Source organism: Tyto alba, unplaced genomic scaffold (genome assembly GCF_018691265.1).
Source record: "Tyto alba isolate M040663 unplaced genomic scaffold, T.alba_DEE_v4.0 Super-Scaffold_27, whole genome shotgun sequence".
In the NCBI taxonomy this organism is placed as follows: Eukaryota; Metazoa; Chordata; class Aves; order Strigiformes; family Tytonidae; genus Tyto; species Tyto alba.
In genome coordinates, this window is record NW_024881301.1 from 12428122 (window position 1) to 12716479 (window position 288358).

Below are 288358 nucleotides of genomic sequence, written 5' to 3' on the forward strand. Positions count from 1 at the left end.
GTTTAACATCATGCATTTGGGCTTTTCCCTGGGCTCTCTTGTTTTCACATCCATGCCCTACATTTTTTTTAATTTATGGTTGTCTTCTAGACTAAAAAAAAAATGTTTATTTTAAAATAATTTTGTAGATGTCAATAAGTGCATTAACCAAATAAATAAATCTTGCCTAAAATATGGCATTTATTTGGGGATGGTCAAGTTATTTGAGATCCTCAGGTCCTAGAGGCCACTGTACTGTGAACTGATGTAGTCACTGGGTAGGACAGTGCGGCATGGACCCAAAACCTGGCACAGCTCTAGCAGGTGCTCCCTATGTCAGGCATGTTGGTGCTGAGGCTGGAGGAGTGGATGTTTTTGCTGCCTCCTGGTATGAAGCATTTGTTGACTTGAGCAACCTGCATGTGAGGGATGCATATACTGAGTCACAGTGTCCTACAGTTACTACCACGAGAAAATGCTCAGTGCTGTCAATCATTTGCTTTATTTCCCTCTCAATTTTCAAATTCAGTCTATTAGCCTAATAATAAACATTGTTCGTCAATCTCATCCCAAGTGTATTCTCAGTGAAAATCAAGGTGCACCAGAGATATATTTAATGTTCAGATTCACTGGTTTAATTTTAGCAAGTTGCCACTACTGCCTCACACTTCATCCTACTAACAGATTTATGTCTAAGTTTTTTGTTCATCCATTATTTCTTGCACTATTCAGCGCTTTGCCTTTCTTGCCCTTATTCTTAGCAGACGGGTGATGCAGACAGATCTCTCTCTGGGACCAAAGACACTTTCATTTCTTCCTCCTGCATTAATAACACATACAGACAATGTGTCTTCTGAGGGTTTTTTACCGTATTTTGTTGCCTCTTATTCTACAAAAAGATACACTGCTATGAAAAGACTCATTGTAGTTGCTTTCTCCTACCCATATCCTCAGGGTACAGTCATTGTTATCTATCAGCTACAGAATAGCCTAAGTTTTTAATGTTTCTTAATAGTCTTGTTCATTATTTACTGTTCCTTTCACTAGAGTATCAGCTTATCTCTGTTCTCTGCTATGTATTGTGCTTTAACCATTAAGATTTTGCACTGTTGTTTCACCATCTTTCACTCCTATGGCTATAGAAAATGTAACTCTGGCTTGTACCAAGAAGGACTCTTCAGCATCAGACAGAGGATCTTTATCAGAATTTTTCCTAAACACTCAGGTTCATAGAGTTTGGGGGTTTTAAGTCTTTGCTTTACTTGAGACTGCCCTCCTTTGACAATGTAGTGAAATTCTTTGATGACGTCCTGAAAGAAAATACCAAGATTTCCTTCCCTGTTTTTGTCTCATTGAAACAGCAGCTCATGGGGAGGGAGGGCTGAAAAGAGACCTGCATGGTGATACACCAAAGACAAAGCTCCCTATTAAATCCTGCTTCATCCAGTTTATAGTCTCATTGGTCATTTTGTTTAGCATAATTCTGCACCACATAATTAGATCCAGCTGCCTTTTGCCAGACCTTTAAAGATACAGGTCTCTACATATTCCTTTTCCAGCAAAGTATAACAATAATAACCAATAAACAAATTACTTTTAGGCAAGTTCCAACATGCACAAGTAGCCTGTTAATGAAAATAATTTGCAAGGCTGAAAAAAAACCTCGTAAGGGCTCTCTTAAAGGACTATTAAGTTTCCCTTGTGGTTTTCTCCTCACCAGGAGCCCAGCAGTCAAAAACAAGCAATGCTTTACCTAAGACAGGGCAGAGCTTTTTGTTGCGGTGATGCTTTGTTCTGCTTTGCATTCATAATCCAGCTCTGGACATTGCTCCACTCTTGCCAACTGCAAACATATCTGCAACTACTACAGCTCCTCCAAGTTTAGCTTCAGTTTGGAGATCTGAACAGCGGAGTGAGACATTTTTGTATGCAGGGAAGAGCAGGAAAGAACACTATTATCAGCCAGACCCTTTCTGGAAAAGGTAAAAAATTGCTTATGGCCAGTTTCAGCTAGTACTAGCCCTTCAATACCACATTTCTTTGTATCTCTAGACTACATTCAAATTCCCATTCTCTGATTTTACTGGCATAGGACCAGTAGGACAACAAGCTTCAACCATGCTGTTATCAGGGGAGTGGATATCCGTGGAGTCATCGGTGAGTTTATTTATATATGTCCTGGCCAAACACCCAGTTCCCCGTGCCAGGCATGGCTGGGCAGTGACTCAGCTGCAGGAAACCTGATGTCGTTCTTCCTAGGCTCACATCCAGGGCATCACTTCTCCCTGCTTCCTAACAGTCACCAGGGCACCACAAAAACCTTCTGATAAAGACACAGTCCCCTTCTTACTGCAACCCCTCGCTAACACTCTGTCTCTGCTATGTGAAACATTATACAGTCCTTCTCCCCTTCACTCCTTCCCTCTCTCCAGAAAGGTAACAATGAGGTTTTGGAGAAGCAGAGACCCACTGAGATTTTACCTAACCCAGCTAAGAAAAGAAAACTCAGAGGGGAAGCACAGAGGTCCGCATGGTCTTCTGAGTGGTCTTTGGTTTTTTGCTTCCAGTGAAAGATTTTGTTAGGCCTCACCTTGCCTGTGTTTGAAGGCACAGAGGCATAAGAAGGCAAAGGCTTGTAAAAAAAAAAAAAAAAAAAGAGCATAGTCTTTTTTTTTTCCCCTGCATTTAAATCTCAATAACATCCTTAAACTACATTACATATATGTGTGTGTACTATATGTAAATAACACTGGACTGCTTCTTGATCCACTTCAGTTCAGCGAGCGTGTTTCAGCTAAAGTGGCTTTATGCCACATTTTCACCTTGGATTCTCTCACCCCCTCAGGTGAGTCCCAAGAGGACAGGTGGGTAACCACTGACATTCATGGCACAGAACTCCTCCAACAGCTTCTCCAAGCCCAGGCCTCCATGAACATTTGCTGGGGGTAGGGGGGGGGAAACTTTGCCCTTTTTCCAAGCCTAACTCCCTGATCCCTAACGAGCCCCTGTGCAAGGCAAGCAGCTGAGAGGCACGGACTGAAACCCAGCAGAGAACAGCCATGCACCCGCACCTCCCTTTGCCAGCACCCTGCCCATCGCCCAAATGTGGGGATGTTTGTGTTGCCACCCTTGAAAGCCACTAGTGGCCACAGGGTTCAGCCTGGGGTTTTGAAGTCAGGCCACCATCTCCCCGGCTTGGAACCGTGTCCATGCCCGCCGTTACGGCTACACATGACTTACAAAACCGCCAACGTGTGAATCGGTGTGGAGTTTGTAACTCGGCCTCCCCAGGCGATCCCCTGAGGGCTGGTCAGGTCCGAGCCGTGACCCGGGCGGCGGCTGGCGGTGGCTCGGCCACCCCCTGTCAGCCCCAGGCCGGCCCGCAGCACGGCGGGGGCTGCGGCGCCATCTTGTGTCGGCGCGCGGGGCGGGACGGGACGGGAGGCCGGGGAGACGGAGAGGGGGACGGGGCGGCTCAGGGCCGTGGGCCGAGCGGGCGAGCGTGGGGCTGGAGCAGTGCGGTGGGGACGGGCAGCGAGCTGCCGGGAGGCACAGCGGCATGCTGCCTGCAGAGGGAAGGGCAGAGCGGCGTCCCCGGGATCAGCTGCCGCCTCCCTCCAGCCAGCCGCCCTCCAACAGCGGGGACAGCCCGGCCCGAGAGGCCTCTAGCAGCCGGCAGGCTGCCCCATCAGAGTATCTTGCTCTTGCTTTGGGCTACTTTCAGACGAGACACTTTTCCCGTTTCCCAAAGACCTGGCCAAAGAGAGGAGCATGATTAAAGCGCTTGACTGAAGGAGCAGCCAAGTGGTGAAGTGGTGGGGAAGGGGATGGAGTCTTTGCTGTGAGGAAGGACTAATTTTGTTGAAACTGTTCTGTTATTTCAGCACACAGCCCTAACTCATCAGGGCCTCCTGAGCACTGACAGCTGTGCCTGGCTCTCTGTAGCCATGCCCGTGGGCCGAGAGATGGGCGCAAGTGTGGGTACCCTGTGGAGGTCGCAAGCTACTGTACACCATGTTCCCTGTGGTCTCCAGCAAGCGGATGGATGAGCTCAGGAGAGCTCTGTGGCACCTCTGTAGTACCCAGTATCCAGCAAGCTCTTAAGAGCAACAATACCAGAAACCAGGTATAAGGAAAGACTTTTTCACTAGAGGGCATTTCTTTCTACTGCTTGCAACTGACAGCACTTTTCATTTGTTGTGAGCAAAATGTTTTTTGCCAGAGCATAAGCATCTGCATGAGATTCAAGGTAGTGATGAGCTGAGCTCCTTAATGCCAGTACAATGAAGACAGGGAGAACTGAAAAAGTGGAATAAAAAAGAGGCAAAAGCTACACAGGAAGCTAATCGTCCTCCAGTCTGCACACCTTAGCATTTCTCCTCAGTACTCCGAAAAGTGCTTGGGAAAAAAATGCATCACAGGGAAGCAACAGATACATTGTTAATCCATTCATGTAGATTTCTGGTCTTAAAGAACAGCGGAACAAACCTTCAGACACAAGTGAAATTACAGTCTTCCTAAATCCAGTGAAATTGAGAAACTTTGTTGGGGGAAAAATGAAGCGAAGGAAATAAGAAACTCAAGAGCACAGAAATATCTATAAAAGGAAATAGTTAAAAACCAAGGGGTAAATGTCTACCCCACAGAAAAGGTGAAGGCTTATTCTAACATCTGGAGTGGTTTTATGTAGTTTCTCCACTTCCTAATCAAAAGCTGTGTGGCTGACAACTGAAAATGCAGTATAGTTGTGGTATCATTATCTGTGTTTTACAGGTTATCTTAAAAAACACTTCTCTAGTGTCACAAACCTTTGGATATGTTTGCCTCCTACATTCCTCCAAGGGAGGGCCAAAGCAGGCTTGGGAAAGGATGAACAAAAATATGCAGAAAGTGAGAGAGGGCATAAATAAACTGATACTGAACATCTAATTCCCATGATACTAAATTCTCTTCAGGTGAGTTCATGACATACAGCTGTCTTCTTCTGTTCTTTATTTATAAACATCTATAACACTAAACGTTTTGTCAAACACCATTTAATAAAAACTCTGTGAGCAGATTTGGGGAATTTACTACTTTAATAAATAATGTCCTATACTTATTTGTACAACGTATATAACAGAAATATAAGCCTTTTTATAATGTCCTAAAATTCTTATTTCCAATCTAGAGAGTAAATACCTGCTTACTTAAATATAAAGGTCACTTGAATAGGTGTATGGTTTTGACTGCAGGAGAATGTTTCTTCTTTCATGGTGTTAATGGCTGAGAATATGGAAAATAAATCCACCTTCTTCAATAAGTGAATGTGCATTTAGCCTTATTCCAATCTGAAATGACCATACATAATTTCCATTATGATGTGATACTCTGGTTGTGACTATCAAAGATATCAAATGTATTTTAGTGATTCTGCATTAGGAAAGAAGGAAGAAAAGGCTGCTGGAACGAGTTGAGAAGCCCAGCTGGGTCTTCTACCTGATGCTCCCCTCACAAGCCAGCATCCCTACGCTATCCCAGAATGGCACCAACAAACCAAATCCCCAAAGCCTCACTTGTGCACCCAGAAATGCTGACCATATTTGTAAACAAATGTGGGCGAAGGCAGTTTCATACTGACAGTGGCAATGAGACCATAAGTGCTCAGCAAATGTGTGATCAGATTACTCATATTTAAAGCATGTAAATAGGATATAAAATCTTAGAGATGGTGTTTTGGAAGTTGTAGCTCTAGCCAGTTCCTTGCATGATGGTGCATGAAAGAGTTCGGTGCTTTTCCTTCAATCTGGCAGGTGAACAGATTGTGCCTTGGTACATGGTACTAGGCTGCAGTGACCCATAGCAGCATTGCATGAAATGGGTGCTGAGCTCATCCTTGAGTGGAAAAAGTTTATTTAAAATAAATCTCATAAATCTCTTAACTACTTATTGGGACGATCAGGACAGTCATTGTGAACTCCTTACAACTTTATATGGTGTGATATACACTTATATTTTATTACACCCTTTCAGGAGACTGTATTTTCTTCTTGGGCTCACTGACGATAAAACTCCTTGGAGATGAACTGCATTGTGCTGCTAAAAGTAGAGAGGGGTGGTATCTCTGGCTTAGCTCCACCATCATCTCTGCATAATTAATTATCATTTTTATTTGGTCTTTCACTCTGTACTGTGGCAATTTTGAGCAAGCAGATCCGAACATGTGCTTTTAATGCATGTGTTAGGGAAAGAGTGAGGAGGCAAATCAGTCATAACTCAAGGGAATGTTTGTCACCTATAAAATCAATGTCAGAAAATAAAAATAGAAAGAGTAATAAAATTAATTAAATACATAGTAATGGATGTCAGCATTGCAAACAATGAAGGCACTGCTTTACCATAAATCTAGTGTGAAACAAAGATCACGAAGGTTGGTTATGGATTTTGAACAGCACTGTGAGTAAGAGGCATAGACCAAGTGACTGAATAGGTTAGTGTTGAAGTCAACAATAACTTACTTATTCTTTGATGTTTCAGGCAGGTGAAGCATTAGGTGATCATCTGTAATGTTTGCACATCCCTGAAGCCTTTTAAAATTTTGCCATTACCTTTTTATTTGGAAATCCCAAGTTTATGGATCATATCACCTGACAAGACTGATATGACTGTAATGTCTGATTTTTCCCCTTTCCACATTCCCTGCGTATCAAATGGAACAATAAACAGAAGGAAGCTCCACTGTTCATTAATTTGTCATCAAAATATGCTGCCAGCTCTCTGGGGGTTCAGGAAGGTTTTTGCTCTTTGAAGTCAGTAGAGCCCTATACGCTCTCTGGTTTTAGAGAATATTTCAGAGACTTCCAGAGGACACACTATCTTCATGAGGGAAATGCTGCAGGAACCAGCCTGCAACATGCTCAGGAGTGAGCTGGTTTGCTGAAATCCCCTGCCAGCTCAGTCTGTGACAGCACAGGTAGACCTCTGGGTGCACCTTCCTCTGTGTATATGTGTGCATGCATAAGATGTGCTCATAAATGTGTTCTAACTGTTAGAGAAAACAACATGATAGCAGCTGGTAGGAGATGGCAGTTTTATGACCACTTGCTAATTTTTCCGTAGCTTATTACTGAGCATTTCAGAACAGTGACCTTGCCAGTAAGTGCAAGTTCTTTTCGTTCAGTTCAGTTTAATAGCTTAATAATGTAAAATTGGAGTTCTTGGATGCTGGTAGTAAGAGGACACTACGATCCATTAAGTCCAGGATATTTATTTTGAGAAAATAAGTGAGTGCACAATTTTCTGGGAGGACTAATAGACTTAAATGGATTTCAAAAAGCCTCTTACCATTAAAAAATAAGACTCAACTATGGGTCACATGCCCCACTCCCTGGATGAGCCCAAGATGCAGTCTGTCACTCACTTATTCTTCATTAAAGAAATTCTGTGGATCTTGCTGAGAGTGTTCTTGATTCATAGAGCTGTGAATGGGTTCAGACTCAGGCCTCTTATGTTTAGAACAGGCAGCACTCTATATATAAAAGATGCATGCTTTTGAGGCAAATTAATTCAGCATTGTATTGATGATTTGTAAGGCTACCCACTAGAAGTACCCCCTAGAAATTCTGTTATTGTCTGATTCATCCACACAGGGATGTTGGTCTCAGGGTGTTTTTAAACCTCTTTCATTGACTGATGGGTTCGGTGTTCAAACTTCCTACACCCTCTCTTCCACAGCTCATGTGTAATGGACTGTAATGTAATGCAACACCCTCTCTGCTGCTGCCTCTGGACTCAGCACCGTGATTAGGTGGCTACTGGGCTATAGAGGTACTTACATGGAGTGATGAACATTTGGAGCGTGTTCAGCATTTTCCATGTATGTGGAGCACCACGCCCTTCCCACACTTAAGATTTCTTTGTTCCTGAACCTTCAACACAAATACGTATTCAGCAGTGTACAGTACAGGAGATGTTCTTTCCTAATTTCTGATTTCTGATTGATGTCCATTTTATGGGTGTAACATCTCAAGCCTTTCAGACTAGCCTTCAGCTTTGATGTTAGAAAACAAAAAGTGCTAAGGATAGAAAGAGAAAATATGGTCAAAGAGATCTGACCCATGCAATACATCCAGTGTGGCCCTGCACAAGACTTGCCTATATTCACTTCACATCACTGGAGGGAAAGGGAAGTTGGGGTATTTTCTATTGCTCAAGCAGGGGGACTTTATTCCCTTCGTATCATGTTGGCTCATCACTTCTCTCCCCAAAATCCCTCAGTTAGTCTTGTTAGATATTTTGATCATCTCTTAGTCCCTTTCCCACTTGCTAAACACAACATACCCTCTGTTGAGGAGACGTTTTTTGTTTTGTTTTTTTTTTTTTTCCAGAATGCCTGGTATAAATGCCTAAATATATTCCAGAGTATGTGTGTTGCTTCAGCTTAACTTTGTTTCTCCATTGCTACTGGCACTAGTAAAAGGTCTTTGGAAAACCTACCCATCTTGTACCCATGTCACTCATCTCATCTCTAAATATGAAACAGATGGAATTCATGAGCCAACATGACAAGCTGATGTTTGGCATATAAACAATTAAACAATAAAACATATAAACAATAGTAGAAAGAACTAAAAGACTTCACATTTCACTTTTTATCACATCTTATTTTCACTTGTTGTGTGCATTTGGAAAACTGTCCCACAACATTTTAATTTTCAATTTAATTTTTATTGACTGCTTTTCTTTTTTCAATCCCACTCGCATAAATATGGCAATATGAGTTATCTATAGATGATTAATTTACCCTACTGACAGCTAGTCTGTCCAATGAACTAGAAACTATCACAGCTCCATGACATCTAAGTATACTTTCCTTCTCTTTTTTCTATGTTTTAGAGGAAAACAAGGTCTTAATCAGCAATGATTCATATAAAAAAATGTTTTAAATATATTTGAGGGCTTCCATTTGAGTTAAAATATTTTTCCTTTTAATTTTCCTTTTAAACTTCATGCTGAAGATGCATGGTTTCCTGAAGAGAGTTGTAATGTTCTATTAAACATCAGAGTTATGACATAATATAAATATAATTTTTTTGTTTCTGGTTATTTCTGTCTCTAGCTGCAGTTTCTCTGTATGTAATGATGATTGCATTCAAGCATCAACAATTACCTCACCCAGATAAGGATTCACTCCATACGCCCGCTTTCCCCCTCATGGAGTGTGGTTTGCATCATTCTCCACTCAGGAGCTTTGAGCCTTTGCAGCAATTGGGACAGTTGACCTAGAATCAACCTCTGTCATACCCATCTCTGATGATTTTACAGGTAGTGGTGCTAAAGAGACTTTCCTAAACACAGTTCCTGAGGACAGATGGAAAGCAGAATTTGAAACTGTGTTCCATAACACTTCCAACAGCAGGGAAAGTCCTAAATACCTTCTTTCTTCACTAGCCATACTGGGGATAGGAGTGTGACTCCTTGTTCACAAGTATGCTTCTGTCGTGAGAACCGTTACATATTCAAGGGATACCTCTGAGAAACAGGATTTACAAGTTTGGATCTGTACTTTCTATATGAAGATAAGCAATAGAAACAAGACGTGTTTCTGAACTTGAGTGCAAAAGAGGTGGATCTGCTTCTCACAAGCTCATATTTCACCAGGAGGTGACCCACACAGAGCAACACTTCTCTCTAATTTGATGAGTGCTTGCTAAAGGAGAGGGTTCCAACATCCCATGAACTTTATTACTTTTACCTCCTACTACAACTTTTTGCACTGACCAAGCTGATCACATATTGGCTCTCCTCTAGCTGAGACCTGGGAATAGTATTATTTTGCTTTGTTTGGTTCCACCTTCATCCATATGGATCAAGTCCTACAAAAGCTTACATTTGCCAGCTGACAAAAATCCATAAAACTTATTGTTTTACTGTGCCTCCAGTCTTTGGTAAACACTATTGTTGACACCAAGGTCACTGTGCTCTTGTACGTCATTTTTGCCATCAGGGCTGATGAGCTGCAGGGTGCCTGACAGCCAGCCGCCACAAAGTGATGTGGTGGATCTAACTCAGAATTTTAAAGTGGTGAGAAGCAGTAGGCAGACAATTATGCTGAGTCCTGCTCACTATAAGTAAACGATGCTGAGCTTTGGAAGAGGTGTAAAAATTACTAGTAAGGCACTTAAAAGCTCCTGCTCTTTTTCTTGTGTGCAGCTGTTTTTCCTGATGTCTACTTCATACAGAGTTCTCTGCGGCTGGTTTTCATTCAGGTCACCAACAAAAAATTTCACCCATGGGTGCGTAAAGTAACGCAAACTGTACAACAATCCAGTTGAAAGAAATCAGGAGGAAAATCGGAAGATTGTCTCAAATCTGCATATGCTTTAAATTTAATAAAACACCAAGTGTCAACTAAATGCCTTGTGGTTACTAACAGCTCAGAAATTGAAGGCTAAGAGCCATGAAATTATCGAGATTCACAGTTATGTTTTACATAGCTGTTAAACCTCAAAATAATTAACATTGAATCTCTCTGCTAACCGATCTAAAACAGATGTTGGAAATTAGAGGCTAAATCATGTAATCCTGGATGCCAAAAGTTTATCTAAAAGTCCTATTTATGGCACACCATTGTTTCATTATGTTTTTTACTTCGGTAATAACTGAAAGATGTTTAGAACCATAACTGACAAAAACACATTTTAATAACTATTCTAGGTTTATCTCAGTGAACATATGAGCATGCCTATTTGGAGGATTTCTGGCTCTCATATACGTGTTTTATAACTGTTGCTGATTTTGGCAAACAGCCACTTCAAAGCAAATATAAAATTGAACTGCAAGTGTCTCATAATTAGTCACGTTATAACTGACATTGTAACATGCTCTGAGAGCGTGTTTGTTTGTGGGGTTATGGGATGCAGTTGCAGAACAAGCCCTAAAAGGGATTTGATTAGGGGAGAACAGGCCCAGCTCTGGGAAGGCATTTGTTCACTTGCTTCAGTCTGTCTCTAGTCACGATGGTCCTTACATATATTCTTAGAGGAACATTCCCAAAATTTGGACTGAACAAGTTAAAGAAACAATTTCAGTGGCCTTGCTGGCTTTTGAAACTTAATATGGCTTTTTAAAAGAATTATTTCTTCAAGGTCTGAGTACACTGTTATTTAAATGGGACTTGTACCTGCAAAAACACCATCTGGCAACTCTCACAATATTAACATGATTAAGCCTTCATGAAACTTGGAAGAAAAAGATGGAAGCTGATTCCTACTATCAACTAAAGAATATAGAAATACATAGAAAAATATATTTCTTTGCAAAGTTTCATGAAACAACAAACAGGCTTCATTGTAACAAGTTCTATTGACAATAACTTAATAAATACCCTCTTGAAAATAATTTAAGTTTAAAAAGATTTAGTTAGCAATAATAAGCAAATCCCAGCCCCTTCTGTCTATCTGTCTCACAAATCAGGAGCGCATTTGAGAGGGAAAGGCTTGAAATATTGGCTCAAATAATTTGTTTGTGCTGAAATTTCTGGAGCCTGCAATACAGGTCCTGAGTTGTTGTCAGAGCTGACCTCCATGATTTGTTCTACTTAATATTTTACTTAATAAAATTTACATAAATGAAAATACACAAAGAGGGAGAAATCCAGTTGCCTCTAGTTTCTTTGCTGCGTGATTCTTTTTAACAGTCTAGTTAAAAACCTACTGTTAGTTTCTTGAAGTTTTACAGAAAAATCACACAGAGAAAATGTAACCCTGTCTTCTCAGACCTCAGGCTTTCTGGTGACACAGACTGCATAACAAAACCTTCATGTAGACAGGAATCATGTCCTCATTTTGCCTCATTTTTTTGTCTCCTCAGCCCAGGAGACCCAGCCTAAGCCCTGCACCTCCAAGCTGTACCCCAGCTCTGTGCCATCGGGCAAGAGTGGCAGCGTTTGTGCACAGGGAGCCCAAAACTGTTTCCCGGGAAGGCAGCAGTGCCCAGACCTCATCACTGCTCTCTTTATTCCTGTCCCCATTGCTCTCCATGGTGGACTGCTGCTGCGCTCCAGCCAGCTGCCCAAAGACCCTGGGAATTTACTGAGGGTGCCCATTTATTGGCACATCGTGTCAGGAAATGGATACAGTTTTCCCCTTCAGCATTGAATCTGGCCCACCATATTAACCTAGTTATTTTTATATTTGCACGACAATGAACAATTCTGCTCAAAACGCCAGGCCAACAAAAGATCTGTGTAGAAAGCTGAGAAAGGATGAGAATAACAGTAGGTGTGAAGGCTACGGTGTGAAGAATTTGGCTCTTCTCTGTAAGGCTACATCACAGAAACAGCTGAGAAACACAGGACGTAGCGGAAAATTGTGAGCATTTTGAAAGTTGAAAAGTAATTAAAAGATCCCAGCACAGATACAGGTTACACATACTACGGAATTTACAAGTTGCTTGTTTGTTTTCTGTTCAAAAGGAGAAAACTGCTAAACTTTTTCAGCACTTTTACTATTTCTGATACTAAACTCCAGTTCCAAACCCTTGCAAGTTGTATGCCTTAGAGAAATCAGCTCCCGGATAGCTCTGTTTGCTTAGAAAATATTTTTGCAATGTTAATTACTTCATAAGGGTTTTTTTTTTCAGTTTTGAAAAAATTAATTGAACATGAAACTTTCAGGATTGCACTTTCACATAAATCATTTGACTTTATATGCTAAATCAGCACAGCGGCTGAAGGAACTGTTATGTAAGTATTAACAAAACAGCTGCAGGTTATTGTTTCTTCATACTATTCAGATAAGCTCATTAGTTGCTCAGAAATCACTCAGAGCCCAAGAGCTGATAAAAATCTCCCAAAATCTGTCTCCAAAACACATCCATTCTGTACAAGTATTCTGTAACACAGTCATCTGCACAACACAGCAAGTAGTTCCAACTATCTCTTGTGAAATCCTTTTTAAAATAGAGTTTCCCACAAACATAGTGCTGACTGAGTGTATGGAGTCTGACTGGGCTTTTAGTTTAACTGCAAATAATTCCAGCCCCATCTACTGAGTCATTCTAAATTTGCAACAGATTGTATATTTAGAGAAAAACCAGAAATTATACAACACTTGTCTTCTTCACCTACATAAACTGGAAGCTGCACCTGATTACGTGGTGTTGAGATGACGGCAGTACTTAATCATTCCTTTCTCTACCAGGTTGTGTTTCTGCTGGTTGGAGTCTGCTATAAAAGCTAAAGCTCCTTATAGTGCAGAAAGTGTTTTGGGGACTTTTCCCTCAAGCTGTGGCAGGTAAGTTCTTGCTGCCCCAACAAGTGCCCTTCCCACCCGTGAGAGAGATGAGTCCCTCCAGCAGCAGAAATAGAACTTCCAGGAAGCACCACCTACAGCTTTAAGCTGAAATACGGCATCACAGCCACAAGTCACCCGTTGATGAGAGCAGCTGGGAGATTCAATATGTGGTTGTCCAATAGATCTCTAGGGAAGGATGCAGAGCATGCCAGGTTGGGTATATCCTTCTGTTACACCTGAATAATAACAAATACCTTCAAGACACTTTCTAAAAGTTAGAACAAACTTATGCAACAGCTCATATTTCAACACATTATTGCACTGGAAGTTAGTTATATACAGCTCTTCCTACTCATTTTTTTCATGAACTGTGTGGGACAATATCAGCATAAGGCTGCTTTTTTTTTTTTTTTTTTTTTTTTTTATCAAGAGAACTATTTCCTGAATTTCTTTGATTGCAGCTAGCTTTCCAGTCACACACTCACAGACTGACTCTTGGACTCAATTCCAAACTCTCTCTTTTGCTCCCTGCGCACCTTTGCACAGTTCCCATGCAGACTGCTGGACTAATGAGATAAACTGGATCTCCACATGGTTTATGTAACATTCATGCTGTACAGATACCGAAAATGAGGTGCAGCAGTGAAGTGCTCTACCTAAAGAAGACAGCATTAGTGATGAGATTAGAATCCATTTATAAGACATGATTCAGGCACCTAAACTTAGGTGTGTACAGTGTAGGTGTCTATGATGAGGCAGTTGTCTCTGGAACCGTTATCATAAAGGAGATTGAAGGGTCAGTCATCTTCCCAAATCATAGGTGTCCTGTGCTATTTGAGACTTCCAAGGGCAGCTATTACACTGAGCTCACAGGGAATTTGTGTCCTGCTGCAGAGCAAAGATCCTGCTAGAGATCAGGCAGGATGTCCTTGAGCTAGTGGCTCCATTTACTTGCTCATACATGGGCATTCATTACCATTTGAGATGCTCTGGGAAATGCAAGGTGTGTACAGGACTGGAAGATACAGCACGGAACATCAGTGAGACATATGCCCATCTGAAATGACAGATAAATATGCTTGTCCAGGCAAGGCACCCTGACCATCTCAACTGGCCCTAGATAAATACCTAGGGGTGACCAAATGGCGATGTAGATATCCTTGTGTAGGCAACTGAACCACAGTCAATGAAGACACTGTTCAATAATGCTCTAGATTCATCCTCTGCAAGGCCAGGTTCCCCAGGAGACATGAGCAAGATTCATAGACACTAGGTCTAGTGTCTTGTGGTGGGCTGGCCTTGACTGGATGCCAGGTGCCCACCAAAGCCATTCTATCACTCCCCTCATCAACTGGACAGAGGAGAGAGAATATAACAAAACGCTCATGGGTTAAGGTAAGGACAGAGAGAGATCATTCATCAATTACCATCACGGGCAAAACAGACTCATCTTGGGAAAAGTAACTTAAATTGTTTCCAATCAAATCAGAGTAGGGTAATGAGAAATAAAACAAATATTAAAACATCTTCCCCCCACCACCCTTTTCTTCCCGGGATTAACTTCACTCCTGATTTCTCTACTTCCTTCCCCCAAGCAGCACAGGGGGATGGGGAATGGGGGTTGTGGTCAGTTCATCACACATTTTCTCTGCTGCTCCTTCTTCCTCAGGGGGAGGGCTCCTCATACTCTTCCTCTGCTCAAGTGTGGGGTTCCTCCTGTGGGAGACAGTCCTCCACAAACTTCTCCAGTGTGAGTCCTTCCCATGGGCTGCAGCTCTTCACGAATTGCCCCAGTGTGGGTCCCTTCTATGGGGTAAAGTCCTTCAGGAACAAAGTGCTCCAGCATGGGTCCTCCACAGGATCACAAGTCCTGCCAGCAAACCTGCTCCAGCGTGGGCTCCTCTCCCCATGGGTCCACAGGTCCCCGCCAAGAGCCTGTTCCAGCGTGGGCTTCCCATGGGGTCACAGCCTCCTTTAGGCACCCGCCAGCTCCAGTGTGGGGTCTCCATGGGCTGCAGGTGGAGATCTGCTCCACCAGTAACCAACATGGGTTGCAGGGCACAGCCAGCCTCACCATGGTCTTCACCGTGGGCTGCAGGGGCATCTCTGCATCCCTTCCCAAGCTTTGTTGCCCTTCTTTGGACACACTCCAGCACCCCAATGTCTTTCTTGTAGTGAGGGGCCCAAGACTGAACACTGAGGTGCAGCCTCACCAGTGCCGAGTACAGGGGGACAATCACTAGCTGGTCCTGCTGGCCACACTGTTTCTGGTACAAGCCAAGATGCCATTGGCCTTCTTGGCCACCTGGGCACACTGCTGGCTCATACTCAGCCAGCTGTTGACCAACACCCCCAGGTCCTTTTCCACCAGGCAGCTTTCCAGCCACTCTGCCCCAAGCCTGTGGCATTGCATGGGGTTGTCGTGACCCAAGTGCAGGACCCGGCACTGAGCCTTGTTGAACCTCATACAATTGGCCTCAGGCCATTGATCCAGCCTGTCCAGATCCCCCTGCAGAGCCTTCCTACCCTCAAGCAGATCAACACTGCCACCCAACTTGGTGTCTTCTGCAAATTTACTGAGGGTGTACTCGATCCCCTCATCCAGATTGTTGATAAAGATATTAAGCAGAACTGGCCCCAAAACTGAGCCCTGCAGAACACCACTTGTGACCAGCTTCCAACTGGATTTAGCTTTATTCACCACAATTCTTTGGGCCCGGCCATCCAGCCAATTTTTTACCCAGCAAAGTGTTCAACCGTCCAAGCCATGAGCAGCCAGTTTCTCCAGGAGGATGCTGTGGGAAATGGTGTCAAAGGCTTTACTAAAGTCTAGGTAGACAACATCCACAGCCTTTGCCTCATACACTGAGCGGGTCACCTTGTCACAGAAGGAGATTGAGTTAGTCAATCAGGACCTACCTTTCATAAATCCATGCTGACTGGGCCTGATTGTCTGTTTGTTCTCTACATGCTGTGTGATAGCTCTCAAGATGATCTGCTCCATAACCTTCCCTGGCACCAAAGTCAGACTGACAGGCCTGGAGCTCCCCAGATCCTCCTTGCAGCCCTTCTTGTAAATGGGCATCACATTTGCTCACTTCCAGTTGACTGGGACCTCCCCAGTTAGCCAGGACTGCTGATAAATGATTGAAAGTGGCTTGGTGAGCACTTCCACCAGCTCCCTTAGTACCCTTGGGTAGATCCCCTCCAACCTCATAAGTTACAACTACTTTAGTTACTACAAGTAGTAACTAAAACACGTCACTAATGAGAGAATAACAAACCTATTTCCTTGATGATGAGCAAATCTCCCTTTAAGGAAAATGCCTATGAGCAAATTCCCATTTGCTATTTCAAGTTCCCCACAACACCCAGGATCACGGTACCACAGGGAAAGGAGCCCTTAACTTTTTCTCCCACTCCCATCTCTTTAAGGACTTCCAAATCTCTTCAAGAACCCATTTAAGCCTCTCCAGCTGCTCCCAAGTTTTCCCTGCCTTCCTGATTCTGCCTGAAAACAGACAAAAGGTAGTGAATACCTGGTTCGCTGAGTACAGGTTTCAGAGTGCTGTTCTCTGGTGTGTATAAAGAATATCCTCAGATGGAGTCCTCCAAGTGTCATTAAATCTGCATCTGCTCAGTGTGCCCATAATATCATCTGATTTTTTATTTTTGTACAATTTCTAACGTAACTAATTATTACCTTGGCACCTGGGGACTGTGATTTGTAGGAAGGATTCTGTTCCAGGACAGGCTGAATTATATTACAGTTCCAAGGCCTGTTTGGCAACTGATAATAGCGGCTGGCTATTTTTAGATGTTTTTTCTGTTCTTCTCTCAGTTCAGATCTGTCCTATTTAAACTCTATTTTCAAAAAAAGAGACTTTAGACCGGCAATAGTTTTCACTCAAATTTTGGGGTATATTTTTTCCTGCTTATAAAAAAAGTTTTCAATTAGATTGCTTCCACTTTGATTTTTCTAAAACTGTGGTATAATTATTTTGGACCTAAATCCGTATCTCTTTTCTGTGAAGTCACTATCTCTCAGAATAAGGACTGAATTCCAATCTAAACCCTTTGTTCACAGGGGAATTTTTTCACATATCCAGTAATACCTATTTCTGACATCTGAATATGAGATATCAGTCTTTTCAAGGGCCCTGTCCCTCAGCCTTTGCTATTTATTTGCATACTTCCAGGTTTGTACTGCTCTAATTCACACAGCCAAATTCAATGACCCCCTCAATGTCTGAAAATGGCTGGGGCCACTTGCTGAGCTAAGGGTAGCAGAGGGAGTAGAATTTGCAACCTTCAGTATCAGTAGCAGTAGCAGAAAAAAAATATTTTCTCTGTATTATCTCACCAGAACCCACACAGGCTATTGCCCTATGTGGAGCTAATTTTGCCTGAATCCCATAGTCCTAAAACATGAGAAGGGGGAAAAAATATAATTTGGAGGAAAAATGCACAGTAAATTTTCCAAGTCAGCTGACAGATTTGTCACACACGCATAAGCACAGAGGAAAAAAAATAGTGCAGCAGTGGTACTAGGTCCTCTCTCAAGTCATTTTTAGCATCTTTCTAAGTGATGACATTCCCAAAGGAAGGGGATGTACTGTGTAGTATACATCAAGTGTACCAACAAAGTACGAAACATATTAATATGCCATACAAAATTGACTTGGCAAAGCCAAAAGAAAGGGTCTTGTTTATTTTTCATTTCACAGGTGTCTTTGGTGCAAGTATGGTTATTATTCTGGTTTTGATTACTGCTACAAGCTTATTGTAACACTGGGGCCATGTAGGCAGACACTTCACAGGGTGATACATTTCAAAGGAGCCATCTTCAATCTGCTGTGCTATCATAGGCACCAGAGTAATGTCTTTACAAAATATTTTCCTTAGAACAATTTTTACATCTGCTTGATTTTTGACTGTCAGAAATACCCATTTTTGGCTGCTAGATTTCTTTGGAGAGCTGCTGTGCAATGGAGCATGGCAGCTGATGAAAAGTCTGACCTTAATGGAGGGGTTACAGGCTGCACAACAGAAAAAGGAACAAACGCTTTTTTTTCTTGGTAGCGCACTATCAGAAGCTTCCTCGGTGTTGTGCAAACACTTATAAAGACTAAAATTGCAACTGCTTTAGGTAAATTTACTGTCAGGGAATGAGAAAGCAAGAATGACAACTTTAATAAAAAGTCCTCTGGCTGGAAATGTGGGGCTTGGTTCTTGTGTCTCTTGTTTTTGTATACATCAGGATTAACTTAAATTTTAAAAGAAAGAACCTGTTATAAAATTGTGAGATCAGACTGTGGCTCCTGACTTGCATGGGTGTAAAGGAGCTAGTCAAAAAAAGGAGCGATTATTGTTAGTCTGTATTGACTTAAAATATTTATAAAGTGCGTGAGTACACTAGTTTGATTACATTTGTCCTGCAATAAAATCAGAAATTCCATACAGGAGAAAGGATTGTCATTTCAGTTGTGTTCCACATCCCTGATAACTCAAGCAGCCCCCTTTTCTCTTCTGCATGAGAGTGGCCCATATAGGGCATAAAAGCACGTGTAGGTAACATCGAGCATTGGGAGAGTCCAAATGCTGTCACATCAAGAGTATTTGAGCAACAGTATGAGAGGAAATTCTCATCCCAGTTTTGGCTTTACCTGCTAATCCTGTTTTCAGCCATGTCATACTGTTTCTTGTAAGATATATCTCTGGCAGGATAGGCGCTGTATTTCTGCTCAGTTTTCAAGTAAGTGGGAGCAAGCGAGCCAGTAGCTTGCAGCCAGGTATGCAACTAACCTTGCTGCTTCATGTTTCAAATATTAGACTGTACTGATGAAAAAACTTCGGAGATGCTGCAACTCCATATTTGTGGGGTTTGCAGGCTTTGTGGGTTTTGTTTCCTACTCCATTCAGGAAAGTTTCTGAGAAATTTTAACTGTCTAGCAGGGCTCAAAATTTTGACATGAAATAGGAGGACTTTGTGTCCTGATGGTGTTTTGCTAGTATAAGAAAAGAAAAATTGAAAGTTTATTTATGTGGCAGACACATCACAGATGATTGCAACCATTTCCCAGCTATATGTCTGACTGACTTACTTTTTCCAAAATTAGTGCTAATCATAAGTCAGTCTAGTGAGAATTACCTCAAGAGTACTGTAAGAATTGCTATCTAGTGGCCTGGAGGGAAAGAGTCCAAGTGCTGGAAACACAACACAAAGTACCACTCACAGCTATAACAGCCATCTTCAAAGGCATTAAAACTGCTAGAAAGCATACCTGAGCCATTGAAATAAAGCAAGCAAGATGTTTGCTATCATATCAAGGCTAATGAAAGAAAGAGATCACTATTTTTCCATTTTTCTTTCTTTAGTTATACTCTGTCTTCTTAGAGATCAGGGAACCAAAACCATACACACTATTCGTAAATTTATGCTGGAGCAAAATGATGCTTCCTGTTTTGCTAGTTCTTCCTTCCTGAATAATTCCTATCATTTGATTTGACTTTTCTTTTCCATTGATGTTTTCAAAGAGCTAAATGCAGAGACTGCAGGATGTCTTTCCCCAGAGGTAGTAGGTAATTAAAAACCTATCATTGCACACATATAGGTAGGATTCTTTTTCTCCAAAGCATTAGTTTGCATTTCTCAATTTAATCTAATTTGAACTCATTACAGGGCTTCTTTCTCAGCTAATGGCTCCTGCTTCTTACGTGCACATCTGTCTTTCTCTCTTTCTCTAGACACAACTGGATATAATAACGTTGGCTTTGACACAACTTCCTAGCGTGGATGTTTAAAATATAGCTTTCTTTCCAGCAGAACCAAGGCTTCAGCTGCTACAAATTTCATTGCCAGACTTCTGCCCCATGCTACTGACAACAGCGTTAGGGACTGGAGTGGGGTCCCTGTGAAAACTGCCATCATGAACAGGGTCTTGTTCAGTTCCTGCTTGTACCAGGAGATCCTGTTCAGCTGCGTTGGTCATCTTCATTTATTGAAGGGTCCTGTAGTGCAAGTATTGCTACTCAGAACAAGGGTGCAAGGGTAAATAAAACTGCTGTATTACAGCCCTCACTGTTGGAAAGCAGCAGTAGCTTGTGCCACTTGGGGAGGGAAGCTGAGGGCCAAGAGTGACAACGAGGCAGGCAGGAGCAGGGACCTTGCCAACAAACATGCAGTCCCACAGTACTCAAACATGAAGAGCAGGACAAGTTCAGTGACATTAACACAAGTCAGCTGAGAGTGCGGGCTGGCGAGGAGATCTGTAGTGACAAGTCAGGTTTGAGGTCAGGCGGGGAGGCCAAGTGGGCAAGGCAGGGTCAGAATCAGCAAGGTACAAGACCAGGCACAGATGTACCTACAACATAGCTCAGGCAACAACCAAGGCTGCGTGCCTAAACTTTAATGCAGCTCCCAAGCCAAGAAGGGAAAGCCCTTGACAAGGCTTCTCAGAGCTTTCCCGCACAGCTCTTCTCACAGCAGCCTGGTCCCAGGATACACAGGTACACCATGTCAGGGCTGGTCTTCAACACACAGGCCACTAAATCCCTGGGGTGGCAAGGGAAGAGGCTGCAATCAGGACCCTGACATTTATACCTTCATCCTTTTCTTCCAAAAGAGGCTCAAGATCACCTGTGTTCCAAAACTGATACTTGAATATCAAATTGCTAATGGAGGATGGAAGTGCTTAGGAGGGTCATCAAATTAGCACTGGAACAAGTACCACCAAGTTCCTGGGAGAGCATAGTCCTTGAATACTCTGGGTCTCCTCTGAGGAACTCATGCAGATTTTTAACCACTGTACATCATTTATTGGTCCAGATGATTATAATGGATTTCTCATTCCCTCCTGAAAACTTAGTATAAAAAGGAATTCTTGGTCTCTGGCCAACATCTCAGTCATTATCAGAAGCCATGAGAAAATCTGTGTTCCTTTTTGAATGATCAGAAACTGGTTATTTTAGGAGATAATCTAAGGTAGAAATCCATTATAACAGTCATAACAATAGCTTTCTATATTCTTTCATTTGGCAATAACCTAAATAATATGCAAACACCAAGAAACAGAATTTTCACCCTTTGTCATCAAGGATCTATTCAATTAAGCATGACTATATTAACAGAAGGCTCTGAGCTTGCACACAAAAAACGGTGCAGAGTATTTTTCTTATGACTAAACCATTGATTCAACCAAACAGTTCTCTAGGAATAAGGTTAAATTTGTGCTTTATGTCCATGGGACCAGGCGTTTGAATTACATATTTTGTATTAATTTACTATATTCGCCCCATTTTAGACACAATTCCTTTTTCATGTGGTAAACAAACCTTTTGAAGCCACTGTGAAAAGGCACTTGAAAGCAAGATGTCCCTGTCAGAGAGGGGTTTGCTTGGAAGTCTAAATCATTATTTTTGTGGTAATAGCTTAATTCTTGATATCTTAACTCTCAGGCAGAGTTTAGAGGGGACTGAATTCAGAATATATAGAGATAATCTAACTACTTACATGGAAGCAAACCTAATTAGAGCTCAATACCTTTAAAATGGCTAAATTATGCATGGTGTTGGGATAGGCTATGCTAACTGAAAATCAACACTGGCATTCCTGGTGGAAAATAATTATTACCCCATTTTGTTTATGTATTTGCCTTGCTCTCACAGTGGGAAAGACTGCATTTGCTGCTTGTGAAGCTGTATGGAAGGAATGCAGATGCAGGGTGTTGTATTTTTTTCAGCCAAGCTTGTGTCATTTTCTTTTAAATTCCAAAATAAGGTCATAGCAAATTTTCTGCATCCAAGTGCGAGCTTCTTTTTTGCTGCTGCAGTTTCCAGAAATGCAAGCAATTGTAAATTTCCACACAAAGTTGAATCCAAAAAGGACGGTGCAGATTTTCCATAGCACCTGTCAGGCAAGTAGTCACATCCACTGACTTCAACAGATGAAAAGCTGTAACACCGAGTGCTTTAGCTATTGACTATGGTAAGAACAGCAATAAGCCAAGTTTGAGAGTTTTTTACAGTCTCATCTAGAAAGGATAAAAATACCAAGGAAAGAAGAGCTGTTTGGAAAGTACTTAAAAACACACTGGGGAAGAAAGATTTAGACAGCACAGGAGGAAAAAAATATCCATTTTTATCACACAAGAACTATAAGCCAACAATACATTCTCTTCAAGAGTTTTGAGTATGGTGAATGCCCCTTGCCTGAGATGCTTAAGGTGAAAACAGTGCACCTGGGGGCACATCACAGGGAACAACTCATGCTAGCAGATGAAAGGTCACCATAGCTTTCCTGTCTAGCCTATTCATCCTTCAGCAAAGACTCTAAAAACTGTATTTTGATTTTTCAGGGTTCCCTCCAATGAAGCTGGGTTTTAACATGGAAAAATTATGCTCAGTAGTTGGTTTGGTTTTGGTTTTTTTTTTTTTTTTTTTTCCCTTTGTTGTCTTAGATTACAACCATAGCCTAGCTATAATTTCACTGAAGAACAAAATAAGAAAAGAAAAAAGTCACAAAGGGTCATATTTTCTCGAGATTGTCCTCTCTCAAGTGATCTAATCTGTTTTTAATTCTCTCTTTATATTTCTCCCTCCTGCTAAATGATGAGACTAAAAAGCCTCTTGATTGTTTTTTAAAGGCATGATATATTTTGATGGCCATATTTTTATAGTAAGCACCTGGCTTTATTCCCAACTGGTCAAACTAATGCGTGTTAAAATTTCTCTGGTATTGCTTCATTTGACACACTTTCTTTTGACCAGCTTTCAACTGGAGATCTTTTTTAAAAACTACAGAAATGAGACAGTGAATTTTTATTATTCATTCAGAAGTGTATCTGAGTTGGGAATACATACCAAATTTTAAAAGTAGTTAATTGTCTCAGAAGCTGATCAGAACTCATGGTTATGTGAAGATCAGATTCAAGACCACCTGTGGAACCTGAACATATATAAGTCTGTGGGACACGATGAGATGCATCCCAGAGTCCTGAGGGAATTGGCTGATGTAGTTGCCAAGCCACTGTCCATCATATTTCAAAAGTCATGGCAGTCAGGCAAAGTCCCCAGTGACTGGAAACAGGGAAACAAAACACCTGTTTTTTAAAAGGGTGAAAACAAGGACCCTGGGAACTACCAACCTTTCAGTATCACCTCCATGTACAGTAAGATTGTGGACCAGATCCTCCTGGAAGATATGTTGAAACAAATGGAAGACAAGGAGGTAATTAGAGACAGCCAACATGGCTTCACCAAGGGCAAATTGTGCCTGACTAACCTAGTGGCCCTTTATGATGAAGTGACTGCCTCAGTAGACAAGGGAAAGGCTACAGATGTCACCAACCTGGACTTCTGAAAGGGTTTTTATATGGTCCCCCACAACTTTCTTACTTCTAAATTGGAGATACGTGGGTTTGATGGATAGACTGCTAGATGCATAAGGAATTGGCTGGATGGCTGTGTCCGAAGAGTTACAGTCAATGGCTCAATGTCCAAGTGAAAATCAGTAACAAGTGGTGTTCCTCAAGGGTCCATACTGGGACCAGTACTATTTAATATCTTCATCAATGACATAGACAGTGGGATTGAGTGCACCCTCAGCAAGTCTGCAGATGACACCCAGCTGAAGTAGTGACATTGATACACTTGAGGGAAGGGATGCCATACAGAGGTACTTTGGCAGGCGTGAGGAGTGGGCCCACTTTTTACCAAGGTCTGTAGTGACATGACAATGGGAAATGGTTTTAAACTGAAAGAGAGTAGATTTAGATTGGATATAAGGAAGAAATTTTTTATGATGAGGGTGGTTAGACCCTGGAACAGGTTGCCCAGATAAGTTGTGGCAGCCCCACCCCTGGAAGTGTTCAAAGTCAGGATGGATGGGGCTTTGAGCAACCTGGACTAGTAAATTATGTCCCTGTGTATTGCAGGGAGGTTGGACTAAATGGTTTTTAAAGGCCCCTTCCAACCCAAACTGTTCTATCATTCTATATCAATGGAAAACACTAACTGATTTTTGGTGGTGCTGGATTGGGATCTTTGATTATTTTTTTCCTTTCCTCTAACTTTCTTGTATAATTTCCTAATTTCTGCCTTTTTGCTGTGATACACTACAAACAGCAGATGATAAACTGTAGTAGCGATATTGTAAATAAGAGATAATATAGTTACATTATTATAAAACCCAATAGGTGGACTCCTTGTTATTTCATTAAACAGACCAAGAGTCCAAAGGACATGGAAATAAACTGTCCTCTGATTTCTGAAGGGGGTCCATCTAGCTCCAGGGGAAAATTTAATTGGCAGAGCAATTGTGGGCATTTGACTTGTACTGCCTTTGTGCCAGTATACAGAGGATTTCGAAGTGCAGGAATGCGACTGACTATTAATAAATGTGACTATTAGTAGACACCAAATTCTTCACTCAGAACTGCTTTTAAGGTGAAAAAGTGATTTGAAGGCTGAGATGTAATGGCAAGCTAGTGTGTGATCACTTTTACACATGGAACAGACAAGACTGCATGTAGTAATGTCAGCCACATTTCTGTGACATGTCACAAAAGCCCAACAGGGCATCCAGAACAGGGAAGGTTAATGTCATCTACCTGATTTTTCATTAATGCCTCCTCGAAAGTTGGAAAGAAGCATCCACAAAAAATCAGATAAGGTCTTTATGCAGAGATCAAGCTCAAGTTAAATCAAGAACTAAAAACAAAGATGTTCACTTGTCTAAAGTCCTTCAAGGGCTCAGTGTGTAAGGCAACAGAGTATGGCTAACGCACCTATCATACCATGTGTGTTGAAGGGGAAGGTGTAGACTAGCTTAAAAAAATTATCATAGCCTACTATCAGCACAGCAAGCTATAGGGTGAATACCCACCCATCACCCCTCTCTCCAATACTTCATTAACTCCCAATGGCCTTTAGCATTCCTGCTCCTCTTCTTTCCTCACAGTGAGACAACTTTGACCCTCAGGTACATTTACACTCTTTCAATGAAGTAAATGAGGTCACACAGATTAAACTGAGATCAAGATTTCATCCATTACACTCAGTTCATCTTTTCACCTTTATCTTACCATAAGCAGGGTTGTTTCTTGATAATAGCAGGGTCAAGACAAGTCTATGATGTTAGACATTTTACTTCCATTTCAAGGGGCTCAGAGAGCATGCTGGATATCTCTGAGCACAGGATTCCGGCTCAGATAAATTCCAAACTAATTTCTGAATACAGCAGCAAAGGAAGCAAAAGGAGACAGGAAGGATCAGGGGCAGCACTGAGTTTTGTGGCAGTCCTGTGAGATTTGGGTGCCACAGGTCAAAGAGAATTATTTTCAAACACATTAAGGAAATCAGTTGTAAGAGCCATAGAAGCAACTCACTCATTCAGCCCCTTGGTCACTATAATGGTATCTATTTCCAAGGCAAGCCAGAACACTTAATTTTTATTTTGCACACTTGCATCCTAACTTTTCCTCTCATATATATGCATTGTATACTGTGTCATTTGGTAGAGTCTTAGACTGTCACAGCAGAAGAAACGGGTAGCTAATCAGTCATCTCCTGTCTGAGACATACTTGACCAAAGGATTAGCTGGGCTTCTACCCTGTAGGTTAATAACTCAAGGGGAAGGAACTACTACATCTCCTCACCTTGCTTTAGGATGGCACTTCAGCTCTTGCCTTGCACATTAGTCTTAACTGCCCAGGCAGAAGGAGTAATCAATTCTTATATTCTCGGAACACTGGCAGCCTGAATTGTAGCCTGCAGCCCAAGGGTAAAGATCTCATCTGAGTCACCTTTATTCAAGGTGAAAACCTAAGGAATATTGCTTTAAAATGTTCTAGGTGAATTAAACTAATACCTAACAGGACAGCATGCTTGTTCAACCACTTTTGCTAATTTCTCAGCAGTAACAACTACATCAAATACATGTTCCACATTTAAAACCCCTTAAGGAGAAAAGCAGTGAAGGGGTTTGGAGGGGAAGGATTAGGATCCCATTTTTAACCCCAAACAAGGACACCACCTTCCCTCTTCCTCCTCTGCAAGGTCTCTCATTCCCAATTCCCTCTCATGTTGTGATGGTTATTCAGGCTGCAGGACCATAAACTCTGCACTGCAGCAGCATGTTACAGCTACATTTGCTAGTTGCTCAGGGACCAGTTTGATAAATTAGTATGGCCACCTCTTCTCCAGGGAACCCAGGATATTTCTGCTTGTGTCCGCATATGCTATCACTCTGTGGGAATAATAAAACATCTATGGAGTGATGAGTTCTTGAATGCATTTTAAAAAAACACTGGTAATTTTCTGAAAAAAGAAAAACAAAACAAAAAACAAACCAAAACAAAACAAAAGACAGATTTAATTACTAGTTATTATAATCAACAATGTTACATAAGGGCTTCAAAATGTCAATGACAGCCTAAGCAGTGACTAAAATCTAATCTTCAATAAATTCTACATTTACTTTGATTTACAGAGAAAAATATTACTCTCACTCCCTTTCCCCAAGTGTCCCCAAATCTCAGTATTTCAGAGGTCATTAAAGCAGGTAGGTTAGCAGCCTTTACAAAATATTCCTCAATTATTGATACCACTTGCAGTTATATGAGCAGAACAAAAAAATAAAAGGGCTACTGATCCTCCTCTCCAGTCTATTAGCATCTCACTGTGCGTCTCCTACATCTTCTAAACTAAGCAATTGTAGAGTGTGACAGTCAGATGAAAATTGTCCCAGTGGCTAAAGTTCTTACCTGACTAGCCTGCAGTTCCTTACCAGAAATGCCTTCTACCACCTTCCACAAATCCCAGGCCAGGTCCTTGGGGTATTCATGGGCCGCACCCATAAGCATGGTGCCTGGTTTTGGGAGGAGAGTCCACATTTTGAATGTGGATGTTTCCCTCTTTCTCCTTCCCCTGTACATGTGTACATCCCAACCATTAAGAAATTTAGTCCACCTCCCTAGACCAGGCTGATGAAAATGAAGGAGCACTGGTTCTGAGATAGGACTTGGAAGAAGGAAGGCAGTGGGCTGGACAAAACCTCTGTGAGCCAGCAGTTACCAATGAGATTGAAAATAGTGAATAAGATTTAGAATGCGGAATCACTTGTAGTGAGGTAAAGTAAGATGGGGAAGGCGTTGGAGAAACAAATGAAGTCAAGAATAGATATTTGAGATAGAAAAGAGTAAACGATTCTGCTGCAAGAAAGGAAAGTCAAACTGAAGCAAAAATAGGAAAAAGACTAAGAAAGCCTGAATTCAGGGGACAAATAGTCAAAAACAGTGAGTTATCTGCTTTTCACACACACATGAGAAAAATATCCCATGAAAAGCTCATTCTAGAGTCCTGATGTATATATATTCATGATAGATTAATCCTACTGTAAGCATTGTTCTCTTTTGCTTTCATTTGCCAAAGCTAATTTGGTCATTAGGTCTTTAACAAATTTATGAAACTTCCTTAGTTTTACCCTGAAACAAGGAAAGTACTTGCTGTTTTTAAACTGAATTCTTTCTCTTCAGAGGAAACCAATACCTGCTGCTAACTCATATGCCAGATGGTGCCTTTGGATTTATTTAGACATGACCCACTTCACCGAGGGGAGTGTTGCCTGTATGAAATGATACCTGTGCAGTGTGGGTTTGCATGAGGGACTGAACTTTAGCAGGCTGATCAGGCTGAATGCAAAGCGATGCTGAGCCCAGCAGTGTATACTGCAGGTGATTCATTGCATTAGCAGCTCAGATGGATGAACCAGGAATTTAATGCCTTCAAACTGGCAGCTTTTTTACACCTTAGGAACTAATAGTTCTTGCAAATAGCTGCAAAAGTACCTTTCTGAACTGGCTTAGGGAAGAGAGGAGTACGGAGCCAGAATGGAAGAAAGAAGCCTGTATTTCTTTTCACACACATTTCTAGCTTCAGCCTTTCAGAGTGATATTTTGCACTTCATTTTGCTTTCCAGCAGTATAAAAACATCTGTTATGAGTCTCTAAAAGGGGACTGTTGCTAATATGCCTAAAAAAGACACTGTAGAGACTGACTTTAAAACTTGCTGGCATCGTTTCTTTGTTAACCAAAGGAGTGGTGAATGAGACAGTCTTCCAAAGAAGATCAGGATGGCATGTAATGTTTCATGCACACAGCAAAACAAAACCAGGAATCCATCCCACATCTCATATGTAGCTGTGAGGAAAGATGTCTCTGTGGAATTAAGCTGAGCAAGAAGCATGTATTAATTCACAGCAATAAAACACAAATAATGACTCATAATGTCTGTAAGGGCATTCACATTACTCAAGCAATGCAATTCTCTGAAGTCTGCTCACTTATAGATGTTCACTAAGGTGACACTGTCTTAGAATCACAGAATCCTAAAACAGTGTGGGTTGGAAGGGACCTTTAAAGGTCTAGTCCAACCCCCCTTCAATGAGCAGGGACATCTTCAACTAGATCAGGTTGCTCAGAGCCCCGTCCAACCTGACCTTGAACGTTTCCAGGGATGGGGCATCTACCACCTCTCTGGGCAGCCTGTTCCAGTGTCTCACCACCCTCATAAAAAATTTCTTCCTTATATCTAGTCTGAATCTTCCCTCTTCTCATTTGAAACCATTACCCCTTGTCCTATTGCTAGAGGCCCTACTAAAAAGTCTGTCCCCATCTTTCTTATAAGACCTATTTAATTTTGAAAGGCCGCAATAAGGTCTCCTCAAAGCCTTCTCTTCTCCAGGCTGAACAACCCCAGCTGTCTCATCCTGTCCTCATAGGAGAGGTACTCCAATCCTCTGATCATTTTTGTGGCCTCTAGACCCGCTTCAACAGGTCCATGTCTTTCCTGTGCTGAGGACCCCATAGCCGAGTGCAGCACTCCAGGTGGGGTCTCATGAGAGCGGACTAGGGGGGCAGAATCACCTCCCTCCACCTGATGGCTTTGCTGCCATTGTTTTTCACCTCTAACACTTAAAAGATCTCATTGGGAAACAATTACAGGATTATTATGTCACATTTACATCAAAATGACTGACTACCAGGACATAAATATCAGAGATAAAATCCTCAGTTTACAGTGTCTTCAAAGTCGTTAATTACCTGCTTCATTTTGCAACCAGATTATTTAGGATGTCATGAGCTAGAGGGTCTCCCATGACCATTTCTAAATCGTTTTTGAAGATCTTCATGTTTTGGACTCAATGGCATTCTGCAGCATTAAGTTTAATGATTTAATCAGTCACCCTATGAAAAGAGAACTTGCTTTTGTTTGCTCTTAAACCTGATACCAAATGATTTTGCTGAGTATTCCGTAGCTTTCATACTCTGAGAAATAATGAACAGCCACTCATTAATCACATTCTCTGTACTAATCATGATATTATAAAATGTATCACATCTCCTCCCCTTCCCTCCCACAGTTTGTTTTCCAGGTTGAAGGGCTCGAGATTGAGTACTCTTTTTCTGTGGAAGTTGCTCCATTTTGCAGATCAATGTTGCCATTCTCAGCATCCTTCCCAGCTCAAGTACAAGCCTTTTGAGATGAATGGCAAGAATTTTGTTAAATGCTAAATATATTTGTTAAAACAGAACATCAAGTCCTACCATTTGCTTCCTATTTTTCAATACAAGATTAATCCCTGAGAGATTTTATGGTCCCTGCTATACAAAAAAGATGTAGACAGGCTGGAGAGGGTCCAGAGAAGGGCCACAAAGATGATCAAGGGACTGGGAAGCCTGCCATGTGAAGAAAGGCTGAGAGAACGGGTTTGTTTAGCCTTGAGAAAAGAAGGCTTAGGGGACACCTTATCACCATGTTCCAGTATTTACAAGGTGTCTACAAAGAAGATGGAGATTCCCTTTTTACAAGAGGTCACATGGAAAAGTCAAGGGGTAATGGGTACAAGTTACTTCTGGGGAGATTCTGGTTGGACACAGGAGGAAAATGATTCACAATGAAAACAATCAGCCATTGGAATAATCTCCCCAGGGAAGTGGTGGATTCCCCAACATTGGACACTTTTAAGATTCAGCTGGAGAGACTGCTGGGCCATCTTGTCTAGACTGTCCTTTTGCCAAGAAAGGTTGGACCAGATGATCCTTGAGGGACCTTCAGAGCTAGTATTCTATGATTCTATGATTTTTTTTTAGAACATGGTAACTTTGCATGCCTTTGGTAAGAAATCTTTTCAAAATATTTTTGAAAATCCACATGTATGAACAATGTAATCATCTGCTCATTGACACCTTCAAAAGAGTGTAATAAACTCGCAAATAAAAATAAATATGAGCTCATTTTTCACTAATATCTCATATTTACACTTCACCCACTGACTGATTTTATTCTCTCCTTTAGTTTTGACAAATTTGCTTGGTATTGAAGTCAGATTTACTGTCCTCAGAACAAACTCTGTAGCTCTTTTAAAGACTGATGCAGCATCTGCTTTTATTCTTAATGTATAAAGAGGCCTTCAGTATTCTGGCTGCAATCGTCTCAAGCTTTGTATTCATTTAAATAAATGTCTAGATTTAAGGATATAAATATTGAATTAACTAGTAAGATACTATATACTTCATGACTGGCAAAAAGTTTCAGATAGACATTTTCTGAGCAATAATTTTCAGTCAGTCAGTTCTTCCACTTTCACTTCCCTTTTAGATCTCAGACCTTGTACTTGATAGAAAAATGCTATCTCCAGAGCAATAATTCAATAAAGTCTGCATATGGAGACTTCTTTACCATTTAGCTTGAGTAATTCCAGTCTTGGAATCCTTTCCACCAGAACCTGAAGATAAATGCCATTTTTGTCTTATGGAAATTGACAGAAATAAAGGGCAGTACAGTCTTAACATGAACATACTGCGATGCCCATGTCTTCATTGCTGCATTTAAAAAGACCTGCCAAGTCCTGGCAACAAAATTCATCATACAAAGAAAAAAAAAAAAAGAAACAACAACAAAAAAACCCCAAACAAACATAAACTAAAATCTGATTCTAAAAGTAAAGGACATGAAGACTTATTGATTGAGGAATTAAGAGATGTTTCCAAGCTACCCATAAGTATGTACAAATTATTTATTGCTACTCTGTAGTCTTTCTTCAGAGAAAAACATATGCAGGAGCATCTAAGCTTGAGACATCTCTTCACAGAATTTTCTATACATTATTCTGAAAGTCTCTTCGCCCACATCGTGCAATGCTTTGCCTCCAGCCCAAGCTCTTGTATTTCCGACAATATCTTGAGAAATCTGTCAAAAGTGAGATGTTTTCATGTAGAAGCCCTCTGATTTTGTACTCTGTGAATACGGGAAAGCCTGGAGCTCGCTGCAGCAACTCATTCAGTCCACAAAGCAAAACAAATCAACTAGCTCCAAATGGTTTTCTGAAGTTGCAGGGAGTTCAGCGTGGCAAGAAAGTGATGTAGCTCTGCTGGTTTCCTTGTAAAGTGGAAGGACAGTGCAGCAGCACCCAGCTGCAGTCTTCAGAGTAACCTTGTGTTATGGCACTAAATGGGAAACTGAGAAACCAGGGAACAATTTTCCTGCTCACAGGCCTCTGTGACCATGTAAAAATCTCTTTTAATCTCCATCTGTGAGTGCCCTGATGCAGGAAAAAGGCTAATAGTGTAGTAATCTGAAAAAAAAGAAGGACTATTTTTCTTGGCTGAGTCAACATGCATACATCTATGTCACATGTATCAATGCCACACATTGCAAAAGTATTTCAAATGTTGGCAAGCAAGATCCACAGGTTTAAAAGAGCTTTTCCGTAACACTGTTCTGTCTGACAAGGACAGTGAGAGGATGAATACACTCAAGATGTAAGGTGCTCCTGTAGTAATAGGACTCACATGAGCATAAATAAAACTAATAAAACTCGGTTCAATTTTTATAGAATATTCTACCATCTGACGGACTGAAATAAAAATATCATATAGTCCCTGAGATCATCACCTGCAGACTTATGTAACAGTAGAAACTGTTTTTCAGGAAAAATATTAATTGCAGCCTATTATTAGCCATGAAAACATTATTCAGTGTTATGAGTCATGGTTCTTGTCGTCAAGCTAAATGCCATGAAATGTATTTCCTAAAAGCAATACCCTTAATTTTACTCAATGCAGTGGTTGTGTTAGCATGGTTAAATGCTGGCTCTCCAAGGCTTTATTATGAAATAAAATGGGCACATGTGAAAGGACTTGAATGGTATCACATGTATTTGGACTTCTGCAGTGGAGGGCTGATGCTGCCATAGCAACAAAATCTCTGGATTCTTTGGATTGTAAACCACCGCAGTTAAACTCCCTGTTGTGATAGAAAACAGCTGTATCGCTAGCCTGCAGTCACCGTAATTTTTGCAACTACAGTTCTCTGCAGTATGGTCCATATTTATGTTATCGGGGCTGTATTTCCCTCAGATTTTACATATAGACTGATGCTTCTCTAATCCTTCCTCCCACCCGCCCAAGAATTTTGTCAACAACAGATTTTCAGAAGATAGAGCTCCATATACATGTCTGTATTCATATACCTAGATACCAAAGCTGTGACTGAAGTTGGATATTTCAGTAGTAACATTGTATTGGTGTTGCTATTATTTGATTACAAAGTATAATCACTGGACTTTTAAATAAACATATAGACATTTTTGCATCTTATTTTATATATTTATATGTATATATTGCATCCTTGATCACAAACTAGGGGCAGTAAAACAAGCCTTTTGCCAGACACATACTTCTGATACTTTTTCTCTTTTCTTCCCGGGCTTAGCAGACGTCTGGTTTAGGAGATTGCCTCTCTGCTTAGAAATCATAATAACTAAAAGCTTATAGATGAGATATTTTAAATTTATGTCTTTTCCAGCATTAAACCACTTTCTGCAATATCATGCTTCAGATATTCAGTTTCTTTCACGCTTCTTAAAACACCAATTATCTTTTTCAAACACTGATTTTTTTCATATGCTCAACAATTACAGGAATTGCAGTTACCAACTTTGTGAACAAATACTATTACAACAATATGAAGAACAGGTACCAATTTTGAATCCTTTTAATGTACTGGGTACAGCTCCTGGGTTATATCTTTTCATATCTCAACTGTTAGTACTTTCCCACGTAACACCATATTTTCCTCATTTATCTACAGGCATTGCTACTTTAAATTTGGCTCTTCCTGCTCTCAGGCCTCTTATGTCACTCTGGTGGAGTAAGGCTCTATCTAAAGGTAGACAATGTTTTCACATATTTTCAGGTCTTTTTATGTACCGTGATTGCTTTCGGTATTTTCAAGATGAAAGAGAATCAGGTGTTCTGGTATATTTTCCAGCCACTCTGTAATTTGCAATTGCTCACAATCAGAAATGGCATATTACAAAAGAACTACTACCTATTAAAATATTTCTGGTGGGAATCCATTAGTGAAAATTTATGTTCCATTACTGAAATTTCCATTATTGAAATCAGTTATGTAGCTAACATTACTAAGTGTTGGATCAACATCCCTCTCCCTCTCTGCCTCGCAACTGGTTCACAAGTCATACCAGAGCTTCTGACCGCTGCTACCCCAGGGAAATAAAATAGGAGTATTTTTGGATATAGAGTCTCTGCTACAAAGCATAAACTGGCCTGTGAGGGGAAATTATCCATAAAGCTATAGGAATATAGTTATACTGCTACAACTGAGACAGTGCGACAACTTCTGTAGGTAGTTTCTCTCAGTAATTGGAATGTCTCTTTTCAGTTTAAGATATGTCTCTTCAAAAGCACTTTAAGCCAAAATGAAAACAAACTTAAAATCACATAGAGGCTTACAAGGGGACTAAAATTAACATACTCTCAGTTATATAATTACACCGATAGAGATGATAAGCTTCCCCACAGAAAAACATCCTTGAATAAGCTCTTCAGCTCTGCATTAGAGGTTCTTTCTCCACCATTAATAAAAAAAGCATGTAAAACACAAACTCACTATCATGTAAGCTATTCTATCTCATGGTACCCCACAGAATGAGATGGCTAGACAGTGGGTGTTGCACCTACATGTGTTATCACAACAATCCTGAATGCAGGCATTGCAGAGGAACAGTTACACCCTAGGTCATTTATTGGGCATTTGTATTTCAGTTCTGACACTGAGACCCCGTTAGTGTTTGGGAAGCACAGTGCATCCAGGCTGCTGTGTTCTCCCTGTCTAGCACCAAAGGTTCCTTGACCTCAGTGCAATAGTGTGGAAAAGAGATTGTGAAACTATACCCTCCATCAGGTTTTTAAAAATGAACAACTTTTTATCTTGTGACCAGAGGTTAGCACAGGCTGTTCTATCGCTCTCAATAAATTTCCACTGCCTCTAAAGATTAACCAGCTTGGGGGCTTTTAATATATCATCATCACTACATTTGCCTTTGGTAAATTTACCTAAAATGTCTTTCAGAGGACTAAATTGCAGCATAGCAAGGAAGATGAGAAATTGCTATTCACAAACTACTGCCTTGAAAAGGTTATCTTATAAAAATGTGTGCTGACTTAGGCAGTATTCTTCATTGCCATTTTCGGGATGAAGATTTGGTTATATTAAGATTCCTTACACATCCAGGAGTGTCCTAACACATATATAAATAAGAGGAATTGATGAGATCTGAAAATAAATCACTTAGCTTTGCTTGGAGATTTTTAGGAAATTCTAAGGGCTGTGAAGATAGAAAAAAATGCTTAAAATAATTCCATTTGTCTTAAGAAAAGTCAGTTTTCAGTGAGCAGTGGGATACACATCCAGTACTTCATCAGAGGCATCTTCCAAGGATAGTCAGGACACAGCACTGAAGAAAAGTGCCAGTTCTTGGTTGACAAACTCAAGGTATTTTGGAAAAATCAGGTACCCAACATCTACATAGAGAGCTTGGCCTGTCAATGACTGTTCTTCCTTGGACTAAGTGTGATAAAGGATTATGGTATCAGGGAACCAGAGTTTCATGAACCTGGCAAATAAAAGCAGCTCTGGAGCTCAGTACACAACCTCCGACATGCATCCATTTGCTTACCTACCAAACAGAAGGAGGAAAAGCAAGCTGAGAAGACCTAAAGTTGAGGTCCTCACTTGGACAAAAAAAAACTTTACAGTTTTTTGACAACACTTCAGTTATCAAAACATGAAAACCGTGTAGAAAAGAACATTTATAAATTATTAAGTGGTATGAAGTCTTACAGATGCATTCAGATGTTATGGGAGTCACTGACATGTTACAATCATAAAGAAAACATCTAGGAGTTCTGTCAGTATGGGACTTAAAAATGATGGCAATATGTTCCTATTATTTAGCTTGCTTCAAAATTTTATTACGTGGAGTTGCACATCCCTAGGATTTGACATGCAAATTGGTGCCTCTTAATTCTTCCTCTCATATGAACCAAAGCATTAACTGGGCCACATTTTCAGTAAGTGGAGCTCCATATGCGTACATCTGTGCTTACATGTGCAAATCCCAAAGCTGGGCTTGCAGCTGAATGTTTTGATATCTGTTATTTGCATGAAAAATGTTGTCCTTAAGGGTAAAAACATAAGTATGTTTTGTATCAAATTATAGGTCTCTGTTTCCTGGAAAGATTTGAGCATGTGAATTAGTATAAATATGAATAGTGTATCTACTGATATGTTATCTCTTTTTGGGCTCAGTCAAATGGGACAAATTGGCTTCATATTTGGGAAACTACTTATCATTTTGATGGTAAGGCACCCAAACATCATATGTTGGCTCAAAAGATTGCAGAGTCATTGTACTCCCTGAATCACCAAAGATGTGTTGGAATGTTAACAGTCAGAATTTGTTGTAGGGACCCTCCAGCTAAAGTGGAATTGTCTCATAAAATCTCAGACAGCCATTTTGTCAGAAAAGCAGTGTAAAGAAATGCACTTTTCTCAAAGAACTGCTGTAAATTATTTTCCTGGTCACAAAGAGGCAAGAAGAAAAGAATATGCTTTGTAAATAGGCATATATTTGAAGCACAGCAATTCCTTAAGCAGATGAGTTTATATACTAGTTTACACTTTGCTCAGAGTTCTTCCTGAGCATAAAATCTCTTGCCAGAGCTCTGCAGGGTCAGAGAAATGTGTACACATTTTTCTTTAAAGTTATGAAGTTTGGTCATAATAGTTAGTGATATTCTTAGCTCTTTCCTAGGGCAATAATTTTCCAGATCTTCAGTTATAGTTAGTTCCTTTGCATGATATTTCAGCTGTTCTGGATTGTAGAATAAGTTATCTCATCCCATCAGCTATAGGAAAAGCAAAAGGAGGTTAATTTCCCTGGCTAAATGTAATCTATGTGAATAGCCCTTAATTTTTACAGTATTTTTTTTCTAATGTTTTTCATGAAAGGAACCATCAAAATAATTCAAATTATTCTGCCAAAGAAGGGAGCTACAGGATCAGGTGAAGAGTACAAGGTGCCTGCTCCATTTTGTCTTGCATATTGTCATCAGAGGATAATCCTATAAAGAAAGGTTCTCCAGGATGAATTTCAGATTTGTGAAGGACAACATTATCTCCCTAGTCTCCACTCTCCTTCTATCTTATATTCTGTAGCTTGGAAATACTCTATGTTGTCTACTGCAACTATGTGTTCCCACCTTTTACCAGTCTTTCCTAAACGCAGAGGAACAGACAGCCTTAATCCGCTGAAAGGGGGTTTTCTCAGAGCACCCCTCCGAGTAGGAGAGAGCATAACGTTTGTTGATTGGGTGGTAAAATAAGGTCTCCCTTCTGACATTCAAAATGATTTGGGAATTTGGGACTCAAGTGCCTGCTTCAGAACACCAGCATTGTTCACATGTTTTTGTTTTGATAAGTGTCATGCTTCACAGATACATTCTTGAGAGGGAAAAGACCCAACCCCCCCACAGCGCAAAAGCATGATTCTTTTGGCTATTAAGTATTGTGATCTAGAGCATGGCACTGTTAAGAAAAAAAAAGGTCATTCAGTGCTTTCTTCCTAATGTCCAGCTTACATTCATTCTAGTATTTAATTTAGTAGCTATCTAATGAAAATATAGATGCATATAATAAATGGCATATGACACAACAGAATTATCTACCTCACCATGTTTTATTTATTAAGAATATACAGACAATAAGATCACTTATACATGTCTGGAGACTTTGTGCTACACTGGTTAAAATGGAAACACTTTATTATGAATAGTTTAAAATGCGTATATTCAATGCCACAATGAAACCAAAAGCAGAAATCACTGAAGAAAATAATCGATGAATGCAAAAAGAATTGTTACATGGTACCAGCTGCTGGACACCCTCTTCAATATATTTCAGATTAAGGTAAGTAATCCTCGGCTGTTTAACTAGAACATTTACAAATTTATAGAAACTGAATTTTCTTCCTACAGTGTATATAGCACATACATAATAGAACAGCATGAAACAGATCATGACATTTAGCATGATGGGTGTAATTCACACACTTACTGTGAGCAAAGTAGTCTTCTCAAATTCATGTTGACAAACCCTTTGACTAGCACTTCATGCTGCCATTTGCTTCCTAAAATTTTGCATGCTCATACAGCAAACCTGGCAGTTCCCGCCACCTGATTGCCAACCCCATGGAAAACGCGACTATCCGAGTACCACCGAACTCGGCTCTGCCAACCCAGTGTGTTTTGACTCCATAGGTATTTATAGAGGGCTGGCTCTTTCTCTACAGCTCTGAAGTGCAAAGACTCACATTTGCTTAGAAAACAGCGAGAGTTGGAGAAGTTGTTACTCCACAGCCAAATCAAAGCGGCGCTCGCCCCCGGCCCTGGTGCAATAGCTCCGGCTGGACCAGCGCGGAACGGGGGGGGGGGGGGGGTTCGCCTGCGGCACCGCCTCGGATCTTGCCTGGTTCTGCCCCTCGGCCGCGAACCCGACCCCCGCAATGGACACAAACCTCCACCGGGTGGCACTAAATCACAAGGCTGCGCCGCGGCGTGCCCACGCGTGTCCTGCGCCCGCGACCCGAAACGTGGCAGGGTGCTAGGGGAAGAGTCGCCCGTGTTCCTCGGAATATTCTCAATTTTAGCTGGATGTTTTCTATCAAGTCGGCCTTTGAAATTCGCGAGCGCGGGACTGTACTTCTTGTGTTGCAAGGCGAAAGAATCGCAGGATGGAGGCAGAGGCCGTGACAAAACAAGATATTGCCTCGAACAGAAATTAGCACTTTGCTCAGTGACTGTCCATCTCTTCTATTAAAGCCTGCCCTTGACTGCGTCCTTTTGTTGCAGGGTAACAAGTCAGACTAAATCAATCTGCCAAATCTTCACAAAGAAGCTCTAATGCAATTGTTGATTAAACTGTGTTTTAAATACAGTGTTCACCATAAACAAACAAAGGCAAGGCTTGCAAGAAGAGGTAATACCCATTCGCAGATAATAGTGCGTTCTTACAAATACCAACCTTCCAAGCATATGTGTGTTCTTCAGGACTTGAACCTAATCTTTTAACAAGCACTAACCGTAAAGCTTTAAAAAGTTTCCCTGTTGTGTTGTTTGAAGTGAACTGAACATCTGAAAAAAAAAATCCTCATTGGGACTCAGTGTTTATGATTTTGCCTGCTGAAACATGGCATCAGCACAGGCCTCTGTTTTGCACTTGTATGTTAAAAAACATAATATACAAACATGGAAATGGCTGCAGGAGGTCACACTGAAGATCCATGCAGCCCAGCAGTGGCCAATAGTAGAGCATGGGGCACATTGTAATAGGGCAAACCAATACTGATAGTGAATTAGTCTAGCTCCTAACAGCCTGAAGCTCAGGCACTTGCCAGCCCAGAGGTGGTATTTGTACTTAATAGCCTTTAGTGGCTTTTGAGGTGTTTTTTTTTTTTTAAAAAATGCATTTGTCTTATTTCCATTTTCTCATCATGCATATGGTTTGGCATTTATCACTTGGCACGGCAGTATGTTCCACATTTAAGTAAGCATAGCTGAAAAAGATATCTTTGTTTGTCTGTTTTGAACTGAAAGAGTATTGCTGGATTCAAGTATGGTACTGCAGCATTACACACAAGGGGAGAAGTCTTACACTTCTAAATCCACCAGGAGGTCTGCCTAACCAAACAGACTTACATATGCTACTTGCACCATATATAATAAAAGGAGCTGAAATTATTATTATATCTTCTCTGAAGTCAGCTGATTACAGCAGCTACCAGGCCCAGCTATAAAGGCTAAGGCCTTTAGAACCAAACTAGCAAAATGTTTATCCAGGCATAAAGTTGCTGTGAGGATAAAGCTTGTTATCTCAGGCCTTTCCAGACTGAGGGATAAGTGTTACATTCATAATGACATATGGGAAGTACGGTGATACAAAGTGCCGAGATGAGATTCTGTGTTGTGCTTGAATCATCTTACAAGATGTTTAGATGTTAAGGTAGTTTTACACCTACCCAGTTCTGAGAGTGTCTGTAACTGAGGAGCTCTACCTGTAACTTACACTGTTTAAATCTCTCTGGGGCACTCAGGGGGTCACAACACTGCCTTGTATCATCCCCTTCTGCTGAAACCTTTTCTATTACATGAAATACATGTCGTATATTTAAAGACAGCTCAAAGTTAGGTCTCTTGAAACCAGCTGTAGATTAAATCCATCAAGAAGCTCTGTGGTTCCTCCTTTCAACAGGTTGGATCTTAGTGCATTGCTTACTCTACGAGTCAGACCACGGTAATTATGGGGACACCTGCTGTCCTAAAAGGATGGAGAAAAGAACTTTTTCTTGGACAACAGTCTAAAGAGTCATGGTTGGAAGATTTCATACAAAAATTACAATTAAAATCTCAAGATAAAGAACTGAATGTTTCTTACGTTTATTCATAAGTGGCATTTTTCACAAGCGAAAAATGGGCCTTGACATTTTCCAGTGCTAAGGTCAGCCAGAAAGCTAGGTGCAGGCCTAGAGTTTAAAAGCATTTCCTAATTTTGAATAGATCTGTAAACAAAACTAACTGGACCAAATTCCTTCTAGCCAAACCTAAATGCAGCCTGTTAAATTATGTCAACAGGAAAAAATTTGACCTATCTTGTTTGTAAAATGTTGCGCAAATATAACAAATAAATTGAGTAAACAGTTCCAGAAAGAGTGCATCATCATCATTCAAAATATGTTCTAGTAAACATAAGGGCAGATAGTGAGCTAAAGACTTGCATCATGGAATAAAGCTAAATAAGGATCCAAATCTGCTCTAACACATTTAGCCTTGATGCTCTTATTTCTTTCTCTAGTTTATTTAGGACAGAATCAAAATCTACTTGTCAATCATTCAGGACCAAATTCACCTCTGGTATAGTTCAGCTGGATCTATGACAAAGACTCAATCAGTATTTTGATTGCCAGAGGATGGCAGACAGTGAGCATGGGTAAGGTGTGGGATACAGTTCTATCTACATACAATGAACATCCAAAAGCAGTGAGAATACTTAGTGTTCAATGCGTGGATTGAAAGCTCTCCAGTATATACCTGCACAGGAAACCTGGTCCATCAGATTCACAGCTATCCTGTTCCTGTCCTCAGCTTCTGAGTGGTATTATTCCTCCTGGCAGGAGTTTCTTTTCAAGACCTGCAAGGCTTTATGAACTGGTGTGGGTAGCAGAAACTGCTTTTTGCTGTTACAGCTGGGACCTGGGGACCTCCATAATGGGACAGTTCTGAGAGGATGAGCCACCCAGTAATTTAAGCAGGCATCTATTTACATTTGGCTTTTAGGCAATCCAACTGTTAACAACCAAAAATTAAGCATTAATTAATCATACAGACCTAAACATGAAGCCTTAGGTCTATGATACTGCATTGTGGTTTCTGATGGCTACATCATTTGGCAATTCTTAGCCTCTCAGGCTGTGGTGGCTGAGTTTGAAAGCTCTCTGGCAGGGGAAGCCACAACCAAAGGGGGCATATTCTCCCCCAAGCTCCAGTCTGTATCACGTATGCTTGTGTATAGCTTTCCCATGGGTTAAGACCAGTCTGGCCCAAAGGTTTACTTCTTCTTTCCCTAGGTCAGAACAAGTTAGTCTGGCTTGCTAGACAGATTTTAGACTCTTCTGCACGCTGGTTCAGTCCAGCCTCTTTGGGTGGGTGTTACCTGTCTGCAGACTGCATGCTGGCCATCTGATTCCTTCAAGTTTTTGCAGGCTGGGTACAGTTATCTTAGCTTTACTATTTTTGTGCAACTATGCCAACAAACAGATATTACATAATACGCTTCCTACCCTAAATCAAACAGTCTTGTGGCATGTCTGGGTGCAAGGCAAACAGGATGCCTCATGCTTCTGCTTTAACTCAAGCAGGCTTGTAGCATATCTGGGTACAATGCAAACAAAATATATTTCACAAATAGGTCTTCTCACTGCAAAACTATCTCTGCTGACTCTTGCTTCCTGCCATTCTGGAGGCAAAGTAGCTGATCCTGCAACTGGGTACAGAATGATTTTCCTTCTTTTGTCAAACCACCTTTTACTCAGCATGGAGTTAGAATAACTGACTCACCTGAGAACAGCCCCGACTCCTGCTCTACATGGGCCATTGAAAGCTGCCTTCTCACCATCATGTAGAAGCAAAAGATAAATGTGTATTTAAATATTAGTTGTTTTTTTTTTTTTTTTTTTTTAAGGGAATGGATTGATCATGTGCTTAAATGTAAGATTATAATTGTATGCTTCTCTGATTTATAGCTTGGTAGCAGTAATGACTACTTGTTTAATGAGAGCTGGATATAAATACTAGACAGAATTTATAATCTCTTGTTCTTCAACTGTGAACCACAGCAGATGGTTTCAGTCTATGTAGATTAAGAGCAAAATAACACATTTTGTATTTCCAGAATAAATAGGAATAACTTAACACCAGTTACAGTTAGATCCTGAAAAATAGGAAAGACGGCATGCTAAGCACTGAACATCTACTGATTTGAGCAGATTTTGAGATTATAACTATTATATTTGTCAGTTTAGAATCATCCACACCACAAATGGATGAGAAACTGTGAGAGAGAAGAATGAATCTGAAGCAGTACTGGAATGAGGTTCTCCTTTCCTTTACACTACTCTTCCACTTAAGCCTTTACAGTAATTTTCAATACAGCTCTTTTTCTGCAGGGCCCCATGTCAGAACTAGTTTTGTCACTGGAACAGTTCCTCTGAGTAAAGCTCCTCTTACATCATATCCTTGTCTCCAAGAGGTTAAATCAAAGTATTAAGCAGGAGAGGACAGAAGTACTTATGGGACAGATGAGGAAGCTCAAGGAAGTGGCACAACAGTATTCATCAGTGTGACCGGTATCAGTTCCAGGAGTCTTAAGTGTTGTCATGGTTTTTTTAGATATCAGAGCAGAGAAGAACTGTAATGAGGAATCGAAAGGTTATTTTAGATATCCATGCATATAGGAACTTTCTCCCTAGCACAGTGGGCAGTACAGGGAAAGGATGAAACAAGTGGGCAATGCAGACTGACGTCACAGTGTGACAGGAGATTTTCTACACAACCACCAGCTTGACGGCACCAGACCTGCACATGGGACTGCCCAGGAGCTCCCACATGTTTGGTTTTGGTGCACAGCTCACCGTGCTGCAGCCCAGATGGCTGAATTCATGCCAGACATGAGGTGGCAACTGCAAGCCAGGCAATCTCTTGTCTCTCTGTATGAAGACAACATCCAGGATGGAGAGAGCGTTTTTTTGTACGACAGCACCTGCAGTGGAAACAGGCACTTCTGTTGATGAGTTGGTGCCAATGTATGTCCTTGTTTACCTTTGAGGAATGACAGTTACCAGTGTAGTGCAGATCAGACCATGGATTTTGTCAGGCAGGGTCTACGCTGCAAGATGATACCTGGTGTCTTTGTTGGTCCCAGAGCTCCTCTTGTCACCCAGCCTCTGACACAGAAATAGCTGTTGTACAGCCAAATCAAAATAATTATGGAGACTGAATAGAAGAAATAAAAATGTTACTAATGCAGCTTTACAGGGAGGGGGGAGGCCTTGTATGTTAAAACAAGACTTTGGAAAATAAAGGAAAGTCAGAACTTTATTTTGTGGCCAAATTTGGGCAAGCAGTATTTGCAGCACTATTGTGAATGGTTGTGAATGGGGAAAGATTGAAATCACTAGGACATTTACTCAGGAGAGATAAAAGTATTTGACGGTTGCTGAAATAAATAATAGACTCAGGTGTCAGCAAAGCACTGGAGCAGAAGCTGCGTTAAAGTGGGTTTTTTATGAAAACCCAGATAGCAATTGTAAACTATTTGTTAAATATGCCAAGAGATGAAAAGAGAAAGGATAATGAAGCAATAAATAGGATAGGCAGGTGAGTTCAAGGGCACTATTTTGATTAAGATGGGAGAGGTTAAATCATGCCTGGAACTGTGAAGGAGATAAACCAAAGAAGAGTGAGGAGAAGAGTGAAGATGATTAAAGATAGTGTGATGTGTGGGCAACAGAAACTAAAAGAGAGGATGAGATTATGTCCTTAGGAACACGGTCAGAAGAGGAAAACAAATGAGAAATTTGAAACCTCAGCGTCTGTCGTGGCAGGAATAGCAAGTTGCAGGCTGTTAAGGGCATATATGTTTTGGGGTCCTGGTACATGGCTCCTCTGTCTCCTGTTGCAGTGTGGTGATCATGAATCATTTTGTCAGCTTTGGTGGTGAAAGGCTGGCCCAGCCTCAGGTGCAGTCATGCTGTTGTCACCCAGGCTTGGTGCTGGGTTGTGGAAAGGCTCAATTGTGCAGGGCTACACCCGTGGGAGGCTCTCGTGCTGTAAGCAAGACCTGTGCACCAGGACACTCCTGCCAACTCAGCAGCAGTTTGTTTCACCACAGGTATCAAAGTGTGGAACAGCTGGATTCTAATAATCCACAAAGATATCAAATCAACCTGTCTGTTCCAAACAGACTTAATTACTCTCAAAGCTTTGGATATAAGACAAATGTAATTCCTGTGCTTGTAATTATTATCCATAGAGCTGTGGAGGTAGCTCTGACTAGGTCTACATGTTTTGATTTACATTAGGTAAAACAGACTCCTTCCCTGGGGACCCACTTTGATGCAAGGGAAAGGCTGATATGATCTGGTGATAGAGAGAGCTATGCCAATAGAAGCATTAAGTCCTAGAAGGACCATCCAAGGTGAACAGACCAAAGATTAAAGGACAAATAAAAACCAGCTTCTGGTCATCCAGGTGGGGGAAATAATAATAATAATTAAAAAAAAAAAAGTTACTGAAATACAGCATAACTGTTGTAATAAACAGGATAATAGACAAGGATGGCAGAAATTTATTTATGCCCCAGGATACCTGACAGGGTGAGAAGCATTTGTTTTCAGACAAGACACTAATACATTAGAAAGTCAGTGCCCTAAAAGTCTTACTAGGCAAAGTAAAAATATCCCTTCAAACTGCATAAAAATAACTGCATCATAATAATTTGACCAGAAGTCAAATTCATTCCTGGTAGAATTTTGTTGCCTCTAGGGAAGAAATTAAGATGTTGCCTCCTTTCATGTACACATTCATTTTGTTGTGGTTTTTTGTTACTATTTTTTTTTTTTGTAACCTCAACCCCAAGAGGTTTAATGTATTTTAATTTCTTTTTAAGTAGGTCACTGGTTTTCCTTTTCTGCACTGCCCTCCTTCTAAAACAACTTGTAGTCTAAACCTTTATTTGTTCCCTTTAGAATAGGGGAAAAAAATGCTCTGCAGAAATTTCAAATCTACTTTAGCAATGCTACTGTATTCCACTTTCCACTTTAACCTCACCCACTCAATATGCACCAGGCTGTTCTCAAGTTCTTGCCTTTCCATCTGCTAGTCCCTCACAGATAAGGATTCAGGGAGGAAGGCATCCCAGAAAGATGAAAGATGTATCCTGCAGAAAAGAGGAAACTTGTTCTTAAAGAGTATGAAAAGGCAATGCAACTTGTTACTAAAGCTGTCACCATTCTAGTCATGCACAATCTTTGTGAAAAGACAGTAACACACTGACCGTTGAGAGCTTAAAAGGAAACAGCCTAAAACTCCATCCCACGATGTTCTTCCTGAATTTATCTCCATTGAAAATTACAGTTACCTTTCCTCCCACCTCCCAGAAGACCCGCAAAATTTGGCAATAAAATAACCCACAAATGTCAAAAAAATAATTTACCCAGCATGAGGTGGGGAGAGACTGCAGTGAGGGAGTGACAAGAATTATGATACATGCAGGTAGTAACTGTGTATGGGGGAGTTCATCTCTGCTTGCTTGCCTGAAAGGTGGAGAGGGTACGTTGGCAAATTTTTTGCTTGGGATGCTAGAGGCTGCAATGTCACTGGTTGCATTTAGTCAGCACCCTGAAGCCCAGCTTATGACTCAAGGGCCACACCACAGGGACTGCTGTGATACTTGGAGCTTGTGAAAGCAAGTAGAGCAACATTCAGAGTCCCATCTCTACCAGCACAAGATGTGAGGTTCACAGGCACTGTGGGAGGAAGACATAAATAATAAATGAGCTAAATAATGAGTACTAGCTGTACCTAATTATAGTTCTAGCTGTCCTTTTGAATAAAGAAAGTTCAAAACTGCTGCAAAAAGATGCTGATCCCTTTTTTGAATGGTGTTTGAACTTCACAGATGATTAACATGAGAAAGTCAGGAGAGGCCAATGGAAGTCACACCAGCCTTTCATAGCCATGTGGAAGAGATAAGCAGTGTCTCTTACAGCAGTCTATTTACACATCAAAACGTTCTTAAGATTGAATTAATATTTAGCCTGAATACAGAAGCAATGTAAGAATTAAAATTAAATTGTGTAGACTATTTGGAAGCTGTTCTTCCTTATAGCTTTTGGTACCTGGCTTGGGAGACTAATTTAGGAAAGTAGCTCTTCAGGCTCTGTAAGTAGTCAGGAGAGAGTCAGTTAACTACAGAAGGAGTGCAAGTTTCTAGCTTGGGCATTTAAGTGTCTAATGCTAAGTGTGTGAATGCATTTACCTCATCATCCCTCTCTATTAATAGTTTAATTAAGAAGGATTTGTTCCTAGTGCCCTTCGCATTCTGCAACCAGGGACTGTGAATGCCTTATCACTGGGAACTGGATTTCTCTCAGACTAGGGGAAAAACATGGTCCGTGAAATAGGATGCCAGGCTATAGGTCAGTGGGCTGGTTACACTTCTTGTGACTAACTGAGGGTCAGTACACATTTGCCTCACATTTTCCTATCTGTAAAATAAATATAATAATTCCTGTTCACATTCTAAGAGGCTTTCATCTTTGCATAACAAAGTCTTAGTTATATACCAACTAGGATTATTTCATTCCCAGAACAAATATCTATCTGTATGGGCACATTCAAATTATTGTTACATATTTCTAAATAATGGGAGTAGTAGAAATAAAGGATAGTTTAAATTAAGATTCTTTCTATACTTTAAGTGCCTTTCCACTTTCATACATATTATGAAACGTACTTCCACATAAAGGTGAAATTTAAACTGCTACAGCATATTGAAACTGCATTTGTAGAACGTACAAATCTAATCAAGGAACCTACAAAATTATATAATGCCTTAGTGCAAATAGTAAAAACCATTAAGCTGTTTTTCATTGCCCCTTACTCTGACAATGGAATAATGTTTCATATTACTGTATAGGCTTGCTCGTTAGACCTCAGTAACACTAAAGCAGCATCTAGCAACATAAGCAATGTGTAGGCATGCTGCATAAAGTGCAGTGTGTTGTAGAAGTACATGGTAAAGAAAAAACATATCATGTGTTGCTAATCTATATATGCCAACTGCATACAGAACAGACTATATCATAAAGGAATGCCAAGAAGTAATATTTTTATTTAAGCACAGATTACTTTTATAATTAAATGTATATCAAACTTCACGATATAAAACAAAATAACTGGCTAAACCAATATTTTACTGAGTTCATGTCTCCACAGCTAATGTAAAACTTCCTCTTATTCATTCAGTTGGTATTATACAAAGAATGCCAAGGTTACAAGGATTTTGCCTGCATTAAGTACACAATATGGCTTAAGCCATCATTTACTGGTACTGATACCATTTACTTCAAGAAGACTGTAGAACAGAAATGTAAATTTATTGTCTCGAGTACTCAAGCCATGGAAGCAAAATGATCATCAACAGAAGAACTGAATTATATTTGCTGTGTACAATGGGCTGTGAAAGCTTGTATCTCACAAACCAGTGGGCCTGGTCCTCAGATGAGGAATATCAGTTCAGTTCTCTCCTTCAGTGGAGCTATACCACTTTCAACAGCACAGAAGGTATGGCCGTTTACCTGTGGCAGTGCCATGCTCCTTCTTTATAAATGTCTTTTCCGATGCATTAACACCTACTACACCTTCCAAGTTTCTCTGGTGTAGTAAGGACTATTATCATTCCACACAGCCTCCCCCTACAGCAGTACTCCCTGGAGTTCACTTCCAGTTCAGTTCTTAATTGTTACTTGGCACTGTGGCTAATCTGGGTTGTTTTATTTTGTTTGTTTGTTTGGTTGGTTGGTTGTTTTTTTTCCATGTTCCATGTGCTTTCTCATTTTTTTTCAGTCTCTTTCTGCAGCTATTTCTCTGAAGAAAAATGTTCTGCAGAAGTCATTCCATGCACAACCTCAACACTACCCATACAGTCATCTTTTGTTGGAAGAGTTCCTTCTGTGATGCTAATAAATATCCATTCTAATATTTACAGTTCCCAGGTGAGTGTGTTAAATGATTGGGCAGTTCATTGACTGCTTTGTCTCTGCTTACAGAAATGAGTCTCAGATCATACTTTACACTAATTCTGCTCTGTAGGACATATAATTTTTTGATTAATTAAATCTAACCTGTCACAAGAGTAGCAACACTTTTTCATCTGAAACACTCCTGGGTCTATAAGCCATTTTTTTGTACAGTGTTGCAATGTTGCAATGTGAAGAACGAAACTGAGAATGTTGGGGGTTTTTCAATGTTTATAGGTCTTAATTATTTAATATGATCTCTTCCGATCATCCCGTGTTTTCACACTTCCTAAAATGGATCACTGTATTGGTCAAATATGAACATACTAACATATAATGCTGAGGTTTTAGAAAGATATTAATAACCTTTTCTTTTTCTTTTTTTTACATAGTTGACAGCAGAGCCGATTGAAGGTGTTTTAGTATGACAAGAAGCCTGTGATACCATTTGATAGCATTTGTATTCTCTCCAGGTGACCTCTTTTCAGAAGAATCTCTTCAAATGGCTTGCCAACATTCACATTCACAGTCCCCACACTGCATATTACTTACTATTTGTATCACTTAATATTAGAGCATGTATCATAAAATAATTAAAATTGAATGTTTTCAAGTATGATTGGTTAATATTACTTGTACTGTTATGGCTGGAAGTACTAATTTTGAATGTCATAAAATATACATGTCTGTATATGAATGTCTGTACATGAATAATGGATTGAAGATTAATGAAAACTGATTTGTTTATTTTTGTATTTCAAGATGGAGAGTAATGTAACAGTCATTAAATATCCCTAGCAAGCTTCCATTTAAAACAAAAGCCTGAAAGCAATTATTTGGCATAATGCATACTAATAAAGAAACACAATGACATGGTAAATAATGATCTGATTGCAAGAAAAATTGTCTAGACTACATTTGCAGGAAACAATAGTATTCTTCATCTTTCCCTTACTAGCCCATGCAATTAGAGCTTGTGAGGCTGCCGGGGACAGGGTGCAAGGAGGTTACAGAAAGAGGTGGCATGGCCATTTCTCACCCATCCTTGCACACCCGCCCTTTTGGAGACATAGCACAAGTGCATCATCTGCTGCATTTCTAGACCCTTGTCTAAAGAGTAGACACAGGGAGTCTTCTCCTTGGTGCAGCTTCCCTTACTGATGGGTCACACTGGAAAAGGAGTTGTCTGAATTCATTGTGGTCCCCGAAAGACCCTTGTGGGTACCACCAGCGGCGTGAGCAGCTGCATGCACACGCTTCGCAGTGCCGCGCCAGGCCCTGCACGGACAGGCCTTTGGCACTTGGGCTCAGTGCACGCAGAAAGCAGAACACACCGAGCAACGAGCAAGTCTGAAGATCACTGCAGGTGCTGGACTCCCATTCAAGGCCACACTGTTTCCCATTTATATGTTAGTATTGTCATCAGATAAATAGACTGAGTTTGAATTACAAATGCTTTTTTTTTTTTTTCTTTTTTCCATTTATGAAGTCCAGCTGAAAAATGTGTATTGAGCTAATATATGACTAACAAATTACTGTGGTTATATATTTTATAGTATAAAAATGAGTGTTTATTAATTTGTCTGCACAGGAACAGTTCCTGAATCTAATCGTAGACTGTATGCCTAGGGCAGATTCTCAACAGGATATAAAAATCTGGTTTAGCAACGGAATATGTAATTTGTGCTTGAACATTGCTGCACCATTATACTTGCTTGACTTTAGGCAGTCTTTTAAGCGTTTTAAGAATTCATCTCAGGGTAGTATACAAGCACAGAAATTACGTTTATAAGCAACTAAATAATTAGTGAAAACAAATCAATGATAGTATCAAATACTGGTAACAGCACTTAAATTATAAATGCTGATAGTAGGTCTCAGCATTGAGGAAATTAAGAAGGGAGCAGGAATGCAACCACTCACTACAGTAAACCCAAATGTAAAAGGCAGTAATCTGCCCAGAGAGCTAGTACCACCTCCTACCTGATCTATGCAAATGAAAAGTATTCTGTTAAAAGGCCACTAACTACAGTATGAGTTGCCAAATATGTATGTGCACATATATATATATATATATCTATCTCCGTGCATGTCTGTGTGTATACATGCAATTATCCGAAAGAGTAGTAGGTATCTTAAATTGTTCTAATATGTGCATTGCTTAGCATTTTGGGCTTTGTCTAGAGCTGTATGTTGGGATATACTGGGGCTCTTGCCTCACCACACTCACGGGTTTCTTTACAAGGAGCCCTCCAGGTGCGACTACATAGGCAGAGCCACTGTGGTTATGCCTAACCTGGCTTTTTGTCCCAGCAAGTGCCCTCACAGACCATTTTATCAGCACAAAGACATGATGAAGTTATTAAATCTTTTTAATAAAATTCAGTTTGCTCTAGAGTAGTTAATCTTGCCTTTTTACATGTTTATATGAAGTAAAAAAGAGTCTTTTAACATAAATTAGCAGATGAAAACTAAGTTAACATTTTGGATGAAGGCAAACACTGCAAGGAAAGCTGAATTTTTGTTTTATCATGTATTTACTAAAATTACTTGATAGTCAAAGCATCAACCAGCAAATTTTTAGAAAAGTAAAATACATATGGATAGATTTTCACTGCACACTGCATGGATTTAATAAGGCTGCATCACTGGGAGCCAGGGTAGGAGAAGGTGGGGAGTGCAGGGCAGATTCCTCTTCAGAGAGGAGGAGGATGCGCTAAGAGATGTTGGAACATCAGCTGATGCTTTGCAAATCTGTAGTGCTGAGTACTCGTCAGTATAGAATACTTCCTTCTTAGCTGCTATTTGAACGATGTTATTTTACAGTGAAAAAGTTGTATTTGCATTCCTCATTGCAAGACCTGAATGATAAGGGGTCTGCACAAGCATGGACCTGTGACTGATGTTTCTAACAACGTGTTGCATCCAAGTTACTTCAGTCTTCCTGTTACTTAGGTCTTCTTCACTTGCAGTATTTGTACTTTATTAACTGAATTATACTGTAAAATGAGAATGTTTATCAATGGCTAAGAAGATAAATGTTTAGTCTTTTTGTTTCCTGACGAAAGAAGGTCAAAACATAGTTGAAAGCAGTTCAGAGATTAAATAACCCAAATCAACAAAACTGGGTTGAAAAGAGTAAGTCAGAGGACCAAAAAACCCTCACCAGTTTCTGCAATTTTCCACTATATATTCCAGGTCCCCGCTTCCACAGGAATTTGTGTTTTCACGCTGAGGTATTGCCACAAGAGGTTAAAATCCACTGAACATTCTCCTAGGTATCTTGCGGTTTAGCTTCCGTCGTTTGACACAGCTCTTCCACGTCTGACAGGACGGGAATCCAACATCTGCCAGACAGACAATCTGGATACCTCCTCCTTCCAGAGCGGGCAGCCCCGGCACCCGCCAGCGGAGGAAGGGCGAGCGGCAGCCCGCCGATCGGGGATCAGCCGCCCTCAAACGCGGACGAGATCAGCCCAACGGCCACCCGCCGGCCAAGGCGCGGGCACGCGCACGCGCAGCCGGGCGCGGCCGGCGCATGCGCGGAGCAGGTCTCCTTGGAGCTGCGCGGAGGGCGGGCGTGGGCCTGAAAGGAGCGGGAAGGGGCCGGGTGGGGGTCGCCGCCGCCGCCGCCATGTTCCTGCGCGCTCCCCTGCGGGCCGCGACCGCACGCTCGGTAAGGGAAGGGAAGGAAGGGAGGTCAGGTCTGTCCCCGCTCGGCCGGCCGGGGTAGGGCGCCCGCTGGGCTGGAGGAGGCCGCGGGTAGAGGGGGGAGGTCGGCGCTGGGCTGGCAGTGGGCGGGCGGCCGGGGCACTGCCTCGGGGAGGAAGGGCCCGGGGGAAAGGTGTCAGTCGCGGGTGTCTGCCTCGCCGCCCCGGGGCCTGACGGGGGTCCCTGACCAGCTCTGGAGCTGCACTGCCTTGCGTCAGGTGAAAAATGCTCCAGCGGTAGCTTCTTGCTGCTTAGCGCAGCTTGCTGGGAAGTTTCCCCAGTGGAAATAATATTTCTGCCCTGTCCGTGTATGCAGGACTAAACATGGGAAGGAAGCATCCTGGGTTTTTTTTTCAGTTTGGAGTCAACTCTTCATGCCAATTGAAATCCTTCAGGCCAGTGCGAAAAAATTGAGTTTCGTCCCATTTCTTCTTGAACTGTGAAATTTACAGATTCTTGGTTCTTGGCAACAGTACAGTATCTTTGGGTAGAATAAAAGATTCCCATCTGAAGTGCTCCTTTTGCTAGGAGACTACCTCTTAAAGTTAGAAACCTGAAGCTTACAATGTGGTGGTGGTCCTGTCAGAACCAAAACTGCTTATGTACTATATTTACTTAGCATTGAGTAGGATTTATACCAGCACATCAAATTTTCATTTATATGTTCCTTTCATCATTGTCTGCAGAATTCCAGTTGTAGTTGCATGCTCTACTTACAGTTTTTAGTATTTTGTCTGAATTTGACGTGTTGTCTGGCTCACAGAGGGCACTCACATTGGCATGCCAGTGCTGTTCATTCAATGTGTTTCATGTCAGTTAATAAGGCAACATGCTGAGAGGATGGCACACAGGAATGATCTGCAGTCCACAAGAGTTATTCGTGTATCCCAGAGTTCATTTTGGCCTCTCACACGGAATGGCAGGAGATGAATTGCTTTCCTGGCTGCTGCTTCCAGATGAGCCAGAAGTGGAGAGCAAGGAGGAAATGGATGCATAAAACATAATACACATAACTCTGTAGTAAATCCAGTGCTTCCTAAAAGGACTGATCATATGACAGGGAAAGCCTGCAGCCATTAGGTGAAACTACGTGATCTGCTGTTGAAAAGATTGAGCTGAAGAGGTTGCTGTTGCAGAAATCCAGGACTGTAGTTTCCTGGTACTGCGGCTTGGATTTCAGATCTGACCCTGTGACTGTATTTTTGTTAGTTTGATGCTGATCCACTTGAAGTCCCACAAATTTTATACAGTACCAGAAATTAAGTAGTTAAGGATGGAAATTTTTTTTAATATGCTGCACTCCTATTTTTAGAAATCTCAAAATTGATCTAGAATTCAATATAAAAATTAATATAAAATTACATTTATCACAGAATGATTACTTATTACAAGATAATATTATCAAATCATCTTAATAATACTGGCCAGAATCTAGAAATCTTGACCTGTTTTGGTGTGACAGATCCAGACAGAGAGTACAGAGACTATCTGAACAGAACTTGCATATGGGTCTGTGTTCTGTTGATATTTCAGATGTTTGTTTACTTTATGTCTGTCCTCTTACGCCTGATCTCACTGTTCACTTAGATAAAAGCTGAAGAAGCATACAGATGCTTACTAGAGAAGAACTTTAATAGTTATGGTAGTTTCTGCAGACTTTCAATTTAAAGCACATATGATAAAAGTAAGAAGTTGGAAAATTCTTCATGAAATGTTTGATGAAAATTTCTATTCAAGGAATTTAAATTAAGCTGTGACAGAGTATTACCTGTTTGAAATTGAATCCTTTTAACTTCTAGATTGTCTAAAACGGTCAAGGTGACATAAGAGATTTGCTGTCTTAATAATACAGGAGAGCCCTTAATAGTCTCTTATTGACTTAATTTAAATTATTAGGGATGACAGTAGAATTAATGGCTTACAATTAGAATAGAAATCAAGCTGGTTCTGAAGGCAGGCACTAGCAGTGTGTAAACTATTAAGTATTAATACTATCTACTTTATTTTGCTTGTAGATAAGACAAATCCGATACTTACATAGAACAGCACTGTGCAATGCCAGTGGAGGAGCCTTATTTGTGGTAAGTAATTTTCTACCTTACTCGGCATACGCTTTTTAAATCTGCCTAAAAGTTTCTGATGAGCAGAACTTTGCTATAGAAGCCTGCTGGGATTTGCAAAGAAGCATTTTTTTCAGTAGAACTTTTTATTTGAGTTGTGATAGAGTATCAGAAAGTTTTATTCTAGTTTTTGGCCTTGTGTTTCTTATACAGTGAAAACTCTTAGTAATAGTAATGGTAATATTAGCATTATTTGTGTGTGATTATAGATGAGACTTTGCTTAAGCTTTTTTCATTACAAAATGGTTGTTTCCTTTCTTTATTGAACTTAATTGAGTTTGTATGTCTAGCCCTGTTTATTAGTTCAAAGATGCAGTTCTTGTTCATATTATATGTTATGTAGCATGTTGCATAATGAGTCATAATTGAGGCAATTAGAATCATAGAATGGTTTGGATCAGAATGGACCTTAAAGACAATCTAGGTCCAACCCCCCTGCCATGGGCAGGGACACCTTCCACCAGGCCAGGTTGCACAAAGACTGTCCAACCTGGCCTTGAACACTTCCAGGGAGGGGGCAGCCACAGCTTCTCTGGGCAACCTATGCCAGTGTCTCACCACCCTCACTTTGAAGAATTTCTTCCTTATATCTAATCCAAATATACCCTCTTTCAGTTTAAAACTGTTGCCCCTTGTTCTATCCCTACACTCCATGATAGAGTCCCTCCCCACCTTTCCTGTAGCCCCCTTTAAGTACTGGAAGGCCTCTATAAGGTCTCCCAGAGCCTTCTCTGCTCCAGACTGAACAACCCCAACTCTCTCAGCCTGTCCTCACAGGGGAGGTGCTCCAGCACCCTGATGATCTTTGGGATCCTCCTCTGGACTGGCTTGAGCAGGTCCATGTCCTTCTTACGTTGGCAGGCCCAGAGCTGAACACAGCACTGCAGGTGGGCTCTCCTGAGAGTGGAGTAGAGGGGGAGAATCACCTCCCCTGACCTGCTGGCCACACTTCTCTTGAGGCAGCCCGGGATACTTTTGGCTTTCTGGACTGCGAGCATACATTGGTGGCTGCTCATAGTCAGTTTTCCATTCACTAATGCCCCCACGTCCTCCTCCGCAGGGCTACTCTCAATCCACTTATCACCTAGCCTGTATTGATGCCATGGGTTACCTCCACCCATGTGCAGGACCTTGCACTTGGCCTTGTTGAATTTCATGAGGTTTGCACAGGCCCACCTCTCAAGCCTATCAAGGTCCCTCTGGATGGCATCCCTTCCCTCCAGTGTGTTGACCACACCACACAGTTTGGTGTCATTGGCAACCTTGCAGAGGGTGCACTCAGTCCCACTGTCCATGTCACCAACAAAGATGTTAAACATTATCAGTCCGAACACTGACCGCAGAGGAACGCCACTCATCACTGCTCTCCACTTGGACGTCGAGCTGTTGACTGCAACTCTTTGAGTGTGACCATCCAGCCAATTCCTTATCCACTGAGTGGTCCATCCATCAAATGCACGTCTCTTCAGAGACAAGGATGTCGTGCGGGACAGTGTCAAATGCTTTGCACAAGTCCAAGTGGTGACAATAGTTGCTCTTCCATACTCTACCACTGCAGTAATCCCATTGTGGAAGGTCATGAAATTCATCAGGCACTATTTGCCCTTAGAGAAGCCATGTTGGCTGTCACCCGTCACCTCCTTATCATCTATGTGCCCTAGCACAGTTTCCAGGAGGATCCGCTCCATGATCTTTCCAGGCACAGAGGTGAGTCTCACTGGCTTGTAGTTCCCCAGGTCTTCCTTTTTTCACTTTTTAAAAATGAGGGTTATGTTTCTCCTTTCCCGGTTAGTGGGAACTTCACCAGACTGCCACAGCTTCTCGAATAGGATGGAGAGTGGCGTAACCAATTAATTCACCAGTTTCCTCAAGACCCATGGACTTGTGCACCTTCACATCCCTTAGATGGTCTTGAGCCTGATCTTTTCCTACAGTGGGTGGTTCTTCATTCTCCCAGTGCCTGGCTTTGCCTCCTACATCTTGGGCAGTGTGGCTGGAGCACTTGCTGGTGAAGTCAGATGCAAAAAGGTTGAGTACCTCAGCCTTCTCCATATACTAGGCAACCAGGTTTCCATTTCCTTTTGGAGAGGGCCCACCCTGTCCCTAGTCTTCCTTTTATTACTGATGCACCTATAGTAACTTTTCTTGTTGCCCTTGAAGTCCCTGGCCAGATTTATGTCTGTCAGGGCTTTGGCCTTCCTAACCTGATCCCTGGATGCTCAGACAGTTTTTGTTTTCTTGCCAGGCTAACTGTCCCTGCTTCTACCCTCTGTAGGCTTCCTTTTTGTGTTTGAGTTTGTCCAGGAGCTCCTTGTTCACCCATGCAGGCCTCCTGGCATTCTTACCTGACTTCCTCTTTGTCAGGATGCATTTCTCCTGAGCTTGGAGGAGGTGATCCTTGAATATCAACCAGCTTTCTTGGGTCCATCTTTCCTCCAGGGCTTTATCCCATGCTACTCTGCCAAGCAGATCTCTGAAGAGGCCAAAGTCTGCTCTCCTGAATTCCAGGGTAGGGAGATTGCTGTGTGCCCTCCTTGCTACCCCAAGGACCCTGTACTCCACCATTTCATGGTCGCTGCAGCCAAGGCTCCCTTTAAGCTTCGCACTCCCCACCAGCCCCTCCTTGTCAGTGAGAACAAGGTCCAGCATAGCACCTCTCCTTGTTGGCTCCTCTATCACTTGGAGAAAGAAGTTATGATCAATATTTTCCAGGAACCTCCTGGATTGCTTATGTCCTGCTGTGTTGTCCCTCCAACAGGTATCAGGGTGGTTGAGGTCCCCCATGAGGACCAGGGCTTGTGAACGTGAGGCTGCTCCTGTCTGTCTATAGAGGGCTTCATCCACTCGCTCTTCCTGGTCAGGTGGCCTGTAACAGACCCCCACTATCACATCTCTTGTCCATGCCTTCCCTTTAATTAGGCAGTATCATAACATGTATAAATAGTAATAGTGATTGCAAAAATGAAAGAGCCCTCAAATTTAAATGTGTAAAGCAAATGTGTTTTCCGTCTAACTCTGAGGAGAACCTGAAGCATCTCCAAGAGGTGTATTCTGTCCTATTCTGCTCCATTCAGAGATTTATCTAATCTGCAGTTTAACAGCTGAATAATTTGGTATTTTTCCAACATTTGAAGAAATGGGCACTTTACTAGAGAATCAACTACTTTATTGAAAGCAGGTGCTCAGCATTTTTAGACTGATTTTTGTTGTTGTTCTTCCCTTTCTGCAGCTGTGTCTACAGCTTTTCTTGTAAGATGAAGTTGATGGGATTACAGTACATGCTTCATACACTTTTCCAGAAACCTGAAGGGACATTGATGATTTGTGGAGTGAAAGCTGGTGTTCAAGGAATAGAGGAAACAGTGTAGGCTGACAACTTAGGAAACTTCACGTGTAGTTTGAGGTTGAAGACAAGCAAAAGGTGTCTTTGGTACCCTGATGGATGTTGGTGCCTGGCATATGAAGCTAGATAGCTTGGTAAATTCTCTAGGCATTTTTCAAGATCTGTGTAACTGTTTAAATTATTTGCTGGAGGAAGTGGCCTAAAAATAAAGAAAGTGACTATGGGAAGAAGGTACTTGGATGTCATTGTGTGTGTGTGTAATTATTTGCCCTAACTACAATTAAAAACCTTCAGAGCAAATTTCAGATTTTATTTAACACAGCCAGTTTCAAGAGAAACTTGGCCTTCTGATTTGAGCTGGAGACATTATTTTGATCAACACTAGGTGTTTGTATACCGACAGAAAACTACAAGCAGATGAGGTGTCAAAGGTTAAAAACTGCTTGTGGAGGAACCGAGGGCTTACCTGGGAGTAACTCTAACTTGTTGTGGTGGTCCTCTTTGTATGTCACTTTACACACAAGTGTCTTGGTGCTTTGTGTTGCACTTTATATGAAATCTACGTGTGAGGAAGGGAAACGCATACAACATACTTGTTTTGTAACAGCAGGTGACAGACTAGCAGGGGACCTGGTTGTCATAAAATCTAGTATTAAAAAGCAGTGCTGATTTGAATACCTGTGAACCCCTTGGCAAACTTTTTTCATGCAAGATTTTTCCTTATGTGTTATCAGAAACATACAGAAATAAGAGAACTTCTACTGAAACTCCTTTTTATTCTGTAAGAGCCAAGAAGAAACTTTCTATCAACAATTAAATTTGGTCTGGTGCCATCACAGGCAGGTAGCTCATGCTTCAGAAAGAGTATATCATGTTTAAAAACTAGGTAGATTGTTTGCCAATAATCAATTTGCCATAATCAATAAACAATAATGATTGTAAGACAGCTGCTCCATATCTACCATTTTTGATGGCTAGAGAAGGCCTGGTTTCAAAGATACTTTAATTTGCAATAGCAACTTACTTTCTGTAAACATGCGCTCTCTATCTTTGACTTTTACCTGTCTTTAGCTTCCTTAACAGCTAAAACTTAACTCTTCCAATTTGTGTTTTTCAACATATGGACTGAGTTTCCTTAGCACATTAACTGTCCTGATGTGGGCTTTGTCATAGGGCTGCACAGGGGATCAGTACAGAAAGTTAGAGAATTGCTGTTATAGTTTTAGTTACTTGTGAAGGTGGTCAGTGAAATAGTTGGGTCTGAGAGCACTTCCACCATTCTTAATTTGAGAGGTTTCTATCTTGAGTTCTGCTGGAATAGTGAATGTAGGGTACTTTCCTTTTGAAGGAGAAGTAATAAATATCTTTTCATTGCTTATTTAATAAGTATTCTTAACAGGTTGTTGCCCTAAGCATCTTTTCCCCTGCATACCACACAGTTCTCTCATTTTGGTTTACAGTGTTTGGGACTGGTGTTTACCACAGGGCATAGGTCAAGTTTTAGGCCAACTTTTTTGCAGTATACATGAAAGCTAAATTATTCTACTTATTCTATTGTAATTCTTGAGTACTCTTCAATAATTCTCTGTGTTAAGACAGGTGATTAGATCCCTGAAAAAGAACAATAAAATGGCCTGGGTTGGTTTAGCAAAAAGAATGTTAGATGCCTGTTCAGCAGCCTCAGTACTTTCCATGGGAGAGTACTGTCATCAGTGGGGACAGTGTGGCTTGGGTAGGTCTTCACAGCGCAGTGGTTCACACTTAAAGTAGGTTAGGCTGAATGCTGAAGCACAGCTGTGATACAGTCACGCTATGCATGGAACAAAAACGTATTTTGTAAGACTTCAGGAAGTGGGAAGCACAAGAAGGGAGTCAGGGGAAAAATATGTGGATAGAGTTTGACCTTTCTTTTCAACTGTAGTTGGTACAGACTTAATTGTTTGTACTTAGTTCATGTATGGAGGAAACCTTCATGTATCAGTTTCTTTTTATGAGCATCTCTTATATGAGGAACAGCTGAGAAAGCTGGCACTGTTAGAGAAGGCTGGAGGAGGGACGATCTTCTGTGTCTATAAATACCCAAAGGGAGGGTGCAAAGAGGACGGAGCCAGTGTCTTCTCAGTGGTGCCCAGAGACAGGACCAGAGGGAATGGCATCAGAGAACATCAGGAAACACTTGTTTACGGTGAGGGTGACCAGGCAGTAGCACAGAGTGCCCAGAGAGATGGTGGAGTGTCCCACCTTGGAGATATTCAGAAACGATCTGGACGTGGTCCTGGGCAAGCGGCTCTGGGTTGCTCTGATTGAGCAGGGGGGTTTGGCCCAGATCACCTCCAGAAGTCACTTCCAACCTTAACCACTCTGTGATTTAACATAGTATTGCTTCCAATACTGTGTCCTTAATTCTGATCTTGCTTTCCAGAACTTACCCTAAAAAAACCTGCAGAAATGCACTCATATCATTTGGGAGCAAATCTGCTCATGCAAATCTTGGATAAATGATGCACTGTCAGACAAATGAAAGACTAGGGAACATGTGATTGACAAATCCCTAAAAACTCAGTGGGCCTAGAACTCTGTTAGCTCTATCTGAAAACTATCAGACTTTCCTCAGCACAGGATTAGATGAAGCCCATTTAGGAATAGAAAACAAAAAAAAAAAAAGGTGAAATGATCTTATTTAGTGCTTACCTGTGCTGTAACCCTTACAACGGATTCTGGGGCCTTGCTGCACAGAACTGAGTGCATGGCAAACTAGCTTCAGATACAAAGTCTTTATTATTCCTCCTCATATGTAGTTTATTTAACAATATCAGTTTAGAGACGATACACTGAAAAGAACAGCTGTTCTAGACAAAAACTACTAATAAATATACTTATTTGCAAAAGAAATTGAGATCAAGTACAATTAAAACTATCAAATAGCTATGGGAGGCAAAATAGCAGCCTGAAATAAAACAGGCATGCATATTTGAGAAGGAAAAGTCAAGTTATGGAAACACTTATTGTGAATCATGAATTTGATTTGTGCAGCTAACACACAGAACAGGTCTGTAATGGGGGGGGGGGGGGAAGTTACACAGTGTTTCCAATCAGATTTTCTTCCATCAGCCTCTTTTTGATAGCTTCCATTAAAATAGGTAGAAAAACCTCACCGACACTACATATGAGGAGTCATATCCTTTATCTGGAAGGGCCAGTCTGTTTTTAAAAAGTGTTTTATGTTATCTTGTAGACCACCCAATAAGCAATACATTCATATTTAATAAAATATTAGTGTGTTTAAAGGGAATTGGTTATCTTTCTGTAATTCTTGTTATTAGGGGAAAGTAATCCTTGGTGGAAAAGTGTATATTGACTGTAATTTTGTATTTGACTTGAAACTGTGGTAGGGGTACGTGCTCTCAGATTGATAGTGGCAGTAGTACTGTCTGCTCCAGGATAAGCAAAGGGAATCTCTCGCTAGACCAGCAGATGTAATTCAAGTTAATTATCTGGCCTTTCGATATTTCCATATTAATTTCTAAATCTAGGAATAGCTATGGACCATACATATTAAGTTCTGCACTGATGACAGTTTTTCAGTATGTAGGTATCTTCCAGTATTAAGATTTTTCATTAAATTCTACACTGCTTAATAACGCAGCATGGAAACTGCAAAATCACCCTGGGTAGCTTGGGAAAATTATCAAAGTGAAAGTCAGCGGAGTGGGTTTCTTTCTCCTAAATACACTTTTAAAGCTTTTATTATTATTGGCTGGTTGTCAATTACTTTTAACATCAAGCCTCAAGTATAGCTTGCATTTTTCCCCAAACTTTCCATTTAATTTGAAAACTATATAAAGTTTGGAATGAAACTTAGTTATGACTTCTTCAAGGATACCATCATGAGCTGCTTAGAAATAACTGAAAATTTTGTGCGGGAAGTTTTTCTCGTGGATAAGGATTTTCATCTGAACTGAGATTTTATTATAGGAAAATGTCACCTTCTTTGAGACTTCCAAATTTGTATTTTCTGAAAATAGAAGAACTAATTTCAATTTGATGTTTCTCCAGAAGACTACCTTAAAAATAATATGACATAATACTTTCTTTTAGAAATATTAATTCAAAATTCTGCTTCCATTCTGATTCAGAATTGTATCTAAAATTAAAATTTGGAATCCATTACAAATCAAAAGTTAAAATGGGTTAGTAATGTGTGTTTGAATATGCAAATGTTTTACTTATATAGCAAGCTTCTTGATGAATTTTAAAGTTTTTATAATTAATGTCTCATGGGAAAATAAAAAATGGTCTATTGTTTTAGTCCCACGTTGTTTATTACAGTATTAACCAGAGGACTCATAATCTACCTGCGATGAGTTTGAACATAATTGCCAAACGGTATTAACAGTGTTAAAAAAATGGGTATTTTGATAATACTACCATATTCCTCAATAAATATTTTTTAAAATAGGAAATAACAGGAATAACTTATTTTAATCTTATTTTTAAGAGTGATAAAATAATTGCCAATATTTTTGGTAGCTTTCCCAGAGATACTTAGTCATTTGAGTACTATGAAATTTTTATCTGCAACGTATCTGTTTTATTCAAGCAACTCAACTGTAACTGTCTAATGAGAAGATACTTTACAACAGTAAATCTGTCCTGCATAACTTCCTGACAACTCTGTTTTTACACATTTCCTTTTTCTTTTCCTGAAGCACAGAGATAGTCCTGAAAACAATCCAGATACTCCGTTTGAGTTCACACCTGAAAACCAAAAGGTATGCAGACACAAAAAGTTAAATATACAGACTTTGTCTTTAGATCAGTACTGATACTTTTTTCTTTACTCTTTCCCTTTAAAAAGCGAATAGAGGCGATTGTAAGCAGCTACCCAGGGGGACACAAGTCTGCAGCTGTCATGGCAGTACTAGATTTGGCCCAAAGACAGCACGGATGGTTGCCCATATCAGCTATGAACAAGGTATATGGTAATTATCTTTCAAGCATAATTTTGTTTTCTTTAAGTATCTTACTGGAATATTAGCATTTATTTATCATAGCATACCAACATGGGAATTTACATGTGGCACAGAATTGTAAAAATTCCCCATGAGACCGTATTTTTCAAAATAAAAGGGAGAACTAATGCAGAAAACCTGATGCTCTGTTGTTTATAGGTCAGCCCATTGCTAGAAACTACAGCCAGAACAAAACAAAAATAACATAAGCCCTATTTAGATAGGCTCTTTTCCCACAATCATTCTGGAAGTAGGAACAGAAACTTGAAAGATTTTGTTTGCTGCTGAATTTGGGGAAAGAAAAAAGGTAACAGTGGTGACGTTTTTCTCCTCCCAGAGTAATGGCATTACACACGTTACCAGGATTGTACTTAATCTCTAGGCTTGTGAAGATTTCTGCAGAGCAGCTTTATGTGTAGTATGTGTCATGAGTGTTTTATAATGCCTCACAGGAAGTGCCTGGAAGACTTACCAAATTATTTATTAAACTTGTTTCAAAATAAGCAAGGAAGCAACTGTACTGCTCCAAAGTGATAGGTTGCATGACAGTAATCAAATACTAAGAAATAAAAAATTCTGGTTTATATTCATGTGAATAAATCTGTCATATTTTGTGTTACAATCTGGCATATCATCAGTTTTAATTTCAAATTCAATCAAGAAATGCTAAGTGAGGATTATGAGTGTTACAGAAATTGCTGAAGGAGTTAAGTGCACATTTAGAGAAGGGCAAATTTGGTCTGCTACTGTTTCTACAGTGTAGCATAACGCCTCAACTCTTCATTAATATTGAATAGGAAAAGTATTTTTGTTTATTTACTCTTAGTTTCAGATTGGTATTATGTTCAACATGATTTTAAGATTTTTAAATGGGCAAATATTTTCCATGGTTTGTTACTTGCCTGCTATAGAGACTGGAAGGTAAAACAGTTATGTGTTTGAAAGCAGAGCCAGTTCTCAACGTGAGCAGCTTGCCAGGGTTCCAGGTTAATGAGGTCAGGGATACTTGCACCAGAACTGGTTCCATGGAGATCGTGCTTCACTCCCTATTTGCTGGCTGTGACGCCAGTCCGCAGATGTAGCTGTGGCGTTTCTGAGGCCAGCCCTGGTGTGTCACAGAACCTGAGACAACAGACCTGCTCTATCTGAATTAGGTGAGCATAGTACCAGCCTCTGAGTATTCCCTTACCACAAGGCTTACGTGGGTCAGTGTGGGCAGATACGTACAAGTTCATTCAGCAAAACTGAACTTCTGCTCTGTGAGTTGGAGCTGACAGTGAAAGCTGGAACCCAGATGGCTCCTTGCAGCTGCTTGTGGACGATGCTAGATGCTGGAGGGGAATGGACTTGAGCTCCCCACTGCACTAGTCCATGCCTTAGTGGAGTTCGTGCTCGATCAGGGTGCCTCCAGTCAGAGTAACCCCAGTATCTTGTCTTGGCATTTGAATACAGCTGTGCTTTGATGCCCATGCCCTCCCTCTTACCTGTTGCTGCAGACAGAAGACAGGTGACTTCACTGAAATGCTTTGTTAAATACCTTTACTGATGCCCTGTGAGAATTCAATATAGTGTTTGTTTTCCCCTTGTTGCAGGTTGCTGAAATATTAGAAATGCCTCCCATGAGAGTGTATGAAGTAGCAACCTTTTATACAATGTATAATCGCAAACCTGTTGGGAAATACCATATTCAGGTCTGCACTACCACGCCTTGCATGCTGCGAGACTCTGATAGCATTTTAGAAGCTATTAAGAAGAAACTTGGTATGACACAAATTTGTAACATAATTTTTGTAATTTTTTTTTTTTTTACTTTTGTGTAATGATACTGAAATAAACTTTCATATGGTGGGGACAGATCAATACCATTGAAAATACAGAGTGAAATCACTGGAGAATAGGCACTTCAAATTTCAGGTTTGGCATTTATTCTTTATTTTTACAGATTTCAGTACAGTGGAGCAGAAACGGCCATTGTCTGGAGTGCCATTTAGTGGTCCTAAAGTGGTTGTAAAGGCAATTTGCCAGGAAATGCATTATTCTAATATGATTCTTGGACTGAGAAAGTAAGCCCTATCCCATATATAGGAGAGGACTGACTGCTATGGCACTTTTTCATATGCAAAATAAGATTTTTAAGGTATATGCTATATGAAAGTTGTTTGTGAGGCTGTTTTTTTACTTGGGTAAGGTGATAGACTCATAGAATGGTTTGGATCAGAAGGGACCTTAACGATCATCTCCTTCCAACCCCCCTGCCATGGGCAGGGACACCTTCCACCAGACCAGGCTGCTCAAAGCCCCGTCCAACCTGGCCTGGAACCCTTCCAGGGTGGGGGCAGCCACATCTGCTCTGGGCAACCTGTGCCAGTGTCTCACCACCCTCACTGTGAAGAATTTCTCCCTAATATCTAATCTAAATCTACCCTCTTCCAGTTTAAAACCGTTACCCCTTGTTCTATCCCTACACTCCCTGATAAAGAGTCCCTCCCCACCTTTCCTGTAGCCCCCTTTAAGCACTGGAAGGCCGCTATAAGGTCTCCCAGAGCCTTCTCTGCTCCAGACTGAACAACCCCAACTCTCTCAGCCTGTCCTCACAGGGGAGGTGCTCCAGCACCCTGATGATCTTTGGGATCCTCCTGTGGACTGGCTTGAGCAGGTCCATGTCCTTCTTACGTTGGCAGGCCCAGAGCTGAACACAGCACTGCAGGTGGGCTCTCCTGAGAGTGGAGTAGAGGGGAAGAATCTTCTCATGATGCAGCCCAGGACACAGTTGGCTTTCTGGGCTGCGAGCACACATTGCTGGCTCACAGTCAGTTTTTCATTCACTAATACCCCCCAAGCCCTTTTTTGCAGGGCTGCCCTCAATCCACTCATTGCCCAGCCTCTATATCTGCTTGGGATTGCCACGACCCATGTGCAGGACCTTGCACTTGGCCTTGTTGAATTTCATGAGGTTTGCATTGGCTCACCTCTTAAGCCTGTCCAGTTCCCTCTGGATGGCAAACATCATGTTAACATAACTTAGGAATTCTCCATGGAAAAAGTCGAGAATGCTGCATCATATGAGATGTCAGGGGAACTCATGGGTTTTGTGTGTGGTTGCTTCTTTTTTTTTTCCCCCCTCCTTGTTGATTGGTTATGGGCAGAAGAAGGGGATAAGATCAGCAACTCTGAATTCCTCCCCCTTTTGTGAAGTTGCAAGCTGTGCTAATGTTTCTGAAGAACCACTGTGATAAGAGCAGCAGAACAGCTGCTTATTATCTTGCATTTCATACGTTCTGTTGTCTGGAAAAGGCATATTTAGATTAAATTTGTCTTAGTTTGTTACTGAAAAGATAGCTTAATTTTAACTGAAACACTTAGCTTGAGAAATCAAAGCATTAAGGATTGTGTAGCTCTTACTGAGACACAGGCCATACTTAGACTTTTATTAGTTTTCCCCTGCTTCTAATAACTGTGGAGGAAAACCGGTTTTCAGCATCCTTCCTGCCATGGAGAATTTTGTTGAGATCAGGTTCTGAGATGCTATGTTGGCTCACATGCCCTCTGGGGAGTGTTTGTATCTGTATCACAAGAACAATAATGTGCCATGGAAGCTAAGTATGCGTAGAGTTATTCAGGAAATAAGCCTTTGTATATAAACTTGGAAATTGTTTATGAATTTGTAGGTAACAATGTTAATGCTTGGAACTTGGTTGATTTGGGAATTTATATCAATGCATTTCGTATTGGTGCATGAAAGCTGTTTTCCTTATTTTTCCATTGTATTGTATTGATTACTAAAAAGTTCCTGAGCAGAGCTGTTCTGTTTCTTAGAATTGTCATTTCATGATTATTTTTCAATAAATCATAACTGTAAATGTGTAAATGAGGTCTCAAAAATGTATCTGAAAACTGACTTCACAGTTTAGTAGACTCTTTTAATGGAAGCATTTTGGACTTAAGGGAATTTAACTAGGCAAATGTTTTTAAGGCCAAAACACAGGTACTGAGAAGACTAGGGAGTACTTAGACTCGTGCTTTATTAATCTTGTTCAGTAACCACTGCTGAACCTAATACTCTTTATTGGTTTAGGTATAAAAGTTGGGGAAACAACACCTGATAAACTCTTCACGCTGATAGAAGTGGAATGTTTAGGTGCTTGTGTAAATGCACCAATGGTACAAATAAATGACAATTACTATGTAAGTATTATATTCCCTTTTAAAAGATTAAACTTCTTTGCTGGTTACCTGTATTTTCACTTGTTTCAGATTCTGAAGTTCTGGTCAGTTACTTCAGATTCCTGTTGGCACGGACAACTTAGGGGATCATTTAGTTACTTGGCCTCTTCCTAGAACATTTCATCTGTATCACAGTGTATTGGTGTTTTTTCTTTCTTTTTTTTTTTTTTTTTTTTTTTTTTCTTCTTTCCATTACTGTCTTGATTTATACAATGGGGTGATGCATTTTTGTGATAGTGGTCTGCCCATAACTTTGGAATTTTTAAATAGGTATTTGCTAAGCTTTTAAAAGCACTTTAAAGAAGTCTGGAAAGTATGCACTGGTTTAACACTATCTTTGAACTTTTACACTTCTGAATTATGGTTCACTTGGATACCATCAGACTGAAGCATTAATGTATTGACTGAATCCAGCTTTTGAAAAAAGCTTATTTTTAAGATACTTTTTGTTGTCACAGTCTGATTAATTTTTTGAGAACTGTTCTCTTGAACTGTACCCACATTTTTTTTTTTTGCCAGAGCTGACACCATTTTGCAGTATGTGCAGTGGCATGCGTAGTGGGCAGGCAGAGATCCAGCTCACTAATACACCAAGGAAGCTGAAACCACAAACCCATGTTATAGATGACCTGCCTAAACATTTAGTTTTAACATAATTTCTGCCACTGTGTAAAACAAATTTTAACATTAAAATGACAGTAGGCTTTTTAATTTTCCTAATTCTTTAAAGCAGTATATGGGCTAATAGACAGGATCAAAATTACCTATGCTAAGATCGCACCTAAGGAGCCACTAATTGGGTGAATTTTGAATGCTGCAATGCTGACACTTCTGTTTTATATATATATTTTTTTTAACAGGAAGATTTGACACCCAAAGACATTGAAAACATAATTGATGAGCTAAAGGCTGGCAGAGTTCCCAAACCTGGCCCAAGGTATGCTATGTTTGTATAAAACTGGCCAAGTATTTGAAGGCTGATCCTTTTGAGAAACTAAATTCCTGTTCAGTGGTTTGAATTCACAACCTACAGCTAAAAGGCATTAATTGATTTATTGAGCAGAATGGCATGCATTCAGTGCCTTTCCAGTTCTTTTTGGCTTTGAATATACAGAAAGAACAGAGAAGAGAATTTGCATGTTCTTGACTGTCTTAGAGGAGCATGAAATGTGAAAACATCAGTTCTGATTTGGCTTAGTACCTAACAGGTGAATGATAGTACCTGCTGGATTATATTTTTTTTTTTTTGTTTAGATCATGTAAATCAATGAATGCCTGTTGGTGGTTGTTTGGGGTTTTTTTATTTCTGACAAAACCCAGGAAGATTGCAAGTTTGTGAAATGGTTATTTCTGAACTCTTCTTACCTGTTATTTCCCACTGTTCTTTGTTAGTCCAGCATGTTTGTGTGAATGGAAGAATTAATTTGACTTTAGTCCATTAGCTATTCCTATCGTTATTATGATTTTTTTAACACAAGCACAATAATCTTAAATCAGTTACAGCTTCCAGAGACAGGGAAGCATCTTTAACAAAAATGAGTGATACAATTGGATACTGCCTTTGGTATTACTGGGATCAACCTTTTTGTCTAGCCAACCTATAGATAAATAAAAACCTAGTGGTCTTGTCTTGCATTTCAGTTATGAAGCTATTTGTTACTACTTGAATTTGAAATCTTTTTGAGAGTATCATCACAAATTTCTGAAGGATAAATAGAAAAAAAAATAAAGTGGCTTCAGCCTCAAGTCAGATTCATAACTATCTTCTATCCATTGATTAAACAGCATCTGCGGTTATAACAATACCAGCAATTAATAAAATTGCTTTAATTTTTCAGGAGTGGACGTTTTTCTTGTGAGCCAGCTGGTGGCCTTACTTCTCTGACTGAACCACCCAAAGGACCAGGTTTTGGAGTTCGAGCTGATCTCTAAGGATTTTTGTAATATAAGATGAACTGTTTGAAAATAATAAAGTAACTTTAATCTCAGTAAAATTCTGTACATTCTAATAATTTAAAAAAAAATAAGAAGGCAGCAGCAATTAGAATACCAAATTTACCATGGTTTTAACTACTGCAAAGCATAATCCTAATTCTTGGTTATAAAAAAAGTGATTCTGTAAAGTGACTCACCGAAAGAGTCCACTTATGATCACTGAGAGGTGAAAGTTGCATCTTTCGATCTGTCATTGAAAATTCTTTCAACTTTTTCTAAGGTTCTTTGAAGAAGCAACAAAACTGACTAAATTTTAAGTCTGGCAAATGCACAGGGAAACAGACTGAAAGGAGATTATCTGCCAAAACTTCATTGCATGTTACTTTTAATACCAATTTAAAAATAAAGGTGATCCAAGCTGTGTTGTGGAGAAAAAAAAAATTAAAAATCTGGTAGGTTCACTAAGAAGTGGTTCTTTGTGAGTCTAATTCTTCTTACTACCATTTAGTGACCAGAAAAAATGTGAAAATTGTCTTTTTATCGTGTTACCAATAAAAAAAAAACCAAACACCAACCAACTAGCAGTAGTACTCTACTAAAAGAATGAATAGCAACAAGAAACCAATTCCTATACAAACTTATTCAATACAGCCAAGGTATGCAGTTGGGGTAGGACAGAAAATAACAGTTTAATACATGGCTAAGTGTAATATATGAAAGCAGTTATTTGATTCAGGGATTCTTTGACCTTATTGCTGTCTTATCAGCTACTTTTAAGAACTAACCTGTGTGAAATTGAGGTATTCTCCTGATATAAAAGAAGGTGAAGATAGGTTTAGGGTTTGTTTTTTTTTTTTTTTTTTTAATTGACTGCATATTGACAATACATATGCTTGTAAAAGCAAATGCTTTATATATACACACATCATTCCACCATAAATTAGGAAATGTGAACATGTCAGTTACTTGAGACCATACTGTGCCTGCCTCTTCTAAAAGACTGCTGTGAAACTTACATTCTTATTAATGCAATAGATGGAACTTAATATAATATAGAATAAAATATAAATAATACAGTTTAGTTTGTTTTGATATTCTGATTAACAGTACTTCCCTAAACTGTTCTCCCCCTTCTGAGTCAGATACTGTATTTACACATTTCCTTGCATAATCATCTCGTGGTCTGTTCGTGCCCCACCTTTATTTCAGTAGGCTCTGTGAAGTTCCTTGATGTATTGTTAAACAAGTAGTGTTACTGTTGGTAGTCCTGAGAGCAAAACATATGTATATCACTTTTATGTATAACTTGCTATCCCTTCTACATTACTAAATTTATAAAGTGAAATCATTGAATTGTATACAAGTGGAAAAGTAAGTTTGATAAATACAAGTCATGAGTGAAGCAGTCACCCAATAAGCATAAAAAAATGTATATAAGTGGCACGTAACACTGTGCATATGAGAAAACAGCACATGGATTGAAATGCTATCTGTAATTTACAGTTGGTGAATGCTCTTCTGAAAGGTCACTCCAGTGTTTGTAATAGCCGCAGGCTAGGAAGCAGGCCTGGCCTCTGGCACTGTGTGGCACTTCTCTAGAGACATATGACACAGCTATTACATTTTGATGCAGGCATTCTTTTTAATATAGCAGCCTGTAACTAAGCTTTTTGCTCAACTGCAACAACAAAGCTGTATTCCAGTTCACGTAGGATCACCTTATTCTAACCTAGCATGAAAGCAGGCAACTATTTTTTATGTTTTAAAGTATATGTTGAATACAAATGAAGATTTTGCATGCATTATGGAACTACCACGTACTGTAATTATTCATGTTTTTGTACGTAACTGAAATTGAGGGGATTGCATAATTGTGTTGAAGGGAAACATAGTTTTAGACCTGCCAAGTTTGAAACTTTAAGTATACAAAAACAAAGCTCTGAAATGCCAGACTCCTCCCATTTGGTGCCTTGTTCCACTTTTCTCCCCTATTCATTCCATCTGTACATGAAAATCTTGATGTCTGTCTCATGAGCAGAACGTGGACCTCAACAGTTTCCCATTTGTTGGAGATCATGTTAGTGATGACAAGTATGTCAGTCATTTTGATGCAACATGTAACAGTCTGCTAATTACTTGACCAAAAAGGATAATTTACATTATCCTAATTGCGTGGCACAAATCTGAAACACCACTGTTTATTGCAAGGCAGCTATAGGACTGTGAAATGTTTGAAGAGAAATAGGCAAATAACCATTACTCCTCTCTCATCTTAACCACTTCGTTCATCAGTTACGTAAGGATTTATAGCACCAGTTTCTATATCAAAAAAGTTTGGCAATCATTGTGTTAAGATAAATGATTAAAAAAAAATCACATCTTGTGTTATTTTGGGTTTTGTTGAAATTTGAACATTACAGACTTCAAACACCTCAGCTAGAAATACATATTCTGCCATATTTGTTACATGTAGTTGTTTACAATATACAAAATTATTTTCACAATAACAATGCACGCAGGACTCTGCTGAGGATTAACAAGGTGATCATTATGGAAGAGTTCCAGAATAGTGTAACAATTAATGTATCAAGGTCTCTCTTTATTCTTGAATAGCTGTAGATAATACCCCGTGCTTGCTTTTACTAGTAGTAGTGAATATTTAACTAACAAATATTGACAGGACAATTTCTGTTATTCTCAACCCTCAATAGCAGAGGGTAATTCTGGGGCAGCTGACACCAACCTGTCAAATAATTAAACACAATTCTGTAATTTTGATCTACCATTTAGTATCTTGGACTATAAGAGTACTGGGTGGCGAGTTAAATGAAAAATGAGTTACCCACAGCAACAGTCAACACACTCCTTAAACTGGTAATGTAGCAGTAACAGAACCTGTGGTTTTGATGGTCTTGTTTGTCCCTCTTCCTGGACAAGGGAATTGTGAAAGAATGTGTGCTATTCTAATTCTCTAAAAGAAAAAAAAAAAAAAGCCCTTTAACTGGAGAGGAAAAAAGACTACCTAGAGAAGATTTTAAGAAAAGGAGGTAGGGTCTTTGGAAAGGAAATGAGATTTAGAACATGGAAGCTGAAGACACACAAAGAATCCATGGGACTGAGAGTGGGTGGTGGTTTTTCATTCCTTTGGTAAAGATGGAAGAAAGTTTGGAGTAAAAGGAAACTCCACTAGATATCTAATGATGTGTTTGATGTTGGGTAACAGAAAGGATTTCCGTGACCTCTTCACACTGCTAGAAAAATGTTACCTGGAACCACGTTCTGTCATTCAATAGGATAGAGGATTAAAACTCAGTTCCAGCTGTGCAGTTCGCTAGCTGGGCTCACCAGCTGACCTACTGTTACCTACCAGAGGCTCCTGTGTGTGCCTTCCCCACTGTGACATTTTGCAAGTTCTTTAAGTTCTTATTTTAAATCGTTGTACTGCAGTCTGAGATTTTCAGTCATTCAATTACTAGATTGACTTCAGCAATGACACGGTTCAACCAGATACTGTGTGTGTTTGTCTCAAGACCCACAGTTCACACAGCTGGAAACACAAGGGGTTTCCCTGGGGAGGGCAGATCAAGAGATTACCAACACAGCACAACCACAAAGGTACTTTGCAGCTGTGCTACATGTACAGGTGAGGGATTTCTGGAGACAAGGGAAAGAAACTAATGTAGGGGTAGCAATTAACTGACTGATGGTTTGCATTAGTCCAAACAGTAGTTCTTATAAAAGGCTAAAGGAACCATATTTTTTAGCTGCTAATAGATGTTATTACCAAATCTTAACATCTGCTGCGGGTGGTGTTGCTCATGAGACTCCTTCCCTGTTCTCTCAGCTGCTGGCTGTGAACATCTGCCAACACACACTGAAATCCTGGAAGCGCACGCCACTCGTGCTGGTGCAGCAGGATCAGAATGCTGTGTGACACTGCTGCGCTACACCTCGCCCGTCATGTTTTATAGGGTCAATCATGAGTATCACCCCTATGTACTATTGCGAGAATTAAAAAATACTCTGCCTTGGGAAATAGTTCTTACTCCACTGAAGCTGACAGTCTGTAGCCTGTTTACTCTTCAATCTGCTTGCCACCTCAAGTGATGGGAGTCTCTAATCAACCTGACATGAAAGAACATGAAGTGAATGCAGCTCCTTTTGTACGCAGGCAGGGGGGCTGGCGTACCTGCTCCTGGTCAGCCGACGGCACTCACGGTACACCAACAGGTTCAAATGAAAATGAAGGCAGTTGCTTTACAACACAAGTGATCTGTACCAGCATTCATACAGTAAGATTTTGAAAGCAAGTGAAAGAAGTTTGCCTAAGCAATAAGCTGTTGTGCAGCTCAGGAGTATTTAAGATTTGTGATACCATTCTCTACCCGTGCTGCAACATGATGGGTGGAGATCAGAATATAGGGGAAGTCCACACAATTAGATGGCCTTAATCAAAGTAATCTTTTACTTATGAAAATATCACCTGACTCACACAGTAAATATTAAGGAATTCTCACTTCCTACACAGTAACAGATGAAAGTAATCCAGTAGCAGGTCGAGCATGGCAATTAAGACCACATTGTATAGAAGGGCTTTGTTTAGCTACCTTCTCAAAATACCATACCTGACCGCCCACCTATCCTCAGCATGTTTCAGAAGCAAGCTGGAGCATATTATTCAAGAACAGGAGTACAGAACCACACAGATTCTTTAAGTCTTACCATATAATACTATTTTAATAAGCATATGTAAAACCTTTCACAAGCACAGATGAATGACCCATTTTTAAGGCTGCAATTAGGACTAATAATCAGTCTACTTCTGTCACCCCTTTTGATGCCTTTATATGGCTTGTGGCTTTTCGTCGCAAGCAACACACCTAAAAAAATCCTGGGTTGCTTTGTTTTGAAACCTGGATGGGGGCCCACACGTCAAACGGCAGGTTGTGCCCGCTAGCAAGGCGGGGACCGCACCTTCCCGACCCCACAACCCCCAGAAAGTCCTGCAGCCCGTCGCCTGCACCCGCCGGGATGCGAAGCGCCGGAAGGGAGCGGCGGCCGGGGGCTCTGCGGCGGGAGGAACCACCGACCAGGCCGCGGGGCGCGGCAGGCTCGTCCTCCCACCGCCTCTCCACACGGGTGCCCCCAAGAACGCCCGGACTCTCTGGCACCGCGCCACACACACCTGCGTCCACGGGCTACTCTCCCAAAAGCTGTGGGCCTGTTTAACCGCAGCCTGCCGTGCTCCTCGCGGCGCCCGTGCGAACGCGTACGCCAGGCGGCCCCTCCCCGGCCACCGCCGCGCCCGCCTCATTTGGATGCGCGGCCGCCACCGGGCTGGGCCCACCGCGCATGCGCACTGCGCCGCTTGTTAAAACTCACTGCGCCATCGCCGCCGGAAAACCCCTCCCCGGGGGGGGAGCGGCTGCCATGGGCGCGGCAGCAGCAGGAGGGGGGTGTCGGTGGGTGGGGGTCGCGCCGGTGGCTCAGGGTCGGCTCCCGCCCCGCGGAGACTGGAAGGCTTTCGTCCCCCTCGCCTCCACCCCTGCCCCGCGACCAGACGCGCCGCCGCCATTTCCAGAAAGTTCCAGCGGCCGCGGACCAAGGCGAGCGCGGCCGCCCTGGCGCCTGCGCACTGCTCGTGTCTTCCCGTCGCCACCCTCTTCCCCAAACGCCCGCCACCCCTGCCACCCTGCGCGCCCCGGTCCCCCCCGCGCCGCCTGCGTGCGCGCCGCGACGAGGCTGCCCGGCTCCCTCGGGGCGGCGGCGCTAACCCCCCCCCGCCTCCTGCCCCCTCTCCCCTCCTCAGCGCCGCCCGAGCGCTGCAACGTCCGCGGCGGCGCCCGCCCGCCCGCCTCCCCTGCCCACGTGGGCGGGGCGCGGCCAATGGGAGCGTCGCCGCGCTCTGCTCCCGCAGCGACGTTGGGGAAAGGGAGGGGGGGTGGGGGAGGCGGAAGGGGGAGGGGAGCGGCCGCGGCGGCGCAGGGCGAGGGGGAGGGAGGGAAGGGCGGGCGGGGGAACGGGTGTTTTCAAACCCGACAGCCCCGGCGGCCGCAGCTGAGCCGAGCCCCTGGGCAACGCCGGTGGCGGTGGGCGGCACCCGCTCCCCGGTCCGATCCCCGCGGCCGCGCCGCTACGGAGAGGGCAGGGGGGAAGCAGCGGGAGGAACGGGAGGAGGAGGAGGACGCGTCCCGCCGCCGGCTCCCGGGAGAAGGTAAGGACCGGAGCGCACCTCCCCACCCCTCCCCGGTGTGCGGCGGGGACCCCCAGATCCCACCCGTCGCCTCGGTGCCCGCGCCCGCGGGGTGCCGCCCCCCTGTCTCCGAACGGCGGGCAGCGGGGCGTCCGGGGAGAGCCTTCACCCGGTGCCCGCCTCTGGGGGGGGGGGGGGGGGAGGGGGGGGAAGTGTGTGTGTAACCGCTGTCCTGCCCTCCCGGGCAGCGGGCGCCGCGCATCCCCCGCCCAGCCCGGCGGGGCCGTCTCCGCGCTGCCCTGCGCCGGGGGCACGGCGGCGGCGGTGGCGGGCAACGGCGCTCCGCTGTCAGCCTGTCAGCGCCGCGGCGGGAGCCATGGCCGCCGCTGTCACCGTCTGGCGGCCGCGCCTCTCGCCCGCCGAGTGCAGCCCCTGCCCCGCCGGCCGGGCCGGGGGGGGGGGGGGGGTGGGGTGGGGAACGGCGGTTCCCGCGGGAAGCGGGGCCGGGGGCTGTGGGGAGGGAGGCGGCGGGGGCTGCACGGCGGGCCGGGGCGCGGGTGCCGAGCGCGGCATGGCGGTGTACACACACACACACACCACACACACACACACACACACAGCCCGCCGCCCCGCCTCCGTTTCGGGAATTTCGGCAGCTCCCTGCAGCCTCGGGAGTTGCTCCGCCGATGTCGGCTGTGCCGCCACGCCGGGGTGCCTGCCCTTGTGAGACCGAGACCCGGGGCGGGCGTTTCTGGCGTCTGCCGTTAAATGCTGAAAGGGGGCCCGGCCCGGCCGGCCGCTGTGCAGAATAATGCGCTGGGCTGCGCGGTGTGCCCGTGCCCGCGCCAGTGCCCGTGCCAGTGCCCGTGCCGGTGCCGGTGCCAATACCCGTGCCAGTGCCGGTGCCAGTGCCAGGCAGCCGCCGCCGAGGGGGAGCACAGTCACTCGCAGAGCACAGGTGACACCAGGCAACAAAGGAAGGACAAGAAATGAGAGAATGCCAGGCTCAGTTGCACAATTCTTCGCGCTAGTCCTAAGCCTGACTCTCTAGGTACCATTGCCGATATTCGCTCTTTTTTTTTTTTTTTTTTTCTTTTTTTTTTTTTTTCCCTAAGGACTGGGTAGCTGATAAGAAATTAAAGTTGTTTTGCCTTTTTTTTTTTTTTTAATTTTATTTTAAACTTCCAAATAAAATGAGCAGTTTGACATCAGTATTATCAGCTAGAGGTCATGTGGACGTTGCCTGCGCAGTGTCACTGTGTTCTCTGCCTTTCTTCTGCTGGCCATATGATGTGGAAGAAAATCTGAATTTTATAGTTCTGAACTACAAGGTAGTTTATGGGATAAAACAGGTCTTTAATGAAGACAAGTGAGTAAGTTGTGGTGCTTGTAGGAACAAAAAGCTATCAGACAGATGTGGAATGGTCCAAATGTACTTATGTTCCAGGAAAAAACTGTTTAATCTTGGAACGCTAGGAAAGGGTGAGATCATCATGTCTATAAGAAATCATTACCTTTTATTAAAATAATTCACTGTAATTGACAGCTTATGATTTAAAGGTGGGGGGCACTTCCTCTCTAGTTTTGAAGCAGCACGGGTTTGTGTGGTTTTCAGTAGGCAAGTTGATGGCAGCTTGGTTATCCTCACATCTTAGTTACTCTAGGTAGGGACATGGTGAGCTACTCACAGATGCTGTGCAGCTGCAAAGAGCTAAGCATTCTGTGCTTTCTTTCCTTCTTCCACTGCAGTTGTTTGCTGTATAGTTCAGTGGGTACAACCCTGGCATAATGGATCTTCAAAATGATGTGAGATGTTGAGGCATTTCACCTGTATTTGAGGCTTGTGCAGATGTTGGGTGTCACATGCTTTTCTTCATTCTTTAGATGGAAACTCAGACTCTCTGCTAACCTTGTGACGTGTTGATCAGCTGGGGACCTTAATCTCTACCTGTGTGAATTCAGTAGTTTCTGTACAAGCTTGAGAAACTGTCTGTTCAAATAAAATTGCAGCGTTTTGAGGTATAGCAGAATACTTAATTGCAAAGGTAATGGTAAACGCATTAACCATCTATCTTTCCTCCTTCCCTTCCCCCCCCTTCTGCTTTCCTGTGTATGTCTTGTAAGCTACAATGTCAAGGAGTGCCAGTGTTTTTCTCAGCACCCAGAGGACTATGGTGGCATTCTTGTGGGGATGTCAGGTTTTCTGGTGTATGGTATATAAGTGTCTTTTCTGATTTCCTGGCTTTTCTCTAGTAATCGCTGAGTGCAGACAGCTGATCAGAGAGCCTTTGGTTCTTTCACAAAGATGACAGCTCAATCTTTCAGATACAACGATTTCTGCTTTTCCATTACCATCTCTTTTTGTGTTCTTCTTCCACCAAGAGGATTATTCAAAATTATTTTTGAACTCTGAATACTACAGACAGCAAAGTTCAGGACAGATGTTGTGTAAGAAAGCAAGCTCTGTGCAACAAACTTAAGTTCATTTACAGTTTCTTCCAGCAGGCTTGCACAATAGGTAACTTCTTTGCGGAAAAGGTCTTTTAATAAGCAGGCTGAATGAGTGCTTGTATGAAGCTTCAATGTTTTTTTGGCATTAGTTGCAGGGGATACTACTACTGTTACCACTTGCCATAGGATTAAAAGCATATACTGAAAATTGAATACCTGATTATTAAATTAGAGTTCATCAATCATAGTCTCAAACAACAGCTGCTTTGCACCATTAGGTGTCTGTTTAAACTGTTACAAAACCCATAAACTGTTGCAGCTTTAACTTGAGTAGTTAAAATAAGTCCTGCGTATACTTTTAGTGGAAGTACCAGCACATAGAAATGGCCAAGCTAGAACTTCCTCAATATTGGGCATATGGCTATATGAAAACAAATTCTGTTCATTGAACTAATTTACTATGTTTAGATGATTTTAGACTGATGAAATCATCTGGAAGATTAGAGCAGTTGGTCCTCTTTAAAATTGGAAAAAAACTATTGATCACAAAAAATGTAATGATTAACCTGCTACCACACGTTAATACGCACACTTGGAACAACTTACTTTTGACATTTTTTGGATCTTATCTTAGGAAGAGGTGGACTGGGCATGAATGTTTGGTATTTCTTCTTTTCCATGTTCTCTTGCACATGAGTAGTATAAATGTTGATTGGTCATTTAGTCTCTGAATCAGACTATATTTTTTTTCAACTACATCATTAGACTCTACTTAGACTCTAGTGACAGATGGTATGAAATAAATATTAGCACAAACTCTATCTTGCATTTTGTGTTATGACACTGAATAGTTTTATTAACAGAATAACAGAAGTCAGAGCCCTGCTAACATCTTTAGTTTTTTTCTTACCAGTTTATGATTATTCCAGAACATACGGAAGTCTTAGAAAGTTTCTCCATAAGCTTATGGAGCCATTCTTTGTATCTTAACTATGCAGTTGAGAACCTTTGTTGCCACCTTGCCTAAAATCTAAAGATTAATTTAAAGACAGACTTGAAGCCCTTGAGTGTACGACTTTGCCTTGGTTTATTTTGGGTTATCTCCTTGGATCTTACAAAGTGTCCTTATCTGCTGCAACTGCTTTTATCTTCAGCAAGCAACAAATGAATAAACTCTTCCTCAGTTTCATGGCTGGTACTCACAGTGCCCTAGGTAGTGATAATGTCACAAGAGGATTGGTTTCACACTGATCTATTCTAGGAAAAGCCATTAGCAATGTTAGAGACTGAATTATGAGTTATATTAGTGGCAAAAAGTAAAAATGCAAGATGAGGGGGAAGATTTGAGATATTTTCTTCCCTGCTTCTGTCGTATACTTTCTAGTTGCCAGTACTTGATGGAAATGGAGAGTATTGGAATGACTTCTTCTCCTATGTCTTGCATTCATGAGGCTGGAAAGCATCAGAGGTAGAAAACACTTTTTTCCCCTCTCTGAGCTTCAGAATGTATTACATGCAACAGAAACCCGGTAATGCTTTGCAAGTCCAGGAGTATTGCTGTAGAAATCTTAGAAAGTTCCATTGCTTGATGACAGCAGAAATGAACTTACTTACGTGAAGACGTTTCCCTTCTCTTTCAAAGCCTTTTGTATAAGTCCTACTTAATAGGTGTCTGGCTTTGCAAACCTTTTAAGCTCTGATAGATAGATAGCTTCCTTAGGCAGTTTGTGGAAATATCTTCCTCTTGTTTATGTTTGCTTCAAGATTGTGTGCAACAAAGAATGCAAGCTGAGAGAAATAAATTTTCTGTGGTTCTCTCCACTGTTCAGCAGCCTACTAATCTGGGCTCTTACTACTAGTTCAATGATAAAGGGGAAAATAGAGTTCATTTAGTGATATTCTCTTTCTAGTGTGGGTAATGATAATCCATTTGTCTTCTGACTTCAAGAAGGGACAGGTGTCTTGACAACCAGATTACCTTTTTTTAAGAAGTAAAAAATGCTCTCTTTTGTCTTGAAAATAGCTGGTTCTTTGTTTTCCAATCCTTTCAATTGTCCAGATGACATAGTAAAATATTGATGAACGTTAATGGGAGTACTCACTTTAGTTTTACAGCTTTAAATAGTTATACTTGTATGCAAACCGTATTCTGGTTATTCTCTGTTCCCATTCCATCTGTTCCCTTACTGTATCTTTTCCCTCAAAGAAAAATCACTTCCATAACGGAACTGGCATATATGATCTTGTTCTGTTACTTTTGTGATATGTGGTGATGGCCAAGAGGTGGCAATAAAGACTGTTGAATATTTTGTGTGTCTTCACAATTTAGCCAGGACAAAAACCTCTGTAAGCCAGTTGGGGATCTGTAAGTAAGCCTAGTCAGAAGCTTGCTATTTTTCCCTGCATCTGCTCCTTTAGGTCTCGCTCAGAAACGGTAGCACTCAAGCACACTGTTTTACCCATGCTGAACCCTGCTAAAGCTGAAGGACTGTGAGTGGGTGTTGGCAGTTCATCTGCTTTTAGCCCATGAAGGGCCTTTGTATGTTTTTAGGTTATGTTCCTTCTGGTAGTGCTGTGGATAAGTTGCGGGTTTTCTTTGGTTTAGGTTAGCAAATTATCATTTGCTTTTGAAGATTTAAATATAAATTGCCGAGGTTCTAGCATTATTACATAGAGTAGATTTGAAATCTCTTTCTTACAGATCTTTAGAAGGTTTTCAGAGGCAATGTAGATTCCTGTAGAAGGAATTTAAACTTCATTGGCAATAAGCTCGCCTATCTTAAGCTTGGCAAATACTGATAGAAAGGCTTTCAAGTTTTTCTTTGGTAGGCACTGTGCTAATGGAATAGGCTTTAGCTACATCTTTAAGGAATAACCACTAGATCAAAAAATGAAGTTTACAGCTCCACTTCTCCATTTAGCTTGAAGGGAGTATCACGTTATGCTAAACATCTGTGCAGGTGCTTCCTTTGAACCCATAGCTCATCCTAAAAAAGACTCAAGAGGAAGCACCTGTGAATATGCAAGTTTTTAGACTTGTATATTAAAAGGGAGGACTAATGAATTTTGCAATAAGTGTCTTTGGCTCCAGAGAGCCAGCGTTCTTGGGCAAGCATAACTCTATTTTCTTTCCCAGAATAGCTTTCCTCTTTATAATGATCAAGACTCTCCTTTGTTTTGAGAGGCTAACCAGAATAAAGGGAGATCCCTTCAGGCACTCTGGAGGCTTATGGATGCCTGATTCTCAGAGTAAAGAGGTGAGATTGTTTTTTCCGTGTAAATGTTTATTTCAACAGCTAGGTATGTCCCTCAGTAGGAATATGATATTTGTATTCTACACAGTTGTCTTAACTGTATGATTTAACTTCAATATGACATCAGTACTTTCAAGCTACACAGGTTCTTCTAGCCACCTGTGTAAGTCTTTGTTGGAATAAATGCTGTCCTGACTACATAGCATAAGTTTCTGGAGAATATGGAAGACTTAAACCTTGTCATATGCTGGATGTATTAGCAGGAGAGAACTGCCAGTAGACATGATGCTGCTGGGGTAAAGAACATCCGTATTTCTAATTTGTGAAACAAAATCATAGACTAGTTGAGATCAGAAGGCAACTTTGGAGGTCATCTAGTCCACCCACTGCTCAGAGCAGGGTCAGCTAGAGCAGATTGCTTATAGTCATGACCAGTGGAATTCACCTCAATAGTGTGAGTAAAATGTTAAGTTAAAATTTTAGTCTATTGGGATTCCTTGCTGAACCTGTTGCTGAAGGCTTGATAAATGTAAAACTGTGAAACTTTTTTTCTTTCAAATCTGGAATAGAACTTTATTCTAACTGTTGTATATAATGTGTTTTTCCTGACTAATTTAATTTTTAATAATCAAAGGATGCATTCTTCTTGTACTGCCTGTGTGTGGTAGTCTTGTATAGCTATGGTGCAGTCTACTAAGTTCTGCTATACAGATTCTTAATGAAGTTTTTGTGTTTTTTTGTTTTTGGTTTTGTTTTGGTTTTGTTTTTTTTTTTTTTTTTAATTTAAATGGCTAATTAGCTGGTTTCATAAATAAGACTTCTTTGCACTTTATTTCCCTTACTAAAAATGCAGTTTCTGATATTTATTTTTTTTTAGGAGAGAAAAGACAAATATATATGTCTTCTCTACATTGTTTGTAATAGGACTTTCTTGAAGAAAGTCTCTTCCAGTGCCTGCAACTTGTGAGTAAGCTCGTGAGTGAGAAACTGAAAGTAAAACGACCTTATTTTCTACTGCTGAAGGAGAAATATGAAAAGTAACTAAAGAATACATATTAATAAGAACATTTCTTCAGAAATTATCATTTAAATATTGATAAAATCTGAAAAGGAACTTTTTGATCTTGCAGAATTCCTTTCAAGGAGAAAAACAATTATTTATTCAACCAGTTGTATTTGTACCGTCATTATTCTGTTTGTTTCTTTGCTTCCTTGAACAGCCAGCCATATGTAAAAGCAATAATGCTAATATCTTCCATGAAAAGACAAAGTGTTAATCTGAGAGTAGAGAAAGGCACTTGAGAATAAGACGATTCTGACAAAGACCCTTCAGATTCATCTTGAATTCTGGCACTGGTTGCAGTTCCTTACTGGCCCACATGGAGGAATGCTGTAGAAATAATAACTGTGGTTCAGAAGGAATGATGTCCCTTGTCACTCTGAGGGAGCCATTCCTGCCACACTGAAATGGGAGTCAGTGTCTGACTTCTGGGAGGCAGGTTTATCAGTCTGGGGAGAGGCAGTGCTTTCTGTTTGTCTCTGTCGCTAATGCCAGGAGATAACCCTATTCTTAAAGGTTTGTTGTACCTATACACATAAAAAGAAGCTTCAACACAAGTCTCACAGAATCAGGGAGGGTTTTCTGCTTTTAAATAATTCTTAACTATTCTTTGATAAAAATGGCATCTGCTTTATGTTATGTAAGTTGCACAAACTTTCAGCTTTGGTAATTTAAGCTGTTTAAAATTAAAATTAGTTTTGTCATAAAATATTAATTTAAATGCTAGGTATGCAGCACTTCTATTGAGTTTAAAGAGGGAATATATGAGAAAATAGATAGTGGTGACTAATTCCCGTAGCAGCTTTTTTTTTTTTTTTTTTTAAATCAGGAAATTCACTGTCCTAGGAGATGTTCAAGAGTCCACTGGGAAAGAATTCAACCCCTCCCTACTTCTTTTGTTTCATACCTTTTCTCAGCACCTTACTGGGTCTTTGGAGGCAATCTCTTGGTGTCTTTTTTTGTATGGGGCTTGATGCAGATGGGTTCACCCAGGTTTTGGGTCCATAAATCTAATGGATTTTTTGAGACTGTCCTGTCCTTTGAAAATGACACTTGTTTGGATACTTGGATTTTAGTATACTACTGTGAGGTCTTGACGTAGAACCTAGCATACTCATTTTCTTTAGTTCTTCCATGTCCAGTTATCTATGTGGAAGAACATTAAAGGTCATTTATAGATAGCTGGGATGCTTTTGTTTCTTTTCCTCTGTCGTGTCCTGTTAATAATTTTTATCGCTTACATGCTAAGCAAGACTAGATTGTTTGGCAAAGCATCTTCAATGGTATTTTGACAAAATGATAGTTTTTATGATTTTTTCAGTGCCTTGGCAAGACATAAGCATTAATTAATTCTGTATGAATTTAAAAGTCTGATACCAACAAACTGCTTTGATTTTTTAATAATTTTGATATTCGGAGTGATATTTGCAGTGGGAGGATCTCAGTATCTGTTTGAGACTGGAAACTTTAGAGGAGGTAAAGGAAGGAAATGGGAGTGTGTTAGAAAAGAAGTGAAGTGAGTTCTTCTTGTCTGTATTTGCATGCCTTCTTGCTGTATACTACAGTGTCACTAATCTTTATGTTCTGTGTCAGAAATGCTGTCTGCCATATATTAGAGTAGCACTGCTCATTTGCCTTTCTGCAGGTAGCAGAATGGGATCATGAGCTGATGGTTTTGCATTGGGATGCCACTTTAAATAATGAACTGGATGGATCTCTGGGGATAAATTGCAATTGTGCAGTCCAGGACACTGCTCCAAGAGGAGTCCTGTTGAAGAAGTTGGAATAAGTTCCCTAATTTAGGAGGAGGTTGCTGGAAGAGAAAAGAGGGTTCCATGTTGAACATAGTTGAGTACTGATCCTGAAAATTACCAATTTTTCAGTCTGTTTTGGAATTCATGTAAGATACAGGCTTTTTATGAGTATTTGCCAAGCATTTTCCTCACTTGTGGATAACTGCTTTGGGACTGGTTTACCTTTTTGCTTCAGCAGTGGTAGGAAAGAAGAGTTGCTTGCAGAAGTTGAAACTGAAGTCACTAGTAGCTGTGATCTAACCAAGTATAAAGTGCTTTTTAATGTGAAATAATTTCAAAACTAGTCTGTAATGTGTTATGGGAATAGCAAATTGGTCAAGCTCCTGACTTCATTATTTCTGTGAACTTAAGTTGCCATCTGTAAAATTAAGGGAATAATGCATTCTCATCTTCCAGCAATATTGTAAAAATAAGTTAATGTCTTTGAAGGGAGGGGGAGCCTAACCCTTATTATTCCCAGTTTTGATTTATGGATAGTAAGTTCTGTGGTGTTGTCCAGGATAGGTCCTCCTTTTTTTTGAGATGTGTTTTAAAATCTAAAAATAAAACAAAACAAAACAAAAAAGGCATTATAGGCATTTCCTTCTCTTTAAGAAGGTAGAAATCTAGGCAAGCTGAAGTAGCAGAAGCCACTTGCTGTGTGTGTTTCTGGTCAGTGGTTCCTCAGAACTTCACCAGATTGCCAAATATTTTCACACAGCAACAGAAGCAAGTTTCTTCAGTTGCTATGAGAATTTACCTTTGCCAGTATTAAGAATGATCACAGAAAGTTGAAGTCCACTTTTGCCTTGACTGCTGCATAAGCATTTCAGCAGGAGCATCAAGGACTAAAATAGCTTAAAAGGAATCTTCAGCAAATGAATATATTGCTTGATCATGTCCAAGGAAGTATAAATAAACCCAGAGTTGTAAGACACCCTAAAAATGTGATTTGTTTTGTCTTGTTTCGTTTTTACTTTCAGAAGCAAATCAGTGCTAGTGTGTTGGTTTCATACTGACAGGTAGACATTGGAGTTTTAGTTAAAAGTGTGTGAGGTGGGAGATGTCCGACACTACTCCAATAAGAGTTTCAGTCCTTACTTGGTTGACATTTATTGTAAGTGTAGTTGCAAGAAAACATTTCAGAAGAAAGTGCAGGTATATTTCTAATGATGAGCTGTGACATGAAAGAGGAGCCATCTCTTGCTCAGATACAGCTGTTATTGAAGCATGATCTCTCTGTAATTTATAAACCAGTAGTACCTTTAAAATTCAGGTCAATCGATGCAATAAATCTCAAATGCATATTGAGGTGTGGTATTTTCAATCAGTGAATAAGATTTTGTAAATTTTTCAGCCAAAGATTTTTCTTATTCCACAGCATGCTGCTTGTAAAACACCACTGCATGATTTATAGGTGTATTCAGTTAGTCAAGAATAGTAAGGTTTGTATTTTTCATGGTTTCTTTTACCACTTTTTTCCTGCTCAAGTAACAAGCTCATCCTGGTCTATGTAAGGTAAAAGGACAGCTGAAAATGCCCAGCTGACTACATAACTGAGGAACTTAGATGACCTCCAAATGTTCCTTAATCTCAACCGTTTTTTAACTCTGTGAGCAATGAAGTTCCTGTGTTCTTTGGCAAGCACGTGTTTAAAAAAACAACAAAAAAAACCCCAACGAAACAAAAAAAAATCAAACTGTACTAAAGCTCAGTCAGAAAACTACAGATTCAGTCATGCTCTCTTATTTGTTAGAAAGAGGTTGATGAGTCTAGGTGCTACTATTATATTGTGAAATCTGTGGAACTTGACACTTGAAACCAAGCTCAGGTAAACTCAGGCTCTTAAAATAGGGATTTGAAGGTGTTCTGAGTAGGAGCCCAAGGTTTTATGTAGGCAAATGCAACAAGACCCCTGCAAAGAGTCTTGTTTGCTTTCTGCTTAAGAAAGACTTGTATGTCTTCTCGGTTTTTGCTCTTCCTAGTAGAAATTCCTAGACTATGAGGTACATTCTTTATTTTGGTAGGAAGTAGTGGTGAATTCCAGCTGAAGTATTGGAAAATCTTTCTCGCTGCCTGAGTGTCAGCTGTTTTTTAGGGACTTCATCCTAGCCCTGTGTAGTGTAGACTGGCATGCAATGAGTAGGTACTTCAGAGTATGTTATAAAAGCTGTTCTGGAGATGTTGAGTAGTCATAACCTCTTCCTGTTTCACTGTTCAAGGACACCTTTATAAAAGGGGGTTCAAATATTTTATTTTTCTTATTACAGGAAGATTTGTGCAATCTTTATATGCTTGGATTGCAAGTATCTAAATATTTCAAATTAAAATGTAGAATTACTCTCTGATAGGACAGTGAGTCTAACAGTCCATTCCATACATTAACTAGGATCTGAGGAGTCTCTGAAATACACATATCCAAATTATCTCATGTCATATATTTCTGAAAGGTGTGTTTGTTAGACTGGCATTTTGTTTTCTTCAATTTTTAGTGTATCATCTAAAATCTGGTAGGGAGAGTTGCTGCAGGGGAGGGGTAAGGCACTAAGGTTGCACAATAGGTATAGCAAAGAAAGGAGTAGAACTGATCTCAGCATTACATGTTCTAGCCACAAAGTCATCACAAGTATTGTGCAAATCTTAAAGGAAAATTGTAATAAAAAATAATTCCTCACTTTTGGACCAAAAGTGTTTTGTCATATTTTATCACCAAATACTGTAAAATCTCCAAATTTGTGACTCATGTCCATGCTGGGTACTGTATTTGCACTTAATATTGCAACAGACTGTTGCCTTAGGCACCGTTAGTTTGAGACTGTGTTGGGGCTTAGTTCTTTAATCATAACTCTGACACTGGAATCTGCCTGGACTGAACTGTCGCAATCGTGTAAAAAGAGCCTGTGAGTGTTTTCCAAATAAAAATGTTTTTGTCACCTTTCATCTGTAAAATCCATTGCATATATCACTCACGCACTGTTCTCTCCAACATACTAAATTGGTATGATACTTAAAGCCAGTAGTATTTAGTAATTTGTTTGCTGGTTACTGCTAGAGAACTGAATTGCACGTACAATGAGACACCATGGAGTGCAGGGCAAGAAGTGCCTAGTAAATTGTTTTGTTCATTGTATTTGATGGTTTTTTAGTGCATACCACATACAGGAAGTGGTGATGGTAAAAATTTAGTCTTAAATAGTATGACATACACAAATAGCCTCTTATTTCATCTTTTCTTACGCAAAATGTGTTTTCCTTTAAACTTGTAAAAGACAATATGCTTTTAACCTGCAGCAGGAGGAAGGCTTGCCAGTAGGGCTGTGCTGCAGTGTATGTTTAGTCCATTATAGCTGCATGTCTAATGCTTTTGGAAAAAATGTTTTACTATATAGATCCTGTACCTACTCAGCTTTGACTTTAACACCCTGGGAGTTAAGTTCTTTGGTAATTCTACTTAGCAGTAACATGAATGCTGGACTCCAGCAGCACCCTGGGTTGCTAAATGATTGAGAAGGAAGTCTTTTGGGGATCCATGTAACACTTTTTGGAGGACTGTGCACAAGAAACCTGAACCTATTTTTGCTCAAATGAAGCTTTTAACAGCCCTTTCATTGTAAAGGTCAAATGAACTGCTGCAATAATTATGGAATAGCTGTGTTTATGTAGACCTCTGCAATGAAGACCTTGATTTTTGTGGTTACAGTCACATTGAAATTTTGAAATTTCAGAACATTATTTTGTATAATGTTCTAATGAGATTTCTAAGTGCATGCTGTGGGCAGCGTCCCATCCTTTACCATCATTTTGACATTCTCATGAGACATCAGCGGTGTTTAAGACTCTGTTTCTACAACTATGTCTGTCCAAGGAGGTAATAGAAAACTGACCACAGGAATAAACTTGTCATTCTCCATTAAAATTAAAAGGAGAAGGAACGCTTGTGCTTTTTTACAGGGCCACAGGAATGGCAAGACTAAAGAATTTTGGTTTGTGTTCCATGTTCTGGGGAAAAAAATCCGTGTGTGTTGATCATGGAGTCTCCTGTGCTTTCCTCCCAAGCACAATCCCTTCTTACCTGTCCTCTCAAGTTTTTCTCTCAGTTGCTTCCTCATCCCAGTCACATCCTCTCATTTAGCTAAACTGAAGCTTTACTTCTCACAGGCATACTTCTGTGTGGGAAATATCAGGTAAAAATATAGATGTTCCTTTCATGCATGTGGTGTTTAAATTCCCAAGCCAGAAGAGCCCAGCTCTGCACTACTGGACTTTACAGTCCTCCTACTGCATATTGTACTTGGGTGGTCTCTTTCCCCACAGTCCTGAATTTGTGGCCTTGTGCCTCTTAGCATGTCCCCAGCCTCTAACCAAAATATCCCAAATAATCTCTCATTCTGTCTGGAGCTCTTTTTTCTTACTGGACACTGTAGGTGAAAAGGTAGATGTTGATCTGATAACACAGGCATTGCAGTCTGACTGGGAGCTGTTCCAAAGGACTGAGTTCTGTAAGAAGAAGAGAAAAAAAAAAAAAAAGACAATGCTACTACATCTCTCATTACACCATTTCGTTTAGCACCAGTAATAACTAGTTTAACCACTCTTTTGGAAAGAAATCGCTTCTCTAAGTCGTTTGCTGAGGGATGCTTTTATTGTGGAATAAAATACTGAAGTCATTTGCACTTTCCTGATAAGAAGAAAAAATAACCCAAGGAGTGTTAAAGTTAGTTAAATTAATATCTTTTTGTATATATCTTTTTGCTTAAACTCTACACCTTACATTATTCAAAAAGCCCAATTTTCTGTGGATTTTGGTCCTTTCTACTATATCCATTCCCTTCTCCCAGTGCCTTAACCTCAACTGCCTTTGACACTCCCACCAAAATACACATAACATTTGGCACGGCTAGGCGGGAGCTACCTACATACTTCTTAATTAGCTAGTATGTACATACGGGTTGGCCAGCTGTCTTTCCCTGAACACAGTATGTAATGTTGGCTTTTGCCTGCCTTTCCTACAGTTCAGCTGTTCTTAGATGTCTCTCTCTTACACTTATCTACCAACTTCTTTTTTTTTTTTCTTCCTGTAATAGACTCTTAATAGCTTTGAGATCTAGATCATACTAGTCATTTCTAAATAAAATTGGAAGAGGCAAAGTCTTGGAGAAGGAGGAGATCGCTGAGAGAAAATCTACATCAGTGCCTTAGTTCGAATCAGGAATATACCTTTAGAGTGACAATCCTTATCTCTTCTCACTGTAGTTTGCTCTATGCAGTGGCATCAGAGCTTGATTCCTCCTGTTCCAGCCCAAGAGATGTGTTCAGGAATGTGCTCCAACCTTTAATGTGTGTTTGGTACATGGGACTGCACTAGAACTAGTCCAGAGCAGAACTGCTGAATGTGACTAGTGTAAATCTGAATTTTTGTTACCAGCTGTTCCACTGTACAGATCCATTCTTGATAATTCTGTGCTTCTTGCTAATGTAAATGTAGCCTTAGCTGTCATTTTCGTAAGTTTAATTTTAGCAAAACATTCTGAAGCACTACTGTCAAATATTTATAGCAGAAATTTTGTACAGTTGATTCACTGTTTCCCAGTCTGGAGTAAATCCCTGTTGGAAGAGAGGGATATTTTTCTTAATTTTTTTTTTCCTCTGCAGATGAAATAAGGTATAGGAAATATAGAAGAACAGAGGTAGTTTAGGATATTGCCTTATACTAAATCCCTTGCTTTTTAAATGCAAATGCATTACAGAGTTCAAGGTTAAATACAGTATCTTGGAAATTAACCCATGTACTAATACTCTCATAGAAGTTCGGTCTTGTGTCCTAGTGCTTTGCTGTAATAGCAGTCAGCTAACCTTTAAGATCAACTGTAAAACAGGGCTACCAGAGAAATACTTCCTTAAGCATTGTGTAACTTTTTGCTGTGTGTGTTATGGGAAAGACATGCAGGAGTAAGAAGGTAAGCATGCATTGTAAATCAGAAAGGAAACAAGTAGTTCTCTGATGCTTATTTTCTTATAGATTTGTGTCTTACAGTTGATTGGTAACGTGCAGGTCTCAACTGAAACTTCCTCTGTGACTAGCGGAAAAGAAGTGGTTTATAAAGACCATCTCATGGAGTATTCTTACATGCAATATGGCATGGAGCTCATACTGAAATTTTCCCTTGGGGAAAACAGTGAGAGATTATTATTATTGTTGTCAGTATTATTATTATTATTATCCACCAGCCACCTATTTGCATTAAGTCTGAGTGCTTAATGTATTTAAAAACTTTTCTCTGCTGTCAAATTTAAAGAAAATCCATCTACAGGCTTAAAAGTCATTGGTGACTCATACATATACGTGTAACACAAACACGTGGGCCTCAGTTTCTCAGGAGACTTGGCTGTAAGCAAAAACTCGTAAAGGGTTTGAACGACAGTGGCAGTAGTGCTGTTGGAATATGGCATGAATTCTTTCTACATAGGTGAAGGTGTGCCCTTTCATTAGTGCTAGATGTTACCTTATACAAAATAATACAGTAACTTGTAGGCATTAGAGATCTATTGTATGCCTAATTTTCTGTAGCTAGTTATATCTGAAATTCTGGTAGAAACTCTGGTGGGGAGTTTTTGTTTGGTTTTGGGGGTGGGCTTTTTATGAAATAATCTTAGCTTTTTCTATCACTGCCTGTAGATCTGTAAAAATGCTTACCTTCCTTACTTTAAGGAGAAAATAGAATTTTTTAGTTCCTTTAGGTGAAAAATGATTGAGAGAAAAGTTTAACAGTACTTCAAATAATAGGACATTGATAACTGATAATAAATGTGCAAGAAAGATGTCCAAATATAAAATCAGAATATCTAATTTTGTTAAATGCAGAGAAGTTTCTTTAGTAGGAAGCAGATTCTGTGTTTTATTGAAAAACATGAAATAGATCAGTTCCTTAGAGAAAAAGCACAGCTGTGCCTGTTTGTCAGATGAAAAGTGATGTCACTGCTTGTTGTGACAGAGGAAAATAATTTGAATGTAAAGAGTTTAACTTTTAATTTAGGGTTCTGGTGATTTGAAATATGCCATCAAGACTGCCTAATAAAACAGTAATTGCATTAAGAAACAGCCCTGAAGGAAACTCAAAGCAGACAGATCTAGGTTTCCCTGGAAGAACCTGCTAATGTTCTCTATTTTCACTTTGAATGCAAATGTTTGTTGACTGTGTTCAGAACATGAGCTGAAATGGTACTGAACTGCAGGCAAAAGGAAGTAAGGTTAAAATGTTAGTAAAATCACTTCTTCAGGTCAGAATTTTATTGTAAGGTAGACTACGTGATCATGGATTTAATAGTTTGCTTACATTTCTGGACCATGGTGTTATGAAATTAAAAAATCTACCCTTTATGAAAAGTATTTTTTTCCTCAAATATTTGAAGCATTTATGTCTGTTTGGAAAGTATTTCACACAGAGATTGTGAAATGGCAACCTGGTACATAAAATACTTAATGGAAATACTGCTGTGTGTCAGTGTGATAGTTGGGATGGTTGTGCTTTAATAATCTAGTATGTGATATTCATCAAGTGAACTTTCAAAGCATTTTTCTCTTCAAAACATAATTGTCTTGGGGTCAAGAATTGAATGAATTCACATTTAATTGTGATCATGTGGTGAAGAAAATTGGAACATCCTATGATTACTGTTTTCATTTACTTATATTTGTGTATTATTTGTACTAACTGCATTATTTAAAAATACCTTTAATTTCAGTTTATTTTGAAAATGTTTTCATCATCCTCTTGTCCCTGTATGATACCTGTAGCTTGAATTTTTTTTTTTGGTCTACCATTTTAAAAAATAAACTATTTCTGTTCATTAACCCTTGAAAGGACATGGAGGGAGGCTGGGCTTTTTGTGAAGAAGGAACTCTTGTTCAGTTGGTGTGGTTTAGGCCCTGCTGGTGAGGCAAATAAGAGGAATGGAGCCAAGCCTAAACTAATAAATGTTACCAGGGTCATGCAGGTGGTCTCCTTACTGTCAGCAGCAGAAGTGTATAGGGAATGGCATACCAAACCAGGAAAGGAAGAGAAGCAAAACAGGAATGGAGGTAGTTTCAGCAAGTCAAGTAGCAGGAAAAAAGGAAAGAAAACAGCAACATATGAAATAAGAAATATTTTTATTAAAATAATAAAGAACACTTTCACACATTGATCTGTTTTAAAGTAGTTGTAATCATGATGATATATACAGTGGGAATAGTTGCAAAAGAAACTTTTTGAGAGGCTGAGCAAAACCAGGTTTATGACTTGTCTTTTTTTAAAACCCATGAAAACAGATACTTGCTGCTAGGTAGTACTGTATGTATGGTGTAATCAGCACAGTAGTTGTTGACTGAAGATACTGACTCACTGCTTCTTTTAGGATTAAGAAATGTTTTTGAAAACTGCAGGAAAATCATTCCAGAGTACTCTCCATTGAACCAAAACCTTTTTTTTTTTTTTTTTTTTAATCTTCCTGCAACTGTTATGGAAAGCAAATGAAAAGGCAAATAACTGTGTGCTTTTTCCATTAAAAATGAAAAATTACTCTCCATAAATCCTATTGACACTGCATAAATGAAGGGAATACACTAATGTTTCTTTTGTCTTGGATAAGAGTAGAAAAGTAGGGATTTCACAATGTTGTATCTTGTATCATAGTGGAGACAAGATTCAGGTTATTTTATGTGGGACAGTTTCTAATTAAGCTCTTCTCATTTTTGATAAGCTTGTAGTTAATGTAAAAAAATCCAAACAAACGCAACAACAAAATCAGAGGTGTGGGGGAAAGGGATGAAAAGAGCAGACCTTAGTGCAGCATTACTTAATATCCTGACTTTAGGACTGAGAATTTTGAACTTTCCGTCTCCTCTTGTTCTTCCCATTCTGTTCTGGAAGTATAAGAAAGATGTTATTTTGTTATATACAGTGGTATTAATCTTATCCAAGCATTCTGTAAAGGAATTTCCCATAGTTTAGGTATTGTGGGGGGTGGAGTGTAGAAATTTGTTTGAATATCAAAGTTTTGGGTGTCAGCTTCAGTGTGCAAAACAGTTTTCTCAAAGCCATCTACCAAACAGAAATTACCAGTCTTAATGGCCCTGGTCCTATAACAGCAACAAATTTGCTATGTGGTAATCCCAAAATCTTAATTGTTAAGCAATAATAGAAATGTCTCACCTGAAATGATGTCTAGCCGAGACATAAAATTACTACAAGATTCAGCAAGACTGTTGTGATTTAGGCCCAACTGGCAACTAAGCCCAACACAGCTGTTTGCTCACTCTCCCCCTGCATTGTGATGGTGGAGAGAATCAGAAGGGTAAAAGAAAGAAAACTTGTGGGTTGAGGCAGTTGAAAGGAAAAACCATGCATGCAAGCAAAGCAAAACAAGGAATTAATTCACCACATTGCATCAGCAGGCAGAGGCTCAGCCATCTCCAGGACAGCCAGGCTCCATCAAGTGTAATGGTTGCTTGGGAAAACAAATGCCATCACACTGAACGTCCCCCCTGCTTCCTTATTCCCCCAGCTTTATATGCTGGGCATGACACCACATGGTCTGGGATATCCCTTTGGTCAGTTGGGATCAGCTGTCCCAGCTGTGTCCCCTCCCAACCTCTCGTGCACCCCCAGCCTCCTCACCGGCGGGCTGGGGTAAGGAGCAGAAAAGGCCTTGGCTCTGTGTAAGCGCTGCTCAGCAATAACTAAAGCATCCCAGCATTATCAACACTGTTTTCAGCACAAATCCATGACTTAGCTCCATACTAGCTACTATGAAGCCCCATACTAGCCCCTTTCTTACCATGAAGAAAATTAACTCTATCCCAGCCAAAATCAGCACAACTGTGATCACATAAATCTTTGCAACACAATGCATCAATTAAAAAAGACGCATAAAAATTCACCAGTTTTAAAGTGATGTCAAATGCAGTTTTACTTTTCACGTAACCTTTCCTCTTGGGCACCCTTACAAGAAGAGTGGCTCTTCATTATGGGAAGAGGCATGTCAGACCCCTTCCATTATGTGAATCTGTAATGACACTTGGTGTACCCTGGAGATGAAACGCCACAGAGCTCTTAGAGCTTTATGTACATATATGTAGTGATGGCTTATATAATTAATTTGCTAGATAGTGGAAATTAAAGTTTTTAGTTTCAGGTCTAAGCTTTAGAAGATTTTTCTTCTAACATGTATTTCTTGTTCCAGCAGAAAAGATAGCAAATCACCTAGATTTGACTTTCTTTCCATAATATTTTGGGTAGACAATATTTCAGTTTCCCAGGCTAGAAAGCTTAATTTCTCTTCACAGTGTTGCTAGAAATGATCTTGTGCATCTTCCCAGTCTTATTGCCTATAAAATGAAGTGAGATACTGAACCAACGAGGCATCAAAAACCCAAAGTGTTAAATCTGCCAAAGAGGTAATTTAGAGGGATGAGGCAGTTCGGCTACTGACTTGGTGTTTTTCTTATGACACTTTCCTCAGTAGTTGCCATGTTAGAGTTTTCACCCCAAGGTTTCAGCTGCAGATGAATGGGATGCTTGAAGTCAGATGTCATTGTTAGTCATCTTTTTTTGGGGTACTATTTAGCTCTGCTACCATCTGCAGTAACAACATTTGTCCTGAAATGACACTGCAGTGTGTATATTTATATAATGTTGTTTGTCTGTTTGTTTTTCAGACACACGATGAACGCACTGATACAAGATACAGCTAGCTAAACAGCTATAAAATGCCCAAATTTGGGTCTACTAAAACAGTTCAAGTTGAAAACACTGATAGTGATAGCACCATGGTGGAAAAACCAACTGCAAGAAAGGTAACAAAATTACATTCATGTCCATTTAATTTCAGTGAAATGAAGAGAGTGTGTTCTATCATGATTTTTGTTGCTGTAATTGGAAGAAATAAATATGAATCTGTATTCAGATATCCTGAATGCAGAAAAAAAAATATATTTTTACATGGCTTTAACTGTAAATTAAGGTAGGGAACAGAAATTGCCTTTTATTGTAACTTGCAACTTAATTCAAAAGGAAGCTGGATGCATTGGGTTTATTTGATGTAGGTTATTGCATAGTTTCCATATCTTACATCATATGAATACACTCACAAGAACAATGATTAATATTTTATTTAATTTTACAGTGTCTTGCTCTCTGTAACACACATATGAAACGTTTCTGGAGGCTGTGACAGAGCACAGACCAGTGAACAAACACAAGTATCCTACATTGCTTTATAACACAGGGACTTGTTCCCTCTGTTAGGAGGACTTGAAAGCCGATTGCTGCAGAAGGGTTAAGAGTAACTCCTGTGCAAGGGAGTCCACTTTAAAAATTGTGCAATCCATTTTTGTGTGTTGGAGAATAAAGGAATATGGAAGCTCCAGTAATACTGAAGGGTGGTATGTTGTTTATAAATGTGAAGTATCCCATAATTTTCAAATTTATGGAGCCAAGTTGAAAATAACCCAGTTCTCAGTTTTGTCTGCCTAGTACACTTATACAACAAATTTATCTGTAGTACTAATGAAGAACAGAAAATAGAATAATATTCTGCATTGTGAATGATGAGTTGTATATTGCCCTAAGGAGAAAGAATCCATTTATCTCTCAAATGATGTTTAAAACTGTCTTCTCTGGAAAAGGAGATTGTGTGTGTGGTGATATTTACTGTTACTATTTTGCTGAAGTCTATATTCTCTGTGAGACCACTTAATGAATGGATATAAGACAGGAAGAGATTAAAAAATAGGGAAAGATTAGAAGATCCGGCATCTACTTCAAACTGTCTTCCAAAAACATTCATAGAAAACTTCAGACTTTTTAGTCTCTTCTCAGTCTATGAGTCCCAGTAAAGTGAGGCAAAGGTAGTTGGTTCTGCTGGCTCTGATGAACTACTTAGATAAGAAAAGGAAGGTAACAGAGTGAAATGGGGAAAGGAAATTGATTTACTAGTAAAGGGATGAAAAACTGTTGGGTTTTCCCTTTATTGTTCTGGTCCTTGTTTGAGATATGGTCAAGTTAATTGAAGTGTCATTTGGTACTGGGAAAGAGGGGGGAGTGTCTGGGGCCTACAAGCATCAAGAATAGGAAGGCTATTGTGGTGAAATTTAGTGGTATTAAATACTGCCTTTTTATTTATACACTTATAAATAAGTTGCATTTTGTAAAGATTTTAGGTTATTTAACCAAAAAAAAAAAAATGTCTGGCTTTGTAAACTCTCATTATGTTCACACTTCAGTATTTCTGAAAAAAAAAAACAAAACTTTTTGACACAGGAAAATATTGAAGACATAATCAACAGCTGCTCATTCTCGGAAAACTGATTTATGTCAATTTTTAAAAGCTTTTTTTTGTGTTTATAATTTCACAAAATCTTTAAAAAAATCTATCACAGGTTAAAATGAATTTTCATCTTTTGTTTGCTTTCATCAAAGCAAAAATACTGGGTTTGCTGGAATGTGTCAATTTTTAAGTTTTTCTTTTCCCTGTTTTTTTTTGCTAAAGGTATGGCTTTAAATGCTTGGAATGCATTTATTTGTAGGTTTGAGCATGTAGAAATAAATTATCACATTTTTATAGTGCAAATTACTTCCTTCCTAGTCTTTGAATTTTACGTACAAATTGCTCTGCATTCTGAGCTTTAAAAAAAAAAATCAAAATAAAGTTTCCTTGTGAGGCCCTTTTTCCTCCTCTACTCTCCATCTCTGACTCTGCCCTTACTTCCTCTCCCTGTTTCTTGCTGTGATTGTAGAAAAGTGATGCTTGTTTCCAGAGCGGCTGTTGAATCTGCAACCACTGCCAAAGCAATGGCCTCAGCAGTGACCCCTGTGCCCAGTTCAGTATTTGCTGCTTGTCTTGACACCTTTCTCTCCTGTAATCTGCCTCTGATCCCCATAAACTGTTCCTTCTCTGCTAATAACAGTAGCAGTTACATCTGCTGAGCCATGTAATCCCCATACCCTGCAATCTCTGCAATTAGGTAATCTTCTGAAACAGAGATGTGTAGCTCTTTTGTGAGAACATTAAAGAAGAAGATATCAATCACTTTTTCCAGGGAACAGAAGAGTGAACATGGTGTTGTTTATTTAACACCAGGAAATACAGCAAATTTCTGTTTGCTTTAGAAAGGAGTAAATTAATATTTTATTTTTAATGGTCACAGAAAACCCTTTCATTGTCATATTGATTTGGGTAATGGTTTGTCCTTAGCTGGTTGCTCTAACAAGGAATTCTTTGTTGTTGAGACTAATCACCGGTACAGGAATTAGAGATACGACAAATGTCAGGTTCTGCCTTGCCTAGTATTTGAGATTAAGATGCCAGTGAAAGCAGGATTACTTAGAAAATTTAAGTCTAGGGGAAGATGGAAGTTTGACCAAGGACACAGATATGGAATCACAATGCTGGACTACATTGATACTAAAAAGTAAGCTGATAAACTGCTTGCACTGTTATGTTCAGCCTTGCTTGGTATCCACCTTGGCACAGTGTATGATGTGAGGTTAGAATAATGTAGGGTTTGGTTTGGGGATTGTATGATATAATCTGATATATAACATTGAAAATGTGAGATCCTAAATAAAATTGCAGAATTAATTGTTGCAGTTAATATTCCTGTATTCAGTTTTTTAGCATAATAAATACAGTTTGGTTGCTTTTGTCACATTTTGAGAAAAACTGAATACATGGTTAAAATGTTAAAGTCATTCAAACAGTCACATGATCTGTTCTCTAACACATGGACAAGTAATTGTCAGAAGTGTTTATCTGGCCCTTGAATAATCTGCAGTCTTTCCCCTTCATTAGAGAAAATAGACAAAATATTGCCAGAATGTAATAATCTGGATTTGGCCTTGAACATTATTTAAAATTCAACAGGCAATAGGGCAAAAATAAAATTTGAGTTTGAACAACAGAAAACATGAAGGCAAATCTGTATTACATACACAAACGTAAAACTGAAATAAAGACTGAGCAGGCCAAATCAACAGTGGTAATTTTAAATGAAATGAAGTAGTGGAAATTTCTGTAAAGCAAATAAGGATTTTTTCTCAATATGTAAATATTTTCAACCATTACATTAAAAACAATTGTCTTTGAAACATTAGAATTTCTTACGAAAAAGTTATGGATTTTTTAACCTAATGTTATTAAGGAACTACTGATGCTGACAGTGAAAGGGATACTAAAGTAAAATTTTTGCTTTTGTGGCATTTTGATATGGAGGTGTCTTGACTAAACAAAAATACCTCTTGTCCTCACACTTTTCTCAGTATTGTGTGACCAGTAAGTGACCATTCACTGTGCCATCAGAGATGCCTGTGTCTTTTAGACCCTGAGGTGTTCAACAGTCAGATAACTGCAGTGGTCCTTAGTATGAAAGTGCATTCTAACTGTATTTTTCACATAGCTTTGGCTTTTTATTTTTTCTGTAGAATAGTACAGTCAAATCACTTCTGCACATCGCTACATAAACTTGCTCTCACTTGCTTCTGTGTCCACTTCGTTATTGAAGCGGAAATGTCTTTAAACTACTCGTGGAGCATAATCTCTATGACTGTAAATGAGGAGATGATAGGGAGTTTAATTATTGGTTTTCCCTTATATGTTCATAGATGCATTGTAGGCAGAGGAGGCCTAATGTGAAATGCTCATACAAGACAGTGCATCTTACAAATGAACAGTGATCTTAAAGGACATCACTCCCTGAAAACAATTCTCATTCTTCTTCTCAAAAACTGTAATGGCCTAAATATATGGTGTAAGACTATTCCAGTGGTTAATATATTAAGATAAAAGAAAAAACACTTGCATGATTTGGTTTTCCTTTCATAGCTGACACAATATTTAGCTCTTACTGGTTGTGCACTCTTAGTTGTTGTCTGAGGAGGGTAGTAAAGTTACTGTTGTTATGAGATTTAATCTTTCATATTTGTCCAGTGGAAGTTAATACTTATGCTGTTCTAGCAACCAGTAAATAGTAATGTGAATCAGTTATGTGTTCAGGTCTTCTGAGAGCTTAAAAAAAAATCATAAGGAATAACATTCCTGTTAATAAGACGAGTTTATATCATAGATGCTTTAGGGTACATGTATTTTTGTTTCAGTTGCTCATCTTGGGAGCATAAAATAAATAAAAAAATTCTAAAAGTGTATACAGCAGATAGAACATTTAGTGTTTGCATGTGAGATTTTATAAACATAACAACATAATGAAATTTCAATATATCTGAATTTATACTTTAGAACTTCCATGGCCAAAATTTAGGAAGTAGATGATAGATATGTAGTCCCAAGGAGAAACACATTTTGGGTTTGTAAGAATTAACTTTGTTCTTAGAAGAATCCAACAATAGTGCCCAAAGCCACTTTAATACCATGCAGAACACGCTTCAATATGTAATTATCTTTGATAGGCAGAAAAAGAATGCTTATTCTCCCAGGGCTTAGTGCATCTGCTCGATTATATGGCACTCTGTTGTCTCCTTTTGTGTATTGTCATTGAATGTAGCGGTACCAGACAATAGAGCTGGAATGGGATATCAAGAAATTGTCTGGACCGCTGTTTGTTAGCCTTCCAAGATGGTTTCTGCTGAACAGATTAAAAATGTGTTCCTCATCATAGCACACTAGTATGGTTTTGTTGACAGAGAAAATTCTTCCTTGTTACTACATCCTCCAGTGAGGCATGCATTAAATGTCGAGACATGAAGATCCAGTTTATCCATTTGCCCCAGAGTAGAATAAGCTGTACTCTGTTCTTGGCAGATGTTTGCCAGACCTTTTCTTTAAAGCCTTGCCTGATGGAAATTCCAGTCTCCTTGGGCAGTTTATTCTGATACTTAATTACACTGACTGGCATGGAGTTAGATACTTAGGAGGGTAAATAACCTCTGTTTGTCTTCTGTTGCAGTCTAAAGCCATTAAATGTTCTGTAACTGTAGTGGACATGGGGAGTATGTAATGCCTTTCTCTTTGCAGCAATAGTTTTATGTATCTGAACATTAGCATGTCTTTGACATTTTATTTGGTTAGCAGTTTTCACTATAGATTAATGAACCTCTTTAGAAAGTCCACAGGTATTCTGAGTTACAGGCTGCTTTATAAAAGGTGTCAACTTCGTTTTAGATTGCTTCCGTGGATCACATTAAACTAATACATAGACGTATTCATGCTGAATTTTGAACCTTTCTTTGGACCCTGAAAACGAGATGTCCATGCTGTTGCAGTGACCAGGAGCAGTTGGAACAGTGAATGTTCACTCTTTAAATCAAAATACCTGTTACAACCTGCAGGTCTTGCTGCCTCCTCTTGCTTTCCTTTACTTGAACTTGAATCCAGGAGTCTGTTGTCTGCCTTTTAATGTGAGGTATTGTGATTGTACTGTCAATTATTTTAATCAGTTTGTAGAACCTTGTATTTTTCTGGTTTTGTTTTATATTTAGACTGTTTTTCAAATTCACTAGTCATTTTACTTTCCCTTGCCAGTGTTCTTTGCTTCTCCCACTCTCCCAGTTGTGATGGTGTCTGCATATCTAATTGCATCTCTATTTCAGCATTGTCACTGAAAATACTAAGTAGTATCGACTTTGTACAGATTTCTTAAAACACCCTGTTCATTGCATCTTTTGAGTTGGAAAGTCTACCACTGGTGGTGGCTAAATGTTTATTTCCACAATAGCTAAGGAACAAAATACTCTATTTTCTTCAGTCTCTGTGTATTCTGTCCTTTCATTTTCAATGTATCTTTATTTATCTGAAAGTATGCATTTTGAACGGTTTCCTTCTAATTAGATCATCACAAAATTAATGTTCAGTGATTATAAAAAAGTTGTGCATCAGTCATAATATTTAACATAATGCATATATATAATTTAGGAATAAGAATAAGTGTAAAGCTATCAAGTTATTTAAGCAGCTTGTGTCTCTTTGTAAGCACCTAACAATGTATTTTACTGATTAGTACCAAACAAGGTGATTCTTTTTAAGGATTACCAACTGCCAAAAAGTTTGCCTTTTTTTCTGCAAAGTTGAAACCAGTGATTCCTGATTAGGAATTTTAAATTGTTTTTAATTGATCCTTTCTGTTGCATAGTACCTAGCATAAGATAATATTCTAGGCAAAGCAATAAAATTTTATTACAACTTTATCATATCATGGGAAATTTACATATGTACATATGAAAAATAAATGGATTGTTTGGAACAAGGGATGAGAGCACTCTTGGTGAGATTGGGCTGAAGTGGGAAACTCTTGTAGTGGAAGAGATTGGAATGGGTTTAATGGATTTTGGATCTGCTCTTGTCAACTTATAGATGCATTTGCAAATGCAGTTGCATTAGATTGATTAGCTGCTTTCAAAAGTAATAACACAGACACTTTATCTCCCAAGGGCTTTAGAGGAGTCTTAAAGGGTTTTAGATTTTTTAGATTTTCATGTTCTAGCATGTAAGAAAAAGGCATGTTTGTTGTTTCCTTTGGGATTTTGGAGGCAGGTTGATTTTGGTTTTGGTGTGTGGGTTTTCTTCTGCATTTTGTTTTGGGGTTTGGGTTTGGGTTTGGTTTTTTTTTTTGTTGTCTTTTTTTTTTTCATGTTTCAAAACTCAGAGTGAAGATTAGGTTTTCTCTGGGAGCATCAACCTTTTACTTCAGGAATTCCTCTGACATAGAGTGATCCCTTCTTTGTGATTCCTCTGGTACAGACATTTGTTGTCTGAAGTTTGTAGTTTGTTTGCAGGTTCTTTTTGTAATCACTTCTGTCTACCCTTTTGGCAACAATTTAAACTCAGAATGTCAGATGATATAATCAATCTACTCTTTTTACCTGTGTTTGTTTTTTAAAAAAGGAAAGGAAGGTGCCCTTGAGAATAGTACCTTTACTTGGAGTTATTTTCTAGTTTTCCTGTAATCAGAATAAATCTTTCAACTTCTCGCTTCAAAAATACAAAGGAGCAGCTTTTGTTTATCACTGATTGACAAGTCAGTGTATGTGCCTCTTTTACCTTTAGAAAATGAATCTCTTAGTGGTTTCATCTGATCATCTGTTAAGAATGATATAAAGTTGTGGAGCTGTGATAGCAGACATAGCTGGATGATGTGTTTCTGCAGCATGTAATGAACAGAAAATGTTCTGTCTCTACATTGCTTGTATATTGGTAGGCCAAAATGTTGGGGTTTGCAGAGGGTTCTCTCAAGCAGTCTTCTCGCTAACCCGGTATCGTCTACATACTTTGACCTCCTATATTATCAAAATAATCAAACGTAAGTTAATATTGTGTCCATCCAGGTTTTTCTCAGTTTATCTTGAAATATGTTTTGTAAGTCCAAAATACCAGATTTATGCAACTAAAAATCCAGATAGCTTATACATATTTTTTCTAAATACGATACCAGTTTAAAAAGTTTCTTCACAGATGTTCTAATTTCTTAGTAAATTTTACTTTAGAAAATTAAACACTACGTCATTGTTGAAATAGAGAAGTTCTGTATGGATGGATTACAGGGTGGGGATGGAGGCAGGGGAGGGTTGTTAGAGGTTTTTTGTTGCTACTGTGTTACTATTCACAGTCTGAATTTCAGTGTGGGCTTTTAATGTGTTTTCAATGTGATTGTTATATTATGGTCAGGGAAGGAAATTGGGATGGTTGTTAAAATTAAGCAAATTCTTGTCCCGTTTGTTTTCTTCCTTTGCGTATTAATGAAGGCTCTAATAGTGAACAACAGTTCTACAGTGATGTATCTGGAAGTAGAAATAATACAGACAAGACTAATTTTTAAAAGAAAGAAATGGCACAGATTATTTTTAGTAAGGTTACTTTAAAAGTTTTTGAATAAACTATGTAATGCACATACTTACACACATGCACATACATTCTTGCATAGCAGTCTTTTCAGTCTGTATACATTATAAGACTATTCTGCTTTATGCAAAAAATACTTAGTATACTTTTTATTTATATTAGAGCAAGGACAAGATTGCATCCTACAGCAAAACTCCAAAAGTGGATAGGAGTGATGTGGGGAAGGAGATGAAAGAAAAGTCTTCCATGAAACGTAAACTTCCTTTTACTATTAGTCCATCCAGAAATGAAGATCGCAATTCAGACACAGGTAGAACCTTTTTATTTCCTTAACTAATTATTTGTTGGTAAAATACATCCTAATTTAATTCATTGTATATTATGTTTTTATATTGATTATTTTTTCCCCCTATAAAAAAGGGTAAAAGTTGCTTGCTTGCTGCTGATTGTTGCATCTCAGTCTGATAGGCTTTCATCCTATCATTAGCAAGAGCTAGCATGCCAGCATAGTCTAGCTACATTTTCCAGTTGTTTCCTAACCTCATTCTTTTGCTTCTATTTTAGTAATAAATCTTTCTTTTCATTATCATCTCTAGAGGTCCATTTGTTTAAACAAGTAAACTGATGAAAAGACATGTAAGTGCCTTGATTTGAGATACAGCTGTCAGCCTTTCATAGTGTTCTTGGGGGAGGGAGAGTGGGAAAGATTGGTAGATGTACTGTCCTCCATACAAAATAAAAAGGTTGCTAAGGTTATGGAACTAACTAAACTAGCCATGGAGATCAAACTTTTCTTTCAGTCTAAGCTCCTGCGATCTGTTCAGGATACCTTTTCTGCACAGGCTGGTAGTTCTTCCTAACTTAAGCATATTCTGTGAGAACTGATTTCAAGACTTCAAAATGCTATTCTTAATTAACATGGCTCTTTTCAAATCAAGATGAAGGCATCTGGATGTATTCCAAGAGTACAGCTATCTCGGAGTCTAGGTAATTAGTTATCTACGTCGTAGTTCAGTAATAGTTCTGTTGGTAGCAAACAGCATCTGTGCCCTCTGGAAGGCCACCAGAAGGTATGTTCCTCACATTTCTCAGAGGCTCAGTACTACAGTTGCTTATACAGTGCTCATTGTACATTTGCATATTTTCACAAATAGGTAATTCTCTTAATATGCTTAGATTTAAATGTAAGATAGAAGTATATACCTCAGTACATGTTTAATTTCGGGCCAGGATTGTTTTCATGCAGAAGATTACATACATATTTTTGTTCCTGTAAAGAGAATATGGTATGAAATCCAAATTTGAAATAGTCACATTATAAAACAATACTCTTGGCTTTAGATCTCTGTTTTCAGTGTTTTTTACAGAATTCTAGAGTCTTACACTATTCATGATACCACTTGATTCTGAAAAGACCATGTATAAATTAGAAGTATGCTATGAGAATCTGCTTTATTAGTTTTACTGCTTGGTATTAGACCCTAACTGTTTTTCATAATAGAAATAGATTTGTTTAGTTGTAATATTTAGCACTTATCTAATGTTTTCTGTGTTGAAAATCTTTTGTAATCTCTCCCCATTCCCATCAACTTTAAATAATTCATTGTCACAGCATCTTGTAAAGTAATGTAATTTTTTGTGTTTCTCTTCCTGTAGCATCTATTGTCACAGTTACCACAAACAGGATTGATTACTCTAGGCACTTAGACATACACAAAAAGACAATGCACACACTACAAAATCTTTTTGTTACGAGTTGTAGCAGGGAGATGAAGTAAACAGTTTAAGTAGGGGCAAGAAATATTTAATATAACAATAGAAGGCACGTAGCTTTTACCTGCTGTGCAGCAAACATCATAGCTTGTCCATTTCATTACTGCTGAGGTAAGGAGGTAAGAGCAACTACCCCGTTTCAAATATGAGGAACTTGCAGAAACTTGAGAGGCAGGAGCATTACTAGGATGAGAAAACAGTTCTTGTAATGCTGATTCTGTGTCTAACCAATTGGATTAGTATGGTGGAAGTTAACCACTTAGATTGGTGCCAGATTTGTCACTGACATGGATTAGGACTGACATGAGTGATCGTGAAATGCAGTGCTGTCTCTGACGCAAATTTGTCATTAAACATTGAAAATCTTTGCCATCACTGGGCTAAACTGTTACCTCTGACAGAACTTTCTCCCTGCTAACTATGTACAGACAATGGCAAATATTACTTGGGAAGGAAGAAGGTATGTTTTTGTAGATGAGAGTGTAACCAGAGACAGAGGGAAGGAGAAGAGGTGACGAAAATCTTCATATGAGATAGTATTGCTAGTGTTTAAAAAAAAAAAAAAAAATCTCAGTTTTCTTCAGATACTTTCTGAAAATCTGTAGTGGTATCCTAGGGCAAGGGTCAAAGGTTGTGTATAAGATTCATAGTTGAAAAGATTCTGAAAAAAAATATGTGGTACTATTCCATTCTTCCTACTGTCATTTACAGTTCCAGGATGTATTTTATCCTTTCCTGATAGTTTTATTTTTAATAGCCTTCCAATATGTTGGGGTTTTGGTTTTGGTTTTTTTTTTTTTTTTCAGAGTTCAGAATAGCAAAATGTTCTTACTGCTTTGCTAAATAGTTTCTCTGTAACAGATGATAAGACCATTGAGTTTGATTTTCAAATATTTTTAAAGATTTACAGTCTTTTAAAAATGTGCTTGGGTGAACAAAAATCAAGAAATGTCATAAAAAGTAGCTCTGGGATAAAAAATTTGATTTAATTGTCTAATGTAATAAATGGTTTATCTCCAAGATACATGATAGGGTTGCTAGCTTATTGTAGAAAACCCATGATAGTTGGGTTTCATCCTATTTAGGCAGGTAAATCAGTCAAATCATTGGAGTACCTAATTTTTAGAGCTTTACATCATTAGACGTGTCTTGGTTCTATCTCCAGAGTACTCACTCATAAACTAAGATTTTTGTTATTTTTACTTTATTTTTGTAAAAATTGCCCCCTGCAATTTCACCTCTGGCTTCTTTTTGTGGTGGTGGTTTTTTGTTTGTTTGTTTTTGTTTTTTTTTTTTTGTTTAGGTATTGTCTAGAAACTATAAATGATAATGAACATGGACAGCCAAACAGAATGTTAACTTAATTTGGAAATAATTTTTAAAATTTAATTCCTTCAAAACTATACATACAGAAAGTAAATTTAACACACAGTCAGTTTTGGCAAGACTGAAATCAAGCGGTATTTATAGTGTCCCATAAGAGTCTAGAACAATTCTAGTCCTCCTGTTTATCTAAATTTAGATTTAAATCAGTGGTTTTGGCTAAGAAACTGCTGCAGTAAATTAGTATTAAATATTCTCATATTTAGCCTTTAGGTTACTTTTTTAATAACTCCATACTGGTTAGGACCGAGTCCGGTTGTGTAACTGTAGTCACGCAGTGCCAGTTGAGCCGCCCGCAGTAGCTGAGAGGTCTGCGCGGGGCCGAAAGACCCCGTGAGTCCCAGGAGACCTGTGGCCTGGTGAGGGGCCAGCGGGGCGGCAGCCGCCCCTGCAGTGGGTCTGTGCACCTGTCTCCGACCGCCAGCGTCCCGTTCTCAGCTTCTTGCCTGGTGCGGGGCTGTGTCTGTTACACTGCCCGTGTTTGGGCGGCTGTCCTAAACTGAGGGCTCTGCTATCACATCCCCGTTCTTTGGGTAGAGCAACCGCGAAAAGCTGAGGTGATACGTACCTACTGCAGTCAAATTTATTGATACTGCAAATTTTGCAGTATAGCTTTAACCCTTATTTGAGTTCATCTTATGAAGGGTTCTACACACAGGTTTTGATTAAGACTGGTAAGAATGGGTGGTAGAACAAGAAATATTTTTCATACCTTTTTTAATGAGTTCTCTGATTTGAAGAATCCCAACCCAAAACCATAATTTGATTGAAAAGCCATCACTTACTTGGACTACTTAAATAGCATTATTTGCATCTTGTTAGCTTAATTAATCTGCTTATTTTTGAACCACCTCTGATGTGGTTATCAGAATAAGAACAACGGACAAGTGCTGATTTTGCTAAGGACAAGTTTGTGTACTCTCTCCACCTTATTAGTCTGAAGAGAGAAATTTGAATTTTTCATAGTAATTATACATAGCTGTAGACCGGAAGAATCTTTTCATTGTGAAGGTAAGTGTAGGCTTTTTTTTTACTTTTCTGTAGTCTTGTTACATAGTTGATTATTCACGAAGAACAACGAGAGCTACAATTACACTGAATGTGCTAATTTGTTGATTTTTCCTTGGAAATTACTTCTCAGGATTTGCTGTTTATAGTAACATCTCAGTTTTGTTTTCTGACCCCTTCAATTCCTGTTTTTGAAGTAGTTCAAACATGGCAGAGTCATATTTCTTTTAGCATTTAGTTGACATCCAGAAGAGCAAAACAACTGACCTCTTTTTGTTCCATGTGTACATCACAGTAACACAATTTCTATACTTGTGCTTGCCACAGTTACAGAGGTTAGTGGGTCTGTTAAAGGGGCTGCTGACACACTGTGATACTGCTTCCTGGGTTTGGACTTACTGTTCAACTACTACAAGTTTCTTTAACTGTTGTCTGGGCTAGAGGCAGGAAAGTGGAGGTGGTTCTGTTCGTCTGTGTGTGTTCAGTTAAATAAATATACCATAAATTTGATTAATTAGGTATCACAGTAGTACTTTGATATTTCTACAGGGTACAGTATACTGCAGGGTCACTTTATCACATTCTAATCTTTCTCTTTCACTGAGGATAGGAAGCAGCAGTCAATCATGATGATTTAAAATAATTTTAAAATAATCTTTAAAATAACTTCAGTCAGATTACCACAGTCACACAGATCTCAGTAACTCTGTCTCTCTTAACTTCGTCATCTGCCGAATTGATCATCTTGACCGGTCTGTTACAGTGGTTAGTAATAAGCATCTTAGTCTTTTGTTGTTTATCAATCTCATAACTTACTTAGAAGCATTTATGTCAAGCCATTCATATTTTAGCTTCACATGGTCCTATTCCTTAACCCTGTTATTCCTTACAATTTGCACTATGATAGGAGTTTTAAATGAAACCAGACTACCATCAGCCCTGAAGTTCGAATTTGGTCTTTCTTGCTTTATTTCATTTGTCCACTAAGGTGGTTATTTTACCAAATGGCATATTCTGTTAGTTTGGAGTGATTTGTTTTGAGAAATCCATGTTACAATATTTAATAATCTATTTTCGTAAAACATTTAGAAGCTACTTGACTGGGAATTTGTAATTTATCCAAACTAAAGCAAACAAACAAAAAAACCCCCCAAAACATTATTGGTTGCCTTCGGACATTATCTGTGATGTCTAAATTCTAAAATAATCACCAGTGACTCTGATGGTTTTTTTGTGCCAGTACATTTAAGTACTGGGAGGGAAATTCATGAAGCTCTTCTACAAATAAGAGCTCAAATGCACCTAAATCACTGTTTCACATAACTTGGCTCTTTTTAAATCCTTTTTTTAAAGTGCTAGGTGAGAAGCTTACATTGTGAAAGGGAAATCTTAAGAGGAATGTTGTCCAGATCAATTTGGCTGCGTATTATGAGGGTTATTTAATAAGGAAAATTAAACATGAAGCCAGTTGAAGAGTTTTGATTTTTATTTTTTTTAATAACAAGTAAGAAATTCCCTGATGTTCCAATTCTAACTGTTAAGGAACACCGAAAAGTAACAAGTGAATGTAAAAGAAGGTATTTGTATCCCATAGACTTTGAAAACAAAATGATCAAAATCTTAAAAAAAGCCCAAAACTTAAATTACATTAACAGTCAATTTTATACATTAAAATCTGTCTAAACTTAAATTTCTTAAACTGATATTATTCCTCTATTAGGGCAGTTGTTACTGTTCGAATGGTATAAACATCAAGTACACAGCTGTGGAAACCTTTATGCTACCACAAGATAAAGAATAGCTAAAAGGTCAAAAGTTCCTTACCATTAAGTTGGTCTTCTCCTGCTAAATAAAGTATAGTGTACTGTGTGACAATTTTTTTGAGTCAGTGAAAACAAAACTTAAAATATATTCTGCAGTAAGCATAACGAGGGTTCCCAGTAATTTATAAGAATTTTTCTGTGGATTTGTGTAGCTGCTTTATCAACGGTTGCATTGTTGTTTTCTTTGCCTTTTTTTTTTTTTTTAAGGTAACTTTTTACTATCTAATTTTGTTATTTATTTATTTTTGGTGTATAAAAATTTCTATATGCCCTACTCCCTTCCTTTTGCTTCCTTCCACCCCTTTTGTCCCATGTTGTTTTATCTTGTGCATTCAGAACCAAGGCATATGCATGAGGACTTAAGGGGGAAAACCAGTAGCCTCTTACAGGACATACTCTAGTAAATGGATTATCAGGTGCACCTGTTGTAGTTCTAAGACTTTTTTTTAATATATATTTGTTGATCATATTAATTTTGGGTATTGAAGTGTTTAGGTTTACTGAAAACACATATAAAGTCTTGTATAAATTTTATTAAAAGTTTGTCTTTTTTTTAGTGGTAAGGGCATAATTACAATACAATTTAGTGAGAGCTGTTGTGTTCTTATTTGGTACTTTTAATTGGTAAGGTCTAGAAATTAGTTGTAAATACAGTGTTAATAAAGAGTAATAGAAGAATAATTTGTCCCACCACTGAAAGGCATTGGAATATGTAGGGGATGATCTTCATGTTGTTTGACAACAGTGAACATGAGATGGGAGTAAATTGCACTCATTTACTTAGTAGGCTTTTCTAACAAAATGGTTTTCAAAAAAACCCCAAACCCCCAAAGGAAAAATGAACAGGTAAAAATACCTGGAAAAGTACACCGTAGGGTTGAAAAAGTAAAAGCTAAATCAGCAAAACTTTTATTTCAATTATTTTGATATATTATTTTCTCAAGCTGAGTATAGATATCAAATTGTAAGGCATAATTCAGAATGAATATGAATGTGTTTTTCAATAAAAGAATCATGAGCAGTAAATAGCATAAGCTAAGAAACAGCAGATCATGACAGACAGACTGAAATGTGTTGTCTTTATGGCAGTATTAAATTAGTCAATGAAGGGTATGCTATACATTATCCTTGGAGAGAGAACAGCATGTGTATGTGTATCCTTGGAGAGAGAACAGTGAAAAGTGGAAAGTAGAATTTCATTGCAGGTTTTATTTAAACTTTCCTATGCAGATATTCTACCTATAGAGCAGTAGTGTTGATTTGGATATTGAATGAATTTTTAGGTATTCAGGAGTATGAAATGAATGTAGTTTAGAAAAAACTCATAAATTACTTCTGTCAAATGGATCCTGTTCCTTTTTTAAACATGATGGATAAATTTGTAGGGTTTTTTTTAATATGTACACAGGTCTGTAGCTTTCCATTCTTAAAATAGTTTTGCTCATAATTGTTTAGTCAGTAAAATCATATCTTTCTTATTTGGTCATTATGGAATTGAGGATGTGCACTATTTATATGCCTTCCTCTCCCTCAAGAGCATTGCATTACTATAGCCTGTGTATGTAATCAAGACTAAAAGATGAGATTTAGGGAAGGCTAGAAAGACAGAAGGTGAGTTGAGAGGAAAAGAATGACACAGAGAGGGCATAAGGCAGAAGTGTAGAAAATCAAAATATGAAAAAGGGTTAGTTTGGGATTTAATGAAACAGGGAATGGTACATGGTTAGGAAACTCAAAAGGACATAACTTTCTAATTTGTAATTTTTATTAATTTTTGCCTCTCTGCAGTGGATTTGTGAAGTTTGCCTTGGTGGAGTCTTCTGTTTTAAGATTTTCTGCTTTTGCAGATGACTGATTTTTTTTTTTAGTTTTTTTAAATTAAGTTTTTAGACAGGTTTTTAAGGTTGAGATTTAGGAAAGGAAACTGAGAGATCAGTATAAACATAGAGACAATAATAAAAATAAAATTCTCCCCCAACCTTGACTAGCTTAATTGCATTTCCACATCTTTTTTTTTTAGTATGGCTCAAAACACTAAGTTTAACTAAAACTGAATGAGCATTGCCTCATCAGGTGGTAATCAATCACAGTAAGAATAATTTGAGATAACTTATTACACAAAGAGCTAAAAAGATCCGTGTTGTGGCAACCAGGCTTATTTAAGTAATAGTAACAATCCTCAGCCAATTCCTAGCCAAATTCTAGCATGCTATTATGGCCAAGCTTGATTAATAAGTCCAACATCTTTCCTGCCTGCTTACTTTCATTTATTGCATATTTCTCATTGTAATATCTAGATCTCAGCTTTGGTTTGTGTTCTTGTTTGCTGTATGGGGATTAGCACATCATCCAGCCACAGAGGAGAGGGTGGGCAGTAGACATCCTTACTGAACTGTGTCCCTATCTTTGTGGTCAGTAGTCCAGCCTGGAGGGTGAGTTGGGTTTACTCGTGACTGTAGGGTTCAGAGTCCTGGCTGGCTGCTTAGAGGCCTTTGGGTAGGTGGTCCGTAGGGAAGCTTCCAAAAGGAGAGGGTGCAGTGGAGTGAACAGGATCTCTGGAAAAGCTAAGACTGAACCTGGGCTTTTAAGGAAAGAGCAAAGGGAATTATTTGCTCAGAGTTTAGAGGTGTCAGTTTTGTTGGTTGAATGTTAGAATACTCTTCAGACCATTCCTTTCTTGACAGACATTTTTTTAACTCTCAAAAATTTTAGTTCCAAGTGACCAAATATGTGACTAAGGTTCCTTAGGCCATCTTTTACACACAGTGTGTTTATATTCAAGTAGTAATCTTAGACTCTGAAGAAAAAGGTAGACATTATAGGTCTAACATGTAAGTAATATAAGCTGCTTACAAAATATAAAATATTGAATTTGATAAGAACTTTTTAATGCAGAAGAAGAGCAGTTGACTGGAAAGATGAGATAATTACAGAAAATGAATGGTCTTCACTACACATAAATGCAAACTAATATGTCTGTAGAAAATACTGCTAAACAACAATAACCAGGTAGGGAGATCTGTGGAAAATAGTTGTACCAAAAGAAATTTGATACATTAAGAGTTCGTACTTGCGTGCTGTTAAGATTGTTAAATATTGCTTCTATTAAAGTGATTTAGTTGAAGTCACTTAATCACAAATCAGTTGTTTGTATCATTCTTTAATCTAAATGCTTGTGTTTGGTTTAGGAGACCTTTATAAAGAAAAATGAAGGAAGAACTTTTGAAAAGAATGGAAGACATAGACCACAGTTTCCAAATTACACAAATAAAATTCTAGTTTTGAAATTTGTTAACTATTAAGAGGTTATCTGATTTCAGAGCACATTTAACCAATCTGAAGATCTGTGAGAGTTTGTAGGTACTGAATAGCTTTAGAAATTATCTGTTTATTCAGATGTGTAGTTTTAGCTCCTTAAAACTTGGACAAGAAGTATTAAACAACTATCATAAATACTCATAAGAGGAAAGTTATCTATATAAAATAGCTGTATGTTTTTGAAGGATATGAATTTTGAGGAAGAAATTGCTCTAACGTGAAGTACCAGGATGAGTTTGGGAGACACAATCTCTCGTTCAATTACCTAACAAATACCAGTATTAAAAAGTCTTTTCTAATTTTTAACATGGTGTCTTGAGACAAGTGGAATAGAGCACAGTCCGGATCGGTATTCAAGGCTGAAAGCTGACTAGCTGATCTTACAGAGTTTTTTAAGGACCTGACTTGATTCTCTGAAAATCAAAGTTGTGGCATATACAGCTTTCCTGATGTGAAACAGGTTTTTCATCTTTTAGAATGTTTTAATAATCATCCTTACAGCTTTATGTGCTTTAACTCAGTAGCTTATTATCCTGATTAGAACAGGTAACCAAAACTAATGCAAATGCAGCAAATTAGAGATGCAATTTCTGTTTTTCATCACCTGCCACCAATCACCAGTTCACATACCTTAAAAGGCTGTTTTATTTCTAGAAAAATGTTCTAACAGAACAGCTATTTGAGTTTTTAAATGTTAATATTTCCAGAGAAGGAAGGTCCGGAGAAAAAGAAAATGAAGAAGGATGCTGGAAATAAGAAATCAACACCAGTTAGCATTCTTTTTGGTTATCCTCTGTCAGAGCGCAAACAGATGGCACTTCTCATGCAGATGACAGCAAGAGACAACAGCCCAGGTGATCTTACAAAGTTAACAGTTTTCTTCCTCCTTCTGGCTTGATTCTGTCCCAGTGACAGTATTCTGAACCCTGCTGGTTTTCAATAATCCTTTCTTATTATTGAAAATTTTATAAGTTATTTGCAATTCTGGTAAAACTCTGCTGTGTATTGATGAGTAATCTGATGAAAAATTCTTTACATTCTGTATTTATGTGCAAAGCTTTGCATTATGATAGCTGTAAAACCTGAAAATCTCTTTTCTTCCTTTGATTATTTTTGCCTCTCAAACACTGTTACATATAAAAAAATACACTGTTACATATGTAAAAAATATACATATGTAAAAAATTAAAAACTGAAATACTACCTGTTTCTCATGACGTTTAACTGCTGTCTCATTGCCTCCTTTTGTAGCAGGATTTTAATTTAGAAAGAAACTGGATTGTGTCCTTAGGATTTAGTGGGAGAGGGGAGACACCTTGTTTTAATTCAGAACTTCAAACTTTCCTTGATCCAGTTGTATTTAAAAAATCTTTATGTATGTGTATGTTCTACCCATGTAATGTTTTTACAAATTTGGCATTTAAAAGTGAATGGCTGTGTTTCCTTAAGAATTTGGTGCTAGTTACCTAATCTTTTACTATCCTGCTATGTTTAAAACAAAATGTATGTAGAGAAAGGCAAGACAATTTCATGGTGAGAGGAGTTATCTTTAAAAGGCTCCTCAGATTTTTTAATACTTTGTGGGGGAGAAAAAAGGATATTCTTCAGTCTCTCATGCCAGGGAAGTCTACCCCATACATGAAAACTTTTGAGTCCATGGCCCACAGATATGTTCTCACTTGTTTGAGAGATTAAATTCAAGGAATTGTGAAGATGGAAACTGGGCTGATATGCTGTACCTCCCTGTCGCAAACTATAATAGTTGCAGAAGAATTTGGGACTTCCAGTCTCTCTTCTTTCCATCAAACCACTAGAAACATTGCCTGATGTATTACATACTTTAAACTGTTATTGAAATAGAACCGGACTGTCTTGGTTAGGAATTTCACTTTTAATTAATAGGCACTCTTCAATAGAATAATGTCTGAAGGAAAATCTTTTAGCTAGAATTCTATTATTTCAATATATATTTATATTCATAAAGCACTTTTTTTGTCAGAAACATATATTCTATCAAATAAATTAATAACTTTAACTACAGAAGATAATATTTTAACTGACTCCCTGTAATCAAAGACTACCAGAAAATATACAATACAGGTTTCTCCTTTTGTGTAAATCTGGCTTTGTGGCTTCTCTTATTTTTGAGAAAATATTGAGAAACTTTAGTAATAGTAGTTTACTGTCCAGTCCACCCAAAAACATTTGTGGTGGCACAGTTGAGAAAGTGCAGGGAGTACAATGCACAAGCAATAATTCCTTAAACTGGCATCCCACTACATAAAAATACAGTGAAAGTGTGCTGGAGGAAGGGGAAGCAGAGTAGATACTCATCTGCATGGTGATGCTTTGTCTTGTTTCAGCAGAATTTATACCAGAGTATGTGAACCTTGCGTTTTGGGTAGACTTCATCTGTCCTTTAAATCTACTTTAAGAATAGTGAGACTTTGCAAAACACCCTTTTGCACATGGCAAATAGGCATTGTGTTGATACATGTAAAGTGCCAAATGCATCCTTTATTTAAATGTAATTATTCACCGATAATTGTAGTCTTTGAATACAGTTGTTAAAATGAGTTGAAGTAAAAATAGTGTTAAATACTTTAGTGACCGTTAAAAAACTTATTTTATAGATTCTACCCTAAATCATTCCTTGCAAACAACGCCAACACAAAAGAAAACTCCAAGCTCCTCTTCAAGACAAAAAGACAAAGTTAACAAGCGAAATGAGCGAGGGGAGACTCCTCTACATATGGCAGCAATTCGAGGGGATGTTAAACAGGTTAAGGAGCTAATCAGTTTAGGTGCAAATGTGAATGTAAAAGATTTTGCAGGTAAGTCGATAAATGTTCTCTTACCTATACGAATTAAATATGACTGCTGAAGTTGTTTTCCAAGGTTTGATTTCAGTTCATGCTACATGCAAATGAAAATTACAACAAAATTGATTGGAAATTTTCAAATCATGTTTTTATTTATGATGGCAGAGGTAGTACCCAGGACACTGTAGTACATAGTATATTATTAGAATGGTACAATAATGCCTGAATGTGTTCAGTTGTGGCCAGGGCCTTTGCACACTAGGCATATATAAAAATATGTGCGCACACTTGCTGAACTTCATAGAATTATACTAGGCAAAGACAGTAACAGATAATGGGATTGTAGTCTGTGTGTGGAGATGCAAAGTTTAGTAACAGTGAAGGTTGTGTAACACTATAATGTACATTATCTTCTTACTGTGACAGCTAATACACACCAAAGCAGATGGGTGTGGTATAGCTTGCACTTGTCATCTAGCCCTGCTAGATTAATACTAGTTTTGGTACGTTAGTATCTGCTGTGACTTCAGCACTGATTGATAAACTTTAAGGTAAATTGTAACTTGTACCATATTCTTAGTATCCTTTATTTGGTATCTTTCTTTACTTTTCTTAGTATTTGTTTAGTAAACTTTTTATGATTAAATGTCTGTGTTGCCTGTCTTTCTCTACAAGATGACCTAGATAATTTTTTTGGAACCTGCTCACAAACTTTTGCCTATTTTGCTTTTGATTCGTGATAGTTAAGTTTCTGCATGTTTTAGTAAATACTCTCCGGCAGAGTAAATATGAGATCCCCAAAGTAGTGCTTCCACAGAAGATGGAACCTGCAGTTCTGCGTTCAGTAGTTGGCAGCTGTTAATTTGCCAGGCACCAAATTAAATGCATTTACATACTGAGATAAGCCAAAGTACCTCCTGGGTTTTCCTCAACCGATGTAAAAGGGCATAAGAGTTAGGAGCTGAAGTGGACATTTAGGTCATAGAAGGGGGTTGGAGTAATGAGGAAGGATGGAACAGAGTGAAAGGAAGGGTAAAGCAGGATAAAAGGTTGCTGCAGAGTTTGTTGTGGGGTTGGAGTCTAAGAGACATCTATAAAACGGTAAGATTTAGTAGATGTTTCTCTCTTAAATGCAAGGACAACTCTGAAAAATAATTAGAAGTATCAAGTGTACATTATATAAACAGCATAATGAACTGCTCCTAATACTCTACCTCTCAACATTAGCCATTAAAAACTTACTTTTTTTGCATCCACAGTAAAAGTGGATTATGCGATATAAGTGAGAAAATAAATAAAAGAAAGAGCCATGTTGCTTCTGGTTATGTTCAGAAAGTCTGTGCTCCCAATGCAAAGGATAATGCTGAAGAAAAGGTGACCAAATTTGTGGTGAGCTGCTGGCATCCCAAGGAAATAAAGAGAATATTGAGAATACTAATTGGTATAATTAACAGGCAGCACTAGCAGTTTCCAAGTTTTTAGGGTCATTGCATAATAGAAGCAAAAACATAAAGGTCTGAATGAGAGTTTTGACTAGACTTACAGTGAAGCCTGCTAAAGATGCTCAGTTTATGGATCTGAATGGTTATAAGGAGAATTATACTCTCAATGAGAATGGTGAGATAAGATGAGCTGAAGTATCAGACCCCAATGAGAGGAATTCAGAACTATATTGTACAATTGATTGTCAGCTCAAACTTGACATCAGGAGAAGATATTAATGAGATGGACTAAAGTCTTGATTTTAGGTAAGAAACAGATCAATGATTTCTTGGTGTACAGAGGGTAGCTGAATTTTTGTTTGAAGATGGGGCTGCTCAAGACTCATTTGTAGAGGAGGAAGAGAAAGGAAGCAGAAGTAGAACTTAGTGGGATCTTCAGAGGAGTTAAGAGGGGAGATGAGAAGAACTTGTTGAAGGAGCAATTTTAGAAAAGGCGGGGGAGGTTCAGGGGAAGGCAGACCTATAGAAATCACAGGAAGAACAGAAACACTTCAAGAAGAGATGTTGTGGTGGGTTAACCTTGACTGGTTGCCAGGCTCCCACTCAGCTGCTCTCTCACTCCCCCACCTCCACAGGGCAGGGGGAGAAAATAAGGTGGAAGAAAGCTGTGATGGATTGAGTTAAAGACAGTTTAATAAGAAAAGCAAAAGCTTGAACGTGCAAGCAAAGGGAAAAGAGGAATTCATTCACTCCTTGTCATCAGCAGGCAAATGTCCAGCCAATTCCTGGGAAGCAGGGCCTCAGCAGGTGTAACAGTTGCTTGGGAAGACAAATGCCATAAGTACGAACATCCCCCTTTCCTTCTTTTCCTGAGCTTTTATTGCTGACCCTGACATTGTATGGTATGGAATATACCCTTGGTCAGTTTGGGTCAGCTGTCCCGGCTGTGTCCCCTCCCAGCCTCTTGTGCGGGGGGAGAGAGAGAGAAAGCCTTGACACTGTACAAGCACTGTTCAGCAGTAGCCAAAACACTGGTGTGTTTTAACCCCAAATGCAATGCACAGCACTAGATGGGCTGCTTTGCGGGAGGCTATCTTCATAACTTCATCCCAGCCTGGCCCAGTACAGGTATTTAACTGATTTGAGAGGCCAATGAAAGGATCAGGGGAATGGTTAAGATTTGGTTCTGAGAACTAATTGGAAGCAAGTTGCTAGAGGCTTTATTCAGAACTCTGGAGGAGGTGTCTGGGATCGAGTGAGATACTTTTCCATTAGTAACCCAAAGTGAGAAGCAGAGGTGGCTGAGCTTCAAAATCCTGTGCAGAGGAAAAAGTCAAGAAGAGGGGGAGGATTTGAGCAGTGAGTCATGGGTGGAGCAAAGTAAGAATTTAGGATGCAGTGAAGTTTAGAGAATTAGAGTTTTTTAGCAAAGAGTTTGGCAGAACTGAGAAGCAGAAAATGAATTAGTAATAGAGGAAGTAACTGTGCTCATGGGCTGTCTGCCAGAATGATACTGCTTTGTGAGAACAAGAGTGAAGGAAACAGATGTTGAGAGCAAGCCAGGACCTGAGCTGGCAGGCTGGACATTGTGATTAGGATAGAAAGGCAAAGCAGTAAAACAAGGAGAAGAATTAATTACAGAGAGAATTAATAAGAGGGAAGAAGACACGGATCAGAGGGCTGAGAGCAGAAGAGTGTCATCATTGTGTATGAGTGGGAAAAAGGCAAATTACAAGAAAATGGAATGAAGGAGGTGGTAGTCGGGCAGTGCTGGAAATGAGTGACTGAAGTGATGATTGGAGGAAAGCTTTAGTATGCGAAGATCAGGAAGAAGTGTTTTGCCACACAATAAGGTAAAAGCTTTTTTCTTTTTTTTTTTTTTTTTAATTTAAATGAGTGTCAGGTGAGAAATTGAGTGAGAGATGAAGATGAGAAATTACCTTATTGAGGGATTATGTAAATCAGGGGATTGTTCTTATACGTCCTCTTTATGGATGTACTGATTAGATGCAGAGTTCAAGTGAATAAACTCTTCCAGACTTGCACAGGTTATGTTGGAAACAAAAGTTGAATGCTTTCCCAGAACTAGGCTTTGAGAAGGCATCAACAGCAGACTGGAAGTTCAGGGCAGCTATGAATTGGAAGGCATCAAGTTAGGGAGAGGAAATTAAGGTAAGGAGTATAGTCTGTGCGGATTGATTGTCATCTTCAGTTAAGGATCTGCTACAAAAAATGAGCATTGAACTTCAGATTATCAATTTGGAAATCAAATTGACAAAAATCACTAATATTCTAGGAAACATCAGGAATAAGTTCTCTGCCAGTGTTTATTAACAGCTTGCTATCTCGACTAGTAGCTGCTGAATGTTATTAGTGATTTATGCTACATGTTTAGTGACGCTGGTTATGATAATTTCCCATACTTAGTCCTTCCAATAGTTTCAAACTGTTTCCATATAGAATAATGTTATTTATATATACCTAACACTGTATTCAAATGCTCACTAGTCAAGGAATTTCTAACATGTTTAGCCTGGGGATTTTGTGCCACATTTTGTCCTTTACTATTTAATTAGTCATTTCTGTGTTCGGTTTAATCTCAGTAGAATTTGGATTTTGTTGGCATAAGGTTTAAAGTTGATAAAGCGTGTGTTGTTCATCAGATGGATGGCATTATCTTCCTGCCAACTACTGTGTCTGAGTGTATTTTGAAATGTTTTAAGGCAATAGAGTTCTATAGCACAGGAAGGGAAAAAAAAAAAAAAACACCAAACAAATCTTTGACCTTTTGAACTTACCACTCTTCACTATAGGTTGGACACCACTGCATGAAGCTTGTAATGTTGGTTACTATGATGTTGCTAAAGTCCTGATAGCAGCAGGAGCCGACGTGAACACACAGGGCTTGGATGATGATACGCCGCTCCATGATTCTGCTAGTAGTGGGCATAGAAATGTGAGTATGCTGGGAGAGCAGCAGGGGAATAAATAAGTGCTTTGAAATGATCAGTCATTATAACAAATCCTAACTGCTCTGATTACTGTCATATGGTTTTATAATTCTGCTTCTGCTGTTTTGGGAGCATCTTAAAGTTGTTTTGGTTTTCTTTGTTCATTTTGCTTTTCATCCTATTTCTGTTGCCAGCTATTTTCTACTACTGTCTGTTTTCTTCAATATTAAAAAGTTTATCTTTTACTTTTAAAATAAATGATTTTTTTTTTTGAGAGAGACTTCTACTGTATAGAATTCTCAAAAAAAAATGTCTTCAAACAGTGTACTGTGGGTTTGGGGAAATATTTTTTTATTTCTATGCATATAGGGAAGTAAAATGTGCTTTTTATATATATATCAAGTATTTTTATTTATATAGAAATATTTAGCATTACATATCCTACATTTATTTTTATATAATTTTTCATGGACTTTGAAATAGAGCATTGATATGTATATATTCTTTATTTAAAGAAAAAATAAAATTACAAGTAATAGCAGAGAAGATAAATGGAGCACTGTAGGCATTTTACATTAATTTCTAAATTTGTTCTTGTTTTCTGCAAACTAGATATAGAAATTACTCTGCTCTCCTCTTATGTCTCTTATTTCATTACTATGTGTGTAATCTGCTATACAAAGCAAAAAATTGAAATTATCCCTTAAATCAAGTATACCTCCCAAACAAGATATTCAGTTTGGAAGAATATTCTGGAAAGGCTAGAGAAGAGAATTACGATAATCTGATTGTGAATTTTTTATTAACAGTTTAGTAACTGTTTCTTATGGGTATCTAAACAAAAGTGGGTCTTTAGATCAATCTTGCATAAAATTGTAGTAGAGATTTGAAGAACAGGACCTCTTGCTTGTATGGTCTCAGTATACATATCTGTGACCATCTCACTGACATTATGTATGAGAAAAATTCTGAAGTTTCATGTTACCATATTGCTGTCTGCTGAATTTCTCCACTCTTAACATATAGGACCAAAAAAAAGTAACCAATACCAGATACTGTGCTGAAAAATGCAGTGGCCTTGGTATCATTTAACTTCAACAATTTTTTTGTTCTTGATGTTAGAGAAATTGATGATTTTGCTGTATTGTATTCAGTTGGGGATGGGGGTAGTTTGTTCCTCCAGTAAGATACTTGGATCTCTGTCAGGGCTTTTCTGGAATGCTGTGGAAACCAATAGTACTGCTACTTGGAAAAACTTTTCCTGTTCCTTAGAGTTAAGTGCTATAAAATTTGGAGCAGAGGTGAATTGAGTGCAGAGGAGTAGAGAGCTTGGTGGGTAAGGAACCACATGAATTGTGTGAGGAAATGCTACAACAAGAAGAACAAAAAGGCACTGTTGCTTTTCTTTATGATCATGTTATGTCTGTGTAACAGACGACAAATTTCTTTAGTCTTCCCCATTGCCTCTTTTAATGAGTAGATTATGAGTATGTGGACTTTGCATTCTAGTTGCTGAAGTCTTGCTTTGCAGTTTCGGTTTCACAGGTAGGAGTTTAGGACTGTGTGTCACATTATCCAATTTCACGTGCCATGGAAGGTTTTTATGCTGGTCAAGTAACATGTTGTGGAAAACCTAAAAGTTCATTTATTTAATGCTGCAGATTGTGAAGCTGTTGCTTCGACATGGTGGAAATCCATTTCAAGCCAATAAGCACGGGGAGAGACCTGTTGATGTTGCTGAAACTGAAGAATTGGAAATGCTATTGAAAAGGGAGGTGCCCATCTCTGATGATGAGGACAGTTGCTCAGGTAAAAGTAGCCATTTAGTTGCATACTTCAAGTGCATTAAATCACCTGAAGTTAGGTGGTTTTAATCTTTTGCGTAGTGTTAGCTACTAAGAGTTGCTGCAGGTAGCAATTGCTATTGCTAAGATTGATTTCCACTTTTAGTTTTAGCGGTGGTTTTCAAATATTTCAGTTGAACTATCTGAAATATTTATTCTTTCTTTTTCTTCTCTCTCTCTTTAATAAGCCCTTCCCACTCTCCAAATTAACCCTACCTCAGAATGGTGGTTTTACCAGAGAAAGATACAGAGAAAAATACTATATTTATTATGATACGAAGTGGTTTCTGAGAGGTCTTCTTGGGGGAAAATATTCCTAAAGTCACTTATTTCACATCCTTAGTACATGAATTGGGAGCTACTGTCTTACATGGGTATAACTTAGTTACACTTAGTAAAGAGAAGTCCCTGTCAGTGGGGAAATCACAGTTTTGTGAAGGTGACCAGATAGTAGCTTACTTACATGGAGGCAGTAATTCTTGGCCCGTACTGTATTTCTGCAGATTAAGGAGCAGTTGCCACCTCTTGGGGCACAGAAAGAACTGTTGTCTCCTTGGAAGTAAAAGATTCTTGACCATGAGTAACTTGCTTGAGTGCCAGGTGGGAACCCTTCATTCTGCTTTCACAGAATCTTCATCAACTCAAGTTCTTTTGAGTAAAAGAAATTAGGTGGATTGAAAACTGGCTGAACGGCCAGGGCCAGAGAGTATTGATCAGTGGCACAAAGTGGCACATCCAGAGGGACCTCAGCATGTTGGAGAAATGGGCTGGCAGAAACCTCATGTAATTCAACAAGGGGAAAGGAAACGTGAAGTTCTGCATCTGGGGAGCAACAACCCCCCAGGCACCAGTACAGGCTGGGGTCTGGCCAACTGGAGCGCAGCTTGGCAGAAAAGACCCTGGGGGTCCTGGTGGACACCAGGTTGACCATGAGCCAGCAACGTGCCCTTGCTGCAAAGAAGGCCAGTGGTATCCTGGGCTGCATTAGGAGTGTTGCCAGCAGGTCAAGGGAGGTGATCCTTCTCTTCTGCTCAGCACTGGTGAGGCCACAGCTGGAGTGCTGGGTCCAGCTGTGAGCTCCCCACTATGAGAGGGACATGGACGTACTGGAGAGAATCCAGTGGAGGGCCAGACAGATGATGAAGGGACTGGAGCATCTCTCCTGTGAGGAAGGGCTGAGAGAAATAAAATGCTTAATAAAATAAAAATTAAAAATTTTAATTAAAACATTAAAAGATGAGTTTTACAGTATCTGAAATAACATTGCAATTTCCTTGGAAAGAGTCAGCTTATGCAGGAATTACGCACAACAGATGAGGTTTACAATATTTAAAGTGCATTGCTTTTACTACCTTTGGATATAAATGCTAATTAATATTTTTGCATACATGAGTGACAGCTGTAAAGGGGAGCACTGTGGTTTCATGACTATTTGTTTTCTCTTAAAAAGCATAATTCTAGTGAGAAGGTTCATTGTTTTGAGTGTGGTTTTTTTTTATTATTTGTATAGCAGTATGATGGCTGAACTGAAGTATTTTGTCCTGAACTAAAGTGTGAAGAATGTTGCATCAACATTCAACTAATTTTTGGTTTTCTTACTCTAGATTCTGAAGAACCTCCATCTGTAAATCCTTCCAGTGTAGAGGGAAATGTTGATTCAGAAGCAGAAAAGGAGGCTGTAGCAAATGACAGCAAACAGGTGGTCCCTAGTAAGGCACCACTTCCATCTGCTCTTGATGAGTATGAGTTTAAAGATGATGATGAAGATGAAATGAAAAAAATGATCGATGACAAACATATTCTTAGAAAAGACCTAAGGAAAGAGGATGAGACTGAAGCTGAAAAGAACAGCTTGTTTGTGAAACAAGAAAAAGTTGTCTTTTCAAAATCATTCAAAAGCAAAAAGCAGAAATCATCTAGAGTTCTGTATTCAAGTTCTGAAAGTTCAGATGAAGAAGTACTTCAGGACAAGAAGATAGTCTCTCCCTGCTCTATCTCAGAGACGTCAAATTCTGATGTAAGAGTGAAGAAAGACTACATGGTTACAAATGAACACAAGCAAAAAGGAAAAGTTAAAAGGAAAGTAAAAAATCAGAGCAAAAATAAAGAGAATCAAGAACTAAAGCAAGAAAAAGAGAATGCTAGAGTAATGAATATAGCTACTTCAGGGTTAGATTCGTTAGATAAAACTAGAGAGGAAGAAACCTTTAAGAAGTCTTTTACCCCAAAAGAAGATTCTTCTTTACATCTATTTCATATCACTGCTGGCAAATCTCCAAAGCATCCCTGTGGATTAAGTGAAAAACAGTCAACACCATTAAAGCAAGAAAACACCAAAACTTGCTTATCACCAGGAGGTTCTGAAATAACATTGCAATCTGAATTGGTTCGGTATGATCACAACACTGAATCTGAATATCTAGTAGAAAGTTCTAGTGGCAAATCTTGCAAGCACAAAGAAAAAAGCAAGCATCATCAGAAAGATTTTCACTTAGAATTTGGTGAAAAATCTAGTCCTAAAATTAAGGAGGAAGATAATAGCTCAGCGTTTGAGAATTCAGAGTATACTCTCAGAAAGATTGACAAGGAAGGTAAAACACTTAAAAAACATAAGTTACGTCACAAAGAAAGAGAAAAGGACAAGCACAAAAAAGAACAGGAGGGGGAGAAGGAAAAACATAAACATAATGTTAAAGAGGTTCAAAGAAGTATTGAGTTTGACAGAGAATTTTGGAAAGAGAACTTCTTCAAAAGTGATGAAAATGAAGATATGTTGTTAAATATAGAACATGACTCTCTCTCTTCAGACAGAAAATCAAAGCTAGAAAAAGCTGTGGCAAAAGAAGATAAGTTAGTTAAGGAGAGACAGTTCCAGAAAGACAGAAATGCTAAAGAGGAGAGAGACAAAGAGAAGAACAAAAAGGAAAATGAGAAGTTTCTCAAGGATGAAAAAATAAAAGATACAAAAGAAGAAAAAGAAATTATGCTAGCAGATAAAGAAATTGAATTGTTCTGCTTTGGTGTTAAAGATGAGGCAGCCAACATGCATTTCATAGAAAAAGAAACAGATACTGAAAAGCAGGAAAAGAATTTAAAGGAAAATAAAGAAAAGACTGAAAAGCGAACCTCAGTCAAAGAAAAGGATGTTGAAAAGCTAGAAAGAAAAATTGGAGAAAAAGAGAAAAAGGTAAAACATGAATACAAGATGGAGAAAGAAAAAGCAGAAGTAAATGAAAATACAGAGAAAGTAAAGGAGAAGCCAAATTTCCAGCAAGCAGAAAGATGCCATAAGGAAAATGATAAAATAAAAAGCACGGGTACTCTTAAAAAAATTGATGACAAAGAAAGAAATAAAGAAAAAACTGATAAGAAGCATGATAAGGAAAAGTCTGATAAAGACAGACATTGGGCTGAAAGCAAAGAAAAACACTGTACTGAAAGAAAAGTCAAACAGTCTGAAAAAGAATCTGAATATACGAAATCAGAAAAAAATAGAACTAAAGACAAAGAAAAGGAACTTGAAAAAAAAGACAAATCCAAAGACAAGGAGATCTCAACAGTAGCAAACTCAAAACACATGCAAGAGGAACGGAGATGCAGTATTACAGAAAGTAATAAAACCGTGCATGACAAAATATCATCTTTGAAAGAAAAATCAAAAGATGATTTGTTGAAAACTCCAGATGGTAGAGAGAAGGATAAAAAAGATAAAGATATAGACAGATACAAAGAGAGAGACAAGCATAAAGATAAACTGCATCAAAGTAGTTTACTTAAACTAAAACTTGAGCATGAGAAACTTAAGCCTAAACCAGCTCCTGCACCAAAGGATGCTCGACCTAAAGAAAAAAGATTAGTCAATGATGATTTAATGCAAACTAGCTTTGAAAGAATGCTTAGCCTTAAGGATCTGGAAATAGAGCAGTGGCATAGAAAACATAAAGAAAAAATAAAACAGAAAGAGAAGGAACGTTTAAGAAACCGTGCTTGTTTAGAACTTAACAAGATGAAAGAAAAGCCAAAACAGTCGTTAGCTGAAGTGAAGAGCAAAGAACTGATTCGCTCAAAAAGCTCAGAGTTGCCAGATGTTTGTATGAAGGAAAAACAGCAGAAAGATGCCACAAGTAATAGATCGCAATCAGTAGATACGAGAAGTGTCAATGTTATAAAGCCTTCATTGGTTTTAGATAATTTAAATAGATCCCCCAAATCAGAAAGTGAAAAGACAGGTTTGAGCTCCAGATCAGTGTCTGTGGTTTCAGTTGCAAGCTCTGAGGATTCTTGCCATACTACAGTAACTACTCCAAGGCCTGCAATCGAATATGATTCAGACTTTATGCTAGAAGGTTCTGATTCCCAAATGTCTTTTTCACAATCACCATTTTTGGCAAGTGCCAAATCACCAGCCCTTCTTGAAAAAGAGACCGATGGTCTTGCCGAGTTGCCAGATCGCATTAAGCCACCTTTCACAAACAGGCTTCCACCAGCGTATATTAGATCAACGTCCGTTGAAGATGTTAAACTGGTTTTAAATGATTGTAGACCTGTTGTAGAGGTTCGAAGATGCAGCATGCCTGCTGCTGTTTCTGAACACAGCAAACAGCCTCGAGTATCTGAAGAAAATAATCAGAATGCTCTGCCATCAGTTCAGACTTACGCTAGCACTTCTCCCAAACCAGAATTACCATGTAGCACACCTGAAAGAGATTTTCAAAGTAGTATGTCAGGTTTGCAGTCAAACTTTACATCATCTCTGACTGGACCTGTTAGCAGCAAGCAGGCAACAACGGGTACAAGTATCATTAAAAGCACTGCTCAGATGAGTCCTTCAGAAGACTATAATACGCAGTTAGAGCCATGTGGTCAAAGTGGTGTGACTCAGCAAACCAAACCATGGGATGTGCCTTTTGACAGACTTAATTCATTAAACAATGAGTTTAGCAACTCTGGTTATAGTGTGTCAGAGCAAGATACTAACAGTGTTACAGCAGTGCATAACTCTGAAAACAGGACATTAAAAGAGCAACAAGTATCTGAATTTTTGCCTCAGCATGCTGAAATTAAGGGAAGTTCCAGTTCTCAAGAACCTGCATCGGTTTTGCCTTTACAGTCACCTTGTTCTTTAACTATCCAGCCACTCCCAGATGTGTCTAAGCACATTTCTTTACCAGGCATGAGCAGTCAAGATTCATCATTTGTACAACAAAATCTAGTTCAAACTACAAATTCTACTTTGGATACAGGTGCTACTAGTACCAGAGAGCTGGAAAATTCTTTCTTCCCTTCAAACATTAAGAAGGCTGATGCACCCACTGCTGTATATTCTGAGAGCTCTACAAAAGGTATTTCACAGAGCTATGAAAGGGTGAATGATTTACCTACAGCACCTTTAGAAAAAGATACTCCTGAAAATGATAGCAGTCCACAATTAAACACAAAATCGTATGCGTTCAGTAAAGCTGTTTGTAAGAATGCTCAGAGTGAAGTGGATAGTGACACTGCAGATACTTTGGACTTTAGAAATGAAAAAAGCCAACAAGAAAAGTTGGTTTCAGTGCATGGTGTTGATAATAAAGCTGATGCTGATCTCTGTGAACTAAGTTCAGGAATGTCAAAGGGAATTACAAACGAATCAGCTAATAAGAAACCCTGCACTGCAGACAGAGAAAATGTGTTGATAGATGATCCACCACAGTACTCCTCTTTATCTCATTTGGAAAGTAATTCCCAACAGATTACACAGGAAGAGGTGCATAAATACAGCCAAATAGTTAAACTAGAAGAAGAAATTGCTGAGGATCAGAAGGTGGAACAGCAAGAAGTACCTCAAAGAATTACAAGGAACAGAGCAAATATGCTTGCTAACCAGGGTAAGCAGAATCCTGTTGGCTGCACGCAGTCATCAGAAAAAGAGTCTGAATCGTCAGCATCTATGAAAGCAAGGATTAGATTAACTGAAGAGGATGATGCTCAGGTACATCATCCACGTAAAAGAAAGGTGTCACGTGTGCCTCAGCCTGTGCAGGTGAACCCTTCTTTACTGCAGGCTAAGGAGAAAACCCAGCAGTCGCTGGCAGCTATTGTTGATTCTTTGAAACTTGAAGAGATTCAGCCATACAGTTCTGAGAGAGCAAACCCGTATTTTGAATACTTGCACATAAGAAAAAAAATAGAAGAGAAGCGTAAATTACTGTGCAGTGTTATTCCTCAGGCACCTCAATATTATGATGAATATGTGACCTTCAATGGCTCATACCTACTGGATGGCAATCCCTTGAGCAAGATATGCATCCCAACTGTAAGTAACATGGTCTTTAAATATACAGTACAGTGAAGGGCATGTTTTGGGTTTAGTTTTGTAACTTTCATATTCTTCCTAACTTGCTTCTGAGTACTTGTGCTGAAAATAGTAATTTGACATATGTCAAATTAATATTGACCAGTAATATATTTAAAAGCCCCATTCAGCAGAAAAATAAACAGTGATTTCACAGTCATTACAAGACAGACCATCATGTATGACACCTGTAAAAGGCACACAGACAAATATTGTATTTCAAAGTACTTCCTATTGTAAAACCTACCTTTTCAAAAGTGAAGTCAGTTGTTGAGAGCTTCTCTGAATTTCTGCTGGCAACAATTTGGTTAAAACTAATTATTCAAAGCTGTTTCATTTGGAGGGGGAGTGGATATGCAGTGCTTCAAAGTATTCAGTCCATCATCAAAAGTTTTAAGTAGGAGAGTGCCTGCTGTGTCCCGGCTTTTGTAATCCATCAATTTAAACTGTTCTGAATTCTATTTAATAATGTGAAGTTCTTTTCTTTTTCACTGAAGAATGGATGAAGAACATCCATAGTTCAGGGACACTTGTTTAGTTCTAAGCTTTCCATACTTCTGACACAGGCACATTCCTGATGACAGCTGTGAATGAGGTCTATGCAGCACAGAATATAATTGGTTTAAGTGCAGTTAATATTACTGTTTGCTATAGAAGTGCCTCTCAAGGTGTCTCACAATAACATGGTCACTGCTGGTCTTTGTTTGAAAGTCAGCATAATCACGGTAGCACTTGAATCGTACCTCCCTTCTTTGCTCCTCAGCACACCTGATTCTGTGTTTATTGTTCTACATGGGGGGACAGGGGAGACCTGAAACGTTATTCATTGAAGGTTTTCTCATGAGACCCCACCTGCAGTGCTGTGTCCAGCTCTGGGGCCCTCAACATAAGAAGGACATGGACCTGTTGGAGCGAGGCCAGAGGAGGGCCATGAAGATGATCAGGGGTCTGGAGCACCTCCCCTGTGAGGACAGGCAGAGAGAGTTGGGGTTGTTCAGCCTGGAGAAGAGAAGGATCCTGGGAGACCTTATAGAGGCCTGCCAGTACTTAAATGGGGCTACAGGAAACGTGGAGTGTAGGGGTAGGACAAGGGGTAATGGTTTTAAACTGAAAGAGGGTAGATTTAGATTAGATATAAGGAAGACATTCTTCAAAGTGAGGGTGGTGAGACACTGGCACAGGTTGCCCAGAGCAGCTGTGGTGCCCCCTCCCTGGAAGGGTTCAAGGCCAGGTTGGACGGGGCTTTGAGCACCCTGGTCTGGTGGAAGGTGTCCCTGCCCGTGGCAGGGGGGTTGGAACTAGATGATCTTTGAGGTCCCTTCCAACCCAAACCATTCTATACTTCTGAAGTACTGTTACTCCTGGGAGCAGAAGGAGGTTTTCTGGTTTTCTACCACCTATTATCTCATCCACTTAAATTGATCTAGTCCTGAGGTTAAAAAATATTAGCTTAAACCTGTTTGAATGGTTTGAGTTAACACACATAATAACTGAAATAGGCTGTGACCATATATTTGATTTACTAAAGCAGTTTTTTGGCTGACATACAGTAGCTTGGTAATGTCAGAATTCAATAGTATTTGATTTTATGCCCATTACTTAAGATGTGTCAAGTTAGGAAAAGTCCAAGTTTAGGAGGAATGGCAAGGCTATCTTGATCCTTGAATGGCAAAAATCCCTTCTAAGGTGAACTGTGTGTATATGAAACCTCATATACAAACCAAGTATCCAGTCTTCAGCCTCTGTATTTCTGAATGGACTAGTTATTATGTTGACACATTTAAGGTAACTTGCCCGTACTTGAGACGTTGCCTTAGCTTTTTCCAATAGAGTTGAAGATTCTTTTGATTAAGCAATGAACACAAATTTAAGGTATAAAAGTAAGTTTAAAAATGTTTGCTTCATTCCAGAGGTAGTCATAATCCCCATATAAGGTGTTTACTCTCATTTTTCCACTAAGCCTTCTATGTCTGGCCAAGAGAATTAATGCATGTATCTTCTAATGTTAAGTGAGTTCCCTCTTACTTGATGATGACCACAGTTCTCTGAAATTAGTGGATCAATTATAGTCTGAGGAATAATATGGGTAAGATGACCCTTTTTACTTGGTCTGTAATAGTAAGTTTTACTACAATGTACCAGGCTGTTAGCCTTCCCCAGTCTAGAAATCTTTTTCAGTAGCTGTTGCAGCTTCTATAATATATCTTTATCACCAGAAGCAGAGATTTATTTTTTTTATTTCTTAGAGCAGCTGCTAGTCAAGTACATACTGTTTCCAAGCTACAACTTACTGCTTTAGCATCATACTTCAGTGCTTAATTTGGGATAAGCAGAAAGTGGAGAAGCATAGCATATATTTTTCTGTGACCCGTCTTCTACCTGGGCAGTAGAATTAATTTCCCTGTCATAAATGGCAATGTGTGTAGGCACTATAAGAAAAGGAGGCTTATTGACTTGCTATTAAAGCATTGCCTCATACTTCCTTCCTGTCTCTTTTGTGTATAACAGGGACTTTGCAGTTCATAAAAATAAATTTAGGTAGCGGGGTAGTGCAAATTCTTAGGTAACTTAGGTTCAGAAAACATCAGAAATGAATGTGTGCTCCCCATTCTCATGGCCTTTAATTACTTTTTGAAAAGAAGAACGATGAAAAAAGGTGTATAGAAGTGTGAATACGTATGTGAAGGATTACAGATTTTTATCTTATTTAGATTTCTGGGTTGCTTCCCTACACATACATGCTCTAGCGATACTGATGTTTTAAATTGTTACTTGTCTTGTATATGATTTCATGGTACTGTTAATCTTCTACAGTTGTAGAAAGAACAGGTGGAGCTTTTTATTCCAGGCTGTTAGGAAAAAAAAAAAATGCTGAGAAGCCAAAATAAATATTAGGAAATTGGTGTTATTTCCCTTAGAAGTTAAGTGTAAGAAAGCAGCATGAGTTTTAATCATATGAGGGGGCTATTTTAAGCATTTTAGTTTTGTTTGTCTGAAAAATCATCCACAATGCAGCTAAATGTTTTGTTTAATTACTGTCATTTGTGTAAATACACAATTTTGATAAAATTTCTTGTTTCTTTCCAGAAAAAAATACATTACAAAAAATTATTAGTAGCTGAAATGTAACTTCTCTGCAGAGCTTTCTTGTGTATACAGTTTAATAATTGTAGTTTTTCACCCTTAAAATCACAGTGATAATAGTTCCCACTACAAATACCATAAAAAAAGAGTATTGCTAAACCAGAGATCATTTCATGTTCAGAAATTAGTGTTTACTTGTATATTGTATGTGTTGTCCAACAACATGAAAATAAAGGCTATACTTAGTCTCTCTATGATTGTGGAATATTAATAACATGTACTTGTTATACATACAATGTGAAATTTAATATGCAACTGCAAAATGACCTTTCTGTTGGGATTGTTTAAATTTTTCCTTTGATGGTTCTGTAATGATTCTGTTAGCCTGATTTTTGCCTCGTTAATTTACATAGGCTATGGGAAAGTAGCTACTCTTTCTTAAATTACCGCTGTATTTTAGATAGCACTGTGTGAAGGTCTATGTGAAGACAATATATTTAGCTCTGACACTCTGAGACTCAGAATAGTTTGTGTAACATACTGTTCTCTGCACTGGAATTTTAAGATGCACTATAGTTTATCTGATGAACTTCAAACATCCTGTAGGTGGGAACCAGGAGACGGTGTACTTAAGTTTTATTTCCACAGCCATGTTTATGTACTCTAATTTATGACTTGTATCACCTAAGGCTGTAAGGATAGTCACATATGGATTGTGGCTTCCCTCTCACCAATGCAAATAGAAAACATAAGATAGGAGACATCAGGTCAGTTCAAAACAGAAGGAAACAAATCAGAATCTTCTAACAGAGTAAATTTAAATTGTACTTAGCTACACTGCCTTTCTGCTACATCAGTATGTTCTGCGGGGTTCAGTTGTCTTTATCTGTACTGCCTTCTGAGAAGAGATACCAAGATGATTAATTTCCTGCTTCCGATGGCTATCTAGTAGATACGTTTCTAGCAAAAGGGGTTCTGTCCAGTCTCTCTGGCATTGCTGTAGAAACTTGAAGTGGTAAAAGCTTATTTTAGTGGTGTTACTAGAAACTTGTTTCCTAAATGCGTGAAATACTGTAACAGTAGAGTGGGCCAGTCAATTTGGGTAGCATGGGTGAGAAGGGAGATAAATAGGGATGTGTGGATGTGTGAAAATAATTGCGGAAATGTTGTGTATATGTGAATCTGAGTTAGCTTCAGTGTTGCTCTTTTTTGTAATGGGCATAAATGAGGATTGAAGGTTTATAGAGTGAAGAGTGTGTGTTCTTGTTGTTACGAAGGATACAAGGCACGCAAGAAACTTTCTTGATTGATTTTCATGTGTTACAAGGTAGTGAAGATACATCTTGAACCTTAGCTGTTCTGATGGCTGCCTTCTGGTGGGGCAAAGAGGTGACAGGCTGAGTTCTGCCTAGGTTTTCTGGGACTAGAGAACGTTCAAGAAGGCACAGCCCCTTTGTTTCCTTCTCAATGGAGTCAGGGCCCTCATAGTTTTGATAACTTACTTTGGTTATACCAAAAAAAACCCAACCCAAATCCAAAACAAAAAAAAAACCTGAGGTCACCTTTTCCTTGTGGCATTCAGTTTCATGCACTATTCTTGCAAGTCTAATATACCTGTTTGTATTTGCCTCGCATGCTTTTCGTGGTCTCTTTACAAAAAGTCTCTTTGACTAGAAGATCCAAGAGGCTCCTTGAGCAGTTCTTGCCTTGAAACCTTTAACTTGCGTTTCTTTCGAGACTAGAAAGTTCGCTTCCTTTCTCCAAATCCAGCACAGGTTCGCAAGGTGGGATTTCCAGCAGGTGGTGTGAGACTGCTCAGATCCTGTTTTCAGGCTTTAAGGATCCGAGGCTCTTCCCGTGTTTCCAAGGAGAGAGGAAAAAATTAATGCTTTCACGAATTACTGTAAACAAACTCAATCTTGTATTCAGCTCTACGTTTTGGAAGACAGTAACGGGCTGAGTGGAGGGAAGAGTTTATAAACGTGTAGAGAGGCAGCAGTACTCTCCGGGATCACGAGAGCCGCACAGGCAGCCCCCGGCGCTCAGCGCTCGGGCAGGACGGCTCCGCGGGCGGTGCGGGGCTCCCGCCGCAGCCGGGGGGCCCCGGGCCCGGCCCGGCCCGGCCCGGCCCGGCCCTCCCCTCAGGGGCCACCTCCCGCTGGCGCGGGGCGAGCCCGCCCGCCGCGGCGCCAGGGCGCCCCCTGCTGCCGGGGAGGCGCCTGCCCGGGCGGCGGGGCGGGGTCCCGCCGGCTGCCATTTTAGCTGGTGGAGGCGGCTGGGAAGTCCTGCGTGGGGCCGGGGGCTGGCCGTGGCCTGCTGGGGCGGAGCTCGCCCGCGCGTGGAAATGGAAGTCCGCGCAAGTGTGCTGCCTAGAGGATTAAGTCCTTCCGAGCCGTTTCCCACGGGGTTGGTTCTTATTTCTCTTGCAAAATTCAACAGTCGGTAAATTCAAGAGAATAACACTGCATAATATTTGAAATTGTTGAGATGATGTGAACGCTCGCCAACTCGGATATTTTTATTTCTGGATCACTTAGCTGCCTAAACTCACAGAATGTTTATAGACAGATTGTTTATCTTGCTTCTTGTGTGCTGCTTTGTTAGCAGAAGCACTGAGATTTTTGAGAGATCTTTTGGGGTTTAGTAAAATTAATTAGGTAAAAGCTGGGTGTTACTACAAGCATCTTGCCTTATTTTACTGAAAGACTAGGACAGCACTAATTGTACTGTGCCATGAATGCGAAGTATCCAGGCAAAACTAGACTGCAGTGTATCTCAAGCTAAACTTAAACACACTGCTATCGGTTATGATTGAGGCAATCTATTCCAGTAGATGTTTGTGGTTGGGGTTTTTTTGTTGTGTGTGTTTGTTTTTAATACTGATGATTTATACAAAATGGCATATGCCGTAAAAGTTACTGGTTTGGGAGCTAAACCGTTTTCACTGAGAGAAGTAAAGTGTATCGTGTTTAGTAATTTGAAACACGAATGTGTTGAATGTCATTTTATACCAAATAATAATTTACGGGATGATCTGCAATTAGATACTCAGTATGTTCTTTAATTCCAAAGACATTGGCAAACTTCCAGTTGGGGAAAAAATTGTCCTGAAATAATATTCCAAGATAACAATAACTGAATAACTTTTGGTAGATAAATCACTATGTTACTGGCATGTCTAGATACAAGATTGATACTAGTAATGCAGTATGTCCATATTTTCATAGTGGTTCTATTATTTCTTGACAGTTGCATGATCTATATTATTGAATAGAGTTATTTATGTCTCTGTGTGTGTGTTACATACAAGATAAGAGTATAATGCCTGTAGGTATGTATTTCAGCTGTGGTTTCTGAGTATCAGTGGTAGAGAGCAGTATTTCATTTAGTTTTGATGAGTTTTTCCAAAGCAATATCAGTGCTCTTACATGTAGCGGTTGTTAAAAACCATGCTGAACTGTCAGACAGAACTTGCATAGAGAAGAGTGAGTTTTGGGTAGAGCCTTAAAACTCCCAAGATGTTTATTAGTTACTTCTAAAGAAACATCTGATTTCTGCAGTTGCCACGAGGGCTCCAGGTGCCTTTTCAGTGTTTGTCCTACAGCTCAGTCAGGACAGTAATACCACTTGTTTACTATAATTGACTAAAAATGCAAAATGTTTAGAGTATAGCCAATCAGTAATAGTGTTGATAACTCACTCAACTCTATTTGATTGTTTTGAAAAACTTAATTGAATAACTGACATGAGGAAACACTTTTCCAAGCCATGGCCTGGGGCTCTAGTGTACATTTAGTGCTTGCTTGCGTTCTTCATGATTATAAGAGTGGGAATATGGTCTGTTATCTTTTGTATCACATAAAATGCCCATGATGCTGTATACATATATCAAATGACATTTTCTTAGCAACATTTTTCTTTTTCTTACTTAGCTCTTGTATTTGGTGAGGCAGTTTTTAACTTCTCAGAATGAACAACTGTGCTTTAAAGAGTTTTTAAACCTGAAAGCAAGTTGTATTTTCACTATCTTCTAATGTATAGCCCTTTTAAAGAACAGCTATGGCATGCTGACAATGACTGGTTAAAAACACTGAACAGTTTCAAATGCCATTTCAGTCAGGTTTATTAACTTTATGGTGAAGAATCCTTAAAACCTTTTATTGCAAATGGATCAAAGTCACATAACTAATGGAATGTGTAAAACTCCTATTTTCTCTAAAAAAATACCTTGATTATGTGTTTTGTTTTTTTTTTTTTTTACATAAGTGCTCAAATCATATAGGCAGTGTTAAACATGTTAAATACATATTCACTACACTATGTATAAAACTTTTTCCATAGATTACACCACCTCCTTCGCTGTCGGACCCACTTAAGGAGCTATTTAAACAACAGGAGGTTGTAAGGATGAAACTACGTTTACAACACAGTATTGAAAGGGTAAGACTGAAGTAATGTATGTCTTATTTTCCAACTTTAAGCTTTAGGGTTTTTTCTTTTCCAACTGACGGACTGTATTTTGCTCAATTTAACAGTGCTTTAGAAGTAATCTTCCTTCTATCCAAATTTATGAATTTGAGAAACTTGTAAATAAAAAAATTTATTTGGGCAACTGTTAGCAGAATACTTAAGTCAGTAAGATAGCCATTTTTTCCTGTTAATTGCTCTAAGATGTGGCCCAGATTTTTCCCAGAGGCAGTGGGGAGTGGGAAGAAAGCTGCAGACTCTAGTTTTGAAAGCTAATAATGGTTGTAGACATCAGAACCAAAATGACTGAGTTAAAAGAATTGAAGCAAGAGTAAATTCTGTATTGGTAGAAGACACACGTGGCTCTAAGACTAAAACATTATTTGCAATATTCTGCTTGCAAAAACTGCCTAAAACTATATCTGTAGGCTTCACTGAATTTGAACACAGAAATTGAGAAAATATTCCTAGTTTAAGAGTATTCTTTGGTTTTAGGTTGCCCAAACCTTCTTCCTTGGCAGCTTTGATTTTGTCAGTATTGTAAGCCAGCTTGCCTGGGGACACAGACAGGACCCCTTTCTCATGTAGAATGTATCTTAAGGATTTCTACACAGCTATACAAGTATTTGGCTCAGTAAAACCCGATATGGTAGTTTTTTGATTAAATTGATTAGAATGTGGCTTAACAAACCAGTTGAGGGAGGGGTTTTACTTGAATTTGGTATTTCACTGTAAAGCTAGGTGTAAAATAACAAGCACAAAGAATATAAATGTGGTTAAGGACAGATGCTGCTTTTTCTGTTTTCTGAGCTTTTTATAATCCACCTTCTTTTCTTTGATGCAAAGTAGAGCCATGTTGCAGAACAGCAAACACACACGTTATTTTATGTCTTATAAAAATCTGCATATTTTTAGTTAATTTGCTCATATAGACTGTTCTTCAAATCAGATCCAATTTATACAACTGTAAGTCAAGTTTGGCCAAGTAAGCTGTATTTTCTTGTCTCAGTTGAGGAAAGAATCTTTGTCCAGCTATGAATTTATGGCGTTTCTGCATGTTTAGAAAAAAATAAAATAAAATAAATATATATATAAATATTATCCTGAAAATTACAGTTCTGCTCCAGTTCGCTTGGCCATTGTTCCTGGCATGACAGGCATGTGACAGAAATCATACAGTCATAGAATCATAGAATACCAGGCCGGAAGGGCCCTCAAAGATCATCTGGTCCAACCCTTCTTGGCAAAAGGACAGTCTAGACAAAATGGCCCAGCACCCTGTTCAGCTGAGTTTTAAAAGTGTCCAGTGTTGGGGAATCCACCACTTCCCTGGGGAGATTATTCCAATGGCTAATTGTTTTCATTGTGAAACATCTTCCTGTGTCCAGTTGGAACCTCCCCAGGAATAGCTGGTACCATTACTCCTCATCTTTTCCATGTGACTCTTTGCAAAAAGGGAGTTTCCACCATCTTTGTAGCCACCCTTTAAATACTGGAACATGGTGATAACATCTCCCCTAAGCCTTCTCTTCTCAGTGCTAAACAAACCTGATTCCCTCGGCCTTTCCTCACATGGCAGGCTTCCCAGTCCCTTGATCATTGTTGTGGCCCCTTCTCTGGACCCTCTCCAGCCTGCCCACAACTTTTTTGTATAGCAGGGACCAAAACTGAGCACAGTATTCCAGGTGTGGCCTGGCAAGCTCTGAGTAGAGTGGGATAAAAGTCAAGACACACAAACCAGTATCCCAAACCTGAGCTCCTCATACGTTTCATCTTTCACCTTCTTCATTAACTAGAACTTGCCTCAGTAGCACTAAGTGAAGAATCAGGGTGTGACACTCATCCAACAGTGGTGGTAGGGGAGAAGGTGTTTTTAGTTCTGACTTTCAGGGAACACACATCATTAAATTGAAATTTTGGTTTTGATTAGGTGAACAGCTGCTCCTCCCTCCACGAGTCCATTTCTCACACTGTTCAAAAGTGTAAGCCTTAAAAAGAAATGTTTAAATGAACATACGTTTTTATGACTCAAACTGAAATGCTTAATTTACAAAATGTATGTTTTTATGTTGATATCTTATTCAACTAGGAAAAGCTTATTGTTTCTAATGAGCAAGAAGTTCTACGTGTTCATTATCGAGCAGCAAGAACGCTAGCTAATCAAACACTACCATTCAGTGCCTGCACTGTTCTGCTGGATGCTGAGGTTTATAACGTGCCTCTGGATGCTCAGGTAAAGAGATGTGTTTCAGGATTTTCAGACAAAAAGGTCTTTCTAGCCTGACTCAAAACAAATGTTTGGAGATAATTCTGTTCCCATACTGAAATTATCATTGATTTGTCTGGAATCAAGATTTTGCACATTATAGATTGTTACTTTGATTAGGCCTCATTTGGGTTTACAGTAATGAGAGGATATAGGTATATGTACACCAGTTTTCTGTTTTGTACTGTGTCTGGTTTTCTTTCACCTCCAGAAATAATGAGAAGGATAAAATAAGAACATTGCTCTGCTGATTTATATGAAATCAAATATCAGCCATAATCAGCGTATTTTGGAAGCTTACAAATATAGCTGTACAGAAAAAAAATATCAGAACATAAGATCATTCTTGTCAGTAGTCCAGAGAAGAGGATCCAGTAGTGTCTGAAGTGATGAGATCGGTTTGTGAAATTTGGAAATGTTTTGTGGAGATACTCATAGTTTTCTCCTCTTTGTAAGGCAGTCACTAGAACTGTTCCAGAAAAAACAGATGACCAGCAGTGAAATGTTGAACACTACCAGATGAAATTACTTTTTCAAAATCACTTCAAGCTCCATATTACTTACATGCACCATGTTATTTACACGTTCAAAGTTGGTATTTAGTCCCGATTAAAACATAAAATGAGCAGTGTACTTTATAATCTGTATACCTTCTATGGACTACCACTCAGAGGTTTGCTGCAGCCGTATCTCTAAAAGAATATAATTTCATGGTGTCAGTATTTTGTGAACAGGTCTGCTAACTAACAAAAATGGAAACGGCATTCAGAACCCGATTCAGTGAGGAGCACATAATACAAGGAAGAAAAGTGATGTTTTGGATGTAATAAAAGTGTTAATGCATTGGATGTTGGGCTTTTTAAAATGAAACACCTGTATTTCCAACCTATGTGCAATTCTACTTTAGTCCTGGAGCCCCTTATAGGATTATTACAGCTTCCAGTTTCCTCAGTCTGTTATTGCATTTTTCCCCCATCTTTAAAGAACTAGAGCTATGCACAACGAGGTAATTCAAACAGGAGATAGCAGTTTATGGAGACTGTATTGTTCCCCCATTTTAAGCTTTATATTGACAAAAATCATCATTTCCTTAGCAAACCTGATAACTGATAGAGCAAAAATGAGATTTGATTTTTTTTTTCTTTTCTGTCAACAGTCCAGATATCATCATTGTTAGTTCTGAAGTTCAGAATGTCCTTTGCTTTTTTTTCTCCTCCAATTTAGAGGCCCTGAGCTTTTTATAAATTCGAGATAGAATGTCTGAGTTATGCATATAACTGCACTTTTATAGTTAACGTTTTAAAATTTATTTCAAATAAGCTGATTCTATATTTTAATTCTGTGCAACAAAATTAATCTTTATTGGGGGAGAAGTTGTGTGGTTTCCCTGCCAAGTATTGCAGCTTTTTTAACCTTCCATATAGTAACAACAACAGTAATAGTAAAATGCCTCTCCTTCCCCCTTGCTACCTCAGCAGCTTTGTGTTTCAGTCTGTGGCAACGTTTCTTAGAAAATGATAGTACTGAACACGATGTTCAGCAAAGTATTAAATATATATTTTTATTTAAATCAGTGTTTTAAACTACCAACTTGATGCTTTAATTGAAATTTGCTTCTTGGGGAGAATGTAAATACGTAAGAAACCATTCTGTTGTAATGCGTTCTGCCACTTTCCTGTTACCCCACTAGCAACTCTCAATTTTGTTCTACAATGAAGAAACATTTCTGACTGAATTTTTCTTGTGTTTGAACAAGCAGCTGGGAAGGGTTTGTAAGCAAAGAACTGGTTTATTTTGCAGGAAAATGACTACCTCAGAACTGTTTTTATGGGATTCCCGGGTCTTTGGAAGCTTGCCTTTACTGCTGCACATGTTGGGCAGACCTTGAGAACTGTGCTTTGCAGTTACAGGGGCCAAAACAAAGATGGGGGAGGAAAAAGGCCCAAGTTTCCAGTGAACAGACTGTTATCTGGCCACAGCTCACCTAAGTGCCTACAGTTCAGGGTTACAGGATCAGTGTTGTTGAAGGCTCTTTCTAGAACCAGTCTGCACCGTTTTCTAGAGATTTCAGTCTGCAGGTTTTTTGCCTCTTACCCATTGCTACAGTGTACAAATTCCTGCAGTGTCTTTTTTTTTTTTTTTTTTTTCTCCTAAAAAAGTAGCAGCAGCTTGTTCTGTTTAGTGATTATTATTTAAATGTTAAATTGACACAGTCTGGCTTTAGGACTGTATAGAGTATCTAGTTTCTCACGATGGGCAGATGTGACATTCCATATTCTTATTAAATAGTTTAAAAAAAAAAATGAGGAGGACATAAAACATGTCTGTTCAATTTTTTTAATCTTTTGGGGATTTTGATGGTAAAAATAATTTTTATTATTGCTTTTGAATACTTGTGTAGCCAGTTAAGTAAGGTTGCTTACATTTTCTTTTATTTATGTTTTTGCTTTTCCCTGAAAAAATACTAATTTAATTTGTTACTGAATTTTAAAGAGAACAAAGAGCAATTTTGTGGAAGGATCTGCCTTGTACTGATTAAGACTTTAAGGCATAAATCTTTAAGCCTCCTACTCTAAAATTCAAAAATAGAATACAGTAAATAGTTTGAAGGAATCTGAAAATACTCATTTTTAGTGAGCAGCTGGCTCACAGTGAATGTGGTGGTCAACATTTATGCTTATATATAGCTTGATACTTTGAGTTTGTTTTTCCATCTGAAGCGTTTATGAAGGTCGCGCAAAGTAGGTTCTGTGTTTTAAAAGATGTTTAATACTGAATCATCAAATAACAGGTTGAATAATTTTTTTTTTTTTCAGGCTGATGACAGCAAAACATCAGTGAGGGATCGATTTAATGCAAGACAGTTTATGTCATGGTTACAGGACGTTGATGATAAGTTTGACAAATTAAAGGTACACTTCTTTGTCTTTCCACTTTAAAAACAAAAAAAACAAACACCAACCAACCAACCAAACAAGAAACCCACCAAAACTCTCTAATGTTACTATTGTTACTGTGAAGATAAGATGACTAAATAGTAGGTTTGTGTGCAGTGTCATAGGATATTGTAGAGGTTTTAAAGGCAACATAAAGGAGGGTCTAGCATTATAAAAATCTGACCTTTGTTGCTATATACTATAATGGAATAACCTACAAATAGATAAATATGTAGTGGGAAAATTTCTTACTATCACCAGAGAGGCTCCTAGATATTTTTTTATTTTCAAACTTGTTGCAGTATTTTTTCAAATATTGAAATAACTTCTTTCTCAATTTTAAAATAGACGTGCCTTTTGATGAGGCAGCAGCATGAAGCAGCAGCTTTAAATGCAGTACAGAGGCTGGAGTGGCAGCTTAAACTACAAGAACTTGATCCTGCTACTTACAAATCCATCAGCATTTATGAAATTCAGGAGTTTTATGTTCCACTTGTTGATGTTAATGATGACTTTGAATTGACGCCAATATGACAGCTAGCATCTCCTGGCTCACCCTTTCCTTTGGACAACTGGAGATTTGAGGTGCAGTGATACACAGAGGTATTTTTCTTTTAAGGCAGAGCACTTAATTCTGTGGAATACTACCTTTCTCAATAATTCAGGTGTTCCTTCGGAGAAGTGTGGCATGGGCTCTTGTTCAAGCACAGAAGATGGATGCTAATTTTAAAGTCAGTTTCCCAGTAACTACCATTATCTGTATTTTAAAATTGCCTGTAGCTTTAGAACTTATTGCTGAAAAAAATGACGAAACATGGTGAGTTAACAGCGCTGGAAGCTGTTAATAACTAAAACAGCCACCAAAAAGAAATGATACTCAAAATCTGCTATAAAGCTTTGTATAATGAAGCTTCAGTACAGTTGAACTCCCACAGAAAAATGATGAAAAAGCCTGTGGAAGAAAATGTAAGACTTGGAGGAAAATAGTCTATTAATCTTATTATATTTTGTAAATTACTGTACAGTTTTCTTTTTGGAAAAAGATGTAATATTGTTTTCATTTTTAAATAATTTATTTTATACATATTGTGAAAATGTAAATAGTCTTGTAATTAATGTTCAAACTTGTATAAAATAGATATTTTAACTGTAAAACTGTTTTTGTCTACTGTTTTATTGGACCAAAGTTGTAGTTTTTATTAAGTGTAGTGTGTTCCTGGTTGGCAGTTCCTTTTTGTATGGCATGTGTTTGATTTAGCTGCTTGTTTCATCACCATAACTGTAAAAGAATTGAAACTGAACTGTATTGCATGCTTCACAGAACTCTTGACTCCTTTACTTCAATAACTGATACCTAAACAACTGTAATATTTACAAAATCATATTTCATATTAGTCTGCTGTTGTAATGCCATACCTATGACTTACTATACTGAAAATATTTTTGTGTAAAACAAACCCTTTTGCTCTTATATGGTGGTCTCGTAATAGAGCCTATTTTTTCCAACAAAATGCCTTTGAATGAAAATTCTTAAATTGTATATTGTCTATTTTAATATTAATCTATGGAAGGATATGTAAATAATTGTAAATATAATGTTTAATAAATTTTATTGGTCATGTTATTAGTTGGAATTTCTTAATATAGTAACACCAGGTAGATCAAATCTTAGCATTCCTGAAATATGTAAGGAGGCTTAACGAAAAACTTTAAAAAATTCCCATGTTGTGAAATTTAATGCTTTTTTATTCTTGGTACTGTTAATGAGCAGACAGTTAATTATTTATTAGTAGGAGGTTACATATATTCATGAAAAAGATTTGTTACCCTCTAGTCCATAAATTATTCAAGGATGCTTGGGATCTGGTGTCTGTGAAACTACTTTTGAAAGAAATGGGGCTTAGGCAAGAGACCTGGTTACCTGGAAGAGAGATTTAAAGTACTTGATTTGAACTGATTTTTAATTACTAGGTGAACTATTACAGAGTAGTTATGCTTGTCTGAATGCCCGGGGTGCCTTTCTTGTGGTGGAGAGCAAACGGGCATTGAACAAGAGACGGTGTGGACAGCAGGCTCCTTCCTGTGTGCACATCACTGCTAGTTCCAATCAAGAATAAAGTAATAGTAATGCAAGCGTAGTAACTTTTTTTTTCCACTTTTAATTTGTTAGGTACCTGTGGGAGGAGAAGTTGTTCCTGCTTTTATGTAGTAACATCTTCCTGACATCACTCAGAATTCAAGATGTACTGGGGAAAATGCAAATGTGATATTCTTATGAAAGTAAAATATTCTTCTGAAAGTAGCTGTAGGATTTTAAAATCATATAGAAATCTGTATTACCTGCTTAAAAAGACAAGGGGGAAAATGGATAAAGCTGCATAGTGTTAAAAACTAGTAAGTGGGAGTTTCAGCAGATAGTTTGAATAATAGAAAGTAGCATGCTTATCTAGAAGTGGGAGAACTTAATAGAGACCTTTTGAAGTATGGGATTTGGGAGCATTTTGTAACCAGCTGAAAAGATCAACTGGGTTGCGGGAGCGTTGGCTGTGTTAGAAGCGGGTGGCGAAAGTACTTGGGGTGGGGGAGAAGAACTGGGCGGGTTTATAGCTGGAGCTCGGCGCGGTTGTGCAGCGGTGCCTGGGCGCCTGCCCGGGGCGGGCCCGGGTGTCGGGCGGCGGGAGCAGGGCCGCGTGGGGTGCCGCGGCAGTTCTGTGCCCCACTTGGCCGCAGGAACGGCCCCGAGCCTCTCACAAGGCTTGGGGGGGGCGGTGGAGGTTGGGGTGTTTTTACTGTAAAACAAACAAAGTGTGTCCTCTGGAAGTATCAGCAGGAACATTTTTGTGATACTTTCAAAATATTTTGGCAGTATCCTATCTTATAAGGAGATCAGAAGACTGATGTTTCTCAGGGTTAGCCTGTGTCTTCTTTACAAGCAGAGATGATTTCCTATTATCAGGGTCTGTGAAACACATTTTTGTGGTTTGGTGTTTTTTTTTTTTCCAAGTGCTACAGCCTAGTAAAAATTTAGTTGCTCAAGGAAAGGGGACTGTCCAACTGTTTCAGTCCCTTAGACAATGCTCTCCTGTCTTCTCCGATCTGAATCCAGGCTTTGGTCTAGTTGTGCCCTTTTTTTCCCACCTTACTCTGTGGGATGATACCTAGTGTGTTCTTTAAGCACACCCTGCAGCGGGTTTCCCTCAACAAAGTGATGCGAGTTGGGAGAGATGAGCCGAGGAACAGCAACACCGTGTGGGAGCGAAGGCCGAGTGTCCCCGGGGAAGCCCGAGGGGCTGCTCCGGGCACCCAGCCGCCTTCCTCCCCCGCGTTTCTTCCAAGGACCAAACTCGGTACCTTGGTCCTTCGGAGCTTTGGGAGCCAAACCCACCCAGCAGCGTTTTTGAGAGCCTGAGGGAGGCTGCCCGAATACCCGGCACCCCCCCCCCCCCCCGCCCCGGGCTGGCCGCCGCTCTTCCCGCGCCACCTGCTCGGCGGCCCGCAGCCCCCCCCGCCGCCGGCTCTGCCTGGGGACAGCTCTCGCCAACTCCTCGCAAGGAGAAAACCCTTCCGCCCCTGGGCTGACTTCTCTTCCCCACAAGACCGCCGAGTTTTCCCCTGCTCGCCCGCGGGCGGGAAAGGGGACGTTCAGCAGCGGACCCCAGAAGCAGCGTCGTCGTCCCGTTCCCCCCGCAAAAGGCAGGCTTCCCCGCCTTGCCCCTCCGCGCCCGTCCCGCTAGGCACGGCGGAGCGCGGAGCACGGCGGCCCCCCCCCTCCCCGCCACGCCGCTCCGCTCCGCGCAGCCGCCGCCCGCCGGGGCGGAGGGTCCCGGGGCGCGCTGCCGGCGGCGGGGGGAGGGTCCTGGCGCCTGACGGTGCCCCGAGGCGGGGCGATGCGAGGCCGCGCCGCCGCCTCCGCGCTGCCTGCGGCCGAGGGGGGAGCAGCGGGCCGAGGCGTGCGGTTGCCGCCGCCGCCTCCTCCTCCGGAGCAGCGAGAGCCGCCGGCGGGAGCGGAGGGTGCCCGGCCCGCGGCGCCGTCCGGTGAGCCAGCCGCCAGCGGAGCGTTGGGGGCGCGGAGGGAGAGGGGCGGGCGGGGGCGCCGGCGGGATGGAGTCGGTGGCTGGGAAGGAGGAGGAGGAGGAGGAGGAGGAGGAGGAGGAGGAGGAGAAGGTGGCGGGGCCGCGGCTGCTTCTTTGTGGAAAGAAAGTTTCGGTGCGGCTCGGCGCAGCCGCCCCGCTGCCCGCCGGAGGAGGAGGAGGAGGCCGGGCCCCCCGCTGCCGGGAGGGGCGGCTTTGGGCAGCGATCCCCGTGCGGGGCCCCGCCTGCCCCGGGCCGCTTCGGCGGGGGGGGGGGGTGCGCTCGCTGCCTGTCACCGGCCTCCCGGGCCCCTGGCAGTGCCATCTTTGGGGCCCGGGCCTCCCGGGAGGCGCGGCGGGGAGGGGGGAGCCGAGCCGAGAGCGGGTTGATGGGCCGGAGGGGGTTTTGGGGGTCTTTCCCGTCCCGGGTGCGAGCCCGGCGGTGCGGGAGAGCGATGCTGAGCCGGGGCAGGGGGGAGCCGGTGCCTCCGGGGCGGGCTGCAGGAGCGGGGGGGACGGGACACGGCGGATAAAAGTCTGGGGAAGAAGCGGTCGGTGAAGGGAAAATAGAGCGACGGGGGGAGCCCGGGGAAGCGGCGTAGGTGCGCGGTCAGCCCGGGGTGCTGGTGGAAACGGCGTCGCTCCGGCTCCGCTTCTCGGCAGCCTGTTCCGCGGGAGCCGGAGGCAGCCCGCCGTGGGAGCGGCGCGGCGCGAAAACGCGCCGGGGATCGCCCACGGAGCCCGGCGTGGGACTGGCCGTGGCTCCTCCGGCGGCCTGCAGCGGCTGGAGCGACTGTAGTTGAAGGGAAACTTTCTTCGCTCCGGGTAGCGGAGAGGGTTAGCGGTGACCCCCCCCCCCCCCACCTCTTTTGAGGGAAAATCTCCGGTCTTCTCCATGCGTGCCCCTGGGCCTTGCGGGGGGTCCCTCCCCATCCTGCGTGGGTACGGATGGCAGTGCGCCCAGCACAGAGAGATTCAGAAGCATTTAATGACCGTTGTGAGAAAGGCTAATCCAAGACAGGCTTTAAATGTCCAGATCGTGCCCTATTTACATGTTGGCTTGTTTTTCTGCTTTTTTTTTTTTTTTTTTTTTAATCTTCGGATATATTGATAATTGAGGGGTGGGTGTTCTGGAGTTCATAAAGCAGAAGAACAATTCTAAATACAGAAAGACAGAAACCCAGTGCCCCATTAGCATTTTTTTCCCCTCTTATGAAAACAATACAGTCTCACTGTAAGCTTGCCCAAACATGGGCTGCCTTTTATTATATATTGGTACGGTGCCTAGTGCAGTAGGGTCCTTTTTTGAGTGGGTTCACATGCGAAGCACAAGTAAGAGCTGACTGGCACGCTGCTCACTGTGCTGTATTTGTAACAAACACCGCCTGCCGAGAAGCAGGGTTTTCACAAATGGGAGAAGGTGGAATGCTTTGAACAAAAACCCACTTCTGTCTGTTTGAAGTAGCAGATGCTCGTCTCTGGTTGACTTCAGTCACTGGCGTGGCTCTTGAAAGCTATCATCGTTCAAAGTTTCCCATACTTTTTTTTTTTTTTTTTTGTTTCCTTAAATGTTGGTGTCTGTACTTTTTAAAAAAGAAGCTAACAACTTTGTGATTGAATTGAAAGCCTGTGTGACATCTGACTGTCGGTATGAAAACAACTGTCTGTCTCATTAAAGAGGATACGGCAACTTACCTTACATATCCTAAAAGGTTGCTGTATAGCATTGGTTCTAGACACCTGTGTGTACCTTTAGCCCGAGGAGATACTACACAAAACCTCTCTGTCTGCTTTATCCGTTTATGGAATTACGTCTTCATTGGTGGGTTTTCTCTTCTGGGGCATTTTTTTATCATCACTGCTTATAGGGTATCATATTTGATATTGCAAACTCAAGATTGTTCACCTTAAGTTTATTGAAGGTTTAATCCAAAGGTGCAATAGCAGAGAGTTTCAAACAAACAGGTTAGCCGGGGGAGGAGAAGAGTTGAGTTTGTTGTTAAGCACCCCAACTTGACCTCCCTTCCCCTGCCTCCCCCCCCCCCCCCCCCCCCCGAAAAAAAATATATTATTCTTTATTGAAGGAGTTGCAAGGGGGAAGGGAAGTAGGGTTTAACTTGTGTTCGAATAGCCTTTTCAGTTGCTGTTTTTAATTTCAGTGCTGGTTGAAGTACTTGTGAAAATTGCTCACCTGCAGGAAACATGAGGTCGCAGTACGTCACGGCGCCCATGGTCACTGTCCTTCTGGTCCTGCTGTGGATCCAGTCGTCAATGGGCTGCAACAAGGCTCTCTGTGCTAGTGATGTCAGTAAATGCCTGATACAGGTATGAGTCCCGTTTCCTTTATTTGCTTTTAAGTGTTTAAGAAAAAGTTCTGAAACTGTGACTGGAAAAGATCCAGTGATACAAATAACTGGTATTTTATGTTAAATAGTGTCTTTTTAAACAAGTTAATGTTGTCTCTTGCACATATAAATGCAGATTAACAACCATTTTATAGCTAATATTAAGTGCATGTGTATATGGGCATGCTTCTCTTTTTAACAAAAACATTTTCAAGTCAAGGATTATGATTGCTGGGTTATTGTTAGAAACCACTACCAGTCACGCTGTTAGTTTTCAGTCTCTTTATTAGTGAACAAGCAGCAATTTAAAACGGACATTTTATTAGAAAGTTTCTGTGGGCAACAATTTATTCTTTTTAAAAGGTATCTGCAATACGAGAAGTTCAGATGTGCTTACAGCATTCCCCTGTCTGTCTGAGATGTTCCCCTTACCTGTTCCCCTTAACTTGCAGTCTGTCCCAGCCCAGGCAGAGGGTCGTTAGTTGACGCCTGATGCTCTCCATAATATCAGGTTTGTACAGTCAATTAAAAGATGCTTAAAATCTCACTTGAGAGAACTAACATAAGTAGGGACCTGACCTGAGGTGCAGTTGGCAAAGCTTTTTGATTCGGAGGGACCTACGGCTTCTAATGGTAATGATCAAACTCTGAAAGCATGCAGGTCCACCTAAAAACCAACCAAACAAATAGTTACGAATTGAACTGGTAGGAAATGGATGTTAAACTCAAATTCAGATGCTGCTCTTGCCTCACTGTGTGTCTGTCAGCAGTGAAAGAAACAGACTAGGTTGCTGCTCTTATAGCAGGAGTTAAGAGGTTCAGTGCGCAGCAGAAAAGTGCCTTTTCTAGCAAAATTGTAAGCAGTTCTGGTAACTACCAGGTATTTATCTACTAATGGTGTATTGAGCACGCTTCTTGACGCTTTATTGAAAAAAAGAGCCTTCATGTGGTCCGTTGCAGCTTCCTTAAAAGAAACTGTTTCTTCCTGCCTCTTTGTAGACTGGAAATAAATAGCAGACAGCACAGGTATCATGCCAGTAGTGTGCTCATATGCTTACTGTAGACGTATGATCACAGTCTGAAAAGTGTTGCAGAAGTGGCATGAAGCACTCCCATGTTTACTTAATTTCCCTGGCTTCCATATAAAATTTGTCTGGTTTACAAATAAAAACACTTGCCAGACTTGCAGATCCATCCTGTGGAATGAAGGCTGACGGCAGGCTGAACTATCTTCTTTCTGTCTTCTGCACTACCATTAATTTAACAAAAAAAAAAGGCAAACCGAAAAAAAAAAAAAAGGAAAAAAAAGAAATTGCTGCTTCTCTTAGCCCCACCATGGTGTGTGGAGTTGTTAAATACGAGAGCAAGAGGCTTTTGACTTTTACCTTTTCAAAGACAATGCCAGTGTTTTTGCTGGTAAGTTGGAGATTGTGCACTGTGACAAATTGATGCACTTACAAGTTTCTTCTGTTGTGTTTTTTAACATCACCTCTATCTAGCCTTGGAACCTTTAAAAAATAAGATGCTAGTTCTGGCATTGGATGTACAAGGCACCTAAATAGTGAGTACAGTGGTACAGATTTGTTGATTCAGGGGAAAACTGTTGGCCCAGATGAAGGGGAAAACAGGGAAGATGCATTGTCATCTTTTCCTGTGCCACTGATGGAGTCCACCATCGCTGAAAGCACAGGCATCTCCTTCTCAAGTAATCGCTTACCTTTTCTTGAGTCAGGCTTGAGACACCCAGCATTTAAACTTTATTTTTATGAGCTAGTCTGAATAGAGTACAGCCCAGGAGAAGTGGAGCTAATGCTGCTGGAGTCCTTCCTCGGCTGGGAAGCAGGCAGCTGAGGTTCAGTGCTACACAGAGGTGGCTCACACGACTGTGAGTTACTGGGGTTATGTTGGCATCTTTGTGGCGACACAGCCCTCTGCGTGCAGAGGACCCCTATATTGCTTTACGTGTTGTAGGTGTATTTTCTCTTACTTTGTACAGGTGGTTGGAATCCCTTTTTAAAGCATTTCCCTGAGATCAAAATCATATGCAGCTCTCAGACCCTAAAGTAACCCAGGCCATGTGAATTGTGTACAATTACGGGGGAATGCCGCTGTTCATTTTCACTGTCTGGCTGCTCTCTTCCCGCAAACAGGCCTGACATACCAGTCAGTATTCATTCTTTACAGAAGAACAGATCAGGTCAGACTAGTCTGATTGTGGATATGAAAACTCCCAAAGCTTTGACTTAAAGCAATTGTCATATTTCTTCTTTGCTTTTTTTTTTTTTTTTTCAATTTTCAGTGCTGTTGTGGCAGAAGCACCACATTAGTATGTGAAATGCATGTTATTTCTTGGGTAGGTATGCAAGTAGAGTATATCCATGTATTTTTTTTCCCCTCAGCTCTTCTGGAGAAATCTGAACTTAAAAATAAAATACTATGTTGAGTGAGTTTGCTTGACTATTGCATGACATTTTTTCCTAACCTATTTTTATAACTATTCTAGTTCGGCAAAATCCGTGGCTTGAAACCAATATAAAGTCACTTGGAGACAACTGGGGGAGCAAACAGAATGTGAATGTTTGTCATCTGCATCTGCGTGCAGAAAGTGAGGCTGCCTGTCTTAGACACACGATGAGACGAAAGACCTGCTCTCTCAAAAAGCATACGGTTAAGATAAATATTTTTGCCGGCATGGCTAGAAGTCAGTACAGTCATTACTGCCACTCCTTCGGAGCTGCTCTGCTTAAGGGTGGTCCCTGCATAAATATTTATTTTGTTAGATCCAGAACAGAGCATGAGATCAACAACCCTCATGCATTCAGCTTTCCTTTTACATCTTGAGGCTCTAGCTTCATTGGTGCTCTCATAGTCTACTTGCTGTTTTTCTGTAAGCAAAGACCTGTAAGAAAATAGCTCAAAGCATCTCTCTGCGCAAGCTTAGCCTTCGCAAAAGAACTTTGTGGCTTCCTGTAGTTGTTGAAGGAGTTGCAGATAAGACTTAGGAGTATAGGCAGAGTGGGACCACAAAATTGGTTCCCTTGAAGGCTTTGGATGTAGCTTCTTCCCATATCTCTGGGACTGGGGCACTGAAGTCAACAACTGACTGTTGCCTTGCTTTTCAGGTAGGACACCAAGCCCTGGCTGCACATGGCATGCGTACTGCAGAATTTGTTCTAGCCCATCTGTTGTTGACTTGGACGCGTGGGTTGTTTTGATGTTTCCATGTGTGGAGGAGATGAGAAGGCCAGTTATGCTCGCTGGGCGGAGCAGAGGCGTATATTGTGTCCTTGCAACACGGAGGAAATCCTAGAAGGCAGAAACCTCTAGGATGGGACGTTCCCACAATTGTTCACAGCAAACGGGTTTGAGGCGAGTCCCAGGCTGGCTCTCGCCGTGCACAGCTACCTGCAGTTGTCAGGCTTGGGTGCTGCATCCGTGTTGTGCTGGAAGCCGAGCTTTGCTGTCTCAACTGCAACAGCTCTTTAAATGACTGCTCTGTGTAGGGAACAAACAGTGCTACAGTTCAGGCGTGGATCTCAGAGCCTTCTAAAGAGGGGTTGTTTTGCAGAGAATACAGAGCTTCCTCTCCCGAATGTGACATGTCTGAAGTCACCTTGGCTGGTGCAGTATCATTTCAATTAAAATCCTTCTTCATCTTTTCCTTTGCCTCCTGTTAATTTTGTGTACAAACTTGTCAGCTTGAAAGGATTTCCAAGATTTCTGGGCCCTGTGGTATGAAATAAATACCACTCCTTAACTTCAGGGCTTTAGCATCTAAAAATTACTTTCGGTGTGTATGTTGTAGCTGTAGTATGTAAGGCAGTTGGGTTAACAAAACAGTTCTGGCTGGTTTGCTTCCAGGAGATTTTCTGTTATTAAAGTGTTCTAGGAAAAAAAATTAGTTCTTTTTATTGCAGTTCCTCTTCCAGTTTGCAGAGATATTGCCAATGCCTTCAGGTCCTGTTTCTCACTGCACCGAGAAAATAGTCTCTGTCATCTCAAGAAAGCTTTGAAAAAATGCAGATGTTAAATACCTTGTAAAAATCTTTATTTGTTCTCTGGATCAGAAGTATCTTTATTGTACAAACATGCCTGCTTCCTATTTAACGCTGTATTTTTAGACTGAGGGGCTTATTTCTTGCCTAGCAAAATACATTCCCCGATGCACCTTCAGTAGTTCAGCTTGGGTAGTTGCCAAGTTGACTTATGAGTAATATTTTCTTCCACTGACGCCTCACCACCCCCAGCTATCAACAAGGAACATTTCTCATTCTGCCTTGCTTCACCCATGTCTCATGTAAGCATTCTTTTAAAAAGATGTATCCTGTGCAAGTATCCAATGTGGATGAGTCAGACAGAAGGACTCAAGAGCGGTTAAGGAAACCATGTACGTGCAAACACATATATGGAAAAACATACAGTTATTGCCCTGAAGAAATGGTCAGACTCTGAGGAGAGCTGAAGAACGGTGTAGAATGCTAATTAATTAGGTTGCTCTTTCTTCCTTCCTCCCCCTCCAAGTTTAAAAAAAAAAAAAATTAAACAAAACAAATGAACAAACAAACAAACAAAAAAAACCAACAAAAAAACAAACCCAAAACCTAAAAAAATTATACTACTTGTAAGTCCTTCCTTTAAAAATAAATTTGTTAAAATACTTGTAGGTATATTGATGCTATTCCAAGATAGTGCTTACACGTATAGATGCTAAGCAGAAAATTTTTTTATCATTTTGCAAGTGCGGAATTTAAGGTTACATTTAATTCTGTGAGAATACTCTTCTATAAAACTGAAACAACTTAAATTTAGTGTATTTTCTGGCTTTGATTCATACATTATATTTAATATTTTACAGAGAAATGCCTCCTCCCATGTATTCGCTTGTTGATGTTGCAATGTCTTTAATAAGTGAAGTTGTTTGCCCAGTTTTACTGTGGAAGAACAAATATATAGGATATTTTTAATTATAGTATGTGTTAATACTATTCTTTGGCCAAGGTAACAGTACTTAACTCATGGTTGTTTTTAAAGTTGCTTTATTCAGGCTTTTTATTCTCAAGGCTGACACAATCTGTTTATCAAACAGTAAGATAAATATTATAGAATGCGTCATTCATTCACATAAGTCATCTTTCTAAGTTTGTGGTGTGTCCTCTTGTGGAAAAAAATTTGTATTTTATTAATGAGCCTAATTTTCATCTTTCACTTGGAAACAGCATAGTAATAGCTGTCATTAATAAACTTTGAGGATGAAAAAGTAAAAAATCTTGGTAGTTTTCTACTCTGTAAATGAAAATTGAAGGCTTAGTAGGACTGCATATTGCAGAAATGCACGTGGGGCAGGAGTTTGTGCTCAATCACTCAGCAGGGCAAGCAGTTCACATTAAACTGTGCAGGCAACAGCATTTCTCAGAATTAAGTAGAACACACAGTCATTTGTGTATTTGGTGTCTTTGCTGGCTTCAAGAGGATTTATGGTCTGGAATGAAGTGAATGGAAAAATAACAGATCAGTGAAGTTACACTGCATTAATACACTGTAGCACGTCCGCAAGCAGGTTTGGGGGTTTGTTGGGTTTTAGTGCAGAACTGGGAGCCCTTGCCCGCCGACACGCGCTCTCCAGCCCTCTGTGGGCCCGCGCCAGCGAGGGGCCATCCCGCTGCACCTCGGCAGCCCGCGGGCGTTTGCAGTTGCCAGTGTTTGCAGAATACAGAGAGAACAGGGCTCGTACACAGTCAGGTGCATCTCTGCGCCTTGCCTGGCAGATGCGCTCCTGACATTCGGTACATAATCGCCTGTCTCCTCTACCTGATGCTTCTTAACAATAGCAAGCAAAGAGTTACTTGAAAAGTAGAATTTTGCCCCCTCGGCTTCTTCCCAAGGTGCTGCAGACTTTGCGGGGGACGTTTGTGTCTGCCAGTAAGGAGTGGTGTCCCTGCCCCAGCTGTGGTTAGCTGAGGCAGAGCCTCGGGTGGTGACTCCAGGTTTGGAGAATTTCACACCAAACCACCTTCCTGCCCTTCCGTCCCGTCCGTGTGCGTCTCCTGAGCACGCCACGGTGTGTCCCTCCCCTGCCTCTGGAGAACGGGATCAGAGAGCGGGGACGGGCGTCACCTTCTCCCCAGCCTAACGCGTAGCAGAGATTTGCCGACAGCTCTTCCAGTAAAGCCAGGGGTGGGAAGGATCCCGTGGTCAGTGTTTCCAGTAACGGGATTTTGTTTTCTCACCAGTTGTGTGTAACGTGATAGTTAGACAGACATCATCAAAACCAAATTCTTAGACAGGACAACCAAATGTGCCTTCTTGACTGTCCACGTTTTGCACTACAGCATGATTCAAGCCCGTATATTATCGTCACGTAGCCACAGTCTTCCAGCCAAACTGGAATTACTAGTACAGATTTGAGTTAGAGGGAAGGAGACCGCCTGGCTTTCATCCACGTAGACTGTTTCCATGCTGTGAGGTCCACAAGTGTATGTCTTCAGCAGGACTGTTGAACTAGTGTCTTCAGGTTTAGGTAATTTGAAGAGGAAGGTTTGTCTTCTTGTTTCTGTGCTTTTTCCATTTTTTCTAGCTTAATAATGGTTAAAAAAAAAAAATGCATATGCATACCATTTCACTTTCTAGAGGCTCCAGAAGTGTTGGAAGTATCTCAAGGCATCAGTTGCAGGGGGGGGAGAGGGAGGGAGTTGTTTTCATAATAGCAAAAATGAATCAGCTGGACCTGGGGGAGAAAAATAATGTGGTTGCTAATATTGCAAATGGAGAGCAATGTGTAACAGGCAGAGATGCACAAGATCCCACGGTCAGATGACTTAATCAAATCAGTTCCTTTTGGAATCCACAAATAGGTGTGATGGTAGACATTGTGTATCTTGAGCATGTACATGCAGCTTATAGTAACTTCCTTTTTTAGCTAAATTATAATGTACATGCACTATTTATATATAAAGAAACATTCTTCTTTGAATTTCTTGTTGTGATGGGAAAAACATTCAAAGAACTTGTAGATTCAGGCATACATAGAAGTGCACACACCTTTACCATAAATAGGATTTTTGAATGTTCTTTTGAATGCTGACTTCAGATTTGTCTTTAGAATGTCACCTTTAAAAAAAAAAAAAAAACTTGCAAAAGATCCTTTTGTAAACTAAGATTGGTTCTTTGGCTGGAAGTGTTTTACCATTTACTCACTGTTATTAGTGTACTAAGCTTTTTTAATGCTGTAATTTGAGCTGTGTCTTGAGGAAGAATTGCTCTGCTGTTGTTAGCATTTTACATCTGGGGTTGCTGCGATGTAATGAGTTTCTGTTGTTTGCAGGAGCTGTGTCAGTGCCGCCCTGGGGAGGGGAACTGTTCCTGCTGTAAGGAGTGCATGCTCTGCCTGGGCACACTTTGGGATGAGTGCTGTGACTGTGTTGGTAAGTTTGCATTTCTTTGGGATTTTCTTCTTTTTTTAAATTGCTTCCTCCTGCCACATGCTGAGCTCACAGCCTTACAATAGAAGTAAAACACTGGGACAGAATCTGTGCTTTAAACGTCTTACAGCTCATTCTGTAGGTACTGAACAAATTACTGAGGGGAACCAAGCATCTGAAGGCTGTATCTGCTCTATGGAGGCAGGGGTGGCAGTAGTCCAGATTTTGCTTGGTTAATGTCATTATAACTGACTATTAATTTTGTCTCTAAAACATAAACTCCTTTTTAAGTTGTCATCTTGAGGTAACTACGCATCACCTGCTTCATGGGGTTGGATGCTGTATGGAGTTTTCTATCTCTAAATGGTATTGACAGATACCGCATGGGGACAATTTTAGGTTTGAACTGTCTTGTGAATCCTTGGGACTGTAGTAAATATGCTTGGCCCAATGTTTTCATTGCTCATCTGTTTGTAAAAAGAGCTCTTTGTGGAGGGCAAGAGGGAGCCATACAAATTCTTACTGCAGGATTAGATGATAGTCCTAACAAGAACTGCATTACTACTAACATGTAGCATTCAGAGTGCCCAGATCTTTGCAAGTGAATGCTTAAGGGAGGATGTATTCTGGTTCTCTCTCTTGTTTTAAATGTATTGAAAGCTTTATTCTCCTGTGGTTGCTGGAAGTCTCACTCTGCTGTCATTCAAAATCCTTCTGGCTTCTATGAAAGGGATGCATCTTGACCATGTTGTGCCTGCTCTCAGCTTCTCTGGCTGGCTGGGTCTTCTCTGAATTCATAAAGGTGATTAGTGTCAAAATACTTCTTTTCAGTGCAGTCCATTGCTTCTCCAGTTCCATCATAATGTGAAAATGCTCTCTGACATCCTGCTTCTTGTTTGGTTCTGGCTAGCTTACCTTTGCTTTACTGTCTTTCAGTAAGCAGTGGAGTGGCATGGTCCTGTCCATGTGTGATTCTTCCCAATGGCATAAACTATTTTTAGCCCCTGCACCTTTGGAAGATACACATTTAGAAAGAGGCTCTAGAGATTGGTTTTTCTATTTGATCTTGGGATCCTTAAAAAGTAGAAAAAAAAATATATATACATGCACATATATGTGTATAAAATGTTTTTTCCCCATCCCCTTTGCTTTTCCAATGTCGTCTTGTTTTTTGTCATGTAATACTCAAGTATGCTGTTGTCATACTCAGTCATAGGGGTGTGGAATAGGACAGTAGACCATTATCACTGTAGAAAGCAAGGCATAGTCTGCTGATCTCCTCTAGGGAGAGGAATGGCCTACCTCTCGAGATTGTGAAGAAAAAGAGTGAAGTCCACACACAGGTGTTTTTTTTTCTAAACCTGCAGATTACTTGCTGTTCTGCTGCTCTTTCCAGTGGTGTTGTCCAGGATAGAACTTAACGAGGTTTCAGGTTCAGTTTCCCAGTACTGAGTAAACTAAAACATCTCCTGATGGTTCTGCGGGTGCCTCAGACTTTGTTTCTAGGGTATGGTCCTATTCTCCTTCTCTTCAGTGTAGGGTCATCCTTGAGGTAGCCTTATTCAAATGAGGAAACAGGAGTACGTGCCATACCCAGCTTCCTGGAGGCAGTTCTTTGTTGATACTTGAGCTGATATTTAAGTCTCTTTATAAGCTGATCATGTCTAATGTAAAAGGAGGTAGGTTGTCGTGTTTCCAGGACATGTCTGCTCTGAGGTCAGGAATTGCCTCCTACCCTCCAGCACTAACTTTTCCGATGCTCAGTTGATGCCCTGTGTTCTGTGTGGATGTTCTCTCCCTTCTCTGACAGGGAAAAAGGCACTGGAGGAGGGAGAACAAGAACAAGTTCCTCTTTCCTCTATTTTTCTAAGCTTTGTGAGTTATGCTCTTCTTGTCCCTCGTGTAAAGGCTTGTCTGCTTCCATCATTTCAATAGCCCATTTCTGCGTCTTTTCACCTATTTCAAAGCAGTAACGTAGACACATTTGTTCCTTACCAGTTGCTTATAAGTTGTTTTCTTATTTTTGTTTTAACCAAAGCTACTATTTTATAATAATTTCTATATATAAATATAATTATTATAATTAAAATACTTTTTAAAATAAGAAGAGGGAAAGATCTTTGTGGAATGAGCTGTTACCCATTAAACTATGAATGATGGTTTCTTGGTACCATTTTAGGATAGTATTTTCATACTGCATTGATATGCACTCAAACTTGTACACATTCTGCAATAATTTAATAAACAATCTTGATGTTATTTTTTTCCTGTGTGTCCTTCTTATCAGTGAAATTTATTTTCTGAATCCAACCTGACAGAGGGGGCCTCTAGAAAGGCTCATTGGTTTCCAATTCACAACATTAATGCAATGACATCAACTAAAGTATACATCTCTTGATATATCTGTACAAAACTTACTGGTTTGATATCTTCCTAATTAATTTTCAGATGCATATCCTTTATTACAATTGTATGGTGAATATTCCAAGTGCTTACTAAAAGGTGATAATGCAGAAATTTTTTATTAAAGCAGTGAGTCCAGGAACATCTGTGAAGAATAGACGTAGTTGAGAGGAGTAGGAAAATAATTGTTTACGGTAGGAAGTTTGTGGAATTATTTTTTAGTGTGATCTGATGTTGTTTGGAGGAGAGGATTCTTTTTTTCCTACCCAATACTTGGCTTGCTTTTTTATAGGAGCAGACTATCTTGTGTTGCTCCTGTTATTAAATGCTAGTAACGCTAACCACTTGTTTAAGATTTGCCAGGTCTCATGCTAATTATCATGGACGAACTTCACTCTGTTTTGTTCATTATGGAAATCCATCAACTTAGGTTGAAAAGATTGTGGTTTTGTATAAGGCTCTAGTTAAACACAGTGTCTGAAGCTGGAGTCGAAATGTATCTGCAGGACAGGAGATGCTTCTCTGGTTGTGTGGGGCAGGTAGACTTTGAACATTTATGTCCTATGTTGCTTTGATACTTCAAGGATTGGTGTGCTTTGCAGCTGTAGCTGTCTAAAACTGTGTCTGTGAAACTACCCAAAACGATATCCAGATGTACATGAGGAAAATGGATTTGTCTGTCTCTTACCAGGTGACTTCTAATAGTGTTTTATGACTTCTGAGTTTAAATACCTACACAGATACAACTTTTCTTTTTAATCTTTGTTCTTTCAATGTTCAGATTAAATCAAGATACACTTCAGTTTCATTGCTACTAATAAATGTTAGTGTTTAAATGGTTAATGAAATACTGGCACCTGCATTGCACATCACAAAAACATTTTGTAGGAAGTGGCAAAGAGAAAAAATATTACAAGTTTTCAAAAAAGATACCACAAAAGTTGTTGAAAAAATAAGGAAGAGGTAACCTAGAAATAAGCATTTTGCCTGTAGTGACCCCTCCATCTAATTAGCAAAATGAGGTTCATCTCATCTGTCTCTAAGCCCGTAAAGTTATTCAGACCCTTGGTCCCTCCTGATAGTGATCTTTGCATCTCTGGCAGATGACTAAAAGGACCTAGTGCACTGCTGCAGCAGATGAGATTGAATACTTGAATTGTGATCAAAACTTTCATGTTCCTCAGAACTTGTCAAGATACTATCTTCCTTCAGTTGTAAACTTTCATTCCAGATTTATGCTAGCATTGATTATACCGTGCTTTGTCTCTTTTCCCAGGGGAAACAAACCTTTCATTGAACTCTTCATATTCTAAACAGTAATGCTAGCATAAAAAATGAAGTGCTGTGCAGGTGAGGCATTTCTTTTCACTTGGATCTCACAAGTCACAGGTGTGTTTTGTGGAAGTCTGCAGAAATCTGAAACCTGCTGTTAGGGAAAGCTCATCCTGCTGTATTTGATGGCTAAGAGTGGGATATATATGAAAGAGCTCTGTTCTGCTTAGCAAAAAAAAAAAAAGCAATTTTAATTTTCTAAATTTTCCTGTCTGTTTCAAGGAGAAGAGTCTAGAGAGTTTCCTGTAACTTACTGTTTCATTCCTCTGCAGGTATGTGCAATCCTCGCAATTACAGTGACACACCTCCAACATCCAAGAGCACTGTTGAGGAGTTGCATGAACCAATTCCTTCCCTTTTCCGGGCACTGACGGAAGGGGATACTCAGCTGAACTGGAATATCGTTTCCTTCCCTGTGGCAGAAGAACTGTCACACCACGAGAACCTCGTTTCCTTTTTAGAAACAGTGAACCAGCCACAGCATCAGAACGTCTCTGTTCCAAGCAACAATGTCCACACACCTTACTCTAGTGACAAAGGTAATGAGCGTAGTGTCTAAATTCCTAGCGTTTCCTCTCGTCTCTTCCAGGAGCCTTCTTGGTGCATATTCTGTGCTTGTCTGTGCTCGCTTCTTCTTTTCCCATAAAAAAGTGTGAAAAGTTCAGTCTAATTTTGCGTATGATGTAACAAAAGGAGTGAAGCAAACGTATTTAGGAACATGTAAGACGGTGTTAAAGTGTCTGATGATGGTAGGAAACACTGAACCACATGAGTGCGTTATCTTTATATTTCCTCCTGTGGCACAAGGCACTTTGTTGATGTTACTTCATGTACACTAGCGTGGTATGTTCTTCAACTTTGAAGCAGTTACCTGTATCTTAGGGGACAGGACAGACCAAAAACTGAATCCAAATCATGTATCAGTGCAGAGGTAGGCAACTGAAACGCATGGCTTCAAAAGTCTGAGAAAGCCACATGCCATAACCATTGTATCTGGAGTAGATGTTTATTTCTTTCATCTGAGCTGGCATAACTTGAACTCTTTAGAAGGATGGTTTGTAGGAAGACCAGCATTAATAGTAAACCTGAGTAAGATTATCAAGTTCGTTCTTATGTTGAGAAGGGAAATGTGACAGACAATCTTAAAAATAAGCAATTTGGAGGTGAGGGTTCAACTTGTGGACTCATTTCTCTTATTTTAGATCAGTTTTTTTATATTCTTACCTTCAGTTTAGAGGACAGACTTCAGAATATTGTTTGCTAGAGGGGGCAAGAAAGGAGAAGTTTGAGGTAGTGACAACAGTGGCATAAGAAAAATACTATCTGCTTCTTGGTTTCCATATTAAACCTGAAATACTTTTCCCTGCAAATCATTACATCAGACTTAAAAGAATCTCATAAACAGTTCATAGTGAAATTGCTAATTAACAAGGAAAAAAAAGAGCATCTGATTTGTTTTATTAGTGTAATTAATGCTTTGCTTCCTTCCCAACTAACACTTTAAATATTTGTAACTCCATATGTTGCTGTTGTCATGGCTCTTTTATCTTATCAATGAAAGATAGACTAATTGATGGACACGCTGCTTTTCCATACCATTGTGAACCTCTGACCTAGTTACATTTCTGAGCAGGACTGCTGTTGATTAAATGGGACCGTAATGGCAACTTTTCTAATTTCCTTTGGTTAAGGCATGTTAGAAAAATAAATTAATTCCAGAACTGGGAAACCAGATGGTCAGAAAGCATCTCATTCATATGTCTTTGACATTATTAAAACGCTTGCTCGCCCTTGTGAGAATGGTGCAGAAAGCCATGTTAAATGGCAAGCCACAAAAAGCCCTGTGTGCAAACACTACAGTATTTAAAGATGTAAATTATACTTGGGAAAAAAAAATTATGCTTAGGACAATCTTGAATATATCCCACTGTACTTAGGTACTGCAGCCCAGATGGCTGTTCCCTGACAGTCCTTTACCACTATACCAACAGGATGGGCTAATGATAGTTTTGGATTAAACTTGGAATTTGAATTGCATCTCAAGGGTGTGGAGGAGTTTTGAGTTTAACAACACGGACAAATACATAACACTGCAATTTTTTGTTAGTCAAAAGTCTCCTTCATTTCATTTACTAAGAACATATTAGAGATTAGGTTGAGAGAGCTTTCACTGGCATGGTGACAGTCCAAAAACAACAGTTATATATGGAAATAGTTACCAAATGCCACTGGTTTTCAGGCTTCGGCAGACACTATGAACAGAAATAAATGTCAGAGCTGTTCTTGTAATCATTGGCTATGCCTCCTCCATCTTAGTGATCAGTGAACAACTTAAAAAGGTAGAGGATGGTTTTCAACATCCTATTCTTTCAGTATCTAAATATGTAAGCCTGTTGAGGATTCTGTTTCCTTGGTCACAACATAGATAACTTTGTAGTGCTTTGCTTTTCCAGAAGTCATGTTAAAGTTTGCTTATAAAAACATGGATGATTCAAGCATTGAGAACAGAAGAAGGTGGGAAGAAAAGTTGGCTGCTGGCCTTGGTCAGTTGATGTTATGGTGGAAGCAAGGACAACTGGGGAATTGTACCTTTTGTGTTGGATATTGTGTGAGCCATGGGGTGGCATTGTTTTTAATACTTTGATGAGTTCATTGGAGAAGCAGTGACCAAAAGGCGGAGGAGTAGTAGGCCAAAGGCTAAAGAACCTTGTGAGCATGGGCACAGAGAGGGAGCCCAGGAAATTGCTGGAATCTGATGGCTTCTGCCCATGCAAAGTTCAGTCACACAATCAAGTCACTGCGGTTTGACAAACTAGCATGTGTTAGAAGAACGACTGAGAGAGAGGGGATGTGTGTATGTGTGCGTGCTCAGCTGCAGTAAATTGCAGCAGAGCTTGCAGTGGAAGAAACTGAAGGCCATCTCTTTACCCCCCTCCCCAAGCGTGCTGCTGGGCTTAAGGGCAGATCTTGCCAATGGAGATGTACTCAAGGTGACTTGCTAAGCAGTTTTCTTCAAGGCCATGACATTCAGGGATTTGAAAGAATATTCCAGTCAGCAGGAACACAGATGCTTTGTTTTCTTTATGGAGCTGCACCTCCATTTTGTGGTTCTTCTGTGGCTCCTTGCATGCTTTAGTCCATCATGGTGTGCTGGCAGCACCTTACTGCGTTGCGTGTAAAGTGAGAGAGGCTAATGAGAGGTAGATTTTGGTAAGGGGACAGTAGTCTCTGTGCTGTCCTCTGGAATACATCCCAAAATTTGGAAAGGCTCTGTCTACAAATAACCCCTTGTCATGTCATGTAACGCAGTCCTGATTTTAATTTCAACATGTGTTCGTGCAGGGATCGCCGTTAAGCTGGTCGAGGGTGCCAGACTTGCTCGATTGGGTGAGTGCCAGGAAAAGCAGCACCAGCTACAGGAACCCACGAGCTTTGTGCCTGAGTGGCGTGAAGCCACCGGCCCCGGGAGGGCGGCTGTAGATCTGGCAGGAGGTGGGGTGCGGTGGGATATAAAGCATTCCTTTCTCCCCCCAGCCTACTGCAAGCCCAGCCACCAGACCTTGAACTTCCCCGTTATTATCTTAATGAGTGTCTTCCCTTTCCTCCTGTGGATTGACTTCTAACATTTTAGCTGCCAAAATATGCGTGCGCTGCTGAAGCTGCTGTAGTTCTTCCTATCAGTAGTTTCTGGCATTTGAGCCACTACTTTGGAGAGGATCGCAATGATTATTCATCTAGAGCTACATTTATATTTTATTCTTTTTGCTTTACTTTTTGCTGATACCCTCAGATCTCTGATCTGCGAGTTCATGTATTTAAATAAGCTTAATTGTTTCAGATGATGACAGGATGTTGGCGAGAGAGAGAGGGGAACTAGATAATCTTTTGGCAGCTGATGAAGTAAAATCTTGTGGTTAAGGGTTTCTGACTTATACTTCTTAGTGACACAGGGGATGGCGTCTGCTCTGTGCTTCCGCTCCCCTCCAGCGCCCGCCAGGTAGAGCTAGAAATCCAGTAAAGTGGCATCTAGCTTTGTAGGTACTCTAGGAATATTTTTTAAATGTTTTTTTTTATAAGTTCTGATTGGCATAAAATGGTATGGCTGCTGGACAGACAGTTACCTTTTTAAAGTATTTTTAGGGCTACTGATAAACAGAACAGCAGACAACTGAATTTACGTAGAACCTTCAACTTCAGGGGTGGCATACAGGGTCATTAACTGGGAGAGTTTTTTCATCTTACAGATAAGCATTTTTCCTTTACTTACAAGAACTGAATTGTTTTATCTTTTCTGAGTTGCTAAATTCCTCCATAGTGCACCAATAGAGATCTCACTTGCATCACAGGCAGTATCATAGCAAAGCCGCATAGAAATGTGAGTCAATTACTTCTTGTCATTTTGAATTTAGACTTGGTTGTTGTTTCTCCTACACAATCTTCGTTGAGTATGAATTGGGGAGAAAAAAAGGTGAGGAACTCATGTTCTGGAAAAAAAACAAAAATGCTGCTGCATCCTCCTCCCTCCCCACACCTGTATTCTGTTGTCCTTACTGTGTGAAAATTGGCAAAATGCAAATGAAAGGGGATGTTACTTAGTGCAGTAAAAGCTTGGAGCCAAGTGATGACTGTGTAATTAGCTTTGTGAAATAACTGAAATACTCTCCCAGATCCCAACTGAGCCTATAGGTATGTATTTTTCTATCCTGTGTAACTTTTTCTGCAGCCTATAAAGAAAGATCTAATGCTTGAGGCGAGGAATTCTTCTGCTTTTCATAATTCAGCCTCTACACAGGCACACAGACGCTGCTGAGGAGGGGACCAGGAGCGCCCTGTGACGAATAAAGTGCACTCTGGCAAATCTGACTTGTTCAGACCTGGCAAGTCTCCGAGTGAGCAAGACTTCAGAAATGGATTGGTAGCATGTACACGGAGCATGTCCTCCAGCTGCTTACAAGAGCTACTGGGAACCAGCCAAATCTACTGGCTCTGGCCTGCTGTGTATGATCTGTCCTCTCCCCTCCACAGCATTTTTGGGCTGGTCCTCTAGGACCTAATCCTCTTGGCTTGCGTGCAGGTGCAAATAAACTTTCTTCTCTGCTTTCCAGTCAGTCGAGATTAATGTCCTTGGTTGTTGCTGCCACATTAATAAGGTTGAGGTCTAGCTTTGGTTCCCATTTTGGTCCTTGGAGAGTGGTCAAGGAGACCAGTCTCAAAGGACCTGACTTCTGTCATCTGGTTTTGCCAGGGTTATGGGCCTGGTGCTGCTCGTCCTCTGGCCTCCTTCCCCCCAAGAGATGTCTTCAGTCTCTCAGTTCATTGTCATTGATCTTTACATCCCAGAAATCACAGGCTCTTCTTCCACAAGAGGTTTATCTCAAGTTTCAGCAGGCATTAGCTGATGAACTGGACTTCTCCAGGACTTCTGAACTGGTACTAACACATATGCAGCTGTCACAGGTGGAATTAACATGAAAGTGAACACAAATGTTTCGTAACACAGAGGGGATGGGCCACTGGCGTAAAGGCAGCCTGTAAGTGCTGGGAGCAGCTAGCCCACCTCAGACTCTGCACAACTTTCCTGACAAGCTTTCCTGACCTGCTGTATGCTTTCCTTTGCGCGTTGCAAGTTGGAGTGCAGTGATCAACATGGTAGCAGGGCACACGTCTGGCAACCCTTTGGAGAGGACTCTGGTTTCTTTAAAGAGTCATTCCTCTGCTATCTGAGAGAGCCATGAGTCATTTTGACTTCTCAAGCTGATCCAGAGACTAGGTCAGTCAGGTGGAGATGGCATCTCAAAACCTGATTTTGCAGCAAGAAGTCTTTCTGGTTTAGCTAGGATCACATCTTTTGAGGCAGTGGCTCTGTGCCTCTAGCAGACACCTTCTAAGATTGACCTTACCTATGGCATTTAAGGTCAAACTTGAGAAGACGACTACTAAAAAGGTATCAAAGGAGTGAATTGGGATTAAGCAGGAGGGTACAAAGAGTATGAATATTTCGTAGAGTGGCCTGTGTAAGGTTCCTGTGCTTGCACATCAGCACTGAACTGGATGACTGATGGGACGCTCACTGGTGCAGAGATTGATTTCATGAGGAATGCTGCCTGGAGACTCACCTCTATTTTCTCACACCCCACCCTTCCACTGAAAACCTCCTGTGAAGACTGAGGGGGACAGATACCTCAGAATGTCTGGCCCTCCTGGGAGTGGATGGTATGTGCTCCTTCCTGGGACCCTGGCAATCTGAGCTTTTTGTCACTGGTGATGAAATGTTGCAAAGTTCTTGTGCATTCTCCATAAGAAGACGGAGCTGCTGTATGGCATCTGGGTGGATTCTTGCTTTTGAGGCTGTGGTGGCTGCATCTGCATACCACTTTTCAGCTTTGGCTGAGCACTTTAGATATATACCTGACTGGTCACTCTCTGGACATGGTACCATAGCATATGCTTCTGTTTTGCTCTTTTTGTTCCCCTATGTGAATAAAATGTCCTTCCTGAAGCTATAGATACGTTGGCTGATTTTAGGCAGAGGTTTTGTTTTCTCGAGAATTCTCTTCCTCTGGTTGCTGTGCCTCAGGTTTCATTATAAGCGGTCACAGAAATAGAAGTGCCAAGAATTGGACAGGACTTCCACAGCCACAGTGTACCTTGTTGACATTCCCAGCAGTACTTCAGGTACTCCAAGATTTCTTGGACAACTACAGCTTTACTTGCAGCACATCTTTTCTGGGAGCAGAAAACTGCTTCAGCTATGGGTCTGCGTTTTCTCTCCAAGATCCTTATTGCCTGTTGCAGTGTATATGGTGTCTGCAAGATGTGTGGATCAGTTCAAAGCCTGAACAAGGCAGTGAATTCTCTCTTGCTTTCAGTGGGCTAGCAGCATGTCCTGTGACCCTCTTGCAGCTGTTTAGGTAGTAGTAAAATAGTTTGACAGTGGTAAGGGTTCCCTCATAGGCGTTTTAATGATACAAATGATAATTCTTAAAAGGGTAGGCAGGATTTCCAAGTGTGAAGGAGGAGGATGCATCCACAGAAGAGCTGTTGGGTACATGGTGCTCTCCTGTATGTTGTGTTGTCCCATGTCAGGTGCCCAAAAGCACGGGTACCACAGAGATCATCTGTTGTTGGTACTGGGAAAACTGACTACATAGATCTGATGGCTTGTAAGGTGATGGAGACCCTTGCTGGCCTCAGCTCACCTTTGGACCTCACCTTAAGGGCTTGCCATCAGATATGCATACTACTGAGGCTGCTAATGAGGCACCATTTTGAAGGGGTCGTTCTGGTGTACTTCAGCTTCCTAAGACTTGCTCACAGATAAGAGATGAAATAAACAATATGGTTAAAAACTCCACTGCTATGAGAGTCCTTCGGTTACTCACCCTTCTCCGTATCTTTATAATAATGGAAAGAAAAAAACAACCTACTGTCTTGATTTATCATTTACATTTGGATTACAGTTTTCTAATCCATGTTGGCATGTAGGTCAGTATGTTTCTCCTGGATTCATGCACCATAAGTAGTAAAGGCTAGAAAGCTCCTTGACATCTCCTGCTCACAAATCTGTCTGATGTGTGCGAGTGAAACATTTGTGTTTGCAGACAACTTTCAGTTATGCTTTTCTCCAAAGTGTGCGACGCCACTCTGGGGAGTAAACGTGATGCAGTCAAGGTCCTTCAGAGGATGAACAAAGTTACGGTGTAATCACCCAGTTAGCACAGAAGAAAGTTGGTAGAATCTCTCAGTTTGGAGAATTGGAAGTAGCCTGGGGAGGGATGTTTTTGTTTTATAGTTGTGAATGCCTCAGCTCCAGTTTGTGTTGCAGCACCAAAATTCATGGCATTTCAAGTAATGGCATGGATATTAGAAGAATAAAGTTAACACTGAGGCAGAGGGGGTTTCTTAATCTTAGTAGTAAAGCTAGTGGTATTGCTAAAAAAAAGAAGAAAATAGTGTGCAGTTTCAAGTTGAGGAAAATGGGATTCTCTAGCTCAGTGATTTAATGTGGCTGAAGAATATTGTGGAGTTGGGGGAGAGTAGGAAATGTTTACACTTAAGTAAGTGAGTTTTGGTGTTTTTTAAATAACTTCTCTAAGCCTGAAGTTTTTCATGATAGCATATAGTAACTGCTGGCAACTGTGAAAGTGATACCTTGATAGTACCTTCAGAGGACATATGCCTGCTTGTTATTTTGGCTTAGCCTATCCTTACACTTTAGAAGGTATCCCTCACAACTGGGGGACAAAACCCAAAAACATTATTGCTTGTGAACACAGAAATAAATTAAACTAGGAAGAGAGCAGACAACAGGTTGAGTTGTAGACACTGAAAACTTGATAGATTGTACCTTGGCTCTCTGCCTCTTTTCTCTGCTTTCACTATCACCTTTTTCTTCCTTATGCCTCATCGTCATGATGATTTGCAATCCTATTTCAAAAGCTGCACATTTAATTAATTTTTAACTAACATTTAAAAATATTTTAAGACCTTTTAAACCAAATTTTTCCCCCCTCTTGGTTTAGAACACATGTGTACTGTGGTGTATTTTGATGACTGCATGTCAATACATCAGTGCAAGATCTCTTGCGAGTCCATGGGAGCTTCCAAATACCGATGGTTTCACAACGCCTGCTGTGAGTGTATTGGGCCAGAATGCATCGACTATGGCAGTAAAACTGTAAAATGTATGAACTGCATGTTTTGAAGCAGGAAAATTGTAATATAGTAATATTGAGGCCAAAGTAATCTCTCTCAGTTAAAGAGATGGGGATTGCAAATACTGCGTTTTGGTGGAGTGCCTACTGGTTGCAATTAAATGTACCTGGTTGAAAAAAAGATGTATAAAATCTGAATTTTTTTTTTTTTAATTCATGTAAGCAAGACTAACTAGTAGAAGTTTCAAGACTATGTTTTAAGTTTATTTTTATTTTTGCTCAAATGGTACAGCCATGCTCATTCTTGCTGTTCTGATTGCTTTCCTTTGATTTGAAAGTATTGACTATACTGGTTTTCAGAATGTAATACTATATCTTGTAGTTTAGAGTAGGGAAGCCTTAAAGATATGGTATTGAGATTTTCATCATCTAAGTTCAACAAATAATTAAATGGCTGCTAGGTTGGAGGAGGGTGGTTGTTCTTTAGGGGCTGTTTTTTTGGGCTTATTTTCTGGTTTTGTTTTTAAACTTTATTATCTTCCAGTTTTTGAGCTTAGCCTTCTAGTGTGAAAATGGTATTTGCGGAAAAAGAAAAATGAATGCTTTCTCTTCAAGTCCAACACATGGGTTGTCATGGATAAAATCCAAACTTCTTAGAAGGGCTGCCCAAGAAAACAGTATGTATGGGACACTTTTCTTCCAAATTTCATTTGCCCTGCTCTTGTAAGTACATTGGGGCCTATGTTGCATAATTTATATATTAAAAAAAATATATCTTTTCAGTCTTCTCTTAGATACCAAAATAGAGCTGTTAAGTGTAGTTTCATCTCCTTTTGCACTGTTCTCTAGGGTTGCTTGTTCCCTGAACGTTCAGTCCAGTAAAGGAAACATGAAAGGTTATTATGGATTTAATGACTAAATGAATAAAGAAGAATGAAATTGCATGAACTAGCAAGTGGTACAGGGATACCAGTTGAGCAGTTGGCAGCAGGCATGTTCCCATTTAGTAGTTTGCTGTGAATATTTATTCCAAAACATAGTTCGTTATTTTTTTTTCTTTTCCTCCCATGAAATGTTGCCACTGAAGAATGGAAGATGTGTCCGCAAGGGTGAAATGAGGATATTCTGAGTTTAGAACATTGTCCATTTTTCTAAGTAAGCGTTTTAATATGTTGACATTTACATAGCAGTTACAATGACCCAGTTAGGGCTCCACTGATAATGGTACTAAGTACAAGCATAAAGTGTATGAGTAGTTAATGATCAGCTTTTGGTATTTATAATTATGTGGGTTTTAAGTCCTTGAAAATTTTTTTTATGCGTATGCACACACAAAGAAGAATTTGACTCTCACTAACCTCAGTCTAGAGGGATTAAACTGTTTTCTAGTCACACCTGTCTATCTGTACCGTGTACAAATGAAAGCAGTCATTTAAAATTTATTTTGTTGAAAAGTTTGTCTGAATGGTTTTTTGTTTTTTTTTTTGTTTTTTTTTTTTTTTTTCTCATGATACAGTTCTTTCAATAAGATGAAATAATAATAATTAAAAAACCTACTCTTGTGAAATAATGTTACGTTCTTCAGTCTCTTTTTCAGCTATAAAGAAGTACTTGGAAGATGAATGTTTATTGTTTTGAACTAGAAGATAATGGAATACCTTCATGCTTTAAACTTGCAATTAAGTGATAAAAAAAATCATAGATGTGAACAGAAAAACTTAGCTTATGATGAAGGTGGTGTTCTTCCTGTATTTGACAATTCACGTTATCTTCTGCTTTTGTTTCTTAAAAATGAATGGAGAGAAAGACTATGTTAGAGTAGCTGTGACTGTTTTTAGCTGGAAGGTGATGCATCGTTGTTCTTGACCAAGATAGGAGACATCTAGTAAGCATTGCCACAGGTCGTGAGCATGCTTCGCATTCTTGCCATGTTAAATTACTGGAAACATTATGGTAGTTCAGAATCTTCTTGGGGCAAAATCAGGGCTGATGTTTCTGGTCAGGCACCTGCTGCCCCATGAATTTGTGACACTGTCTCCATTTACATCATCGGAATTTCTCTGTGAGGTCAAGTCAAGGGAACAGCAAGGGACGGGACGGGATGGGACTGGCCTAGCCGGTGTCCAGGAACCACATAAAAATGTAAACACAGTTGTCTATAATGGCCTGAGAGTAGGTAGTGAGGATGCACACTTTCTGGGGCTTGTCTTATTTTTTGTAATTCCTGATGCTGTCTAGCATTTGTTGTAAGCGTTGTGTTGTATGCAAATGTCATACAGCAACATCCAGTGTATTTTATTACAATGAGTGTTGTAAGAGGTATTTTAATAAAAAGACATTACTGGTTCATGTGTTTTCTTTCTCAAGATTTTCTCAGGGCAAATGTTACCAGGAAGCATATTATAAAAGTTACCGACCTAGACAGACAGAATAATACAGAGAATGAATACTCCAGCAGTTTTTTTCCAAAACAAAAATTGTAGTTTCAAGGTTTTTTCTTTACATGAGTGAATAAAATAGAAATTTTTTAATAGTCAAAATGTTCCTTCTGATAAATTAACCATTTTGGAATTTTTTATTTAGTTTTACACATTTTGCAAGAAAAATCGTAAATTATTTGGAGGGTTCTTATTTCACCTGCACCTGGATACCAGCAAACCATCACCTACATAAGTGCTTTGGAATACTTAAGAACATGTTTTAAACACTTTTCTGGTTAGGAGTCTCCTCCAGGTAAAGCTTCAGCCATTTTTATCACTGTCCTTTGGAACTGAATTGTAAGTCACTGAACTTAAAGGGAAGCAAAAAAGGGAATTTTATATAAGAAATTATACAAACCCCTCGTCTCTTGGGGTTCTGACTGAGAAGGTGTTAAAGGCGTTCTGTTACTCTTTCTCTAAAAGTAGAGAAGGGTTTTGTGTAGTTGCTTTGGTTTTTGGTTTGAGGTTTTTTTGTTTGTTTTTCCCCGCAGGCACTTGTTGCTCCTAAATTTCAAAACCACTGGCACTGTACAGAGAGAGTGAGTACAATGGCCATAATGTGACGTTGCTTTCCTGTCATTTCTTAGGGTTCTTGGCTTGCTTTTAGTACATTTAATGGATTTCACATCTAATACTTAAAAAATAAAGATAAGAACATCTGCTTGTACCTCTAATAACATATCTGTGTTACCCAGTGTCCATCCCAAAATTACAGCTATTTGGTACCTGGCTCCCAAGCCTCCCACCCTGCTGACTGGCTGCTCTGGCCATCGCACGCTGGCACACAGCCCCACACAACACACACACGCTCCCATCTCTCCAGCCGCGGGCACCCGAGACACACAGGCCCCTGTGACTTGTGGTCCCCTCTCCAGTGGCTGGCACTTACACCTCCACGCACACAGCACTGAGACCCCCTCACCCACTCGGGCTTAATGAGAAGACAAGACAGACCGTGGTGGTGAGGTGCCTGCAGGCATGGCCAGACAAGCATACTGACCGTTTACAGCTGACCAACTCCTTTTACCTTTTTATCCCTCTTTTTCTCCATCTTTGATCCCTCCCTTTCCCTGCCTTTTGTCCTTCTGCTACAAATCCTGTAATAAGTCTTGTGCCATCCCAAAATGCTCTTCCCCTACATCCCAGGAGTCCCATACTCCTGTAGGCAATAACCCCCATAACTCGCAATGATGGTTCTCATGGGACAGCCCTGGGAGGGGCTCGCTTCTTGGGGTACCGTGTTGGGGTTCCCCCACCTGCCACTGTGCCACTGCACTCCTTCAAGCTCATGGAGAGGAGCATTGGTCACATAACCTAACATTCTGATGATCGTAGTGTCTGTTGGGTTTTGCAGAAGAAAAGACCTGCACCAAGATTCACCCCATGCTCTTGGCATGACATCTTTCACCAAGCAGAACATTGTTAAAGTTTGTGCTACTCATATATACACACTTAGATACAAAATGTTGCAAGGAATAAAGCAAATCCTTTTCAGACAAATTTAAGATGTAAGGCTGTCAAGACTCAAGTTTTCTTATATCCTCTTCATTGCGTCAGTATTTTTGAATTTTCTTCTTACTGCAGAGATCTTGGAATGATGTGACTCCACAGTTGTGCTCACGGGATTTGTAAAGGCAGAGTTCAGTGTCCTACAGATCTTTTAGCTCTCTTTTCCTGCTGTGTGGTACTTTTTACAAATGACATACTTTTCCCCCTGAGGGCATTAACTAATCTAGGCTTTCCTTTGTATATTCAGGCTCTCATTGTTCTGCATCTGTGTTTAGGCATGTGGTCAACCAGTTTCTTTCATAAGCTACATCTCTGTGACTGCTGTGTATTCCTTTATTGCTAACAAGAATTATGTAGTGTGTCTAAAGCTATCTCAGAATAGTACAGCTCATGTAGACTCCCATCTCTCCAAGACAAACTCAACCCCAGAACTGGCTTTCGTGTAGTAGTAGTATAGCTGAGAGGGAATGGGAAGGAATTATTCATTCATTAATACAGCTCTGTCTTTTTCCCTTCTGACAAAATACTTTCTAAAGCTCCCCTCCATTATTATTTAATTACCTTTGAGGCTCAGGTACATCAGCAAGGCTGAATTTCAAAGCAGAGAGCTTGCTACCTCAGAATCCTTGCTTGACTTTGTCCTTAAAGCAGTAAGAATTCACAGTGAATGTGGGGCATGGAGGGTGTAAGAAAGTGCCTCAGTCTGTGTAAGTAGGCCTCAGACCACAATAAGTTTTGTAAGTCAGGAGACGTACAAATGTATTTAACAGGCAGTAAATTGGTATAGTCAGCACTGCACACACAATTACTTGTCTTCAAAAAACAGGAGAAGATTCGTTCTGGGTTCATTAGCTGATGGGCCCATTGTGTGTGAACTTCTGTTGGCAACAGCCTCTGATAATACTTCAGAGTTGAGAGCCTCTGGTGACTGTCACTTCAAGTGGAGATCCTCACAGGCAATCATCTCGAATTACTATGGGATGTTACTGAAGTAATCTTCCTCTCTTTTCTTGCCAAAAGTATCACAGCCCTTGTATTAAAAAAAAAAAGAAAAAAAAAAGATAAAACCCAAACCAAAACAAAAACAACAAAACATTAGCTGTGATGTTAAGTTAAATAAACCAGTAAGCCCTTGCAGTTAAACTGTTTCTTATGGAGGGGAGGAGGTAAATTGGAAGCTGGTGTGGTTATGTAATATGTTGTGGAGACAATAACTCTGTGCTCCCAACACTAATCGGAGTGTTTACAACCCTCCCTTTTGTATTTTCTACTGAATAGCACAAATTCCTGTGGGGGACCTTTTACATTACCGCAGGAGGTTGCACAAAGAGCCCATTTGACAGGGACTAAGCAGCATTGAATCTCAAGTGAATAAATGAAACAGGTGGCACGCTGCCACAGTATTAGTGTGTCCAATAGCCCAGGGATTATGTTTGAGGCTGTGGGAATGAATCGGTCTGCTTCTTAGTGAAACAAATTCCCTTGTTGATGAGGAATCCTGAAAAGGATTCAAATTATGCAGGTGCTTAACATAACAGAAACTTGCATTGTAAGAGGCAAAGAATACCACATTCCTTTTAACATCACTGTAAACAGGATGCACGTTGAGATGGAGATGTGTTTCTTGGCAAAGGTCACCTCCAGAGCGTTTCTCCGTTTTCTGGTATTCCACACAGTGGCAGAGGAGCGGGTATCGATGCCAGGTCGGGTCCGTTACGCCAGATGAAGCCGCAGTCGATGCCTGCTCCCGTGCAAGCAGTCAGGAGCAACGTTATTCGGAAGGCAGGCCAGATGCAAACACGTGTGGAGCTGTGTCAGCTCTTGTACCGGCTTACGATGTTTGCTGACTCGCCACCGTTACAAGTTTTATCTCACAACGGGTTTAGCCATCCGCTGCTTTAATCGCTGCTAACGCTTAACGTTTCCTTGTAAATCTACCCAGAAGATCAATCGGGTCGCTACCCGTCTGCCCTCAGCGGCTTCAGGAAACTCTACGAAAGCCATTTTACCGTTTTTTTCCCCGCCGGGAGGTCACTCACTGAAGCACGAGGGCGACGGGGCACCCCACGTTGGGGTTCCCCCCAGGGAGCCCCTTCGCTGCCTGCAGCCGGGCCCAGCTGCCGTCAAGCTCTCCTCGCGCCCGGCCTCCCACATTAACCTCCCTCAGACTAACAGGACCCACCGCCACCCCGGGCCTGGGGACTTAAAAAAAACAGGGGAGCGAGGGAACAGACGAGCGACGCCTCTGGAGTCCTGCGGCGGCGGCGCGCCCGTCGCTGGGAGTTGTAGTCCGGCGGCCTCCCCCACAGAACTACAGCGCCCGTCATGCCGAGCGCGCGGGTGCGGCCTCCGCCCTGCACCGCCCCCTCTCGCCCACACGGCGCTGCGCGCGCGCAGGGCGGTGCTGGCGCGGGGCGGGCTTGGCCGTTGGCGCACGCGCCGGCCGCCCCGACCCCCCACCCCCCCCCAATTCCCCCCCCGAGCCGCCGAGCGAGGCGGCGGCGGCGGCGCTTGCGCCTGCGCGGTGGCGAGCTCGCGCTGCTCCCCGGCCGTCCTTGCGAGCCCGGGCGGCGGAGGCGGTGATGGGGCGCGAGGCGGAGCCCCGTGCGTGAGGCCGAGGCGGAGCCGCTGCGCCGGCGAACGGGACCCAGACGGTCAGTGCCCGCGAGCGGGGAGGGTGTCCGGCCCGGCCCGGCCCGGTCGCTGCCGTTCCCGGTGAGAGGCGCGGAAGCCGCTTCCGGGCTGGCGGGGAGGGGGTGGGGGAATAACGGGCGGCGGGGAGCCGCCCACCGGGCGCCGCTGCCGGGTGGAGGAGGGGCCGGCCCGGGCTGCCCGCAGGCTGAGGGAGGGGAGGAGCCGCTGGGGTCTCCGCCCCCCCCACCCCCCGGGGCGCTGCCGTTCCCCGCGGGGGCGATCGACAGCCCCCGCCGGCGGCGGGGCGACTCGGCCGGCCGGCCGGCCTGCCTGCCTGCCGCGGCGGAGGGGCCAGGCCGCGCGTCCCAGCGGCGACTCCTTGGCCGGGCAGCTCCGGAGGGGGATCCGGCTGGTGTGCTTTGCGTACCGGCCCGGTCGCCCCTCGTGTCCCCGTGGGAGCGGGCGTCAGGCTCCTCCTGCGGCCGCTTTGCTTAAGCGTTTGTGCGCTTTGAATCGTGCGGGGTTCCGTGTAGTTCAGGCTCAGGTTAGAGGTTTTCTGGGCTATGGGTCAGCTTTCTGTGAGGTTGTTTTGTTTTTTTATTCGTTCACCTTCACCTAGAGGTCACATCTTAAAAACCAGAAAACTTAGCTTTATTGTAATTTTTCTGCATCTGGTGTGTTTAACAGGTTCTAAGGGTGCTGTGTTTTCTACCTAATAACAGTGTTCTAGAGTGTGTTACCGTACATCATATGTCAGTGTGTGATGTGTAATTACACAGATGTTACTTTTAAGAGATTATGTGTGTTAAAATAAACGGCAGAGAAAATGCTAGCAATCCACATCGATAATTTGAAATCATCTGTTCATAAGAACGTTGTGGTTTGGATTCCCCCCTCCTTGGTGTCCCTGAAGTTAATGAGCATCCTTAAAGAATAAAAAATAATAGGCTAAAGCCTTTTTACCAGTTGCATAAACTAGATAAATCTATGTAAGTCTTTTGTTCCGGAACAGAAAACCAGCTATTTATATCTATTTATGTGCATTCTTATGCCTATTTCTTATCTGAAAAGTGCTTGAAGTGCTTACCATGTGTGTTCGGCATTGCTATAATGAACCCATCCAAGGGTAGTGTTAAAGCTTTGTTGGGTATGATGCAGGACTATAATAGATGTGAATATACTAGCAAGCTTAATGAAAAATGGGAGGGAGATCCCTTAGATGTGGGTTTTGGTGTCATTTGAGGTGTTGTATATAGTTTCTGATGAATGGTGCTGTACAGCTTTTTCAGTTCATTTTAGTACAGTCCATACATTTTAGTTTAGTCCATACATGGTGTAGTTATACAGCAGTTGTGACACATACTCTTGAGGGGCTCTTTTCTACAGAGAAATAAAACAGAAATAAGAAAGTTATATACTTTGTACATAGAAATATAATAGAAATAGAATAAGCTTCCAAACCGTTGTGGTTTTGAGTGTTTACTACTTCTAGGTGTTTGTAATATACTAAACACCTGCTGTAACATTCTAGGTAGCTAGGTCAAAAACAAGGTGTTTATTACAGAGAAGCTGGGAACTTCACATTCTCTGTTCTAGGGATCTCATATCTAGCTTTGAGAGGATAAGTGGTGTTCTTTAGTCTTCCTACATCTGAAATAGAAGGTAGGAATAGCTGCCTCAAAATGTTAATACTCCAGGTGCACCTCTGGCACTATTCTGTCTTAGTTAAGGTGTGTTCAGGGGTGGGAGGGCACACTTTGTGGTTTGGATTGGGCTGGGGGTTTTTTCCTCAAAAGTAGGGATTTCACTGTAAAACCCCTGATGTGATTGTAGTTATACGGGGAATAAAGTTTTTTCTGTAGGGAAGCATATTTCTATAGGTGCCTGTCTATACCAGAATATATTGTCTTGGTATTACTGTAACTGCGTATTTGCTTCAGAGCTGCATGGCTTAATTCTGTAGAGATACTTAAAGCAAAACTGATGTGCATATGCACTGTGTGTCACACTTCGGGGTTCTGATCTTAGCCGTACCCTTTAGGCACTTCCCTAATACATTTTAGCTGTATTTTCTTACAGAAAAACTTTCAATATTTTCTGAATAAATACTGCCTTTTCTTACAGGCTGTTTTTATACTCATGGAATATGCTGCTGTTTAGCAATAAATACCAACAAACGCAAATCTGATTTCCTTTTGTAAAGCTTGGTGTCATGTAGCTGGCTGTAAAATGCCGAAATCAAGTATAGTATGACATTTATTTTTAGTTTATTGTATGTCTAGTATAATCTACTAAACCTTTCTCTGAACTAATGTATCTGATTATTTTGAATCAGTGAATGATTCACTACCCTTAAAATTAGTCATGGTTTGTCATGTACCTCCTTCAGATTTTTACCTAAAGAACTCATCAGCTCTTTTCTCTGTTCACCTGAGCCTCATGAACCATAGTTTTCAAATTGTTGCTCAAAAAAAAAAAAAAAAAAAAATCAAATGAGCCTATAGTTGGGCTGGAGGTAGCCTGGGGGAGGCTTGCACTTAGGCTGCATCCCCACACGTGGTGCTGTTTAGAGGTGATCGTTGTCCGGATAACAATTACGTCTTCTACTTGCCATGGCCAAAACCAGAAAGGTAAGGTTGCCATTTGATTTTAGAAAAAGGAAGGGTATGACTCCTTTCTTTCCCAGCCATCGCTCACTTTTTGGGCTTGATATCAGGGAATATACAAGCTTGGTTGAAGCTGTGGAGGTATAGTAGAGTGAAAGAGCCTTTGATGTTGGCAGCAACAGCAGGCCTTCATCTCTGAAGCTGAATAGCAGCAGGGATCCAGCGCTCCCCGCTTCCAGTTTTTCTTTAGGCTGCAGTAGAAAGTGGGGAGTGACTGTTTACAGGGGCAGCTGCTGGGAAGTGGGGTGACAAGGGATAGAATGGCCAGAGTAAGGAGTAGTGATCCAGTAAGCAGGCTCCCACAACATTTGGCTCAGATATATCCAAAGAGATTATAGTTTATTCTGTCCTGTTACTAGAAGATAATACACTCAGAAAAAATACTTCAGTTAGGCTTCATCACTAAAGTGCTGTGACAATTTTGAACTAGGAGGGAAAAATTTGTGAAAAAGATAAATACACAGTACAGTGGCTTCAGTGGATAGAGTAATGTATTATGAAGCTAAAAACCAAAGTTAATACCTAAACAAAATACATCTGACCAAAAATATTTGGGAAATATAGATGGGGTCCTTAGTGTTGTTTATTATTAATTGTGCATTGAAAAAGCAGAAGGCATTGTTTTTTCTTGTCTAATTTATGAATTCAGAGTATGCTCTGGGAGTCTCAGAGTATTTATAAATTCAGAGTATGCTCTGGAGACTGAGATCTACCATTTTGAAAACATGAGATCACAATGTTTAGGAGCGATCGGTTCACTACCTACAAGTTGTATTTCCTTTTGTAAGTAAATAAAATGTATTTAATTAAATAACACGGTTTGATATTTTTTTATTGTGTAGCTTCTGTAATACTAAGTAAACAAAAGTACAGATAATGAACATGCCCCAGTTTCTTCCAGAAGCATCTTGGCATAACATCCTGACTGAAAAATAGCAACTAATTATTTAAGAAATGCGTAATTTTATAATGATAAAGAAATAAATAAAGAAAAAGTGTTCACCAGTTGCTAAACCAATAATAATGTAAGTCTGAATATAGTGAGCTGTTTAATAGCACGAATTAATGTGGTATGTAGCCCAGTTTTAAAAAAAAAATAGTAGAGAAAATGTTATGTTTAGTTTTAAATAATTAGATTTAGTATTGTCTTCTACGTGCAGAATTAAAGCATGCAATTGTTCTGATATAGTAGTAATTGAAGAGTGTGATCTAAGTTGCTTGATCCTTGTTGATGTGCTCTTAATTGTTAATAGTTTGTCATCTGTCCATTTATTTTTAGTGCTGGGCAGTTATGTAGAAATACAGACTTGAATCAATCAGTGCAACTATAAAATTTCTTTAAAATAAGGTTTATGATCCTTGGTGTTACAGATTAATCTGCAGTATCACCTTTCAGGCAATCCCTGGCTTGCTTCTGTCCAGGCACCTGTCTTTCCTGGAGGAAGCAGGGAACAGTTTAATGATTCTTGCCAGCTACAGCCTAACGCAAAGCACAGCTCTGGGGAAGACCTTGCATAAGTGTGCAGAGATGTACCAATTTAACTTTGCGGGGCTACACTTTTTCATTGGAGTAGGTGCTGCCCTCAACTTCAGTGCAATGCAAGGGGCAGCTTTGCAACTAGTAACAGCGGATTTCTCTTCTCCACACTGCCTTTTTATTCTCCTTCTTGCTCGCAGGGAACTGAGCTTTTTTAGACTGGCTATTTTGGTCTCTGGAGGCACACAAGGAAAGAAAGGGATGAGTGATGGCTGTTTGCGTGAGGTGGGAAGGGGCCAGATGGCTGCTATAGAGGAAGAGTGAGAAGCAAGTGCTCGGTGGTAAGGTTTGACATTCCAAATCAGAATGCGAGTTTGGACCAAGCTGAAAATTATTTTAAGGAAAATAAATTTAGCTTCAGGTTGGTTGTTTTGTACATTTGCTAGCAGTGAATAACTCTTCACTCAAGTCAATATGTATAGTTATGTAGAGATAAAATGTATTTTCATTTAATTTTTGTCCTCTATAGTATGAAAATTTCACATGTTTCTATGCTCTGGCTTAAGACAGCTCATGAAGTTTACTTCCTGTTTTACAGTTTCAGTAGGATCCCTGGGCTTTTGTGTTACATGTAACAGAGCTTCATGCTAGAAGACAGACCTCTGGCAGAAAGGGACTTTTGGGACTGAACATAGATTTCTGATACTACCAGCACATCAGCTGGATACATGATTTTTAAAAACACAGTGCAAGGTGATAATACTGTTAACTTGACACTTGTGGAAAAAAGAGCCATCTCAGGGACAAAAACTGCAGCTTTTTCACTAAAAATGTAGTAAGAATTCTGCAAGAATATCAATTCTCTGTAAAGCCATACCTAACATTTTAAAATAAGTGTCATGCCTAAGAGTCAGAAGCTATAATTTTAATGTTTTTTTCTAGAAAAACTTTTGTGAAATTTAATGTTAAGTTACCCTTGTAATTACGCTTATTGCTACTTTAACATTTCTAGCCTGTCCTTGTGTGTGGTTTAAATATGAGCATCACCAGTCAAGGTGCAGATTTTTTTTGGATGTTTCAATGAAAATAATTTTTCACTGATTTTTATTAGCATTAATTACACTGAATGGTAAATGTAAATTCTAAAGCTAAACATGCCAGAAATTAAACTGTCTCGTTTCACGGTATTAGTAGTGTTTTTCTATCCTATTTCTATGGAAGTCCATAATTCTGGGTTATTGTTTTCCTCTGTCCAATACATGGCTACCACATACTTAATATTGATTGTATTAATCTGATATTGCCTGAGGTATGATAATTAAATTGGTAGATATCTTACTGTATCTGTAATAAACTAACTCCAGTAGATTTTAATATTGTGAACGAAATGCTTTATAAAAACATAATGCTAGTCTGTATAAAACCTAGATTTGAAAAGTATCATCTGACACCCTCCTTAATTTTCAATTGTGATGGCTTCAAAGGAGGTGCTGTTCTTTTAAGATAGACTAAAGAGCTTCTCATATTTGATGGGATTTTTTTAGTTGTTTGAATGGACTGAAAATATAAGAGCTTGGGGAGAAAAACAAAGCAACTGATTGATAGATTTACCCAGAAACTCTTAGGATTATTTCAGTCTAGTGGTTTTAGCTTTTCTTGTTCTTTAGATATTTTAATCTTTACAAATTCTGTAAGTTTTCTTTGTGCTATCTGCTTTCAAGCTAATCTTGGGTGCAGAGACCTTTCACAGGTCATGCTTCTGAAGTTTTAATCCTGGAATTTGAGGTTGCAGTTCTCCAAAATTTATATAACTCGTACTGCTGGTGATCAGGTGGGTTTTCATCAGTCATCTTTTGAAAAGGATTTCAAAAGTTATTGGAGGAAATGAAATCCAGCTTTCCAGCTGAAAGAGGAAGTCTTGAATACACAGAGTTCTTACTTTGTTGTTTAGACAGCTCAGTAAATTCACAACTGACGTACTAAGAATTATATTCAAATCCAAGTTCTTTGACAAAGATAATTAAGAAAACCTAATTTTCTGGCAATGACTATCACAAATGTATCTTGGAATATGCCAAAATCTGTATACCTTACAAAAAACAATAGAGAAGTGGTGCTGCAGGCAACAACCGATGCTTGTGTGCTATAATTTTGATATTTATTTTATGATAAAAATGACTTACAGTTTTCTTTTGTGGTTGGCTTCTTTTGGTTGCTAGTTCTGTATAAATCCTTTTGTAAGTAAGTTTTGAATATGCTGTTTCAGTCAGACTTTAAAGATATTGGAAAGATACACAAACATTTGTCACAGAAGTTTGCAGTAAGTGTGTGTCATTAGAACAATCAGTTACAGATGCAGGTTTTCAGCCAGTAATTACACTTGGTTTTTAGTACTTAAGAGCAAGGATTTGGCCACTCTTAAAAATGCCTTATGCCAACAGAGGCAGTTTATTTTCTTTTTTAGGGCAGAGAGAGGACAATGGCACTGGTTTGTCTTATGTATATGAGGGCTTCCATTAAACTACCTACACTAATTTTATTTAAAGCAGCATGACTTTTCTTGTGTAGACAAGGATACACAACAGATTTGGGTCAGAACTTGTTTGGTCCTGTGCTATCAGATACTGAACTTTTTTGTCAGCTGTGCAGCATACATATTGCTTGTGTCTATTTGTGTTATTATTCAGTTCATTTCTATTAAATTTGGCAAGTAAATTGAAAATGGCAATTGGTGTGTATTTCATAAGGTATGGGGTTTTTTTATGATACTCTGAAGCCATAGGATTGCCAAAAATGATGATAGGTGCCACAGACTGAGCTGAAGCTTGTTTTAAAAAATATATGAATTTAATTTTCAATTCTCAGGGTGTTTATACATTTTTCTAGAAAGCTGCTGTTTCATGTAAGTTTTCTTGTAAAGCTGTTTGGCTCTGTAGATTGGCCTAGAACACAAATAAATGTGAACTTGTGGGTTCTGCCGCTGTGTCAGTAATTGGTAATTTAACTGATCCCCATAGTTGCCTCTGAAGAAGCCTTTGCTTCCTGTGGAGGCAGATTCCTGCTTCCCAGCCACTCGCTGCAGAGAGGAACCCAGGAGACCAGCTGCTGCCCCGAGCTGGGTGGTGCCGTGCCTTGCCTTGAATGTATTTGTGAATGTTTTCAGTGTTCACACACGTTTTGCAACATCTCGTCCCTGGAGGTGGTGGTGTTAATCATAATTATTAATCTACTGATTTTATAAATATTTAAATTTACTTTCCCCTTAGTATCGAGTGAATGTGGGGCAGAGGTGGAAAACAGAACTTGATAATCCTAACTCTACATATAGTACTGAAAAAAATAACTGAAAATTTAGAAATTTACAGGAAGGCTAAGTACTTCATGTGGTCTTGATGAAGAGTTGTCATTGGCATTGATGGGAGTATGTCTGAAAAGAAGAGACTATATAGTCTTCTTGTGTGAAAACTTATTTACCATGGTTAAAAAAAAAAAAAAGTAAAAGAAAATTATAGCATGAGTTTGACAAACATCAGCATCTATTCCAGCAGGTTGCACTCCTATAGATGTAACATGGATCAGTAAAACTATTCTTTTGTTGGTACGGCTCAAATCAGATCTCCAAATGAAATAAGCTACATCAGAAAAAAATCTTTTGGTGGGTAAAACTGCATCTACAATACAGCTTTGCTAAAAACAGCTGTGCTGGGAGCATGGAAACATTATACTCTTATCCATTATAACTAAGTTGGGAAAAAGTTTGCATGCAACCCAATCTCCAGTTGATTTTATTCAATATGGGCCTAATAAAACAACTGGGGAAGGCAGAATGGGACAGTTTGCTTCTACTTTGGTTTCTAGGTCAATAGCCCCTGACATTAGCTTGATAATATACAGGACTCTAAGCCAAAAACAGAGGTAATGCAGGTAGATGTAGTTACTAAATAATCACTAAGAATAACCAGGGAAGCTGTTATATAAACAGTTTTTCTAGATCAAAGTCTTCCTTTTTCTTTCTGCTGTTACAATAGAATGGGTTTTCTCAACCACCATAGTCCTGTTTTAATTTAATATTCACTAAAAGTTGGATATGTTTTGCCTGTGTTACATTGGAACGTGCAGAGTTTTAAACATGAAAAAAAAAATCATACGTGGAAACTGATTTTATGTGTTGTGTATCACACTGAGAGATCCAAGCAAAGCGGTTCTTAGTTTCTCCTTATGTTATAGAGTTGTCAGTTCAAGTGGCAGCTTGTAACTTAATAGATCTCTTCATCTGTGTTCAGTACATGGTGGCAAAAATTCAATGTAAAACACAAGAAACTTAGTTTTCACAGTTTTAACCCTAAAGATTTGTGTGTCATTAATAGACTTTCAGAAGATGCTTGTTTCTGGGAATTGTAAGGCCTTGAAATTGAATATTCTTTGCCTTTGGTAAGGTAAACCAGACTATTCATGCCGACCTTCCAGTTAAAGGATTATGAAGTGACTATTTGAAATGAACTTAATGCTGTTTGAAAATTCTGTAAATAAAATAATTCAACCAATTAAGTGAAGAAGCATGGTACTTCTAACTGATTTTTCTACATCCAGTCTAAAAGATAGTATCTCAATATCGGGTTAAACGACACTGTGGATTCAGAATGCAGTACTTTGTGTAGCATGGGTGCTTTTTGTTGTTTACATATTAAGTGGGTTTATGCAGCTGACGGGGTAGCTAAGCTTCATCTCCACTGAACTCAGTGTGCTAGTAGGTGGTAGCAAGTGGCTTTTAAAGGACAAACTAGCAGATACAAGTTAAGCAATGTTTGTAGGGAGGCATACCCATTCTGATTTCGTTGTAATTGGCATGGATAAGAAAGATCATTATGATAATGCAGTGGCATTGATGTCTGCCTGTACATGTCAACTGAGTATATTTCCAAGATTTCCATAGAGCTTGAACTCTACCTGCTGGCAGGAGCCTCATGATATGTTACTGCATCTGGTGCTGCTGTTGCTTTTGCCAGATGAATTACTGCTGTTACAGAAATGCCAGTGTGTTATATTACACGTTTCTGGTGTGGAGGCATGTCCCAGATTTCTTAACAGTGTTAAATCCAAAGCAAAGTGTCTTTTGATATTTGCTGTTTACCCTTGTAATTTCTGGTATTTTAGCATGAGTTAGCTAATGCGCTCTTAAAAACCACACAAACGAACAAAAACAAAGCACAGAAAACAAATCTAGGTTATATAGCTGTTGTGGTTTGAGTTCAGAGGGCAGCTGAGCGCCGTGTAGCTGCTCACTTTCCCCTTTTCCCCCCAGCGCTGAGAAGGAGAAAATGAAGCAAAAAGCTTTGGAATTGAGATAAGGACAGGGAGGGATGACTCACCCATTACAGTTACAGGCAAAAGACAGACTTGTTAGGGAAAGAAAAAAATAACATGAAACTAATACAAACACTTAACACCACCATTTAGCAGAGAGAGTAGGACAATGAGAAGCATTACCACCTCTTTAAAACACTTCCCCCCAACCTTCCCTTCTTCCCAGACTCAGCTCTGCTCACTATTTCTCTACCTCTTCCTTGCCAGTGGTACTTCTTCCACCTCAAGGAGGGTGGAATTCCTTGCACTCTCCCACTGCTCCAACATGGTTCCCCTCTCACAGGAGACAGTCTTCCACAAACTTTCTCTGACATCAGTCCCTCCCACAGGTTGCAGTGTTTCCCAGGCTGCTCTGGTGTGGGTCACCCCTGTGTGTTGCAGTCCTCCCAGTGCCAAACTACAACGGAGGGGGCTGCTTCTTCCCATAGGGTCCTGGCCTCCTTCAGATACAGTCACCTGCTCCAGCACGGGTTCCTTCACAGGCTGCAGGTCAGCTTCTGCTCCACCACGGACCTCCATGGGGGGTGGGGGAAGCAGCCGTGCTGACTCACCAGAGGATACAGGAGGGCTCTGCTCCGGCATACCTTCCCCCCTTCCTCCTCTGTTCTTCCACTGACCTTGGTGTTCACATAGTTGTCGTAACTCCTCACAACTCCAAATCCTCCTCCCAGGTACCCTTCTTGAACACATTCTCACAGAGCTGCAGCCACCATAGCAAATTTGCTCGGTCTTGGTGCAGAGGTGGGTCTGACTTGGAGCTGGGGGAACTTCAAGAGGCTTGTCACAGGGGACCACCACTATAGCCCCCTCTCCTGCTGCCAGAAACCCCCACCACTCACACAAATCCAACACAATAGCCTTAAATTTTTTCAATTGGGTGATGGAGCTGAGTGTGCAGAGCTCTGGAAAACTAGATTACATTCTCTCTTGTGTGATCTGTCATGGTTAGTGTGTAGATGCTCTTGGAAGAACAGCAGAAATGCTTAAAGCTCCAGTGAAATATTTGATACCAAATCCATTGGCTTCTTTTTGCTTCATTTTGTTTTATGTTCTTTTGTTTGGTTGTTTTGTTTTTTTCACTCTGACGATTAGCACTTGCATTTTTAACAGCATTTGTAGCTCAACAGATCACGGTTTTGTGGTGTTCTTTTAAAGTGCCTTCACTAAATGGACAGCTGTTCGCAAGTTCATTGAGTTCAGGTACTGGAGTGTGACTGAACGTTTCCATAGTTGAAATCTCTGATAAGGGGAATTTGTCATTAAATAAACCCAGCCCAGGAACTGATAAAAGTATAAAAATGAATCTTAATTTGCTAGATCATCAATTGCTGTATGTCTTCCTGCAGACATTTGGTGACTAGAGATTAGACAACTCATCAAAAGATTTGTCAGAAAGCCTGAATTGTATAAAACTTGTAAATAGTCCTGAGAGCAAACAAAACCTGAGGTAATACTATGTTTATAGTGATTGTTAAAAAAGTAAACTGCACACCTCTTATTACACTTACCTCCCTTCCTTTAATAAGTGGTAAAAGTAAAATTTTCTGTTCTGTTTCACAAGCATTAGTGTTAGCACAAGTGGGAATTTGGGGAGGTGGACAGGAAAAGAGACAGGGTTGTCTTGTCACACCAGGAATAATTCTAAGGCCAGTCTAAGCAGTAGTGGGTATTATATATGTTGTACAATGCACCATTTTTCAGAAGTATGGAAGGGTTTGACACATTTGCAGGGCAGTTCGTATTACTCAATTCAGCTCTCGATAGTTCAGCCCTTATCAAAAGTTACCACATTTTCTTTTGGGCTGAAAAATTGAGTTTCTTAGGCTGGTATTTAAAAATTTAAACAAAAAGCACTAACCAAATCCTTCACACTGTTTCTGAGAATTGCGCTGGCCGGAAGGAATATCTCTTTTCTGTAATACAGAATATTTTGGTAATCAGGAAAACGTTTTTAATACTATTTGTAATTTAGAGGGGAAACCTAAATTTGGCTGGACAAGACCTCCCAGATTTCCTTCCTTATGTGTGGACTGTAGTTTTCAGAAGCCTTACTTAGAACTGAGTGTGGGAGAATAAGAAGGTGATAAGGGAAAGCTGGGAAATGGTGAGCAGCCAAAAAGTGAGGTTAGATGAGGCACTGGGTGTGGAGAAGAGGAATGGTGAAACTGAAGTTACACAGGTCTAGGTGCTGAACGTGTCTGTGGTGGGGAGGAGGTTGTGAGAGGTGAGGTACACTCCTGATGGTGGAGGAACTGGACCGCAGGAGAGAGAAATGAATAAGCTAATGGAGAGGGACTGAGCTCGGGAAGCAGTGGGACTAGGCCATGGAATGGGAAACTAGTGTACTGGGCTTGAGTACAATTACTGGAGGAATTGGTTTTGGCTTACTTTGGGGTGACACCACCATAAGAACATGATGCAATGTGAAACAATTAAATGGCAGTCTTTTCAGTTGTTAGCTGGCCAGTTATTTCTAAGAATGCCTTTTATATATGTGGTTGTGATGATGATATAATGCACTGCTTTGAAACTGCTTCCATGGCAGTTTATTCAGCTGAGGAAAGACATGTGGTAGAGCTTGCTGAGATATCCCAGAAGGATGGAAATGAGCATGGGGGCCATGAACACCATAGTTTGTGTAACCTCTGTATACAGCTTTGTTTGTTACCCCATAACAAAGATTTGTGCCTAGGCTTTTCTCTTTGACTAGCTGCTATAGCTTGCTCTGGAACAGACAGCAGGGTAATGGCTTTAAACTGAAAGAGGGTAGATTCAGATTAGTTATAAGGAAAAAATTCTTCAATATGGGGATGGTGAGACACTGGAACAGGTTGCCCAGGGAGGTTGTGGCTGCCCCCTCCCTGGTCTTGTGGAAGGTGTCCCTGCCCATGGCAGTGGGGTTGGAACTAGGTGATCTTTAAGGTCCCTTCCAACCCAAACCGTTCCGTGATTCTATGTAAACTGTCACAGCTTGCCTCATCAGGGAAGTAGTCTCATGGCAAAGCAAGCAGTGTGACAGCATAGCCAGTGCAGGAGGCAGTCATGGGACGGGGGCTTTTCCTATGTAGTTATGGTCCAAGTATTACTTTCCCCAAGATGTCTGTTAGGGGCAGCCTGTGAAATGCATCCTGTTGGAGCTCTACAGAATTTGTGGACTAGAGGCTGTGGTGACACTGCTTTCCCTGAAGCAACCCAAAATGGAAAGCATATGCTACCACATATCCGGAGATTTGATCTTCATGTGATTATGAGACTTTTTCATGATGTGATCAGAAACCTTGTTTCTGATATTTCTAAAATGTTTAGGGTAATATTTAATTATTTATTTTAAGGTTGGCACTCTACTGAATGGATTATTGAAGAGCTGGAATATCCTCAGTAATAGGGAGTAACCTGTATACTGCAACATGTTCTGAATGTCAGCTGGCTCCTTCAACAGTCCACTCAAATATGGATGCAGTCCATAGCTATCTGATTGTTGAGAGCTAAGTAGTTTTATGTATTTGTATATCCCTACTTCTGAGTTGGTATGGACTCTCAGAGAAGAACTTGAAATACTTTGGATGGTACAGTAGTTGTGGCAGATGTTATCCACCTACAGGTAAATGAGAGACCACACATACTTTTAGAGCTGATTTGATGCTGGCATTTTTGAAAAATGTACAGCTTGAACATACGTGACTGGAGTTGTGTGAATACATGCTCTCCTTTAAAGTAAATTTTCTAACATTCTCATGGCATCACATATCCTCTACAGTAATCTTAGGTTTAGGAGCTGAATGCTGCTAAGCAATTTGCATTTTACTCTCCTTATCCAAAAATCTTGTGACGGCCATTCTTGAGGCTTTAATTCCTGCCAGTTATGCAGACTGCATGAGTCACAAGGGAGTTACTTAATGCTATGTTTATGTGATTACTTGTGACTTGTGAAATTTTAAACTTGCTTTACCTGTCTACATGAAGCGCTTCCCTTTTCTTTCTCCTTTCATGGTCGTGTTGCCTTATTAAAGAAAGGGCACTATTTGTGTACCTGGGTACTGCTTGTTAAATAAAATAGATGGCCTCTGATGTCATTTTGCTATTTGACTGCATGGCAGTGTTTCGGTCTAAGAAGTGTTTGAGTGAAAGCAGTGTTTTGTATTAAGCTTTTCAGTATGTTGTAAAAAATGCATCTTTTTATTTCAAAACACAGCTTAAACTATTGTGGTTTATTGCAGTAATAAAACCTCAGAACAATTTGAATAAAACATAAATGGTTTATTAGCTTTAAGATAGTAAAAACTTTGTTCTTTGCCGAAGCTGTTGCTGTAGCTGACAACCATCAGTAGTTACAAGATGATTAAATTGAAATGTATTTAACAGTATCATCTGCTCTTGGAATGAGCAAGATATGGAACTTAGACATGTCTCAGACATTGCATAGTCTTGTTAAATAACTTAATTCTAACTCTGTCTTCTCATCTTCAAGTCATCGTTTTTGACCAACTCAACAGTTCTATGAGTACCACTCATAGTCTCTGAAGTGCTTCGATATGCTTAGGCCACAAGTGATAGTTTTTATTCTTTCCTCTTATGGTTCATTACTTTCTAAAATGGAGCTGTGCTTGTTACTGTGATAATTTTTGTCCAAAAGCAGTGTGCTTCATTTCTTCAAGTAACATCAGTTTCTTCACCTATGTCTGGATCTTTTGGACTGTGATGATGAGGCACTGCTGTGTTTTGGGTCTGGCTTTTGGGTAGTTACAATACAGCAGGTTTGGTAGCTGGGTGAGTGTTCCCACTCTGCCTCCATCCTTTGATTACTGACTTCTTGGGATTATTTTCAATGTAACACCCAGATTTTCAGAGTGTGTCTGCTCCTGGCAAAATGGGATGACCTGGGGACACCCACCATGCTTCAAATGTGGTCTTGCGTAATGCTTGTTGCAGAAAAATTCCCTGTGTCCTTCATTCCGCCTAACAGCTTTACAAAATAACATCTGTGCATGCAATCACCTGCTCTAATTTGCTTCTGCTGTTGCAACTGGTTACAAGGCGTAAAGTAACAAAGAGAAATAATGGCGCCTTCTGTACTGAATGAAAGAGCTATGAGTTTGTTTTTTCAAACTGTGCCTCTCTTTAATGTGTTTGTGCTGACTTAAATAACACACTGTAGTAAGTGAGATCTTCTGAAGTTGGCTGTCATGTCTCTCTGTCTTCAATTTTCTATGTTTTTTCCAAACCCCAGCCGTTCAATACTAATTTTTACTTACGTAGCCCAGGCTGAATTTTTTTGGAAATAGTTCGTTTTTTTTCAAAAACGAGGCTAGGAAAAATACATTATTTTGCCCATGCAGGCACCTTCCTTCCTCTCCCCAACCCACCTTCCTGTGTAAAGTCTTGGAAGATGGTGGTGATGTGGTGGCTAGGAGCTTTGGTGTTAAGGACATACTTTCTGCTTTCCATGTTTAAAATCTCTTTTAATGTAGTCTTTCCTTGGGGGATAGAGAAAAGGTCACAATTCCACACATGTTCAGTGAAGGCTGTTTATTTTTGACAGCCAGTTATTCTGAAGGTTCAACTCCATGTTGAACAGGAATATGGTTCAAGAAACTGCATTTTGAGAGTACTGAAAAGAGTAGCTAGGTCTGAGGAGGTGCTTGAACTGTGAGAAGCTCTCCAACACTGTCACATAACAGCATTTGTGGCTCCTGTGGAAGAAGAATCAAATGTCAAGTGAACAAGAACTGGTGGGAGTCAAGGAGCCTGCTGTTGATAGGGAGGCAAGGAAGAAGATGACTTACTGTAATACTAGGGAGAGACTGAGAGCCAGTTGGAGAAATGGGGAGAAGGTGAGGTAGATAATCATGCAGCAGAGAGGAACATCCAGGAGGAAATAGGAACTGATAACTAATTAGATAGAAGAAACAGAGGAAGAAGAATGATAACTTTATCTGCAAGGAAGCAGTGTGCAGCAGGAGAGTAGGAACCAGCTGAATAAAGAACAAGGAGAGTGGAAAATGGGAGCTTGGGTCACAGAGACCAAAGCAGATGAAGAACATGTTGTGTGTGATATACTGAGGGTGAAAAAGAGAAATCAGTCAAGACAGGAACCGTGGGAGTACTGGCGCTGGGTGGTAAAGACATCAAAGCTTGCAGTTACAGGGAAAATACTAAGAATGAAGTGAAATCTGGGGAGATGAAGCTGTCCGTGCAGTATCACAAAACAGAGCTGCTCAAGGAGAATGGTTGCACTCCTGTCACCACAGTTCTGCCACTCCTGTGCTTTCAGAGAGAGACCTGTTGGGGCAGCTAGCAAATTGAATCATCTCACAAAGGGGTCTTGGAAGACCAAGCTACTGGAATTGGGGTTGTGTGTTAATGGGGTGAGTAGTATGACACAGGGTGGCAATCAGCTGTTAAATCTCCTGACAGATGAGAATTGCATAGATGAAGATAAGCAATTTGAAGCAAGAGTCTGCTGCAGGGGAGAGGCAGGCCTGAACAGTAACAGATTGGGAAGAAAAGGTCAAGTCTGAGAAGGAGAAGTTGGCAGAATAATCAGCCTGTTTAAAATGGTCCTCAAAATGCTGAGGGGATGCATGATTTCTTCTGTGTCACCATTTATTGCTCTGAGCAAAAAATTTGTAAAACATGGAGGAAAGGTACAGATTCGTATGGCAATAGTACATTAACATCCATTAGTAAGAGTGGAAGAGGTTTTTGCGGTAGGTCTAAAAGCTCTGATTCTACTAAGTCTTGGTATAATTTGAGCACTATAGAATTTCCCCCTTATTTAAAGGCCTAGGAAATTACACACATAGGAAAGTAGTGCTTTCTTAAAGATGTAAAATAAATATGAAACACAAGTGCAGTCTTAATTTGTAGCACGTACAGATATGCACCAAATAAAGTATTTTTAGACAGTGTCTTTCCTTCAGTCAAAATAAAGAATGAACAGTATTAAAAGACCTCATGAATATTTCGTTTCATCATAATTCTGTATCTTACTGTGCCCTATTCAGATTCTGATCTGAGTAACTGTTAATTTCCATAAGCACTCTGTGAGTGATTTCCTGTAGTGAGATACTTTGTTTCATACATATATTAAATTTTCACTGTGTTCTGCATACAGAGAACCGAAGGATGAGAGTTTTTTAAACAAAACAAAACAAACCAAACAAAAAAAAAAAAAAAAAAAAAAAACAAAACAAAAACCAAACCAACAACCCTCCCCAAAACCCACTTAGCTAGACACTTTATAATTACTCATGTGGCAAAACACAATTCCCTATTATGTTTTTCTGTATTCTACCAATCTGTAAATAAAACCCCAGGAATTGACTAACACTGCTGAAGAGTGCTGTGGAACTTATGGGGTAAGTCTGGCTTCATCCCAGGAGCTCTGCCGGGTTCCAGAGACAAAGCATGTGCATCATCATTTTCCAGGGTAGTGCTTTTGTGCCTTTGCAATGACATTGTCCTTTCCCTGTGTGTACTTGCCCACTCTAGACGTGGACTGGCTTGTAGGTGTGGTCTACCCTGTTCACTTAAAAAAATTATATGCAATTTCTAATTTCATTCCATGTGTTACTGTTGAAATACTGTCTATTGTTCAGCAGCTTTTCAGGTGTTTTACATTTAGTTTTTTGGGGTGGGTTGGAGGGGTTGGTGTATGAAATACAAACAGGTGCTGTGCAGGAATTTTACAGATCATTCTGATACTCTGATGAGATGCAATACTATTGCCAATCTGTGTCATTGGTAATATTGAAAATGCTTACATAATTGAAAGTTTTGACCTTTTTGATATCTGTATGTCTGAAGCTTTAGATACCTGGACATTTCTCCTAAAATGTCTTGTTTAAGCACGCCATTTACTTGTTTAAACACCATATCAAATTAGCATGCTAGTGTTTTATACCAATTAAAAATATAACAAAACCCAACAGACATGATGAAAAAAAAAATGGCAGTGTCTCATGTTAATGCTGTTCTCTTTAAAAAAGAGACTTTCTGCTTTTGCATAAGAAGTTACAGTCTGGTTTGTATGATGTATCAGGAGTTCTTGCTTAGCCAGTACGTATCGTTTATTTCCCTGAATGAGATTTTATAAAATACTGGTTATTCACGATTGTTTGCCTAACTTAGCAAAGGGTTGACTGCTTTCTTCTTAATTGTGATGTATACATCAGCATTAAATAGCAGAAGAACCAGAGGTGACTGCAGAGTCCAAAGGCTAGTGCAGAAGCCAGAACTATTATATCTGGATATACTCTTGTCATAACTAAAATAGTCATGGAAATAGGTTTAATATGGCTTTTGTGTGTAATCTTGTATTTTAATTCTGCTTTTTTGGGGCCATGGCTACACAGCCACCTTGATCACTTTAAGTCTGCAGTGCAGGGCACATTCTTCCTACTCACAGCCTTCCTTATGCTTGCCCTGACCCTTCTATGGTTGCATAAAGAGCCAGGCTATGGAACTGATGTAGCTTTAAAATAAAAATATTTTTTTCTTCTGTTTGTCTTTCAACAGATAGTTTCCTTCCAGCAGCAACACAGCAGCATGGATTTAAATTGGATTATAGTTAGCATGTAACCATGACTTGATCTGTCATCCAAATATACCAGTGGGTGTAGGGAATAGATTTTTCTTTTTCTAGGGTTTGCTCTATTTCTGTTTTTCTTTCATCCCTTGAAAGAAGGGGTCATATCTGAGGGTGGCCATTTAGACACAAAGGGCCAAATTCAGCAAAGTGGACTCCAGAAGAATGATGTCCCATGCATCATATCTGTTCTATGGAATTTCTGAAATTAATCTGTGCTAGGAAGAGTTTTTTGCTTATGAATTCCACTGCTGAGAATTTATGTATTGGCTTCCTTGAGCAGCTTTCATATTAGCTGTTATTTGGCCGTAACTCTCAAGCAAACAGCGTACCAGCATCTCGATGTAGATGACCTGACCTAGCCTCTTCAAATGTGAAGTTGTTGTTGTATACCAGGAAAACTTATTCATTCTTTTTCTACCTTTAATTTGTATTAGCATAATTAGAAGATGGATTTGCTTTAACTCGTTTTTTGTTGCTTTTGTTTTTGTTTTTTTTTTTAATCTTATTGCAACAGGTTAGGCAAGTTCTTATTTGCATCTATAAAATATGCTTGGGAAAGATGAAAATGATCTTTGCCTTAAGTACAGTGCTCACAAACACTCTGAGCTTCCAGACAAATATAAAATAGTTAACTTTATATTTTTGACATAAAATATAATAAATATTGCCAATCAGTATGCAAGCTGCCAATCAATTTTGTAAGAATATTCCGGTGCTTAACACATAATGGTTTATATTTTATAAATTGGAAATGGCTAAAACAGCAGTTTTCATTACGTTAATATGGCTTTGGAGTTAGGGGACAGATTCTGCAAACACTGAGTTTAGGAGCTGATGTGTTAATTGCCGTGTCTTGACATAAATTGGAACATTTATTGCAGAAGGTATTGCTGTTTGTATTTTCAGGATAGAGCTCTAAACAAGGTGATCTGAAACCCACTGCTTAAAATTGTGTGGGGTTTCTTTTTGTTTTCCCCTGCTACAGGTGTGATGGACAGGTAGCAGAAGATTTCACTTTGATACCAGGGAATCAGAATGACTGAGTGCTTCCTGCCTCCCACTAGCAGCCCCAGCGAACACCGTCGGGTAGAACACAGTGGGGGTCTTGCCCGTACTCCCAGCTCAGAAGAAATCAGTCCTACAAAATTCCCTGGATTGTACCGCACCGGTGAGCCTTCACCACCTCATGACAGCTTGCATGAGCCTCCAGATATAGTATCTGATGATGAAAAGGAGCATGGGAAGAAGAAAGGAAAATTTAAGAAGAAAGAAAAAAGAAGTGAGTAGACAACTTCTCTTATTTCATGTTTATAATTCATCTTTCTCTTTTTCTTCCTCTCTTAAAATTTAGTATTCCCAATTTTTTTTTTAAACTTGTTTAGGTGTGAAGGGAGTTAACTTGTACAAGCAGACTTTGTGCAATACCTGTTTCTCCTCCAAAAAACCCACACCTTAATCAAAAAAATGGATTGCTTTTGTTTGTTTTGCAGATACAGGTGCCAAGCATGTGCCCAGAATTGCGTATAAAACATGTTTATCCAAAATGGTGCATTGATAATTGCTTGGCAGGGGGTTCTTCTAATCTCATTATCTATTCACATTCTAAGTGGAGGTTTCCAAGTATATTTCCAAATAGATGCTTTTTGAAATTGTAGCTGAGGTGCTAGCTAAAATAAAACTGTAAGTTTTTCCTGAATTTTATACTTTTAAATTTGGAAGAGTCAGTTTTAACGACTTTAACCCTTTTCCATTTCTCTCTCATGGTCAGAGTTTGCTGTTGTGTACCATCCCAAGTTTTCATGTGCACACCGCACCATTATTTGAGTAATAAAATCTGTGTCCTTTTTTCTCTAGCTTCTCAGTTTAGTCTAATCAAGCAGTTTCCTCCAGCAGTGTCAAAGTATTATTGCAGAGTTCAGAAAAGTACAAGACAATGTCGAGATCTGAATTTACTAGAACCGACACAGTAAAGGTTAGAAGAAAGTAGAGCTTTGACTATAGAATCCTTTTTTTGTCAGTATATCAGTGTCCAGAACAGAAGTTCTAATGTAAAAAACATACCCCTCCTCCAAAACAACAGAAGAGAAATCTTACGTCCTCCCTTTAGATTTGTGCAGAAAATTTTGGAAACATGAAATAGGTTTTTATCAATAGAGTTTTTCTACATATTCTGAAAGAACAAAGCACTTGGAAATACTAAGCTGATCCTGAGCTCTCTCAGCACCAGAAAGATACTCGCTCTCCCAGTCTCTGAAACCTAAGTGGCCCAAATGCTACTACTTTTTTAACTGACTCTTGTTTTAGCAAAATTTTGAAATAATTTTCCTCTACTGTAACACCTGTATCTCTGGTACCAGGGAGTTCTGGATGCCAGTGTACCTTGCGATTTTCTTATGTGTGACATTTGGAAGATCAAAAACAATGAGACAGCACACAATATTCTGTTAGAATGAATATGATCACTATTTGTTATATGCATGCACGTATTTAAATAATTACTCTAAGAATTTGCTGCCACTGCACTGCTTTTAATCAAACCCATCTCCTGGAATTCAGGGATTGTTTCTACCACAGTTTAGAAGGAGCATTGTTACTTTAACTGAAGACTGTGTGCCTAAAGAATGCCGTAACTCAAAAATATATTATCCTTAAGTTAAAGCCAACAGTTTACAGGTTATAAGAAAAGTGATTCCTTAGGGTTTTTCTTTAATGTGAACAACATTGGATTGGTGATGAAAATTTGGTATTGATTGGACAGGTCTAAATTCAGGCTATTAGTAGTTGATTTTTTATTCTTTGCCAATCAGCTTTCTGTTATAACTCTGCATTAGACACCTCTAAATTTGGAGTTGTTAGAGGTCAGCATTATGCATAGTGTGGGTTTCTTTGTGGTGTAATTCGCCAAGTCTCATGGTGATAGTCTAACTGAAGGTTGAAGAGGAAGAATGCTTCTTCATCAAATACATGCAGGTCTGCATACACTAGCACTGAAACCGCTTTCTACTTTCTTCCGCAAGAGATTACAACACATTTTATAGCTGATGTAAAGCAATTTTTGTTGCTTTAAAGGTATGAAAAATCCTCAAAAATGCAAAATATATAGGAAGAATCAAATTATTTCTTGCAGCTGTAATGTAAAAAGCATTCAGCATTTCTTAGCCCTAATATGTCATATAATTGCCAGTCAAAGAGTAAGTTACACACATCTCATACAGTCCAAAAATTATCATCATCATAAATATAACCTCAATGAACATTTTACTTACATAAATTAGAAGAGTTCTGTACAGTTGCTTAATATGGTTGAATTTTGAAGAGTTACCCTTCCAGCTTTGCCTTTTGTTATTCCTTCCATACTTTGGATTTTTCAGATTCTTCAACGTTTGAAATTCTGTTACATGTATTCAGGCTGGTTTTTTTCATGTTTCTGGCTACCTGTTTTGATTCTGGACAATACACAACCTGCTGTGGTCATGTAACTTGGGGTTTAAACAAATATAATTGAACATTTCAATGAGAAAAAGACAAGTATTGTCATTAAATTATGACTGAATGTTTGTTGAACTTACAGTATTAGTGAATTAACAACAAGGTCATCCAAACTCCTGAAATGTAGGTAACTTTAATCCTACAAAGGTTTTGCGGTATTTTGATAATACTCTAAATGTAAACTGTAGAAATGCTTGAAGAGCAGGAGCGTATGTGGAGAGGGAAGGATAAATATCCCAAGGTTACTCATTTTAATTTTTCAAGTAAATCCTGTTTTCAGGAGTCATGTACTCATAGCTGTAGTATTATTACCTATATCAAAAAAACATTTTTGTATGCTAGCAAGGGATCTTTTTTCTTATGTGGTTAAATAATGATTTTATATTTTTCTTATTCATGGCAGTAACCTAGTGCACAGCAAACATGACTGGGGAAAAAGTACTAAAAATGTTTTAGAGATTATAAAAAGAAATATTCCATTTAATTTTCAATGTGGAGTGTCAGCTGTTGGAAAAATATTTCAGCCACTGATTTCTATTCTCTACTCCTCTCTGATAGACAGTGTTGATTAGCTGTAGAGTGAGTTACATTAGGGGATTTATTAGGGATTAAAATGAATTTTCTTTTTACTGGGATATTTTTAACTTGGATCTGTTTCCTGACTCAAAATATCCCTTGTCCATGCAAGAACTTGTACTGTGGCAGCAGGAGAGAAAAAATGGATCTTTTTAAAGCAGTAATGGTTTATATGAGACAATGACCGGTGTAATTGATTTTAAAAAAATGTTTAACCACCTTTCAATAATCACGTATTGATAAAGTCTAAAATACACATTTCCTTGCAAAAGAAAAAGATTATAAGAAATACTTATGAAGAAAAAGCTATTCTACCCATTAGAATTTCTGTAGATAGTCTCTATGTAGTAGATGTTACTCTGGTTATTTGTTTTACTTCTGAGATTGATACCATTGGACAGAATGGGTTCAATATGTAGCTAGCAATTTTTGTGTATAATAATTTTAATTTTCTTTACACAATTCTTGGGAAAATGGAGGAGTGGTTGATTTGTGAACTAAACTGCCTTGTAAAAGGACAGCAGTATCGTTGGTATGAACCCTTCTGAATTTTGGGGGAAATCTTTCTGAAGACAGAACCCCTAATGTGTTGGGCAGCGGGTGGGTTCCCATTCGTTCTTTTGGGATGCAGATGAAGGCTGAAATTGCACTATTAACTTGGGGACCTGCTCTGAACAATCTTTGGTCCCCAGTTGGGTGTTTATCTTCCTCCCCTGAGTTGCTTGCCTTCTGTGGGATTCTAGCAACCCGAAGCTTTCTGCTAGGTACTACCGAGGGGAAGATAGCAACCAGGGCTCTCATCTGAAGGGATTTTTCTCCAAAATAATTTCTGCTCAGGAATGTATCATTAATATGGACATTTGGCAACCATGCAAAAGCTCTGACACAGTATTCCCAGCTGTCCCAGATAGTGCAGTGACACGGTAAGTTGTCTCTGTGCTTATGATCCTTCCCTTCTGTGCAGAGTGCTAATGGGGATGTGTTCTACAGTAGCGCTGGATACTACATACCTATAGGGGGACATCTGCTGAAAATTATAAGGAGGCCATTGTCATCCTACAAAATAACCAAGTAGCTGTTATTGCAAACAAAACATTTTTACTGATCTGATGTGTGGAGAAGCTCTGAATACAGTTTTCAGGTCTACAGAATAGGAAGTTACTGAAACTTTCTACCCATGGTATGCATTAGATGCTCTTTATATCAAGGTTTATCTTTCTGTGTCGCTACATCCTATTGTACTGACAAATTACTATGTATATCTACATACTGCTGTGTATTTATTTAGCAAAATACTATTTGCAAACAGTTTAAAAGTCTGCCTTTTAGTCCCAGTAATTACTTTGATTAAAAGTAAAGTAAGGAAAATTTTGTATTTCAACTTCATTTGTTCTTCTTGCACAGGGCTGCACAGTAATCTGAACGTTGAATTTGTTTGGGAGTGCTGTGCTATTATCAGTGGGTTGAATGTCTATAATAAGTGAACAGATCTAACTAAAAGTTGGATAGTTAAGTGTTGGTAGTGTCCGTACGTTTGAGGTTTATTATAATAATAATAAAAATAATAACAACAACAACAACAATAATTCTTGTGAGTGGGGAAAGGAAATAGAAACCGTCTACCCCAAGTTCATGAGGCATCCATGTCTGTCTTACTGTTTTATTTAGAAATGGTATACAAGTTGGTGGCAAATCTGACAAATTGAAATTAGGTAACTAATGCTAGCCTTGCACATCAGTCGGTATAGTCATATTTGACCTAATTCTTCCCTATGTAAAAGTGATCCATGTTTTCTTTCAGTAAACTAATTACAGATGCATGCAAATTTCCCCAGGGAGCAAAAATCAGATGTAGAGGTATAAATGACTTACAAACTCATCAGAGACCTGATGCACAAAATATAGCTTGTGGCAGGTAGGTTTGTTAAGTTGCAGTTCTACATAATGCAGCCCTTTGAGTTAACAATAAATGCTATAGCATGAATTTATAGCTTCACTGTGAGAGTGCAGAAAATGAGGAGTATTCCCAAGTATGCAGACTGATAGAAACAGTGGCCTCACTGCATGGCAAAGCTTTGAAGCCTGTGAGTTAGATCTTTCCAGAGTAACACTGGATTTTTATTTTCTTTTAATTTTTAAAAAGGGTTTTCATAATTTTCAATAAGAATTATATTTGCAACATCACGTTTAAAGTAACTGCAATGAAGGCGTTTGATAATGCATGCTTGTGGAAGGTCTAATGAAGCCTGAGCAAGGAACTGGCAGTGTGGTTGTTATGACGGCAGAATTGGAGTATTTATTAAATTAATACCAATCTCCTATAGGTGCAGGATGATGTCGCTGGCATACATTGGAGTGAGGGGAAAATTCAGACTATTAGTACTTAGAAGTCTTGAGTAAACAGTGAACAGAAATGTCAGTTTACTTAACAGTAGGTAATACTTTCCACATTTAAAATCACCTGATTTGCCAAGTGCTTTTGATATTTTTTCTTCTGTAAGTGTAGGTTGCTTATTTTTCAATATATTGTATCACTGGTGAAAGGAATACAGTAAATTTATTACTGTAAGTATGGTAAATAAAATCAGGCTGCTCTAAGAGACATACAACCCCCGTTTTGGGATGGGTGGGAGATTCTCTGTGAATCTGCAATTACTGTATATTTCTAAACTTTGTTGACTTATGTTACTGAGACAGATGAAAAGAAGCTGGTTTTGTATTTAACTTGCTCCTTCATGTCTTCTCATGAAGTCAAGAAATACCAGTTTCAGTAATGTGCCGTTGCTGGTGCTAGGTTACCACAGATCTAGAAAAGCCCCAAGATTTGCATTGCAACACGGAGTGCTGAGACACGTGAGGCGGGCGGTTTGTCCGTGGACGCAGCTGGCTCCGGGCTTGGGAGCCCGGTGCTGAGCCAGCGCCCACGCTGACACCCTTCCCCGTGGGGGGGATCCCTGCGCTGCCCCACTGGGAGCTGTTACAGCTACCCAGCAGGGAACACTGAGGGCAGACTGTTCTGGGCTCTGGTGAAGATCTGGCTTTCTGTTTGGAAATTACATCTGTGGAACCCGTCCTGAAACTCGATGCCAGTCCCACCTCGCTGTCACGGAACACAGTAGCCATGTCTGCTCCTCCTCTCTATCAGAGTGAGATTTGAGTCCTTAGTCTATGCACTGCAGGTTTCCTTACCCATTTCTGGGTTTAGTTTACAAAAAGAGCGAATGATGGTATAGCCGGTAAGCTGCAAAGATGAGACCTGGTAGCTGGTTGTCTTATACTTAACATTTGCATTTTATATTAAAATTCGCTTGGACAGGAGCAGAGCTACATCCTTCTCCATTGTCTGTGAAAGTGGGTGCTTGGTAGTCCTAGGGAAGAGTGCAGGATGGGAAGGGTGAGCTGGTGAAGCAATTGTAATTATTTTATGGCAATTCCATGCTTTGATACATTTCTTACAACTTATTTGACTATTAAAAGCTACCTTCTACCAAGCAGGCAAGGAGGCTTAAAATACAGACAGCTCATTGAATGTGCTGAAATAACGCTGAGAAACTCTGCAGCTTAATATAGTTTAGAATTGGAAGAATAAAAGACGGAATGTCTCCTGGTTCTTTTGCACAAGGTCTTTCACCTGTAAAAACTACAGCCTGTAATCTCATCTGTGATGCTCTCTTTTATAATCTGAGGGGGCAATTTTCCACCACCTGAAACTATTGACGCAGGAGGAGCTGTCGGTGTGCTGCTTCACTTGGGCAGGGGCGCAGCCTCTAGGTAGTGGAAGAGCCTTGAAGGTTCTGTATAATGGGGGCTTCACGTTGACGCAGGAGCTTGCAGCCCCACTGCCTTAAGGGAGGTGGCTGGTGCAAATGGCATGTAAAACGTCTTGTTGACCAGGTTTCAGGCTTACTTTTCTTATATGGTGTACTGAGTATGTAAAATAACCATGAGCTGACTTGGAAGTTGTGTTGATTTGTATGTTGTTGGGTTTGGTTGTGGGTTGTTTTATTGTTGGTTGGTTGATTTTTTTTTTTTTTTTTTTTTTTTTTTTTTTGTAATCCAGGTTTAAAGATTTCCTTGTTCTTGCCTGAAGGATAGGCAGGGCTAGCTGCAGAGGCATAGTTAGTAAAAGCACTGGTGCAACTTTAGACAGCACTTGCTGTTTTGCTGCTGGAGCGGTGTACTCCACCTGTGGACTTGTTTGAAGCTCTTGTATGTGCTTTTTAAGGCAAATACGCACCTTCACTGGCAGGTATTGTGCTAGTGCTACTAGAATTGGTTTATTCATCTAGTGGAAAAGTAAGTGTGCTTGGGCGTGCTTTTTTTTTTTTTTTGTATTTTATTAGAGGCTGAAATTTTCTGAACTTTATACTTACCTTAAAATTCAGAATATTCTGGAAGGGGGGTTGGGGAGTTAAGTGGCTGAAGTTTAGTTTGTTCTTAACAGAAGTTTGTTAGGCTTATGTGTATATTGTAGATGATCCTTAACAGCGATTCTTATACTGTTGATTACAGGAACATAGAGAAGTTGCCAGACAGTTGTTTTTATTTTGCATTTCCTTGACTATTAGATGGGAAACTAGCCCATAAGATGGACATTGCCATTATGAGTAAGTATGTAAAGTACTAACTGTTTAGATCATTCAGGAGCTGTGTGGCTTATCTTTGATGTGACTATGCAACCTTGATTTAATCCTTGTCCACTTCATTGTGTAACAACTAAAGAAAACCTTCTGAAGACTTAGACAGGCACTTTTAAAATTCATGTTGCTTATTCTCTCTCCTCTTTATATATTCCTTCTTGTTCTCTCCCTGTTCTAATACGGTATCTAGACACTAAACAGACTTACAGCTGTCCTCTTGCCTTTTCCTCCTTTGCCTAATAGCGGAAGGTTATGCTGCATTTCAAGAGGACAGTTCCGGTGATGAAGCTGAAAGTCCTTCAAAATTGAAGCGGTCCAAGGGGATACATGTCTTCAAGAAACCCAGCTTTTCCAAAAAAAAGGAGAAGGATTTTAAAATAAAAGAGAAACCCAAAGATGAAAAACACAAGGAAGACAAACATAAGGAAGAGAAACATAAAGAGAAGAAGTCAAAAGACTTAACTGCAGCAGATGTTGTAAAACAGTGGAAAGAGAAGAAGAAAAAGAAAAAGCCAATTCAGGAGACAGAGATACCTCAAGTGGATGTCCCAAGTCACAGACCCGTGTTCGGCATTCCTTTGTCTGATGCGGTAGACAGGACCATGATGTACGATGGCATCCGCCTGCCAGCGGTTTTCCGTGAATGTATAGATTACGTAGAGAAGTATGGCATGAAATGTGAAGGCATCTACAGAGTTTCAGGTACCCTGGGCACACTATCGTGCAGGTTCCTAAGGTCCTTACTTGCGATTCTCTTACTATTTTACCGTTTTCAACACCTAGAGACTCTGTTCATAGCTGCATTAATTTTAATTATCCAAAATATAATCGGGTAGCTAAAGTTAAGCAAACCCATAGGTCTGAAGTAGCAGAAAAGTGGCTAATGTAGTGGTACTGCTTAATGGCAGTAAAAATACACTTGTTTTGGCCTTTTCTGATAGGTTGGTAACAATGAATAAAATGTGTTAGCATGGCCAGCTTGTATTTTTTTACTTCTGCATTAGAAATACAATGCTAGTTGATTGCAAAAGCAAAGGTAAGACATAACCATTTTATTACTTAAGCATCCCAGTAAGTTGCTGTTTTCAGTTACTTCCATTGTGTATTTTTTTTTCTTTCTAAAAAACTTATTTTCTTTAAACAAATACCCAAATAAGCAGAAACTACAAGCTTCGCTATTTAAGCTTGTCAACAGTGGCTAATTAACCACGGTAGTTGTGTAACACCAGCTTACATAAATGAAACATCAGTTTTAGTCACGTTAAACAGAGCAGTCCCTTTATTTGTGAACTGCATCTGCCATGTAACTTGTGTAGGTACTTCTGTGGGTGTGTTTAAGGGAGCAAGAACAAGTGAGAAAAGCAGTTTGAGGAAAAGCATTTGAAACAAGTTGCCTAGCACTGTAAAACAGTAATCAGACCATTTTAAAGGCTTCATTAAGCTGTAATCAACCGATTTTAAAGGTTTCATTATGCTGTCTTCACGCTGTCGGTCTGCATGGTATTTGGTAGGCACGCAGAAATACTGCAGCAGCTTCAAGGAGTTTCTTCATCTTGCCGATCGGAACGTTCTGGTTGTGTTTTTTTCAAGACACGATGTGTTGGGAATTTTTCTGTAACTGTTTTTTGATGTTTGTACTTTCTAGGTGTTCTCCGGTGCAACAGCACCCCCTTGTGTGTGTAGCACTGCTTAAATCGAGAGCTCAGAGACAGTTGCAGTGGCGTCGCTACCTGCCAGCCGCTGTGATGACTAACTTACTTGGATGTGAAACTGAGTATATTTTGCCTGGCATTTACCATGGGCTGAGTGCACCCAGTTTTGTTTTTGTGTACGAGCCAAGCCATGGCAGTGCATTCAGTCACTGTAACTCACGTGGGTGTCTGAGCTTTAAGAATGACATTTCCCCGAGTTTGGGAAGTTGGAATGTCACCGAGTTATAAAAACACCTTACAGAAAATCCTGGCTGGGTTGAATAAGTGTGTAAACACACTTTTATCCACGCAGTGCCTCAAATCAGGAATCCGGTGTGAGATTCGCTGAGGAGGGACAGCTGGAAATCTGGAAAGTGTGGGGTTTGTTTTGACAGAGCAAAGCTGTTACAGGTGGAACTTGTTGCACAATACTGGAGTTGGTAACACATTTGCTAGTTGGCTTAGGGCTGTATAATGGCACAGCCTGAAAGAGGCTGAATGCAAATACACAATTGATCTTAGGTTCCCCTGCCCTTCCTCACCCTATTTTGTGTTCCTTGATGCAAGGGAACGCTGGTGCCAGCTCTGTTTCAGAACTTCAGCAGTGCTCTGGTTTTGCTTCCTAGTAGTAGTCTGTGCTTCTTTAGAAGCAGCAATCACGTAGTTTTGAGTCACAATTTTAACTTTGTTACGTGTGGATAACCTTTAAAAGGTATTCCTCGGTTAGCTTAAATTGTAAGGAGAGGTGAAATAAATGCATCTCAAACAAAAATTAAAAATAATTTATGTATTTACAGTTGAAGATTACTCTTAATTCTTGATCTAAATATTTTAAGGAATAAAATCAAAAGTTGATGAGCTAAAAGCAGCCTATGATCGAGAAGAATCTCCCAACCTGGAAGAATATGAGCCCAATACAGTAGCCAGCTTGCTGAAACAGTACCTACGAGAACTGCCTGAAAATTTGCTTACCAAAGAGCTAATGCCCCGCTTTGAAGATGCTTGTGGAAAGAGCACAGAAGCTGAGAAAGTTCAGGAGTGCCAGAGGTTGCTGAAAGAGTTGCCAGAGTGTAACCATCTCCTAATTTCTTGGCTGATTGTGCATATGGACCATGTTATTGCAAAGGAACTGGAAACAAAAATGAACATCCAGAATATTTCTATAGTGCTCAGCCCTACTGTCCAGGTACGTGCACCACACAGCAAGTGTTAGAGCAGAACTTCAGCCCAAGAAAGACTTCTTTGTAGGAACTCTCTTGCAGGTGGGAATCAGGTATTGTCTGATAGACTTAAGCTAATTTACAGCTGCTCTTTGTACCTTGGGAACCTAAAATGCTGGGGAAAGAGGAACAGACTTTCTGAATGTGAACTTTCATACTGTGGGTCTGATATTTGGGTTGTTTGAGAGTATTGCAAAGACTGCTGTCAGGGTTTTAATTCTGCTGTGAACAGAAGTAATGTAATGTTTTCTCCTTCCAAGAATTCAGGCAGATATACAATTTCTGTGGGCTTTTGATTCAGTGATAATTTAGTGGAGACTATATTGTTGCTTAATTTTAATATCAAGCCAAAGAAACCTGTCCTGCAAATAGATCTTCCTGGTGCAGTAATGGCTTTGGTGTCTGCAGTCAAACGGCACCAGTAAGTTTTAGCGGTTTCTGGATTGATTAATTCCTTAATAAACACCTTGGAGATACTTAATTTAAATACAGCTCAGAATTAGTCCTGTGCATAATGGCAACATCGCATGCTTGGGTGTGGGTCTTCTAGAAGAAACCCCACACTTCAGAAAAGCTTGGTTTTCTAATTAAGAGTCTAGGTGGAGGCCCAGTAGCAAAAGGGCTGGGTATTATTCTTGGCTATTTTGCTGTGCCAGACACTTTTCTAGCTTAGAAAAGAAGTAACAAATAATGCAGGCCCAATCATGTTTTGTTGCTAAGTAGATTTTGCAATTAAAATACAGGTAGTGACAGAACTCTCATCTTACAGGATTGATTTTTGAATTTTAATGGGAGATAGAATATCAAAATACATACTTGCTTCTGTCTCGTGTTAAAACAAGGATTAGAGTAGCAGCTCCTTTCAAACTACTTTTTCTAAAACATTAAATCATCTGAGAGAAGTTGTAACAAATACATAGAGGTTGAAGGAGGAGAGAGAAGGTAGCCAGCAACCAGCTATAGCACAGTATGGTTGGTGTTCCTTCTTACCATCACTGTCATGAACTCCCTTTACATGAGTAAAAAGAAAGGTTTAATACATTTCTGTATCTACCAGTGATGCAAGTAATTGTGGTAGGTGAAGGTGCTTGAAAATTCTGGGTTTAGCATGAAAATGCCTCAGATTCACGGGTAAGGGAGACAGTGAAGTGATTTCTTGAAGCCAGCACGGGGTCATTTAAAGTATCTTTTTAATCCAGATTTTCAGATTTTAGGGCAAACTGCTACAATTGGGACTGAGGGAACGGCATGCTAAATAAAGGCTCTTCTGTTTCCGGAGAAAGATATTGTGCTGCACAGATGGCAATGATGTGAATAAATCATCTTAACCAATATTTTGTCTGTCCTTTCTTTGCAGATCAGCAACCGTGTCTTGTATGTATTTTTCACACACGTTCAAGAGTTCTTTGGGAATGTGACCCTAAAGCAGGTGACAAAACCTCTTCGCTGGTCAAATATGGCAACGATGCCAGCACTTCCAGAAACACAAGAAAGCATCAAAGAAGAAATCAGGCGACAGGTTGGCAACTACTTGCTTTTTTTCTGCTTATCTTTGCCCTGGCTTTTATACGTTCGGTAGTAGATTTTCAGAAGCTTGTAACATTCTTTAATACATTCTACCACAACTGTCCTGTAAGTAGAGACCACTGGAAAGAGATTGGGGGGATATTTTTGCCCATTTCATGATGTCTGGAAAGGTGTTATGGCCTTGCGATGATTACAGCTGTGTCTTTCATGGATTGCTTTGCTGAGGAGTTCAGTACTTTTATCACGGGAGAAAGGTCAGGAGAACATCTTAAGGAGTGTGGTTTCTTTAATATTGCTCTTCGGCTAGTCCTGATCACATGCTGAACATATGTTAACACTTGGTGTTGGTTTATGTCAAGTTTTGAGAACCAGAGCTCCGAGCCAAAAAGAAGCCCAAAAGATTTTTCTTTTCAGTCTGCCCTGCTGTGATCTATTAAAGACAGACACTAACTTCTCTGGCAATATTTCCAGGAGTTCCTACTCAACTGTTTACACAGAGACTTGCAGGCAGGGATAAAAGACTTATCCAAAGAAGAGAGACTCTGGGAGGTGCAAAGAATTTTAACAGCTCTTAAGAGGAAACTAAGAGAAGCTAAGAGACAGGTGGGTAACATTTCTGTTTATTGGCCAAACACCTAAACCATGGATCCCTAATTTGTGAGAATGCAGAGGCACCCGGTTACATCAAACCACATTTCAGTCTTTTTACTGCAGCTTTTTTCATCCTAACATGGCTGAGGAGCGATTACAGTTTGGGGTTAGCTGGCTCTCCCTAGGGACAGCAAGATCTTCACCCTCCTTCACAGCCATTTGCAAAAAAAAAAAAATATTTGATTAAAAACTTAGTGTTTGACAGAGCATGTGTTCATTAGATGCTTAAAACAATGTGTCCTGGAATACTGAGAGGAATTACTGGAAGACTCAAGGCTAAACTTCAGAAGCATTTTTTTTCAAACTGTCGTATGTCCTAGAGAAGGACAGACTTTGCTGAAAACGTTCAAGACAAAGGAGGTGGTGATTCTAAGCTTTGAAAATAATACGTTCAATAAAAGCTTTTTCACAGGAAATAGAGTGACTGGGGAAAGCTGTCCTTTTAAAAGTTGTTCTCGTTCTCGGGCAGGAGTGTGAAACAAAGATTGCACAAGAAATAGCTAGCCTTTCAAAGGAGGATGTCTCCAAAGAAGAAATGAACGAGAACGAAGAAGTTATAAATATTCTGCTTGCACAGGTAAATGGCAGGCACTTTTACCTGTTTGTCTGCTCCTATTTTCTTCTTCTATGTTATTAAACACTTTTGTTTAATCATTTTCCCTTCTAATGCAGTTGGAAATTGAAGGCTTGAAGGGGTCTCTCTGTCCATTAAAATACAAGGCTTTGATTTAATGGTAAATAAAGCAGGGAAGGAATGCTGACTGTAGGAGTGAACCCAAAACTGAGTAACCTCTTGCTAACAGCAGAAAGGAGGCACTGTGCAACAATTAAATAAAAAAAAAAAAAAGTAGCCTTTGTTGTTAATATACTTAGAAAACCCTTCCAAATCTAACCAGTTTTAATACCGTTAACTACTGAACTGCTGATCAAAGGAAACAAGGCAACTGGTTTGGCTTTTTTGGCTGCCTTTGCTTCCCTCCATAGCTTTGATCTTCTCTCCACTGCACATTCCTCCTTATATTCACCTTCAAAGACGTATTTTATAATAAAGTTTTTCTAGTTGCTTTACTGGTTACCCAGGACTTTCCCCTGTGATTTAAGGAAACAGGCAGCCCAGCATGCCAAAGTCTGGTGCGTCATCGCCACAACTATTTAGTCCAGCAGTCCTCTTGAGGAGTGAGAACAGACTTTGGGTTTGAGCTTAATTTGCTTTGAGGTCTTGATGAATCGGAGTTCAAAGCGGCCATGCTAACCACTTGTGCTGCAAGCAGTGCAGAGAACAGCATCAGCTCATACCTAGCGTGTGTTCCTGCGGAATGTAAAGTCAAGGCATTAAGTGAAATAATCGATCATTGCAGGAGAACGAGATTTTAACAGAGCAAGAAGAACTGCTGGCCATGGAGCAGTATCTGCGGAGACAGATTGCTTCGGAGAAGGAAGAAATCGATCGCCTTCGAGCAGAAATAGCCGAAATACAAAGGTAGGAGGGAGACTGCTCACATCAGAGCCCCCGCCGGGCGAGCACTCTTTGAGTAAAAGTACATATATGCTCTTCTGAACCAAGACTCTAAACTACACTTAAAAGCTCACCTTATGAAGATCGCGTTTGAAAGGTGCCTCTTTTTATTGAAATCTCAGCAACTTTGGACCTTCCAGAGTGTTTTCTGTTAGTGCAACAACGGATTATGATGTAAAGGAAGCCAGACCCTGTGCACTAAAAAAATCCCCCTAGGAAATCACTGGTTTATTAAATTAAGATTTTTAAAGGAAATGGTGATTCTGTTTTTAAAACTGTTACAGATTATTCAGTGGCTGTAAGTTAACTCTTTTATGCTGCTGCAGTTCTGGCAGACTTGAGGAAGTGTTTATCAGTTTGTTATTGGTCTTTCAGTCGCCAGCAGCATGGTCGAAGTGAAACCGAGGAATATTCTTCCGAGAGTGAAAGTGAGAGTGAAGATGAGGAGGAACTGCAGGTCATCCTGGAAGACTTGCAGAGACAGAATGAAGAACTGGAGGTAAGATTTGAGGCTCGGTACTAATTGGTACTCTTACTTGATTTAGTCTGCACGGAGATACTTGCACACGTGCTCACTGGTGGTTTCACATCTGCTTGGCCGAGGGGTGTAACCCACGTGCTGGCTGTTAAGCCTCCCTTGTGTGCAGGTCCCCGCTGCTGTCTGGGTTAAGAGCAGAGCTGCCTTGTGCCAGGCAAAATGCCGCCCCTGGCTACTGCAGTTCTTTGCCAGCAGGAGCCCTGACGTTTGTTTTCCTTGCTCCAAAGATAAAGAACAATCACCTGAACCAAGCGATTCACGAGGAGCGAGAGGCCATCATAGAGCTGCGAGTACAGCTTCGCCTCCTGCAGCGAGCTAAATCGGAGCAGCAGGGGCCGGAGGAAGAGGAGCCAGAAAAGCGCGGGGGCATTTCTCAGCAGCAAAGGGACAGTGTCCTGGAGACAAAAGCAGCCAAAGAGCAGCCAAAAGCGAGCAAGGAGCAGCAAGTCAAGCCATCGCCAAGTAAAGACAGGAAAGAAACTCCGATTTGACTGAGCTCCTTGGATATGCATCAAATCAACCGAACTGTGCAAATTACTGTAATTTGAGTCAAACTGCACAAATTATTGCTGGCTGTGTACATTCTGTAAAGAAACTTCTCTTTTAAGCCCTGGAGACTTTTGTCTCCAACACTTGTGGCTTCTACTCATCACTCAGGTGAGTTTGGAGAGGCCAGAAGATTTTTTCCAGTTAGTATCAGATTACTTCAAGACTGGTTTCCTTCAGGTGATTTAAAATAATCCAGTAACAGTTTATTTTAAACCAAAATCATTATTTACATTCATTGGAGCAGAATTGGAAGAGCTCATTTTCAGTAAATAAACAAAACCCACCCCCACTTACTAATTATTTGCCTTGTGAATCTATTCATCCTCATTCACCATTATTTCTGCTTATTAACCTAGTCACTTCTTGCTTGTGCCTTTGATACCTTTCTGATGCAGATTCTATATAAGGGAGCTTTAAACTTATTCTGGGTTGGCTGATAAGTTGGGAGCCTGCGGGGTATTGTGTTTACGTAACATGCCCTTAAGCTTCATTTTTGTTCTGAATAAATGTAAAAACTTGAGAGATGTTATTTATGTCCCTGTATGATGGAAATGTTCATCAGGAGCCGTTCATGTCTGTAGCGACGTAGGTAACCCATTTACTGATTTACAAACCACCCTCATCATACCTGTTTAAGACGGGCTCTGTTCACACTGCTGCCACACAGCCAAGAGCTTTTTGTTCATCCATTTTGAATGTTTCAGTCCCTCAGAGGAAGCCCCTGACAGATGCTTCAGGCGGCGAGGGGGATGGGTTATGTCACTTAAGACAGATCTGCCTGACCAAGCAATACAGCATTTCCCTCTGCAGAAATGCAAGTCACTTGTGCTTTCCAAATAAACCTGAAGAAAAATGCCAACGGGAGGCACTGGGGGGTCAGCAATAGCCTCGTTCTTCTTGTTCAAAAAAAACCAACCACCACCCCCTGGGACTTGCTTTTGGTTTGGCTGGTTTACTGCTTCTGCCCCTGGGAAGCCACCAGCCAGGCTGGCAGTAAAGGGCCATTTAATGTTTCGGATGATACACTCACGAGACTCATCCATCAATTCCTCTATAGACAGCAAACTCCACAGAGTGCGCATAGGCTATCTTATTTTTTAATCTGGATATTTATTTTCAGCACCTGTCGGACGTGGTTGTATTCTTTATCTATTGCACTGTTGTGAATCATTGGCCATGATTTGATTTTGTACAAATAATGCTTTGATATGTTATAGAAAACAGCATAGTATTTTTTTAAAATTTGGAAAATAAAAGTTTATAAACACAGAAAATGTGGTCAGATGACAAATATAAACTAAAGCATTCTCCCTTGCCTTCGTTACATACATTTTGTATTTGCTGGCAATATTTAAACTTTTTGGTTGTTTAATTCACACTAATTCCTATTGTCATGGATTTTTCTAATGTTCTTCAGACAAATCTCTTAATATCGGTTAACTTTTATTTTGTTAGGATTGTATTTATCAAGCAAATAAATTCAACAGCCATTTGAAAGTAGTTTCTGCTTTATCTACTTCATAATGCGTATCATCTTTTTCTATTGCAAACCGCAGTTATTCTTGGGTAGCTACTTGCAGTTGAGACCTTATCTATGAAAAATGAATTCAGGCTAAATAGCTCGCCCCTGAAAGAACACTGCCTGCGTCAAAAGCTTCCTTCACTGCAGAAGATCAAGTTTAATTTGAACAAATGAAAGATTTAAAAACTTTGCTTCTCTATTACTACTGGAGATTTCAGCTGTGAAGGTAAAACCCATCCTATTTAGTCACATCGTTACAAACACCCTTCTTGCTCCTGCAAACTTACAGTGCACTTGAGGTGTCGCCACTGAAAAGGGGGGTGGAATTGCTGCTCCTGCAATAACGTAGCAACTGTAACCAGCAAGTTCCTTTCAAAACACCTGAAAGATGTTTCTTTGAAACAGCTGCGTCCAGCCATCACATCAGCACAGTTATGGGTAACACTCCTGTACCTAAAATGTCAAGTCAGTGGGGGCCCAGTCACGCTCGCCCTGGGGCAGCCTGACAGGAGCGAGGTGCTGCCCTGCCCTGCCCAGGGCAGCTGCTCCTCCCGCCCCAGCGACCCCCCCCAGGGGTTTGGCTGCCCCCAGTCCAGGGGCAGCACCTGCAGTGCTTGCCATGAAAAAGCCCCGCTAGCAGCAGTGACTTCAAAGACTGCATGCAGCAGTTGCAAATAGTGAGCTGAAAAAGCCAAAGCTCATTTCAAACAAAGCAGAAAGTAATTACATTACAATGATCCGAGCATGTTGTTCAGGTCACCTGATAAACTGCTTCATTAATCCCAAGCGCCTCACAAGGAACGGTGCGGGCTGCAGCGCTCCGGCATTGCCACCCAGGGCTCCTGCGTGCTGGCACAGGCAGCCACCTTCCTGAAGTCCACACACATCTTGAACAACCAATTTATCTAAATCAAAAATCTCCTTTAGATTTTTCCAACAACAGAGAGCTGAGTGCAGCAACGGAACCTCTGTCAGGCCCTTTGGACAAACTACCTGCCTGGCTTACCTTTACTGAAATGAAGAGACAACAGGCCTGGAACCTTAACTGCTGTTCTGGACTTAGCAAAGCTTTTGTGACACTTTGATGATGCCCTTGTTTTCCTCTTGAAAATCTAAGTGTTTCCACCACGGACTGTTGCTTCAGAGAAGGCAGGGGATGATGGGACAGGGGACAGCCACGTACCTTCCCTGTTGTTTTTATAGGCATTTTCAACACAAGCCTGGAACAGATTTTTTCAAATCAGTCAGTCAGAAACCCAGAGGAGCAGAAGCACCGTATAAACAAGGCCCTGGGACTACAATACCAGTGCGAATCGGGACACAAACCCGGGGTTTGCCAGCAGCAGGTCACCTGCATCCAAACTAAACATGTGACAGGTGTCACACTCGGAGCTGAAATCCTGCAGCCAGCTTCAGACATCGTGCATACCAAGCAGCCTGAAGTGAACTGTTACTTGCCTGAATGGTTGATCACAGTGTGGTTTTTTTTTTTGTTTTATTAAAAGAACAAAAATATCAAAGAATGAGCAGTACTCAGGTCACATTCCTACCACAGATCTAAAACCAGCAGCTTCTGGCCAGCGCCTCGCAGGATCCCAGCCAGCCTCCCAGGCTCCCTGGGCTCTGCGTTGTCCGCTCCAGGTTCCCAGCGCTGGCTCAGCCTCATTCCCACAGAAGCTGAAGCCGCCCGTTCTGCTACGATTCTGAACAGTTTCCTCTCGGGTTCCGTGAGCTACTTTGAAAGCACTGCTGTGCAGCACGGTCCTACAGGGAACCCTAAGGGGTTCCAGAAATTCATCGGCCTTTATGATGAAAATAAAGGACCGCTGTACAGGAAGCTTCCACCTCCGGTCACTAATTGCAATACTAGCACCGACTGGCGGGGATTCATTTTTACCTCCGTGTCCCATCAGATTAACTGAGCTAAGTCTAATTTTGAAAGTCTACATAAGCCAAGAATTTTACACCTGACCGTGTAAGACTATTCTTTTTCAATTAAAAAAAAAAACAGGACATCAACCTGAATCCCTGCCAAAAAGAGGTCTGACCAAGCTTAATCTGTCAAGGTCTTCATTTTTCAGCATGCACCTCTGACTCCTAGCACTTCATCTGCAGAAGGAAAAATGCCTCATCCAGACCAAATACAGCTTATATCCAACAGCACAAGTTCTCTGCAGTGCTCTTTAAAACACACTCCAACGGCAGAGGCCAGCAGCACCACGCCCCACGCCAGACAACGGCTGTCAGTCCCTCCTGTCCCAGGGACACGGGTGCAGCCCCGGGCCCCACCACCGGCTGCCCCTCCAGCCCCCCAGAACAGACCCCCGGGGCATCCGTGGCCCCGGCGCAGCGCTGGCGCTTCCACTGCTGACCCGCGGGGACACAAGTTTCCTCTGGAGTTTCTTGTGTTGCTGACAAGTATCTTCACAACAGGAGCGAGAAGGTCTGCCAAAGGCTGATGTTGCAAAGCGTGGGATTTTGACCGGACGACCCCACTCCCACGCACGGGAGTTCCCCAGCTGAACTGTTAAACACAGGAGCTCTTAACCCAGCGACCTTCGGGCTCGGGGCAGGGAGAGCAGCCCTGGGTGCCTGCTGGCATGGCCCGTGGCCTGCCCTGCCCACACCCTCCGACTGTCCCACAGCCCGAACAGCAGCTGTCAGCCCTTCTACAGCGTGTGCCAAGGGGGGCCTGTGGGGAATAGAGGGCAGGCGTCAGGGGAAAGGCCAAGACTAAAGGTCGTGGCATCCTAAAACTTGTCATGCTGTTCCCTCAAGTCATTTTGACTTGTCAGCTGAATCCTCCCTAGATACTCCTAGATGCTCCCTCACAGCCTCCCCGGTCAGGGCTGCTCCATCCTCCAAAGCAGGAGCGCACCGCAGCCAAAGGAGAGAGCGCAGCCCACTGCTAACCTGGGGCTCGTCAGCATGGGCCTTCCCCTCCCCAAATCCCCCTTCTCCACTGGACTCGCCGGTCCAGGAGAGGATCTGCAACACCGTCCCCCTCACCCAGACCTGAAGCTCCCCTTCGGAGGGGCAGGGAGCCGGCAGCACAGCCTTGCTTAGCTACAGCTCAGCAGGCGATTAGAGAAGTCAGCAGTCTAAGCATTTCAATCTGACAGATGGGAATATGGCATCCAAGACTTCTGCACCAAGGAACACCATTTGCCGACAAGCAGGGGTCTGCTGGGGAGTCCCAGTGAGCTCCTGCTGCTGCCCCCTCCCTGGCACAGAGCCTCACCCCCACCCCGCCAGCCACTGCCTGTTTTCTCAGTGTGGGGCCTTGAGGTAGGCAGGGGTGGGACATCTCTGCTGGCAGTACTGCTTATAGGAAACAATGTTGTCAGGCACAAAAATCCACAAAGATACCCAACCAAAACAAAATCCCTCAAGTCATGAGACCAGAAGAAACAACTGTGAAATAAATGACCAACACAAGAGAAATGGTCCAGCCCCCAATTTGAGCCTCTGTTGTCACCTTACTCAAACCAAGTTTATCTGGGTTCTTCCTTACACAGGAAACCTGGATCGACTGAAAACACAACTGAAATTTCTTCTGATGTTCAAACAGTGCACCTCTCCGCCTCTCAGTAGCCTTGTTAAAAAACATGCTGAGAAGTACGCTCAGTACCTTCACTTTTCACAGTCATGATTCCAAATCACCTGCAGGCAATCCTTTCACAACATTTCCCACACACAAACATTACTACAGTTCTGCAGAAACAGGTCACGGTCTTTCACGCAGACCGTGATGGGAAGGCAGTAAGATGTTTCAACATTTGTTTACTTGTCTCTGCTAAGTCACAGGGTACTTTAAGCAGCTAGGTGTAATCCAACCTCAACAGTGCCTGAACACTAAATCAATCCCGTTACCTTGGACTTTTTATTTATTTTTTTGAACTAGTTAAGTAAAACTAAAAGGAAGAGTCTGAAAGCACTCGAGGGTTGAAGGGGGAAGATCATGCACATTTTAATTGAGCTTTCCCATCACTGTCTTATATTTTTAAGGCAATCTATCGGTATGTCCTAACTGCATATAAAGAAAAGATTAATCACGTTAAAGTGTACTTTCCATGTTGTCTGAATGCCAGCAGAGATAGGAAGATGAGCTTTTCCCATCAGTATCAGAGAGGGGAGAACTGACATGAGAGAACAAGTGGAATCCAGAACCAGCTTCTGTCCCTCCACCTGTCTCAGACTCCCCTTCCCATCCTACCAAGGCAGAGGGGTCCTGGGCTGAAATCAGATCAGAAAACACGAGCACTGCACACAAGTTTCCACACCAAAGGACAAGAGAACAAGAGGAGCCCTTGCCAATGCAGAGGAATCCAACCGAAGCGTAAGAGTGTGCCTGAGCCGTAGGACAGGCTTTGCCATTCCCTCTCTGCCCATCCACTACCAATTCAAATAAACCGTCTCTGAACCCCGACCCCTGGCAGAGCAGAGAAAAGGGGACAAGCACTAACATGTATGTGACACGTAACTGAGGGGGCATGATCCACTGACCGAACACAAAAACCAGCACGGACACAAAAACCTACACCTGCCCAGGGGGGTTGCCAAGCCCATGCAAACAGCTATTTCAGGTGGGCTGAAATCAGCCTGCTGTTCTGCAGTCCGAATGAACACCAGACCTTGTCCACAGGGCCAGGAATTTGTGCAGCAGCTATCTGGGGCATTCAAAACAGCAAAAACTGATTTCCAAGCATCAGTCGTGTCTCAGTTAGAAACAAACCGCCCTCTAGAGAGTTCCAGACATTTGGCAGTTTTATTGGCATGAAATCTGCACGAAAGCGTGGTGAGGAAACGGCCCTACCAAATCCTGATGGGTCTCTGGGGAGGAACAACCGAAGAGAGAACCTGCTGTGAAGAACAACAAGCGGGAGAAGGGCAGACAGTGTGGTAACCAGGACATGGGAAAAAAGGGATTTCCCACAAAGAAGTTCCAAGATGAGTGAGCCAAGAGATTAAATGGAAAACAATGAAAATTGCTTGTGAAGGACTGATTTGATATTCTACCAAGAAGGCAGGGGTAGAGCTATGATACTGCTTTTGGGAAACTGTGGACTGACAGATGACGATTCGGGAGTCACCTCACTTTCTGCTCAAGAAATCCTGATCAAGATAGAAATTAATTGAGATACAAAGGTTGAATTTTTCTTCAGAGGTGACCCACACAAGGGAATTCACCAGGATCTTTGACAGCATTCCCAGACACTGCCCCACAGAAAGAACAGCTCCTCTTTGCACCACTGAGAACTGAGACGCACATTTCCCCAAACCCATATCCTTAGGGACAAGTTGAAACTTGAATTACTGACACTGGTAACACTGCTGGCATGAGAAAACTCCCTAGCAGGGTTAAGGCAAGAGACCACATCCCTCAGGCTGTAGATCATATGCTCTTGGGCAACACTGAGAATAAAGCAGGTCTTTCCTTCCCTTTCACTTCTTGGGAACTACCAAATGAAGCGGGAATGAGGCAGACAGATCCATGACATGTTGGGTGACGGAAAAATGAAAAAGAGATATTTCTCCTCTTCCCTCAAGATGATCTTTATTTGTTACCTGTCAGGGGAATGCAGGCACTCATTCCTTAGGAAAAGCCTCAAACTCTCCCTCAAGTTCACAGGCCTGCACCGATATTGAAGAAATACAGAACAGAAAGAAATAAAGCATCTGGAAGATCTGTTTCATTTTAGACCTTGAAAGTGTCTTACCTAATGGGATCAGATATAATGCTTCATTTTACTGGACTAGTTAGCTGAACAGTACATTAGTACAGTAACAGAATTAGCCTGGGCCATGTTCATTCTGGACTCCAAACACTAGGATTTCTTCTAAGTCCCAATACTCCTCTAGTGAATATTGCACTCCATTCACAGTTAGAAGATGACCCAAAGCATGCGCTGGTCTGAGCAAAAAGCTGATCCCATTCACCTCAAAAATCACGCACATGACCCCACTAGAATTCAACTGTCATTACACTGAGGCAAAAAAACGAAAGGATTTATGGACCCTGAACAAAATGCAGAAGCCGACTCACTCTAACGCCCGTTTCTAAAATGTGACTCAGCTGGACTGGGAGAGGACTAGTTACTACTTCTCCATATGGCAGCAGGGAGAGCTCAGGAATCCTCCTGCCTGAAGAGCTCACTGCTTTCTGACAATCTGCTGTCACCCAGACACAGTGCTGACACACTGCCCAGTCCTCCAGGGATTCGCGCGTAATTGCTGAACAATTATTGGAGAACATGAGGAACAGAAAACCTGATGAGAATATTACCTATACCGCACGGACTTCTGACCTGGGCATATAGTTGCCTTTTCAAATTTTAAGGTGATTTTGAAAAGAAAGAGACAAGCAAAGGGAAAACCTAAAAAAATAAACCAAAACAAATAACCAAACCCAAATCCTAAAACAAAAAACCCAACCTCAAAAAAACCCCCAAACCCACCAAGGTTCAAGGCAGACAGAGATGACTATCTTAACTACCTCCATGGCCATGCTCAGGAGTAGAAAAAGCACGACTTTGGAGAGTAAATAGCAACTTTCTGTTTACTAGAGAAGAAACTGCAGAAGAACTTATTTTCCCAAGAAAACGGGGGAAAAAAAAGACACACCTGCCTGAGACTGAACTGCCAGGGTATCAGGCACTTGACCGATAAATGAAAATGTTCTGCTAAAATACATCAAAGAGAAGCTGCCATAGCCATTTCTACTTCCTCAGGAAAATAAGCTTCACATACTTCAGGTTCAGCAGACTGGAGAAAAGGTGATTTAAGCAAGCTGCCCCTGGAAGACACAGAAGGAGATACTGTATCAGTCATTTGAAATGAGAGGAAACAAAAGCAGTCAATGGACTGAAGGGAGATTAAGGGCAGTTTGAACTCAGTTACCTGTAAATCTGGACTGAAGTGGATATTCTGATTCACTTCAGCAAAGATGCCATTTCATGCTGGAGTGTCAGGTTCCCAAGCAACACAGGTTTGCTTGAAAGAGAACCTAAAACCCCCTCAATTACATGGTCAAAGTCCATCTGTGCTTTAGTATATTCCATCTCAAAATGCAAAATTCTTCACAATCATTACGCAAACCCCTCCCCCCTGCAATATTCATCAAAGTGTAAAGAACTAGAAAAAAAAAAAGGCCACTTAAATTTCAAACTTATTATTTTAATGTCTTAAAAAGGTCACAAGATTGCTTTAAATCTTATTAATAAATTTTATTTGGACAAGTATCACAACAGCTTTAAACAACATGATTAAAGACTGCAGCACTCCAAGGAGGCTCACAGATATGTACAGTATATGAAGAAAAAAGTTGCACCTCAGAGCCGATCATGATCAAGTTAAAAATACCTGACTTAAAGTACATGTGCTAATAAATTTCCTTTAGGTCATGACCAGCATGAAAATAATTAGGACACAGGTACTCAGCAAAGTTTTCTGCTAATGGGTACAGCAATATGCTGCATTTAAGGATTAAAATCAAATTCTAGTTTAGTGTTAGCACTGAGCCCTTAAGAGAAATCCAAATTTCTACTTTTCCCCATTTACAAACATCAAAGCTATTCCCACTTAAGGGTGTGCCCAGCTGCACATAAATCAAGTCCTTGAATGATAAAAACTTTTAGCGCTAATACTGGAGGTCTTACAGCCCGGTATAAATTTGACTTTCTGGCCATTTCATCTATCAGTTGCTACAGAAAATACTTGCTAAGTTAACTCCTCAGGAGAAACAATGCAGGTCTCTGGAAATCACATCCCTTCTACAATGAAAATGATCTGCCAATTCAAGTTTCATTTGTTCAGGAAGACAGAAGATTTAAGGCTTCGGTGGCAAAAATAATCCTCTGAGCAGTATTTTTCTAAAGTCAAGCCGACACAGGTATGTTTACTTTTTCTTGACTTAAAATCCCCGGTATCAGGTTTAGATAACATCCACCTGTTAAGTCTGGCAAGAAATCTCTCCTTCCAAAGAGGTTGTCCTAGATCAACCATTTTAGAAGCACGTGAGGATAGTTTGTTTAAAATTTTTTTAATTATAGCAACACTATGAACTTTTTAATAAGTTGATGAAGCAGTGCTCATGGCATCATCTGCAATTTTGGTACTGGCAGGGTGTATGCTTGCAAAATATTTGACATCATTGTCATCATCCATTTGAAGCACCATAATTGTTTGTTCCACAGCTTCTTGATGAGAGTTGGCAGAATTTAGAAAATAGTCTGTAAGAGAAAATGCACAAGACTTATAGGAGGAAAAGACGGCAGATACTTCAACGCAAACCTCAGCATACTATCACGAGGTTCGAAATCTCAGGAGGCAGTGCACATGTACAGTATTGTCAAACTGGAATATCTGAGCAGGCACACAATACACTTTTGAATACACCAGTGAAATCACCTTTGGAAAAAAAAAAATAAAAATCATTCCATGTTTCAGAGCACAGTTGCCCAAGCAGCACTGTTGGAATACCAGATTTCTGTGGTCTTGGTGTAAAAGTAAATGTGACAGACTCCATGACCACAGAGGAAGGGAAAAAAAAACAAACAAACAAACAAACAAAAAAAAAACCACAAACAACAAACTGAAAGAGACTCAGGAGTGTGCTTATATTTGTGATGGAGAGAAGGTATCACAAACCCATGGCCGTGCCACTCCATTTCACTGGCAGGTTTGCCAAATAATTATCAAACAATAAAACTAAGGTAACATGAAGTAAGAGTGGAAGAAGTTCCAACATCTGACAGCTTTTATGAACTGCATAACACAAATTGCATAAAAGCAGCAACAAACAGCTCACAGGGAGGGCAATTTAGATCTGAGGTTTAAAATCCTCTGAACTTATTTTTTGAATCTGCCTTTCATAATCTATCTGCCATCCCTAATCATACATCATTTTTGAGGCAGGGCTCACCTGTATTAAAAGCTTACGTAGTGTCAACACAGAATGGAGATGTACCATTCTGGTGGAGAACACAAAAATAACGAGGACAAAACCAAAAATACCAATACCACATGACAACAGGAAGACCAGTGACAGCCTTAGCACAGTTAACAGAGGATAAATTACTGCACAGAAGCTGATCCATCTTAACTGTCTACATGTGCTTACGCAGAGTCTCCAGCATGCACAAGACAGCAACAGCCTAGTTCTCACTGTGTTGGCACCCTTTCCGTCGACCAGTGTTTTGAACATTTTGTATACTTCTTCACACTTTCTATGCTAGAAGCCAGCGTATGGTTTTGAGAAAGTGGCTGGAACTGACTGAATTATTCCAAGTGTGGACACTCTGCTGGTTTACAAAATAGCACAGGATTTCTAATGCTGTTTCCCTTTACAGAGCTTTGGACTCTGAGCACTGCTGACTCTTCTGGCATCTGCTATGCATTGGGAATGCTTTCCTAAGCAAAGCATGCAATTTGAAAGTTGCATGTCTAATTTCCCTGAAGATGCTCCAGAGAAACTTTCTTCCCACTGCTACCATAAAATATAAAAACCAAACTGCAGCCATCTCTTCTCCCCTAGTGAGAAAACAGATGGTGAGTTTGTATGAGAGGATTTTTCTTTCTTATTCTTATTACACAGAACATCAACAGAATTTTTTAACTAAATAAAGGGCACTGCTAAACAACTTCACAGTTGCTAGTTGTTCATTTGTGCTTTCTGTGCCCCGATGACATCTCTAGAAACGAGCTCATTCAGGGAAAATGGTACCAAAAGAACAGGCTGGCATATGAGCAAGAACTCATGTTTCCTCAGCGTTACACAACAGTGGCTCTGATACCACAACAAGGTTCATGGTTTTATCTCATCTCAGCCAAGGTAACATCCCACACCAAGGAGACTGTAAAAGCAAGAGCGACCCACGTATGATGTTGTTTCTTCTTTCCCAGCTGACTATAGGAAAATGGAAGGACAAAAAGATACACAGTCAGACCACTGCAACTCTTTCTGCCACTAACCTTTCTCTAAAAGGGTTTGCTTTAATGTTTTTGCAAGCAGGACTCGAACATTTGGAACCCTGTCAGATGCCAAGTGTAGTAAGTGTGGCAACAGATGTACAGCAAACTGGTCCATGGGCAGGCAGTCATCTTCACTGATAGTCTGGCAAGATGACAGAAGCAATTTCATTAGATTTCAGCACAGAGAGGATAAAATCCCAACACATAATCAGAGCTAACAGATCTTATTACTTTCATAGCATTAATAGAATAGGTAGCATCCACAAAGTTTTAAAATATGGTACAATACTTTCTAGCACAAAGTTGCACGCAATGAAGCAAGTTAGGGCTGAGGAAATTCAGACTCGGTTAAAAGCCTATTATATTTTGAATGAAGTCTGACAACTTCCTTATTTTTACTTTTCTTAATCACAGTATAATTTGGAAACAGGGAAGAAGAGTAAAAGACCTTCCCAATCTTTTTCAAGAATTATTTAGTCTTTAACTAGGTACTATATTAAGACAAGAATGGTCCATCTCAAGAAACATACATTGTACCCAAACACGTTTCTCCAAATAAGCTCAAAGCTCACATTTCTCCAAATACTTCAAAGAACTGTCCCACTCAGGCAGCAGTCATGTTGGCTCCCAGTCTGCACCTCTGCTACAGCCTCCAAATTTGACCATTTCCTTGGGACCCTAGCCAGTTAATTCTTCTGCTTATTTTGCTGAGAATACGTTGTTTTTGACCAAGCTGCAGTAGCTGGCTAAAGAGGCACAGGCAACTCCTGGTTCTTGATTTCTAAAGGGTAACCCCAAAAAAGTGGTAGGATGCTGCAGCGTATTGTAAAAATCTCATTTCATGCTGAGTAACAAAGCAGCTTCCCAACTCAGGGATTATTTTGCTACGCTTTTGTTATATATTCAACATCAGATTTGACAACCTGATGTTAATATGCTAAGCTAGAGATACATTCAAGCTCACCTGTGGAGCAACAATGAAGAAAGCAGCCATGAAACCTTCCCTTGGAAACAAAGTTATCAAATATTCATGAAAATAGTGTCAGTAGACAGCTGAAGAGCTCCAGTTGCTATTCCTCCTTAATTTTTAGCACTACCCCCAAAAGCAAAGAAGATGAACAAAAAGTCATTTCACCTGACAAATGAAGACAAAAGTTTGCCGACCAGACCATTTGCGGCATCTACAGAACTTTTCAACAAGTTCATTCATGAGGTCTACCACGAAGGTCGATGTTGAAGCCATGTACAGCTTTTTCACCATTTCACTAACCTTGAAGAAATGAGAAGAACAAAAAAAAAATACAAAAATTACTTCTGACCACCAACCCTCAGAAGTTTGGAATCCTGAATTTACTTAGATTGCTTTACCAGCTTGTAAGAAATCCAACGGACAGAAGACACTTTGTCCGCACAGAGGCTGAAAGCAATAGGTCTCAAGTAGTCATAAATGTCTCTGGCACTGTACAGATCTAGAAGCAAGATCAGTTGCCTACAAGATGGAAGAAGAACCAAACGTTATAAGAAGAAAGGTAGCTTTAATTGTGAATATGATCATCTACATGACAACACTTGACAAACATGCAACATGGCCCTAATAAAGTTACTGAAAAGTAAAATCTTCTATTTTTCAATGCCATCAGTTTGACAATGGGTCACTTGCAAATTTTATATTGCCACCTATTCACAGTAATGGAAAAATGCTGCACAAGGTGAAAGAATGAAAAACTAGGGGAGAGGCAAGGGACTCAGGATTGCATTTACAAGGCAGGGATCCTGATAATGGCTCCAATGTACAAGCAGCACAGAGATCCAGCACACCGCAGTGCGCACGTACATCTGAGTATCTAGTAAAGACATTTCATTCATATAATGGACGTACTGCTACAAAGCACCTACTCTGACTTATTTTGATATGTATTCTTGGTCCCTTAAGTACACTGATTTATCAAATCAATAAACTTCTACTTCAGATAGTGGACAATGAGAGAAATTATCAGTTGTCCTTAATTTGTAATTAGCTGAATAAGATTTCAGCAGGTTGCAGACAGTAGTATGTGTCATGAATGGTAGAAAGTATGTCAAAAGAAGTGGCACGACATGTTACAAGCAGACAATTCAATGTCTCCATACCAGCAGTAACAGGTAAGTGATTTGTAGTTACTAAATGAAAACAACACTTAAATGCAGCAAAAACATCATGACACCATGATCAGTTGTTCAAGTAGGTGTCTCAAAATTTAATTCAAAAGGAACACTGTAATGAGTCATTACTATATATTCATTTCACTATTCTTGCTAGAGAAGCCTTGGTCACACAGTCTCTCCTCACAGGGTAAGTGCTGCAGCACTGATCATCTCGGCAGCCCTCTCTGCCAAACTTGTTCCAGTTTATCAGGATCTTTCCTGTATTGGTACAGATGCGTTACTCCAGATGCTATCTAACGAGTGCTGACCAGAGGGGCCTTATCTGTTCCCTCAATATACTGACTGCACTCCCGTTCCCACAGCTCAGGACTGTGCTGCCAGGACATGCTGCTGGCTCACGTTCAGATCACTGCCCCCCGTGATACCCTGGGCCTTTCCAGCAGAGCTGCTCCCAGGGCAGCCAGTCCTCAGTCTGTCTCCCTGTCAGAGGCTCTTCCTTCCCACACACAGGACTTGGCACCTGTCGCTTGCTGAATTTCATAAGCCCCTTCCTCTGCTAGCTTTCCTGAGCAACTTGACCCTTCCCATAGAGGCCCACCTACCAGTTCCATGAAAAAGCCAAACTCTGCTCAGATGAAGTCCAAGGTCACTCTGCTACTCACTTTCTTTAGGCCCCTCAAGATCTTGATCTCCGTTTCATGGTCATGAATTCAGCCTACTCATCATCTACAGCAACTTGAAGTCAAATGGCTAGAACACTTCTCCTGACTTCAAGAGCAACCAGATGTGGTCTTCTCTTTTGGCAGCTTCTTTTTTATGGAAGGGTAATGTTTTCAAAGTATGGTAATGGAAAAAGACATTCAAGTTCCAAATAATCTATGTGATATACAACTAGTGGGAATTTTTAAGCAAGGAGGACAAGTGAAGGAAGGTAAGGACTACCCACCAATTAAAAATGAAATGAAGAATGTCACTATAAAACATCTATTCCATGATTTTAACATTGTAAAATATCCATAACAATAAAAACAAGCATCCAGAAAACTACATACTCAGCCAGCTCAGCACGGAAACGCCAGTTCCTGCTGTTATCAGTCACTAGGAATTCCTGAAGCTGATAAAGATACTCTCGTCTTTTGTCAAGATGAAGCAGCTGTAACAGTAAATATAAACTTACGTAAAGACACATAGGCTACAATTAGTAGACAGAACAAGAGCTTTTAAATGCAACTAATGAAACACTTGCCTTTATTAAAAAAAAAAAAAAAAAAAAATCAGTCTAGCAATGTTTCTTTCTTGGGCTAAACCCCTTCATGCTTAAGTCTGTAAAACCACATGGGGCAATACTGAAAGCAAAATCTGATCTAGTCTCCATATTTACTCTAGGAAACAAGAAGGGTAAGCAGTAAAGATAGTACTGATTTTAAAGGTTTTATGATTTGTATCTTTCAGTTCCAAAAATGAGGCAGCTACAGAAAAGCTCCCGAAGAAATCTGAGAAGTAAGCTGCATAGAAAAGTTAGAGCCATCAAAAAACTTAATACCATCTGTTGACACCTATATATTGAATAAACATGCACAAACCAGGATCTTCAGAGAAGAGAAAGTATCAGCAACACAGATCTCCTGCAAAATATACTTTAGAATTCAATAGACTTCTGTATGGATTCCCACAGAGAGTTATACTGGTGTTAGGTTAAAAAGCAAGTGCATACAAAGAAATGAAGCAAAATACATAATTGCACTTGACCAGAGCTGAACACAGACATACCTTCAGAAAGTCGTGCAAGTGTTTAAGTACACCTATCCTGACTTCATCTAGATCTTTTAAAAAGCCATTGAAGACAGGAACTAAGTCTCCAGCTGTAAGCTGATCCCCAAGGATGACGGCAAGTTCATGTATAGAAAATGCTAGTGTCCGCCGAACCTTCCACTGTAGAATAAATAAATAAAGGAATTTTATTGATGTATCATCTGAAGTGCTCTATTTTAACTTGAGGGTCAGTATCCAAGCTGGACTCCCAGCAAGCTACAGTATTTGCAAATACATTCAGTGTCTAATGTAACAGTTGAAAATTAAATTGCAAATTAAGAAAAAAAAAAAAAAAAGTAAGAGAGAACAAATGACAAGGTATCATTTCTTCCACCTGAATAAATATTTTAATTTTCAAGGTATTGGGAAGGAAAATAGTATTCTTGACATCAGTAGTCTTCCACACATTACTCTCTCCCTTGAATTTCTTTTGGATAAATTAGTTCCACACTACTACTCTCTCACTAATTTAATTTATAAAACCAAATAAGATATATATCCCACAATACTTCAGCTGGCATATCATAGGTAAAGTTTCACCCACACTGACTGCCCAGAAGTCCAAGGACCAGTAGAGCTTTTATTCACCCTAAATTGAGGGGGGCACTGTTTTAATGGAGTAACTATTTCAAATTAATCTTTTTTAAAATAAAATAGCATCTATCTTTTAGCTAGAACTCTCCAATTAGCATAGGTTCTGTTCTTTTGCCTTTGTTTGGTGATTCAATCTTAATTCAGATTAGACTGGTGATAAACTCTGGACAGTTTTGAATACAGGATAATTTGTTTTTACTTATGTTTTATATTTATTAGCTCTGGTTGCTTTTAATGGCTGCAAACCCTTTTGGAAAATATGAGCAATAGCCATGTACAAAATTACTCACTACATATCACTGAGAACTGCTGCTCTGACATAGCAAGCAGCAAGTTCAAGAGAGGTGAAGTAGTCTGACAATGTTTTAAAAAATAAAAAGAGCATCTCCAAAAAAGGAAACTAGGGAGGACTGGGAAACAACTGTAAACCAACAATAAAATGCACAGAGCCACCTCCTTACCACCTCACAACAAGGAAAACGTTGCTATTTCCCGTATTTGTTTTTCAAACAGCAATGCTGCATGGTGACAGTGATGTTATTCCCTTATGACTAACTGGATGCAGCCCCAAAAGGCCACCAAAAGGCCCGGCGTGAGGCTGACTCACTGAGCTCCAGACATGCCTGCAGGGGCACATGTCTGCCCACGCACAGCAGCACAGCCCAAATTCACATACCTAGGAGAATCCCAAGCACTGCCATAAGATCTCAAACAGTAGAGGAAATCGGAGACCTCTCCTCACATTCCCACTGGAGACCCACCTCCTACTCAAACTGCCCCATTTCCATACTACCTGAGCACCACACACATCCAGCTTCCTCCGAGACAACTGTTACTCTTTCATTCAGCACACAATTAGTATCAGCAGAGGAAAGCTCCATGGAAAAAGCAGAGCAACCCAGCACCCAGGAAACAAGAGAAAGCGTCATCTAAGTTCAGATTATTCATTGTGACATCATAAAAGTTCAGATCATTCACTGTCAGAGCTTCTTGAGCTTACCTGCATGTCAGATGCCAGCGTCTCATAGGTATCTTTCAAACAGTGCCAATTCTGCCTGCCCAGCGTCAGTGCCACACCCGGCAGGCTGTAGGCACAGTGCTTGGCAATCTCGGTATCAACTGTTTGTGCACGAGATGGATCAGTCATTGATAAATACTGATCCAGCAAGGCTTGAGGTACAACATCCTACAGCATGAAAAGGGTAGAGTGTTGACACTATTTTCAATGAATTCTCATAAGGCTTACTAAAGTTCCAGGGCACATTGTCGGAAGAATATTTTTTCCCCACAACTAGAGAGTATTATTTAATTACAATCTCTTAATAAGAATGCAGAAGTTTTGTATTTCTTAAGTTCCACTAAAAAGCTCTAAAGAAATGATGACGAGACTGCAAGCTGTTTGAAAATATACAGACCAATGTAACAGATCAGTGGGTGAATCACTGTCTACTTAGGCAGACCAGGAAATTAAGAGACTACATTCTACCTTTCTACAAATGTTCAGGCTCGCATGCTGGCCAAATCATCTATTTCACCTTATCCATAAAAATAAGCAGAACAGCAAATGACTAGACTTGCTCAAAAATAATTTTCTTATTCCTCTCAAAATCTTGGGGAGGTTGTGAGAAGAAAACTAAATTAAAATGCCTTGGTGAGGAAGGGGAGGGGACAGAGAATAGCATGTTCAATATTGTTTCCAAACTTCCTAAATAGACAGCAGTAAGGAAAAGGCTTCTCCATAGACAAAGAGATCTCTGGTGAAGACCAATCCTTCTCTCCACTGAGAAATGAAAGCATCTGAACTAAAATTTTGTCAAAACTTCTTTGCTTCAGCTGTTGTCAGTTTATTTGAGACACTGACTCTACCCAAGGGGGTGCACAAGAGCATTTCTCTAACACAGCTGCCAAATAGCTCGGCTCACGTAAGGAACAAGAGGGACTGAGGTTCCCACTCTATGAGCAGGGTGGCACACTTAATACTGAACTATGTAACAACAAACATTTGATTCATTTGGGGAAAAAATAACAAAGACAGTTCTTGCTTAATTAAACACTTTCACAACTTTTCTTCAAAAAGCTGTCATGGGGTTGGGGCAGTTCCACTTAAGACATTTAACAAAATAATCCTGTTTTCCTCAGTAACCTCATTTCCATTACAGGACAGTTTCTGCAGAAAATGAAACCAAATGAAACCAAAACCAGGAAGTCTTCAGCAATTGTTACCTCATGTCAAAAAATACTGTCATCTCTTATACATAATTAAAACAGAAGCAACTGCTGAATTAAGCCATTATCTCTGGAAAAAATGAATATTTTAAAACTACTGATTTAAGAGGTTTTCCCTATTTAATAGAAACTACATTACAACAAAAATGACTGAAATGCATAAAAGAAATCCTCATATACATAAAAAAAATTCCACTTATCTGATACATATAGGAAAAACAGAAGTCACTGTCATTTACCTGTACTTTGGATTTCCTTTCTTCTTCAGGGCTGAAACTACTGTTGGTGCTCAAATCTGAATCATTATGAATATAGTGAAGTGTAGAATCCATACTCTATGAATAAAGAAAAAAGTCACACAAAATATACACAAGGATTAAACACAAGGCAAATGTCAACATCAAGAAGCACTGTCCTCACCTCAGGGTCTTTTTCTTAGATTAAAAGGAATACAATTTTAATATCAAATACAATTTTGCTACAGCTCGAAATCAAAAGGTCTGTAAGATAAATATTTCTGCTTTCAAGTTCAAACACAGGTTCCTCTTATTCTGCTCCATTTTGGTTCTTATGGAATGAAAATCACAGGATAGGAGTACCTTTGAGATTGCATTAAGGAAAATGTAACTAACATACAGGTCACATTGCTTCTCCCCTGAAGGGAGAATGAGAAAACATCTGTAGTTAATTCTGTTGGATTTGTTGCTTTGGATTTGAGCTAGAAAAAGGTCAAAACAAAGTCATCCTCACACTTAAGAGTAGAAACTGATGAGACTTATGCTGTTGCTCCTTTCCTAGAGGTGATTGTTCTATAACCTTCCCTACAGATGAGCTTCCCCTTATAATACAAAGTCCTAGCAGAACATAGCTGCTGACACTAGTCATTACCCGTCTCAGCAGTTCTATTAAAATAATATTTAGCAATCATTCAAGCATACTGGCTATATATCTGGGCATTGAAGATAAGGACTGAGACACTGCTTCAGGACTCCACCGAGCAGCAGAAGTTCAATACACTATGATAAACTGTGCCCCTGAGGGGATGAACTGTCACTTTCTATACCAGTGAAGTTCCCCAAATACAATGGACTTTGCATAATCAACCAAAAATTTAAAGAAGTACGTGATGAATATTTGAAAAGTAGATCAGGCTGCTGTGTGGTAGAACAGGACAAAGGCATTTTTGCTAGCTATGAGCCAAAGTATCTATTTACAGATGCTGCAGGGTGAGCTCTCAGGGTCAATACATGCCCGGAGAACATGGCAACCCTACCAGCTGTTCAGTTTGACAATGAGAATTTTCCAGCAAATTTTATAAACTTCTTCAAAAAAGCCTCTAGACCCTCTATCTGTCTTGGTTTGACTTCAGATAGCTGCTTTTTCTTCTTCCATGAGCTGCTTATATAAAAGTACTGGGTTGCAATTTTAGTCACTGAGGTGTAATTACAGGTGATAAAGCACAGGCAGAGCTGTGAGGCAACTGTGTATCGCTGGCACAGCAGCCCAAGCCACCTGTCAGGCTTATCAAGAAGCAGCAAGAAGGTGTCAGAGAGCCAAGGAAAGAACAGATCTGCAAGTGACTCCGTAACTAAACGTATCCAGCAGCATACAACTCCAAATATAAAACATCCACAGCCTCTGAAAACCATCTCTGCAGGATTTTAGTTTGCCAGTCAATTCTTCACTCCTTTTCAGCCTTTTTTGCCTTTTTTTTTTTTTTCCCCAGAAAGAGATACAGTTTTCAGCATTTGCTAGAAAGTCACTGGTTTTGACCTCTTTCCAATCAAGAAATTAGGAGGCAGACAGCACAATCTAGCCACAGTGCTTTCCAGGAGTTGCCCAGGTGCATGGGACCAGAGGCTAGTCACCCGTTCTGCTGCAATAAAAATTAAAAGACTACATCTCACAATCTCTGCTACCCCAGCTCTAAACGGCTAAGTTTAATAAATAAATAATACTTATTACTTTATTGATTAAACTAAGTTGAACTTAAATATACTGAAGGGTGTCACAAATGGGAACATTTTCAGCTAGCCACTTTTAAAGTCAAATTTGCATTTCAGAAGGGAAGAGCTTCAGTACAGAACCACCATAGCATCCGTTGGTATTTAAGTCAGTGCAGTGTCTCTATTTCTGCAGATGAAGTCCTCCATCTGTACTTTTTCCATGTAACACGCACACACAGAACTGAGCATTGCAAAGAGCCAGAACATAAAAATTCAGCAGGGTTTAGCCTGAAAGCTTCTTGCGTACCAAACTGGTGAACCACCACCCCTGAGATGCAAAGTCTTTGTCATGGCCTTACGAGTCTCTTAGGTGAGGTTTCCTTTAGCTGCAGTGTAACAAGAGCTCGTGGCTGTGCTCCACAGACCCCTGCTCTGTGCCATGGGCCGCACACAAAGCCCACAGCAGCAGGGCAAGTGGTGCTGTTGTCTCCTCACGGGGCAGCTGGACCAAAGAGAGAACAGACCAGTTTCAGGGGTCCAGTCTCCTCCTGGCATCTACCTTCTTCTTAGAGAGAGGTACTTGTACCAGACAGGAGTGGGCTGATTTTAGTACAGTTTCCTTTCTCTTCCTTCCCTTCTCCCTCTACCTCCAACTAAAAAGAGCGTGGATCTTGAGAAAAAAATTAAATAGCTATCCTCATCCTTAACAAAAAAGCTTCCTCTAAGTCCCAAAAATCTTATCTGTTCAGTCTATTACAGCAGTTATTTTAATTTGAATAGAGAATCTCTCTAACATAGCATTAACTCCTCCAGGAGTCAGTGATATGTGTGCAGAACTGTGAAGGCTGCTTTCAAATATAAGATGATGCAGCTTGACTTTTTTTTAAGTTGTCCAGTACCCTACTGGCATATTACTATGCTAAGGCTTCAAAACAAAACTAAACAAAACAACACCATGAAAGACCTCAAGCAAACAAAAACCCCCACAATGGGGCAGGGGGCAGAAACACAAAAAAAAAAAAAACTGTGAAAATCAGAGTTCTCTTCACTGCTAGGGGCAACAGTCCACTTGCTCAACAAATCACAGCTTCATTCCCAAACCCTAGGTCACCTCTATAAATATGCTTTCACTTGTAAAGTGAGGACTTGATTCAGTTCCAGTAACAAACAAGGAACTAACAGATTAAGAGCATCCTTTTAAACAGTAAAACCGAAACATGCAAAACCAACATATAGCAGCAATATGACAGGTTCTTAAACTTTCTGTCAGTCATCATACTCTATAAAGAAATAAAATACAGGACAGGTCCCTCTGAACAAACACCACCCTCATCACCTCCAAAAATCAGGACAGTGGATACATTTACACTGTCATTTTACAGGTTAGCTTTAGAAAGAAGTGACTACAACAGATCCCATGATAAAGAAACATATCGAACCTGACGCCAGGAATTGGGGACAGATTGCTATTTTGAAACAAGCCATCCAACCACATTGGCAGTGTTAATTATGACTGTGTATAAACAGCAGTATCCAAGTAAATGTCACATTCCTCCACTCTCCACATGTTTTTGGGGCTCCATGGTAGTCCAACATCTTAGGTGAAAAGTTAATTAAATGTCACCTAGAAACACTGCTCTAATTAAAGAGGGCTGAAAATGTTTGCACTAGACTTATGTCACCTATACTTTTCAAATAAATTTATCAAAATTTCATCTGAAAATATTATTTAGGAAATATAACAAATCACCTGCTGTGGTTTTATGGAGCATATTTTGGAACCATTGCTTTCTACACAGCTATAGTTTTTAATACCACCAGACCTTGTGGCACTATATGCAGTGAACATAATGGGTTTGACCCAATACACAGTACAGAACAGAAAATACTATCAAATGCCACAGACTTTCGTCGGGCAGGCTGTAGTTGTGGGGTTCTGAAGTAGTAAGTGCAAAAAGCTGAAATGTTACTGATTGCTAGAAAACACTTTCTCTTTCAGCAGTCCAACTCTAGATTGCAGGTCCTGAATTTTTATCATCAATAGGGCTCTGTTTTAAGGAAAGAAATTTTGTAGTAATAAACTGCAGTAGCATTAAAACATCTTAAAATGTGACAGTCACAACAGAGATTTTAACAGGAACAATTTCAAGAATTTACACGGACAAGCACACAACTGTCAAAAACAAAGGCACCCAACAGAACTCATTTTATTTTAGCAGCTAGCGCTTCAGTATCAGCCACACTAGCCAAAAGAAAGAAGCATTTGGCTGCAATTAAATGCAAAATACAGCTCTATTACTAGAGCCCCGGAAATCCTAATGGGAAAATAAAAATAAAATTTAAAAAAAAAGTATAAAACTCACTTCTTACCTCAACAGTGTCACCAATTAAAGGCACAATATCACCCAGTATAGGTTTAAAATTTTGTTGGTCATTGATGGTTGGTTCAGTCTGTGAGTCTGCTCCCTTGCTGACACTGGCCATTGTCTCTTCTTGAGGATCCAAACTGGATGCTCTGAGTGCAGCAGACAACACCTCCACTTGTGCTGCAGCATATGAAAGAGAAATACGTGAGAGTCTGAACTGCAATAAACTTCTAGCAAGTCCACAAATCAACTTTTAGACAGTGACTAATTAACTGAAAGATGGCAGAAGAGTTATGGGGGAGGTACAAATTTAAAATTATTGACTGTTAGTAAATCCCAAACTGGGAACAGTTAGCATAAAATGTAAGGCAGATTAACATTCCACTCTTCCTATTCAACAACACTACAGCTCAGTGAAATCAGTCTTTAAAGAAAAAAAAAAAAAAAAACAAAACACAAAAAACAACCCAAACAAACCAGGAGTAAGAGACTGCTGCTATAGCAGGATTGGTTCTTTAAGAATCTCAGTACATATTAATGGTGCAAATAGCCTTTGGGCCAGAACAGCACATGAATACTGATTTACTGACTGGGTCTTTTGTGGGAGGTGGGAATAAGAGAGAGAAGGGAAAAGAAATTCAAATGAAGATTGAGAACAGGTTTATTAATACAGAAAGGATTTTGGGTTTGAGATGATCTGTCTCTATATATTGTCATTAAATCCTTAAGTTTTTATAGCAACTCTAAAGCAAGATCTATACAGAAAGATGTTAGAGCCCAGTAAATCTTTTCTGGACAGGGTACTTTAACCTTACACCCTCCAAACAAATAATGAATGTTTATTGTTTGATGTTGTCTTACTCATCAAAAGAAAGGATTAGCACTTCACACTCTGCCATCCACTTTTGAAAAAGATCCATCAGTTATGAGACTGCTCTGCTTTCCATCCCTCTGCTTACTGCTAATTAAAAAAGCCTTTGTTGAACAATGTTCCTTGGATACACCCTGACCTAAACAGATCAGGTATCAGAGCCAATCTTAGTTGCAAGCAACACAGAATTCAGTGCAGACTGATCTACCCTGCTTCTCTCCTCCACTTCTTTCCAAGAAGGTAAGGAGGAATAATCTCCTGATCCATTAAATTTATTCAGCCATCCAGAAACTGTTCCTCATAGACTTTGGCTTTTCCAAGGTTTCTTAAAAGCTCACTGTGAAATAGACCGACAAACCATATGCTTGTTTTTAATCCCATACTGCCATACTAAATTACAGAATCTGAATTTCTCCCTCTAGCTTTTGATAGGGTTGCTAACAAGAATTAAACAAAGAAAGCTGGACTCATTTGTAGATGGAAGAAGCAGATACACAATACATCTGTTACAAGAAGCAAAATCAAAACTTGGCACAGTATTAGCTAGCAAAAATTGAAAAAGACGCTACAGGTTCACAGGTTTCTAGGTGGAGTCTGATGAGCAGGAATACAGATAATTCTTTACAATATGCAATGCTAGCTCCGTAACTGTGTCAAATTTCTGATAGAATAACCAAAACATACTCTGGCTGTACTACTGTAATTCACCTCAACAGGAAAAACCACAGCAAGTTAGAAACTTAAAAACAAAGCCATCATACTAATATTTCTACTATAAAACACATTATGTTAGAAAATATAGTTTCAATATATATCTATAATTATAATATATAATTTATATACAAGTTATAAAAAAATAGTAATTTTACAACTTAAAATATTAACAAAAGCTTGCCATGATTTCACTCTTCAAGTGTTACTTCATTGACATTAAACCTCTGTACTTTAAGGACCATGAGAAAAAACAAGATGAAAGTTAATAAATTCCTCCAAAACTTAAAAGTTAAATAAATCACTCCAAAACCACGCAAAATAGGTCGTCATTTCAGAGCACCTGCTAGGGCAAGAAATACCTGTCTGATTTCCAGTTTATTCTCATTTAGAGAAATCAAACAAGACAGTTTAAAGTAATTATATTCTGACGCATATCAAGGAGACATTTTGCACAGAGACTTCCTTCATGGAAGACAACTTCATGAAAAATGAAAGCTCCTCTCATTTGCACTTACAAGTCAAGAAAGCTTACCCTGACTAGGTAACGCATACTGCTTCAACACTGAATATGTGTTTACTGAACAATCCACACAGAGCTGCAAAGATTAATTCCGGTAACAAGAGTGAAGGCATCTACGGCAGTAATCGGGAATTTTCTAAGACATATTCTGCACCTATGACCCACCGTCAGCCTGCACCACCCTTGCTTAGGGGTTTAATGAGATGGAGATCACATGTATCCCGATTTCTGCCTGCCAGCCCTAAAGGAGATATGACACAAACTTGCAAATCCTCAGCTTCTTGTCAATTCTACAATCCCAAAACATAGTGATGAAGAACAGGTGATGCCAAACTCCCAAGGATTTCTTTGACTGGCAAATGCCTTCCTTCTTCTTTGAATGCTTCTCCATAGGTCCTTTCACCAAGGGTGACTCCAGTGCTGTTGTTCACTGAAAGGTGAACAACTTGAAATCTGTAAACATCTTAAGGTCCTATGCAAAAAAGAGCCAAGCACAGTCACTATGGAAGGCTCCAGAATGGTGGCATGCTTAGTAAAGGAGGAAAAAAAAGAGAGTGCATGCTTATGTGCATACGTGTGCACAGCTCTAAGCAGCTGCCTTGAAGATACTGAAACTTGAGACAGCATCCTAACGAGCTGTCTTCACCACCCCGGGCTCGGGTGCCAAGGCACATCCTCTCATAACCCCATTACACACTGACACAGTCCCACAGTCTGTGTTGACACCCTCCTGATTGAGGTGGCTGTTGCTCCTCCCCATCTCCCACAAAGATCTTCCCTACAGCCATAAGACAGCAAACGTTTTCCTGAAAGCCATTACAGGCAAAGTATGAGGCTCCCCTCTCACGCATGACAGAGAAATGCCTCTGAGCTCTCGGGAAGCAAGGTTTCGGGAGGAAGATTGGAAAGGAATCTGATGGCTAACCAGCTTTCTCAACTATATCTTCAGTAAAAATTGGAATGTAAAGGTCAGTTTTGTGCATAACACTAAACTCATGTATTGCACTTGTAAGATAAAGCCAGTGTTCACTGGATCTTAAGCCATCTGCTAATTAACTCTTTCTATCTTTGACTTTTGCTTCAGGTGATAAGTATTTTTCAGCAAGGAATTATTTACTCTTGGCTATTGTACCTGCATCCTAAAAATAACTGGCACAACCTCTGAATTCAAAACCACATTTCACCTGGCCTTATTAAATTTCCTGGTCCTTATGAGTTTCTTTCAATATGTTTTATTGGCTTTTTCTGTTTCTCCTGATGTTTCACTAGAAGACACTGATGTTTTTAAGTGGCATGCTCATTTATTTTTTTCTGAAGGATCTGCCTTCCTTACCCACACTTCTTACTCAGAGGCAAAAGCTAAAGGCTGCATTAATGGGTACAGTGATGCAAGTAATTAGAACGTGAAAATAAGAGGAGTTTCTTCTCCACTTTCTCCTCACCTACTGTTCCATTAACAACATATTTTAGACTTTTACTGCAAGCAGTGCTAGTAGCCTAATTTATAAACATAGTTTTTATAAGGGAATGGGATCAACTGACCCCACATTTGGGCTGGTTTATCCCTGTTAGGTCTTCATTTGGCAAAGCAGCCTGCAACTGGCATAAGCCACCAGTTAGCCCAGTAACCTGCAAGTCGGGCTCTCTTCCCGCAAATAATATTATGAAAAGCTGACATTACATGATTTATCGCTTTCTATGCAGAACATAAGGAGAAAAATAAAGTTGAAGAAAGCATCCCCAGAAAGAAAAATAAAGAAATAAAAACATCTGGGGAAAGAAAAGCAACCTTTGAAGTAAGTGAAGACAACAGCAGCCTAAGGGAACTGGAAAAAGGTGACCTGAATAAAGACCTTGTGATAATTCTAAAAGGGCTGGCATACTTCAAAGGAACATGCAGGTTTCCATCTCCCAGTTTAAGATCCTCAGGATGTCTGGCCAGTGGATTGAAAAGTTGCGATGAACAGGGATTACATACCACTGCTTAACTTTGTATAGCTTGTGTAGCTGTGCTAGCCAGAAGAGTTTGTGAGAAGACAGGTTGTCTTTATCTTGGTTGATGACTGCTTAACTACCTCTTACTCAGATTTATCACTTTGGCAGCAAGCTAGTTACAGGAAAAAAAGCCTCAAGGTAGAGATTTTTGGAAGTGAGATTCAGTTACAGCAGTTCACCCCTTTCTGAGAATGAGATTATGGAAGAAAATATGTTCTATGACAGTTGCTAGTCACTGTTAAAAAAATTGTATTTGCCAGAGACCTCATCAGTCTCCAAGCCTTGGAGCAAGGATTTGAAGTTTGAAAGGAAAACTGCTGTGATGATAGGGAGGTACACTACAGAAGACACAGTCAAGCTGCAAACCTAAAAACCCCCCGAACAAACAAAAAAGTCCACACAACCACAAAGAGTTAATTCTGTGTATGTAAACAGTAACCCATTAGTGCTTGGCAGCCAAGACACCTGGAAGATTGGGGTATGCACTGAGCATACTGTACTTTGGGCTGCATGAGCTGGCAATGCCTCTCAACTGACCCTTCCCCTTGGCATGGTACGCTGAGGTACCACTTTGATAAAAACTGACTTACTCTGTTCTCAATACTTCTGCTATAATGACGCAAGCAGGTGAGAGAAGCAGCAATTCACAGAACATAGAAGGATGAGGTGAGACACGTGAAGTACAGGAATGCAGAATCCAGAAAGGAAGAGAAATGAAAACAAAAAATTAAATAGGAGAGGAAGTACATATGGAAAGAGGGGATAGGTGTATAAAGGTATAGTAGTTGCTGTGGATGCATATACAGCGCAAAGCACAGGGAAAATGAACAAACAACTGTACTCCTCTGACTCAGAAAGAATTACTGTCAGTTGAATGACAATACCAAATCTCCACACCCACCCCAGCTGTCAAGGACTGGTTCTGTAACCAACTAGCAAAATAGAAATCAGCCTCTGCTGATTATACCATGAAGGATATCACCTTATTACCATCACCAGTTATTCTGCAGAATCAAATAATAAAAATTCAATGTGATGTTAAGAACCTTCAAAAATCCCATGCCAATGACCCTGGCCAATATGCTTCCACACAATGGGTATTAATTTTCCTTTTTTAAAAAAAAAAAAAAAAAATTAGAAAATATTCTCCAAAACATGTTAAGAGAAGGATGCTGACGTTGCACAGTCAAGCAGTGAGAGGCTAGGTACAGCCAGAGTTAAGGTAATCTGAACAACTTAACCTTATTGACACATGCATAACATCATACACTACAGTCTCACTCCCAAACTACACTTCTGCTAACTCATCCCCACTTCATCTCGTGATGTCTCTAGGATGCTTGCCCCATTTGCTATAGAAACCAGAAGATGTGTACCTATGGGAGCTCTCCGGTATGGCAGGCCTCCGCTTACCCACCACAGAGAACACAGCATCTTCCGCTCCCGTCCCTTGGCTGGGAATGCAGCGATAAAGACAGGAGCACAGCATGGAAGCAGCAATCCAGGACTTGGGTGACAGCAAACCAATGAAGAAAATAAGTGCAAGAAAAAGGTCACAGGGATTTAAAAAGAAAGACAGAAAGAAAGAAAGAAAGAGGAAAAAAAAATATGTAATTCCTAGCTTGCTCAGACAAGAGGCAGCCCACTCACAGTACAAGACTCATGAAAACATAATGGCTCGTCTTGTGAGGAGGAGAGGGGAGGGCAAGGAAAGACCCTAAGCACAACTTTGGACCAGGACTGTTTGGCAAACACTTGTAAGCCACATGTACTGGAGACACAATTATCTGTGCAATTAAGAGGTTTTGTAAAATTTCTATGAAAACAGCAAATTAATACAGCCTTTAGACTGAGTATTTATACCAGTTTGCAATGGCAGCTTTAGATGGTAAAGATGGAAGCATTATTCCCGGTATTGCCATGAGCAAAGAGACAGTCAGGGCTCTGATATTCCGGATCACCCCCAGAGGGAGTATATCACCTCCATGTCACAATTTATGGAGTATAAGGTCCAAAACACAGGCATTAAGTCAGCTATTCAGAGACTAAAGTCTGGATATTTACCACTTCTATGTCTGCTTTAGTGTTTGAGACAAGCATGCAAAATGAATGCTATTCTATCAGTTTGGGTCTCAATTTCCTTATGCCTAAACACATTTTGTGTAAAATTAAAATAGCAACATTACAAAATGAAAACAGGCATGTTGCTAAATTCCAGCTTCTGAAATATTTAGACCAAATGAGAGTACAGGCAAGTGGAAAAACATACATGGTTTAGAAGGTGTGTTTCATGGGGCTTCAGGGCTTCACTACACAGCCTTGACCAAGTCAGAGATACTGAACCGAATACAAAGGTGACTGAGTAATTAAGACCACCCATCCCCACACCAAATTAGAATAAATGGCACCTGTGGCCTTAAAGTATTTCCTAATTTGTGGGCACCAAGAACCCGCAGTGTTGTCAACCAAGTAACAGTTTTCTTCTACTGAAACGTGCAAGTGCTAGTCAACAACTGCACAGAACACCTCTTGACACCCAGTCAAGAGAGCTAAAAAAAAAAAAAAAAAAACAAAAAAAAAAAAACACCCAAAAAAACCAACTTGCTCTGAAACAAGACATGCGCACATGACAAACAACCCTGTAACATAGGGCAATTCTGGATGGATGTACAAATATATGCCTACAGAAATCTTCATTAAGGGTTTAAGTTATGTTCTGTAACTGGACAGAACAAGGTTTTATAAAATAAATCTGAACAGTAGTGCAAGTTTTAACAGTGGGCTTGAGAGATGGGTTATGTGAAGACTGAGATCATTAGCAAGGCTGAAATTTTTTTATCTCTTTACTTAGAGAGTGCCCAAAGCACTTAAAGCAACAAAGTTTCACCTGCTAACTTCACAATAGATCAAGTAGAAGCAGTCCAAAATAGATTTAAGGAAAGTTATTAGCATATCAACCTACTAACAACAAAAAAAAGTTGAAAGCAGCATCAGTTTATTCTAAAATGTTTTACCCACTCGCAACTCGTCTCTCTTTTTCCTTCCTACTTTTTCTGGTATAGAGGCATGGTTTCCCCTAGGGATTCTTCAGCTCCAGAATACCATGGCTTCTTAGTCGTACCTCTGGACTTTTGACTGTCATGCTCAAGCTTGATGTGCCTTACAATTTATTCAGCATACAAATACCAAGAAAAGCTTATCTCCAGTACGTATGTGTGAAATAGCCAAGGCATTTTAGCCCAGGAAGTATCTCTGAGGTGCTGCTCCACCAGCTGGTCACACTTATGAAACTCTTCTCCACCCTTCAAGAGCTTTTAAAATGGAGTATGTATGTACACTTCAAGAATTCAGTTTGGCTCAATTCTCAGCTTGACCCAACAAACTTGGCACACTTAAGTTGACAACATGAGACTGCAGTAATAAAGACCTTGCAGAAAAACGGAGAAGACTAGTTCATTAAAATAAAATGGGCAACGCAAAACCAAAAACCATTTATCACGCTGATATTAAAAAAACCTGCCTTCTTATTTTGCATGTATGCTGATTTCAAATTAATTTCCCGATCAACAGCTTATGCCACTGAACCATCTATTTAACTATACTGTCAAAGCAGGCAATCAGAAGTCTATACCGCTAACTGTAAATGTATTTGTATTCAGTTCACGGAAGGAATTATACTGCCTTTAAACATCTTTACACAAATGCAAGTTCTGTTTTAGTTCATCATCAATTTCCACAAATAAATCAAAATAGATGTAATCTCTTTGAGGACCAGGAGAGCACTACTTACATTTAAAACAACTGAAAGGTTAAAGTCCAAACTTCTAAAGCAACATATGCATATCTCCAAACACTAAAAATGCTTATCTTTACTATACCTTTAACATCTGGATCATCTATATGGGGTTCCAAATTTTCTATCATTTCTTCTAACTCTTTCCTTGTTGCCACAGGAATGTTTGGAGACACTGGCATAGTGAGTTCCTGAATTTCTCTATCGAGTATTATCTCAGAAGTCTGCTGAAGCTCAAGATCAATATCTATTTCAGGAAGTGGAGTCCTCCAGAAATGGAAAGAGTTGTACAATTCCTGCTCTGAAAGAGAGGTTTCCTGTGAATTCAGCCCAGCCTCCTGCAGACCTGCTGTACAGCAACGAGAACTTCGCTCGTTCTCATCAGCCATTTCCCCACAAGATTCTGAAGACAAAGTGCAATGGAAGGATGACTCAGTCTGGAAATCACTTTCCCTCTGGGAGATATTTGACATTGTATTTTGATCTTCCATGGCATTTTCAAGTTTTGCTGCAAAACCATCATTATCAACATGCGAAGACAGGTCCTCTGTCCTGTTGTGCTCATCCTCTGTTGTGACATCTTCTCTAGTCCTGACTTGTTCACTGTTGAGTGCCAAAGCAAATGAACATTCAAATAAACAAAATATACTCATTGCAAACACATGCTCTTGAAAATTCACACACATGCTATCAGCTTGCTATTTATCAAACTAGATTTACTTAACAGCACAGAGAAATAATTCATAGAATCACAGAATGGTTGAGGTTGGATGGGAACTCTGGAGGACATCTGGGCCAAACCCCTTGTTCAAGCAGGGCCACCCAGAACCAGTTCCTCAGGATTGCATCCAGACTGCTTTTGAATATTTCCAAGGATGGAGACTCCACAGCTTCCCTAGACAACCTCCGACAGTGCTTAGTCATCCTCACAGTAAAAAAAGTGTTTCCCAATGTTCAGAGCAGACCTCCTGTGTTTCAGTGTGTGCCTGCTGCATTTGGCCCTGTCACTGGGCACCACTGAAAAGAGCCTGGCTCCATCCTCTTTGCATCCTCCCTTCAAGTATTTGTATACATTGATAAAATCCTCCCTGAGCCTTTGCTTCTCCAGGCTGATCAGCTCTCCCAGTTTTTTCTCATAGGAGTGGTGATCTAGTCCACTCATCTTTGTGGCCATTCCTGGACTCTCTCCAGTACATCCATGTCCCTCTTGCAGTGAGGAGCCCACAGCTGGACCCAGCACTTCAAATGTGGCCTCACCACTGCTGAGCAGAGAGGAAGGATCACCTCCCTCAACCTCCTGGCAACACTCCTAATGCAGCCCACGATACCACTGGCCTTTGCTGCAAGGGCACGTTGCTGGTTCCCAGTCAACCTGGTGTTCATGATGACTCTCAGGGCCTTTTCTGCAAAGCTGCTTTCCAGCTGGTCAGACCCCAGCCTGTACTGGTGCATGGGGGGTAGTTCATCCCCAGGTGCAGGGCTTTGCACTTCTCCCTGTTGAACTTCAAGAGGTTCCTGACAGCCCATTTCTCCAGCCTACTGAGGCCCCTCTGGATGGCAGCACAACCCTCTGGCACACAAGCCCTCTTCCCAGTTTTGTCTCATCAGCAAACCTGCTGAGGGTACACCCTGCTCCATCATCCAGATAATTAATGAAGATGTTAAACAGGGCTGGACCCACTACTGACCCCTGAGGTATAGGACCAGTTATTGGCCTCCAACTGTATGTTGTTGATCAGTGCGCTCTGGGCCCAGCCATTCAGCCAGCTGTCAATCCACCTTACTGTCTGCTTGTTCAGCCCATATTTCATCAGCTTCCCTATGAGGATCTTATGGGAGACCATATCAAAAGCCTTGCTGAAATCTAGGTAGGCTATACCCACTGCTCTCCCTTGTCTCTCAGGTCAGTCATTTCATCACAGAAGGTATATCCTAAGGTATCCTAAGTTATTGAATAGTCATGTATTTTTAGTAAATAACTGAAAATTCTGGTAGTCTATTAAGGATGAGAAGTCCAGATCTTTCCATTTACCTTGATAAATATTCAATTTATATATCAAAATGAATCATCTTAACTTGCAGTTCATACAGAAGAAAAACACGGAGAAAAAAATAATTTGTAGCTTTAGCAAATTCTTTACCTGCTTTCTGGTGCAGAAGCACAGTCTTCTGGGGTTTTACCATCTTCTTCTTTAAAGTACTGGCCACTGCTGGATGGATTAGCAAAAGTTGATATGAAAGGCCCCAGAGACTGAAAAGCAGCTTGGCGGACCTAGTGGACAGGGTCCAAGGTGAGAAAAAAAATTATTTATACATGTAAAGCTTGCTGTCCTATAAAACAAACTTCCTGCCACTAAGAACTGGAAGCCTACTGATAAGAACATAAGCCTACTGATGGAAGAAACAGCAGAGGCTCTTGTCTGGAAAGAGTCAGCCAGATGTATACATCAAGTGCTAAGTAAAAAGAAAATAAACAAAAAGCAAGGTAGGACCAGTTAAATCACTGGTAACTAAGGTGACAGGCCTATACCTCACAACCAAAGAAATTGATTATTTAGGTAGTAGAAGCAGGTAAATTTGTAAGCTCAGTTGAGAATTTTAACAACTTGAGACAAAAAAATCACGTGCAGTGAAAAGACATTTTACTACCCTAAGTTTGACTGATAAGCTCCGCATTTCTTTCTCTTTACTATTTGTCCCTGTTGTTCATTTGCTCCTTCTTTCTCCTACTATTTATTCTCCTCTTCTCTACAGTTTTCTACCTCCATTTTTATTATTTGATTAATTCTGCTGGGCTACAACTTGCATGACTTTCCATGTTCTAAGAGCTAATGCTCCTGTGCAAAAGATCTAATTCTGGCTCTCAGAAATAGTCTGCTCAATAACAAACTTAACAAGGTTTGAAGAGTCAATCTTCAAAAAAAAAAAAAGAAAAGAAAAGAAAACCCGCCACCCAAATGAAAACCAAACAAACCCCAAAACCAAACACCGCCACTCTACTCACCCCCAAAAAAGGAGGTGGTGGTAGGGAACCTGAATAAATACAAATGAATCACATCTAATCTTCCAGTTTTGTTAATGACTTTCAGCAATGTTAAATGACAGACAGTTCTGTAGCTAAGAAAAGCTATCCCACTGACAGAGTTTTTCTTACATGCTGCAGTGAAAACGTGAGGAATTCTCTACACCCATTGACAACCTAAGCAGTCTAAGAAGAAGTTTGCTTGAGGTGCACAAAAGTTACGTTATCCACACCTATAGGGAGAAGTTCTATATGGAGTATTACAGTAAAATCCTTTAAATAGGAGAGCTCTTCGAGAAATAAAAAGCAATTCTTACCCATCGTGAAGGATCACTAATCAAATTAATAAAAAGGGTTGACAGTTTTGTCCTCCGGACTTCCTGTGATGTTGCACAAGAAACTGCCATGAAGCATTCTGCACAGGCTTTCCTAACTCCCCACACATTATCAGAGCAGAGCTGGAAAAACCTCGGCAGCTGTTCGGAAGAGAGCGAGTAAGTTTGCAACAGGCACTACTTGTTTCAAAGCAAGTTCTTTTTTCACATTAATTTCCTTCACAAGGTTCTCTGCCCTCATACTCAGATACAATAGTTGAACACTGACAAGACAAAGAACACACATTCAGTAGCACCACCCTTTTAAACAGTTGCTCTCATGCTGCTTACAGATACAGGTATGGAAAACTCACCTGTCTGAAGAATGGCAATAAAGTATTGACTTTCTAACCTGATTTATATGCAAAAACAAACAACCCAAAAACCCAACTCCAAAAATATCCCCAAGCCTGGAAAACCTACCATAACCTCACCTCTACACCATTCTTTTAAAGCAAGTAACATTGAAAGGAACAAAAACATAAAGAATACTGGTGCATGAATGTTTTACCTATCAGATCACTTCAGATTTTTGTAACATTCTCACTGAAATGCAAAGGAAGAGCATCCTCAGAAATAAAACCTCTCTTTTCCACCTAAACTTAAATTTACCAATCTCTGTCACCACCCACCTTACAAAGCAGGACCTGAACTGCACAGAGGAATAAAGGAATGAGAGAAACACTGAATCAGGTGTGACCAGAGCAGTGGTTTTACTAATAAAATTGAAGCATTTTGAAGTTGCCTAGGTTTTTTGCAAACAGTAATGGTAAGGATGAAACAGTGGACAGATCACAGGTGAGGCAGTCAAAGACAGGTAGGTCCTCACATGGCTGCCTTTGCTTGCAACAGGCAGAGTAGCAAGATGCAAGTCATGTAATGACTGTTGCTACGTTCAGCTCTTCCTACTTTCTGCAACAAAGTTTTCTGGACTTTGCTTTAAAAGTGCATTTGTGTTCCAAAAGGAAGTTTTATCTAAAGCCACTCAGCTTATTGCTCCACTCTTCCCACCCACTCCCCCCCCCTTTTTTTTTTTTTTAAGTAATCTAAAACAAGCAGAAAATTTATTTTTCTGTTATGGAAAGAGATCCCCAACTATCCAGCCACATGTTATTGCTTTCACATAAAATAACCACCACTTTTTTATTTCACAGTGTAACTGCACCCTCTACAAAGTTTGAATCCAAGTTCATGACATGTATCACTAAAGGGGCATTTGTGTGAGAGAAATCCATTTACATTCCCAATCAAGAAACATATGGGATGTAAATCTGTGCAACGATACTTCATTATTAAATGGCTTCAATCACGCAGTACCCAGGGAAAAATGCAGCAAATGTTGTAAGAACATAAAAACGCCCTGAGAGTCACACTAGGCCTACCTGTCTCGATACCACAGCTGCAAAAGGCTGTAGAGCCTCTTGTTGAAGTCATGACTGTATTTATACTCTTCTCCATACAAGCTTCTCACTAATTCACAAGCTCACCATCCACATTCCCAAAAGGAGAAAGCTTGAAGAAGGATGCCAGCAACTGTCAGGCTGAATTCTGATTCCTACTCCTGTCATTTCTCCAAGCCTAGAAACATCCACCAGCTCCTTGGACCCACCAGGGGAATGGGCGGCACTGTTAGGGATCCTCTGCTCACTGATCCATCCAGTTCCCTGCTTTTCCATTTTGAATTTCTATCTCAGATTCGTTTATTTTCTCTGCCTTTCTCTCTCTTTTCCTCCTTCCCAGGAGGGCTGTGACATTTTGTTAGAGTCAGGAAAACTGATTTTAAAAGATTAAATCAATGAACAGCAGCATTAAGTGATGCCACTTAAAGAGACTACATAAGCCTCACCACTTCTAGCAGCATATACCCCCCACCATGCTCCTCCTGTACCTGCAAGCTCTCATTGTGTTTACGGACATTAGAAGACATTCCTGCCTACTTCTTGCCTAACGTACTTCTGAACTTTACTCTCTGCCTCCATAGCCTGAGGTATTTTCTTCAGTCTGGTTTAAACCCTTCTTCCAGCTCTAGAACTGAGTATCTCTTAGCTCTAGACTGTGTGACTTGGCAAGTAAGAGTTCTGTATTCATTGTAACTGTCTTCAAGATTTTGTAAATGTCAATCATAACCTCATCAAAACTGAAGAGTCACAGCTTTTTTTAGTCTCTCCTTACTAAGGGAATGTAGTAGTTGTCTAACCATTTCAGCTGCTCTTCTTCTGTACTTTGTCCAGATCTACTACTGATTTGTATTAGAAAGAAAAACTCTTTACGAAAAGGCTTACCAGCATTTCTTCAGTGGCCTGCTGCCCAACCACACTGCAGATATCTCCAAAATTGGCTGCACATACCTTGCAGACAAAACACAAGAAATAACCACTAAGACCATAGTTTTAATATAGCAAACAAAATCAAAGGGAAAAAAAAAAAAAACAAACGGCTTTTAAAACCATAAAGTAGGTTTCAGTACAAACTCAGTATCAGCTACTTCCCTATTCCATCAGTTCCCATGGTTTAAGCAAACAAAAAAAAACCCTAGAAATCTTCTTCATTTCAAGCTTAATCAGCCTTTTCTAATCACAAAAGAAACACCACAGAACTTAAGTGAAAGGGAAGGAGGATAAAACACATCTCAAAGTGCTGTCAAATTAAAGAATACAAGAGTTATCAATGAAGATAAGCTATGCAATAGCAGAGCGAAACCAAAAGAGAGACTTGCAACCTAAATACCATCATGGAGTACCAGTTTATTTCATCTTAATGAGCATCTTTAATTCCATCTGTGCACAGTGATATGAGCTCAGGTGGCTGATGCTGTATCAGTTACAGCTGGTTCACATTATCATGGCTACTCACACAATCATAAGGACAAGTAGATTCTTTCTTTGTTTCTTATAATGAAGGTAGGGAATTGGGAAAAAAACTCAGTGTTAAATATAAAAATATGTGAAAATGTAAACTACAAAGTAACCCCATAGCTTTCACGTATGTATGTCACAAACGAGACCTAGCAGGAAAAAGTCATTTAGTCAAATGCAAGTCCCAAGTTCATGACACTCCTTTCACAGATAATACAGACCAGATGTTGATAATTCATACCTTACGAACATGAAACATTCTGCAGTCACAGCACATCTCGCAAAACCTGGGAAGAACAAGTCTTTCCGTGATGTCCTTTCCCACCATGGAGGCCATTTTGCACATTATCTAAGTGCAAGACAGACATTAATCAGGGATGTTTGCACAACACACAATTTCGTGTCAGTTAAGCAGAGGCTTTGTATGTTTACTTTTCATTCTGATGAACATAATTTTATTGAAAATTGTGAAAAATATTGAAAATGTCTGACCACTTCTGCAAAAAGCTTTTTTTTTTTTTTTTTCCTTTTTACCCTCCCCCATCATGATGCAACACAGCTGTGGAAGAGATTGGTATTTCACCAAACTAAATCAAATTTCTACCTAATGGAGATAACTGAACTCTCAGAAATTATTCTCATATCTTAGAAAGACTTACAAAAATAAACACATTTTATTCCCTTATGTATTTGTAAACTTCCTCAAGAAAGTACTAGAAATTTGGTGCCAAATGCAATAGTGCCCAGACTGCTTATCGTTTATGAGTCCAGTCACATTATGAAAGTAAAAAGTTAAATGAGGTTTCTCTCAAGCAAAAAGAAAAAAAAAATAATTACATAATTACCCAGCAAAAAGCATCAACATTAACAGCAAAAATTCAAGGGAAACTGTCCTGGTTTGGGCTGAAATAGAGATAATGTTCCTTTTCAGAAACTAGAAGAGTGCTGTGTTTTGGATTTAGCTTTGGGTTTGGTATGAGAAGAATGCTGATAGCACACTGATGTTTTCAGCTGCTACCGAGACTCCAAGGACTCTCCGACTCCCCATGTCCTGCCCGTGCGCAAGGGCACAGGGAGCAGGGAGGGAGCACGGACAGGGCACCTGACCCAAACTGGCCAGTGAAATATTCCCTATCATGGAACGTCATGCTCACTGTATAGAGGAGGGGTGGGCGGGAAGGGGCTCTCTCTCTCTCTCTCTCTCTCTCTCTCTCTCTCTCTCTCTCTCTCTCTCTCTCTCTCTCTCTCTCGCTTCTGGGATTGCGACTGTGGGATCTTGGTATCTCGGGGTCACTGGCCGAGAACGGGCTGGGGATTGGTCAGCAGGTGGTGAGCAATTACGTTGTGCATTGCCTGTTTATATTTTCTATTACAGTCATTGTTCTCATTTTATTACCATTGTTAAACTGTTTCTATCTCAACCTGCGAGTCTCCCTTTACCCCTCCAATTCCCTCCCCCATTCCCAGGTGGGGGGTGGGAAGGGTGGGTGACTGGCTGCAGGGTGGTTGGCTGCCGACCAGGCTCAAACCAGGACAGAAACCTAAGGGCATACATCATCTGCCATCTCTCCCTTATAAATGAACTTATTAATTTGCTTACTATTTTAATTCAACACATAATAAATTGTAATTAAGGTTGTGTCTAATGCAAAAAAAAAACCCACCAACCAATCATGCTACTTATTATTTTGCTCAATAAAACAAAACAAAATCAATAAAGAGAATGGACATACAGCAAAGACCAACAGAATTCAAGCATTAAAGATTTTCCACTGATGGAAATTTTCCACATAATGCAATTTAAGCTTCCATAAAACAAACCTACCTGAAAAAACTAAAAAGGCAATAATAGCAGATGCTTTAGAAGTCAGTAAAACTAATCCTCTGTGCTGTCTTGTCCAGATGGGTTTTTCTTTACAGCATATGTGTCACAGTTTAAATCCGGCCAGCAGCCAAAAAACACAGTCGAGTCTCCCACATTTGGGGAAATCGCAGGGGTCAGCACACCCCAAGTACAGTGGATGAGCCTCACCCTGACAATATCTAGGCTAATGAATTTAAATCTAACTTCGACTTGAGTGTAACACAGTATGGAAGGAGATACAGATTAGTTATGGACACCAATACAAATTTTTTCTTTTTAATACCACATCAGTGTGCAACTTGGAAAAACACAGCTATCAATGCAATATCAAGCATTCAAGCAAACTTCATGCTGTGTGATTTAGTATTGCTGTTACTTACAGCCACAGCTTCAGTCTTCACATCATCATTGCTGTCTGGAGCTGTCAGATCTATCAGAACAGGGCATACTTTGGTCTCCACATCGTATCTCTCTATGAGTTCTTGCTCCAACAGAACTAACAGTGCTGCCTGGCTTGTTTTCCTTACCTATCATAAAAAGACAAAAAGTTGAACCAAAGAATTTGAATAGAGTTTTTTGGGTTTTTGTTTAAATGTGTCCTCTATTTTGGAAGCTGTACCTATATACTGCCACAGACCTATACTAATTGCACTCAGTGAAAAGACAAGTGCTCCAAAAGCACTTTTGCAAACATTTAATGTTTGAAACAAACTATATCTGAACCCAAGAACACCTGCATATTGTAAACTAAGGCAATGCTAATATAACAGTGTCCTCCTGATACTTCCAAAAACACAGGACAGCAATGTCAAAAAAAAGTAGTCAGGGCAAAGTTCATGCAATATGTAAAGTAAAGCAGCACAACTAATTGGGAGTAACAAAGTTCTAAGGAATGTGAATTTTATTAAAAAAAAAAATCTTCTTTTCCTGAGATTAACAAATTTGGCTGACAATTAATAACTGTGTTTATTTCAAATATATTTTAAATTCTGAGACACAATTTTGTTTAGTCCCATCTAAACAAAGTAAGACTGTACAAAAATAAGATAACCATCAACAATTGACTTCATACATGGCTAACCCTTGTCTCTCAAAAAAAGTAATTTCGTCAGAAGAGAAAACAATACATACAGTAATAGACTATATACTGCAATGTAGCAGTTTTGAAAACACCTTTGAGATCTTTGTTTCAGAGCAAAGCAGCCAAGTGAATTATGAAGTATCAACAGAAGCTAAGACAATTAAAAGAATCGCTGAATCCGCTAGCAAGAGAATATCAAGCAGAAGTATGGTTGTTGTATTACACATGAATTAGCAAAACAACTACTAAGAAAAATAGCTTTGGGTGCCTATTTTTAATTATGGAAAATCTGGAAAGGGCAAGGAAAAAAGTTACAAACTCAAGAGACCTAAAATACTTAATGTATCACCTAGATTAGCCTAGTCTGAAATGCTGTGGAGAAGCCTGAAGAAAGCTTCAGGCAAGCTCATACATGCAGAGAAACAAATCGCACAAGTTCAATCCAAAAACTTTATTGGATTGATATACAAATAACTGGTCATGAAGGTACATAATAATGGTAAAAAATTGAATTATACCAAGGAGTCAGTTTTTCATGACTACAGTTCCTTTTTGTCAGAATTTAAGTTATATAAGCTTATTGAAATGACTGATTTTGTCCATAAAAATATAATATCAGATAAATGGCTTCAAATCCGAACAGATCACTTTAGATGAAAAAATGTTAGAAATTTTCTTTAATTAAACTTTAGAGTGCCATGTACTTCATGTCCAATCAAAATCTTTTTACCTTGAAATATTACAGGCTTGTATGATGCTTAATTATTTAAATTTTCAGGTATATTCAACTAGCTAATGAACTATTTGTAGAAGACACTTACCTGGTTATTCTGATCTGCGAGGTATCGTACCACAATAGGCAGTAAGTATTTGGAAAAAGCGTACGGAATAGAAGGTCTATTCTCTTGACAGAACATAGCAATGTGAGGCACCTGTTCCATCAGTTCTGCCCGTACTGTTGGCTCTGTCAGGGTCAAAATAAAACCAAAGATGCTATAATAAATGTTTACAAGCATACTGCCAGAATAAGCTTTCCACAGTCCTGTACATACAGAGTATGTTCTCAAGTGTTCATGGCAGTGTGTTTATGACAAGCTTCATTTTGACAAGCACCATCTTTTTGCAAAACCAGGTACAACTACACTCTGTACTGCTAAACTGCTAAAGAGATGGGACCCACATTCTCAGTGAAAAAACAAGAGGTATAAGAGAGCAAGCCACCTTGAGTGTCAGTGTTAAAGAATATCAGAATCTGTCTGAATGCCCTACAAGCATCATCTACTTCAAAGAAACCTGCTAAGCAGAAAGGCAACCTGAAACTGGTACTACTATGAGAAGTAAATGGAGGGGGACTCCTGGCCACAGCCTCTCATGTGGGAAAGATCCCACTGAGCAGGACAACCAGACATAGCCAGAGATGCTCTTTTTCATTCTTTGCCTTTTAAAGCTACTGATATTTTCATCAGATGGAAAAGGTCCTGCATCTTTCCAGTTGCTTCTGTTAAACGTTTCAGGTATGCTTTTCAAAGTTGGTGATTATTTAAAAAATACTTCATTCACTTTTTAAATTCAGGAAACAGTGCATTGCTTGGACAAACCTTAACGCCCACAGAACACGCACATCTATTTGGGGGATGAGAGGAGAAGCAAGAAAACAAATACAAGCTTGGATTAAATTCCAACTACTGAAAAAACAGCTTCAATTGAAAAGGTCATTATCACATGCCTGATAGGCCACTTGTCCACAGGAAAAAAAAATAAATATGTAATTTCAGAACTAAGTATTTCTGTCCTTTCAGAATTCATTGACATCTGTGGTTACATTAGAAAACTGATTACCTATAAAAACAAATAATGAAAACTCATCAATTACTCTCAAGTTACAGTAATTTGATTTACAATCTTTTAGATAATATGTATACTGTTCACAGGATACACAGGCCTTACTAAGTTTTTACCTAATGAGTTGTTCAGGATAAAACGTAATGGTATGACCAGAACCATGTTCCTTGGAATACATGGAACTAACATGATACATTAAAAATACAACCTTTGGTTAAATATAAGCATGTAATTTGCATTTGTATTTAACATGGCCAATGTATGCAGCACTTGGCTTTCTTCAACACTGGATACACATGACAACTTGGGCCTGAATAAAAGAAAACAAAGATAAAGCAAGTACCATGCCGTATATGGTCTTTTCTTCACCAAGGACAATGAGAACAGAAAAGATTATAGCACACAAAGTAATCAAATGCCTACGGGCTCCATCTCTGACTACATACTTCTATTACTTTTCCTATAGAAAAACATACCAAATCCTCTGTAAAGTTTATGAATTGCTGACAAAGTTTCAAACTACAAAATGAAATCCCAGATAAATCAATACTGAATAGGTTTGCTGTTCATGACAAAGAAAAAAAGTCTTCCCATCTGCTCTGTTTCTTTCCCCAAAACATTAAGAGGAACACACAGGACAAAATCCTTATTTAAATTTCAGATGTTCTGAAACATACATAGGTTGAACTCCATAAGTAATACACACATCCTGAAGTCTGTATTAAAGAAGTTAGAACCTGAAGACAACTCCTCAAACTACGTGCAAGTTTTAGCAGACTTGAATTAACTAAAATGAACAGGTAACAAAGTGCTAAAGTCTTGTTTGGTTAACACTGTTTGTAGCACTAGACATGACAGTTGACCAAAATAAGAACCTGTAAATAAGACAAACATAATCGTTAATGAAATCATTAATTCTGAAAACTGAATTCTACATATCATATTAATGTGAAGAAAGGAAATATTACTTCTTGCAGTTTTTCTAAAAAACATAGTTAGACACCATCCTCTGTTTAAGTTTCTAATTTCAGTCTAACTTTCTACTGGGAGCATGCAGCACCTCCTACTATTAAAGTTGTCTCGTGCTTCCTATCATAGTAACTCATCTTTCACTTCCTTATAAAAATTTGCCAAAGCAGTCCCTAGAACACAAGATCGGATAAGCTGCAGTTCTTCATTAGCATGATGTTTTCTCGCGGCGGGGGGGGGGAATAATTGACCAAAGTAGATCAGCTGTTTTCAAGACTGAAGTCGGCAGAACCACCCATTTTCTCCTTACGATGAATTCTGGTCCTCTTATCTGACAAGGCCTAGCTTCTTCACTTCTGGAAAAGGGTCTTAAAATGTGCCAGAGAAAGGAATCCTTTTACATCTCAACATGGTTTTTTTTTCATCTGTGTGAAAACCTGCCCAAAGGTGGCTGGGCTAGAAGGCATTGAGAACATCCTCCATCTGCACCTGCCCCGTAGCCAACAGAGAGCACAGCAACTACACATTGAAGAGTCCTTCCTTGCTGAGGACATTTAGAGATGGAGAAAGCCATTACCACTGTAGATACCCTCCCCCAAGAGCAACTCTTTTGAAAAGGCTGCAGATGGGAAACAAAGCAGAATGAGGAACCATCAGGCTGCCCAAGGAGAGATGGAGGGCTGAGAGGTGAGTGACAAGGAGATAAGACTAGCAACTAAAGGGAAGAGAGACTGGAACTTGCTAGACAAGAAACTGGAATCTGGGCCCAGTGCCAGGGCTGGAGGGACTTGCTCCCACCTTTCCCATAAGGCTGATATTTCAAGACATGCCCAGGACATGATGATCTAAGGGTACAAAAGATACTCACCACTAGGATCTCATTCTCACTTCTTAGGACTACTGCCTCATTTCTTGCAGCCAACAGAAGATGATGGGGGGGGAGGGGGGGGGGGGCGCGCACATGCAGAGGGAAGGGAGAGTATGGGAAATAAATTTGGCTAAGGCTGCATGTCTGACAGCACTGCTTCTTAAATTGTTTCTGACTTTCTTACAGGTAGTTAGGTAGTTCCCACCGTCCCAAGCCCAAACCTTGCAGCTTCCATTATGCCAATGCAACTGTTCATGTAGCCAACAAACCATATCAAAGAACTGATATGGCTGACACAGCTTTTGCCCTACGACAGCAGCATGATTAAACAGCAAGAACTGGCACTTAGACTGGTTTCCCTGTGCAATCACACATTTCCCTCAAGTAGCAGGACTATCTGATGATGGAAGAAAGCAGATTCAAAGAAGCAAAATGCTCGACTTGTTCCGTTGCCTACCGTAAAGCTGTGCAAAATACTCAAGCCAGACTCTTCGCTCTGGCACACTACTCATTTAATTGCAGTCCAAACTCTGTGTCTTCACTGCTGAAGAAATACCACCACTACAGTCAAAGCCAACAAGAGCTCTGTATTAAGCATATCAAGAGCTTTGTAAAAAGCTTTGGACACCAGGCACTCAAAATAGGCAGACTGTTTTGACTTTGATACAGCTACAGTTTGCCCACCCACTGGTAAAGTAATGGCAACACTCCTTTTCCCCAAATTGACTAGGTTGGCTGTGAAATTGAATTCATAAATTTCTTTATGAAGCACTCCAGTAAGAGAGCAATGAGTTCCAAAGACGTAAGACCCTTTTCATTTCATACAGGGTTTATCTATTATGCAGCCACACCACATGACAATATTGAAGAGCTGCTTATGTAAAGTGAGCCCCTTTCTTCCTGAGCTGCTAAGCAAGCTCTGGCTTTGTAAGGAACACGGACAGATAAGATGATGCAATTAAAGATTTGAAAAATTCATGCCCAGGAATGTATTAGAACTGTAAAGTCATCTTAGTTCTTACATTCCCTAACTTTTAAGTACATGGCTCTGAAATCTTAGTACAGTCAATTTAACAAACAAATGAGCACTGTGCATGTAACAGGCTGTGTAATGCAACACCGTAACTCACTATCAAAAAGGCATTTGTGCTGTTCTGGGGAATTACTGCAGCTATGCAAGAACCTGAACCTTAAGCTCACCAATTTAGATAAGAGCTCAATTATTCCCAATGCTGAAGCGTATGTTCTAGTGTGCATTGAGTAGAGCCTAATCTTGCAGTCTGATGGGGTTACAGTAGAGCTTTTTTTTTTTTGCATTATGTTTCCTAAAGACCCAAGCAACAACGCCAAAAATTTCCACTAAAGATACAACACTTTCTCATTCTCTTCATCCATTCTTCAGCTTTGTCTTTAGCTTAGACAGGTGCACCTCCAAATACAGATTCCAGCAGGCTTCAATACATGGCAGTGTCTGCCATTTCAGTTTAAACTTTTCTGTTGTTTATGACCAAATTTACAGTTTGGTGTCAATACAGTGAATGGAGCATGGCAGTATCAGTTAAAATTATTACACATAGCTTCTTAAAGCATAAACTCATCCAGGTGGGGAATACATCTGTATTATATATTTTTTGCACCGTACAATACAGTCATGACCAGGCTTGCAGACAGTGTAAACAAAATCTGGGTGGAGAATTTTACTTTACATCAAGACTGAAAGTTTCTATTTTAGGCACTCTGGAAAAATCACTGTGTACAATTAGGTTCTCCGTAATATTTGCCTGGAACAGTATTTTTCCATTTGACAGAGGAAATATTTTTAAATGCTGTTCTTTTCAAACTATCTCCTGAAGGTACAAGTCTATGCCTTAAAGTAGCAGGCTACTAGGAAAAAAGCTGCAACTTATTAAAACAAAAACATTTGAAAAGAAATATTAATATAAAAAATTAGAACTCAGAAGCAAACTCATACTTGGTTGGTTTTTTTTTTCATTCATTAGCATTTTATTTCATTCTATCAGGTCTTGTGTATTCTCTAGATACAGAATTATACTGAACTGAGTTTTCGAAATCAAGCAAAACATAAAATGACACAGTTCTACCTCTCTCAATCTCCAGACCACATGAAACCAGTAATATATTCTAACCAATAACTCCAGAACCTGGGCAGACTTTGATCTGCACATCCAACCTTTAGTTTTAGCTATTTCACAAATCACCATTTAAATCAATACTCCAAACTGACTCCAAAAATCATGTGAGTAATTAACTGTTTCTTCCTCACCCATGAGAAAATATTTACATATCCCCTAGAATTTAACACCATCTCTCATGTAAGTGAAGTGCCACATACTCATCTAGCTATTCCTAGCACATACACTTAGCTTTCCTATACAAATGTGTAATGTTTATTTCATTCCTGCTGAGGCTTCAGTTCACTCTGTATTCCACTTCAGCCATGAGGAGGTAAAGCACCACGTTTAGCTGTATACTGGAAATTAAAAGGGGATTATTGCAGAGCTGCACAGTATAATACCAACTAAATGCTCCAGTTATTTGTAAATGAAGTAATTATTCCAGAGCCAGCTCACAACTAGATTTATTTCACATCAGCTTATTCTATAACAACATACAGAATTTAGAAGAAATCTTGCAAAGCTTTCATTATCCCAGAATGACCATTCTGGAATACAAGCAGCAGTCACCTTCCTGTACATTTGTGAGGGGCTGTAAGGTTTGTGTGTTATAAAACTGTATATGAAGAACAACTACTGGTGATGTTAATGCTGCTTTAACCGACAATTTTGACTAATGTTTTAAGTACACCTGAATCTTAATATTTGTTCTTATTAAGGGTTGCAAGAAGTAAAGGTGTAAGTGCATAGCTTTGCATTTACACTTTAATTCTTATTAAAAAAATGAAAGTTGGTGAAAGGCAGATGAAAATATTAATTTATATGTGTTAGAGAGGAACAACCAGTGCAGAAAACACCTTCATGCCTTTCCCCCCACACAGATCCCCATTCTGTATTCAGCCTGAATATAAGGTCCACAGCATACTAAAATGCCAATCTGCCAATAGCATGGCAATAGTACTGGATTTGTATACATATCTATTCTCAAACTGAACATAATTTGCATGATCAAAGTTTAAATAAATTCTGCAGTTTATCAACTCAAACTTTATCTATCCCCTTCTTTTCCATCTAGAACTTTCCTTCCCCCTCTTTTCTTCCTTCTAGGGTCATCAATATTTTCCCTTTCAATTTTTCTCATTTCCTGTTTCATTTGTCTCTCCAACTTTCCTACCTTTTTTGAAGACAAAAAAATATTCCAGACAAGTGAAAATACACGGTAACCAGTGCCTGTCCCTTTCAGCTTAGGAGTCTGGCAGAAAGACTGATGTGCCTGATGCATGTGCTGCTTCAGTAGTCAGGTTTTCTTCTCTTACTAACCAGAAATGGACTTCATTATTGACTGGCTGAGCAAGGAGTGAAATACAGACTAATGAGAGAGGGTAAAGTCACAGTTAGTCATCCATCAGATGCATGGAGAGACAAAGGAGGATCACACAAACAAACGAAAAAATTCTTAGTGTAGCAGAAGGTGGGAGAAGAGGTATGGAAAATCATGAAATGTGCAGGTGAAGGAGGGGAGAAAACAGGTGGAGCTACTGACAGCTGGGAAAGGCAAATATTTGTATTCCCGCTAATATTGCTTACATATGAAGATTTCGTTAAACAAAGTGCTGTAATATGTGCTATTCAGTAGGTATTGTTGGCATCTCTCACTATACCAAGAGCAGTCTTACTAGAGTAGGTTAGGTATGCTATTAAGCAATTAAGGTTGTGAGGCCATCTACATTAAGCCTGATTATATAGCTTCAAATCTTAATGACCAATTAGTCTAATAATTGTTTTTAACATCAGTTTGTTTTGCAAACTGCATTCACAACTGATTCTATATAGTAAATAGACTACTTGTCATTCAGGAGAAAAAAAATCTGGTTTCTTATATTCAACAAATAAGCACCAGTCTTCCAGGAAGTCACTTTCTTTTTCCCCGTCATTTATTTAGAAAGTGACCTATACATATCTATTTCATACTACACTAAAATACCATATATTTTTTTTTTTCAAAATTAAAATATAGACTCTCCCTCTAAAAGAAACCTCAGAAAAATAAGATTTAAAGCTTCTGGTGCCCCTTGGAAGCACACTGAGCAAAATGCCAATAATGCAGTAATTCTGGCTGAAAGTCTAACTTTTAAAGCCAGTTACCCATACTTGTGTGCACAATGATGAAGCCTTGTATCATAAGCCATTCACAAGCCAGTACCAAAAGAGTTTGAATGATAATAATTTACTCAAGTGAAAGAGACAGACATAAGGCCCTTGTTCGAGCTCATATAAGTCTGTGTCTAGTCTACATCTGAGAATGAAGGCAGCCCAGCTGTTTTAACACTAAGATAAGCATTTTATCTATAACAAGGGTTTATGGGGGATAAATTAACATTTGCCAATCACTGGGCTTCTATACCAAGCTGCTTCTTGGCTTCTACTGGTTCAAAGACAACATAAAAACATTTAAGTGGGAAGCCATACCTAACATCCCTTAAGAAACAGAAAAATGTAAGTGATTAAAGAGCAGAATCAAAAGCGATACATGGTATCTCAGCTGTAACTATTCTAGGGAACTCACTACCAAAGACAGCAGGTAATTCCAGAGTTTGGAAGGACTGAAAAATACCCAAACCCCACAGATAAATCACAGACTTAGCAGTAACACCCAGCCACGGCAGTAAAGACAAAGACTGAGGAAAATAAGCCTTTCAAGCAACTGAGATTTAGAGAAAAAGTCTCTTTGGCAAATTAAGGGGGTTGGAGGTGGCAGATTATTCCCCAACTGCCACTGATAGGATTCCTCCACTGGAACAGCTATTCTGTGCTGCCATTTATATAGAGCAGGACGTGGTACCAGGGCACCACAACTCCTGTGTGCTGTCAGCACTGGGAGCAACTCATTTCCAGTATCACCTGAAGTGGACATTGTTTCCCAGAAGAAACACCAGTGATCATAAGGCCGAAAAATCACATGTAACCTGGAGGTAATTCATTAAAATGTCCAAACAGCCCTGTCAGGAAAAGACTCACTTTTTATTATTTGTATGTGTAGTTACACAAAGGTGGTCTGAACTCTCCTTCACAAAATACATTTCACTACAACTCCCTGTCTGTCCACCTCCAACTCACACACTGGCTGTTGACAGATGTTAAAACATTGCTTAGCATTCTTTAGGTATAGGCAATACTTAAATACTTTAATAAATTCATAAATTACTGATATTAGTAAGACAATATTCAGAGTCCAAATGAGATCCCACCAAAAGCTATTTCTTTGAGAATTTTTTGTCAACAGTTCTTTAAAAAAGTTTTAGAGCTGACATTTGTCATGATGCTTCAAAAAATTTAGGTCTTTTGGTTGGTATGTCAAGATCTGTGTCAATCATACCAAACCACAGTCTCATGATTTGTTGTGCCTTCTATCCTACAATCATATATTTGGACCCAGGTCTTTTTCTAGTAAAGATGAATTTTTCTTTCGCATGAATGCAGTGCTTAGTACAACACATATGACATTTAGCTTCTTAAAGTATTATCACAGTACAAGAAGAAAAAAAAATACTGTTTTGAAATTATCTTGCTCTCAAACACAGAAATGGCTGTCTCACTGTAGTCCCGGATTATAAAAAAAAAAAATAAAAAATGAAGAAACACACCCACAAAAAACACAATCAAACAAAAAAATAAATTTAAAAAAAAAAAAAAAATCAAAAAAAGGTAAACATGTTTCTTTTTCAAGCAAAGACCACATCTGAAAAACATCAGACCATCCACAGGGTTTCCGAAGTTGCAAGGTATTAACAGGACAGAGGACTGCTTAGGCACCTTTAGGACAGTTGGTATTTCTAGTTCACTGCTGTACTTGTATTTTAGATATCGGCAGCAATATCACACAGACAGCATGGATATTGTGTACCCCAGGTACATGCTTCAATTCAAACCATTTTATACCAACTACTGGCAAAAAAAAAAAAGAGAAGTATGTCACTTTCTGTGACTTGATTTGACAAGAGAAGACACGTACCTCCAAGTCTTAAAAAACAGACATAAGACTAATGAATATCGCCCATTAGAAATTAGAAGACCTGTACATAGTTTAGTTTGACTTCCCAACAGTTTGGTTTTTATTTATTTACACATGTAAGCATGAAGGCTTAACTCTAGGATGGCTTTAACAATACAGATATCGGGCTCTAAACAAGCAAGTCAAAATGCACAGATACTTTTATAATGTTTTCTTATTCCAAATTCAGTTATTTTTTTGTTTTACAGAACAAGTTGGAAAAAATATCATAAATGGAAAAAAGCATCAGTTAAAAGAAAACCAAAAAACAAGTCTAGTAATAGCAACCTTAAAATAAAAAAAAAAAAAACTTCTGGGAAAAAAAAAAAAAACACAATCAATAAAGAAAACACACAAAAAAACACCCAACCCAAAAAACACTGTGCTGCAGTTTGAATTAGTCAAGCACATACATGAAGAAGATACAAATCAGATCTAGTACCTTAATAAATTTTCACATGGTTTAAGACATGAGGATATTCTAATAACCTGTCTTACAGAAACAGGCTAAGTCAAATACTGCAACTGCTTGGGGCACAAAACTCACAGTTAAGTTTGCAGAAGTTTAATTTGTGCTGCAGAATCCAGTGCTACTAGTTTGGCGTATCTGAGACAACTTTTACAATGCAGGAAAAGCCTGAAATGCTGCTTTTACAGACGCTGAGAAAATATCAACCCTGACTAACAATGTACTCCACCCTTGTTAAAGGAAACAAATTGATTTGAGCTGAACTCTTGGCTTCCATTCCATTTCTACCTAAACAAACTTCCATTAGACAGACTGAGTTGATCACCAATGAAAATCCTAAGGCTACAAAGTTGCTGCACAAGGCCATTTTCCCCTGGATTCATCTGTCCTATTTACCGAACTTGAAATGAAGCCTCAAAGTTTCTGATGGCAGAACTGTTAACATGATCACACAAACAAGTACTGTATACAGATTTCAGAAGCAGAGCTTTGCTAAGAAAGCACTCTAGAAACAGTAGCACACCACTGTTCTCAATTAAAGACATACTAAATATGAAATGAATAGTGACTTTTTTTTCCCTCTTAGACAATCCTTGGAGAGGTTCTCAGTAATTATGTAATGTTTGTAACAGGCTATTTTTTCCTGTCTATACAAGGACATTCCCTCAGAAAAATCAAAACGTGCATTTTAAATGAAGACAGTAATGACAGAATAACAGAAATGCACAGAACACCTTCTTACCCTTGGAAAGCATTATGTTTTACAATTCTGGAAGAAGGGAAGAAAGCTAGCAGACATTGTGTCAGAAGGAAATGTTTCTTCTATTTAAGATTTAATACAAGTTTCTCTCCATAACACACCTACAATGATAAAAGAATGAACTTCTGATCTTCTCTGATGGTTTGCTGCTAAAGCCTTCCTTCTGACACTTCAGCTGTTATTAGCTATGTTGAAATGTATGCATGCCCTTAATTCTTACTAGAGCATCTTCAACCTGGAATTCTGCTGCAGCTCTGTCCACACCATTTTTCCCTTCATCCACTCGCCCAGAGCTTTTTAAGCACTCCTTTTCTTTCACATTTGTTTTTCATTATTCTCCTGCTTTTGCTTTTTATCCCAAACACCCTGTAGTCTCAATATACTCATGAGCAAAAGCCTCTCTGTATCTACAGAGCCCCGCTACTCATTACTTGTACCTTCATCTTGCTTACCAATTCCTGCTGTCTCTCTTATCTTCAAAACTGGTTGCCAAAAAGGGACCAAGGAAATAACTTCAGCATTTAAATTCTATCAAAATTAATGTAAGTTTTGCACAGATGTTTTGTAAGATTCCTTTCAAAACAAGAAATTAATCTTTATCTACAAATCTAAAATAATCATGTAGATCTGCTGAGTAGCCAAACTACATAATAAAAGTTATTCAAAAATGTACTGATAAAAAGGGGTAATCCTACATTCTGAAGGGGCTTAATTCTGTTGAGGAAAACAGTAAGGAAAAAAGTCACCTTTGGGGATATGATTTAATAAAATTAAATTTTACAGTATTTTATTGCATTTGAAGAAGCCTAGTTTGAATACTGAAGATGAGAAAGAACATATTGGTCCTGTGCTGATTACAGGTTCAGCAATTCTGACTTTCCTTCATTAACCCAGTAAAATGTTTAATGCTACCTACCTGAATCATCAGCTAATCTGCTGATTCTCTCCAACACAGCAATACAATCTCTCTCATCATCACTGACTTCCTTCAAAGTGTCCAGCAAACTTCGAGCCACCATTTGCCTAGTTTACAAAAAAGATTAAAAATTAGCATTATTTGTGTCCAGATATACAGCCCAAAAGTGCAATCATACAAGTTTCTTAAACCAAACAGTAAAATTTTACATAAATTCACTTTTAACTCAGTAAACTTAGTTAGTCCTGCTTTGGGAATTCTTAATTCTGATACCTAGCATAATCCTAAAAAACTGATAACTTTAAATGTAACATTGCAAGTATCCCTTTGGTTTACAAGGATAAGGGAAACCAGCCACAACGATAAAAAAATAGTTATCATCTGCCAAGTGGGCAAACAGGAGCTGAATGTTAGAAAGTCAGTGTCAGACTTCCATTCTCATCTCTGAATCCCCTAACTTGTTCCATGCAAAGCAAGAAAACACCACTATTGCCAGAACAGTTTTAAACAGAATTATGAACTTATTTCACAAACAACAGCATGAACACTCAAGCTGAAGATTTCCATACCAACAGTGATGTTTAGTAGCTAAACTTCAAATGCTGTATAGAGCAATGGGTATATACTGTGAAAATAAAATGTACTAGTCCATGTGTGTCTGGGACATACGGTAAGCAAAGTAGAAAATGAAAAATTAACAAAACATGCAACAAGTCAGAATCAACTCAGTTACTACTCCTAATGCATAAGAAATTTTTCTGAGGATTAACTTGTCAGTGATAAGATATAGTACAATTTAGGTGTTTGTCCTCTAAGGTTCTGTTGCAGCCTATATTACAAAGTCATACTCATCAGTTACCTAGAAAGCCCTGAACATGAAGTTTTTAAACAATGCAGCTGGCAATGTCTGGCAGTCAACTTTTCTCCTCAACAACAGCCTGCAGTGGTATGACTCTTTTTTCCACCTTTTTGAACAATGCGGATTGAACATCAGTTCAGAGAGCTAGCAGGATTATTCTAACAGTGGAATGGGCCAAGGAACAGTGTCCAACACGCTGCTAGCTCTTGTACTGCCTCAGAGCAATTTATCAAAATGCTGGGGCAGAAAGCATCAAGTGCCAGGTATTTCCAGAACTGACTGATGGAAACACTGTAGGATGTAACCTAGATTTAAGCACTGTTGGCAAACAGCAGTGCTGTAGACAAGAGCAGAAGCATAGCTAAACTTGATCATGTTCACTACAAACTGTGTATCTGAGCAATGGTCACTAACTGGTAAAAAATAGATTGTTACATTCCTAGCGTATGGGGGAAGCTTGAGAACTTCAGTTCCACGCAACTGGAAAAATGCAGTAGGTTTTCATAAATTCTCAACACTAAGAAGACTTTTCCATCTTCTCAAACTGAAAATTAGTAATTTAAATGTTTCACATTAGTTTAAGATAGTTTTGAAAGTGGTCAAATTGTTTTAACAGACAGATGAACAAAGTCCTCTAAAAAACAAACTGTGAAAAACTGTTCGTCTTTAACAAATTTCCTCTCCCTCACTCTTTTCACCTTGATAAAAGTGCAACATCTCTCAGCAGAGATCTTGACATGCAGTTGAAAGTTAAGCTATCAAAATCCTAGTAGAGGGAAACAGACTACATGACACACTAACCTAGAAGCAGAGTTGACTTGGTCTTTTAAAGGGCTGGACACCTCTGAAAAGAGAAGAGGAACAGATGAAGCATATTTCATAAACCAGCCTGCCTGGACACATGTGGCTCCTACATATTAAATGTAATCTTGGAAATCAAGAGACAAGTCAAGTGACCCACTGAGTTGGTCTCAGCAAGCAAAGAACCAGAATAAACAGCACTGCATCCTATCTGGCTCCTGGAGAATATGGAATGGTCCCCTACTACGTTGGGAATTTTGAGAAGACTCTTACCTCCTCATAGGGCTTTGTTAGCAGTATCCTGAACTGTGGTGGTTGGATCCCACCGTAAGTACTCGTTCCTGTGAGTTGGACAGATGGCTATGCAGAGGTAGCCACCCTGTAAGATGAAGGCCACAAACTTTGTGCTCAAGAGGAAGAGACAAAAACCACAAATCCTAGCCTGAAGTAGATACAATTTATTAATCCAATCCAAGCTAAGGGACCTTCAACTTTTTCCCTAGACTAAATGTAGAAGATGGCCCCCACCTGCATCCAGGTGGCATTTCCTTCTTTGGCTTGTAAAGGAATCAATGGATCTACTTTTACATTTAGAAAATTCCGGTAAAAAGCATTACAACAAAAGGCAACAAGGCAAGCTAAACTCACTTTAGAAAACCTAACTGGCCAGGCAGCCAATAATGACAGGGTAGTCTCTTAACTCCATTCATACAGTGTTCTGGGAGATGATGTCTGCTCATGTCCTCCAAACATTACAAGCTCTGACCTAGCTCTGCCACTATCCCCAACAACCTGTCAAAATTCTTCTTGTGCCTCTAAGACACAAGCATAAGACAGAGAGCTAAACCTAACTTGCAGATTCACCACAGGCTGAGAGCTAGCAGGTAGGCAACTAATGCAGAATGACTTGAGCCCTACAAGATCAATCACACTTTAACATGCTCTGCTTACTGGAGAGTAGAGAGTAAGCACGGGTCCTCTGGTGTCCTGTCTAGCAGTCTGATCTTCCTGCTTATACAGCATTGGCAGTCAGGCTACAAAAAGCCTGCACAGGACTGCAATGAACAATCAATGCACACTAGCATAACATATGGCAAGCAGTAGCTTGCCCAGCAACTTGCCAGGTGAGTGCCAGGTAAGCATTTGTGAAATTGTAACAGCTCTGAAGGATGACTGTCTGGTCTAGACACAGACAAAACAACAAAAATACGTAGACACACTTCATGCTTAAGAGGCAAGGAGATACCTCTTGTGACACAGAAAGAGAAGAGGAGCAGGTTTCCTCTAGGGTTAATAACATGTCCCCATAACCTGCATACTAACAGGGAATCAAACTCTTTCAAGTACATATGTGACAAATTATTCCACCAACATTAATGCTGTCAATGTAAGTGATTTCAATGGCATACATTCTGTTACTATATATTACTCCTGGTTATCAGGGCACTATTTGGGAATAGGATTAGTGGTTTCTTGCCATTTTCCTCCTACCACTGGCTTGGTTATGTGCAATGCTTGCCTCTAATGAGATACCAAGCTCCACTAAGAACTTCTACCTTTACACATTCTCAGTGCCAGTGGAGTTGTCTTCCTTGCAAAAACTAATAGAATTGCATCTGCTTGGCCATTCCATCAGATCTCATATCTGATTCCTCCAGGTCCAAAGAAACTTTCACTAGATGCTCTGTCAAGCTAAGTTTCAAATCAATAACCCTACAGCTGTGAACTCTCAAAGAAAATTGTTTATTCACCATATGTATCTTTGGTATACAACTGTCACCTAAGCAGCAGTGCATCTATTTATCCATTAAACAGCTTGCAGGCCAAAGAAAGGTCAGAGGTCAAAGGCTGGAATGTATCGTGCAGTACACACGCTTCAGCTATTACAGGCAGAAGTGGAGGATAATTAGCAAAATTTCAGTTCACATGAGAATCCAGAGGAAGAGCTTGTCCAATGGCAGAAAAAAAAGATAGTTAGTATATCTTGTAGGCACACTTCACTGCAATTAGCAGCGGGATAAAATGGGAACAGATTACAAACACCCTTCCTTTATGTCCACATGCAGGGGACAGATATTTTGAAGACTCTGCACACACAGATATATTAGGATTTATGATAATATACTCCAAGAAGAGCTATAAATATCTTTGCTTGGCTCATTCAAACTCTTTTATATACTCCTTTGACCTTATTTGGAATCAACATTGCAAGTCCTAAGTGGTATAATTACTGTGTACCCATCACCATCATTAGCCCTTTAATAAATTTCTACTATAGAATTTAAATGAGTTCATCTGCACAAGGAGTGCATTTAGCTAGTAAGCATATGTTAAGAAAATAATTAAAAAAAAAAAAAGATAGAGAAAGAAAATAAAAGAAGATGATTTAGAAGTTCTGCAAAAATGGTCAAAGAAAAAAATTAAGATTTTATGACCGTTCATGTTTAAGTGCATAATGGTGTTAGTAACTTAGCTTGGCACTGTTTTCCTCAATCTCTGAAGATATTCTGAATAAACTCCAAATTTTGAAATCAACATTGTTGTACCCTTCTTAAGAAGAAAGGCTAAATACACGGAGGTACATTCAGTATTGTTGAAGTAATTAAGACTTCCCAGTGCTCTGGGAAAATTGTCCTTTGATAGTTCAGCTTATATCATTTTAATGTACACTTACAAGGTAAACTTTCTCTATATTGTGAAAATTAAGTTTAAGTAATTTATTTGGTATGCATGTATCTGTGATTTGTGTTAAAAAAAAAATGTTTTGAGGGTTGTTTCATTTTTACTAAAGTTTACTCTTTGACATACGGTGGACTTGGAAAGACTGAAACATGAAAACAGAGGAAATGAGAGGAAGAGACTACAAGAAATAACCTGATTTATCCTGAAATTATGAGAAGTGTCCTAGTCAGAATGAATGCCACTGTAGTTTAACCTGCATGGCTTCGGTATGAGTTTGGCATATCCTTACTGTCAGTACTCAACAAATACCCCAAAAGGAACAGTTTATGCTGAGCTAAGGCTGCACAGACAGAAGGAAACTAAATGAGGAGAAAAAATTCTGCAGCTGTAGATAACCAAATTCTCAATTAACTTGTTGGTTATAATCTGATCATACTACAACAAATGAAGGCAAGGTAGTTTCTTACTCTTAAGGAATGTATTGATAAGATTCTCCATATCCCACCAAACATACTGTCTTAAGAGAGGTTTTTAATAATCATTACAGCACAGAGGGATGAAAACAGCATTCTTCTGTTTTAGTGGGGGTACTTTCTGCAAGCAAGTCCTAGTTGTTAAATACACAGTAACATGTTCTTGACTCTGCCAAAGGGAGTGGAGAACTAGAAAGACTTGTGGTATAGCCCTGACACATCGAAAAAATTATTGTGACCATTAACTCCTAAAAACTGAGTGTAAATTCTAAAAACTTCCATACTATTTTCCAGAATCACAGACGTGTGAAAACAAAGTTTATATTGCAACTGCTGAAGTCAGGAATCAGATAACCACATTAAAATAATTCTTTGTCACATGTGGTACAGCCTGCTTTCTGATGTCAAACCCTCTTCCATCTGGAGTCTAGAAAGCAAGAAGGCTACCTTCTACCAACCATATCAGAAACCACATGCCTGTGCCTTGAAGACAGAGTAGCGTATCTTTTAGCCAAAAACAACAAGTTACCCAGAATGCTTTAGGCCAAATCTTCACCTATACCGTAGACAGCAAAAGTGCTACTGATAAACTGTACATGACTACACACACCTATGCTTAATCTCTGAGATCCAATATATCCTCAGTTACTGCTGAGTGATGTTTTATGAGTATTTTGAAGTTAAACTATTTCAAAAAACACTATTTCAAAAGACATCTGGTATTCTCCTAAGGGGAAAAAAAAAGTATTTCAGAACACAAAGAAGTATGGCAAGAGGACAGCTTAAAAATATCTACATTGATATGTTGATATAGTCTTGATAGCCAAGAACTATCATACTGATGAATGAGAGTCTGCTGCCAAGATCTGTTTTTGTTTGAAGAGAAAGGGCAACAACAATTCCTCAAAAAGTAGTCTGGTCGAAAGGAAAGGTCTGTTCTGGAATTGCCTCACTATTCAAACAGATACAATGGTGCACGTTGCATACTTCTGAGCCTTCCTAATGAGGAATGGAAGCAAGTTAATGGCAATAAAGCTTAGGAAAACCCACAAAGGACTGTTAAAATTAGAAGAGACAGAAGCTATGCTCCAATCTGTACCAGCAATTTTTTTTTAAAGCAAATAGTAAAAGGGAATCTTCATCCATGCATGCACACACACACCCCAGTGCTACCAGACATAAGGACACCTTGTGTTTCAGGGTGATAGTCTTGGTTTTCGGCTTGGCATCTACTCTTGCTGCAATATGATACTGGATTATTAAGGCATATGCTAGAGATGCTTCTCAAATCTAGTCTGGAAGCTGACTCTTTGTTAACAAAACCATAACCCCAGTCCCACTTGTCTTGGTTTTCATATACAAGAGTGGTCACTTATTGTAATAATTGTCGGGTTCCCCTCCAGTCTCACAGACCAAGACAACATCTGTGATCAGCAATGCTTCAAACAGTGAGGATATAGACCATAACATGCCAAAAATTGTCACACAGAAACTCCTTCCATCATTTGGGAAGCTGTTAAAAGATTCTCTACCTTGGTTTTTTTCAGTTCATCCTGTTAAAAATCATACATATTTAAATTAGGAAGCAATTCCCATTTGCAAGTTCCAAGTCCGATCTGCTAAAATTTCTTAGAATGTAGACATGGATCCATTTCCATCTCAGAGCAACTGGCTTTGGCCTTCAGACACCAGCTGAGAAATCATGAGTACCCAAGGATTCCACACAAAGGAGACTAGGCTTTTGTAGTAATTGTTAAAAATCACTTCACTTTAATCATTCAATATAATCACATACTGAAAATATGATACATATGTAGATGACTAATCAGATAGAAAATGTCAATAAAAACAAATGTGAAGAGAAATAAAAGTAAAGATTTTTTTTTCCAAAAACAAACACACTAAATGCAAATTTATCCACTAAGAAGAAAAAAATCATACCCTAATTTATCCAAGCTCAATGATTATATTTCAAGGGCTTGGACATCTATAGCTTGAAGCTTCCACAGAAATGCAGGTTCAAGGTCACAGAAACAACCAAAACATTAACAAATCATTCATAATATAATGTTAAACTACACATAAGTAATTGGATGTGATTATACTATACTAAGATATATAAATTAGATTACACTTAAATTGTTACCTTTTCTTACCTTTTCTCCATGAAATGCTCCAGTTCATCTGTCTAGCAAAAATCTCTCCAATTACTCCTGAGACTGACTAATGCTGAATCATCACAAACTGCCTGCAGTAGTTACTATTACTTGTCATGATATAATTGCTACTCACAGTTATATCACTATTGGCTATCATATGCTATTTCCCATATTTTCTTATGCTACATAAAACAGTAGGCCTACATAGAGCGCCAGGATTAAACAACATGTTTATACCAGCAAAAAACTCCCAAACAAGCAAACACAAAAAAACCCAGGGAAAACTATAGTTACTCCAGCCATCTACCCCACAGAAAAGCACAGGCAAGCACAAGATGCATAAAGCTGGACAGCATCATCAAAAAGATTTCAAGTTTATGTATGCCCCACACCCCATGCAATACATACTGAGAGACTCAGAGAGAGAGTTTTTTTCTTAAACAGGCAAGTAAAGTATTAGGACCACTATACTGGTTTAAAATTCAAGTCACACAGATTGGGTTTCTGAGTTCGTTCTTCTCCATACCAGCTTTTATTATACAATTGTCACCTACAGCCCTAAAGGGTCCCCTTCCCCCCCCCCCCCCCCCCCGCCATGACAAGTCAAACACACAGCTCTCTCCTGGTTGGCAAATTGCTGATTTCATCTCAAATTGTAAAATACCACAAACTTTGTATTTCAGGAAAACAGAAAACTTTAAAATCAAGCATTTCAGAACTAATTCATGCAGGTTATAAGAGAAACCAATCTATAATTGTTAGCTTCAGTTCAATCAGACTGAAAACCTTCCAAACAGGGGTATGTTCATACATGTAATATGGAATTTCAAGCATACTTCACGTAACCAAAGTTAAGCACAGGGCTAAGATCTTACAGAACTCAGGCCATAGCCAATCAAATAGAGGCTAACCTACAGGGTGGTTGATCATAGACTTATCTTCTGCATACTACTAAAGAATTCAAGATAAAAGCAAACATGCTTTAGTAAAGATTTACTTGGAGTCCAAACGAAGCTACATTAAAATAAAGCTCCAGAAAACCTCAATCTTAACATATTTTATACACTTCTGTGACCTCATAGCTGTTTACAGTTACAATTAAAATAAATGCTGGTTTTGAATTTCTTCATTCCATTGCAGATTTTCTGTGTGCAGGGGATAGGGTGGGGGGTACATGTCTGTCTGAAGTATACTACAATACCAGTGCTCTTAAATGAAAAATCTAGCTCACTGCCATTACAGATGTACAAAGGGGAAAATGCAGACCACAGTATTAACTGGGCAAGACTTTCTTTTCAGCAGTTTCCCATTTTGAATAACCAGAAGCAAGGATACCCAAACTGTAAACTATGGATAAGAATGATCCTGGCTTCGTCTGACAATCTACAGTGCTGTTCACTACCCTTTCATGAAGTCACCTTCTACACAGAGTTATGGATACGGTTTATTATCTACTAGTCCTGTGTCAACAGGAATTTTAGCATCCACAAAAAAACTAAAAGGATGTGGTCCAATTAATGAAAAAATTCAAGAAGTCCTGAACTACATTTGCTCAAAAAGGTAAGCAAATGTTTTTCTATTATTAGTATTTTGCTCTCTGTAAGTAGGAGTATCAGCAAACAGGAGGAGGAGTGGAAACTGAAGAATTTTGTAGAGTTGTTGGGTTTTTTGAATTATTTCACGGAAATTAACTGCAGTCAGATTTTAATCAGATTAATAGCTTGTAGATCATTAGCCAGACAGGACATTTAAAAATCATACCTGTTAAATATGTTCTCACTTGCAGCGTACTTGTCCAGTCTTCCCAAAGGCGTCAACATTTCATCTTGTGAGACAAAGTCCAGGGCTGAAGGTATAATAATCACATCAGACTCTGAGCTGTAGTCATCCACACCAACTATCAGAGACATCAGAAATATTCCTTATAATCACAGTAGTTTAACACTAAAATGATGTCTGTTGTTGGTCTGAAATACAGAAGTCTAGGCAAGGTCCCACTGACAACATATTTACTAACCGCACTATAGCATTCCCCCTCGCTTTCCATAACCCCCTTAAAGCCTGTTCTATACAAGAGTTATTTATGACATCTAAATTGCACTAAATGAATTCTGGGTCATCTTCTCTAAATTCCCAAATATGAAGTTTCACTAAACGTCCAAGGTTCATGATAATCTTAGCTGACAAACAATAGTTTTATACCTTATATTTTTAAACAAGCAAATGACTTCTAGTTAATTCTAAAGTTAGCTTTTTGAGGACACATAGACTACAACCATAGCTGCAATTAGCCCAGAGATAAAGAGTTAATACACCATCACCTAACAGAACAATAAAAAAAAAAAAAAAAAAAAGGCAGTTTTCTTAAAAAGTTTAAATTAAGCATGTTAAAAAGTTCAGTTGTGTGTTGCTGTATTCAACTACCAAATAAAATAGACACAACTCACCTATTGCAGCATTATTAACCAGCACATCAATAGGGAACTTAATATAAACAGACACCTTTATCAACATGGAACTACAATGAAGTAGAAAAGGGGTCCATCCCTGCTCTGCAGAGCTATTTGAAGAATTAGGATTTGAGCTACCACCTTTTTTAAGTTCCATATGCCCTCTAAACTGTTCAAAACCCCAGTCCCATAACAAACACATACCTTAGCCTGCAAATGCAATCATTTATTTGCAAGAACAAGCTCAGGTCACCTGCTTTACCCCTGAAAATACAACACTACAGTACACTACAACTATTCTTCAGGCTAGCCAAGTTTCTCTGAAAAGCCTTTTGAAAACTGGCGAATAGAGATGGACAGAAGACAGACAGATCTAGAAGTCTAACAATGAGGGTTTTTTTAAATGAACTCTATAGGGGAATGAAAAAAGACTATACTCCTCTTACCTCCCACACAATTATATTAGGTTACATAGATTGGTTATCAGACATTGTATCATTACCTTCAACATTCAGAATACACAAGCAACCATCATTTTCTGAATGTCTTCCTTAATATACTTCAAACGTCAAAAGACTTAACACCAAGCTTCTCTAGAAGAGTAATATTTTTAGATCTAAACTGAGTTAACAGAATCCCTTCACCAATAAACTACTACTTCCATTTTCTAGGTAGAGAATCAATGGAGATAAATAAATCCCATCCCTGGAGAAGGGTCCAAATTCTGCAGTTGCTGATAGGACATGAAATCTTTTCCAGAAATCAAATGAAGTCGTCATGGGAAAAGAGCAAGTGCATAAGAAGAATCTGGGAGATAGGGGCAAGGAAGAAAGTGTGCAAGGAGCTTTGAGACAAAGTAGATGGAAGAGCAATTTGAGGAGAGGAAATAATATTCTTGGATATACCTAAGGTAGAGGATAACAAACTGTGGGGGGAGGAAGGGAAGGCCCAAAGGAAAGGTCAGCTGCAGAAAGCTATTGCAGCACAAAGGGGAAGCGCTTGGCAACCCCAGGTTTACACAACTGTTTCAAACCTGTGTTTGGTTTGGATTTGGTTGGGGGTTTTTTGTTTGCTTGCTTTGGGGGGTTTTGTTTGTTTGTTTTGGGGGTTTTTTTGTTTGGTTGGTTTGGGGGTTTTTTTGTTTGGTTGGTTTGGGGGTTTTTTTCAAGAATCAGATTTATTTTAACAGGAAAGGTAGGGAGAGGGTAAAAATGCACTCATGATGCAAGGCATGATTTTATGTCAGGTTAAGTTAACATGGAACAGGCTACATCCTTTGATAGGCTCATAGGTATTTAATTCAACCCATCAATACAATCGAAACCAGAAGTTTTCCTGTGTCATGCCATGCACCATTCTTACACAGACCAGTCTTTTCAGAATAGACTATTTCAGTTGAAGGTAACACAGACCAGTCTTTTCAGAATAGACTATTTCAGTTGAAGGTAACTACAACCATCATCTAGTCCAACTGCCTGACCACTTCAGGACTGACCAAAAGATCCAAAGGCCCCTTAAACACTGACAAGCTTGGAGCATCAACCACCTCTCTAGGAAGTCTGTTTCAGGGTTTGACCACCCTCTTGGTAAAGAAATGCTTCCTAATGTCAAGTCTAAACCTCCCCTGACTGATACATCTTTGAACCATTCCCACGTCCTGTCACTGGATCCCAGGGAGAAGAGCTCAGCACCTCCCCCTCCCCGTCCCCTCCTCAGGAAGCTGCAGAGAGCAATGAGGTTGCCCCTCAGTCTCCAAATGAGGCAAACCCAAAGTCCTTAATCATTCCTCTGAGGAACATTTTGTTGCATGCAAGCTCCTGCTGTTAGGGGACAGAGGACTGAAGACATACTTTGAAGCAGCAAACACATTTTGCAGCATCCACACATGAAGTTAGTTACAAAGATACTCCTCATTTCAGGAAATTAATTGCATTTTTTTTTTTTTGGTATCATTATAATTGCACCCTTCACTAGGGAGCTAAACCACTGCACTCAGCACAATTTCTAAACTACACAACTTCAATTAATACAGTTAAGTTGCGACATAAACAACTGGTGGAAAAAACTATCACACTGTTATTCAGTGAAATTAATTTTGAAAGGGTGCTATTTTCCTATTTTAAAGTTGCCTGATCATACTATAAATTTAAAAGCATAAATTGAAGAAACTATGTCAAGATACCAACATAATTATTTTCACCAATAAAATTATTTTTATTTAGCTATCAAATACATGAAATAAAAAAATGACCATTATATCAACAACCACTAGTTTTACTTCCTCCGTTTCTCTCCTCTCAACCTCAATTTTACATTTCATGTTCCTCTCTTTGCCCTCTACATTAATACTCTCCTAATGCTCCTACAGTGATTGGTCCAATGTAGACGACATCTTAGTGCAGAACATGGTGACTGCTCACTCTGTATGTCTTAACACATAAACATGCAGAGTTGACCAGATATCTAATGGCTCTGATTCAGTGAACTGAATGTTCTGATTTTTGCCTCATCAAACCAGTTAAGTCAACCAAACTGCTAAATCCACTCTGTATCAGATGTGAATATCAATGATAAAAATAGGAGCAGCTGCTTACAATTTATCTGTTTGATGTCTCCTACTAGTTCAAACAGAAAGTAAAGTGTGTGGATTTCACTCTGTTGTGTTTGTGCATTGTAAAATTAAGTTTAGCACTACATTAGGCTTGATGTAAGGATGTTACTGATAATGAGCAACATTTATTATTTAAATAATTCCAGCATCTCAGCTCATAGTCACAGAAGAGATAATTCAAACGGCAGCATTCTGATAAACACAACGCTAATACCAACAAGGAAGAGAAGAGTGATAAAAATAAATCAATCAGTACATGAACAGTTTATAGTACTATTAAAGTACTGTTACAGTTATCTTACATATTCATTTTCACTTTAAACATCAAGACATCAATCCAAGTGAAGAGGCATCAGTCCAGTAAATTTACATTTTAACAAAGCCTGTCAAGTGGGTGTGTCTTTAACTTGCTCCAAATACTTCTCGCCAACAATCTAACCACTCCTCATCTAAAATGCATAAAGAGCATACTTTGCATTATTCAATAAACCAAGACATTTTGAGATTCTCTACACTCTAAAGGTTATTCCAAAAAAGCTATCAAAAAAGCTGTTAACTGAATACTGCCTCTTCAGCCCTTCTCTGCTTTCCGTCCAACTTTGCCCAAGTACCACAGGACCTTCTGTAAATTTTACAAATGCAAAAAGCAGCCCTGAACACAAGTGTACTGGATTTGGCTGGGGTAGAGTTAAAATTCTTCATAGTAGCTTGTATGGGGCTACTTTGTACACCTCCAACCTGCTGGCTGGTGGAGCCCTGTGAAGAGTGGAAAAGGCCTTGACACTCTGTAAGCACTGTTCAGCAGTAACTGAAACATCCCTGTGTTATCAACATGAGTTTCAGCACAAATCCAAAACATGCTCCATACAAGCTGCTACGAAGAATTTTAACTCTATCCCAGCCAAAACCAGTACAAGTCTTGACTAGTTCAAATGCAGAATATACAGATTCATTCCCACTTCAGAATGTAGGCCAGGCAAGAGGGACACATTACTTTCCAGCTGCAGAAAAACAATAGGTAATTTTTCTTATTTTCTCCACTTTTTCAAACCAGGAGAAATAAATCCAGACCAAACGCTCAGAAGACATCTAAGCTACAAGACACCAATGAAAACTAATGCAAGTTAAGTGCCTAGGTACCTTTTAATCTGGTCTTACATGTTCACATCAACATGCAAAAGAAGTAGACCTAAGAAATCAGGAGCTTCTATAAAAACACCTTATCCCAGCAGTTTATATTCACTAGTGGTGATGGGGGGGGGAAGAACAATAATTGGACAACAGTGTGAAAACAAATCACAGTGCCCCTACTTTCTGTCCATATAAGCACCAAAGCACACAAAAATTAATAAATACATTAATTTATCTAGACTAAGTAGTTTACAAACTTCTCTTCAAAACTCTACACTACTATTACCAAACACAAGGCAGCATCTCATAACAAATTAAGCACTAGATTTTGTTTCAGTATCTATCACTGACCTGTTGAATGACACAAGCCAAGTAATTCCTCTTCTCTACATCTCCACTTTCCTGTCCAATCATGTTTGACTGCTTTTTGTAGAAGTTGTTAAAGCTTGCCTCTCCATCTTACATCTAGTCCATAGTGTACCAAGAATATGGTAACACCCCCCCCTTTAAGTTCTCCTGGTTTATGGCAAGGATACAACAATTACTTGCCACAATTAACTAACATGGACCATACAGCAAACTGATGAGCGACTATGTTTAGAGGTGCTTAGTCAACCACTGACAGGCTTTGTCGAGCATACAACAACAAAAGAGAAGTCCATTAAAAATGGAGCCCCTTATAAAACTGTAGTTTATAGGCCAATTTTCAAGTGAGCTTATTTTTCTACTACATATCTCGTCTTCATAGAATCTTTCACAAAGATCTTGATCACTGAATCATAGAATGGTTTGCATTGAAAGAGACCTAAAAGATTATCTAGTTCCAACCCCCTTGTTGTAAGAAGGAACATCTTTCACTTGATCAAGCTGCTCAAAGCCTCATCCAACCTGGCCTTGAACACTTCCAGGGAGGAGGCAGCCACAGCTTCTCTGGGCAACCTGTGCCAGTGTCTCACCACCCTCACTGTGAAGCATTTCTTCCTTACATCTAATCTAAATCTACTCTCTTTCATTTCAAAACCGCTACCTCTCATCCCTACACTCCCTGATAGAGTCCCTCCCCATCTTTCCTGTAGGCCTCCTCTAAGTACTCGAAGGTCGCTGTAAGGTCTCCCAGAGCCTTCTCTCCTCCAGACTGAACAACCCCAACTCTCTCCACCTGTCCTCACAGGGGAGGTGCTCCAGACCCCTTATCACCTTCTTCATGGCCTCCTCTGGACCAGCTTGAGCAGGTCCATGTTGTTCTTATGTCAGAGGGCCCCAGAGCTGGATACAGTACTCCAGGTGGGGTCTCACGTTCCTCAACCTGCTGGTCACACTTCTCTTGATGCAGCCCAGGATATGGTTGGCTTTCTGGGCTGTGAGCACACATTGCTGGCTCACAGACAGTTTTCCATCCACTAATACCCCCAAGTCCTTCTCTGCAGGGCTGCTCTCAATCCACTCATCACCCAGCCTCTATTTCTGCTTGGGATTGCCACAACCCATGTGCAGGACCTTGCACTTGGCCTTGTTGAAGCTCATGAAGTCTGCACAGGCCCACTTCTCAAGCCTGCCCAGTTCCCTCTGGATGGCATCCCTTCCCTCCAGTATACTGACCGCACCACACAGCTGGGTGTCGTCGGCAAACTTGCTGAAGGTGCACTCAATCCCATTGTCCATGTTGCCAACAAAGATGTTAAACAGCACCAGTCCCAATACCGACCCCTTAGGAACACCACTCGTCACTCCTCTCCACTTGGACATCAAGCCATTGACTGCAACTCTTTGAGGGCAACCATCCACTGAGTGGTCCATCTGCCAAGTCCATGTCTCTCCAATTTAGAGACGAGGATATCGTGTGGGACAGCGTCAAATGCTTTGCACAAGTCCAGGTAGATGACATAACTTGCTCTTCCCTTATCCACCAACACTGTAAACCTATCAGAGGGTCATCAAATTTGTCAGGCACAATTTGCCCTTAGAGAAGCCATGTTGGCTGTGCCCAATTACCTCCTTATTTTCCAAGTGTCCTAGCACAGTTTCCAGGAGGATCCACTCCATGATCTTGCCAGGCACAGAGGTGAGACCGACTGGCCTGTAGTTCCCCTGGTCTTCCTTTTTTCACTTTTTAAAAATGGGGGTTATGTTTCCCCTTTTCTAATCAGCAGGAACTTCACCAGATTACCATGATTTTTCAAATATGATGGATAGTGGTTTAGCCACCTCACCTGCCAGTTCCCTCAGGACCTGCAGATGTATCTCATCAGGTCCCATGGACATATGTGCCTTCAGGTTCCTTAGATGGTCTTGAACATGATATAATCCTACAGCAGGAGGTTCTTCATTCTCCCAGTCCCTGCCTTTGCATTCTGTGACTTAAGCAGTGTGGCTGGAGCACTTGCCAGTAAGACTGAAGCAAAAAAGTCATTGAGTACCACAGCCTTCTCCATATCCCGGATACTCAGGTCTCCCGTTTCCTTCCGGTGCGGGCCCACATTGTCCCTAGTCTTCTTTTTATCATCAATGTACCTATAGAAGCTTTTCTTGCTGCCCTTGACATCCCTGGCCAGATTTAATTCTATCAGGGCTTCGGCCTTCCTTATCTGATCCTGATCATATTATATCTTTTACAGACAGGGGCACAAGATCATGTCTGAAAAAATAGCTACTATTCTTCTTTTATTTAATAATGCATGAACAACTCTTTGTCATAAACTGCTGAGTAGCAAGGTCTACATGTATTCTTTTTGTTCTTTTGTATTTGACATGGGGTCCATGGCAGAAACATAGCCTCCTTCATTTTGGAATGGAAACTCAGTAACAAGATGACAGGTATTCTAAAAATGAGCAATTTTCATTTCTGAAAGCTGAGCAACAAACAATTTTAAAGATTCAGGATTTGCAATTAATATTACAGTTCTTTTTATCTCTGCATTCCCAAAGCATTCTGAAGATCTATTAAGAAGTCTATGGCAGTTACTACAAATACATCTAGTAAAATGGACTAATTTTTATTCAACTGTAGTACTGGCTATTTACTATGCTCTACATCAATTGTTACCACAAGGATGTTCAAGTTAATACAGCACTTATATGCAGAAAGGACCTAGTTCTATTCTGCTGTCCAAACAAGTAATTTTTCTGTTTAATTATAAAGCAAAAATAGTAGTTCTACGAGCCCAAACATTTTATATCGTAATCACAAAATAAGAGCAGCAAGTTTTGTTTTAAGTTACTGCCCTCTATGCCATGAAAGAATAAATTCACCTTACAGTCAGATTTCCACAGAACACAAGTAGCATTATCAGCCCTTCCATATTGTAAATACATTCATTTCCATCTCATTTTCTATAGGAAATATAATTTCACATCTTGATGTTCTGCAAAGAGAAATCCATCTCATCTATATTTGTCCATAGCTGGAAGCTCATTACTCTTACCCTTTTATACTACATTATATTCCAGCTTTGGTTCCACAGTGATGTGACAGACCAAAGCATCAATCGTGCTACTTCAGCCTAATTTGCTACCACAAATTTACTGCACTGCTTCAGTAATATTAACCAACAGTTACACAAATATTACAAAAATGTGTCTGTCATGCTGAATTCCACCACACTACTTGCCCAATCCACATATCACTCACTGGTGGTCATAGATCTCACCATTACAAAGTGGAAGCTTATTTTTCCAAGAGGCACTTAAAATCTACTATCTCTGTTTTCCTGCTGTAGTCTGAGACAGAAAATGCAACTGAGATGCCACAGGTTTACCCTGCAATTGCAAATGTTTTCAGAGAAAAATTTAAGTTTGAACAGTGTGTGATTTTACTCAGCAAAATTACAAAACAGCTGAACAGAAGCATAAAAGGGATCCACAAGTGATCATCTTGAATTCCAGTCCTTCCATCATATTAGCAGAAATAAGAAACACACTTCCTGTTCTCCATCTCTCCCCTAAATTTCCCCTTCAAACATGGGAGGACTATTCACCTTGAGCCTCTTATGAATGTGAAGTTACCACACCTGTATTCACAGACTTTGTTGTCTGCACTCCAAGTCTGGTGGGATTGCTTTGGGGGTGAGGGAGAAGGAGCAGAGTGGTAGGAGCAAGAAAGAAGGGGGAAATGCAAAGTGGCTCTGATGCAAAGCTGCTGTGCTAGCAGCAAGGCTTACCACATTAGCCCCTATGTAGCACTTTCATAGCAGAGCTTGCTAAATCTTGAAGCACAGACAGAGCAAACCCTTTAAATTAAAGCTTTGGTACAGGCTTGGGAGGAGGGGGAAGCATCTAGCAGATGAAAGACAGATGCAGGAATCAAAATCAGCAGCTGCTTACACACAGAACTTACACAAGTATGGCACAGCAAATTTAGAAAACCCACTAAACTAAACATAACGGACTAAGAGCATATTTTCATTTAGCAAAGACCTTCAAAAAAAGATACCGTTATCAAGCATAGCAAATGAGTTGCATTTCTTATCAAGCATGAGAGGAAACAAGGGGTGATATAAAATTCTTAAGCAATGAGGACAGGTGCAGCTACAGACAAGTTTGTCTCTTCCAGGCATACAGAAACTGCACTGAAAATGATGATTTGCTCAGAAACAAATGAACAGTTCTATCTCCTTTTTCTCACTAGTCTCTTATTTGCACAACAGCAGAAGGTACCTTCTACTGGTTAACAGTTTGACCTGCAACAAAAGCTGGTCCAGAGGAAATTAAAACAAAGAGAAGGACATCCAAGCTACCAGTTAAAACAATCAACTGTTTATATTTTGTCCACCAATTTCCTGTTGGGAGCATGTCACACCCATCACCATGGTACTCAAGTTCCCTGCTATTTAAGTCTCTACATTTTACCCCTTCCAAACAAGTGCATACAATCAAGAATTTTGGAATGAGGCTGAAGCGAAGCAGAAGTCAGGTAGTGCAAGCAAGAAGTTCCTCTAAGGTGCTTTTTTTGTCCTCTACAAGTTCCTTACAGTCAAAGAAAGGTACCCACCCTCTCTCTGCAGAGCACTTCTGCTTGTGGGGTTTTTGATTGACTCCATGACTGATTCTTGTAGCACTCTAAAGAGAATCCCACTTCCATCTTCAACCAAGATGTCCTTCCCTGTTCTGATCATGACACGACACATGCATACACTGTGCTTGGGGCCATGCTCAAGTTCTGTCCCCCAACTGGGTATCTGGTATATGCTAAAACATCAAGTTCAAACTACATATGCTTTAACCTTGGAATAACTGGGAGGGATAGCATTATGAAGCAAGCAGTTGAAGCTCAAATGTTCCAAAGGCTTGTTCTAGATTTGCAATGCTGATGTGACACCATGAGTTATGTCAGTCACTAACCCAACTGCTCCACCTGAATCAAGTGTTGCTCCACTGTGCAGCTGCTCTGACTGGTTCAATCACAGTAACTGAAATACAGTTACTTGGGCTAAACATTGCAGAGACTAGTACATGCATAAATCTATAAAAGACGGCTTTGCAACACAAATCACTTTGAACTTCCTAACTGTACTTCTCTCTCTATTTAAACCCCAGACAATGCTCCTGAGATGTTGTTTGACAACATTCAAAACTCTTGGTGCTATACAGAAATTCTTTCTGTAACTCTTCAGACTTTTCTTCCTTCTGCAACTCCCCACACTTTTCCTGTCTGTGCTCAGTCTAAGGTATAAAACTGGTCTATAAGAGAAGATTGAGCAGTGCAGAATGCAGTGGATTCACTCAGAGAAACTAAGAGCAGTCATGGGTGTTAACGTCAATGTTATTTAAAACAGTTTCCTCTAATAAAACATACATACAAGCAAGTATCCCTTACAGACTAATCAAGCTATTCCTCCTGCAGGCTATAGAGGAAGGAAAAGGTGGTCTCTCTTCCATTCAAATATTTGGGAACAGTTCAGGCACTATGGCAACAAGACAGAAAAAATACCTAAGCAGACTTGTTTATCAGAGAAAAACTCTCCAACAGTCTGCATTATCACTCATATAGAATGTCACTTTTATACATTAATATATTTAGCTTTTAGGGAAACTGTATTGCAGTATAATGCACATTTATTGTACCACTTGTCTTTCATTTTTCTTTACCTTAAAAACAGTTAAAAAAAAAAAAAAACAAAACACCAAACCAGTAATCTCAACTCTCAGTGCCGTCATTCTGCTGTTGTGAATGATCGCCCTTCACAAATGTATTTTGACATTTCGTTCAGCTTACCCACTGGACAGGATTTTAACACCCTATTGCCAGAGAGAACCACAGCATCCCATCCAAACCAAGAAAAAGCCACATCAATTTTTCTTATGCTATACCTTCTAAAGCAGAGAGAAGCCTTGATGCTCTGGGTTCCTCTAGGGGTGGCTGTCCCTGCCTCCCTTTTCCAAAAACTGCATTGTTACTCCAGCTTTCAAAGCAGAAGCTATCCTTTCATCCAGTTCTGTTAGAAGCCATCTCCTGCAGCTACTACTCTTACAATGAAAACTTCCTGCCCTATGGAGTGGGTAAGTCCTAGCAGCAAAAGACACACACAGGAAAGAAAGGCATTTTATCTTCAACACACTGTGGTCTGCCACCTCCACAATAGGTCAGTAGTCAGAAACAATGGCATGAACACCAAGGTTTTCACTCTATCGTAAGATTTTTTTAAATTTTCAGCTCTTTCCTGACTTGTTCCCTCCTTCCCCTTTTAGTTCTCTTCCTCCAAGTGGCAGAGAAAGGGAGAAATAGAAGAATACCTGAAGATATTATAGATAGAAGATATAGAAAGAGATAAAGACAAATTAAAAAAAAAAAAAAAAAAAAAAAAAAAGAGCTGGCAACTTTAATTGAAGCTCCCGAACATAAAAAGTGGCTGGCAAAAAGCACATTTCCACATCAGAAGTGATGCTACTGGCCTTGGGAAGCTGAAAGCCTAGAAAACTACCCCTTCTTCAATATTCTGCTAGGTGTAATGGAGGAAACGTGCAGCTGCATGAGGAAGGTTCATTAGCCTATATCAAATCAAGCACAATCCTTTCCTCACATCATCTCCTTCTCTCTAGGATCCTAAGAGGTTGCTTGAGAAAAAGAGATTAACCATTATCCACCTGAGACCTCTAAAAACAGAATTCCATGGGGACACAGCAATCCACCTGAGTCTCCCAGTTTCTATGAGGGTCAATCACCACATTAAAAGACAAAGAAATGAACTGAAGAGTCAGGAGAATTAAAACCTGATCTCCAGGGGAAACAACAGACTTAGCAAGTATGCTTCATTAGCATTAAAAATCAGTTATTAGGTTCTCAATGGAACAGAATCTCAGTCACACCATAGAACTGATTCTAAGCACTACAGAAAGTCTGCCATTAATTTCTATTGTTATCCTTTCCAATGCAGACTTAATGTCTGCAGACTACTGAAATGCCAACCCAGTAACTCAAACTATCTCAGTACTCTTTCACCAGAGCCAATATTCTGATGGGACCCGAAGGTCTGTACTACAATATGGCATCTGAACATTATATTGAAAATTTAGCTACACTCAAAGCTGGAATCAGTCTAAGTAGTGACCTGACTTGCAGTCTATACATAACAACTGACAGCATGACAAAATTTTCTAATTCTTGTTCTGTGGCAAGGGAACCACAATACAAAAGCTTCTCATGTCACCATGTACAGCTGTGGGAAAGGGAAGATGAATTTTAGCATACTGAATGCACGGTATGCCAGTATAATTCAATGCAAGACAGTAAGATCTACAAGAACTACAACACAGCGTCAAGCTGTGATTGTGATTTGACACAACAGGGAAATACAGACTGGTTTATTAAGAAAACAAACAAACAAGCACTTTTTGACTTTAAGTATCATTAAAAAAAAAATCTCTAAAAAATTAAATTGAAATTAGCTTCTAGTTGGGAAGAGACTTCTGTGCTACACAAAGTCTGAGAGAATAATTTAATTAAAAACATTCAACCAACACAAGCTCACTGCTAATACCAGATGATTTGCTGATCACCTGAAACAAAAGAATGTATGGTCAATGATAAACCAGCTTTTGACATCTGCAGATATACAGAGCATTTTCTTCAGCTCAGCTAAATAACTGGTTCACTCACAGAGAAGCCCACTGGGAGGAGAGGCTAGAAAGACCTGTCCTCCCTTACCAATCAATAAAAAAGAACTCAGTACTAAAACCAGATGTATAGTAGATCATAGCTACTGGCTGGTTTTGGTTTTAATTTTTAGACCTGTTTAATTCACTAGTAAAATCCAACCAGTAACAGTAGATCTGCTAGCTGTAAAAACTATCTTATCATTAAATTTTAAATCATACGGTTAAACTCTTATGCTAAAGAAAACAACTTTACACATAGGCATGTATATATATATATACACACATGTATGTATCTATAAAAACTCATTTAACATTTCTAAACTAGAACTGTCTAAACTATGCTTAAATATTAAAATACCATTTTCTGCATTTTTAGTTAATACATCTGAACACTAAGTATACAGAAAAAGGTAACTATCACAATTTTTCAACATGATAAAAGGTAAAGCTTCATAATCTAAATCCAAAGCTACATAACAACCAAAGCATGCAGGTAGTACTTGCAACTATCAACAGTCCAAAAGTATGTAAATGCAACTGTCTGTTACCAATAATACACATTTTTTTTCAAAAAGCACAAATGCAAAACAGTATTTAAACCAGTTATTAGATCAAAATTTCTTCTCTCTCCTAATTTAAATTACAATTAAAATCCTGAGTTAAATCTATGTTCTTTCACAACCTGAATTCTAATTACACATGGCACTACTTTTCAGAATACACATCCTGCACACATCAATGGACAGACTGAAAGAAGTCAGCATCATGGTACATTTGATTGCATCTATCTGTACAGATCAATTCAATCTTCAGAAACATCCAAGGGGCGAGCAGGAGTGGAACACAAACTGACTAGGAAGAGTCATAAAGAACATTTTATTTATGATCAGCTATATGTAATTCTACAAACCCTTGTGTTTGCTTTTCAATCATTTTTGTTGCTTATTTTCTTTTCTGTTCTATACTTAGCTTACACAGTTATATTATTCTATTTTTATTTTGTATGCACAGAACAAAGATTTTAACAAAAGCCAAATTTTCCCTGACTTCTTTTCATATACTCTGTAAGATTTCAGACAAAAGATCAAGGAAGCCAATAGTCCAAGTAGTGTTATGGGTAACTGTCCCGCTGACACCAAATTGCTACCCTATTTTTTCCACTTTATCACGGCCAGATGGGATGGGGAGTCTTCTGCAGACTTCCACTTTGAATTTTCACCCTATTGCCTTTAGGGTGGCTGGGTGTTTTTTTTGCCTTAATGGATATCATGCAAGGATTCTTGTTAGGTTCACCTTCACACAAATTAAATGCAATAATATGTCATTTATTTGGGGGGGTTCACTGATTTTTTTTTTTTTTCTTACTTCAAACTACCAAACAAGAGGAAGCCACTGGATGAATATGGGAGAACCAGAATTTCTTTAATTATTATCATAGCCTCTGACATCAGGAGCTATCTCTACAGAAGCAAAATTATTAGCTAAAAGTACTGAAATAGCACATGCCAAGCTATGTAACTACTTAAAAGCAATAATCTGCATAATGTACCATTAGGTATAAAGTATGCATTAACCTGGAAAAAAAGAAAAAAAAAAAAAATCAGAGCTTTCCAGTGGTTACCAAGCAACCAAGAGCAGAAAATAATATGAAGATTTCAAAATAGATATGTAAACCAAAGATGAAATTAATTATTTAAAAGTCAATCCATCTGGTTTATCAACCACTCTCTAAAAGCCTTTCTTATAAAAGCTCTGGTTTAATCTCTGACCTCTTAAACAAACAAACAAACAAATGGCAATTTTTAAATAGATGCCTTCCACAGCACATATTCTGAAGGTCTCCCACTACTCCAGAAGCATATTTACTACTCTGTTGAATTCTAGGAATGTTTCATTTAACCTAAATATTTACCAAGTTCCCTTTGGGAAAAGGTAAACTTTCTTTTACAAACAGCTATTAAAACAGTCCTGCAAAGATACAATAATTTACTGGTTTATATTTCAGGTTAATTAGTATCCAAGGAGTTGGCACAATAAATGAGGGGAGGCACAAATTGTACAATCTGTTGATTAAACTCCAACTTTTCAGTAAAATACTTAATTCCAGAGACCTTAAAGACAAAGATCATACAACAGATGTTCTCAGCTCTGTGTATCCAAAAAGATATACAGATGCTTGGTTCATTACTTTTAGCAGCAACTGTGCATTTTGTTTGGTCAGCTCCAGGACATTCTCCTACTGCATTAAAACATGACCAACAAAAGGTATCTATTAGTCACCTTGATGATTCTTTCATTTTCATTTATACTTTTATTAGAAAATGGTGAATCACATTGTAGGTTATCATTACTAAAAAAAGAAACCAACACAATTTTGTGATTCAGAATCAAACCTAGATTCACTGATACTAAGGAACGCTTAATCCAGTAAAATGTCTTAAACCATATGCCTAATCAGAGGCCCAGCTTCAGACGTGCAATCCAGACCTTTACACGTGCATCTCATCTTAATCATTCTTGGTTTCTCTAGCACACCTCATAGATATTTTGCTATTGCTTGATACCAGATCAATTAAAAGTGCAAAAATTTATTGAAAACTACACAGTTCACTTTTCAAAACAGCCAATCAACTGATCCCATCTCAGTCTTTTCTTATAATTCATATTAGCTTACATTCACCTAATTTCTCCTCCTAAATGGCACCACCAGGACTACAGGCATGCCCGCACATCTTTTTCCTTGTTTGTCCTTAACTATAGCTTAGCACATTTAATAGCAAGACCGCAGCTGGCAGAATCACACACGCATAAAAGCTGCCAGCACTTCCAGTTTTCTCACAATTGCATTACTACTTCAACAACACACCTCTAAACCAGCATCTAACTCTACTGCTCAAAAGAGCTGTAAATATTTGAAATATTTACAATAGAGAGGTACTGTAGGGTGGGGTTCAGACTTGTCACAGACAGGCAAAAATTGTAGCTTTTTGTCTTTTTTTGACATTGCCGGTTTCATATGTGCTACCATGAAATGTAATCCCAAACAATGCATCAGCTGGGAACACTTTCACAAACTGCATAAAACCTGTTGAGCATGGGTACAAAACATGATTATTTCAAAGAAATGCCACGGCAGAAGAAAGAGTGCTTTTGACTCGATAGGTACAGTCTCCCTAGCCTGTGTTACTTTTTCTTTAGTTCAAACCCACCTCACAAGAACAAAACCACACAAAATTTAGAACCATAAAAGACACTGAACTATGTCCAGACAGCACACATTGATTCGTACAGATTCCTGTTTTAAACTAATACATGTAAGTCCTGAGTTATTCACTTATCTACCTCCATCAAAACCTCAGTAATTCTTAACGAGGTTTCAAATTTTTAGATTTCTATGGTTCCTCCCTTCAGGATGCTCTCATCCGGATTGAGTCGCATCTCCATGCGTATATTAAGTTTTTAAAGACAAGACCATAACATTCAAACCATCACCAGAAACCCATGGGTTCAGAATCACTTCTCCAATGACTACACTCATATCTTACTTCAACTCCTGTCAAGAAAAATTGTAATCTAAGTGGAAATTTAAGACCATACATTATTTTTTTTAAAGGCGTATCACTTCTGAAAAAGTCCTCTTGTAATCACACAGAGTTTTCAAACAGCTATGCCCTCAATTTGAATTTCAAGCAAGCAGAATTGAAAAAAAATAAAATAGAGCCTTAGAGAAAGGCTCCCTCTTTGTGCAAGGCAGCACCCAATAAAAGCCTTTTAAACGTCAGATCACGAAACTGAAAAAGATGTAAAACATTGGCAGCTAAAATTCTGAAAAGTTAAAATAAGACTGCTCTAAAAATGTAATAGGGCATAAAATGAAAGCTTTTTCTCCTGCAATCTAGTCCTGGTGAGCGGATCACTGTGCAGACTGCACGGCAGACAAAATACCTTCAGACAGCGCGACAAGGGTCCGCACGCCCACGGCAGGCTGTGAGGCAGACGCCTGCGTTACCAACTGCCTCCGCCTCCATTTTCAATTTCCGCCCAAAATTTATCCTCCTCTGCTTCCAAGAAGCTCCCTCGGTATTGACATTACCAACAGACACCTTCTCACCTGAGTAACATTTTACAGTCTGCCCAGCCAGGCTTCATACCCCTGAGTTAGTAATTTTGCACCAGAGCCACATTCTGCAATTTGCACCCTGACATTAACTCTTTTCCACACATCTCTCCAGCAGGGTCGGGAAGAGGGGGCCTGAGGGAGGGGGGGAGGGGGGGGAAAGGACACAAAAAAAATATATATAAAAAAAATAGAGATAGATCGATAGATACAAAAGGAACGAGCAACCCACACGCTGCAGCCTCCAACCCGGCAAGTCTGTCCCCTCCCGGCGGCGTCTCCCCCGTGCCCAGGCCGTGAGGGGACGAGGCCCCTGGGCGGCCCGCAGGCTGCCACACCTCCCTCCCGCCCGCGGCGGCCGTTAACGGAACCCCCGCCCCGCCCCCGCGCGCTTCCCGCCGCCCAACGCACCCCGCTGCGCGCCGCCGCCGCCGCTCCCCCGCGGGAAAGCCCGGCGGAGCCCGGCCTGGCCCACGCGCGCCCGGGTGCGTGTCATGTACACAGGGAAGCGCGGAGCACGACGGCCTCCTCCCCCCCCCCCCCCCCCCCCAGCCTCCTCCTCCTCCTCCTCCCCCCCAACTCCCCGCCGCCTCCCACAATGCACCGTGGGCGCTCCCCGCGGAAGCCACTTCCTCGCCCGGCAGCCACCCCACGCCCCGCGCCGCCGCCCCCACTCACATCCGTCGATCTCCTCCTGCAGGTCCTCCTGGAGCAGCGACAGATCTGCGGGAGACGCACCATGTGCCAACGCGCCCGGACCGCTAACACCCCCACTGCCCCCACCCCACGCCCCAACCCCCCCCCCCGCCTCTCGCCGCCCCCCGCCACGCGTGACCCGGCCCGCCCGCGGGGCCCACCCCCGCCGCCGCTGAGCCCCGGTGCTCCTCGACCCCACCCGCAGCCCCCCGCTCTCCGCGGCGGGCAGCGCTTCCGAAGCCGTGGCGGGGGGAAAGGAAGGGGGGGGGGGGGGGGGGGGGGGAAGAGGAGGGCCGGCGCCTCACCGGGGAGGCGGCGTGTGCGGGAAAGGGGAGGGGGGGGCGCTACCTACCCGCCATCTTGCTGCGGCCCCTGCGGGGTGCCGGGCTACATTGACCCCGCGGCCGCGCGGTGAAGGGAGGGCGGCGGGAGGGGACAGGCCCCGCGCAGTCCAGGCCCCGGGCCCGGCGGCGTCTCCCCGCGTCCCCGGGAGAGTCGCGCAGGGAGGGAGGAGGGAGGAGGGAGGGAGGGAGGGAGGAAGGCGGGAGGAGGGGTCTGGGCCGGACACGCTGCCCCCGCCTCCGCCCGGCGGAGCCTCGCTCGCTCGCCCGGGCGGCCGCGCCTCCACGCCCCTCGCTCTGACTCACACCCGGAGCCGCCCGGGATGAGCCGAGGCACCGCCGCGCTCCCCGCTCCTACCCCGGCAAGGCCCCGTTTCGCCGGCCGCTGTGGGGTGTCACCGCCTCCTTCGCGTGGGCTGCGTGGGGTCGCTTCCAGAGGAAAGGGGGTCTCGGGGATGGTCAGCGGGGCCACCGGGGTGGTTTCGGGTCACCCGGGGGAAGCGGCGGCGGTGGGGCTGCCACGCCACCCGCGGGCGCCCCCTCCTCGTGGGAGCTGCCGAGATTTGGCAACTGGGAACCCGGGGCTCAAAAACACGGGATGTTTTCCGCGTGGCGGCGGTGCATTTGGATTTCAGCTGGAAAAATAAATGGTTTGGTTGTACGTCTGCGTAGAGGTATCCCACCGGTTTCTTCTTTTGTTGGCAGTACCTTATGGTCAGCACCGGTGGTGGTGGTTGTCATTTTAACTGTTTTGATGTATTTTTCCACTGTAAACTGGAAGATTAGAAATGTTGGAGAAAAACAAATGCTCTACTTAGCCAATACCCAGAGCACTTGGTAAAGGAAAGGACCATGACTGATGCTACCTGTGCGTCTTACCTGCATCTTCCGCAGTCTTATATTTGTCTCAGTAATAATCTATGAAGTTATTAATACCCAGAAAAGCCAAGTAAGTTATTTTTGCCCAGTTTTTTCAAAAGAGGATGGAATTTTAGTAACTGTTTTAAACTGAATGTTTAACAGCATGTCTTGTAAGCTGCTAACATCATACAGTTGTTTTTATTTTGTAATTTGGACAAGGATTAAATCTCTCTAGTCATTCTTGTTGCCAGAGTAGCTGAAAATCTTTTAAAATGCATACATACATTTCCTTACAATCCTACAGAACAAGCTCTGCCCTGTTTCATACCCGTTCCATCTTTAGATGAGTCACTAGGGCCTACTGGATAGTGATTATACTTCTATTCAGATGTGTAATCTCAGAATCTGAGTAAATCAAGTAAATTCACCGTGACTAAGTTATATGAACCATGCTTTTCTCTGCCAGTGTAATTTAAGAGGAGATTCGGGGGAAATGTTTGGCATCACAAATAGCTGGCAATGCTGGGTGCAATAGCAGTAGACCTAGAGCAGAAAAATAATGCGTACTTGAAGTCATCGTATTTTTATTATCTTTATTACCACAAGTTATTTCCAGGAAGTTTTCTTTTTTCTCTACTCTGCATCCTTCACCACAGTCAAGGCCCATTTTCGCTTCTTCTGGATTCAATAGCAACAGCCTAAAATGTGTTGTGCTTCATTTTGCTGAAAGAATCAAGGGGCCTGTTTCCTTTTTCCAACTCTATATGCAGAGGCGCTAACGCACACTAACCATAGATTACTGTGGTCTGAGAGCATCAAATCTGCCTTGACCATTATTATTATAATCAGAATGAGAAATTAAACTTAATGAGATACATCCAGGACAACTGGGTTTATAATGTGGAATGTACCAGAATTACCACTCTTACGAGTGTATTAATAGTATTGATCATCATCAATTAATTATTGCCCCATAGGTAGTGGTCATTTGAGTATTTAGGATTTTTTTTATTTCTATGTACATATTGGTTTAAAGAGAGGAAGAACAATTTATGCAACAAAGCAAGGTAAAATGATTGCAAGAGATCGTACTTAAATTCATATAAATGAATTTTGGGTCTTTCTATGTGCATGTGATCTTAAGTGGTGGTTATTTCTCTGTAGGCAAGATTGTGTGATATTTAAATAGCACAGATAACAAAGATCAGTGTGATTTAGCCTTGCAAGACAAATTATTTTTCAGGAATTGCAATTTTTTTGCTACATGTTACCTGTAGAACATCAGACTGTGTTCCTCGGGCAGGGTTGGTCCCATCACCATTACTAGCAGCCATCAGGAAAGGTCTCTTCCTCTGTGAGTAGAAACTCTGTGGCAAAACCTCTGGCTCACACAGTGACACACACATAAAGGGGAAAAGATAATTGGGGGAAAAAAAAAAATACTTGGCTTCATGCCAACACACAGTGCAAAATCCCACTTAATGAATAAGTAATCGGGTATTTCTAAATTTCTTGGCCTCAGGAGGCCTTTAAATCCCCAGGTGCTCCTTAAGGGCCTGATCCAAAGTTCAAGTTGATGGTAAGATCCCCTGCCACCGGTCACAAGCAAGGCAAACAGACACCCTGTAAGCATAGGACAGAGGCTGAATCTTTCAGACAGCATGATGAACTGCCATTCTAAAATAACATACCTAACTATGACAGAAAATTTTCATAACAGACTTGTCTTATTGGATGAGACGTGTTAAGGAGCAAGCAATATAGCACCTGCCAAAACATTCTAGCAGATTGTGTGCTGGAGTTCTCATAATCTGAGTAGCCTTACAGGCACCGAGAAATGCAAAACTTAAGAAATAAACTCACTTTGCACACTCCATCTCATGCCAAAACACACTACAGAAGGTGGAAGCTGAGGCTATGGATGGAAGGATACAAATGGAAGACTCCCTGGCAAGATACTTCGCATGTGATAAGACACCTGTATTGCTATCTACATGATGTATCTCAAAAAAGCAATCAGCAAGACATTTGCATAAAGTACTACCTAAATCCTTTCTAACCTACACAAGTGACCAAGTTATACACAAGATACCCAACATCCATCTAGATGTATTTGCAGCATGTTATTCTGTAGTTGGATTAAGTGACATTTCTTCAGTCAAAGCTGCTCCAGATATAAGGACCTCAGGCTCAAACACTGCAGCCCCAAGAACTCACCCATATTATCTATTATATTATTATCTAGCATATTATCATCTGTTTTCTCTCATTTGCTGTGAAGAAGCAAGTCTGATCAGACAACCACGCCAGCTTTTCAATGTCCACCAGCCTTACATTTCTCCCAGGCTACCCTTCCTGTGTGGGAAGAGCTTCCCATAAATATCTGCGCAGCCATCTCGCTATCCTCCTTTGAATTCCTTCACAAAATTCTCTTTTCCTGTAAAACCTACCAAAAAATGTATCAGGGTTAGATTGCTGGTGCACCAAGGCAACTGCTTATCCTTTTGAGTAATAGTGACTCATAGTTTTCTTGGCCACCCCCAGGATTCTGTCTGCATGTTGTGCTTTATGGTCAAACTATACACTTTTTACTTTGTAGACCACTTACTTTTTTTCTTTACGGAGTGCTTAACCAATACTGGCCCATGACTAAACACA

The 288358-nt window shown here is 40.0% G+C and overlaps 5 protein-coding genes and 1 pseudogene across 20 annotated transcripts; 4 read left to right on the forward strand and 2 right to left on the reverse strand.

Annotated features, from left to right (window-relative positions):
* The first annotated feature begins 51578 nt into the window (after positions 1 to 51578).
* On the forward strand, positions 51579 to 68436 carry NDUFV2 (NADH:ubiquinone oxidoreductase core subunit V2). Its single transcript, XM_032987685.2, has 8 exons — positions 51579 to 51708; positions 53759 to 53824; positions 61916 to 61978; positions 62065 to 62181; positions 63811 to 63979; positions 66294 to 66403; positions 67303 to 67379; positions 68281 to 68436. The coding sequence occupies exons 1-8, from the start codon at positions 51667 to 51669 to the stop codon at positions 68372 to 68374; spliced, it is 738 nt and encodes a 245-aa protein (XP_032843576.2). The 5' UTR covers positions 51579 to 51666; the 3' UTR covers positions 68375 to 68436.
* Positions 68437 to 74396: 5960 nt separating this feature from the next.
* On the forward strand, positions 74397 to 141031 carry ANKRD12 (ankyrin repeat domain 12). Of its 4 annotated transcripts, XM_042797884.1 has the most exons (13): positions 74397 to 74591; positions 76455 to 76615; positions 93825 to 93962; positions 102116 to 102263; positions 111966 to 112112; positions 113892 to 114092; positions 118336 to 118478; positions 120135 to 120282; positions 121922 to 126615; positions 134080 to 134178; positions 136295 to 136438; positions 139288 to 139383; positions 139756 to 141031. In XM_042797884.1, exons 3-13 carry the CDS (start codon positions 93876 to 93878, stop codon positions 139939 to 139941), a joined length of 6093 nt encoding a protein of 2030 aa, XP_042653818.1. In that variant the 5' UTR covers positions 74397 to 74591; positions 76455 to 76615; positions 93825 to 93875; the 3' UTR covers positions 139942 to 141031. The 4 variants fall into 4 exon arrangements, with proteins under 4 accessions (XP_042653818.1, XP_042653817.1, XP_042653819.1 ...); XM_042797883.1 differs by lacking the exon at positions 76455 to 76615; XM_042797885.1 differs by lacking the exons at positions 74397 to 74591; positions 76455 to 76615; positions 102116 to 102263 and having other exon boundaries at positions 93854 to 93962.
* A 2227-nt stretch (positions 141032 to 143258) lies between these two features.
* On the forward strand, positions 143259 to 167976 carry TWSG1 (twisted gastrulation BMP signaling modulator 1). 2 transcript variants are annotated; one of them, XM_042797845.1, is made up of 5 exons: positions 143259 to 143442; positions 145675 to 145802; positions 153144 to 153243; positions 157248 to 157514; positions 165498 to 167976. In XM_042797845.1, the coding sequence occupies exons 1-5, from the start codon at positions 143295 to 143297 to the stop codon at positions 165677 to 165679; spliced, it is 825 nt and encodes a 274-aa protein (XP_042653779.1). In that variant the 5' UTR covers positions 143259 to 143294; the 3' UTR covers positions 165680 to 167976. The 2 variants fall into 2 exon arrangements, with proteins under 2 accessions (XP_042653779.1, XP_042653780.1); XM_042797846.1 differs by having other exon boundaries at positions 143332 to 143442; positions 145637 to 145802.
* A 4071-nt stretch (positions 167977 to 172047) lies between these two features.
* RALBP1 (ralA binding protein 1) lies at positions 172048 to 208246 on the forward strand. Of its 5 annotated transcripts, none has more exons than XM_033010631.2 (10): positions 172048 to 172333; positions 191335 to 191628; positions 199298 to 199756; positions 201582 to 201931; positions 203323 to 203484; positions 203964 to 204095; positions 204613 to 204720; positions 205502 to 205623; positions 206035 to 206158; positions 206425 to 208246. In XM_033010631.2, the coding sequence occupies exons 2-10, from the start codon at positions 191385 to 191387 to the stop codon at positions 206686 to 206688; spliced, it is 1965 nt and encodes a 654-aa protein (XP_032866522.1). In that variant the 5' UTR covers positions 172048 to 172333; positions 191335 to 191384; the 3' UTR covers positions 206689 to 208246. The 5 variants fall into 5 exon arrangements, with proteins under 5 accessions (XP_032866522.1, XP_032866521.1, XP_032866523.1 ...); XM_033010630.2 differs by having other exon boundaries at positions 172048 to 172272; XM_033010632.2 differs by lacking the exons at positions 172048 to 172333; positions 191335 to 191628 and adding exons at positions 198543 to 198710; positions 198927 to 199021.
* Positions 208247 to 215479: 7233 nt separating this feature from the next.
* Positions 215480 to 285474, reverse strand: PPP4R1 (protein phosphatase 4 regulatory subunit 1). 8 transcript variants are annotated; one of them, XM_042798133.1, is made up of 21 exons: positions 284851 to 285191; positions 284481 to 284525; positions 283797 to 283937; positions 267164 to 267248; positions 258429 to 258535; positions 247240 to 247382; positions 245718 to 245864; positions 243715 to 243822; positions 242901 to 242966; positions 240562 to 240720; positions 239364 to 239494; positions 237308 to 237825; positions 229334 to 229509; positions 225257 to 225352; positions 223792 to 223977; positions 222156 to 222317; positions 221438 to 221538; positions 219609 to 219729; positions 219376 to 219510; positions 218241 to 218382; positions 215480 to 216499 (listed from the first exon to the last, which is right to left on the reverse strand). In XM_042798133.1, exons 4-21 carry the CDS (start codon positions 267220 to 267222, stop codon positions 216336 to 216338), a joined length of 2721 nt encoding a protein of 906 aa, XP_042654067.1. In that variant the 5' UTR covers positions 267223 to 267248; positions 283797 to 283937; positions 284481 to 284525; positions 284851 to 285191; the 3' UTR covers positions 215480 to 216335. The 8 variants fall into 8 exon arrangements, with proteins under 8 accessions (XP_042654067.1, XP_042654065.1, XP_042654066.1 ...); XM_042798131.1 differs by having other exon boundaries at positions 267164 to 267299; XM_042798132.1 differs by lacking the exons at positions 283797 to 283937; positions 284851 to 285191 and adding an exon at positions 285198 to 285474.
* On the reverse strand, positions 245414 to 245555 carry LOC116965803 (annotated as a pseudogene).
* Positions 285475 to 288358: the final 2884 nt, after the last annotated feature.

Bases quoted from the DNA above. Each gene is read 5' to 3' on its own strand.
- NDUFV2 (XM_032987685.2), top strand. From the start codon at position 51,667: ATGTTCCTGCGCGCTCCCCTGCGGGCCGCGACCGCACGCTCG. The intron at 53,825-61,915 runs GTAAGTAATTTT...CTTTTCCTGAAG, and splicing joins GTGGAGGAGCCTTATTTGTG to CACAGAGATAGTCCTGAAAA. The intron at 66,404-67,302 runs GTAAGTATTATA...TTTTTTTAACAG, and splicing joins AAATAAATGACAATTACTAT to GAAGATTTGACACCCAAAGA.
- ANKRD12 (XM_042797884.1), top strand. From the start codon at position 93,876: ATGCCCAAATTTGGGTCTACTAAAACAGTTCAAGTTGAAAACACTGAT. The intron at 93,963-102,115 runs GTAACAAAATTA...TATTTATATTAG, and splicing joins AAAAACCAACTGCAAGAAAG to AGCAAGGACAAGATTGCATC. The intron at 120,283-121,921 runs GTAAAAGTAGCC...TTCTTACTCTAG, and splicing joins TGATGAGGACAGTTGCTCAG to ATTCTGAAGAACCTCCATCT.
- TWSG1 (XM_042797845.1), top strand. From the start codon at position 143,295: ATGCGAGGCCGCGCCGCCGCCTCCGCGCTGCCTGCGGCCGAGGGGGGA. The intron at 153,244-157,247 runs GTAAGTTTGCAT...ATTCCTCTGCAG, and splicing joins TGAGTGCTGTGACTGTGTTG to GTATGTGCAATCCTCGCAAT. The intron at 157,515-165,497 runs GTAATGAGCGTA...CTCTTGGTTTAG, and splicing joins ACCTTACTCTAGTGACAAAG to AACACATGTGTACTGTGGTG.
- RALBP1 (XM_033010631.2), top strand. From the start codon at position 191,385: ATGACTGAGTGCTTCCTGCCTCCCACTAGCAGCCCCAGCGAACACCGT. The intron at 191,629-199,297 runs GTGAGTAGACAA...TTTGCCTAATAG, and splicing joins TAAGAAGAAAGAAAAAAGAA to CGGAAGGTTATGCTGCATTT. The intron at 204,096-204,612 runs GTGGGTAACATT...GTTCTCGGGCAG, and splicing joins TAAGAGAAGCTAAGAGACAG to GAGTGTGAAACAAAGATTGC.
- PPP4R1 (XM_042798127.1), bottom strand. From the start codon at position 284,298: ATGACACGCACCCGGGCGCGCGTGGGCCAGGCCGGGCTCCGCCGGGCT. The intron at 258,536-267,163 runs GTATGATTTTTA...TTTGTAAACTAG, and splicing joins AGTGAGAACATATTTAACAG to GCAAATGGTGGCTCGAAGTT. The intron at 216,500-218,240 runs GTTAGTGGCAGA...TTTCTCTTACAG, and splicing joins GCAAACCCTTTTAGAGAAAG to ACTATTTTCTAAATTCTGCC.